The sequence below is a fragment of the Lacerta agilis genome, chromosome 8, assembly GCF_009819535.1.
Source record: "Lacerta agilis isolate rLacAgi1 chromosome 8, rLacAgi1.pri, whole genome shotgun sequence".
NCBI lineage: Eukaryota > Metazoa > Chordata > Lepidosauria > Squamata > Lacertidae > Lacerta > Lacerta agilis.
The window spans coordinates 12,007,820-12,245,643 of NC_046319.1; the positions used below are offsets into that span (position 1 = coordinate 12,007,820).

At 46.9% G+C, this 237,824-nt stretch overlaps 6 protein-coding genes across 7 annotated transcripts; 4 read left to right on the forward strand and 2 right to left on the reverse strand.

Moving 5' to 3' along the window:
• The first annotated feature begins 3,150 nt into the window (after window positions 1-3,150).
• Window positions 3,151-30,624, forward strand: RCC2 (regulator of chromosome condensation 2). Of its 2 annotated transcripts, XM_033159482.1 has the most exons (12): window positions 3,153-3,532; window positions 10,691-10,784; window positions 14,132-14,275; window positions 16,064-16,195; window positions 17,336-17,424; window positions 18,978-19,092; window positions 19,234-19,400; window positions 22,733-22,913; window positions 23,188-23,293; window positions 27,212-27,284; window positions 29,386-29,463; window positions 30,469-30,624. In XM_033159482.1, the coding sequence occupies exons 1-12, from the start codon at window positions 3,185-3,187 to the stop codon at window positions 30,571-30,573; spliced, it is 1,632 nt and encodes a 543-aa protein (XP_033015373.1). In that variant the 5' UTR covers window positions 3,153-3,184; the 3' UTR covers window positions 30,574-30,624. The 2 variants fall into 2 exon arrangements, with proteins under 2 accessions (XP_033015374.1, XP_033015373.1); XM_033159483.1 differs by lacking the exon at window positions 27,212-27,284 and having other exon boundaries at window positions 3,151-3,532; window positions 30,469-30,552.
• A 3,026-nt stretch (window positions 30,625-33,650) lies between these two features.
• LOC117052499 (protein-arginine deiminase type-3-like) lies at window positions 33,651-71,346 on the reverse strand. Its single transcript, XM_033159485.1, has 16 exons — window positions 70,948-71,346; window positions 56,462-56,642; window positions 55,732-55,804; window positions 55,055-55,116; window positions 54,580-54,694; window positions 53,505-53,630; window positions 44,150-44,331; window positions 42,548-42,651; window positions 41,219-41,330; window positions 40,865-40,972; window positions 39,190-39,347; window positions 38,008-38,152; window positions 36,565-36,658; window positions 36,123-36,202; window positions 34,564-34,701; window positions 33,651-34,053 (listed from the first exon to the last, which is right to left on the reverse strand). Exons 1-16 carry the CDS (start codon window positions 71,037-71,039, stop codon window positions 33,820-33,822), a joined length of 2,004 nt encoding a protein of 667 aa, XP_033015376.1. The 5' UTR covers window positions 71,040-71,346; the 3' UTR covers window positions 33,651-33,819.
• A 20,663-nt stretch (window positions 71,347-92,009) lies between these two features.
• On the reverse strand, window positions 92,010-102,671 carry LOC117052501 (F-box only protein 44-like). Its single transcript, XM_033159488.1, has 7 exons — window positions 102,535-102,671; window positions 100,290-100,591; window positions 99,542-99,719; window positions 98,386-98,481; window positions 97,849-97,969; window positions 95,602-95,813; window positions 92,010-92,788 (listed from the first exon to the last, which is right to left on the reverse strand). Coding segments are annotated over exons 2-7 (849 nt in total). The 5' UTR covers window positions 100,531-100,591; window positions 102,535-102,671; the 3' UTR covers window positions 92,010-92,787.
• Window positions 102,672-105,993: 3,322 nt separating this feature from the next.
• On the forward strand, window positions 105,994-109,534 carry LOC117052115 (F-box only protein 44-like). The gene is made up of 5 exons (XM_033158834.1): window positions 105,994-106,280; window positions 107,949-108,066; window positions 108,397-108,492; window positions 109,030-109,165; window positions 109,306-109,534. The coding sequence occupies exons 1-5, from the start codon at window positions 106,019-106,021 to the stop codon at window positions 109,429-109,431; spliced, it is 738 nt and encodes a 245-aa protein (XP_033014725.1). The 5' UTR covers window positions 105,994-106,018; the 3' UTR covers window positions 109,432-109,534.
• Window positions 109,535-112,828: 3,294 nt separating this feature from the next.
• On the forward strand, window positions 112,829-124,366 carry LOC117052502 (F-box only protein 6-like). The gene is made up of 6 exons (XM_033159489.1): window positions 112,829-112,973; window positions 117,612-117,889; window positions 119,943-120,060; window positions 121,752-121,847; window positions 122,968-123,106; window positions 124,164-124,366. Exons 2-6 carry the CDS (start codon window positions 117,628-117,630, stop codon window positions 124,278-124,280), a joined length of 732 nt encoding a protein of 243 aa, XP_033015380.1. The 5' UTR covers window positions 112,829-112,973; window positions 117,612-117,627; the 3' UTR covers window positions 124,281-124,366.
• A 6,538-nt stretch (window positions 124,367-130,904) lies between these two features.
• On the forward strand, window positions 130,905-139,349 carry LOC117052503 (F-box only protein 2-like). The gene is made up of 5 exons (XM_033159490.1): window positions 130,905-131,175; window positions 134,676-134,802; window positions 135,339-135,434; window positions 136,877-137,012; window positions 138,950-139,349. Exons 1-5 carry the CDS (start codon window positions 130,923-130,925, stop codon window positions 139,082-139,084), a joined length of 747 nt encoding a protein of 248 aa, XP_033015381.1. The 5' UTR covers window positions 130,905-130,922; the 3' UTR covers window positions 139,085-139,349.
• Window positions 139,350-237,824: the final 98,475 nt, after the last annotated feature.

Below are 237,824 nucleotides of genomic sequence, written 5' to 3' on the forward strand. Positions count from 1 at the left end.
GCGGCTGCTCTTCCCAGCTTGAAATCTGATCCTGACTGCTCTGTTGCAAAGAAAGTTGTGTGAGTGTGTGCCGATGTGGGGGTTTTTTTTTGGGGGGGGGGTTCTCTCTCATTTTTTTTTTTTTTTGCAAGATGCGCCGAGGGGGAGAGTAAGGAGGGGGTGGTTTTTTTTTTCCCCTTACAAAAAAAAAGGGGGAAGGAAGGCGGATCCACGTGGTTTAATCGGAGACAGACAGAGATCCCATTGTTCGCAATCAATATATAAAAAAGAGGCAGCCGGGGCTTTGGAGTAGTGCGGGGGGGGGGGGTCAAGAATTAGATGCGGGAAGATTCGGAAACTGCATTCAGACGTACATCTTGCAATAGGAGGACTGCAAACAGTCGGTATTTCTGATTGAAAGCGGGGGGGGGGGGGGAAAGACGACGACTTTGCGACCCAAGAAAGCTAAAGTTTGTTCTGTGTTTTCTTTTTCTTTTTCCATCTCCTGATTTTGCAAACTAGCAGCACATTTTAAAAATAAAAAAGTGGAGTGGGGGGGGCGAGAAGCGGGTGCTGCTTGAATATTTGGGGGGCAGGAGTGCTTTTTTGAAGGGGACGGGGAGAAAAAAATTTTTTTAACCTTTTTCCAGCGAAGGCCCAATCAAAAACAAAATAAAAAAGGACTGGAAATCGGGACGGTTGAGGTTTATTTAGTTTTTGCACCGTGAATTGGGTGTTTTGTTACCGGGTTTGGGGAGGCGGGGGGGGGGACGGACGCGGATTTAGTTGCACTCGGGGGGGGCGCAATAATAGATTATTACTATTTTAGCAGAAAGGAGTTGAGAATCAGGTAGGATTATAAATATTCTCTTTTTTATTCAAAGTCTTTCTCCTTTCTTTCTTTTTGCACTTAAGAGGACTGGCCACCTCCACCCAAAACAATGAGTGTGTAGTTTTCTTAAAGAGTTTCTAATTTTAAATCTGATTTTTTTTTTAAATTGAAATGTTAAAATACTTCGGGGAGAGGAACCAAGTTCTCCGAACACTTTTACTTTTTTTTAAAGAATCCATCCGGTTTTTGTGTTGCGATGCTTTCGTTAAAACACTTTTGTGCATTTGCACGAGGTGGGGGCTTTCTCCCGCACGTTTTGGCATGGGAAACCTCCCCCCTTCCAAATTTAAGATTGCAAACTGCTGTGCGTTAATGGGGAAGGGGCTTCCGTTTCCCCCTTCCTGCGCTTTGTTCTGTTTTCAATACATTGGGGACGGACGGACAGCTGGATGGTGTTTTTTGTTTTGTTTGTTTTTAAAAGCAATTGAAAAGTTGTGTACTCATTCCAGATAATTTGTTTCTTGTGATGGTGGGTTGCAATCGGGCTGCCGAGGACACCCCCTCCAATTTCTCATTGCATTATTTATCTCCAGTTTCTGATTGTGTTATCTGTTTAATGAAATCTGGTGTGTCGGTGCAAGTCAGTTTAATAGTTAAATTTCCAAAATCTCTGGGCGAGTCTCTCCCCTCTTCTAAGTGTAGCAAACACTGAGACAGTGAGAAATAAGTTTTTTCCTCCCTGTGTGTTTGGGGTTTTTTGCGGCGGTAGGGGTGGAGAATTTCCTGGTTTAAAACAGGGGTGTGTGTGGCTAAATTGGAGGAAGGGAGTCATATATTTAAAGGGGTAAATTTGATGAGATATTTAGGGTCTTTTCCCTTCCGTTGAATGGGGGTTTTGGGGTAAAAAAAACCCTCAGTTTTAATGGGGATTCACCCTCTCTTGGTTTTATAGGGGGTCTTTAGGGAGCAAATACGAAAGTTTGGAGTTTAGCCTAATTTGGGGAAGAAATTAATATATATTTTTGAGATAACTGGGGAGGGAGCCTGGACTCCCCCATATTTTATGAGGTGCCAGGTTATTTGGGGGGGACTCTTAGCCCTATATTTGACCTACAATGGGGAGTTGCTGTGTTTTCCTGTGAGGTGCCTCCCCCCCAACCCCCCCCAACCCTTTCTCTTTTTAATTTTGGAGAAGCATAGGCCATTTTTTGTGTGTGTTTGTAAGGGATGGACTGTGAGTTTGTTACCATCAAACCCCCCTTTTTATATATATAAAAAATGGCTATTAGCCAGCCCCCCCCAATAACCTCTGTCTTTATTTTGTGGGGTTATCACTCCCTCTTTCATATATGGGAGTTTATATTTCCCCACCACACAAACACAAAAATTGGGAAGACCGGGGGGGGGGGATTTAAAGTGTACCCCTCAAAAAATAAAACATTGCAATTTTCAGTAAAAATGGTGAAAAGCATCTATTTATAACATTTTTTTGAGACTTCTTCCGAGACTCGAGGCAGCTTACAACAAATGAAAACAAGGCGGATAAAAGTACAAAAAGCTGGGAAACGTTTAAAAGACGCTGGTGAAAAAAAGTAATTAAGTGATTAAATAAGTTTTGATGGATGTAGTAATGGAATACAGAATGGTTTAGTTTATTTAAAATATGATATGCAAAACGATCCTTGGAAAGAGTGGAAAGGAAGTCCTTGATATTGGGTATTCTAAATTGTAAAACAGAAAATTTAATAAAAATTGTATTTTTTTTTAAAAAAAGCAATGAAATACCAATAGAATCGAAACGGTGTAACTGAAAACAAATGTATTAAAATACAGATAATAATCAGTGATGAACTCAAGGGTTCAAGACACACGTCAGTTATGCCGTGGTGGCCTAGTGGTTAGAGTGTAGGACTAGGAGCTGGAAGAGACCAGGGTTCAAATGCCGCCACGGCCACCGTGAAGCTCACTGGACGACCTCGGGGGGCCGCCTCTCGGCCAAAGCCTACCTCGCAGGCTTGTTGTGTGTAAACCAGGGGTGCCCAAACTCTTCAGAGAGGGCCAGATTTGATGAAGTGAACACGTGTGAGGGCCGACCGAGGTTGTTGAGCTTTTCAGGATTGAAATTGCTGAGCCGGGGGCCGGATTACGGTAAATCGACCGGTGGGCCGGATTAGGCCCCTGAAACGGACTTTGGACATGCCTGGCGTAAACGATGGGGAGGAGAACCAGGCACTGCTTGAAGGGAAAGTAAATGATAAAATGAAATGAATTCTGTGGTGACACCTCTTTCCTCTCTCTGCCCCCTCCCCCTTGAATTCCCCCCCCCCTTTTGCAGGCGGGACGATCCGGGGAGGTTGAAGGCGGGCGACCAGGATGCCCAGACGGAAAGCAACGGCGGCTTCCTCGGCCGCCTGGGACGGTGCCGGCAACGGGACTGGAGGCACGCGCAAGCGTTCCGCCCTGCCTCGTGGGGCCGCCCCCCCTCCGGGGAAGAAGAAGGCCCGGGATGGAGGGGGCAGTGGCAGCAGCAATGGGGGTGGCGACAGCAGCGGGGACGAGCAGGACGGGCTGGCGCTGCCGCCTCCCCCCATGGCGGCAGGAGTGGGCAAGAAGCCAGGCCGCACAGGAGGACGGGGTGCTGGAGAGCAGCCCCCCCAAAACCAGGAGTCTCCTCATGCCGCTGTGGTGGTCAGCGAGCCGGAGCACAGCAAGGAGCGCATTGTAAGGAGAAAAGCGGTCAAAGAAATACTATTTTTTGCGGGGTTTATGTGCTGATCGCTGGGGGTCTTAAGTGGCCGAATAGCGTGGCCATGTTTTAGGTGGGAAAGAGGGTCTCTACCTGGGGAGGCGCTGTGATGTGGGACCCTCCTGTTTGGGGGGTTTCCTTGTGTTAGGGGGAAGGGATTCGGAATTGGGGACCCTCTGATTTGGGGGATGAGGGTTAACTTATTTAGAGGTAGGCAGAGCACTGATATTTTGAAGGGAGTTATACCTTGTCGCGGGTGGAGCTGCGGTGTAAACCACTGAGCCTTGGGCTTGCCGGTTGGAAGGTCAGCAGTTCGAATCCCGGCGACGGGGTGAGCTCCCGTTGTTCGGTCCCACCTCCTGCCCACCTAGCAATTCAAAAGCACGTCAAAGTGCAAGTAGATAAATAGGTACCGCTCCGGCGGGAAGATAAACGGCTTTTCCGTGCACTGCTCTGGTTTCGCGGCTTAGTCATGCTGGCCACATGACCTGGAAAAAACTGTCGGTGGACAAACGCCGGCTCCCTTGGCCAGTAAAGCGAGATGAGCGCTGCAACCCCAGAGTCATTCGTGACTGGACTTAACTGTCAGGGGTCCTTTACCTTTTTATACCTTGTTTTAGGGAGGAGAGATTAGGAGTAGGGGACCCCCAATATTAAGGGGAAAGGGTAGATTATGTAGAGATGGGAATATTGGCAGAGGGGGTTCCATTCACTGAGGAGGAAGGAGTATATTGTGAGTGGAGGGTTTGAGTTTACTTGGAAAGCTGTTCGTGTTGGGGTGGGGGGTGGGGGAGACAGGGACTCCCCTTTTGGGGGTTGGAAATTATAGGACAGCCTTCCCTAATTCGCACAGAATGTTGTTGGATTCCATACCCCATTAGTCCCAGCCATAAAGGCCATTGGTCAGGTGCTTGATCCCAGATGTATGGAGGGCAGCAGGTTGAAGGCAGATAAGGGGCTGCCTCCATCTTTTGTGGATGGGGGGCGGAGAGGATGGGAGCCTTCCCTATCCTGTCACCACCTCCCTCTTCCTTTGCAGGGGTTGCAGACAAGGGAAGTGGGGTGCTGGTAGATACTTGTGCAGAAATGACAGGCAAAGGCTGTAGCTAGCTCAGGGATAAGAGGATTGTAAGCCAGTGCCAGCCCTACTCAGAGTAGACCCATTGAAATTAATTGGCGTGGCTAACTTAGGTTCAGGCAACTGATGCTGCCCCCTTACCTGAGACTTTGGGTCTGAAAAGTCCCCATTCTATTTAAATTGGCCCCAAATTCAGAACAATGAGGACCAGAATCCTGCTTGATTTTTTTAGAGGAAGGGCCTTGGTGTAGTGTTTTGCAAGCCGAAAACCCCAGATTTGATCCCTGCTATCGCCCAGGTATGGGTGGAAAGGCTCCCTGACTGAAATGCTGCGGAGCTGCTGCTGCGAGTCAGTGTCGACAGTACTGAGCTAGCCAGCAGACCAGCCCTCTGAATCAGTATAAGGCAGGTTCCTAAATTCCTGCGTCTTTGTGAGAAGAGGCATAGCTCAGCGTGAGAGCCCCTGCTTTGCATGCAGAAGGACGCAGGTCCAATCCCCAACAGCACCTCCAGGTAGGAAAAGACACCCCTTTCCTAAAACCCTAGAGAACTACTGCCAGCCAGTGTTGGCAACACAGGGCCAGACGGACAAATGGTTCAAATCGGTACAAGCCTCCTTTCTATATTCCTCTGGCAATGCTTTTGAGCTTTTCAATTTCATCCCCTTGCAGTTTCCATCAGATCTAGGCTACGTGCACATTGGAGTAGCAAACTAGCAAGCTTCCTCCTGCCCCCCCCCCCCGCCCCAAAGGAACCCCCCCCCAATACACACAACACACAATAGTTGGCATCTATTGCTGTTTGCAAACCCCGAAGACGTAGCATGCAGCGATTCAAGATGTTAGGACTAGCATGCCTGTGTTATAAGGCCACTTTTGGGGGGAGGTTCACCGCCCCCCTTGGCTCTGGGAATCCACGTGAGGAAACTGATGCTGATGCTTGCCCTCCGCCCACTAGGAGGGGCTGGAGGCTTGCCTGTCCGACCGCGTGGGGGCCCACCCACCCACCCCCTTTCTCCGGGCAACGTAAGGGAAGTCCTTCTGCGGAGCGGAGAAGCCCGGCCCCTCCGGACAGTAGGGCCTGTCTGCAAACTCCCACCCCCCCCTCCTCCTCCTCTGCCTTTTGTCTGCCTCCAGGCCTGCCAAGGCAAGACCGCAGTGGAGGGAGGAGGGAGAATTGGGGGGGGGGGGACAAAAACCAGTCGGCTGTTTCTTGCTTGTTAAAACGGCCGGGTTTTTTTTAAAAAAGTTGCCGCTTTTTGGCTGCTAGAGCACCAAACTTGCTTCCTCATTGCCAGTTGCTAGAAGCCCCGGGAAGGGCAGAGCGTTGCTCTTGCGGCCGGATCCTGTTTGCGGATTTCCCATTCTGGGCAGCTATGAGGACTTAAGGTGGTTGACCTGCCTGATCCATCTCCTGCAGAACTCTTATGATGTTCTTCTGCAGTGTGACACAGGGTGCCTTTGAATGCCGGTTGCTGTTAACTGCCGGTGGACAGAATTTGGGGTCTTCCTTGAGGGTTTCCTTTTGAGTGGCCCCAAAGGACAGGATAGGGATGCGGGTGGCGCTATGGTCTAAACCACAGAGCCTCTTGGGCTTGCTGATCAGAAGGTCGGCGGTTCGAATCCCTGCAACGGGGTGAGCTCCCGTTGCTCGGTCCCAGCTCCTGCCCACCTAGCAGTTCGAAAGCACGTCAAAGTGCAAGTAGATAAATAGGTACCGCTCCGGCGGGAAGGGAAACGGCGTTTCCGTGCGCTGCTCTGGTTCGCCAGAAGCGGATTAGTCATGCTGGCCACATGACCCGGAAAAACCGTCTGCGGACAAACGCCGGCTCCCTCGGCCTATAGAGCAAGATGAGCAGCGCAACCCTAGAGCCGTTCGCGACTGGACCTAATGGTCAGGGGTACCTTTACTTTTAAAGGACAGGATGCTAGACTAAGGGGCCCCCTCTGGCCTGATCCAGTCATAGGAACCTTGTTGCTTCTGTTTAGTGTGTAACCCCCTCGGTGTTTACACACAGCTCAATTGTCGGAGGCAGCGGTGACCACCAACTGATGGCTTTGCAAGTGGATTGGGGAAATTCTCAAAGGGCAATGAGACCACCTGTGGCTTCTAACTACAGTGGCTATGCTGTGCCCTCCGCAGTCAGAGGCTGCGGCAATGCTTCTGAATAACCAGTGCTGAAAACCACAGGACAGGGAGGGCTCTTGTGCTTGGGTCCCAGTAGCGGGTTCCCAAGGGGCATCTGAGGATGCCGGACTAGATGAGCCATTGGCCTGATCCAGCAGGCTGCTCTTTCATTCTTCCGCTGTCAGAGACGGTTACGGTTCTTAATCGCAAGTAGGGTTGTTCTTGTGCTCGGATCCTGCTTGAGAGCATCTCATAATGGGCGTCGGGGTGTCCACTGGGAGAACAGGACGCTACACCGAGATTAAAGGTCAAGCGGGTGGCGCTGTGGCCTAAACCACTGAGCCTCTTGGGCTTGCCGGTCAGAAGGTTGGCGGTTCGAATCCCCGCAACGAAGTGAGCGCCCGTTGCTTTGTCCCAGCTCCTGCCAACCTAGGAGTTCATGACCTGGAAAGCTGTCTGTGGAAAGCAAGATGGGTGCTGCAGCCCATAGTCGCCTTGGACTGGACTTAACCGTCCAGAGGTCCTTTACCTATACACCAAGATTGGCCAATGGCCAGATCCAATGGGGCCATTCTTGCATTCTTAAAACTTTTTTTTTAAACAAAAAACTAAATCCCAGGTTGGCAGAAAGAGCATACGAAATTGTGCACGCCCAGTCTGTGTTTCTGTAGTCAAGGTTTGGGTCCTGATTTGGTTGAGTGTGTGTGTGTGTGTGTGTGTGTGTGTGTGTTTGTGTGTTTTACGCTGGTGTTGCATCCAGTCCAGCCTCCTGCAGCAGTGAGTTCCATAGTTGGCCTGTGCGCTGCATGAAGAAGTACTTTCTGTTATCTGTCCTGAACCTGGGGTGTTTTGCAGTGTGTCTCCTCAAAAGGAAGTTCCGCTGACTTCATTCTGGGACCTTTGCATCAAACTGGAGGGAGAGCAGAGCATCACTGGGGAAACCCAGCCAGATGGGCAGGGTATAAATAATAAAATTATCATTATACTTCCTTCTGACAGAATGACACCCACACCCTGCCATTGCAACCCAGACACAGCGCCCAAAATCAGTTTCGTTTCCTGTCACTCTTTCCTGTTTCTCTTGGTACTGTTGTCTTTCTTTTTCTCTCTCTCTCTTTGCCGTGATCTGAATTGCTTCCATGCCGGGCACACACGCTGGTCATAATGTCGTTTGTTGTTGCAAAATTAATTCTGGGGTGGAGGGAATTAGGTGGGCTGCTGAATTAAGAACAGGGCTGGATTTAGGTTTGGTGAGGCCCTAAGCTAGTGAAGGTAATGTCCAGGTGTCCTTTGTCAACAACAAATTGCCGCTGTTTTTTTTTTGAGTTGAATATATGCTTGTATCAGGGGTCACCAGCGTCTGGCCCAGGGGCCAGATAAGGCCAAGGCCCTCCTTTATCCGGCCCGCGGCCACCGCCTGCTCTTACCAGCACAGTGCGGGGACCCACTTCTGGGTCGGAGGAGCACCGGAAATAATTTGTGCGCAGGGGCCTCCTACGTGTGCGCAAACGCTATTTCCGGTGCTCCTCCAACCCGGAAGTGCGCCAGAAATAGTGTACGGTTTCACGCTCTCCCGCCCTCTGGCCCACCGCGCGATCGTCGCTGGAGACACCAGCCCGAGGCAAGAACAGCTAGCCAACCCCTGTGCTATATGGTCATTTATGGACCTAATTGGTATCTCAAGCCATTTGCACATGCCATGCAACCAGTCCATGCACAATGTAGGCACCCTATATATATAGAAAGGAGCAAACCAGTGATCTTGCATATTTTGGAAATGTACATCCACTCTTTTTCCTTTACATTTTTTGGGGGGGCCCTTAAGTTTTAGCTTGTTTAGCTTATACAGTGGACCCTCTGGATACAAACTTAATTCGTCCTGGGGGTCCCTACTTACCGTGAAAAGTCTGTATCCAGAGGTGCCGCTTCTGCGCACCTGTATATACACTTGCCGCGTTCGCAACCCAAAATTACGTTACCCGACGGTACCACTGTACGTAAATCCGGCACTGGTTAGGAATCGTTGGAAGATCCAGGAGAGAGAAAAGGAAGTCCTTCACGCAGTGTTAAGAACTCGGATATATAAGCTAGGGACCAAATGGGTCCTTAAACAAGGGTTAGAGTCGCCAAAACAGTGTCTAGTTGCCATTTAGGGGGGCCAGTTGTATATCTTCTTTTTAATGCGTTACTGATTTTAAAAACAAAACTACACAAAAATTGACAGAGAGAAAAAATTCAATCCAAAATTGATACAGTGGTCCCTTGGTTTACAAACTTAATCCGTTCCGGAAGTCCGTTCTTAAACCAAAGTGTTCTTATTTTTTTTATTAAGAATTTATAGGATTTTACAATTAAAAAGCCAAAAACAATACAATACAATACCTGGTTAAACACTCCAGACTCCCCCCTCTCCCACCGAGGGGAGCAACAAATACAAAACCCCCCTCTCACAGAGGTAACAAAAATCATTTCACATTTAACCACATATTTTCCAAATCATAGCGTGGAGCTGACCCTCTTCCTAGGTCAGTTAGTTAAATTCCCATCATTGCTTCTTACAGTGACTTCCTCATTCCCCCCTTACTGATTTCCAAATTATCACATAATTCCAGATTTTTTTAACTTTAACTCTAATTTAAAATCCATCTCATCATTTTTTCTATTTAACATTTCTCTACTTCCGCCTCATAATACTTCTGTATTTTCTCATTATCTTAACCAAAATAAACCAAAGTGTTCTTAAACCAAGGCGTGCTTTCCCATAGCAGCGGGGGACTCAATTTACAAATGGAACACACTCAACAGGATGCGGAACAAAAAAGTTCACGAACCAAAACACCTACTTCTGGGTTTGCAGCATTCCTAATCCAAATTGTTCATAAACTAAGCTGTTCCTAAACCAAGGCACCACTGTATTATAGGCAACAAAATTGTGATTTAATTTTCACATGATTTCCTTTGTGGTTCCTAAGTTAAATTTATTAACTACACACTTAACTTTATCTCTTGTTTCGGTTATATTAATTTTATAAAGTTCTCTTATTTCATGCAGAAAGTCAATCCAGGCCTGCCGGAGAATTTATATTTTTACAATGTTCTTTTAGATAAACTCCGTATAGTTCCCACTCTATTAAATATTTGGTCAGTGTCATCTCAGGAGTCTTGCTGATAGTCTTGCTAATTCTGCGTATTCTCGCATTTTGTTCTGCCAATCTAACTTGGATGGAGTGGAATCTCCTTTCCATCCCTTTGCGATTAGAATTCTAGCTGATGCTATTGCTTACATAAAAATTCTCCTATAGTTCTTTGGAATTTCATGGCTCATTGTGCCTAGCAGGAAGGCTTCAGGCTTCTTAAGAAAAAAAACATTTAAACTTTTTTTAAAAAAATTGTTATATATTGTTTCCCAGAATTCCCTGGTTTATTTATTTTTTATTTTTTGCAGTTGTACCACATGTGGATTATAGTGCCTTCCACCTCCCTGCCTCTCCAACAAATTTTTGACCTAGATTTATACATTTTGGCCAGTTTTACAGGTGTTTAATACCATCTGTAGAGCATTTTCATGAAATTCCCTTTTAAATCATAGAATGCAGTGAATTTCAGGTCCTCCTTCCACAGCCTCTCCCGTGATTGCATTTGGATGTTATCACCAAAATACCTGGGGCAGTTGTATTTCTCAATGCAGCTTTTTGGTTCCTGAAATTGGTTCTGATTTCACGGATGTTTTGTTAATGTGTGAAAACAGGCAAGATCCAAGGGACCCCAGGCACGCAACTCCGGATGGTAGAGACACCAAGCGCCATCCTAGGGGCCCCGGGCATCTTCACAAGTGGGCAATAGGCAGGTGCAAAACACACCTGGCCAATTTCGAATGCTGGATCTGATTCTTTTTCCTTTTGTCTCCCACTTTCTCTCCCCCTCGTAGAAGCTGGAAGGGTCCAAGTTCAAAGGGCAGCTTCTGATATTTGGAGCCACCAACTGGGACTTGATTGGCCGTAAGGAAGTGCCTAAGCAGCAAGGTAGGTAGAATGCTACTTTTCCGGATTATAGGGGAACCTCTGCTCACATACAGAATCCGTTATGGAGGTCCGTTCGTGAGTCGATCTGGGTCTGTATGTGTGTGCAGTCGGTAGAAGCCGCTTCTGCGCATGCACAAATCGCGGCAAACACGGTATTTACTTCCGGATTTGCTGCAGTCGCAAGTCGGATTGTTTGGGAGTAGGGGCGGTGGTAAGTCCAGGTTCTACTGTATTTTTAAGGTGAAAGGTTGGGCCTGTGTGATGTTGCCCAAGTTTGTTTTGTTTTATTTTTGAAAATAATTTTTATTTGGTTTTACAAGTGTAGAGTTATAACGATACCGATAAAGATCAACATTTAGAGCTTTCTCTGAATCTCTAGACTTCCCTCTATCCCCTCCTATTGTCAGCATTTTCAACTGCATATTATTTAATAGTCTATACAGTGCTACCTCCAGTTAGGAACTTAATTCGTTCTGGAGGTCCGTTCTTAAGCCGAAACCGTTCTTAACATGAGGCGCACTTTCGCTAATGGCGCCTCCCACACCGTTGGCGCGTGACTTCCACACGTATCCAGGGGCAAAGTTTTCATCCAGGAGCATTTACTTCCGGGTTAGCGGAGCTTGTAACTCCTCATGAGGAGGATGGTACATAACACGAGGTTCCACTGTATTTTAAATCTGTCCATAGTACTTGTTACATTACAAGTGTTATTAGAATTCTGCTAATGTTTTCATCTGCTTATAGTGGTCTCCTAAATAAACAGGTTTGTTTTAAGCACGCCTTCTCCATTCCGGGGAATTGGGGTACAATTCACAGCGGCCTCTTAGGCCTGCATTCGGCACCGTAGTGGGCCTAAGGCTGTTCAAGCGCACACTTCAGAAGGCCATGGGTGCCCCTGAGCATGTGCAGATCTCAGCTTGTCACACTGCCTGTTAACCATGGCCCAATCCGCAGAATCTAGGACAGGCTTCTGAAAACTGGCGCCCTCCAGATGGTTTGAACCACGGGCAGGCGCACAGCCCCTGGGAACTGTAGTTTCCTCTTCACAGAGCTGTCATTCCCAACACGCTGTGGTTCCCAGGAAGTTGCATGTGCATCGGATATGCTTTAAACGTGGAGTGTGGGTTTGCCCTACGACTCCCAGCGTCAGCTGAGATTCCTGCAAGGGACCACATGACCCTTGGAATCTCTTCCAATGCTGTGATTCTGTGAGTCTATCCCTGACTACTGACTATTGCCCCTCCAGGGCTGGTAGGAATTGTAGTTTTGTCTGCAGAGCCCCAGACTGAACAAGGCTGATCTAAGCATGTTTTATAAGCATTGTTGTCGCAACATGTATTTTCAGGGCTAGGCTGCTCCTGAAATTTTTTTCTCGCGGAGCCTCTGTTGCTTAATGGTTGTGTTTTAGCAGGTGGGGTTTCTCTTCCCTATTATTTATCTCTTTTTTATGGTGCTGTATTTCTTTCCATTTCTGTTACCATCAGCTGCTCTTCCGTCAAGGCCTCAGGCCTCATGACAATAGGAAAAACGGAGCTTCGATTTGGGTTGGGTTTTCTTCTTCTTTCGAGATGGAAAATATTTAATCATCCGGCACGTTCATAACTTGACTATTGCTCGGTCTTTCTCGGCTAAGGGAAGTTGTGTGAGCACCAGAAAGATAAAGAATGTGGGAAAAGGGTACCAAATATATTTATATATAAAATCTATAAGTCCTTTGCTCAGAGTCCCGCACTGATGGTTGACTGGACGAGGTTCAAGATGTTACTATCAGCAACCAAAAGGGAAAGCGGGTGGCGCTGTGGTCTAAACCACTGAGCCTCTTGGGCTTGCCGATCAGAAGGTCGGTTCGAATCCCCGCGACGGAGGAGATAAATAGGTACCGCTGCGACGGGAAGGTAAACGGCGTTTCCGTGCGCTCTGGTTTCCGTCACGGTGTTCTGTTGCGCCAGAAGCGGTTTAGTCCTGCTGGCCACTTGACCCGGAAAGCTGTCTGTGGACGAACGCTGGCTCTCTCGGCCTGAAAGCGAGATGAGCGCCCCAACCCCATAGTCGCCTTTGACTGGACTTAAACCATCCAGGGGTCCTTTAACTTTTACCTTTTTACCATAGGTCTGTTCCAGCTGAATGCCTCTACTGATGTCGCTAGGTCTAAGCCATGCTAAATAGATGGGACCCTCCCATATCCAGGGGTAGTCTACCTGCAAATTCTGGTCCCTGGGATTCTCAAGCGGGGAGAGCATTGCTGCTGCTCTCAGGTCCTGCTTGCATGCTTCCCATAATAAGCATCTAGATTTGCTACTGTTAGAACATGATGCTGTCCGATGGGGAATCTGCTCACTGGTTCATTAAGGCACGCATTTTAAGCTGCTGGTCTGTATCAAAATGCAGATTGAGGGGGGGGGGTGGACAGCGTTGCCACCCTGCAGATTTTTCTTATCGCTGGAGCTGACATCTGCCTCGCAGCTCAGACTGTGGTCTCTTTGTTTGGCGTCAGGCTTAAAAGACATCTGAGCTCAGGCTGTGATCTCCAGGAAGACAAAAGGTTGGGGGGGGGGGAGAGAGAGAAAGGCAGGCAGGCAGAAGGGGGTGTGTGCAAAATGTAGACAGGCAATGGAGCACATGTTGCGATTGTAGAAGGGCCCGAGGGTCTACCCCTGGCAATTTCCTGTTAGGCAAAGAAGTGTGGGAAACAGAGGTGAGAGAGACAGACCTGGGAAAGATGCTACCAGCTGCAGCAAATGATGCTGGACCGATGAATCATTTGGCCCGCTCTGGTCGGAAGCAGCGCTTTCCCTCTGACTTGGAGGGCAGGTGTAAATGCATGGCATTTGGGGCCCAGCGGGGAAAATTATGGATTTGCAGCTGGAGGGTGTGTTTAGCCATGGTAGAAATGGAGCAGCCCTCCCTGTAAGGAATGGTGGCAACATTTGGGACTTTTTAGTTTAGTGCAAAAGGGGGGCAGGATCAGCTAGACCTGTCTTTTATTTTTGTGTGTGTGTGGCACTGTGGGTTAAACCACTGAGCCTAGGGCTTGCCGATCAGAAGGTCGGCGGTTCGAATCCCCACGACGGGGTGAGCTCCCGTTGTTCGGTCCCAGCTCCTGCCAACCTAGCAGTTCAAAAGCACGTCAAAGTGCAAGTAGATAAATAGGTACCGCTCCGGCGGGAAGGTAAACAGTGTTTCCGTGCGCTGCTCTGGTTCGCCAGAAGCGGCTTGGTCATGCTGGCCACATGACCCGGAAGCTGTACGCCGGCTCCCTCGGCCTATAGAGCGAGATGAGCGCCGCAACCCCAGAGTCGTCCGCGACTGGACCTTTATTTTTAAGCCATTCCCACCTTCCCTTGCAGCTGCCTACAGGAATCTGGGCCAGAACTTGTGGGGGCCCCACAGGTACGGCTCCCTCTCGGGGGTCCAAGTCCGGACGGTGGTCTCGGGGCCTTGCGCCGCTCACAGCCTGCTCATCACCACCGAGGGGAAGCTTTGGAGCTGGGGTGAGTGTCATGAATCTCCCACAGGGAGCAGGGTGGATATAATTCAATGATTTTTTAAAAAATAAATTAAAAAATGGATTTTTTAAAAATAGGATTTTTAAAATAAAATGCTTTTGGAGGAAAAATCTTTCTAAAGATAGTTTTCCATTTAAGTTACATTATAGTCCAAAGGCTATTCATCAGGAAATAAGGATTTGTTTTAAGTTTTTCATGTGTGCTGAAACTCAGCCTAAGGGTGTGTGTGTGTATGTGTATGTGTATACAGTGGTGCCTCGCTAGACAAAAATAATTCGTTCTGTGAGTATTTTCGTCTAGCGATTTTTTCTTCTAGTGAAGCACCAATGCAAACCGCGGTTTTCGTTAGACGTAAAAAAAATTTTTCCATCTTGCGAGGCAGCCCCATTGACAAATTCATCTTGCGGGGCAGCCTTCCGCTAGACGAATGCTGTTCGTCTAGTGAGTTTTTCGTCTAGCGAGGCATTCGTCTAGTGGGGCACCACTGTATATGTATGTATATTTATATATGAATATTTAAAAAACCAAAACTGTTTAACCACATCAGTTAACAAACATGGATACTTATGTTATAATGTTATTGTTTTAGTCTTGTTTAAATTGTTATTAAGGAAATGATTATTTTTCTCCTTCCAATAAAGTACAGCAGGAAAGTTGTCCAAATTAAAAACAATGCCATAATTACCTGTCTTTGTATTTCTAATAGTATAACCAAATCAGTAGTTTTTCGATATAACTGTAAAAAAAAACTACTCTGAAAATTTATTATTCCAAAAATGAAACCTGCATCTGGTTGTAAATATTAAGATTATACCAGCAAGAATGAGTCTTTCTGTAAAAAAGAAAAGAAAAAGAAAAAAGATTTAAATCAAGCCTTACTGACTAGTGATTTAAATCGTGATTTAAATCAAATCCTCCTTGGCAAGGAGTAGTTTGCATTTGGTAGTTTGCACTTAAAATAGGCAGCGCTAGGCTCAGTGCTGCAGTGGTTTGAAAAAATGCACGTTCGTAAGTCTCCCAAGTCTTCTGCATTCATATACGTCCTTTGGAGCTAAAACCGGTTGGAGGAAACCCTGCTTGTCGCAAGGGAAGGTTGCTCAGTGTTTAGAGTGGCTGCTTGGCATGCTGAAGGACTCAGGTGCAGACCCCAGCGGCATCACCAGGTAGCGTTGGGAAAGACCTCCCCCCCATCTGAAATCCTGGAGGAATGCTGCTGCCGGTCAGTGTAGGCTATACTAACCCTAGATGAGGCTTTATTCTTTACAAAGAATAATACCTGCCTGACTTCTGGAAAGAGGAGAGATATCTGCATAAATAATATTAAGAGTAATACTTTTTGTACAGATGTTACTATGTTCATTTATTGCATATTTTTGAGAAATCAAAAATGTTTTGGGAAACAAAAAACCCCAAAGAACCCAGCGGCATCTCCAGGGCTAGAATCTTCCTTTATTTTTCGTGGGATCCAGCAGCAATGCAGCAAAACACCTGCTTTGCATGCCGAAAGTTGAAGCTTCAAATCCCGGCATCTCCAGGGAAGCGTGGGAAAGAGCCCCGTCCGAAATTCTGGAGAGCTGCTGCCAGTCAGTGTGGGCAGCGCTGAGCTAGATTGACCCCAAAGTTCCGATTTTGAGAGAATGCAAAATTCACCGCTTGCTGGGCTCCCGATTTAGCAGTAGCTGCTGCTGCTGCTGCTGTTTTTTAAAAGCAAGTTGCGCACCTGTAATCAGGGCTTCGCAGTCATTGTGTACGTGTGTGTGCCTATCTCTCTAGGACGTAACGACAAAGGGCAGCTGGGCCACGGGGACACCAAACGCGTAGATGCCCCAAAGGCCATTGAAGTGCTCTGCAGCGAAACCGTCGTCTCGGCAGCCTGCGGCCGCAACCACACACTAGCCCTGACAGGTAGGAGACGCTCCAGCCAATCTGTGTGTCCATGCGTGCTTTTATCTTCCACCGTGCCCTGCTATTGGCTGAGATGCTCTGATGTCACGGAATGCAAGCAGCCAGAAGTAGAATGTTAAGGCGGGGAACCAGCTGTTCCAACAAGAGGCACAGAGTTGGTTTCTGGAGAGGGAAGTCTTGGAATCAGAGGTGCCAGTGGCAGGTGTGGAATCCATAGCTCAGTGCCAGAGCACCTGCTTGGCATGCAGAAGGTCTGTGGTTCAGTCCCCAGTGGCATCTCCTGGTAGGGCTCCCACCTGAATCCCTGGGGAGCTGCTGCCAGTCAGTGTAGGAGGTGCTGAGCGTAGTGCACCCAATGTTCTGAATTAGTATAAGGCAGTTTCCTATCTTCATGTTCATGCCCTGCTGTATTCAAAACAATTAGGACGAAGCTCCGGGATGTGCTTTGCATCCAGAACGTTCCAGGTTCAATCCAGGCAGCAGAGCTGGGAAACACACCTGTCTGATGATCCCAGGAGAGTCACTGCTGCCGGTCAGAGTCACCAATCCTGGTCTGAGATAGGCAGCTTTCCTTTGCTGCTGTTTTGAAAGGGCCGCAGAGTCAAAAGCAGAGGGGGCTTAAGGAGATGGCAGAAATCAATGGGTTAAAGCTGGTAGTGTTATTATCAATTTACGATGGGGTGGGAGATTCACAGGCTGTGAAGGACTTGCTCACAAATTTATTGACAGCTGCACGAATTTATGATAGCTAGGAAATAGAAGGGGCAAGCAGAATATAAAATGGAAGAGTGGTACAAAGAGGTGTGGGATATAGCTATTAATGATAAATGAACATGTGCCATTAAGGTAAGATGGAGAATATGCAGGAGAAATGATTTGGAGGAGATACGGAAAGTGTTTGTACTGTTAAAACGGAAAGGGGTCAAACCATCGCAAGAGGTGTTGAAATTTTGGGAGGTTGGATAGTTGCAATGGAATGGTCTCGGGGGGTGGGGTGCACATTTTTTATTATTTATTTATGATTTTTACTTTGTCAAAATAAGCTAAATAAAGCAGTGGGGTGAGGGGGGGCTTTGGCTGTGGGTCTCTGTAGCATGGTTTGAAAGCGGAAAACTTCTTTGTCCAACCTTTCTGTTTCAGAGAGCGGTTCTGTGTTTGCCTTTGGAGAGAACAAGATGGGCCAGTTGGGCCTGGGTAATCAGACCGACGCCGTTCCCAGCCCCACACAGGTAGGCAGAGGGACCGCATCCTTATTATTATTTATTGAATTTATATGCCGCTCTATACCCGGAGGTCTCAGGGCGGTTCACAGAAAAGATCACAATATATAAAATCAAGATAGGAACAATAACCCAATAACATCGCCCCCAAAAGAGCCACATTCTAAAAGGGTGTTGGATGTCAATAAGATCAGTCTGGCGCCTAAAGGAGTATAATGAAGACGGCAGGCAAGCTTACCTGGGGAGAGCATTCCACAGATGGGGTGCCACTGCAGAGAAGGCCCCGTTCTCGTTTTGCCACCCTCCGGACCTCTCGAGGAGGAGGAGGCACACGAAGGAGGGCCTCAGAAGATGATCTCAGGGTCCGGGTAGGTTTATATGGAAAGAGGCGGTCCTTGAGGTATTGCGGTCCAGCACTTTGAATGGGGCTCGGAAACTAATTGGTAGCCAGTGCAGTTGGACCAGGATGGGTGTAATGTGCTCAAACCCTGCCCAGCATCCTGTGTCCCACCCCACACACTGTTCTTGTTATTTTTTTAAAAAAATAAAAAAACATATGCTTACAGCGCTTTGAGAAACTAATAAAACAATTAAATTAATGGATTTAAAAACCCAGTTTAAAATGATTGAAAATACTTGTTTTTTCCCCCAACTTCATCTGCCATATCTTCTTTCCATCTCTGGGCCCATGACATCCGTGCAGCCATGGTCACATACATAAATAGTCTTTTATGTTTTGTAAGTTGATGGACTATGCCGAAATGGCTAAAATGACCGGAAGAATCAGGAATCAGGAAGACCACAAAATTTTAATAAGGAATGAGGGAAATTAAAAGACCATTGTAAAACAGTTGGAATCGTTAGTAGGATTGGAATATCCCTTGTAGTTTAAGGGTGAATTCTCGACACAGTAGAGATGTAAAAGATTTGGATTGTCATAAAAGATGCAGAAGGAAATAATAAATAACAGGAGCTGTAAAGCAGAGGATGGAAGACCAGGAGATTCATAGGAATCTTGTTTTTATTATCTATGTTCAATATACAGTGGTACCTCGGGTTACATACGCTTCAGGTTACATACTCAGCTAACCCAGAAATAATGCTTCAGGTTAAGAACTTTGCTTCAGGATAAGAACAGAAATCGTGCTCTGGTGGCGCAGTGGGAGGCCCCATTAGCTAAAGTGGTGATTCAGGTTAAGAACAGTTTCAGGTTAAGAACGGACCTCCGGAATGAATTTAGTACGTAACCAGAGGTACCACTGTATGACTGTAAAATTTTAATCTAGGTGGGAGGACATGTTTTTAATGTAAAATTAACAGTGAGCTAGAAACCGCATTGAAGCATGTGTCAACGTGGGAACAGGTGGATTTCTTACAAATGTGGAATTATAGCTGTGGCATCAGTTCCACCGATCAGAACAACAGATGTACAGCTTGTGTGGACCTAATGAATTGCGAGACGGTCGTTCCTGTAAGCTAGGCGTGTGACTCTTTGGAGAAGTTTTTTTGAGGGTCGGCATGTCTTTCAGCCTTTTCTAAAAAAAACCCTTCTTTTTTTTTAGATAATGTACAACGGGCAGCCGATTACAAAGGTGGCGTGTGGGGCCGAGTTCAGCATGGCAATGGACTGCAAAGGGAACTTGTATTCTTTTGGTTGCCCCGAGTACGGACAGCTGGGTACGACATTAATTTCCTCAGCTAACTTTCCTCTGTGTTTTGGTAGCTTAAAGGGAGGGGGGCGGAAATCTGGGAGAGAGGAGCCTTCTCCTTCCTTGTTGTGTCCGTTCCCTCAGTCTCTCTCTCTTTCTCCCCCAATAGGGCACAATTCCGACGGGAAGTTCATCGCCCGAGCCCAGAGGATAGAGTACGACTGCGAGCTGGTTCCCCGCCGCGTCGCCATCTTCATCGAGAAGACGAAAGATGGCCAGATCCTGCCGGTGCCAAACGTTGTGGTGAGGGATGTTGCCTGCGGGGCAAACCATACGGTAAGATTTGGTCTTCCTCTGCTGCCTATATCGTCCTAAGCGCTTGGGAGTCTGGAAACTGCATCGGGTGCAGACCGGGTGGATTCGATTTAAATCAAATCACGATTTAAGTCACTAGTCAGTAAGACGTGATTCAAATCATTTTTTTACAAACTCAATCTTGCTGGTATCATCTTAGTATTTACAACCAGAGGAAGGTTTCATTTTGGGAATAATAAATTTTCAGAGTACAGTGCTACCTCGGTTTGCGAAGTTAATCCGTTCAGGAAGTCCGTTCTTAAACCGATTCTGTTCTTAAACCGAGGCACGCTTTCCCTAATGAGGCCTCCTGCCGCCGGTGCCCTTCCACCGTTCGTAGACCGAGGTAAAGTTTGCAAGCCGGGACACTACTTCCGGTTTTGTAGAGTTCGTAAACTGGATCATTCATAAACAGGACTGTACTTAAACCAAGGTACCACTGTAGTTTTTACAGTCATATCAGAAATGACTGATTTGGTTAAACTATTAGAAATAATACATAGACCGATAATTATGAAATGATTGTGAGGTTTTATAAGTTGTTTATAAACAGGTTTTATAAACTGTTTATATTTGGACAACTTTTCTGCTGTGCTTTATTGGAAGGAGAAAAAACAACCATTTCCTTAATAACAGTTTAAACAATTTATTTAACTAAAACAATAACATTATAGCATATGTGTCCATGTTTGTTAACTGATGTGGTTAAACGATTTTTTCTTTAAAAAAAAAACTTAGACTGAGTTTTAGCACGCATGAAAAACTTAAAACAAATCCTTGTTTCCTGATGAATAGCCTTTGGACTATAATGGAACTTAAATAGAAAACTATCTTTAGAAAGATTTTTCCTCCAGAAGCATTTTATTTTAAAAATCCAATTTAATTTTTTTAAAAAAAATCAATTGAAATTTTAAAAAATCTTATTTAAAAAACAACAACATTGATTTTTATCCACCCTGGGTGCAGAATTCAGTGGTCAGGTTGTTCACTGGGGCAAGAAGTTCTGAGCACGTAACTGCAGTCATAGCATTGTAGGGTCGGAAAGGAATCCCAAGGGTCTCCAACCCCCTGAAATGATGGAGTCGCAGCTCAAGAGCCAGTGTGGTGTAGTGGTTAAGAGCGGTAGACTCGTAATCTGGTGAACTGGGTTCGCTTCCCCGCTCCTCCACATGCAGCTGCTGGGTGACCTTGGGCTAGTCACATTTCTTTGAAGTCTCTCATCCCCACTCACCTCACAGAGTGTTTGTGGTGGGGGAGGAGGGGAAAGGAGAATGTTAACCGCTTTGAGACTCCTTCGGGTAGTGATAAAGCGGGATATCAAATCCAAACTCCTCTTCTTCTTCAACAACCCCTCACAGATGGCCATCCAACCTCTGCTTAGAAACCGCCAACAGGGGATGCTAGGAAACAGGGAATTATGTTCACATGTGGTGGGGGTGTAAATACGTACAGGTTTGGTTTTTTTGGGCAAAGGGTGTTTAATTGTAACTAATAAATTGAATAAATAATAGCAATAATAATCTGGAGGGCCACAGGCTGGAGAAGGCTGTGTTCTGAGTAAAAATGACCTTCCCCTCCTTAAGTCCAAGAGGGCTGCCCTTTCTCTTTATTATAATAATTTTTATTAGTTTTCAATTACAATACAGTGGTACCTCGCAAGACGAATGCCTCGCACAACGAAAAACTCGCTAGACCAAAGGGTTTTGCGATTTTTTAGGTGACTCGCAAAACGAATTTTTCTATGGCCGTGACTCGCAAAACGAGGCATTCGTCTTGCACGGTACCACTGTAACCGAGAGGATAAAGAAGTTGGAGAGCAACAGCAGGTCAAAGGTGCTTGCTTTTTTTGCACGCTGCATGTTGCAGCAGATCGCGGGAGGCGGGGAGGGAGGAGGGGAAGGAGAAGGCGGCGTGCGGGAGGATCTCGGACTCAGAGGAAGAAGCGCTTCTTCTCCCTTTGCAGGTTTGCAAAGACAGGGCTGCGCTGGAGAGAGGAGGCGGCTGTTTTGCGCGGGGAGAGGGCGGCGCTGGAATGCGATTTGCGGGGCTTTGCTGGTGGGAGCGCAAGGGCGAGCTATGGACGCCGGCGGTTGCTGGAGGAAAGGCACTCTTCTCTCTCTGTTGGTGTGCATGCGTGTGTTCGGGGATGGGGCCAGCGGCAAGCCCATCACCATCGTAATCGCTGCAGTCGTAATTCTTCCGATCGGGAGGCGGGGTGGTGTGGTGGTGGTGGTGGTGGAATGGACCGGGGCTGCCCCAAACCCTTCGTGGGGCTGACGGGCCCCGGGAGGACTTGGCGGGGGTTGCGCGGAGTCTCGATCGACGCCGGTGGGTGCGCAGGGAGTGGTGGCCACCTTGCCATCGCCGGCTTGGGGGGGGAATACAGGGGAAACTGGCGTGGCAACGGCTGCCCATCTCCAGACCCCCCCCTCTCCCATATGCTATGTGCTACAAAAAAAATACGACCCCAAACCGTTTCGCCGTCCAAAGGTAACTTGGGTTTGGCGCGGCGAAAAAGAGACTGCAGCTTGTGTGCTTGCTCGCTTTGGGCGTTAATTAAATTCCAATGCATTCCTATGGGAAACCGTGCTTCGCAAGACGAAATTTCCCGCAAAACAAAAAGACTTGCGGAACGAATTAATTTCGTTTTGCGAGGTACCACTGTAATCCAATAATAGCCTCATTATAACAATACCAAATTATAATACAATTACTAATCACAATCGTTCAGGTGCCAGTTTATGTAATTTAGGTGGCCCCCGTGTGCTAGAATTGTTGGTTTGATGATTTACTTTTATTTCTGCGTTCCAAAATCTTACTAATTTCAGTTGCACCCCAGTCTAAATAACAATCCTTTATCCAACAGCTGCAGTATTAACGACTTCCATTTGTACTGACGCATTAAATGATTTATAAACTTACAGGTGAAGCATTCATACTATAGTATATATCCTTGTTCTTCCTGTGTGTGGCAATTATTCTGTCCGTGATGTTTCTTCCTGTCCTTATAAAATATTATGTCTACCTTTTCCCGGTTGTTGCTGTTCTCTGTCATGGCTTGGGCGGAGCTGGTAACCTGTCGTTGTTTCAGAAATATCTCCATTGCTCTGTCCCGTTCTTCATTGTTTTGCAACTTCAACAGCAGCTGCAAAAATCACACTGTCCCGATAAATACCCTGTCTTTGCCATTTTTCTCCCAGCCTGGGAAACAAGACTGATCTGTCGAGCTTCAAATAACTCAGTAATGAACCTTATAAACTTCCTTGGCAATCTCGCAGGTTCCTTTCAATTCCTCACCTGCTTCTTTCCTCCAGCTCGTCTTGGACTCTCAGAAACGCGTCTTCTCCTGGGGTTTTGGGGGCTACGGTCGCCTGGGCCACGCCGAGCAGAGGGACGAGATGGTGCCCCGGCTGGTGAAGCTTTTCGACTTCCCCGGCCGCGGGGCGGCGCAGATCTACGCGGGCTACACCTGCTCCTTCGCCATTAGCGAGACAGGTAAGCCGCAGGCCTTGTCAGATTTCAGACTGCAAAGCCCATCTGCAGACACCGCCTTCTTGGGAGGGCATTGCACAACTAGGGGGGCCACCACCGAGAAGGCCCCGTCCTTAGATGTATGCACACTGTTTGCAAAAAAATTAAAGATTATTACAAAGCTTTTGCTGGAGGTGTGTGTTGGTTTAAGACTGCCAGGGAGATCCATGGTTTAACTATGTGTCGTGTATATTAACTGTAAGACTCAATAACCCCCCTCTTGTTCCCCTTTCTACAGGAGGCCTGTTTTTCTGGGGAGCCACAAACACCTCCCGGGAGTCCACAATGTACCCCAAAACTGTTCAGGATCTATGTGGCTGGAAAATCCGCAGTCTGGCTTGTGGGTAAGAATTTGTGATTTTATACAAGAGAGAGAAAAGGTGCCTTTAAAAAGACAACAACAACAAGCTTGTTCCCCCCTCCCCCCAAGACGCTAGGGTTTTCTAACAGGACTGACCCTCTGTGTTCACCATGCAACGAAATTCTCTTCAGGGCTAGAAACTTGAGAAGTTTCACTTTGGCCCAAATAGCTTAAGTGCCCTCAAGCCCTCTCCTTTTCATTTATAATTTTCCTCCCTCTCTTCTTCTGTTGATATATGCAAAGGGGCATAGAGGTGCCTTTTTAATGGCCCCTAATGGAAGCTGTTACGAAAAGCCATCTCCTTTTGCATACTGGTTTTTTTGTTTTTTGTTTTTTAAGCTGGTGGCTGAATCTGTTTGGGGTTCAGCCACCTCCTCCCTTTCTTTTTGCTAATTGTCACTTTCAAGAGAGTGCTTTTCCTCTTCTAACAGGGCTTGGGGGAGCCTCTAAAATCTGCTTCTGTTATTTTTCGTGTCAAGATCGCCCTGCTAATGGGCTTCACCTCCTGCAGACAATAGTGCGCTTGGAAAATGGAAGGAACGACTGGCATCTCAGCCATTTAGCAACTGGGAAAGAAGATTATCGGGAAATGAGAGGCTTGCTTCTAAGTGAGCGAGCACTGAGGGGCAGTTTGTAAGGAGGCAGGTGTCCATCTAGGGAAAAAAATGGTTTCCATCTGCTTTCTTATGAGGAACGGCTTAGGGAGCTGGGTATGTTTAGCCTGGAGAAGAGAAGGTTAAGGGGCGATATGATAGCCATGTTCAAATATATAAAAGGATGTCATACAGAGGAGGGAGAAAGGTTGTTTTCTGCTGCTCCAGAGAAGCGGACACAGGGCAATGGATTCAAACTCCAAGAAAGAAGATTCCACCTAAACATTAGGAAGAACTTCCTGACAGTGAGAGCTGTTCGGCAGTGGAATTTGCTGCCAAGGAGTGTGGTGGAGTCTCCTTCTTTGGAGGTCTTTAAGCGGAGGCTTGACAGCCATCTGTCAGGAACACTTTGATGGTGTTTCCTGCTTGGCAGGGGGTTGGACTGGATGGCCCTTGTGGTCTCTTCCAACTCTTATGATTCTATGCTTTAAAGGGATATTGTGTCTTTTTCCAAGGTGGTTTTATATAAAATGGTGTGCCACTGTGGTATAAGGGCTCAGGCCCAAACTTCCACTCAAACCCCATGGAACTATGCTTTCGCAGCCTAATCTGCATCGCAAGGTTGTTGTGATGGGTAAAATAGGGTAGGGCATGGCGGTGGTCGAAGAAAAAGCAGGCCAGATGGAAATCAGATGGTTAGAGCATCTTTGTGACATGAAGAATATCCCGGGTTCAATTCCCTGCATCTCCAAGAAAGGTTTCCTGTTTGAAACTCCGGGAAGCTGCTTACCTGTCTGTGTACAGCAGTGGTTCCCAACCTTTTTTTGCCCATGCCCCACCTCAGCATCTCTAAAATCCTGAAGTCCACCCCCACCCCACCCCACATGGCATATCATTGTTATTATTCGAAAAGTCAATTCCTATTCACGTGGAGGAAGCCTAAAAGGCCGTTAACTTGGTCTGAACAAGCTTCCGAAAAATCATGGTAGTCATGAAAGAGAAACATAAAAGAACGAAAGGACAGTTGAAGTACCGAGGGAGAAATCACCCAAGAAATTGTTTAATAATAATACAACAATATGAAGTGATATGAAAAAATAGCAAATAAAGTTTTGAAACAGATAATAGAGAACTGAAATCCATAAATATGAAATAATTTTAACGGAAGCTTTTTCTATAATACTTTGATCATTTTAATTGCTATGCAATAAAATAAAGGTACCTAACAAATTCAAAATACATTCTGATTTTAATTTTAAAGATGTGTATGTCACAATATACGGTGGTACCTCAGGTTACGTACCTTATCCGTTCCGGGGTGCCGTTCGCACCCTGAAAAGTACGCAACCCGAGCGTCCATTTTGCGCATGCGCGAAAGCGCGATATCACACTTTTGTGCGTGCGCGGAATGCTCTGCGCATGCACAACGATCTTTACTTCTGGGTTTGTGGGGTACGCAGCCCGAAAGTACACAACCCGAAGCGTTCGCAACCCGAGGTATGGCTGTACATACAGGGTGATTCATAATGAAGTATACAGTTTCTATTTATACTGTATACTTTGTTATGAATCACCATATGCAGTCATACCTCATGTTGCGTCTGCTTCAGGTTACATGTTTTCATGTTGCGTCCCGCGGCAACCCGGAAGTATCGGAACGGGTTACTTCCAGGTTTCGCTGTTTGTGCATGCGCAGAAGCACTAAATCACGCCTCGTGCAGATGCAGCGCTTCGGCATGCATCAGTTCCGTGTTATGGATGGGCCTCCAGAATGGATCCCGTCTGTAACATGAGGTTCCAGTGTGTGTGTGTGTATGAGTGTGTATATATGTGTGTGTATGAAGAAGAAGAAGAAGAGTTTGGATTTGATATCCCGCTTTTCACTACCCGAAGGAGTCTCAAAGCGGCTAACATTCTCCTTTCCCTTCCTCCCCCACAACAAACACTCTGTGAGGTGAGTGGGGCTGAGAGACTTCAGGGAAGTGTGACTAGCCCAAGGTCACCCAGCAGCTGCATGTGGAGGAGTGGAGACGCGAACCCGGTTCCCCAGATAACGAGTCTGCCGCTCTTAACCACTACACCAAACTGGCCCCTAGAGCCATAAGAAATGCCAAAAACAACAACACAACTATTGATAATTCATTCTTGAATTGCCCCGTTTAAAAATCTAATTGCACCCCCTGTGGGGCGTGTGCCCCACGTTGGGAACCACAGGTGTCAACAGTACTGAGCTGGATGATGCAGGACAAGGCAGCTTCCTATGCCTCTATGAGTATAACCAGCTTTATTTGCAGCCCACCTGCCCTTCAAGGGAAAGCAAGCCTCTATCCATTTCTGGGGAGAGCATTGCCGTCACGCCCTGCTTATGGGCTTCCCCCAATGGGCACTTGGTTGGCTGCTGCGAGAACAGGATGCTGGGCTAGAGAAGGCCACTTGCCCGATCCAATCTGCCTGAGCTCTTGACCACATGCTTCTGCCCACAAACCTTTTGTATCCTCACAAGAACCCTGTGAGTCAGGCTAGGACCGGGGTCCCCCACTGAGCTTTGCAGATGAACCTGTGTGTCGTCATCCCCACATCCCTCACCTGACGCTATTCCACCTGTGGGCAGGGGGGTGGACCTCTTTGGCCCTCCAGATCATCCCTGACCATTGGACATGCTTGCTAGTGCTGGTGGGAGTTGTGGTTCAGCGTCATCCAGGGAGCCAAAGATTTCCGTCCCCCTTCCTGTATTCAATATACAGTGGAACCTCGGTTTTTGAACGTCAATCCGTTTCAGAAGACCGTCCGACTTCTGAAATGTTCGAAAACAGAATCAATGGGCGGTTGGCAAAATCCATTGAAAAGGATGGGAAAACGTGCTTCAGAAGCCGTTCGACTTCCGAGGCGCGTTCGAAAACGGAAGCAATTACTTCTGGGTTTTCAGCATCCGGGTTCCAAATTGTTCAGCTTCCAAGGCTCTCGAAAACCGAGGTTCCACTGTACCAGAGTTCAGTGTACCCACAGTTAAATCCCACTGCAAGCTTTCGTGCAGTGCTTAAAAGGTGCTTTAGATCCAGATCCAGGTATGTACGACTATCCTTTTTGTTGTGGGATGAAGATATTCCGTCTAGCAGGGAGCCACTGCAGAGAAGGCCCTGTTCTTGGTAACCGCTATTCCCCCTTCTGATGGCAGAGGAGCCTGTTGCGAGGTGTGGGCCCCTGGGTCTACTCAACCAGGTTGAGGAGGGGGCCCCGCTTCAGCGTTTGTGGGGTGGGGGCTCCGGGGCTCTCCAAAACAGTAACCTCCTTTGTGTACCTGTTTTCAGGAAGAGCAGTATAATAGTGGCTGCAGATGAGAGCACAATCAGTTGGGGCCCGTCTCCGACCTTTGGAGAACTGGTAAGGAGGGCAGACGCAGCTGCTGCGATAGGCCCACATCTGGGGGAGGGAAGAAGGAAGGAAGGCTTTTCCATTGCCGCTTCGTTTCGCCAGGTGAGGGCTTTTTCTCCGTCCCATCGACTCCAGAGGTGACAACGAGAGAGTGGGCTTGAGCAGTCGATTTCTCTTTCCCAGGGAGCTCTGGGAGGGGGTTAGCAGGGTCTGCCAACAACACCTTTAACAAACTACAGCTCCCATGATGCTTTTGGGGGGGGAAGCCACGGCTGCTCAAAGTGAATTGTAATGCTTTCGCCGTATGCTCAACACAAGAGATGAGGCTCCAGGCTGGGAAACGGTGCAATTCACAGCTTTTTAGCAACCGATTAAGCATCGTGCACGTAAAAAAAAAGGAAGTTGTAAGTCATACATGGCTTACGTTGATCCAGCTATCAGTTTCACACACGTACAAATTATTACGATTTGTTACATTCTTGTGTCTCCCTCCTTCCAAGGGAGCTCACAAACGTGTGAATACAAATGTCATTTTAAAAAAAACAGTTTGAAAACTCCCAAATCGCCTACTTTTCAAAGCTGACCCTTTCAAGGGTAAGTTTTTGGGCCATCAAATATCTGGATAGATTAGTGTTGCATCAAGCCGTCGGCACAGTGTGGCCTGCAGTTAATTATCCCCCTAGTGGCGCAGCAGTAATACAGCTAGCACATTTGCAAAGCTAAGCAGGGTCCGGCATGGTTTCAAATTGGATGGGGAACCACATGCTGAGGTTCCTGCATTGCGGGGGGTGGGGGTTGGACTAGATGATGGTCCCTTCTAGATCTACAATTCTGCATTTCTATATTCCCTTGCAAAAGTCAGCCTGCACCTCTTTCCAATGATGCAAAAGCTATATTTAGAAAGCCCTGTCTCGCTGGTAAGAGGATTTGCTGGGCACACCGAGGGCCCCAGGTTCAATCTCCAGCATTTTCCTGGCGGATAAGGCGTATCACTGGTTGCTAGCCACAGGGGCTATGCTGTGCCTCCGCAGTCGGAGGCAGCAATTCCTCTGAACCCCAGTTGCTGGAGGGGAGTGTCGCTCCTGCCCTCAAATTCTGCTTGCGAGTTTCCCACAGGCATCTGTTGGACCACTGAGAACAAGATGCTGGGCTAGATGGGCCTGATCCAGCAGACTCGTCTTACATCCTTGTCTCCAGATAGAGCAGGCAGTGTCCTCTGCCTCAAATCCAGGAGGGACCTGCTGCCAATCATTGCAGGCATTAATGAGATGGACCCAAAGGTCTGCTCCCAGTGTTTGTGTTTAAAGCAGCTCTTAATTTACGAGGACTATAAGCTTCAAGTGGGCTGCAGCTCAGTGGTAGAGCATCTGCTTTGCATGCAGAAGTAATAATAAATAATAATAACAACAACAATAATTTATTATTTATACCCTGCCCATCTGGCTGGGTTTCCCCAGCCACTCTGGGCAGCTTCCAACAGAATATTAAAAACAATACAGCATTAAACGTTAAAAACTTCCCTAAAGAGAGCTGCCTTCCAATATCTTCTAAAAGTCAGATAGTTGTTTATTTCCTTGACATCTGATGGGAGGGCATTCCACTACCGAGAAGGCCCTCTGCCTGGTTCCCTGTAACCTCGCTTCTCGCAGGGAGGGAACCTCCAGAAGGCCCTCGGAGCTGGACCTCGGTGTCCGGGCTGAACGATGGGGATGGAGACGCTCCTTCAGGTATGCTGGGCCGAGTCCGTTTAGGGCTTTCAAGGTCAGCACCAACACTTTGAATTGTGCTCAGAAGGTTCCAGGTTCAGTCTCCAAGAAGGGCTGGGAGTGTCCCCCTTCTGAAATGCCAGAAAAGAGTGTTTGCCAGTGAATGTAGGCAACACTGGACTAATTGGACCAGTGGGTCTTGACTCTGCAAGGCAGCTGCCTTGTGCCACCCAGAGACTTACAAAGCAAACAGGTTTCTCAGGACCGAGATGATTGATCTGTGCTATGGAGGGGAAAGGCTTGAGGTCCGGCCTCCTGACGTTCTGTGCATTCAAGGTCAGAGCGGAGAACTGCCTTGGATCTTAAATCAGGAGAGGGTCTGAGTCCCGTTTCTGTCTTCTCAGGGCTATGGGGACCACAAGCCCAAGTCCTCCACTGCAGCTCAGGAGGTGAAGACTTTGGATGGCATCTACACAGAACAGGTAAGGAAGCAGGTAGCGGCAGCCAGGAACCGCCTTGAAGCACCTCGTGCTTCCAGACCTCCTTCTGAAAGTTTCTTGGGTCCCAAAAAAGGGGAAAGAGTTTCCTGGCCTCCTGGCAACCAACCCCCCCCCTAATCTACCATATCGGCCTGAATATAAGCCACATTGTAGTGCCAGGAGGCGGCCACAGCCGCAAATAAGCCTTGGATTTTAAAGGTTTGGCTTATTTGCGGGTGCGGCTTATATTCGGGCCAATGCGGTAGTCCTCTTTAAAAGTTGGTGGTTGTCGTTCCATCTTGGGGGGGGGGGGTTGCTGATGGCCACCGACGTGGCTCGCATTAAAAGAGGGCTGGACCAATTCATGGAGCAAAGTATGGCCACGTTCTACCTTCCACTATTCCTCTGAATACCAGTTGCCGGAAGCCACAGGAGGGGAAATTTGCTGCTCTTGCACTCGGGTCCTCCTTTTGGGTTTCCCTTTGGGGGTGGGGTACACCTGGATGGCTGCTGAGAACAGGATGCTGAGCTGGATGGGCCTGATCCAGCTTCAGGGCTCATCTTAGTTTCCTATGGTTCCTAAATGGAACCTCCCTGGACAGTGGCAGTGAACCTTAGAATGGCCAAAAACAAGAGCGGAAGAAGGCTGTTGCTTTCACATTCTGTCGGGGCACCTGGTTGGCGACTGTGAGAACAGGAGGCTGCACTAGGTGGACCTGATCCGGCTGTAAGGCTCGTCTTGCTTCTTAAGCAGGTCCACTTGTCAGTTGCGATCAACTGCATAAAATAGTTGGACCCTTCATATCCAGTCTTCCTCCAGATGCCACTGACTGAGAACCACAAGGGGGAAAGGCGTGGGTGCTGTTTCTCTCCGAGGGTCCTGCTTGCGGGATTGGCTTTGTGCGGCCTCTGGCTGGCCGCTCTCGAGAACAGGAGGAGGCCGGACTAGATACCCCAAACTCTGGATCTTCCTAACACCCCTGCGCTGTCTTCTTTCGCTTTGCTCAGGTGGCGATGGGCTATGCCCACTCCCTGGCGATTGCCCGCGACGAGAGCGAGGCCGAGAACGAGAAGCTGAAGAAGCTGCCAGAGTACAACCCGCGCACGCTCTGACCCACGCGGGGGTCTCTTCCTCTTCCTCCTCCTCCTCGCCACCCCACACCCCTCGACAGCGCTGCTCCCGCCGTGTGGAACGGGGACATGGGATCCGTACGCGACGGGGAGATTGCAGGCACCGGCGCTCGTCTCCTTAAGACTACCCAAGATTTTGTTTTTGATAAGCAATTTGAAGCTTCCAGCTACCTGTCCACATTGACTACCCTGCCCTTTTCCCTAAGACAGGTTGCTTTGTGTTTTGGTTTCTTTGGCGGGGTGGGGGTGGGAGTGGCATGGAGGTGGGACAATACGTCAGAGAGCTCTGCTTCTTCTTTTGAGTTTTGTCCAAATTCGCCCTTTTTTTCCTGTTTTCCTTTCCCATAGCCGATATTTTGTTAAGCGGCAGTAACCAGCATTTTGAGAAGGGTGAAGGCTAACCCTTCTTTTTCCCCCACCCGCCCCTGCAGCTGGAAACAATTTCCTCCTTTGTGGAAGGGACCATCTTTCTTGTATATATATATTTTTTGTTGTTGTTCCCAAGAAACCTCGAGGTCTCTGCAAGAAGGCTGTCCTTAAAGTATCTCAATTTTTTTTTTAAAAAAAAAAAGGGGGGTCTGCTGCACTACAGATTTCCACAAGCTCGAGGCTTCTGCAAAAGGTTCCCCCCCCCCTTAATTACGTAGATTTTTCTGTTGATGAGGTGCCTCCCGTACTGCAGATTTCCACAAGCTCCCCACCCGCTAAAACAGGGGAGTGGCGTTGTGGAACTGCAACTCCCATCAGCCCATGGCAGCAGAAGCGATGGGGATTGTAGTCAATAATTCCAAAAGGCACCTCAGCTTTCTGCTCCTGTCTTGGGAGTGTTGTAAATACCAGGCCAGTCCACCACACAGGGGCGCTGTCAGATTCGGCAGCCTCCTAGCGAATGGTTGAATTTATTTGCAGAGCCCCAGGAATAGAGGGGGGAGAGAATCAGGAGGATCAACCCTTGGTTTGAATTGGGGGGGGGGCTCCCTTTTACATGTTTGTTTTGTTGTAAGAGAATAGTCCTGATTCAGCTACTTAGATGGAAGGAATCTCCTTCCTTCCTTCTCCTTCCACTATTTCCAGTCTTCTTAACCAAATTCCATGTGAGCCTCATGGCAAGGGAGAGGGAGCTTATTCCCCCCCCCCAAAAAATAATAATAATCAGGGCCACGTTTGCAGCTGGTGTTGCAAGAGTGTCCCTCGTGTACGTTGCAGATACCCACAGGCTTGCCCCCCCCCCACCATTTAAAACTGCTACAGTTCCTGGTTTTAGGCGCCTGGGGCGGGGAGTCTCACAGTTATGCAAAGGTGCTTTGGGACGACTTAAAAGAACTGTTCGGCCTCCTCGATGAAATATTAGTTGGCCCCCGGACTCCTGTTGCAAGCCTATTAGTTCCTTCTCCCTTCTGCGGCCGTGTGTTGTGTTGGAGAAATTTTGGTGCCTTTGAAACAGAACTTGTCTCCTCTCTGTCCCAGCATGAACCCCCTTTTTTCTAGCAGTAGGTCCCCTCTTCTCCCTTTTCCCTTCCTTGAATCTGCTAGCTCTCTGATTGCTTTTGGGGTGGGGGGGTCCTCTCAGAAAGGCAACGTTAGCCCCATAACCATGTTAACATTTGCAGGTTCAGAGTTCTTGAAAAGGTTCGTGGCTTTTCCGGGATGCTGGGTTAGAGGGAGCAACCCTAAAGTTTTTGTTTTGTTTTGTTTTTTGGGGGGAGGGTGGGGAAGAAATAGGGGCTGTACATTGCGTTATTATTTGTCTTTTTTATTTTAAGAAAGAAAAAATTGGATGAAAACCTACACCTGAAGCGTTTGCTTGTGTCTCCGTTCCTGTTGTCTGTCTAGTCAAGTTACGTACCTCATATGGAAGAGATTTTCTTTCATGGCCTTTTTCTCCTGCGCAAAAAGTGGTTCCGATTCTGGAGCTGCAGGGATGTGTGTGGTACATAAGGACATTTCTAGGAGAAACCTAACTGGAACAGAACTTCAGGGATAACTTATTTGCAAGGGTCGGGGGTGGAAGACGAAACAGACCCTCCCTCTGCAGCAAAAAGTGTGATATTACTCTTTTTAAATTTTTTGGAAAAAACAGGCTTTTTGCTTCCAGACCTAGATAGTTCACATGTTCCAATGTCTCCCCCTCTGGTCCCTTCTTGTCCCCTCTCTCTCTCTCCATTGTGGAGGAGAGTGGAAGAAGGGCTCAGAGATAAATTTAAAAGAAGAATTTTGGGTTTAAATATGATGGGATAAGTTCCTAGGCTAGCCATGTAACTCCTCTGGTTTTTCTTTTATATATATATATTTCTCAAAATAAATGTTTAAATAAACGACATTGCGTAGAGCCTTATGCACATAACAGCACTGTGGGAGGGAGTTCCACAGTGTAACTTGCTGCATAATTCAGCTTCATTGGATGCCCACGAGTTCTAGCAAGAGAGAGAGCTTTTCCCTACCCGCTTTCTCTGTGCCATGTACTTCTGTCATGTCACTTCGGTCTAGAGCATTATGAAAGAATATGTATGAATTACCCAGCACTTCGCTCAACTTTTCTCAAGTTTATTCAAACGCTCCTTAAAACACAAGCGAAAAACATTTGCGTGCCTTTTTTTGCAATCATCAAAAATAGAGGTATAGAATGCAGCCATTACATAATCCATTCATTTAAAAAAAAACAAAGAAATGTATGCTTTTCACACTCCTTATTCTGCTAAGGCTTAGAGAGGTGTAGCCTCTTCACAGTGCCACTGTGGGGAGGGGGGGGAGATCTGCACAGAATTTTTTGGACTGACCCCCTGCCCTAAACTTGAGTCTTTGAAGGATTGCGTAACTTAGAACTGGCTCTGTGTCCCTGACCTGCCTTGCACTAAAAACGGGCAGTCGAGCCCCTTTCCGTCCTCCCCTAAAATCCCAGCTTTAAAAGATAACAGGCTAGAGATCTGTGATCTCATTTGAACGCCTGGCTTGTTTCCTGAGCAGCAAACCTGGTCTCTCTATCTGGCTCAGACTGCAGAGTGACATACCAGGGGAATGAAATGCGTGGATGGACCTGGGAGCGTGGGGGGGGGAAAGGGTGAGCAACAAGCTCGGCCCTTGAAGTTAATCAAAAGTCCCGGGCAAGACAGGAACCGTACGGAGTTCCTTGGAAAGTGACGATTCTGCAGCTAAAGCGTAAGCAACACAGCAGCTGCCCTGGCATCTTCCTCGCCTGCAAGGAGGGCAGGTTGTGGATCTCTCCACACCTCAAGGGGTCATGTTCCACCACTTGAAGGAAAAGGCCTTGCGTCGGACGTTGGTGCCACAGTGGACCTCGCCGAGATCCTTGTGGTAGGTTTTGTAGTCGTCTATGAAGGTGCAGGACAACCCCAGCGGCTCCAGCAGGCGGCGGACCTCCTCTTCCAAGCAGCACTGCTCATGGATAATGGGTCCAAAGGGCTTTGGGATGCCCAGGTATTTTCCCAGGACAAGCATGTTCACCTGCAAATGAGACATGGGGTGCCTTTGAGAAGGGGACTCTGAAACCGCTACGGGCGTCTTTGCTCCAGAGTCTTCCTGGCAATATCCACTCGCTGGAAATAGCCCACGCAAAGTGTTGCCATCAAGAAAATTTGGTTGGATGCACCTGTTCAAACAAGTTGACTCGGGGGGGGGGGGGGGAGAGAGATGCTGTTATTTTAAGAGCAGCTCCAGACAGAAGTATCGGGGGGGGGGGGGCTGCCTTGCACGGCATCATACCCTTGGGTTCATCCAGTTCAAAGATCGTCAGCAACATTCGCAACCCTATTTGTAGATGCTGCACCCAGGACCTCCATAACAAACATGGTCTATCATTGCCCTGTGTCTTTCCGACCAGCCCTTGCCCCATGGCAAGTGTCGGGCACTTGAGGCCACTGGGCCAAATCTGGCCCCTTAGGGAGAAAACCACATTTGTGGCCAGGGACCTGTCTGGCGGCTCATTACAAAAGGACCTTTTGAGCAGGGCCTTACTATGTCCGGGAAGTAAGCGACGGCTTTGTTTGGGCTGCCGTAAGGAGAGCGAGTGAAGAGCTGGGGGATGTCGATGATGTCCTCCTCTTCCAGCTCCAGCTCCTCTTTGAGGAGGTCTCTGTTCCAGTCGATGCATTTCTGGGGAGTGAGAGAAGACATGCCTCAGAGAGAGAGGAATTCATTGCACCACTAGAAGTGAAGGCACAAGGCAGTTAAATATTTGACAGCTGTGTCAATGGAGTCATCATGTTCCTGGTGATATTTCCCAACAGTGCCACAGATTGCATGGTGCGTCTGTGTGCGGCGTTGCACATAAACGGTAGCTTCTGTTCCATAGCACGCCTCCAATTTTCCAAAAGGGGGGTCCTTGGCACTTGAGTCCCTGCACCAGTTTTTGTGCCTTCCCAGACTCCCTCCAACTGCCCAGACTCTGACACATACTCAGTCCCAAGCAAGCAGCCCTCACTGACTTTATCAGTTCCACAAGCTTTCCTCGGAACCTCTGGGCTTCATCCTTGTCCCTTCCAGCCTACTTCCTCTTCACCTGCCATTCCCTTTATCACTTCATGGGTCTTCATCCCCCACAAAGCCACTCCTGTCCCCAACACTCTGTCATTTGAGTTGGGATCAGTTCACAATTTCCCTTTCCCTTACAGAAGCCCAACTGCAAAGATTCCCTTGCAGCTCGCGTGCATCTCTGCAGCAACCTGCCTGTGCCAGGGATCACAAGCACAGGGCAGGGAGCCTGTCACTGCCTCCCTGTCATCTGCAGACTTCTATTTCAGCTCAGAGGAAAGGATCTATTGTGAACATAGCTGTCAAGTTTCGGATTTGAAAATAAGGGATCAGCAGTCTCACCTATCCCAGGGACAGTCACATATCAGTGGTGGGCAGAGCCAGAAGCAAAAGTGGGCGGAGCAGCAATGTAAACTCCAAGCAGGCTCGGGCTCAGAGTGGAGCAAAGAGGAGGGCAGCCATGTGCTCTGTGCGATGGAGCCCCATCATCTTCTTGTCTGATCCCATCAAAACAGGACAGGAAGCAGCAGCTGCTCAAAGGCAGCCAGGCTCCGCCCGCCAGCTAACCCTATTGGCCGGCTGAGGGGCTTGGCGGCAACAGATAGGGGCTGATGCAGGGGAAGGAATACACCCCCCTGTAAGCACGGGAAACGGCTCCCACTTGCTTTGAGGGCTGAGGCTTTTCTCTCCAAGTAGGCGAGGTCTTCCCACCCAGTCCCTGGCCAGCAGGGGAGGAGCTGCTTCCGTTAAAAACGGGAAATTTAAGGGAAATAAAAAATAAGGGAGAGCAGCGGGAAACTGCTTGAAATAAGGGAGAATCCTGGGGGAAACGGGATACTTGACAGCACTGATTGTGAAGTGGTTAGGGTGTAGCTCAACGACCATGGACGCCAGGATTAAAAGCTCTACTCGGCCACGAAACTTACTAGGTGAACATCCGTCAGTCAGACTCATCTTCACAATGAATATAATTTAAAAGGTGTCTGGCTTCATAACCAAATACCGACTTGCCATTATTTGGGGGAAAGGGGTATGATAATTACCTGGCAATAGTCATTGATGCTCCTCAAGGATTTGTCAGCCAGGATTGTTGTTATTGAAATTTCTTTGTCTTTGCCTAGCCCTGTAATAAGAATCAGGCGACCGCTTCATTCATGTTACGACTGTAACCACCACCCCTTAAATTACTGCTTCAAAATACATGCCTCAGCTGAGATAACAAAAGCTCCATACAGCACTGTAATATTTAGCTCAGATGTGAGCCAGGTAAATAAAGACTTGGGGGGCCATATTTGGCCCCCAGGCTTGAGGTTCCCCACCCCTGATTTTGAGCAAAAAAAACAACAACCCCTTGGACAGAGTGAGAGGGGGGAGAGTCAGTTGTGAGGTTTAGCTGCTTGGGGCCTTAATGCAAAGTATGCAACTTCCATTTTCTGCCCAGACTTCATGTCGGCTCCTGCAGAGGAGAAAGGAGAGCCACCTTACCATCGAACATCATGGCATCGCCGTACCCCTCTTGCTCCTTCTCCTTCAGAAGCTTGTAGCAGCGACTGGGGCTGGCCAGAAGCAGGCGGAAACCCTGGAAAGAAACGGGGAGTGAAGTGAGACAGGCTGCAAAATGCACTTGCAGCTCGGGTAGCCAACATAGTGCCCTCTGGAACTGCAGCTGTCTACCAGCTCCATCGGTATGCAGGCTGAGACCCTACCTGACCGCAGACTGTCTAGTCAGAGTGGTGCATGCTCTAGTTATCTACTGCAATGCGCTCTACGTGGGGCTACCTTTGAAGGTGACCTGGAAACTACAACTAATCCAGAATGCGGCAGCTAGACAAGTGACTGGGAGTAGCCACCGAGACCATATAATGAAAGACCTTCATTGGCTCCCAATATGTTTCTGAGCACAATTCAAAGTGTTGGTGCTGACCTTGAAAGCCCTAAATGGCCTCGGCCCAGTATACCTGAAGGAGCGTCTCCATCCCCATCGTTCTGCCCGGACACTGAGGTCCACCTCTGAGGGCCTTCTGGAGGTTCCCTCCCTGTGAGAAGTGAGGTTAACGGGGAACCAGAGGGCCTTCTCGGTAGTGGCACCCACCCATCTGATGTCAAGGAAATAAACAGCTACCTGACTTTTAGAAAACACCTGAAAGTAGCCTTGTATTAGGGAAGTTTTTAATGTTTGATGTTTTAGCGTGTTTTTAATATTCTGTTGGGAAATGGCCAGAGTGGCTCAGGAGGGCCAGTCAGTTGGGTGGGGTATAAATAATAAATTATCATTATTAACTATGTTGCCAACAGCTTGTGTTCACTGCCTTTTAGATTGGGTGTGTTTCAAAACATGAGGGAACAAATATCCTCTGAGTAAACAGGTTAAAATGCACTTAAAGGCTGAAAGCAGTGGACAGGGTGTACCTGTCAGGAGTTGGGAGTCAGCAATAAAACACCCATTGTCAGGGGCGTTAACTCTTTATTCAAACAAACCCAAATAGGGGTCACAACAACTCTTGCCAGTAGGACTGAAGTAGCCTTCCCACCACTCCCTAACACTCCCCTGGGTCCTTTCCAAGTAATCTCAGATTCCTTCACCTAGTAGTTCCTCATTACTCCACCGTTTTTATTTCTCTTCATGTTCTGGGAGACAAAGGGGGAGAGAAGGAACCAGTCATGGCAGGAGGGGGAAGCTCCCAGGGTTCTTCTGCAGCCAGCCTTATCTCCTCTCCCGCCTCTGCGTCTGGACTGCTCTCTGCCACAGCCTCTTGCTGCTCACTAAACCCCGTTGCCTCTGCAGCTTCCGACCCCTCCTCCTCCTCTCAGTCCGCTTCATCGTCTCCCTCTGACCACTCATCACCCCACCACCAGTCCCCTGGATCTGAGCCGCCTTCCCTTCTCCACTTAGTGGCTCGCACCGTCCCTCTGCATCCACAGCAGTACCTTCCTGTCAGAGGCTGGGATGAAACACATGAACTCGTCCACATGCCCCACAGTCAGCCAGGCAGAAAACAGTTCGATGGGTGATTGTACTTCCTGGGCATAGAGGAAGTCCCGCACGACTTTGACCATCTTGTCCCCGTGAGGCCTAGGAAGTAAAGCAAGGCAGAGTTTACTTAGGGTTGGCATCCATCCCAAAGGCAAGGCCTTTGCCACCGCAAAAGTACTACCCAGCCCAATCTCATATCTGCCAGTGCCTGGTCCATCAGGGCGCACCAAGAATTCTCAACAGACTTCTCACCCACCTGCCTCCTTACAACCAGCCCAGATTTTTAAAAAGAACCGTTTTATCTTTTTATCATATGTGGAGGTCTTGTAGTAAGGTTGAAGCTTACTGGGAAATGATATATAATGAATTGAAAAGGATGTTTAGAATAACCTTTGTAAAAAAAACAAACCAGCAGCTTTTTTGGGGGTGGGAATTATATAGGGACAGAACTACCTAAATTGTATATAAACTTATTCATGTATGCGACTATAGCAGCAATAATGTTACTCGCCCCAAAATGGAAAGAAGCAGGAGTCCCAGAAAAGGAAGAATAGATACGAAACCTTATGGAATATGCAGAAATGGCATAACTTACCAGAAGAATAAGAAATCAATATAACTTTTTCAAATAAAAGAATGGAAATGGTTTAGTGAATATTTACAGATAAACTGTAAGCAGATAAGAACATTGGCAGGGTTATTGTAATAACCTGCAGTTCCATAAGAGAAGATAATTAATTGAGAAAAATTAAATGAATTTGGATACGCAGAAGGTATTTAAAAATAAATGTAAGGAACCGCAGAAAGGGGGGGGGAGGAAGTCAAACTCTGAAATGCTAAAACGATTGTAAAATTAATGAAACGTATAAATTTGAAAAGTATAAAAACTTTAATAATAAAAAAAACCAGCCCAGATTGACCAGCCTAGATTAACCAATGATATGGCTCAGGATAAGGCAACTTTCTGTGTTCCTCCTCCCTCTCGCTGTTGCCTGGGCTAGATTGAGACATGGGTGAAGAAGCAAGCTGAAAGGGAGACGAGGAGGAGATCCAGAGGGCTCTTGCCTATGCATGCGAGTCCTTGTCAGATGCTTCACCATGCCAGCGTTTCCCCCCCACACACCCTTTCCACCTACATGGGTAAGGCGCTCCCGACGATGACCCTCCCCAGGGGGTACTCTTTGCCCCTGACGGTCACTGGAGGGCTGACTTCGAGGTTCCCAAATGAGTCCAAAGAGGAGACGCTGTTGCCTTTGCCTTCCGCCTTCCGGGTCACGTAGCCAAAATCCGGGCCCTGGGGTGGGGGAGCAAAGGGCAACAGAATTAGGAGTGATCTCGGCAACAAGCCCCCCCCCTCTTTGAAAATGACCTCGTGCCCATTGCGTTTGAATTGCAGAAGCTACAGGGTGAAGTGGGGCAAAGGGATGCTCGTGTGGGCGATTCGAATTGTGTACGGCCGGCTGCAAAATTCAATTGCCAATAGACAGATCCTGCAGAGTGGGTGGCACAAAGCGAAAAGATGGCTAACACAGATTAGGTAGGCAGGTAGATGCATGCATGCATTATCATTATCCTAATCATTTTATTAATCACCTGTGCAATTTTCTCAAGACAATGCACTTCAGAAAGAGCAAAAAAAAACCCACAACAAACCAAAGTTTAAAAACAAAACAAAACAAAACAAAGCAGCAGATAATTTGAAAGAAGCCCAAAACCCTAATAAGTGGACGCTCATGGTAAATACACATTTATCCAGTTGGGAAAGCCTGTTGGAACAAAAATGTCTTCAATGGTTTCAGGAAAGGGCAGATCCAGTGGGGAGGAAGACTATTCCAGATAAGAGGAGCAGTCACAGTGAAAGTCTGCTCTAAATCACAGCAGAGTGGGCTTCCGAGATGTTTGGAACTTGCAGGAGAGAATATCCTGCAGACTACCAGGTCTCTAGCATATTCATTCATTTTCTCTACCACCCTTCAACCAATGATTGTAGGGTGGTTTACAGCATAAAAACACAAAAAGGGACTATACGCAGTTGGTGGAATTGACGGCAAAATTGAGAGAGCCAAAAGACGACGTGTTTGTGGAAGAGTGGAGATCCCTTTGGAGGCTATCTGGGAAAATATTATAGTCAGATGAAATGGCAGGCAGGACTGGAAATATAAGCAAAGGGATGAGAATGATAAAGGAATGTAAATTAGGATATATGTTATAGATTAAGTGTTACATTTATGGCAGTAGATAAAGGGTTTGAAAAGAAACATCATGGAAGTAACAGGTAGCTAGCCGTGTTGGTCTGCCATAGTCAAAACAAAATAAAAAATAAAAAAATTGCTTCCAGTAGCACCTTAGAGACCAACTAAGTTTGTTCTTGGTATGAGCTTTCGTGTGCATGCACATTTCTTCAGATACGAAGAAGTATCTGGTATCTGAAGAAGTGTGCATGCACACAAAAGCTCACACCAAGAATAAACGTAATTGGTCTCTAAGGTGCTACTGGAAGGAATTTTTTTTATTTTTTATTTTGTTTTGATCATGGAAATAAGAATGGGAAGTCAAAATGTTAACAGAACATTGCATTGAAGCCAAATGGAACTTGTTCAAATTGTATGGAAAACAACAAAATGTTATATTTCGAAAACCCGCAAAAATGCATAAACAAGTATCGGGGCAGGCAGACGGGGTTGCAACTGTGGAGCTGCCTTATCACTCAAACACTTCGTGCAAATTGCAATATTGCAGCATTAAAAAAAACAAAAATTCAAAGGTTTCGATTTGAAGAAAAGGTAAGACAAAGGGGGGAGGGCTTCTTACCAGAACCGCCTTAAAGGGGAAGCCGTCCAGCCCTCTGTTTCGCGGGGAGTCGAAGACCACGGGGAAGGATTTGTGTGGTGCTTGCGTGTAGCCAATCTCCATCTCATCCTGGTGCCGCCAAAGAAAACAGGAAAGAAATAAGATATCTGCGTGGGCAAAACAAAGGGATGAGCCACCCCAAGATCCTCTGGCCCTTGGAACGCTCCCCAGACTGCACCCTTCACAACTCTGCCTTGCACCCTCCTTGGCTGTTTTTGCCAGGCTGATAAATGGTAAATTCATTGAATAAAATAATTGAATAGTTTGCTCAGACTTCCACCCACCTGCCCTACCCCAACAGACACTCCAACCTACCTGGATCCATTGGTCACCCCGATTTTCTGCTTCTGGACAGATGATCAATCTGCAGCCGGCTTTCTTGGACAGCTTGCTGATCTCCGCCACGAAATCTGCGTTGCCTTTTATACTGGATGTCAAAAAGTGGGGAAATGGGCATTGATGAACAGCAAAGCAGGAGAAGGAAAGGATGGCTTCAAAAGAGTATTAGCTACAACGGCTATGCTCCGACTCCACCGTCCGAGACTTCTGAATTTCAGTTGCTAGAAATCCCAGGTCGGGAGGGTCATTGAAATTCTACTCAATATCGATCCACAGTAGATTCGAATGTATAGTTAGCAGAGTAAAAACTTAAACACATTGCAGGATTCCCAAAAAATACACCAGAGGCAATTGTATTTCATCCGGCAGAGCTTTACTGCTTCTGAAGGCAAATGAGCATAATGGTCACAAATCCAATACATTCAGGATCGGCACAGTCCATGAAAAATCCAGTTGCAGCACTTATTGTAAGTTATTCTAAGTCTAAAACTTAACACTAAGCATACTACAGCCGTACCTTGGAAGTCGAATGGAATCTATCCCAGAAGTCTGTTTGACTTCCAAAACGTTCGGAAACTAAGATGTGGCTTCCGATTGGTTGTAGGCAATTGGTTGCAGCCAATCGGAAGCCATGGAAGCCGCGTCGGACATTCAGGTTCCAAAGAACATTTGCAAACCGGAACACTCACTTCCAAGTTTGTGGCGTTCAGGAGCTAAAGCGTTTGACTCACAAGGCGTTTGGGATCCAAGGTACGACCACACCAGAAAGAAAAGGGATAAAGTGAAACCCAGGCTCCTTCTGGCCCTTCTTTTATATTCAGCATGACCTTGACAGAAGAGATAAGAGAACCAGCTTAAGCCAGCTGTACTCTGCTTCTCTGAACCCAAACATCGGGAACATTCTGCTTGTTTCTTTCACACAGAGAAGCTGCCAGAACCCTCTTGAATTAAGTAGAATAGGAAAGATCTCTGCACATCAGAGCAATACTTTCTGCACTAAGAAATGCAAACTGACAGGGAGAGCTGCAGTGCTTCTCTGATTTTCTCAGACTAGTGATGCTTCGCTTGAACAACGAAGCCTACCTGAGCTCTGCCGTATCTGGTCTTGGATCTCCAGACTTGAGTTCCAGTCTTCCCTCTGATCCTGATTGGTTTTGACCACTGACGCGGCTCTCAGTCCCTGCCTCACCTTAGGCCACCATCAGTGTCCCATCCCTGACGTGGCACACCTGATCCACAAGTCCTATGCTTGTGCACCTGTGCACAGGGCCACAGTGATGCACACTTATTTGCAGAAGCTCTCACCTGCAGACGTAAACCGTTATCGGCTGCAAGGTATTGGGGGTCATGATCCACGGAGCGACGCGGAAGACAACAGTGTCGTTGAAAATCGGGGCCTCGGGCAGCGCCTGTAGTGGAGGAAAGCAGTGGCCAGCTGAGATAGAGGTTGGAAAGAGAGACTCCAACCAGAACTATTCAGGCACCCGACAGTCTCAGCTCCAGGAACCTAATGGTCAGGGGAAAAGGAGAGCTCCAATCTAGCAGCATCCAGAGGGACAGGGATGTCACAGATTTCCCATCCCAACAGTATGAATAGGAAGAGTTGTGATGGATGGAGGCAGGGAGGGGCAGCGAAGGCAAGTGATGGTCTAGCTTTATGAAATCTAGAGGACCAAAACTCCTCCGAGAATGAACAAAAGCTATTCCCTGTTATCTTGTATGCAAGAGCAGGCATGGGGAACATTTCTTCCAGCAGGTCAGTCCCAATACCCCACTGTATGGTCCCAATACCCCAATAAAATAAAATAAAATAAAATAAAATAAAATAAAATACAAAATATAATATAATTAATATAATATAATATAATATAATATAATATAATATAATATAATATAATATAATATAATATAATAATAATATTAATATATTATATTATATTATATTATATTATATTATATTATATTATATTATATTATATTATATTATATTATAGTGGCGGTTCCCTCACTGCGAGAAGTGAGGTTACAGGGAACCAGGCAGAGGGCCTTCTCGGTAGTGGCACCCACCCTGTGGAACGCCCTTCCATCAGATGTAAAGGAAATAATAATAATAATAATAATATTCTGTTAGGAGCCACCCAGAGCACCTGGGGAAACCCAGATGGGTGGGGCAAAAATAAATCATGATCATCATCACACCCCATGGAATTTTCTGCCATGAGACACGGTGAGGGTTGCCAGCTTGGGTTAAATTCCAAGGAGGACAATTGGGAGGATAAAATGCTAGGCCTGCCTGAGCGCTTACCAGGACAGCATGCTTCATATCTTGAATTTAGCTGCAGAAATCTAACATGAGCCCAAGCCCAAATGGGCTGAGATAAGGTCTCGGCAAGCAGGCAGCAGTTGCATTCTGCTGTGGCAGCCAAGACAACGGCCCCTGCATTTTGCCAGCTCATGTAGAGCCCCAAGCTGTGTTTTGGTGAAAAAACGAGTAACCCTGGGCTTAAAAACAAACAAATCCTAAAGTCCTGGTTTTCTCCTAAGACAAGAAAAGGAGGCAACGGTGGGGAAGAAAAGAATAGGCTGTTTTATTCTCTGGAGAAATTCAGGGAGGAATTCAGACTGTCAACGGATACTAGTCACAATAGCAATGTTCCACCCGTATCAATGGAGGCAGCAATGCTTCTGAATCCCAGCTGCTGGGAATCCCAAGTGGGGACACCACCGTTCAGGTCCTGCTTGCAGGATTCCCATTAGGGATCTGGCTGGTCACTGTGATGCTAGAAGACTGGATTGGATGCCTCCCCACAACCCGGCCTGATTCAGCTGCAGGCCTCTTTTAATGCCCTTAATTTTCCAACACCCCAGTAACCTTTCTGACACATTTCCTTTATTCGCTGCCCATACCTTGGCGGTGGCCTCTAGCAGAGTGGCGTGGAATGTCACGAGTCCAGAGAAGCCGATGTCAGGAAAGGCCAGCCCTTCCACATAGAAATGGTGTTCCTCTTCATCGCAGGAAGGTTCCACCACGTAGGAGGATTTCCCATAACCCAGGACGTGCTTGTGCTGACTGAGTTTCTTTCTTTTCCCTGTAAATCAAACCCATCATTTCTCATACAAAATCATGTGCCTGTTCCTTCCTTCATTATCTATGTGTTGGTTTGTTGGTTTGCTTGCTTGCTTGCTTGTTTCTGAAAGCAAACTCTTCATCGCTGTCAAATAAAGTGGTTTTGATTAACTAAACCCCTGGAACTCAATGCCACACGGCTGCGATAAGCTCAGTCGGTGGTAGAGCACAAGACTCTTAATTTGAGGGTCGTGGGTTTGAGCCCCACGTTGGGCAAAACTTTCCTGCATCGCAGGAGGTTGGAGTACATGACCCTTGTGGTCCGTTCCGATTCGATGATGATGATGATGATGAATTAAAGATTTTCTTGTGTAACAAAAAAAAAGTACAGTATCTCCACTTTCATGCCAAGAGGTTGTGTTCACACATCTTACATTTCAAAATATTCATTTAAACAACCTTAAATCAATTACTTCCATTCTCTTTCCATGGTTCATATTGCATACCATACATCCCTGCATTTTTTACATGAACCAAACCATTCAGTAATCCATTGATCAAAACTTATCTACACTGTTGAATTTATCTTGGGGAAACATCTGTGGCTCTCCAGATGTTGCTGGACTCCAGCTGCCATCTGGCCCGGCACGGCTAATGGTCAGAGAAAATGACAGCTCTGATGAAACAGCATCTGGGGAAGTCACAGGTTCCCCATCTCTACATTAAAAGAAGCCAGAACTGTGAAGGGGGCAGCTAGGGACAGTGAAGGCTCTAGTTCAGAGATGTGGAACTTGCAACCTTCCAGATGTTGCAGGACTCCAACTACCATCAGCGAATCAGAGCCAGCCCGAGACATTTCGGCACCTGGGATGAACCACCGCTGCTTGAGAGTCCCACAAAGCCCCTTCCGCCCTTAGAAAGGAGGGGGGGTTGCAGTGTAGCACGAGCCCTACACGTGCTCAGGGGATGCCTGCATCCCCTGGCGCTATTGGGCGAGCTCTGGGTGCGGAGCCCAGCTGGCTGGCCAACCGGCTCAGCCGGCTAGGGCGTGCCCACCGCATTTAAGTGGGCACGCAGCCAGAGCTCGCCCTCTTTCACCTGGGCTCCCAAACTCTCCAGCTTTCGTCTCGTCGCTCCTCGGATCAAGCTACTCCGTAGCCTTTTTTCACCGAGAAGACTCCTCTGCTGGCTCTCAAGCCGCAAAAACCTACCTTCTGGCTGAATCACCTTTGCTCCTGAAATCACTCCCAAACGGCGTTTTTAAACGCCAAATTCCTCCTTTTTTAGGTCGTCCGTGTGTCCGGGTGCAGAGGATCTTCGGAGAGCCGCCGCGGTCTCGGCTTGGCTTTCGCCTTCGGGCCGGCTCTCGCTCCCCCGCATCCGCTGATCAGCTGGCTGGAGCGCCGTGAATCCTTTCGCCGCAATCCGAGTCCTCCAAGCCGCTCTAGCCGTCGGGAGTTTGGGAGTTCGCTCGGCTATCTTTCCCGACCACGTGGTTTGCCGATTGTCCCGCGGATCAGCTGGCCGGCGCACAGGGGATTCCCTTCCAAGCAGCTTCCCCTTGCCAGCAGCTACCTCTCCCGACCACGTGGTTGCCGGTGTTCCGCGGATCAGCTTGCCGGCGCACGGGGGATTCCCTTCTGCGGCTTCCCCTCGCCACCATCTACCTCCGTCTCCGCTGAGGCGGCCGCCGCTTCACCCGACCACGTGGCCGCTTCCTGGTACTCGGAGCAGCTGCCAGGCACGAAGGGGATTCCCTTTCGAGCTGCTTCCGCGTCGCCCGACCTCGTGGCTGCTTGTTCCGCCGACCAGCTGGCCCGCGTGCAGGGGATTCCCTTCGAGGATTCCCCTCTCCAGGAGAGACCGCCTCTCTGCTGAAGCGCCTTTACCAGGTCGTCACCCCGGGATTTCCTCACCGCCAGCCTACGCGTCCGCTTGTTAGCCGCGTCCCTGGATCGCTAGGGGCGTTTGGCTGGTGGCAGAGTAGCATCGCCATCCTTGCCGTACCGTCGTCTGCTGCTGGATCGGTAACGTAATCTGAGGGTTGGAATTCATCGCTGGTTTAACTACTGCAGCACGCAGAGAGTTGTATTTGCGATTCCTTTTCTTATTGTATTGTGGGGCTGGTTAAACGGGTTACTGTTATTGTTTGCTCACACGGGGTGAGCACATTAGGGGTTACTGTTTCTATTTAGCCTGGGTTTAGCCAAGCACAGCGGCCATCTTGAGTGTGGCCACGTGTATCCATTGGTGGCGGCCATTTTGAGTGTGGCGGACATTTTGATAGAGGCTCCATCCATCTGTTTGAGGTGGCCATTTTGAGTGTGGCACGTGCTTTAATTGAGGCGGCCATTTTAGGAGTGACTGGGTATTTCGGCCACCGCCGCCATTTTAGGTGTGTCTAAGGGTTTCCTTTTTCATAGTAAGCTAAGGGAACTTATTGCACACTACCTTACACCCTAAATTGCTAAATTGCTATTAGTTATTGCTGCTTGTGAGGAAATTATTATTCTCTTGGTGAATATATTGCAAGAAATTTATCTTTAGTCTGGCCCGCTGTTAAGGGCATTGGGAAAGGTTTGCTCACTAAATTTAGACTAATTGCAGTCCCACACGTCTAGGAAATAAGGTACTTCAATTTCTGCTGCCTTAGTTGTATTTTGTGGTAGTGCTTTAGGGCTGTGCAGCCCATATACAGCCTGTATTGTTCTTGATCCCAGAACAATAAAGCGCAGGCTCCCTTTGTTGGGGTGATATAGTAATTTTAAATTTGCGTGGTACCAGCCTTTCATTAATTATTTTAATTCAATAATTTAATAATTACCAGTTAATCAGTTATTTGCCGCGTGCCCTCCCTAAATAAAATAAAGTAGAATAGAATAATTGCCTTTGGTTTAAACAGTTAATTAATTACCTAATTAATTATCTTTAGCTTGCAACTACAAATAAATAAATAAATAAATAAATAAATAAATAAATAAATAAATAGCCTGCAACTACAAATAAATAAACAAATATATAAATAAATAAATAAAATAAATAAATAAATAAGTTCTTAATAACCAGACGCTAAGTTAGCCTTCCCTATAAGTAAGGAAGATGGCTCCAAAGGAAAATCAGCAGAAGTCGGACAAAGCCTCTTCAGGCAAACAGAAGACTGCTCCAGGTAAGCAGAAAGCTGCTCCAGGTAAGCAGAAGGCTACTGCAAGTAGACAGAAGGTTGCTTCAGGGAAGCAAAAGACTGCATCATCGCAGCCACAGGGTGGGGCGCTTGTCACTATCTCTCCACAGGTGTTGGAGAATTTACTGGCGGGTTTTAATAGTTTATATCAACAGATTAAGCCGAACGCCAACATTCCTTCGGCCTCTCTGCTCAGCACATCGCAATCGGCCAGCTCACAATCCCAGGGAGTATCAACCCGGTCGCATGCATCAGCCACAGAATCGGGTCCTAACCAATCTAATTCAGTTGTAGTTCAGTCTTCTGGTTCTAACCAATCTAACTCAGTTGTAGTTCAGTCTTCCCCAGGCGTTCCTAGCTGCTTTCGGGAAACCCAGCCCAACGAGACCGCTTCCCAGGAGAGGGCGTTGTCCGAAACGTCCTCAGAAGAGGAGGAGCAGGAGCACGTTCCCGCCACAGCTGTCCGCCCAGAGCCTGCTTCAGCTTCTGCAGCCTTCACAACTGCTCCCCTTCCAGGACCTTCAACTGCGACTAACCTGCAGGGACGTGCCTCGGTATCCACAGCTGTCCAGTCGGGGCCTTCAACCTCATCATCAATTCAGGAGGCATCGACCTCGGTCCAGCAAGAGCAAGGTCAGGACGGGAATGGGAGGAAGAGATCTAAGAAGAGTGCTCACAAGAAGGCCAAAAAGTGTAAGCACTCAGAGACTGAGGATGAGTCAGGTACGTCTTCTGATTCAGATAGTGACGCGTCTATGGAAGGCTATTGGGGGGAGGGCGAAGAATTGGTTGGCCTTCCTTTGTGGGCCCACGAAAGGAGGGCCAATTCACATAGAAAAACCTTTAACGGCACTCTTGAATGGAAGGGGGGGTCATTAGTACCGGATGTAAAAACCTCCACCTTCGTGTCATCTGACGTGATTCTGGGCAATCACCTAACTAATAAGAAAAGAACAAAAATATTGAATGGGGATTACGTGGATATCTTCACCCTCCTCCCTCCGGTTAAGGTTACCGCAAAGGGAGAAAGAAAAAGGACCTACGGGAGGCGGAAGTACAGGGAACCAAGGGTGGAGAGAACGTTCGAAAATTGGCTGGATGGGTTTCAGATTTTCATGGGTGTGGTTGTGGCTGCTTATCCTAAGAGGGCCATGCACCTCCTGGCCTATTTGTCCCATATAAGAAAAGCGCGGGCTAAGGCGGGGGAGGCGGCAGCTCTAACTTACGATGAGGCATTTCGTCGAAATGCGTCTCTCCTTGCTACCACACGTTGGGACCTAGTTGACCAGAATTACTGGAATGAGCACGTAGGCCCTTACATGGAAAAGAAGCAACCAGACCCATATAAATCGGGGAAAACGGAATACAGAAAGGAAGCCCATCTTCAGGTATGCTGGGAATATAATAAGGGGTGGTGTAAAAGACCCGTCTGTAAATTTGCTCATCAGTGCGACAGGTGCTGGGGCAATCACCCCTCCACTTCTTGCTTCAAAGGGAAACAGTCCTTTCGTGGGGGAAGGGGTGGAGGCCACGCAGGTACCAGAAGTGCTTCTGGACCATCCCAGGCCTCAGGAGCCAATCGCCCGTAACATCTCCTTGGACCTCGCTTACTCCCCTATAAAACTCACCCCCTTAAAATCACTACTTTCAAACTATCCCAATAAGGAAGCTGCTAAGTATTTATGGAAAGGGTTTTCTCAAGGCTTTAGGATCCCAGTGGCACAGCCCCCAACCTCTCGGAACCCACCAAATCAAAAGTCTGTGAGGGAAATGCCTGACGTCGCGCTAAAGAAAATTAATAAAGAGATTTTAGCACAGAGAATAGCTGGTCCATTCTCCATCCCCCCCATGCACGACTTACACATATCTCCCCTGGGTATAGTTCCAAAGAAAACGCCAGGAGAGTACCGCCTAATACACAATCTGTCACACCCAAAGGGTCTCTCAGTCAATGACGGAATCCCCCATGAGTTGTGTTCAGTAAAGTATGCTTCTTTTGACCAAGCCATTAAGCTAATTCGTAGATTTGGAAAAGGGGCCTTGTTGGCAAAATGCGACATAGAGTCTGCCTTTCGCCTTTTACCGGTTCACCCTCAGGACTTCAAGTGGCTAGGCTTTAGGTTCAAAGAAGCATATTTTGTTGACAAAGCCATGCCAATGGGTTGTTCAGTAGCCTGTTCAGCCTTCGAGGCCTTCAGTACCTTTTTGGAGTGGGCTCTGCGCTACAGGACCGGGCTAGAGGGGGTCACTCATTACCTGGATGACTTTTTGTTCATGGCTAGCGCCAATAGCGGGGATTGCGCCTACCTTTTAAGAGCTTTTGCCTCATTATCTGAGGAACTGGGCGTCCCACTAGCCAAAGAAAAGACTGAGGGCCCGGTCTCCACCATCACTTACCTCGGGATAGAGTTGGACACCATCGCCCAGACATCCCGATTGCCCAAAGAAAAACTTACAGCCCTAAAAGATTTAATACAGGAGCTCCTGCCACTGAGAAAAGTCACCCTCAAGCAAATACAATCCCTATTAGGTCACTTGAACTTCGCCTGCCGAGTGGTTTCCCCAGGTCGCCCCTTTTGCGCTAGACTGGCCAGGCTGTCCGCCGGCCTCAAAAAACCCCATCACAGGGTGCGCCTTAATAAAGGGGTGAAGGCTGATCTCCAAAACTGGTTGCAATTCCTAGACGGTTTTAACGGGGTTTCCCTGTGGCAAGACACAATCAGGCTACGGTCCGACTTCCAAGTTCAGTCCGACGCGGCAGGTTCATTGGGGTTCGGGGTATACTTCCGAGGGAAATGGTGCGCCCAACCTTGGCCATCGCATTGGAAGGGCAAACCGATCACTCGCGATCTCACTTTTCTGGAGTTTTTTCCTATCGTAGTGGCAGTTCATCTGTGGGCCAGCGAACTTAGGAACCACCAGGTATGCTTTTGGACCGACAACCAGGCCGTTGTGGGTGTTCTCTCTAGGCAATCGTCACGCTCTCCTAGGGTTTCAGCGCTGCTGCGCTCCTTTGTTCTTACCTGCCTGAAATTAAACATCCGCTTCAGCGCCAGATTTATTCCAGGGTTAAATAACGATATCGCGGACGCTTTATCTCGTTTGCAGATGGACCGCTTCCGCTTATTGGCACCGGAGGCGCAGCAATTACCGGAACCTTTCCCGGAATACCTCTGGAGCCTTGGGAGTGTGACGTCCTGAAGGGAGTATCGGCTTCAGTCGCCCCCTCCACTCTAAAGTCGTATAAAAAAGCATGGGCTGATTTTATGAATTTCCGGGTCAAGGCGTCAGGCATAGGCCCTGCCGCGCCCCCAAACAAGCGGGAGGTCTTGCAGTACCTATCGCACTTGTGGAGGTCGGGTCGAGCCGCCAGAACTCTTAATATCCAATCGGCAGCTATTTCATTCTTTAGTAAAACACTTTTCTCAATTGACCCTTGCGCCGACTTTGTGGTAAGGAAGGCTCTTGAGGGCTGGCGCAGGCTGCAGCCATCAAAATTAGACGACAGGCAACCCATCACATTTGATATATTGTCTCAAATGCATTCGCAGTTAAGGAAAATTTGTTGGTCTAAATTTGAGGCGCGGTTATTTTCTGCGGCCTATTCGATTGCATTCTTTGGAGCTCTCAGAATTGGCGAGGTGGTATGGGAGGACCAAACTAACCGGGGTATCAGACTTGAGGACCTGAAAATAACTCCTTCCGAAATTTTGATCTTAATTCGGCAGTCAAAAACAGATCAGAAGGGGTCCGGAGCTTGGATGCGCCTACAAGCCACGGGTCTAAAGGGCCCGTGTCCAGTAAAGGACACCCGCCGCTTCCTGCAGCTCAGACCACCTTCTCCGGGCCCGCTACTGATACATCGCGATGGCTCATCACTGACGCGCCTGCAGTTTACAAGGGTGATGCGCAAGGCAGTCGCAGCTTGTGGTCTTCCCCCAGCAAAGTTCGCAGCGCACTCCTTTCGTATCGGTGCAGCTACAACAGCCATGCACATGGGTTTATCAGTGGAGAGGATTAAAGACTTGGGGCGCTGGAAGTCTAAAGCATACAAGGGTTATTTACGTAACACCAAGTGACCTCCTGCCCACCTACGTAGCCATTCCAACTCACATTCCTATGACTGCACAGTTTTCTCAGTACCTCTCTTGTCACCTCTTCCAGGAAGCCGTCGCGTACGAATTTGGTTAGTGGGCCACAGCATCGTGCACTGGGCCAGAGACCGGGCCTTTCACCGCGGTTTGGGTCGCAACCTCGGGCTCCCTGCGCAGGCGGACATCACTTGGCTGACTAGGAGGGGGATGCGTTGGGACGAGTTCCTCCCCACGGTGCAAGCTAGAGCTGCAGCTCACGGCCCACCTGACGCCTTGGTGGTGCAATTGGGCGAAAATGATTTGGCATATCGGAAAGGCGTGGACTTACAATGGCAAATATTTTCGGACTTTGATGGACTGTTGGCTGCTTATCCGAATTTGACCATTTTCTGGTCTTCGCTGCTGGAGCGGAGTGTTTGGCGAGATTGCAGTTGCCCGGTTGCGGTGAACAGAGCCAGGAAGCTGCTGGATAAGGCGGTGGCCCGCCGCGTGGTTGCATTGAGGGGTCGGGTCATCACTCACCCCGCGATAAGGTTCAATGAGACTGCTTTGTACAGGAATGATGGTGTACACCTTTCTGACGCGGGAAACGATGTGTGGCTAGCGGATGTCATTTTAGATATAAGACAATGGTTGCAGAGTACTTAGATATTGGTTTCGGAGGTGAGGGTATTGGCGGCGAGCCAAATGTTTTGGCTCGATTGGCGGTTAGGCATTGGATAAGGTCAGGAAGGTCAGGATGTGGGGGGGGAGGACGGGCCAGCACCTCCCCCCAAGCGCTGAAGGGTACTTCGTAAAGGAGTCCGGGGGGCGTGGCCGTGTCCGAAGCCGTGGCTGGTGAGGGCCTAAGGCACGCCCCGGATCGGTGATCACGGGGTGTGTCCTTAGCTGATGTGCAGCAGCAAGGGCTCACCCCAACAGTGGTTAACCCTTCCTGGACTGCCAGCACGACGTACTGGAGTCGGATATAGTCTAGTTAGATCCAATGCCTAATGCCAATACCGCTCAACTTCCGGAACCAATAAAGTTGTGGCCTTTTATTCTCCATTTAACCTTAATTTACGGTGTCTTGTGTCGTTATTTCACGGGAGGGATCGGGATATCGACATGCAAAGCCCCTTCCGCCCTTAGAAAGGAGGGGGGGTTGCAGTGTAGCACGAGCCCTACACGTGCTCAGGGGATGCCTGCATCCCCTGGCGCTATTGGGCGAGCTCTGGGTGCGGAGCCCAGCTGGCTGGCCAACCGGCTCAGCCGGCTAGGGCGTGCCCACCGCATTTAAGTGGGCACGCAGCCAGAGCTCGCCCTCTTTCACCTGGGCTCCCAAACTCTCCAGCTTTCCCTTCCCACCCTCCCCTTTTTTAGGTTAGGTATTCTATTGACCTTGCTATGGATCACGATTGGTCGCCGTTGAGGGGCCAGGTAGGAATTTTTCCACCTGGCAAATTGGCTCCGCCTTGTGGTTTTTTCGCCTACCTCGTAGCAACTCGTCACAACTTTGGTTTGGCGGTTAGGCATTGGATAAGGTCAGGAAGGTCAGGATGTGGGGGGGGAGGACGGGCCAGCACCTCCCCCCAAGCGCTGAAGGGTACTTCGTAAAGGAGTCCGGGGGGCGTGGCCGTGTCCGAAGCCGTGGCTGGTGAGGGCCTAAGGCACGCCCCGGATCGGTGATCACGGGGTGTGTCCTTAGCTGATGTGCAGCAGCAAGGGCTCACCCCAACAGTGGTTAACCCTTCCTGGACTGCCAGCACGACGTACTGGAGTCGGATATAGTCTAGTTAGATCCAATGCCTAATGCCAATACCGCTCAACTTCCGGAACCAATAAAGTTGTGGCCTTTTATTCTCCATTTAACCTTAATTTACGGTGTCTTGTGTCGTTATTTCACGGGAGGGATCGGGATATCGACATGCAAACACTTACCCTGAGCATGGAAGACTCCTACTTTGTCAGCATCTGATGCCGAGATGTGGAGGACCAGCTGGTGATCCTCAAAAATGTCCTCAGGCCCACGTGTTGTCAGGATCATCAGCGACATATCCCTGCGGTCTGGGGAGAAAAGCAGAGGAAAACTGACTGTAGCTCAGTAGCAAAGCTCTGAGCTGTATGGAGTTCAAATCAACCATCTTTATTCAGAGCTGGAGTAGCTCAGCCAGTAGAGCAGGAGACTTTCACGTTTCAGGGTCGTGGGTTCAAGCTCCAAGTTGGGCGAAAGTGTCCAGCAAAAGAGACCCTTTCCAACTCTACAATTCTAAGAACAATGAGGACAAGATTCTTACTTTAATTTAGGGAAAGGATCAGGGTTTCAAAACTCCCATTGTTCTAGGCGCATTTTTGCGACAGGGAATTTCATTAGCGCAAGCAGTTTCTTAGCCCTGGGGGCAGTAAGATTTCAGATTGAAACCGCAGAGTGGAGGGAAAGGAGGACCTTTTTCTGCCTCCCCACTTCCAGCTACTCTCTGAAGACTGGAGAAGAGACCCTCTTAAGAATATTAGGGGGGTGGGCAGGGGAAGGACTAGACCATGTGAAAAATGAACATAAGATTTTAGCTGCAGTTCATTCATTTTCAGCTTTGTATTCTTGTTATAAAAAAAGCATGCCTAGACATTCAGCTGTTGCACCCATAACGAAGGTTTAAGGTGCCATTTAGCTCCTAGCTTTCATATCTCAGTTTCTAACACATGATTGATGAGTGCAAAATCTCCCAGGTTCAATCCCTGGCATCTGTAGGTAGGGCTGGGAAGAGACAATTCAAAAAAGTCCTTCCTTCTGAACGATGAGGACTAGAATCTTGCTTTTTAAGGGAAGGGTCCCAACTCAGTGGCAGAGTGCCTGCCTTGCTGCAGAAGGTCCCAGGTTCAATCCCTGGCATCCTCAGGTAGGCTGAAGCATCCCCCCTGCCCAGAGCAGCTGCTGCCATTCAGTGTTAGCAATACTGAGCGAGACCCCATGAGTCTGACTCAATGCAAGGTAGCCTTGGATCCGTCAGTTACTGACCCTCAAACGATTGCAGCTTCTGGTCCTCGTTGTCCATTTTCTCTTGAGGGTCATCTCTGTCACAATTGACCAAGAGGATGGCTCCTTTGCCTTCGGGTCCCCACGTCCAGTTTTTCTGCAGGGGCAAAAAACATCAGCCACGAGGCTTAGCCCCACCACAAATATGTGGGACCCAATACTTGTATCTCACAACTACAAAAGAAACAGGTGGGTTTTAAGGTAGGGTTGTGGGGGAGACCTAAGGCCCAGGGTCAAAATGCACCCCACCATGGGATTTCTCTCCTGCACTAGGCCATGCCCCCTCTCCACAGGGTCCACCCCCCTCCTTGCTGAAACACTCTTGGGTTTGTTGCCTTGAAGGGTCTTCAGGTGGAAAAGCAGCCTTTGCTTTTTGGAGATAAATAAACACACACAATATGCCTGGACTCCCCATCTCCATCTTCACTTTGTTCACATGGTATCTCTCCTTCCTGACCTTATTCTTGGCTCTCCTCTGCACAGTTCCTGAACGGTTCGTGTCGGCATCTAGGGAGATTTCTGCAGCATGGGGGGGGGGGCGGGGGGAGAGACAAGGAAAGGAAACAGTGAAGAAAATTGGTGTGTGGGATCCCCAAACAGCCTGGCAAGATGGCTTGCTGATGCCAGGATGTCTGTTACCAAATACTGGAACATAGCCATCAATAGCCCTCTCCTCCACGAATTTGTCAAATCTTTTAAAGTCATCTAGGCTGGTGTTCGTCACTGCCTTGTGTGGGAGTGAGTTCCATAGTTTAACTTCATGCAGCTGATGAAGCAAACTGTCGTCCATGAAGGTTTTCTTACATAATGAAGCTGCTTGTCTTTAAAGTGCTAGTCCTCTGGAAGTAGGCCTTTGTGGTATTAACATTTTACTGTGAGTAGCTATGCCGTGAAAGGTGCTTGAATTAACTGCATGAGCCTGGAACTCATTGTCTAGTTCACCCATATCAGCCCTGACCATCAACAAAAGCCAAGGAAAAATAGACAATATGCTTGTGTTGCTCTCCCCTATGCACCCAGATTTTTCTCTCTCTCTCTCTCTTTAACACATACACACACACACACACACACACACACACACACACACACACTTACACACACACACTTCTATTTTCTATACAGTTCCTGTCTTACCCACGCAGGTGAGGTGGAGCAGAGCTTTCGGCATTGGTGTCTTCCCATTGTTCTTGTAGTATGAAATTCTGACCTGCCAAGATATGGCCAATTTCAGCAAATGATTTCTTCTTCTTCTTTATTAATTAATAATAATAACAATAATAATAATAATAATAACAAAACAACAACAACAACAACAATAATAATACTAATAATACCCTACCCATCTGGCTGGGTTTCCCCAGCCACTCTGGGCGGCTCCCAACAGAATATTAAAAACTAAATAAAACACCAAACATTAAAAACCTCCCTAAACAGGGTTGCCTTCAGATGTCTTCTAAAAGTCAGATAGTTGTTTATTTCCTTGACATCTGATGGGAGGGCATTCCACAGGGTGGGCGCCACTATCAAGAAGGCCCTCTGCCTGGTTCCCTGTAACCTCACTTCTCACAGTGAAGGAACTGCCAGAAGGCCCTCGGCGCTGGACCTCAGTGTTCAGGGCTGAACGATGGGGATGGAGATGCTCCTTCAGGTATACTGAAGGACAACAATAGATGTGATTCAGGATGCACTTTATCACCGCTTCTTCGCCATTTCTCTAAGTTAAAAAGTCTTGAACATGGCAACCTTTTCTTACAGGGAAGCTGCTCCAATGATAGTGATAGTAATGCCGGCGCATCTTTTTCCGGATCAGGTCTAGCCCTTTCCTTTCCCCCTCTGCTCCATCAAAGCCATCGGAGTTTCTCACCTTATCCTCATTGACTTCAGCGCTTGGCTGGTCCATCGTGACCACCACCTCAACTTTACAATCAAGGGGCCATTTGGGCACACAAGAGGGGATCTTCAAAACCTCCCCATTGTGGATAATATAGAGGTTCACCCCAGATGTTCCCCAGACATCAAAGGCTGTGGCGCCACTTGGGGCCGCCCTGAAAGAGAGAGAGAGAGAGGGGATAATTCACAGCACCCATTCCATTTACATTTACATTTGGCTCCTAAAAAGAGCTCTCCAGCCTTCCCTCCATTTTAACCCCACAACAACCCTAGGAGGTAGACCAGGCCAAAAGGTAGTGACGGACTTGAGGTCAGCCAGTGAGATTCCTGGCAAAGAGGGGATTTCTTTTTAATTTAAAAAGCAGTCATTGGCACAAGCCATCTTAGAAGATAGCTTGGGAGGTGTCATCTTCAGAGGTGGTCATCTGTACACTCCTACTTAAAAGTGAAAAAGTGTTCCTTAAGAAAATATCAAAATGACTTTTATTCACACAGATGTAAGTTGTGAATGAAGTGGATTTGCTTGCGAGAAATCAGTCTTTTAGTTCAGCAGTAGCTAATCTCTGGAACTCCCTGCCCACTGACACCAGGCAGACACATTTGTTGTCCTGTTTCCGGCGCTCTCTAAAAGTTTTCTTTAAGCCAGCCTGCCCAGGCATATTATTTATTTATTTTTATTAAATTTATATACTGCCCTTCAAGAGACCAAAGGGCAGTTAACAATGCAAGTCGTCGCTTTTTCAGACTTTAAAAAAAGGCTTTTAAAGACATCCCTTCCCTTCTAAATTCCCAGCTTTCATTAGATAGACAAACTTCCTGCTGTCTAGAGCAGGCATAGGCAAACTCGGCCCTCCAGATGTTTTGAGACTACAATTCCCATCATCCCCGACCACTGGTCCTGTTAGCTAGGGATGATGGGAGTTGTAGTCCCAAAACATATGGAGGGCCGAGTTCACCTATGCCTGGTCTAGAGAGTCCTTGAGCACAGTACTTTTAAAAAGAGATATCTGAGATCCATAAGAGACTGTCTTCCTGTTCTAGAAAAAAGGGGGGTTACTTTTACAGCCCAACCCCCCATCAAAAAAAGCTAATGTTATTCTAATCTGTATCAACAGAAGTCTAATGTCCAGATCAAGGGAAGTAATAGTACCACTCTATTCTGCCTTGGTCAGACCACATCTGGAATACTGTGTCCTATTCTGGGTGCCACAATTTAAGAAGGGTGTTGACAAGCTGGGTGTCCTGAATTGCCCTCCGGAAATGTTTGTGGGTGTATGGCAACCTAGATGGCCAAGGTTCTGGAAACCAAACCTTAGGAGGAGCGCTTGAAGGAGCTGGGTATGTTTAGCCTGGAAAAGAGGAGATTGAGAGGAGATAGGAGAGCCATCTTCAGATATATTAAAGGCTGTCACATGGAAGATGGAGCAAGCTTGTTTCCTCCTGCTCTAGAAGGTAGGGCTCATAAAAAATGGCTTCACATTACAAGAAAGGAGATTCCAAATAAACATAAGGAGTAAGAGCTGTTCGACAGTGGGAACAGTCTCCCTTGGGAGGTGGTGGACTCTCTTTCCTTGGAGGTTTTAACGTAGAGGTTGGACGGCCATCTGTCATGGATGCTTTAGCTGAGATTCCTGCATTGCAGGGGGTTGGACTAGATGACTCTCAGGGTCTCTTACAACTCTACTATCCTAAGGGATTCAGTGTCCCCCCCAAGTCCATTATTGGTCAGAGATAAAAGGATGGAGAGGCAGGAAGCAATGCAAGCAAGGCAGAGATTTATTTTTTCTGTTGCAACAGAGTTTCCCACCTCCTTGCAAGGAGGTGAGAGACCAAGAACAAAGGTGTGCAAGAACCTTTAAAGACTTTTGAAATTGCCCAGTCCCTTAATGAAAGACCACTTAAAAAGCATCATACAAGCCATCACAGAAAGAGGCGGTCTACAACAGAAATTTGAGAGTGTGGCTTCTTTCCTGCCTGCCAGGATACCTGATAAGGTTTTACTGATTGCATTACCTGGCCATTCTTTTGAGGCGGCAAATACCTGAGTTCTTGAATCCAGGTCGTAGGCCAACCCGATTCATACACAAAATATGCCCTTAAGACAGGATTTGTAAGTGAAATAACAATTGGGAAAGGTTTCTCCAAGATATTTGCTTCTGCAGAGGAAACGTTTAGAGCAGTGTTTCCCAAACTTAGGTCTCCAGCAGATTTTGGACTACAATTCCCATCACCCTTGACCACTGATCTTGCTAGCTAGGCATGATGGGAATTGTAGTCCAAAAACAGCTGGAGAACCAAGTTTGGGAAACAATGGTTTAGAGCAGGCACCCCCAACCTTTGGCCCTCCAGATGTTTTGGAATACAATTCCCATCATCCCTGACCACTGGTCCTGTTAGCTAGGGATCATGGGAGTTGTAGGCCAAAACATCTGGAGGGCCAAAGGTTGGGGGTGCCTGGTTTAGAGTCTTTAGGAGAGTCAAGATGGCTTCAGGATTGCTCACCTGTACTATTTCGGTCATGTGGTTTTTATAGGTACTTGTGTTTTATAGAATCACTTGCAGAAGCCTCAAATTCATCACTTGCCAAACAAGCCTTTCTAGCCATTACCGGCAGTCATACTTGGTCAAAAGGCATGGCGATCATTTGCGAACGCTATTCCCTCCCAGACTTTGCCGCTTTGACCTTATGGGATAAAGATAAAATCCGCAAATGGATTTTAGATAGGGACGAAGCATTGGATTTGGCTCTATCTAACTTGGCCTGCCTATCTACGTGGTTCCCCCACGTGAAGGCAGTAAGATCTCTGGCCCACTATCTGAGTGACCTGACAAATCCTATGCAAACAAGAGCCTTCAAACTTGCCCGCTTCCACTCCATTCCTACCGCATTCCTACAGGGAATATTTTCCAACACTCCTCCTGATCTTCGCCTTTGCCTGTGCAAAAGGGGAAAGATAGAGGACTTCATTCACTTTTTCTTTCACTGCTCTTTATATGACTCAATAAGACCGAGGCTCTTCCTATTAATTCCCCCGTCCATCGTCATGGAAGATGACTGCATGAAATACTTATTGGTGGACGCCAACCCCATGGTTACCCGTGCTGTGGCGATCTATATTTTGCAGGCCCTGAAACTCAGGGCCACCTCGATAGGTTAACCTCCTTTAGGCCTGGACCTTTGTAAACATTCTGAAATACCCATAGGTACATGATTCATTACTGCTTTTACCATATCTTGTTTTATCTACCATGATTTTATAGCTGTTGTTTTGCAATTGTATCTAACATATTTTTTGTATAATTGCGGCGGGTTTCTGCCTGGATTCTTATCTATGTGCTATGGCCAAATGGCTAACGCAATAAACTCTGTGTTTTATAGGTACTTGTGTGTTTACCTGTGCGCTTACGAACATTTGTTTTATTTTTGAGACCTCAGGATTCTAATAACACTCCTTAGATTAGGCAAGAATCTGACACCAGTTTTTGTGGTTTCAGGGCTCTGGCCCTTCCCAAGGGCTGAGTGGGTGTTTGTGCCAGCTTCCTCTTGGATCCATTCCCACAAAGGCCAAACCCTCTGAGACGACAACGTCATCGGGCGCTGAGCCAGCAGGCCAGAAGTTGCCAAACAGGGAGAAATTAAGCTCTCTTTTTTGCTCTCGCCTCCCCTTACCAAGCAACCAACAAAAGCCTTGTGGCTTGTAGAAGCACAGTGGGCTGGCAAAGTGTTTGTGTAGGGTTTGCCAGATAGGGAAGGGTCAGGCGTCAAACGTCAACATATCTAGTGTAAGTGCCTTAAGTACGTGCAGACAGCCCCTGCGTTCGGGGTCCAAGTCCACCTTTTCCTGACCCTCCAAGAGTACAACGAGAGCATCTCTGCCTTACATCAAGAGGCAGGGAGGAGTTCCAAAGTGTAAATATATCAATTATTTACAAATGCAGAACGGGCATTATGTAGCACCTGCAATGCTGCTAGTTTTGCAAATCAAAGCAGACAAATGGGCTTGTATGGGGGTAAGGCTATCTTGCAAGTACGTGATTCTGATCTGGGCCAAAGAGAGACAACGGGTCATGCTCCAACAACTGCACAGTCACTGTGTGGCTTTTGAGCAAAGGGTCTCCTTGTGAGCAAGCAGTCCTTGAGGTTCCTTCACTCCTAGCAGCTAGGGTGGGTTAGGTGGCCAGAATCATAGAATTGGTAGGGAACCCCAAGAGTCATCTAGCCCAACCCCCCAACACACACACACACACACACACACACACACATGCAGGAACCACAGAGCATGCATGGTCTCCCTTCTGAGCTTCCTAACAGCTGAAAACAGGCCAGCTCTTTCGCTCCCGAGCCCACCCCTTGCAATACTGACCCTCTGGATCTCGTATCGGACCTGGACCCCGATTCTCCCTGCTTGACCTTCACGTCTTTGGAGGCTGCTGCCCCCTGCAACCCTGCCTTTTCCTGGGAGACTCCTGTAAGGTGGATCAGAACCCTAGCCCCCTGATAAGCGTGGCTGCCGGGTCACTGCCTGCTGATGGCTGCACATTCAGATCCTCTTAAGAGGCCCTGCTGGCAAGTCTCAACACATCCCCCATGCCGGGCTCCGATTGCTGGCACAGCCAATCTCTGCCACTCATTATCCTGCAACCAGCTCACGCCCAAACTGATTAGCTCAGGCTCTGCTTATGCCCGGTGGCTCCTTCGCTCTCTGTGGAGGCTTTGCTGGGCCTGCAGTTGGAGACAGCAAGGCTTCTGAATACCAGTTGCTGAAAAACCGCAGGAGGGGAGAGTTGCTCTCGGGCTCCTATCTTTGTCTGGTTTCCTTGCCTGTTTGGCCACCAGGAGAACAGGAGGCTGGACTAGGTGGGCCCCCTTTGTCCTGATTCTGTTCTTACGTTCTCTCTAGCCTGGATTCCTGCTCCATCCTAATTTCTCTGACTGGGACAACGCCACATATTTCCAGGAATGGTTTCTTCAGTTTAGGATGGGACTGGGAAACCTATGGCCCTCAAGAAGTTGTGCAATTGGAAGCTAAACAACAACAACAACAACAAATTATTTATACCCCACCCATCTGGCTGGGTTTCCCCAGCCACTCTGGGCAGCTCCCAATAGAAAATTAAAAATACGATAAAACATCAAACATTAAAAACTTCCCTAAACAGATGTCTTTTAAAAGTCAGATAGTTGTTTATTTCCTTGACATCTGATGGGAGGGCATTCCACAGGGCAGGTGCCACTACCGAAAAGGCCCTCTGCCTGGTTCCCTATATAACACCTATGTAACTTCACTTCTCACAGTGAGGGAACGCCCAGAAGGCCCTCGGAGCTGGACCTCAGTGTCCAGGCTGAACGAGGGGGGTGGAGACACTCCTTCATGTATAATGGACCGAGGGCGTTTAGGGTTTTAAAGGTCAGCACCAACACTTTGAATTGTGCTCAGAAACATACTGGGAGTCAGTGCAGGTCTTTCAGAACCGGTGTTATGTGGTCTCGGAGGCCACTCCCAGTCAAGCTGCCGCTTTCTGGATTAGTTGTAGTTTCCAGGTCATCTTCAAAGGTATCAACATCTGGAGGGCTACAGCTTTCCCAGCATTGAACTAAACCATCACTTGCATTTACTGCCCTTACTTATCGCTGTACAAGCTGAATTTCAAAGGGGCAGAGGAACCAGAGATCAAATTGCAAACATGCGCTGGATTATGGAGAAAGCTAGAGAGTTCCAGAAAAACATCTACCAGTACTTCTGCTTTATTGACTATGCAAAAGAACTTGACTGTGTCAACCACAGCAAACTATGGCAAGTTCTTAAAGAAATGGGAGTGCCTGATCACCTCATCTGTCTCCGGAGAAATCTCTATGTGGGACAAGAAGTTACAGTTAGAACTGGATATGTAATAATTGATTGGTTCAAAATTGGGAAAGGAGTACAACAAGGCTGTTTATTGTCTCCCTGATTATTTAACTTATATGCAGAATTCATCATGCGAAAGGCTGGACTGGATGAATCCCTGGCCGGAATTAAGATTGCCGGAAGAAATATCAACAACCTCAGATATGCTGATGACACAACCTTGATGGCAGGAAGTGAGGAGGAATTAAAGAACCTTTTAATGAGGGTGAAAGAGGAGAACGCAAAATATGGTCTGAAGATCATGGCCAAAATATGGTCTGAAGATCATGGCCACTGGTCCCATCACCTGGCAAATAGAAGGGGAAGAAATGGAGGCAGTGAGAGATTTTACTTTCTAGGGCTCCATGATCACTGCAGATGGTGACAGCAGTCACGAAATTAAAAGAAGCCTGCTTCTTGGGAGGAAAGCAATGACAAACCTAGACAGCATCTTAAAGCAAAGACATCACCTTGCCGACAAAGGTCCGTATAGTTAAAGCTATGGTTTTCCCAGTAGTAATGTATGGAAGTGAGAGCTGGACCATAAAGAAGGCTGATCACCGAAGAATTGATGCTTTTGAATTATGGTGCTGGAGGAGACTCTTGAGAGTCCCATGGACTGCAAAAAGATCAAACTTATCTATTCTGAAGGAAATCAGCCCTGAGTGCTCACTGGAAGTGCAGATCCTAAAGCTGAGGCTCCAATAATTTGGCCACCTCATGAGAAGAGAAGACTCCATGGAAAAGACCCTGATGTTGGGAAAGATTGAGGGCACAAGGAGAAGGGGACGACAGAGGATGAGATGGTTGGATGGTGTTCTCAAAGCTACTAACATGAGTCCAACCAAACTGCGGGAGGCAGTGAAAGACAGGAGTGCCTGGCATGCTCTGGTCCATGGGGTCACGAAGAGTTGGACACGACTAAATGACTAAACAACAACAACTTATCACCATCCTAGTCATGGAGAACCTGCAGCCTTCCTGTGATTGCTGGACTCCAACTCCCATCAGCATCTCTGGTGAAGCATATATCTGACCGATGGGAATTGGATCCAAGATCATCTGGAGAGCCAAAGGCTCCCCATTCCTGAACTGCGCCATCAGTTGCCTTTACTGCCCCTCACAGCTCCCTTCCACTACAACTAACTCTGCCTTCCTCTAAAGCAGGCATGGGGAACCTGCAACCCTCTGGATGTTGCTGAACTATAACTCCCCTAGTAATCCATGATCATTGGCCATGCTGGCTACCAGGACTGATGGGAATCAGAGTCTGGTTTGCAGTACTTATGAGGTCGCCTTACTCCATATATGCCCACTGAGCCACTTCCATGGGTGGAGCTGGCATTGTAAAGCTGCCACATCATACTCATGCTTCATTTGTAAGAATTCAACTGTTTAGTGCTGCAGCATCTGCACTTTGGAACTCCCTGCCTATTGATAACAGTCAGGTGCCTTCAGTATAAAAAAAAATTTGCACCTGCTTAAAAAGTTGTTTAGAGAATCCTGCCCAAATGCTTAGAAAGCCAATGCGGGTTTTAATCTGTTCTTTTAATCCATTGCTATTTTAACATTTTGAAATTTTATTGATAATTTTTCATATGGATCATTTTATTGCTTTTTTTTTTTTTAAAGAAAAGACACTTTGAGGGATGGTTGCGATTATTGTACACAATCAAGTAGTAGATGCATTTACAAGGAACGAGGCAGAGGGCCTTCTCGGTAGTGGCACCCGCCCTGTGGAACGCCCTCCCATCAGATGTCAAGGAAATAAACAACGATCTGACTTTTAGAAGACATCTGAAGGCAGCCCTGTTTAGGGAAGTTTTTTTAATTATATTTTTAATATTTTGTTGGGAGCCGCCCAGAGTGGCTGGTGAAACCCAGCCAGATGGGTGGGGTATAAATAATAAATTATATTATTGTTATTTATTGAAATTGCCATAATCAAAACGGGGCAGAGAATTGGAGGGGGTGCCTGAGCGCCCCACTTCTGTGGGTCAGAGAGGCTGCTTGTGAGCTGCCCTTTGTGTGCCTGACTTCTGGGAGGAAGATTCAACCAGTTAGGTCCAGTGCAGCCCAACCTCTGGCCTTGTGGCAGGCAGTGGCTGTTGAGTCAGCAGGTTTTTTTTTAATGTGCCATGGGTGGCAAGATCCCTGGGGATTGCTCAGCTTGTGTTACTGTTGGGCTGATTGGGAAATCAGACTCCTCCAGATGAGGCTAGATATCTTACAGAGGTGCCCAAGGGCAACCGAAGTTCAGCTGCTGCAGCAGAGGGCGTGCCTCCGTCTTTCCACAAAGCATTAACTCATTCTCACATGCACTTTGACAGGAAAGGTAAGGGTGGCTGAAAGTTTTCAGCCAGACCACGTCACCCTATTTTGACCACTGGGTGTGTGGGTGTGTCAAACTGAAGAAGAGTTTTCGGAACATCTAATGATTACCCACCTATTTGGATATACATGTAACTGTAAACTGTTTATTGTTATTATTATTGGTTTCTATTGATTTATTGGTTGGTTGCTTTGTAGCTTTTATAGGGTATTCTGTTTGGTGTGTGTGTGTGTGTGTGTGTGTGTGTGTGTGTGTATAGATGTTTTATTGCATTTCCTGTTTTACAATTTTGAATATTCATTTTTACATCAGAAAATTATCAATGACTTCCCTTTTCCTCTTTCCACGGTTCATTTTGGATATCATAAATCCCTGCATATTTTACATAAACTGAACCATTCAGTATTCCGTTACTGTATCCATCAAAACTTATTCACACTGTTGAATTTATCACAATGCTGCCAACATTTTCAAATTTCCCCCCATATATTCAATAAATATTATCCAATCTTCTCTAAACTTATGTTCTTCGTGTTCCCTACACGCTGCACATTTTCTGTCAGTTTAATTACCATTCTTCTTTAGTTGAGACCTTACTCATTTTCCATTTTTGGGCTAACAAAACAGGGGCTGCAGTAGTGGCATACATAAATAACCATTTTTTGGCACCTGGTAATATCCACCTGAATTGTTGTGTCACATATATATATATATATATATATATATATATATATATAGTCTGAAGCTCAACATCAAAAAAACTAAGATCATGGCCACTGGTCCCATCACCTCCTGGCAAATAGAAGGGGAAGAAATGGAGGCAGTGAGAGATTTCACTTTCTTGGCTTCCATGATCACTGCAGATGGTGACAGCAGTCACAAAATTAAAAGATGCCTGCTTCTTGGGAGGAAAGCAATGACAAACCTAGACAGCATCTTAAAAAGCAGAGACATCACCTTGCTGACAAAGGTCCGTATAGTTAAAGCTATGGTTTTCCCAGTAGTGATGTATGGAAGTGAGAGCTGGACCATAAAGAAGGCTGATCGCCGAAGAATTGATGCTTTTGAATTATGGTGCTGGAGGAGACTCTTGAGAGTCCCATGGACTGCAAGATCAAACCTATCCATTTTGAAGGAAATCAGCCCTGAGTGCTCACTGGAAGGACAGATCCTGAAGTTGAGACTCCAAGACTTTGGCCACCCCATGAGAAGAGAAGACTCCCTAGAAAAGACCCTGATGTTGGGAAAGATGGAGGGGACAAGGAGAAGGGGGCGACAGAGGATGAGATGGTTGGACAGTGTTCTTGAAGCTACTAGCATGAGTTTGGCCAAACTGCGAGAGGCAGTGGAGGATAGGCGTGCCTGGCGTGCTCTGGTCCATGGGGTCACGAAGAGTCAGACACGACTGAATGACTGAACAACAACAACAACACACACACATACACACACACACCCCGGTGTGTGTGTGTGTGTGTGTGTGTGTGTGTGTGTGTATATTAAAAAATTATTATTTTTTAATTTTTATTATATTAAACCAGGCTTACTCCCAAAACAACAACAGATCAGCCATACAGTAATGGTGCTTGCTGGAAACCAGTCTCTGCCACTCAGCCTAACCTTCTTTGCAGGTTTGTTGTGGGGCTTAAATGAGATGGGAAACCTGGGCACATCGCCTTGAACGCCTTGAGGAAAAGAGTAGTATAAATCCCATCGGTAAGTAAGTTGCATCCTTTAATTTCAATAGGTCTGTTCCGAGGCAAACAGAACTGACTACTGCCCAACAACAGGCAGGGGGATTGCGCAACAGCAAAAGCACCCATTGATGCACCACTAGCATTATAAAGCATTCATTTCAGACCATAATACAGCCGCCCAAATAAGCCAATTGTTCAGATAATGCCAACTTCACATTTTAAATTCACAGCAAACTGGGGAATTGGGGCGGGGTTCAAGCACTGTCGGTGGGGGCGGCAAAATCTTAGAATCGTGGGACCGTACAGTTGGAGGAGATATGAAGGGTAATTGAGTCCAAGCCCCTGATACTATGCAGGAGTCACAACGGAAGCATCTCTGACAGATGAATATCCAGCCTTTGTTTAAAAACCTCCAAGGAATAAGAGCCTGCCACCTTCCAAAGGAGTCCATTTCACTGCCAAACAGCTCTCCTCATCAGAAAGTTTTTGGTTTTTTTAATGGAAAAAATGCCCTCCCCTCCTGACCCCACTCCATTCCCTTGGGTCCATCTGGACTCTCAGCCACCCTAAAAAAATAATGAGATGGGTCATGCCAGATGAATCTTGTTTCTTCTTTTGATAGAATTACAAGCTTGGTGGATCAGGGGTATGTTGTGGACATAGTGTATCTTGATTTCAGTAAGGCTTTTTTTAAATATATAAACAAAGTCCCCCATTATATTCTTGCAGAGAAGCTGGTAAGATGTGGGCTGGATGAGATAACTGTTAAGTGGATTTGTAGCTGGTTGACTGACCGAACCCAAAAAGCGCTCACTAATGATTGCTTGTCATCCTGGGAAAAAGTGACAAGTGGGGTGGCTCAGGGTTCTTGTCCTGGGCCCATTGTTGTTCAACCTCTTTATAATCGACTTGGATGAAGGAATTGAGGGGGTGCTCATCATATTTGCAGATGACACCAAACTGGGAAGGGTAGCTAATGCTCAAGATGACAAAATCAAGATGACAGTAACAGATTGGAGAACTGGACACAAACTAACAAAATGAGTTTCAATAGGGACAAATGTAAGTTCCTGCACTTAGGCAGAAAGATCTACCAGTAGCTGCACAAATATAAGATGGGGGTACCTGTCTTGCCAGTTCTGTGTCCCAAAATTTAAGAAGGATATTGACAAACTAGAACGCGTGTATAGGAGGGCAACCAAGAGGATCAAGGGTCTGGAAACCAAGCCTTATGAGGAATGGTTGAAGGAGCTGGAAATGAGGAGACAGAGGCGATATGATAGCCATCTTCAAATATCTGAAGCACTGTCACATGGCAGATGGAGCAAGCTTGTTTTCTGCTGCTCTGGAGAGCCATGTGGTGTAGTGGATTGAGTGTCGGGCCAGGACCTAGGAGAATAGGGTTCAAATCCCCACTCAGCCAGGAAGCTCACTGGGTGACCATGGGGGCCAGTCAGTCACTCTTAGCCTAACCTGTTGCGAGGAGGAGGAATTTGGATTTGATATCCTGCTTTATCACTACCCGAAGGAGTCTCAAAGCGGCTAACATTCTCCTTTCCCTTCCTCCCCCACAACAAACACTCTGTGAGGTGAGTGGGGCTGAGAGACTTCAAAGAAATGTGACTAGCCCAAGGTCACCCAGCAGCTGCATGTGGAGGAGTGGGGAATCGAACCTGGTTCACCAGATTACGAGTCTACCGCTCTTAACCACTACACCACACTGGCTCTGAGGATTAATAGAAAGGTGGAATAGAAATTAATTAATGGATTCAAGTTACGAGAAAGGAGGTTCCGACTAAACATTAGGATGTGCTTTCTGACAGTAAGAGCCGTTTGACAGTAGGACAGGCTCCCTCAGAAGGTGGTGGACTCTCCTTCAGTGCAGGTATTCAAACAGAGATCAGGTGGCCACCTGCCATGGATGCTTTAGTTGAGACTTCAGCCTTGCAGGGGATTGAATTAAATGACCCTCGGGATCTCTTCCAACTCCACAATTCTATTATTCCCTCCGGAAGCACACCGGGGAGCAATCTGGGAACGAGCTAGCTGGGTGGCTTTAGCTCAACAGAGCAAAACAAATGGCTCATTGCAGGCATCACCCATGGCCAATTAAACTTTCAGATTAGGTTGTGAGTTCATTGCCATCACTGGCTTTGTTTGTTAAAGGGCACAGAGTGAGCAAAACAAGGGAAGGAGTCCTGCTCCCCAGGTGGACAGAGAATATGGCACAGGAAATCCATGGAGGAGGAGCCTATCGACGGCTACTAGCCAGGATGAAGCCGAATATTGGAAGAATCAGGCTGGATAAAAGGAAGAATTTTTTTCATGTGGTGCAGAGTTAAACTACGGAACTCCCTCCCACAGGACACAGGGATGGTCACCAACTTGGAAGGTTTTAAAAGAGGACTGTCTGGACAAATTCATGGTGACTATTTTGGATAAGACTACGAGTCACAATGGCTTCCTTTCCCTGCATAGTCAGAGGCAGCAATGGCTATGAATACCAGCTGCTGCAAACCCCCACGAGGGGAGGGGGCTCTTGTGCCCAGATCCTGCTGTGGGTTCCCCATTGGGGCATCTGCCCGGCCACTGTGAGAACAGGAAGCTGGACTAGACGGGACACAGGGTCTTCTTATGTTTATAAGAAAAGACTTTGGGAATGATGGTTGCCTCCACACCACTGGGCGTTCAGATTTACCCCACATTTTGTAAACTCAGGTTTCCACCATAGTATTTAGTATTCGTCAGCAATTTTTTTTATGGGGGGGGAGATTCTCAAGCACAGAAATTTGTGGATTGAAGCACTCTGCTGCCCTTCAGTCAGCGGAACTGGCAGTGTTATAGGTGCAACGTAACACCCTTTCCACACTTGTAAGAACCCAATCTTTTGGTGTGGCAGAACCTGCACTTTGGAACTCCCTGCCAATTGATATCAGGCAGGCGACTTCACCATCCCCCTTTTTGGCACTTGCTAAAACATTTTCCTTTGGACAAGCCTCCCCAGATGCTTAAAAATGTCTATGTGAGTTTTGATCTGTTTTTAGTCGATTGTTATTTTGACTTTTCAAAAGTCTTACGTTATGGTTGTTTATTTTTCTTGGTGATAATTTTGTTGCTTTATCTTTTTTTGTAAACCGCTTTGAGGTTTTTTCCACAATCAAAGCAAGTGTATAAATTTTATAAAATAAACAATGTAACAAATCCACTTGTTAAAAGGAGACTTTTGCAGTTAGGAAAGTGAGGCAGAAAGGCTCTGAAATGTGTGTGTTGGACAAATCATTGATGAGAAGGCACCTAAGCCCAACAGAAGCAAATCAGGTGGAATCCTGACCAATCAGAAAAAATATCAATAAAGATTGTCCATAGTCTAAACTCTATGCTTTTTACAAAACAAATAAGGATCAATTACACTCCTCACTATCCCTAAATCCCCATAAACATTTTCGATTATCTGCTGGTGGAATCAATTACAGGTCTATACAACACCTGATAGGGTGCAGGCAGAAAGAAAATGTGTTGTGATATATTTAAACAAATGGTTTTCTTTTTATAACCTGACCAAACACAAAAACTCAAAACTAGAACTCACTCTTGGAGAACATACCACGAGAGCTCACTCCTGTAAAACAATCTTGCCTCTGAAATTGTGCAAAGTGTCGCTCCACAACGGAAGAAACTATGGTCTGGTGACGGACCATAGGACCCATCTTATTTCTGTGACTAAGTTGTTTAAAATTCTTTTTCAGTTGTGTAACCTGCCCTGGGACGTTAGGCTGAAGGATGGGCAATTACTAATAATACAGCTTAAAGCACATGACTTCTCCCCCCCCCCCAAAAAAACCAGGGAACTGTAGTTTACCCTTCCCAGAGCTGCAATTCCCAGAACCCTTCACAAACTACAGTTCCCAGAATTCACTGGGGGAAATAGCAAGCCTTAAACACACACTGTGCCCCCCCAATACATTTTGGATTCTCCCCAGCTTCAATCTGAGCCTGCTCAGGACACACATATTATGTTAACCCTTTGGGGCCGATGATCTGGACCAGGACTCAGCCCTGCAAACCCACTCCCACAGCTGGCACTGAAAGTCACAGCCCAGATAATAATTTCATAACAATTTTATTATTTTTAATGTCTAAAGTTTTATCATTTTTTGTGTGTTGTAAGCCGCCCAGAGTGGCTGGGGAAACCCAACCAGATGGGCGGGGTATAAATAATAAAAATTATTAATTTTATTATTATTAATTATTATTATTATTATTAGTACCCCCACCCATCTGATTGAGTCATTCCAGCCACTCTGGGCGGCTTACAGCATATATAGAAAACTAATCGAACATAAAAAACTTCCCTGTAGATAGGGAAATATAGCAGGCTGACTCGGAGATGATTTGGGTTGATGCCTGCTATATTTGCTAAATACTTCCCCCATCATGCACCGTCCAGCAAGATTTTACGCCTTCCCTTAGGCCCTCTGTGCATGCTCCAGAGGCCAGAGAATCCCCACCACTGAGCAAAGCGAATAAGGGAAATTGCCTTCCTTACCCGCAGACATCGAGGGAGATCTCTGTGCCCAGCACACAGACGGTGCTAGTGGGCTCTTCGGTGGACAGCCGGACCCATCTTTGCTCTGACATGTCGAGCGCCTCCTTTGCGCCTGGTGCGTCTCCTCTCCCTGCTTGGCAGCAGAGTCTGCGCCTGGCTCTGTGCGGTGTCTCTGGTTGGCAGCCCCGATGCAGATTATGCGATTAAGAAGCCACGGTCCAGCGGGCACCACCCCCGGGGCTTTGCATCGTGCCAGGCGATAGGCTGCCCGGGGTTGTAATCCCACCTCCTGGCTCTCTTCAGCTGGGTTGGGTGCTCCGGCGGCAAGGGCTGCCAGTCTGGTGTGCGCGCACTCAGGTGAGGCGCACAGGTGAGAGCTACGTTTGGTCTAGCTGTTAGCCGGAGGCAGAGAAGAGCAAGGCGCGTGGGTGGATTTATTTATCCTTCCAGCTGGGTAATGTGGATAGACTGCTCCCTCCCTCCCTCTCTGGAGCCAAATTGTCTTGCTCCACAAAGATTCCCCACCCCCCACCCCATCGCCTTCTTATCTCCGCTGGAAAACTAATTGCTTTATGGTACCTACTAAACAGGCAGCCTGTAGCTCCTGCTCAGGTGTGCCAACTTGAATAAAATATTGGCGGGAGGGCAGGCAAGCCCCTCCCCACATAATCGATGCCCATCAACTAGTGAGTGGGTCTCAAACTATTTTTGGGGGTGTGGACGAAGACCCCTTGACCCCTAGGAGTTGGCTGCAATATTCGGTCACCAAAAGGAGGTGATTTCCTCCCCCCCCCCCTTTTTGTATATACCAGTAATTTTTATTAAGTTTTCCGTTTTACATTTTAAGATACTCATTTTACATCCTTAAGATATCAATGACTTCCCTTCTTCTCTTTCCGTGGTTCATTTTACATATTATAAATCCCTGCATATTTTGCAAAAACTATACCAATCTGTTTTCCATTATTGCATCCATCAAAACTTACTTACACTGTTGAATTTATCTTAATGCCACCAGTGTTTTCAGCTGTACACAATTACTTCCCATATATTCAATAAATGTTTTCCAATCTTCTCTAAACGCATGTTCTTCTTGTTCTCTTATTCTGTATGTTAAGTCTGCGAGTTGTGCATATCCTGTCAACTTAAGTTGCCATTCTTCTTTAGTTGGGACCTCACTCGTTTTCCATTTGGGGGGGCTAACAAAACATGGGCCGCAGTAGCAGCATACATAAATAACCTGGTTTTTCTGTTGGCACCCCTACCCAGGATCTCTCTGTGCAAAGGAAGCGGCCATTCATAGAGTCCATCTAGCTCAGTAGTGTCGACACTGGCTGGCAGAAGCTGCTTGGGGTTTTCAACAGTCCTTCCCTTAAAAATAAAGCAAGTTTATGGACCTACTAAAAGGTAAAGGTAAAGGGACCCCTGACCGTTAGGTCCAGTCGCGGACAACTCTGGGGTTGCGGTGCTCATCTCGCTTTACTGACCAAGGGAGCCAGCGTATATACTTATGTATGTGTTTGCCCCATCGTTCAGCCCGGACACTGAGATCCAGCTCTGAGGGCCTTCTGGCAGTTCCCTCCCTGCGAGAAGTGAGGTTACAGGGAACCAGGCACAGGGCCTTCTCGGTAGTGCTGCCCGCCCTGTGGAACGCCCTCCCATCAAATGTCAAGGAAATAAACAACTATCTGACTTTTAGAAGACATCTGAAGGCAGTTCTGTTTAGGGAAGTTTTTAATGTTTGATGTTTTACCCTGTTTTTAATATTCTGTTGGGAGCCGCCCAAAATGGCTGGGGAAACCCAGCCAGATGGGCAGGGTATATTATTATTATTATTATTATTATTATTATTATTATTATTATTATTAACATTTAATTTATACTTGAGACCTTAGAATTTTTATAACACCACCCTCTGCCGGCGTACAGTTTCCAGGTCATGTGGCCAGCACGACTAAGCCGCTTCTGGTGAACCAGAGCAGTGTACAGAAACGCCGTTTAGGGACCGAGCACAGGAGCTCACCCCGTCATGGGGATTTGAACCGCCGACCTTCCGATCAGCAAGCCCTAGGCTCTGTGGTTTAACCCACAGCACCACCCGTGTCCCTATGGTTATGGCCCTACTAGTTTTCCATAAAGTCTTGGCTTCAGCAGGAAGATGAACAGCTGCCTTGTAAAGAGTCCTCGGTCCATCTAGCTCAGTGCCGTCTACACTGGCTGGCAGCAGCTGTCCAGGGTTTCAAGCTGGGGTCTCTCCATGCTTGGAGATGCTGCTGCTTCTCTTTCTTGTGCCAAAGCTCAGTTCTGGGATTTGTTTTGTTGTAGCAATAATTATAATAAATAGTGCTTCCTCTGGAATGGTGTTTAGCATTCTGAGCTGCATTGCAGAGAGCTGTGCTAGAATAGATGACCCTCAGGTGTACTTGCCAAAATTGTGCATTCAGTGAATCAGAGAGTTTCAGAGTTGGGGTCATCTAGTCCAGTTTACATACAGTTACTGCAAGTTCTTTGTCACCCGTTGTTTATGAAGAAAGCGTGTTTTCTCAGAAGGAAGGCTATCCTCCCCATAACTGTCAACTCCCCCCCCCCTTTTTAAGGGAAATTCCCTTATTCTGAATAGGATTCCTCACAAGAAAAGGGAAAAGTTGACAGCTATGATTCCTCCCTCCACCACGACAAAATGAGAAATTCTGATTGCAATGGGTGGCTAATGATTTCTTAAGCAAAGAACGACGTTTGTCCATTTCAGAAAAACACCATCATTTCAGAAGGCTCTGTGAGAGCTGCCTCTCCCTGACATTTGGCAAAACAAGGAATTGTTGTTATTGGCAGTATTATTATTATTATTATTATTATTATTATTATTATTATTATTGCAAATGTGTCTAGTGATATAGACACAGGCATTATCCAAACAATAATTCTGCTGCTGCTGCTGCTGTTTTAATTTATTTATTTGGTTTTTCAACTTAAAATTTTACAAAGATACTTCAAACATACAACAAGATTCCAAGGAATCTCCTCGACTTCCACCCTCCCCTTTGTGGGTCCTATTATTAATCATTTCCTCCCACATCTTTTATGATAATCCAAACCCTTTACCTCTTCCATTATGTCCAGAATCAACCTTAAACTACAAGTGATACTCCAATCCTACAAATGATGTTAACTGTTTACAATGGTCTTTAAGATAAGTTATAAATTTCCCCCATTCCTTACTTTAAAAAAAATTGTGCTGTTTACAGGGCCGAATACAGCGTGATCTAATGGTTAGAGTCACAGACTAGGACCTGAGAGAAACCAAGGTTCAAATTCCACCACTTAGCCATGAAGCTCACTGGGTGGGCTTGGGGGGGTGAGTCCCTGCCTTTCTCAGCCTTGCAGAGTTGCAGCCCAGCATCCTGTTCTCAAATCAGCCCATTCTCCATATCCTCCAGTGTCCCAATTTTCCAGGGACAGTCTTGAAATTACAGAAGCCATGCCGGTTTCTGATTTTATCCTGGAATGTCCCGCTTTCCCTTTTCCCTTTCCTTTATGTCTCAGAGAACAATTAAAAGTGATTGTCGGCGTAAAAAAAATGAGTCCTGTTTATACTGAAAATAAAATACCTGCAGCAAATGAAGGAAACGCTGAAGCTGGCATACAAAGCCCTGACTATAATTTTGAAGGAAAAGGTCACCAATACGCTTTAAATTGCAATGCTTCACCAGCCAGCCATTTTTTTAAGGAAACATGTGAAGTGTTTACTCCTTTATTGTAAATTGAGCCTACTCAGAACTAAGTCCCACTGAGTTCAATAGGATTTACACTCTGGTATGTTCCTGGTCATTCTCACAGTCTCCACCATTATTATTATTATTATTATTATTATTATTATTATTATTATTATTATTATTATTACTATTATTATTATTATTATTATATCAAGACAACTTCCAGCCAAAATCTTATTTCATTCCATTAATCTGTTGGTGCTATAAATAATTCCTTCCCTTGCACACACCCCGCTTTTTCTGATGTAGAATAGAATGTCCCTATTTTCATCTAAGAAATGTTGGAGGGTATGCAACTTTCCCTGATCTGTCACCAGCTTTGCAGCGCATTCCCCCTGAAATTTGCTCTGGGGCAGCAGCAGGGGGACCCAACAGAACAGTGAGGAAGTTTGCATGCTTGACTACAATGAGAAACTGCCTTTCCTTCCCCAACTGGCAGCCTCTACCGGATCGCAGTTCCTTCTGGGAACGCGTTCCATTTGCAGAAGAGCAACTCAAGATCAAATCCTATATCAGTTCCATTAGGTGGGGGGAGAAGAAGTGGGGTTCCAGTAGCTAAAGCAATCCTGAATATTTCAGAAGAATATATTTCAGAAGCTAGACGAATCAAGGGTCTGACTCTGTATAAAGCAGCTTCTGGGGTCACTGAATGATAGAGTCAGAAGCAGAGCTGTCAACCTTCCTTTTTTTTGCATTGGGAAATGGCGCCGCAATAAGGGAATTTCCTGCAAAAAAGGGAAAGTTGACACCTATGGAGAAGGGACCCCGGAGAGCCAGTGTGGTGTAGTGGTTAAGAGCAGTAGACTTGTAATCTGGTGAACCGGGTTCACATCTCCGCTCCTCCACATGCAGCTGCTGGGTGACCTTGGGCTAGTCACACTTCTTTGAAGTCTCTCAGCCCCACTCACCCCACAGAGTGTTTGTTGTGGGGGAGGAAGGGAAAGGAGAATGTTAGCCGCTTTGAGACTCCTTCAGGTAGTGATAAAGTGGGATATCAAATTCAAACTCTTCTTCTTCATTTAGCTCCCTGCAGTGCAGGAATCACAACCAGCTTTTGCCTTGTGGGCAACTTTCCTGGGGCTGCAGGCCAGTGGCAGGAAGAGCCACAGGTAGCTGATCCTTGCGATGCAGCCCTAATTATGGTCATTGCGTAATTATAAGATCTTTACGTAATCTTAGAAGGTCACACAGTCTTGACTTCCTGGGGCGAAGCCCTCAGACCCGGAAGGCTACATTTGGATTTGGCGCCCAACCCCCAGCCCCGCCAAAAAACACCATCACAAAAGGATAGGGTTTACTGGCGAGCGTTGACCTTACACACCCCATCCCAAGACTTTCCCTGGCTCAGGAGAGTTAGCATCTGTGACAAATTACCTACACAGCAGCCGACGCCCGAGACTCAAGGGTTGCCCAACATCCTATTATAAGGACATGGAGATCTATGGAGATGAGGATGTCATCTAATCCGGGACGTGAGGCTTGGCAGACTCCACATGCCCATCTCCAAAGGATTTGCCTTGCAGTTTAGGGCTGGAGTCACAAGACCAGGAGAACGCAAGCACAGAGGAAAATATAATGGCAATAAAATCTGCATTGGAAATACCGTCTGTCTATGCCTCTAGAGCACAAAGGTCTGCTTGATTTGGGCTCAATATTGCAAAGGGTTCAACACTGCCAGCCTCTCATAATGGGACTGGATAACAGACCCGGATTAACCGGTATTTACAATGTTGAGGCATCAAGCCACAGTCATAGAAAAGTAAGTTATGTAAAACTAACCGTATGTACACATACACACACACAGTCTGAGAGCCAGTGTGGTGTGGTTACTGTTGGACCAGGGCTGGATCTAGACACACCAAAGAAGCGTTTCAGTTAAACACGTTGTCAACTTTGTTTGAGAAATCAGGTTGGCAAAAACGGAACTCCACAGCGCCATATGGTGTCACATATAAAGCGCCTTTCCTTTGCCAATGTAGCTGAGTCCCAGGGTTCAAATCCCCACACAGCCATGAAGCTCACTGTGTGTGACAAGTTTTTGTGGGCCAGAGTCAGTCCACTTTTTGAATTATGCCCAGTTGGGAGGCATGTAGGCACAGATGAAAAGAATGGACCCAGCAGGTTCTGTGGGCAAACCTTTGGGTAGTAGCCAATGCTGGTCCTACACAGAGTAGACCCATTGAAATCCACGACCATGATTGACTTAGATCTATTAATGTCAAAGAACTGTAGAATTGTAGAGACAGAAGGGACTCAAAGAGTCATTTAGTCCAACCCCTTGCAATGGGTCTACTTTGAGTAAAACCCAGTTGCATCCAACCCTGTCAATTTCGGTTTCTCTCCGGTTCTCATTTTTTCCAAGTTCAGTTCTTCACCTTTCCATAGCAGGGTGTGTGTGTGTGTGTCCATGAACATTCATTCGCATTTCAGTGCATTTCCCCCCATTAATATACTCATGTGCTCCACATTACAATGGTTGAAAAAAAGGGTAAATGACCCCTGGATGCTTAAGTCCAGTCCAAGGTGACTATGGGGTTGTGGCGCTTTCAGGCCGAGGGAGCCGGTGTTTGTCCACAGACAGCTTTCTGGGTCATGTGGCCAGCAGGACTAAACCGCTTCTGGCACAACGGAACACTGTGACGGAAACCAGAGTGCACGGAAATGCCGTTTACCTTCCCACCACAGTGGTACCCATTCATCTACTTGCACTGGCGTGCTTTTGAACTGCTAGGTTGGCAGGAGCAACGGGAGCTCACCCCGTCATGGGGATTCGAACTGCCAACCTTCCGGTCAGCAAGCCCAAGAGGCTCAGTGGTTTAGACCACAGTGCCACCCACATTACAATGGCCACCCCGGAGCCACCCCCCCCCCACCAGATTGGTTCCTGCTTGCTGCTGCAACTTGTAAAACAGGAAAATCTCTTGTTCTTCCTTGACAAGTGAGGTGTGTCAATAACAGCACCCAGATAAATCAAGGGGTGGAGGCCTTTCATTTCCGCCTGACATTTGAGGCTGGTCCTTAGTCACCCATCAAGGGTGGAAAGACCCATCAAGTCTCCGCACGGCACATACGTAAACTATGGAACTCGCTGCTGCAGGAGGCAATAATGGCCACTGACTTGGATGGCTTTAAAAGAGAATTGGACAATTTGATTGAGGAGGACAAAGGCTGGCAATGGCTACTAGCCATGGAGGATATGTTCTACACCTGCTGTCAGGGGCCATTTGTCTCCGAATGCCGGGGGGGGGGCGATTATAGTTGGGGAAAGCGTTGCTGTTGTGCTCAGGTCCTGCTTGTAGGTTTCGCCCTGGGACTCTTCTCATATTCTTATGCTGAAAATGAGCGAATCAGTGGTCTGATCTACATCCCCAGCCGTACCCAGGTGTATGCAATTCTGCATATGCTCAGAGTCCCGCCCTCCTCAGATACTTGCCATTTGATTTCCCTTTGGATGACTGGAGTAATCATCCTTATGGGCAAGAAGGGGTATTTTCCAGGCAAATCATGCTGGGCATAAATTATACATAAAAGAATAGGATGAAAAGGATCTAGGGGTCTTAAGTAGACCCCCGCTTAACATGAGTCAAAAGGCCATGCAGCAGCAAATAATGCTAATGTGATTCTAGGCTGCGTCAACAGAAGTCTAGTGTCCAGAGTAAGGGATATAACACTACTGCTCTATTCTGTCTTGGTCAGACCACACCTGGAATTCTGTGTCCTGTTCTGGGTGCCACAAATTAAGAAGGATATTAACAAGTTGGAATGTGTGCAGAGGAGGGTGACTGAAATTATCAAGGGTATGGAAACCAAGCCTTATGAGGAATGTTTGAGGGAGTTGGGTATGTTTAGCCTGGGAAAGAGGAGCCTGAGATAAGAGAGAGTCATCTTCAAATATCTAAAGGGCTCTCACATAGAAGATGGAGCAAGCTTGTTTTCGTTTCTGTTTAATAATTTTTTATTAAATTTTACATACATTCTTTTAAACATCCAATAGTATTCATCTCTTATACATATTTTTGACTTCCATCAACCACTTCTCAAGATTTTCAAATTTCCTAATTTCTTCTTGTATTTCCCACTTTTTATCACAATAATTAATTATTACCTTCCAGAATTATCTCCGTACTATTTCCTAAAATTAACCTTACAAAACTTCTTGTAAACCTATTAGCGTAATTTGTTTACAATTGTCTTTCAAATATTTCTCAAATTTAGTCCAATCCTTCAGGAATTCCTGGTCCCGCCTGTTTCAAATTCTTCCTGTCATCTTATCCATTTCTGCATAGTCCATTAACTTCATCTGCCATTCTTCAATTGTCAGTAATTCTTCTTGCTTCCATGAGCAAGCTTGTTTTCTGCAGAGGTTGGATGGCCACCAGTCATGGATTCTTTAACTGTGACTTCTGCATTGCTGTGGGTTGGACTAGATGAGTAACAAGTGATTTTCAGAGGAGATATGACATATATTTCTTGTTTTAAAATCTACGGAATGAAGACTTCCTTTTTCTGAACTTCCGTCATGTTTCACCAAAGGGTATGACTCCTGATCAGATGTGACCTCATTTTAGAAATGAGCTGAGCTACACTTTGTAGAATTCTTTGGAAATGCATTTATTTTAAGACAATTGGCTTCACGGCTAAGTGGGGGATTCGAACCCGGGTCTCTCCCAGTCTGACACGCTACCCTAGCTTTATTAGTTGCTCTACGATGCTTCTCCAACTGCTACCACATGATTGCTGTCCAAGGGATTCTAGCGCAATGGAAACAGGGTGAAAATATACCCAGAATGCTCACGGCATAAAAAAGGTGTGGGATTTCAGCTGTAAGTTACGAGATATGCATGGATTGGAAATGAAGCCCCAAAGAGCAGAATTAGCTAGTAGAATCGGCTTTAGCTTGCTTATGTTAGATAAAATTGTGCAGAAGAAGTTTAGTTGTATGTTATAAAAGTTTAAGAGTATTTAAAGATATTGAGTTGAAGTAAGAAATTATATTTGTTTAATTAATTCAAAGTCTATTGAGAGATATGGTAAAGGTATATAGAAAAAGATACAAAGCTACCCAATTATATATTAGTTTTGAATGCAGTGGAGGGAACGGGGGAAGTCTTAATGTATGTAAAGAAGATAGAAAATAGAAGATGATTGAGATAGGTGTATGTTTAGGTATGTATATGTGCTTTTTCTTATGTTTATTGTTATTGTTATTGTTGTTGTTTATTGTCTATTGTTTATTGTGTATTTTTGTATTGTTTCTTTGTTTATATATGGAAAATAATAAAATCTTTTTTTAAAAAAAAAAAGGAAATGAAGCCCCAAAAAGACAGCAAGGTGGAAATACAATGGAGACTGGGATTGCTTATAACTGCCCCAATACCGTCACAAGCCCAAACCATCGCAAATGCACAATACAATGGATCTTCCAGAGGGGCCCTACTGCTACTTCAGAGTAGGGTTTTTTTTTTTTTTTTTTGCCTCGCATCAGTCTTGTTCACACAACCACCATTAATAGTTTGCCGGGACAGCATCTTTCTGGTCATTTTGACCCTGCCAGCCTTGTGCCAGGAGGAAAGAAAACTCAAAACCTAGGTTGGTGAATCGATAACAACCAGACTTGATCCCAGAGAGCCATGGTTTGCAGACGAGATTTTCCCTCCCCCTTCCATTTAACAAACCAGGCCATATAAGGGAAAGCTTAAGGGAGTTGAGTCTGTTTAGCCTGGAAAAGAGGAGAATGAGAGGAGATTTGATAGCCATCTTCCGATATCTCAAGGGCCATCACTTGATGGAGCAAGCTTGTTTTCTCTCACTCTGAAGGGTAGGACTCGAACCCATGGCTTCGAGTTACAAGAAAGGAGATTCCGACCAAACATCATGGAAAACTTTCTGGCAGTAAGAGCGGTTTTGACAGCGGAGCGGACTCCCTCAGGAGGTGGTGGACTCTCCTTCCTTGGAGGTTTTTAAGCAGAGGTTGGATGGCCATCTGTCATCGATGCTTTAACTGAGATTCCTGCATTGCAGGGGGTTAGACTAGATGACCGTTGGTGTCCCTTCCAATTCTATGCTTCTATGCTAGATGTAATGTTAAGCCAGGGAGCAGGGTTTGTTTCCTTCGCATGTTAGTTGGGAAGGATCGAAGGAGCCCTCAGAGGCACAGTCAGGTCAAACTGTTACCTGTGGTTCCCCATGATGTGGGAACCGCACCTTTAGCAAGCAAGAGCTTTCACTCTGGTTTTTGCCTCAGGGTAGCGTTCACATATAAATGCAGCCATGCATTTATATGGCACAACCGCATTTGAAATACTGTTTACTGTTCTGGTCGCCTCACCTCAAAAAGGATGTTGGAAAAGGTCCAGAAAAGGGCGACCCAAATGATCAAGGGGAAAAGGCAAGCGAGAGGTGACATGACAGTTTATAAAACTACATATGGTGCAGAGAAAGCGGATGGAGGGAAGCTTGTTCTCCTTCTCGTGGAACACCCAAAGTTGCAGGCACCCACTGAAGCTGAATGACAGAAGATTCGGGACAGATGAAATCAAGGACTTCTAAACTGTGGAACTCACTGCCACAGGAAGAAGTGATGGCCACCCACTTGAAAGACTTTAAAAGACAGACTCATGGAGAAGAAGGCTATTGATGGCTGTTGGCCACAATGGCCCTTCTGCTCTGCCTCCGCCCGTTGCTGAATACCAGTTTCTAGGAATCACAAGTGGGGACTTTTGCTGTTGCGCTTGGGTCCTTTTTGTGGGGTTCCCTCAAAATGGGCATCTGGTTGGCCGCTGTGAGAACAGGACGCTGGGCTAGGGGGACCATTGGCCTGATCCAACAGGTTCTCCTCATGGCCTTTACTATATTCTACCACAGCTATAGCCAACCTGGCTTCCTGCAGGTGGCCTCCAACTCCCCTCATCCCCAGCCATCATGCCCAAGGGTCAGGAATGAGGGGAGTTGCAACAAATGTGGGGAATGTAAAGAGATAGAAGCTTCTTTTTATCATATGTGGTGGTTTTGTAGTAAGGTTAAAGCTTACTGGGAAATGATATATAATGAATTGAAAAGGATGTACAAAATAACTTTTATTTTTTTAAAAACCCAGAAGCTTTTCTTTTAGGAATTATAGGGACAAAACTACCTAAACTGTATAAAATTTATTTATGTATGCTACTACAGCGGCAAGGATGTTACTTGCCCCAAAATGGAAAGAAGCAGAAGTTCCCAGCAAAGGAAGAATGGATACAAAAACTTATGGAAGATGCAGAAATGGTGAAACTTACTGGAAGAATACGAAATCAAGACAACAAACTCTTTATAAAAGGGTGGAAATAGTTTATTGAATATTTACAGATAAATTGTAAACAGATAAAAAACATTAGCCAAGATTATTGTAGTAACCTACAGTTTTGTAAGAGTATATTTAAAGCAGATGATTAAACGAGTAAATTAAGGTAATGTGGATATGCAGAAGATATTAAAAATATATTTAAGGAACCACAGAAAGGGGGGGGAGGAAGTCAAATTTTGAAATGATAAATTGATTGTAAAGCTAATGAAATGTATAAATTTGTAAAGTGTGTGTGTATGAATGACAGAAGTTGTAGTCCCTCAGCATCAGGAGGGCGCCATCTTGACTACCCCCTCTCTGAAAAATAAAGCAAAGTAAATAACCTTAACCAACAACAGTCGTGGAAATCGACTATCCTGTTGTTAATTTATTTTGGTAAAACAGGCTCATGAACCGAAGCACTTTGCAATTCTCCCATTTTACTTCATGATTGTTGTTTAGGTCAGGAGAGCAATCTATGCCCCCTGTCCATGTCTGAGGTAAAAAACAAAAAACCTTAGTCGTGCCTTTTTATTTTATCTCCATATCATCTCAGTTTAGCTAACTGTAGTTGTTTGTTCATAATCACTGAGGAATTTGGTTTCTTGTGTGGTTAGGAGGATAGAAATGGCCATGAATATCTGGCTCGGCATCACATTTTACCTCAAATTTTACCTCAGAATGTTATGACACAGGTCACGTTAACAGCGCTCCCCTTGTCAGTCAACGAGAAATAAATTCACATCTTCCTCTTTCCTTGTTGCGATAGCTCCCGGAAGATTATAAAGAGGTGTGGAACTTTTATTTTAAAAGGACCAGTTTTTTAAAAACATGTTTTTGTTAGCGGGTAAAAGGGAGTGACTTTGATCCACGTCAACTAAGCGATTGTTCATAACTGACTTCTTAAAATCCAAGAGGCGACAGGAGCGTGACTGGTGTGTTAGGCTACATTGCTATTGGGGTTTGTGATTCTTAGTGTGAAATTTGGCTTCCATGAAAAAGAAATCTGCACCTCTGCAGTCAGGTGTTTGTTTTGCAAAGTGACTGTTTTCTGTCAGCCTAACTAATGAAGGTGGGGGGACTGATTTGTCTAAAGAAGATTCTGCTTTTTTTTTTTTTTTGCACTTTCCGAAACAAAACAGGAACTGAAATGTTGCTCACCTTCCAAATTTGCATTTCTCCGTATTTTGCAGTGCACTTCTCCAGCCACGTGTACCAAAAAATGCATATGCTGAGGTAAAGTGTGCGTAAAAATGCATATGATAAAATGAAGGTGGCATTCAAAAGTAGGGAAGCCTGCTTGTGGGTTTTCCTTTGGGGCTTCTGGTCAGCCATTGTGAGAAGAGGAGGCTGGACTAGATGGGCCCCCTTTGGCCTCTTCCTATGTTCTTGTGAAATTCAAATAAGTGGAAAAATAAACATATGGGGAATTTTATATATTAGGGAACATCGGCTTTGCACACACAAAAAAAAAAATAGGGGAAGCTGAATGCATAAATGTATACATTGGGATAAATCCACACTGAACTGCTGGTGAAATTTTCACGAAAGCTTTTTAAAGACGCACATCACACTTCGCACACTGATGTGGCAATGCAGAAAACTGAGGATTGGAAAAATGAAAGAAACCAAGATGGACAATTTCACCCATCCCTAGGCCTAATAGCCTTTGTCAATCTGGTGTCCTCCGGATATTTCGGGCTATGGCTCCTATCAGCCCCAGCCAGCATTTGGTCGATATTTCGAAGTAAAAAAGAAGAAGAAGACCTGGATGTCACCAGGTTGGCAAAGGTTGGCCTATGAAGGAAGATGGAGAACACCTGTGGCCCTCCAGATATTGATGGACTCCAACTCCCATCATCCACAGGCAGTGTGGTCATGGAGGAGGAGGAGGAGGAGGAGGATAGGAGTTGTAGTCTAGGATCAAGCAAAGGCTGGCCAGCCCAGCATTAAAAGAAGGCAGAGGGGGAATGGAGGGAGCCTGGGGCAGTGAAGGCAAGTGAGGGTCTAGTTCAGGGATGGGGGAACTCATGGCCCTCCAAATGTGGTTCGACCCCAACACCTACCAGCCCTGACCAGCAAGGCCAAAGGCTCAGATGGGTACCAGGCATTCATGCCAGACATTCGAAGCACTACGATGCCATTTGAAACAGTCATGGCTTCTGGGAGCTGTCATTTGTGAAAGGTGCTGAGAAGTGCTAGGAGGCCTCCTTGGGGCTGAAAAATAACAGAAAGTCTGTCTTTGGATGCAGAAAGAGATGCTGATGGCAAGGTCTAGGAATGAGGAAAGGAAATTACTAAAAAGGGAGCCAGACATTTGCCTAAGAGAGTTGGGCAATAGAAACCAGCTGCCAGGGGAAGTTGTGGCATGGCGATTATTGGATGACGGAAACAAAACAAAATGAGTTTCTCTTCCAGGGAAGATGTATTTCAGATCTTACACAGTGTGTGACTTCAGATAGGTGCTGGGGCTCAACCTAGAAACAATTGCTCAATTCCACCATTAACGGGAGCAGAAATGACCAGGTTTTGCCTATTTGTCCCACTTCTGGAAGGGAAATCAATCTAGCAAGTACAATAGGTATTTATGTTGCTTTCCATCTGCAAATGATACATAATTGATTGTTCTCCTTCCCCTCCTTTGCACTGTGCTTCCTTTGCACTGAAATGATGGGGTGGAATAACATAACAACAATGCAATTTATGTGATTAATTGTGGGCGTTATATAATTGTAGCACAGCGGGACAAATAATGTAGGGTTTTTTTGTTTTGTTTTTTGCAAAAGGTGAACTGAGGTGGAATGGAAACCGTGCTGCAAATTCAAGGTGGGATGGAAAAGGTCCAGAGCCACCTGCACTCTGATAACGGTTTACCTGCAAATACTTGCTGTAATGGTGCAAAGGTCTGTCTGCCAGGAGCTCATCCAGACCTGCACAAATTTTAAAAACTTGCTGGCTTTCACAAGCCCTATCAGGAAGGGAGCAGTAACTGAATCTTCTCAGTTGGTTACAGAATGGTGCTGATAATGCCAGGCTTGCAGGTTCAAATCCTGTATGGGGCAGCTGCACATTCCAGCACTGCAGAGGGCTGGGCTAGATGATCCTTGGGGGTCCCTTCCAAATCCACAATTCTTTGATTCCATGATTCTGTCCTCACCTTCAAATAGGGCAGCATTTCCGAAACCTTCTTTTTGCTTCTTTCTGAACAGTGATACTGGCTAAGAGCAACCAGAAACCCTGCAGGGAGAAAAAGGAGACAGGTAAACCGCAGGGTGGAATTTGGGTCCTCCATTTAGGTGCCCATTATGGGAAGCCCACAAGCAGCACATGAGTGAGACAGCAACTCTCCTCACCTGTGATTCCTACCTGGCAAGTTGTATTCAGAGGCATATCGACTCCAACACAGGAGGTAAAACATTGTGACTAGTAACCACTGGTGGCTTTGCCCTCCCTGAATTTGTCTAATCCCCCTGTAAAGCTTTTTCGGGATGCTGCAGCCCTCCCACAGAGGCTGGGACAAAATTAAAAAAAAATCATTCCAGTAGCACCTTAGAGACCAACTAAGAGACTGGGGACAGGGATAGGGCTCTGTGAGAGAAGCCAGCAGAGTGACTTTTCCAGTGCAGAGCTAATCAGGTATAAAGCATCAAATATGGAAAAGGAAGCCAGTCAAAGCACTTCCCTGAAGATCAATGCCTTCCAGTTGGAAGCTGGAACAAAGGTCAGGAACTCATCCACATGCCCTACAGTGAGCCAGTCAGAATAGAGCTCAATATGAGGCTGGACCCTCTGAGCATAGAGGAAATCCAGGACAATTTTGACCATTTTCCTGTTACCAGACCTAATATATGAGGCAGGGTTTATTTTAAAAAAAGAAGAAGAAGAAGTTGAGGGAGGGAGGGAGAGACTAGAAGGTGGGATTAGAACTAGTGATGGAGGGAATCAAATTCAGTTTGTATTTGATTTTCACATGATTGGAGCTTTCCAAACCAAAACACTTCTAATTTTGCAACACTCTTCTCTGGTCAAAAAAGGTGCCCAGAAATGGCATGGTTGCCAGGCTCTCAGAGGAGCCCAGCTGCTCCCCACTCACCTTGTTGTCATTGACGGTGCTGCTGGGTCAGAAGAAGAAGAAGAAGAAGAAGAAGAAGAAGAAGAAGAAGAAGAAGAAGAAGAAGAGAGTTTGGATTTGATATCCCGCTTTTCACTACCCGAAGGAGTCTCAAAGTGGCTAACATTCTCCTTTCCCTTCCTCCCCCACAACAAACACTCTGTGAAGTGAGTGGGGCTGAGAGACTTCAAAGAAGTGTGACTAGCCCAAGGTCACCCAGCAGCTGCATGTGGAGGAGTGGAGACGCGAACCCAGTTCACCAGATTACGAGTCTACTGCTCTTAACCCCTACACCACACTGGCTTAGAGCCACGACCACTTCTACGTCCAAGTCAAGAAGCCACCTTGTACCTTCAGGTGCCATGGCAAGCTTGGGGGTTGTAGATGACATAGATTCTAAGACCGGAAGTTCCATGGACATCAAATCATGTGCCACCTATCGGTACAGATCTAGGGCCAGAACAAACAATTGGGGTGAGGGGTGTTCAATTTTATCATTGCAGTTGATAAGGAAAAATCCTAGGGTGTGGGGATTTACTCTGCTGCTCAGCTCACCTGGGTGACGCAGCTCTCTCTGGTCAGCAAAAGGAAGAGTCTCCAGCCAAGTTAAAAAAGCAAAACAGCAGTCAGTAGACCTGATCTTTATTTGTTGCAACTAGGTTCGAACAGACAAAGAGTAGAAAACCTGAGTATGGGGTTGCGTGAACTTTTAAGACCTCTCCCCATTTCCCATAATGCATTTTTCAGCATCAGCATCATCGATACATCACAAATATGTCACAAAGCAGGAGTGTTTGGCATGTAGAAACATGAGCCCACCACCCACCCCTGTCAATAACCCTAGTTCCCAACACCTTTAAACTACACTTTCCCCCAAAGAACACATCCTGCTAGCTGCAAGGCTTCCCTGCGCTTCTCCTTTGAAGGTGTCAGGATTCAATCCACCACCTGTCCCTGATAGATTTCTTCTGTCAGGGGTATGTGCTGCCCTTGAACGCCTCCTGCCTCCTATTGTGAGGCTAAGTTCACACCGTATAGAGGGGCAAACAGTAACAGCTGTTTGAGAGTGGAACGGTCTTCCTCTGGAGGTTGTGGACTCTCCTTTTTTGGAGGTTTTTAAGCAGCGGTTGGATGGCCATCAGTCATGGCTGCTTTAGCTGGGATTCCTGCATTGCAGGGCATTGGACTAGATGACTGTTGGGGAACCCTTCCAGCTCTGTGCTTTTATGATTCTAAAATCACTATTATGATTACATTTGGGTGTCATATTTCCCCTTCAAGGAACACCAGGTGGCACACATGGTTCTCCCCCTCCTCATTAAATCCCAAAACAACCCTGTGAGGTAGGTTAGGCTGAGGAAAGACAATGACCACATACCCAAGGTCACACCTATTGAGCTCCCTGGCAAAGTGGGGATTTGAACCCTGGTCTCCAGGTCTTAATCTGACATTCTAACCAGGGGAGAACTTTGGTAATATGGTGGCCCTGAGAGAGGAAAAAATTGGGCCCACACCCCTAAATAGTTCTTATTTTCATGCCCTCCACCCTCTCGCCTTCTGTTCTGCACATATTTTGTGCTCCTTTGGCTTGGTGCCCTGTGTAGGGGAACCGCCCATAGCACTTTCCTAAATCCAGCACTGCTCTAACCACTAGGTCCCATTGGATCTCTACTCCAGCTAGGCAAAAAAACTCCCAAACACTTTAGTGCAAAGCAGGCTCAGAAAGAGGTGTGGTTCCCAAAATTTGGGGGTCCCACTCCCTTGGGTTCCATAGACTCATGCCTAGTGCCCGCTACTCTAAAATAAAAAATCATTCAGAATAGCACTTTGCAGGACCCACTAAGAAAGAAAATAACACAATCCAATCTAAAACAAAATAGACTATGGCAGACCAACACGGCTACCCACCTGTAACTCAATCTAAAACAGTAACCATTAATGACTTATTTATTCCAGTGCCAGCTAAAACAATTTAGTTCATTGAACCCAACAAAGCTTTTGAACTTGATGCAGTGATAGGAGCTTTTTAGAGTGTGATAGACATTGACACCTCCATCGCACCCTCCATTGCCTCTTGGCCCCTGGGAATCCTGCTGGCCAGTTTGGGATCCCCTACCCTAGAATTTCCCCTGCATTCTGACTGCATTCCAAATCCAGGATTGTGGTGCAACGCTTGACGACAGCCTTACACACACACACACACACACACACACACACACACACACTCTCCACATATGCATTGCCACCTTTCTCTCTGTGCTTCCTCCACCCAGCTCCGTCTATGCCTTGCAGCAGCTTGTAAAGAAAGATATTAACCTGTCAACACACGGAATTTAAAAGGGAAGCCGAGGGAGGCAGTAAATCTGGCCGTAAACCTATCTAATCGCTCCTTTCCTTGTAGTTGGGCTCTGTCGGATTTACGATCCGCAGAAGCACACCCATTAAGCATGACTCCCGGAGCTAGTCATCTTTGGTTGCGGAAAAGAAGGACGGCATGCAGGGTGGAGGGGGGAATGAAACCTTCCTTTATGGGCCCTAAATAAGAGCAATCAGTTTCATAGTGTTTTCCATGCAGGTGGAGCAGGTGCCTTCGATCTCTTAATGTGCACACACCTATAAAGGTCATCCTGGGAGTTTGGGCTGGCTGATCACATCAGTCTGGAGTCCATAACAGGAAGCCCCTGAGCAGGTCCTGAGCACATGATCAACTCTCCCCATGGCGTCATAAACCTGCAACCCCGAAATTCAGGATCCCTCCCAAACTGATGCGAAAGTTTTGTGCAGTTTCACGCTGTGAACCTCGCGTTTTGTGCGACTCCCCAAACCGAAACAAAATAAAAAAATAAAAAATTCCTTCCAGTAGCACCTGGAAGCACACGAAAGCTCATACCAAGAACAAACTTAGATGGTCTCTAAGGTGCTACTAGAAGGAATTATTTTATTTCTTATTTTGTTTTGACTATGGCAGACCAACACGACTACCTACCTCCCCAAACCGAGTAACCAACAAAACAAATTAGGGTCACAAGTTAATGCCAAAAATCCAACCTTGTCCGATTGACTCCAAACCAGTGTCAAAGTTTTGTGCCATGAACCCCACTTTCCCAGCTGCCCCCCGAAACTGTGTTATTGACACTCAAACCGGGGTTACAAGTAAAGGGCCAAAAACCCAATCCACTGACTCCAAACTGGTCCCAAAGTGGAGTGCTGGCTTTGTGCTGTTTTGTGCCAGTGATGTAGAAAAATAGCTAAAGGAGCTGAAAACCAAGACCAAATAAACCAAATGAAGACAACCTAAGAGAGATACTGTATATATCAACCTTTTCCACAATTTTACCTTCCAGTCTGCTCTCCTTTTAATTTGCTTCTCCCATTATTCCCCTCCTTCAAATCTCTTCTTTCCTTTCTGCCAAATAAAGCATTTTTCTTTCTTCCCTGCATTGCCCTATTTCCTGAATTTACCCTACCTCTATTTTTATAATTGCATCCAAGTCTTTTTCTTCTTCTTAACAATTGTATCCGGGTAATTTTAAATTGTATCTCGTCTCATTTTTCTTGTAATTGTGTCTTTACTACTTGTAAATGTGAATCCTTTCTGTGACCCTTATGCAATTGTTACATTTGGCCTCTTTGCAATGGAATCGACCCCTTTGTATCCTTATGCCTTATCAGTGTTTGTTCAACTTCTCAATGATTGTAACTACTTTCAGGAAAATAAGAATTGGAACCCATGTACTGTATTCAAATTGCATCACTTTATTGTAACCCCCTTGCCGCCATTCCTCCCCTTGTGGGCGAGGCCTTTAGCAAGTTCTTGCCCTTGTGGGCTGGGCAAGCAGTGGAATATCTGTCGGACTGTATTTGCATAAGATCAGGCCCATCTTATCCATAGAGGCTTGTGGTACAGGGAGCCAAGTTCTAGAGGGCACCAGGCGAGAGTCCGGGGAACACCAAACAAGTGTGCTGAGTAAGGGTGCGTGCACTGTTGCCACCGAGCGTTGGCTCGGTTTTTCCTCTTTTAGCCTGCAGGCGCCGGATATGCTTAAAATGGCCTTGCATAGCAGTCTCGTTGCCCCCAGCCTGCAGAATTTGCTCCGAGCTCCAGGAAGCGGATTTCCAAAGGTGGACTCAGGACCCTGCAGCCTACAAAGCAAGTGGATGCACAGCTTATATTGCAGGAGAACCAACTTGAATAAAATATTGATAACTGATTACATGATGTAGTGCAGGCACACTATTTGTAGGGCAGTGCCCATGAACTTTGGGGGCCCCAGCCCCCCTCAAAACATTTTATGGTGGGGGTAGAGACCCTTCAGCTCCTGGGAGTTGGATCCTATGTTAAGATTGTGTGTTAGCAAGTATTATGATTAGCACAAAGCCCCAACGCTATATGTGACCCACTAGGCTGAATTCAGCTCCACCGCTGGTCCCCATGAAGCATGGCTGTGTCCCCTGGAAGGCGCTCCACAACCCTCTGTGGTGCATTTATTTTGCTTGGTTACTTCCTCCAAAAGGGTGCTGTACAAAAGTTTAAAGCAGTATATATAACATACAACGCACACAGATATCTTTAACGAATTCTTCAAAAGAACCAACATCACAAAAAATCAATAAAAAAAACTAAATAAAAAAGCAACAACTCGGATACTTCGCTACGACAAAAAATGAAATTATTATTAGGTTACCTTGAAGAAGTCATAAAAGGTATCAGTTTAAGGGTCTGGAAACCAAGACAGGTGAGACACAGTTGAGGGAGCTGGGTCTGTTTAGCCTGGAGGAGACTAAGAGGAGATACGATATCCATCCATCTTCAAATAATGAAAGAGCTGTCCTAAGGAAGATGGAGCAAGCTTGTTGTTTTGGTGCTCCGGAAGGTAGGACCCAAACCAGTGGCTTCAAGTTACAAGAAAGGGGATTCAGACTAAATATAAAGAACAACTTTCTGGCCATTAAGAGCTGTCCAGCAGTGGAATGGACTCTTCTTCATTGGAGGTCTTTAAGCAGAGGTTGGATGGACACCTGTCATGTACGATCTAGATGAGATTCCTGCATTGCAGAGGGTTTGGCCAGATGACCCTTTGGGCCCATTCCAACTCAACCATTCTGTGCATTTGGAGGTAAAGGACCCTTGGACAGTTAAGTCCAGTCAAAGGTGACTATGGGGTGCGGCACTCATCTCGCTTTCAGGCCGAGGGAGCTGGGTTTGTCCACATCTGGGTCATGTGGCCAGCAGGACTAAACCGCTTCTGGCACAACAGAACACCGTGACGGAAACCAGAGCGCATGAAAATGCCATTTACCTTTCCGCCGCAGTGGTACCTATTTATCTACATGCACAGGTGTGCTTTCAAATTGCTAGGTTGGCAGGACCTGGGACAGAGCAATGGGAGCTCACCCTGTTGTCTGGCTTTGAACTGCAAGCTCAAGAGGCTCAGTGGTTTAGATCACAGTGCCACACACATCCCAGATATAAATCTGCTTCTAGTAGCTGAAATACGCATGGGAGCACATTGAAAGTGGAAAAAACCGATTGCTCTTTTGATCTTTGAATGTTACAGGAGGGATAGAGAATGTAGCATTTTCCTCTAAGCCAGGCATCCCCAAACTGCGACCCTCCAGATGTATTGGCCTACAACTCCCATGATCCCTAGCTAACAGAACCAGTGGTCAGGGATGATGGGAATTGTAGTCCAAAACATCTGGAGGACTGAAGTTTGGGGATGCCTGCTCTAAGCTGTCTTTTAAAAGTGATTAATGTAAAGAACAGGCAAACACATCTGTTGAAAAATGGACTTTATTTGCCAAGTTTTGTCACAGTAAATGTCAGGATGGTGCTCAACCAAATTTCATTTTCCCCCTCTTATCGTAACAGCTTGAATTTGAGGCTTTAACTCTTTTCGTGTGAGACAGTTCTCTCTCTTTTCGTAAGTTCAATGTCCGCTATCACAATTTACTCTTCAAAGAGTATTGTAGGCAGTGCTATACAGTATAGCCATGGCAGAAAAACGAATTCATCAAATTCATCTGGCAAAGGATTTGGGAGCATTTGTTTACAAGAAGGAAATCAACATCAAGATGTCTGCAGCATTTCTTCATATCTGTAGGGGGGGAGGATTGCATTGGGAAGTGCAGTAATCAGGGCTTTGGTTTAGGGAAAAGGCAGGGGTCCTCATTCCCTCCAGGACAACTTTCCAAGGGCCACAAATCAGCAGTAGGCGCGTCTTGAGGCAAAACATGGGTGGAGCAACAGAAGGCTTCATCCAAACCATGCACAATCCAGAGGTTTGTACACGTGGGTTTCTCTATTCAGGCAGGCAAGCTAGAGTAAAGTTACCAGATTTTTTTCAATGAATCCGGGGACACTTATTGTTTGCTATGTACATGTGAATGCTGAGAAAGCTGTAAATCCGGGAACTGTCCCTGGGAAACGGGGACATCTGGTAACCTTAAGCTAGAGGCTTTATTACAGCTCTGGGAAACATTCTGCCAGGCAAAGGCACTCAAGGAAGCAGGCAGAGCAGGGCCAGTGAGAGAACCCCGAGGGCCGGATGGGAGGGCCGCATCTGGTCCCAGGGCTGCAGTTCATCACCTCAAAGTTAGGGACTAGAAGCTTGAAAGGTGTCCCGGAGTACTCATCTGCAAAGGAGGACAGAAATATGGATTTAGCACAGGGGCAGGGAACCCTTGGCTTGTCACAGAACTACAACTCCCATCAGCCCCGGCAAGCATGGCATGCCCAATATCAAGGGATGACGGGAGTTGTGGCGGGCCCAAGGTTCCCCATATGTCTCTGAAGTGCAGAGAGAAGGAAGGGAGCATCCTACCCCCTCAAAAAAAAAAAAGTGAACCCAGAAAAAGACAAGGTTTGGTATCCAGTTACTATGCCAAACACAAATTAGGCCACGAGCCTAACCCAACTTACTTGAAAATAAACCCCACTGAATTCAATAGGGCTAACTTCTGAGTAGACACAGTTAGGATTGCACTGTCTATTCCTATTTTATTAATTCAAGATGAGAGAAAGACCCAGCTCATGAAGAGACACTTGATTTACATGTCGCTGTACAGAAAGACAGAGGACTCTTTGCTACCCAAAATTATCTTCGTTCAAAAGTCAACTTCCATCGTTCTTCCTAACTGGCCAGACTACAAAGATCAGGAAACCCTGATGCGTCTTTTTTTTTTTTTAGTTTTTGTTTATACTTTTCGAGTTTATACATTTCATTAGTTTTACAATCATTTTAACATTTCAAAGTTTGACTTCCTTCCCCCTCTTTCTGCAGTTCCTTAAATTTATTTTCCAATATCTTCTGCACATCCAAATTCATTTACTTATCTACTTTAAATATATACTCTTATGAAATTTCAGGTTATTACAATAATCCTGCTAATGTTTTCATCTGTTTGCAATTTATCTGTAAATATCCAATAAACCATTTCCACTCTTTAGAAAAAGAGCCCTGATGCGTCTTAGTATCAAGTAGTGTTGATGGCGCACATATTTAATTATTGCATTTATGCTGCACCTTTTTCATCAAGGGGCTCAAGGTGGTGTGCCCCTCCTCCTTTAATAATAATAATAATAATAATAATAATAATAATAATAATAATAATAATTTGTACCCCGCCCATCTGGCTGGATTTCCCTAGCTACTCTGGGTGGCTTCCAACAAAAATCAAATACAAAAATATCACACATTAAAAAACTTCCCTAAAAAGGGCTGCCTTCAGGTATTTTCTGAATGTCAGGTAGTTGTTTATCTCCTTGACCTGTGATGGGAGGGCGTTCCACAGGGCGGGCGCCACTACCGAGAAGGCCCTCTGCCTGGTTCCCTGTAGCTTTGCTTCTCGCAGTATACAGGACCGAGGCCGTTTAGGGCTTTAAAGGTCAGCACCAACACTTTGAATTGTGCTCGGAAACATACTGGGAGCCAATGTAGATCTCTCAGGACCGGTGTTATGTGGTCCCGGCGGCCACTCCCAGTCACCAGTCTAGCTGCCGCATTCTGGATTAATTGCAGTTTTCAGGTCACCTTCAAAGGTAGCCCCACATAGAGGGCATTGCAGTAGTCCAAGCGGGAGATAACCAGAGCATGCACCACTCTGGTGAGACAGTCTGCGGGCAGGTAGGGTCTCAGCCTGCGTACCAGATGGAGCTGGTAGACAGCTGCCCTGGACACAGAATTAACCTGCGCCTCCATGGACAGCTGTGAGTCCAAAATGACTCCCAGGCTGCGCACCTGGTCCTTCAGGGGCACAGTTACCCCATTCAGGACCAGGGAATCCTCCACACCTGCCTTCCTCCTGTCCCCCCAAAACAGTACTTCTGTCTTGTCACAACAACCCTATGAGGCTGAGAGGCAGGGCCCAGGGACACACCCAGTGAACTTCCTGGTCTCTCAGATCCCAGTCCTACACTCTAACCACTGAAGCATCATCTAAGAGTTGACTTCAGACATCTTGAGGGAAATGTAAAACTTTGCCCAGTTCTTTCCCTTCCAACTGTTATAAAAATAAACTACTCAACTGCTCCCTTTCACTTATGGGGTATTCTAGAGCCCACATAGAGTCCTTCTAAGGTTCCCTATAGGTAGGAGAAAATAACAGATGCTAACCAGAGTATATTGAGAAGCAAAGCGGCTAGTAAGCCTGATCTTTATTAAAGGAAATAAACTGTTGCAACAGGGTCCCCACTCACCACACGCAGGAGGTTGAAGAACCCTGAACAATGGTGCACAAGCCCTTATGTAGACTTTTGAAATTGCCCACCCTGTAGCCCAAGACCCCCCCCCCAAAAAAAATCATACATACATCAGGGAAGGAGGCGGGTCTACAGCAGAAATTCTGTCTGCAAGGATACCTGATATTGGTCACTGATTGCATTACCTGGGCAGTCTGGCCATCCTTTTGTGATGGTTAATACTTTAGTTCCTGAATCCAGGTCACAGGCTCACCCTATTCATACACAAATATGCTCTCAAGACAGGATTTGTAAGCAAAAAGACAATGCGGAGGTTTTCCCCATTTGCGCCCCTTACTGCAGAGGAATATTTGAGGTCATTGGGAGAGTCAAAATGGCTTCAGGATTGCTCTCCCATACTATTTCAGGCACATGGTTCATATGTTTAGATATGTGTGCATATAAGAATATTTATTCTATATTTGAGGCCTTAAAATCCTTATAACACCTCTAAGTTCCTTCCCTGATTATCTGAAATGGAACAACGCACAGGGACCAAATTTAGAGGGGGAGAGGAGTTGGGTGGGCTTCACTCAGGACAGAATTAAGAGTCAGTGGGGGCTGGCAGTGCCCATTGGCACTGGTAGGGCAGTCAGTAGGGAGCCCACCTCTAGGTGGCACCACGGCCAAAGACAGATGGAGGGAGAGCCAATGACAGGCAGAGCCTCCCCTTGATTGGTTGCAAGAAGACAGGGGGGAGGGTCCTCACCAGTTGCATCCGCTGCCACTAGCGCCGTCTTCGTCATCTGGGTCGGGAAAGGGCTCCACGAAGTCTTCGTCCCAATTAAACGGCCCAAGAGTGACGCTGCTCCTGGTGACTCTCACGCTGTTCCCGGGCGGCTGGCCGCTCCCGTTTATGGCCAGGTGTTCAAAGAGGATGTAGCGGAGTCCAGCTTGGCATTCAATAAACCTATGCGAAATCTGAAGACAGGAGAGAAAGAGAGAGATGCTGAATACGGGGCAAGGCTGCCAAGCTAGGAGGAAAACTACCCCTCTCAAAGGTAGGGGTCTTTGGGCTGAATGTGGCCCTCAGGACCTTTCTGCCTGGCCCCTGGATCTACGCTCTGGACACTTCACTTACCAGTCCTGCTTCGCAAGTATTTTTAGGGGGCTGGGAGATCTCCTTGACCCCCCTCCCCACTCAACCAATATGTCCTGCCAGCTTACAAGAGATGCACAAATGTTCACTGTGCACTTGGATTCCTTCTTTTAGCATGGCAGCACTGACATTTTGGAACTCCCTGCCCATGACGTTGCTCAGGTGCCTTTGCTGTCCTTTCAGTGCCCAGCTAACCCGCTTTTTCTTTTAGGCACGCCTACATAGACATCCAAAGACATGCATATATTAACGTGCAACTTTGTTTTATAACATGCATGTAATCTGATTTCGTTCCTATGTCGTACATTTTGGTTTTTTCATCCTATTTCTCTTAATCCTGGGGTTGTGGGTTCAAGCCCTACATTGGGCAAAATATTCCTGCATTGCAGGGGGGTTGGACTAGATTACCCCCGTGGTCCCTTCCAACTCTATGATTCTCTGAACTTGCTTTATCGATAATTTTGGCATATATCTCATACAGGTTTTTAAATTCATATGGATTCATTTCTTACTTTTATAGACCATGTTTTCTCCAACGAGCTCAAAATTCCATATATAATAATAATAATAATAATAATAATAATAATAATAATAATAATAATAAATTTCTACCCCGCCCTTCCCTGCCATACCGGGCTCAGGGCGGCTAACACCAATAAAATCACAACAAAAACATAAAACAATTAATTAAAATACAGATTAAAGTACAATTTAAAATTAAATCTAAACTGCAGCCTCATTTTTAAGTAGCCCACCAATCACACCAAAAGAACAAAACATCAGGGTTAAACTGAAACCAACCCAAAGGCTAGGTGGAACAGCTCCGTCTTGCAGGCCCTGCGGAAAGATGCCAAATCCCGCAGGGCCCTGGTCTCTTGTGCCAGACTGTTCCACCAAGTCGGGGCCAGTACTGAGAAGGCCCTGGCCCTAGTTGAAGCCAACCTAGCATCCTTGTGGCTTGGGACCTCCAAAAAGTTATTATTTGAGGAACTTAAGGTCCTACCCGGGACATACCAGGAGAGGTGGTCCCTTAGGTATGAGGGTCCTAAGCCGCATAGGGCTTTAAAAGTCAAAACCAGCACCTTAAACCTGACCCTGTACTCCACCGGGAGCCAGTGCAGCTGGTAGAGCACTGGATGAAGGTGGTCCCGCGGCAAAGACCCTGTGAGGAGCCTCGCCGCGGCATTCTGCACCCGCTGGAGTTTCTGGGTCAGCTTCAGGGGCAGCCCCGTGTAGAGCGAGTTACAATAATCAAGTCTGGAGGTGACCGTCGCATGGATCACTGTGGCCAGATCAGGGCGAGAGAGGTAGGGAGCCAACTGTCTAATACGGCGGAGATGGAAAAATGCCACCTCTGCTGTGGCTGTAACCTGTGCCTCCATAGAACGTGAGGCGTCAAAGGTTACACCCAAACTCCTGACAGAAGGCGCTGGCACTAATTGCACCCCCGCAAGAGATGGGAGTTGGCCCCCCGACCCCATGTCGTACTCTCACCTCCTCATTTTATCCCCAGGGAGGTAGGTTAGGCTTAGAGAAGACACTGAATGGGCTCAAGCTTCATGGCCAAGTGGGGGATTCGAACCCTGGTCTCCCAGGTCATAGTCTTGGCACTCTTAACTACAACACCACACTGGCTCTCTCTTGTTGTGATGACCACAAACTCCTTTAGATAAAAGTAAATGAAATAAGCACCTGCTTGCCCACTTCTAACTCTGCTCCTGCCCATCACTGGAATGTGGCCCCCAGAAGCCTGCATACAAGGGAATGCGGCCCTCAAATTGATAAATCCTTCCCCCATCTACTGCAGGCTTTGCTTCTGCTCCCCACCCCAAGCATTTCCCACTTGGGCTTACAGACCTGACGCCAGCGTGGAGCTTCCGAACCTCGCCCTTCCAAATGGCAGATGTGAAGGAGCTGAAAGTCTGCGGCCAACAGCTTCACGCTAAGTTCATAGCGGCTGCCAGGGGGACAATAATAGCTGGTTTTTTGGGGGGGAGGGAGAGAGAAAACGTCAGAAACCAAACTAGGCATAATTTGAACACTCAACACCGAACCATGACCGATAACCTCCAGATAAAAAAATCAAGGTAGCCTAGACCTTTCGATACAAATCTATTCCCATGCACTTGAATGTACAACTTTAAAACATTTTAAATATATATATTTAAAACAGATGAATAAATGAGCATATTGTATGTAATTACAGGTTATAACAATAATCCTGCCAATGTTCTTCCCTGTTTACAATTTATCTGTAAATATTCAATAAACCATTTCCATTCTTTTGTTGTATTGATCTCTCATTCTTCTGTTAAGTTTCGCCATGTCTGCATATTCCATAAGTTTTTGTTCTATGCCCCCACCCATAACCAAGAGTGGATGCTCTGAACCCACCATTCATTCACGGCGATGTTAGGTCTGGCTTCATCTATCAGCTCGTCCCAGTACCCAACGTCCTTCAGAATGATCAGCTGAGCCTTGCCGCAGAGCCTGAAGCACAAAGGAACATATTGTGTGCAGGGGCGTAGGAAGGGGGGGCGGAGCGCTCCGGGTGTCACTCTGGGAGGGGTGACAAGATGGCCCCTTCCTCCCCCCCCCAGCTGTAGAGCGGCCGAGGGCGTGCGCAGCATCCGTACGGGCAACCTTGCCGCCTGCTGCTTGGGCCAGCCCCGCCTGCCTGCGCGGTGCACTCCAACCTACCACCGCCCGCCCGCAGCATGCGCACAGCCCGGCATCCCTAAATAAATGGGACAGTTCTGTCTGTCACGTTGCCGCTCCCGAGAAACTCTTGTCCCGCTGGCCAATCAGCAGAGGGCGGCCAAGGAGCGGGGAGGGGAGGCGGGGAGCCGACGCGGGAGAGAGGGCTTTCCCGATGAGCTTTTGCTCGCGCTGCCGGCTGTCGGTCCCGCTTCCTGCGCCACAAGACCTTCTAGTAGAGCCGCTGAGCAGAGAGAGCGGCTGGCAGAGAGGGAGAGAGAGAGAGAGACTGAGGGAGCGAGCGGGGTGGGGGTGGGGAGGAGGAGGCCGGAGAGGCAGGCAGGCATTGTTCATTTACTTCACGGCGCCTTTCAGATGGAGGGAGAGCCGCGGAGAGGGAAAAGAGAACCGTTCGGTGCCTTCCCCTCGCCCCCATGGCGCTGGTTCTCCATCAAGCATCCAAACGCCAAACTTCCTCGAACGCATATTTGCGCGATCTGTGAGCGGCGCTGGCACCCCCGGGAGGATTGGCGCGCCTCCATGGGCGGATTGCTCTGCCTCCGTGTGCGGATCGCCCGGCCCCTGGGTGCGCATTGTATTTGCCGCTCCAGGTACCCCAGCAGCTTCCTCCGCCACTGATTGTGTGAATGTCTGAAGGCGTTTGGAGGATGGATGGTGGTTGATGGATGGCTGAGGTTGAATCCCGACAAGACAGAAGTACTGTTTCTGGAGGACAGGGGGTGGACACGTGTGTGGGGTTCCCTGCTCCCAAATGGGGTAACTGTGTCCCCGAGGGACCTAGATTTGCAGCCAGGGAGTCATTTTGGACTCACAGCTGTCCACGGACCCTCACCCGTCACACGCAGCAAAGCATCTGTTGACCCACTGTGGGGAGGAGTCTTTCTTTTTTGCGTAGAAATTCCTCTGGAGGAAACTTTCCGTGGGGAGGGCTGCCAAATCCTCCTCGGACAGCTCCTCGGTTTTCCACTGGCCCTCGGAAGGGACTCTCATCGCCCAGGAGTCCAGGCCCTCTGCGGAAACAAAACCAAACCAAAATGACGGACATTGGAGGAAGAGGTTTTTGAGACAGTGGAAGCAACAGAGGAGTCAGCAGCCAGACAAAGGAGAGGATACAGATCCTGGAGGAACACGCAGGCCAGCGAGGGCAATAGGGGGGGGGGCGCTGTAGGCATGGCTTACTGACATCACACACACAAGCATCTCACCTCCCTCCCTAAGCTGGGCAGAAGCTTCCTGGGCTATGAAAAGGTGGCATATGGGTTTAATACTTTAATACTCAAATATACCAGGAACATTTAGGGGAATAGCCTAGTACCTCTAGTCCACTGCCATTGAACCCTTTCCCCATCAGGCATGGGCAATATATCGATATATCATCCAGGACCGTTATGTGGGGGCAGACCGCAATGACAGCATCACTCAGCGGTATATCGCTGGTGAAACCGTCACCGCTCTTGAGTCCCTCTGCCTCCAGTGCCCAGAGGAGAACTGTAGATCTTGGGGATATAAAAATGCAAGGTAACGAACACAAAATACATAATAAAAATGAAGGACAGAAGCTAAGCTGAACAGGGATGCACCTTTGCCGCAAGGATTCTTGATTAAGTTCTTCTCCCTGTGGGAGTAAATGAAGAAGGCCTTCGACTCTTGGGTCTCGAGTCCGCTCTTTCGCTGGAACTTGATCTTCCACAGCTCGGGGTCGTCCACCAGGCGTCGCCACTGGGAGCAAACCAGCCGGCAGTTGCAAAGCAGGTTCCTCGCTGGTACCCTGGCCAGCACCTCCAGCAGGACGTGTTCAGGCAAGTCCCCGATAGTCAGCATCTTTCTTCAGAGTGGTCCAGGGAAGGGCCACAAGAGGATGAGAGAGAAAGAGAGAGAAACCCTACAAGAAGAACAGCAGTGGGAAATAGTTGTAAAGAGAAACACACACTGCAACACAATGTTGTAGCCAAGTGCTTCATTCCTTTCCTGGTTCTTCCCCCTGGGTTTCCTTCCCTGCCCCAAGAGCCAGTTAAACATTCTGTGCTCTATCCACATCTATTTGTTGAACCTTTCCCAGACCATGTAGAAGCAGCTGGGAAGAGAGGAGTTCAGGGATATTTTTATAAATTATTTATTCATTATAAATTTTGTGTCTTTCCTTCTCAATTTGTATTGTGTTATTTTATGCACTGTTATTTTTACTGGTTATAGTTTAGAAACTGTTTATTGTAATTGTTAAGAGTGAATTTGTGCTTACTTCTTATTTGTAGATATTTAATTTCATTGTTTACTATTATATTCTAATAGTAAACTATTGAATATATTGAAGAACACTTTATTGGATATAAGTTGTTCGTTTTAAAGTTATGTTTTTATTATGACATAACTTTTGTATGTCATAATATTGTGTTGGATCAGATTGTTATAAGGTGCACGGTCTTTTGTCGTTTCTTCAGCTTGTAAACCGCCCTGTGTATAGTGATACAGAAAGGTGGGATACAAATTGAAAGTGAAATGAATTGAAGTGAAATGAAATCCAAAAATTCATAATAAACATTTAGAAACAATTTAAATCAGCAGCCCCACCCACCAAATAAAACAGCACCCACCCATGTTAAAACACCATCTCTCGTTAAAATGTTAATTTAAGCAGGGTTATTAGTGGGTGGCGCTGTGGGTTAAACCACAGAGCTTAGGGCTTGCAGATAAGGAGGTCGGCGGTTCGAATCCCCGCGACGGGATGAGCTCCTGTTGCTCAGTCCCAGCTCCTGCCAACCTAGCAGTTTGAAAGCACGAAGTGTAAGTAGATAAATAGGTACCACTCTGGCAGGAAGGTAAACACTATTTCCGTGCGCTGCTCTGGTTTGCCAGAAGCAGCTTAGTCATGCTGGCCACATGACCCGGAAGCTGTACGCCGGCTCCCTCGGCCAGTAAAGTGTGATGAGCGCCGCAACCCCAGAGTCATCCGTGACTGCACCTAATGGTCAGGGGTCCCTTTACCTTTATTATTGGGTTGTACCCAACATCAGTTACCCTCAAATATGACCCATTAAAATGAATGAACCTGGCTAACTTAGATCCATTCATTTCAATGGGCCTATTCTGAGTAGAAGAAGAGAAGAAGAGTTTGGATTTGATATCCCACTTTATCACTACCCAAAGGAGTCTCAAAGCGGCTAACAATCTCCTTTCCCTTCCTCCCCCACAACAAACACTCTGTGAGGTGAGTGGGGCTGAGAGACTTCAAAGAAGTGTGACTATCCCAAGGTCACCCAGCAGCTGCATGTGGAGGAGCGGAGACGCGAACCCGGTTCACCAGATTATGGGTCTATCACTCTTAACCACTACACCACACTGGCTCTCAATAGTAAAGTAGCCCATTACTATTGCATTTCACTGTTCTGTATTGACATATTAGTACCCCCACCCTTCTTTGGCTATGGGTCTATGGGTCTAACAGGCCAATAAATTTAATTCTGAGAATCCTCATGGACCCCAAGACGCAATTACTCCATGCAGGTGGCAACACTTCATAGCGAGGGGAGGGACTCCCATCACAAGTTCACAGGTATCTGAAACCCGGGGGGGGGCACACATACACTTAGAGGGAAGAAAAGAAGGAGGGGTCGCTCTGCACATGCTCAGAGGCCATGCCATCACTTCTCCTACTGCAAACAGGTCCGGAGAGCAGGAGAGGGTGGACCCCACCCCCCACAATACAAACGGAACCTCGCAGACTCCACTTCTGCAGATCCTGCCTCAGACTAAGGCACCGCTTGCCTGTTCTGAACGTCCCTTCCCCCCAAAAAAACAAACAAACAAATAAAAACACAACAGGCTTACAGGGGTTGGAAAATGCGCAGGAGCCACGCGGTACCTCCAAGACACTCAACAGCCTTGCAGGAAAAGGAAACCGAATGTGAACATGGTCGAGGGGGCAGGAAAACAGCCTCTCGGGGCGGGTCCCCCAAGGCAGCAGCACCCCTCGAAGGCAGGGCAGGGCGAGCGGGGGATTCCCAGTCGGGGCTCCTTTGCGCACGATGAAGCGCCTCTCGGGTTGAGCGCGCCCCAGTCGAGGGCAGAGGCTCTTCTCCAAAGAGCAACTGCAATTCCCAAGTCCACTTTTTCCTGAGTTTCCTGGGAAGGAAGTCTATCTGAGCTCAAGGAGGCTGACTTCCAGAGAACGGTTGCAGGAGGAACCTATACAGCCTTCGCTGTTAGGATGGAGCGCCCAGGTTAACCCCCCCCCCCCAAAACTCTATTATAAATACTGTAGCTTCCAAAAAAATCCATGCACACGTCCCAAGGAGCGATCCTCAAGCAAGACTCATTTGCATAATATGACCAGCCTCTCCTGTCGCCCCGGAATAAATGAAACCCTAGCGGCCAGAATCAGCTCGGAACCGAAGCGTTGCGCGCAGGGGTATGTAGGAAGGCTCCTCGGAACCGGGGCGGCGACCGGAGGCACCCCTGGGGGCGGGGCATCGTGACGGCACGTTGTGACGTCACGACGCAACGTCACTGCGGCTCCAGCCCCGGCAGCGGGAAAAAAAGCCCTTTTTAAAAAAGCAAAGCAAAGCAAAGGCAAGCAGCCTGCTTGCCTTGCCTTTTCTTTTTTTTAAAAGGGCTTCTCTCCCTGCTGCTGGGCGGAGCTGCCCGCAGGGGCGAGGGGGCCAGCGAGGATGGGGTGTCACCCTTGTGGGGAGGAAAAAAAAGGAAAGCAGGTGCCAGCGGGGGGCGGTGCCCCCCACCCCAAGTGTCACCCCCACCCCAGGGCGCTGCCCCTCGCTACGCCCCTGGTTGCGCGCGCCTCTGAGATTTGCATCTGGAGGCGCCTTAAGGTATTAAACGGTTAAAGCGGGCGGGAAGGGACGGGGTTCCTAGTTTGGAAGGAGCCAGCTGACGTCAAAGAGGCGTCATCGGATGCAAATGAGCCAGGATTCCCCTCCTCGGGGCGGAGATTGGATGGTGTTATCTGATATCAGAGCATTCTCACTTCCTCCTTGTCTTCTGGGCGCAGAACCGGGCAGAGACGACTCCTTTTCCCCCCCGGGTGGGGCTTCCAAGTACCATGAGCTGGAGGGCGGGGTGTGTGTGTGTGTGTTGGGGTAGATCCGTGGGAGGGTTTAATTAACAACACTTTTATTGATTTATTAATAAGGAATGGGGGGAAATTTATAATTTTTCTTTAAAACCATTGTAAACAGTTGAAATCGTTAGTAGGATTGGAATAACACTTGTAGTTTAATGGCGAATTTGGTAAAAGATCTAGATGATTATAAAAGATGCAGGAGGAAATGACTAACAATAGGACCCACAAAGGGGAGGAGGGAAGTGCAGGAGATTTCTTGGAATTTTGTTTTTATGTTGTATGTTGGATATGTGATTGTAAAATGTTAATTCGAAAAACCAAATAAATCAATAATAACAATAATAATAATAAAACCACTTTTGGAGGGGGGAACCAACAAAAACGTTATTCTTATCATCTAAGTAAACAAGCTTGCATTTCCGAGGGCAAGCTGTAAATAAGTATTTAGTATAAGTCAGTAATAAGCACCCGCATCAGAAACAGTCTCCGAGAGCACAAGTGGCAACAGTGCCTCTGAGCAGGTAAAGAAGGAACTTCCCCCATGGTCAGAAAATGAGAAGCAGTGATGGCCACCGACAGTGGAACGGTCTCCCTTGGGAGGCTGTGGACTCTGTTGACGTATTTAAACTGAGTAACTGCGCAGCAAAAGGCATTCTGAGGAGACTGCAAAGTAAAATTAGGAGTTGTTTTAATTAAAGAAAAATAACAGAAGTTATATTAACTACAAGAACGTTACAGAAACACAACCCATCCAGTGACCCTCCACCCAGGGTACTGAGAGAGGTACGCAGACCTCCTTATATACTGTATCCGATTGCTGATACGCCTTAAATCAACACAAACTTAACGTCACCTGCTGTACTAACCCCACAGCTGCAAAACTAGGTCATTTCATTTCCTTCTTTGTTTTAAAAAGATACACATTTACAGTAATGAACCTTAAACTGTAAACCACTCAACAGACTCTGCTTCCTTGGAGGTTTTTAAGCAGAGCTTGGACGGCCATCTGTCATGGATGCTTTCGTTGGGATCCATCCCTGCCTTGCAGGGGGTTGTACTAGATGACCCTCGAGGTCCCTTCCGGCTCTAAGATTTTATGATAACTTGGATGGCTTTAAAAGAGGATTAGGGAAACTCATGGAAGAAGACGAGGAGATCCGTGGCTGCTAGCCAGGATGGCTGTGCTTTGCCTTCACAGTTGGAGGCAGCAATGCTTCTGAATGCCAGTTGCTGGAAACCACAGATGGTTCTTTGGCTTGTGGGCTTTCTTTGGAGGCATTTGTGAGAACAGGATGCTGGGCTAGATGGACCATTGGCCTGATCCGGCAGGCTCTTCTCAAGTCTCCATGACCTTGTCTAATCCTCATTTATTCGATCATCAATCAGTTTATTTCAGCTTTAAGCTCATAACAGGACAAAACAAAAACGTAGGAACAGCAATTACACTCACGCAGTTGAATTTAAAAGGAAATGGGCGACAATAAAATTAGTGACACTAAAGGACTTAATAAATATACAAAAATAATATGCATGTTACTTCCAAACAATTTCGATTTCAATTTCCTGCTAACAATCCATTACCTCTCTCGAATGTCAGAACAGAAGTTAAAAATTTTGCCGTTTGTAAGGTTACAAACTGGTCAGCATCTTGCAATAAAAAAGCAAAAAGAAAGAATCCTCATTTATTTTTAAATTTATTTATTTTGGTTTTTCAAATTAAAAATTTACAGTCACATATCCAACATACAACATAAAAACAAAATTCCAATGAATCTCTTGGACTTCCCTCCTCCCCCTTGTGAATCCTATTGTTAATCATTTCCTCCAGCATCTTTTATGATAGTCCAAAATCATTTACTTCTCCATTGTGTCCAAAGTTCACCATTAAACTACAAGTGTTATTCCAATCCTACTAACGATTTTAACCGTTTACAGTGGTTTTTAAGATAAGTTATAAATTTCCCCCATTCATTCCTTATTAAAATTTTGTTCTTCCTGATTTCTGACTCTTCCGGTCATTTTGGCCATTTCGGCATAGTCCATCAACTGGATCTGCCATTCTTCTCCGGTGCGGAACTTTTATCATCTTTCCATCTCTGTCTAATCCTCTCTTAAAGCCATCCGAATTGGCGGTCATTGCTGCTCCTAGCGGGAGCGAATCCCAGAGTTTGAGATGCTTTCTCTTCCATTTCTTCTCCTGCCTCGTGGCCCTCCTTAGACATTTCCCGAAGGAAGATGGCGAATATCGATGACCTTCCTGATGAGATGCTGCAGGAGGTCTTCCTTCAGCTGCCTTCCTGGTTCCTCCTTCGCAGTTGCCGTCTGGTTTGCTCCCGGTGGCGAGACATGGTGGACACCCTGAACACGGGATGGAAAGAGAAGTGTGATCAGGCCGGCTACTCACTTGGGATGTTGGCTGGCGCCCTACCTGACTGGAAGACTTTCTACTCTCTTTGCAGAATGAAGAAGAACCTCATCAGGAATCCCTGCGGTGAAGGTGGGGAGGAAGAACGTCTTCCAGACTTCTCCCGCACCATAAATCTTTAGCAGCCCATCTCAAAACGGATGTTGCTGAGATGAGAAAGATTCAGAAATGGGCAACCAAACTGATTGAGAAAGGGTTGCCACGCTTGGGGCTTTTTAAAAGTTTAGAACAGTGTTTCTCAAACTTGGGTCTCCAGCTGCTTTGGGACTACAATTCCCATCATCCCCTCTAGGCTAAGGATGATGGGAGTTGTAGCCCCAAAAACAGCTGGCGTCCCAAGTTTGGGAAGCCTTGGTTTATCAGAAAAGGCAAATAAGAGGCTGCATGAGAGAGGTTTATGAAATTGTGCATGGAATAGAGAAAGGGGATAGAGAAAAGCTTTCACCCCTCTCTTGTTACTTTAGAACTGGTGAAACTGAATGTTGGAAGGTTTAGGAAAGGTCAAAGGCAGCACTAACTCGTGCAGCGCATAGTCAAACTATGGAACTCCCTGCCACAAGAGGCAGCAACAGCCAGCGGGTTATATGATTTAAAAGAGGATTAGGCAAATTCATGGAAGAGAGAGGGCTATCGATGGCTGCTAGCCACAGGGGCTATGCTCTGTCTCCGCAGTTTGTGCTGGAAACCACAAGAGGGAATAATGCTCTTGTGCTTGAACCCCACTTGAAGGCTTCCCACACCACAGGCAAGCTCTGTGAGAAAAGGATGCAGCACTAGGTGGCCTGTAGGCATGACCCAGCAGGCCTTTCTACTAAGCTAAGGTAAAGGTAAAGGACCCCTGGAGGGTTACGTCCAGTCAAAGGCGACTATGGGGTTGCAGTGCTCATCTTGCTTTCAGGCCGAGGGAGCCTGTGTTTGTCCACAGACAGCTTTCTGGGTCATGTGGCCAGCAGGACCAGTTCGCTTCTGGCACAACAGAACGCCGTGATGGAAACCAGAGCACACAGAAGCACTGTTTACCTTCCCGCCGGAGCGGTCCCTATTTATCTACTTGCACTGGCGAGCTTTTGAACTGCTAGGTTGGCAGGAGCTGGGACAGAGCAACGGGAGCTGATCGCAAGCCCAAGAGGCTCAGTGGTTTAGACCACAGTGCCACCTGTGTTCCTATTCTTATGCAAACAGGAGCTATGAATATCCGGGATGGAAATATTTTTGGTTGCCCCGGGTGATTACCTTTATCTGGAGACGGTGTGTGTGTAGGGAGTGCAGAAAGTCCCAGGTTCAATATCTCAGGTGGGGCTGAGAACGTCGAAACTCTGGAGAGCCCCTGCCCGTCAGTGCAGGCAATACTGAACTTGATGGAGCTGTTGGTCTGATTCAGTATAATGCAGCTACCACGGTCCTTATGTCTTAAGAGAAGTGCTGTAGCTGAGCGGCTGAGTATCCATTTTCCATCCAAGAAGAGGGTCAAGGTTCAATCCCTGGAATCTCTGGGCAGTGCTTGGACTGTCCCTTCCCTGAAACCCTGGACAGTCACTGCCAGCCAGTGTAGAAGGGTGGACCCAAGGACCTGACTCAGCAGAAGGTGGCTTCTGTGTTCCTCAAGTAGACGAGGCTTTGATTCAAATCTCCATGTGGAGGATGCTCCAGGATTTGAGGTCTTTGCTGGTTCCTCCGGTGGGGGACAAGAAGCGAAAAGCCTTTCCTTTAACTGTCCTTTTCTTTCTGGATTCACCACAGAGGGCCTGAACTTCTGGCAAATTGGGCCAGATCAAGAAGAAGCCTGGGAAGTAGGGAAGCTATCAAGGGACAACTCTCCTTTTGAGGATGGGACGTGGTGCTTTGGTGCAAATAGCGGGTAAGGAGCACATTCCCAGTCAAATGAATTTGGGGCGGCGGCGGCATGTGTTTACTCATTTGTCCAGTGGGAGTTTGCTATGTGGAGTTGAAACTTTGCATGTTTTTGTGCAGGGTAAAAGCTTCTGAGTTGGGACGCTGAGTTTGTCAAAGTCAGTAGGGCGTGTGGCTGGGAAGGGGGCGCAGCCTGGGGTAGACCCAAGGGCCAGACAGAGAGGTTTGAAGGGCTGCAGTTGGCGCTGGGGCCTGTGATTTCCCACCTGTGCTCTCCAACCCAATATCAATGGGTCCACGTGGGTGATGGTGATAATGGCTTTGATCTCTGTTCCAGGCCCACACCCAAAAGCCAGCTCATCGTCTTAAAGGATCATGGCTACTGGGATGAGCTGATGGACGAAGTCAAGCCCGATATTGTTGTGAAAGACTGGTGAGTGCCGGAGCCGACGAAACCAGGAGTTGCAGGCTGGGTAGCCCTCCTTGATAGCAGAAGCAAAACGAACCCCTACTGTTGGGGTTTCTCGTCTGCCATGATTTCTGGCCAAAGCGAGGAGCACAATAGATAGCAGAAGTCAGCTTCAATTTGGAAGCAACAAGTTCCTAAACCTCAGGGCTTCGAAGATCTCAGGGCTTCAACTCCTTCCCCTGAATTGTGCCAGCTGGTTGTCCCTATAGGTACGACTGTTTAGAAATTGGTGCCCACATTTTGATTTCCCTCTTCCCTCCCTCTCCTTTCTCTCTCTTGCCTGTGGTGCAGGTTGCAAGCCTGCGAGTAGGGGCGGTCTTGTTTGAGTTGTGTATAAGCTGGGCTGGGGGCTTTTTTTTGGCTGAAAAGCAGGGCCCAGATACCCTAAATAAGTGCATAATAAGCAGACGACTGCAAATTCCCCAAGTGCGATCAGCTCTTTTCTGCGGGACCGGCTCCTCCTTCGAAATCGCTCATGTGTCGTTTTGTGCCCCAAAATAGGTGCGACGTCCTTGACGAGGACCCCTACAACTACACTCTGCATGTGAAACTGTTGTCTGCCGATTCTGAAGTCTTCTGCGAATGTCGCGCTAAAGAGTTGGTCATAAGTGAGCCCACAGAGACAGAATGGAGAGAGGTTAGCGGGCAAAAGGCACCAAATCGGCTCTGCGTTATTAATGTGGGCCTTGAGTAAACGGTTTGTGAAAATGACAGCTCCTTCCTCTTCCTTTTGTTGAACTGACCCCTAACCATTCTTTCCCCATCTTTCCTCTCTAGGGCTCGTATACATTCCATAACTACCCCGCTGGAGTACGTTACATCTATTTTGAACATGGAGTGGACGGCGTGGACTCTGGGGCCCTAACTAACAGCAGCATCACTGTGGGACCCAGATTTCCCTAGAAAGAGGAGGAACCACCAGAAGGGGAAATGGTTCCACTTATCTGCTTGAGCAACAGGGTGGGGAGACACACAAGGGCTTGCTCTGTTGTCTCATTCCACGCCCCTCCCCTCCCCGCCCCCGCCCCGCTTTCCAACTAAATGTGTTGCAGTCTGTTTCCCTGAAGTTGTGTGTTTGTGTAGTATTTGGACGATCTGCATCTTTTTTTAATGGGTGGGTGTGTATGTTATTTTGTAAGAGAAGGTGGGGGACCCTACAAACAATTTTATACTGCAAAAAAAGAAAATGCAACCAGCCACGGTATTGCAGTTGCGTTGAGCGAACACATAACGTGGGACTCATCTACTCAGCTCAAATGAACCATTTTAAATGACACTAGATGGTGACGGTGAGCTATGCAAAATTAAATGTATTTTTTAAAAACGTGTTTGTTTTTTTGTTTTTAAAAAAGCATTTTCCCAGCGTGGTTTTTTTTTTTGTGTAGATCCCACCATGGTTAAGATAAAAGAAAGCCCTTCTTTACACAGCTCACAGTTAAGCTATGGATCTCTCTTCAACAGGAGGCAGCAATGGCTACCAATTTGGATGGCTGTAAATATGAGATAGACATGGAGGAGAGGTTATTGATTCCTACCAGCCATGATGGCCCTTCTGCCTCTGCAGCTGGAGGTAGCAATGCTTCTGAAGACCAGGTGCTGGAGACAACAGCAGGAACAAGTTTTTTTGTGTGTTTGAACCCTCTCTATGGGTTTCCCATTTAGTCATGTCCTTGGCCACTGTGAGAGCAGGATGCTGGACTAGATGGGGCAGTGGCCTGATCCAAGTACCTGGGAGTGATACTAAAGGCAGAAGATATACAGTATATATCACCCCGCTGTCAATTCAGCTGCGTCAAAATAATGAACTGAAGTCAATGAATCTCTCCAGGAAAAAAAAGTGATAAAATTGTGGTGTAAGCCAGTGTGGTATAGCGGATACAGTGGCGGACTCGGAGCTGGGTTCAAATCCTCCACTTGGCCACAAAGCTTGCTAGGTGACCTGGGGCCGCCCGCTGCCTCTCGGCCTAACCTGCCCTTGCAGGGCTGTTGTGATAAAATGATGAGAACTCTGTATGCCACCTTGAGCTTACTTGGATGAAAAGGTGGATTCATAGAATTGTAGAGTTTAGGGAAGTTTTAAATGTTTGATGTTTTATTGTGTTTTTAATATTCTGTTGAGAGCCGCCCAGAGTGGCTGGGGAAACTGAGCCAGATGGGTGGGGTATTATTATTATTAATAATATCCTATGGATCATCTAGTCCAGGCATGGCCAAACTTGGCCCTCCAGATGTTTTGGGACTACAACTCCCATCATCCCTAGCTAACTGGACCAGTGGTCAGGGATGATGGGAATTGTAGTCCCAAAACATCTGGAGGACCAAGTTTGGCCATGCCTGATTCTAGTCCAACCCCCTGCAATGCAGGAATATGCAGTTGCCCCATACGGGAATCAAACCTGCAACCTTGGCATTGCCAGCACCACACACTAACCACCTGAGCTATCCAGAATGTAACTAGAATAAATAAATGAAAGTGAGGAAGTATTCATATTTCTAGAGGAAATAAAGTTGTACCACACTGATGAAAACAGCTCAGCCTGAAAACCTCATTCCCTTCTGGGGAACTCATGTCTGTGATGGGAGGGGCCAGATACAAAAGGGGTGGAGCCACAAATGCAAATTTTACCTTTGTCCAGTTCCTACACAAATTTTGCAGCTGCTCTCTATTCCCCATCTAGGCAAGCAAGAGGCATTATCAGAGTCCCCCCCCCCTTATTAAATTTGTATTCCACCTTCCCTGCAAGGAGCTGAATGGTACACACAACTGTCCCTTTGTATTAGCCTCACAATGACCCTGTGAGGTAGGTTTGGCTGAGAGGTAGTGACTGGCCCAAGGCTGACCTTCGTGCCTGAATGGGGATTTGAACCCTGGGCTCCTAGGTCCTGGTTCAGCACCCTAAACACAATGCCACAGTGAAGACACTGTGACAGGGGAAGCGTACCTGGTTGAACATCTGCCTGTCATACAGCAACTAGGTACACCAAGTCCCTCCAAGAATTATAATCATTGCTAACTTCTCTTAACATAATTGTATAACAACAATGTACTCAAAAAAAATAGTTGTGAGAAATAGATGGTGTGGTAACACCCACTTTGGAACTCCCTGCCTGTTGACATCAACCAGGCGCCATTCTCTCTACTTTTTTGGGTGTGTGTGTGGCTTAAACACCTTTTTTTGGCAATGCACAGATTTATTTATTTATACTTTTCATGTTTATACATTTCACTAATTTTACAATAATTTTTGACATTTCAAAACTTGACTTCCTTCCCCCTCTTTCAGCGGTTCCTTAAATTTTGTTTTTAATATCTTCTGCATATCCAAATTAACTTAATTTGCTCATTTATATATCTTATTTAAATATATATACCCTTAAGGCTTAAACACCTTTTTGTTCACACAAGCCTATCCAGACACATAGGTGTAAAATCAACAGAAAAAGTGATAACATGTTTTTAGCTGAAACGAAATTTAAAAAAATTCCTTCCAGTAGCACCATAGAGACCAACTAAGTTTGTTATTAGCATGAGCTTTCATGTGCATGCATACTTCTTCATATTTTCTTCAGATTTTCAGCTGATTTTTTTTTAAAAAAAAACTGGTCACATTTCTTGTAAACTGCTTAGAGGCTTTCTTACAATCAGGTGGTATGCACCTTTTGTTAAATAAAAGAAATGGCATTAAAAACTCAGGGTAGAATGCACAGAAAATCAAATCCATGTATGCGACCACAGTGGCTAGATTGTTACTTGCCCCAAAATTGAAAGAAGCAGAAGTCCCAGCAAAGGAAGAATGGATACAAAAACTTATGAAATCAAGATAGCAATCTTTTTTATAAAAGATCGAAAATGTTTTATTGAATATTTACAGATAAATCGTAAACAGATAAGATCATTGGCAGGATTATAGTAATAACCTGCAGTTTTATAAGAGTACATATTTGAAGTAGGTGAATAAATGAGCAAATTAAGTTAATTGGGATATGCAGGGGATATTCAAAATTTAAAGAACAGCAGAAAGAGGGGGAAGGAAGTCAAGTTCTGAAATGTTTAAAAAAATGGTAGAATTAGTGAAATGTATAAACATAAAATTTAAAAATCTGAAAAAGGAAAAAGGAAATCCAATATATGGGAAATCCCTCTCCCGCCACCTTGGTGGGGAGACGCGATTGAACTCTGTATCATTGATTTGCCACTAGCCCGAGAAATGTTCTTTTGGAAGGGGCGTGACGTTGCAGACGCGTCACTGAATGCAAATGACCTGGGGTTCCCCTTCTCCGCCCTGCTTAGGAAGGAGGCAGCGCCTGGCCTCTGACGCCTCCCTGGGTTATCTTGCCCGCCTTCTGCTGCTGCTGCTGCATGCTGAGCGGGGCGGAGACGGAAACTTCCTTCCTTTTGTCTTTCCAGAGAGCTTGGGACGCTGTCATTCATTTTCTTAACCGAGGTAAGGGAGGGAGGCGGCGGCTGGGAGGTGTCCTCAGGGCTTACACTAGCTGCGAGGTTGAACCTCAAGGCAGCAACAGTTTGGTGATAGGGTCTCTGAGCATGGAAAGAGTGACTCTTCACTCCCTCCTTCGCTTGATGCAGCCAATTCTGACCTATCTCTGGGCTAGGCAAAAAGGCTGGTGGCATTTAGGGCAACCTATTGGAGCCTTCTGTATTCTGTACTTGCCATCAGCATGGATGAATTTCTAGGGCTAATTGTTTTATTTACCGCCCTGATAGCCCACCTTTTCCGCCACATGCTCTGGGTTGCACGTTTCTTAACTCCATTAACTCCACTTTGATATTGGATGCAAGGCATTGTTAGCAAACTTTCATTCCCTCTACTAGTAATAAAATGAAGGTCCAGTGTGCAAAACAGGTTGGGGAGTCTAAGCCAGGGGTCAGCAACCTTTTTCAGCCGTGGGCCGGTCTACCGTCCCTCAGACCATGTGGTGGGCCAGACTATATATATATATATTTTGGGGGGAATGAACGAATTCCTATGCCCCACAAATAACCCAGAGGTGCATTTTAAATAAAAGGATACATTCTACTCATGTAAAAACACACTGATTCCCGGACCGTCCGTGGGCCGGATTGAGAAGGCAATTGGGCCACATCTGGCCTACGGGCCTTAAGTTGCCTACCCCTGGTGTAAGCTGTAGTGGAATATATTTAAAGGGGTATGTGTTTTTAGTTCCTATTTCCCTCCAGAGCACCAAATGAGTAAACTCCAAACTTTAAAACAGCTGCAATAGTCCCTACATTAACGGTCATTAATTTGTTCCTATACTGTACAGGGAAGCTTGTTTTCATACTGTTAATATTTCCTTTGTGTGTGTTTGTTTATCTGAACCATTTTTACCCTGCTCACCAGCAAAAAAAGAAGGGGGGGCTTGTGAATGTAGCTTACAAATGTGAAGACACTGTCCTCATGCTTAACAAGACTAAAAAATAAAATAAAAATAAAAAATACACACAGCACAAAAGGAAACAGGGTTGGGAGGGAGGAGGAAGAAAGCAAACTTGGGCCCTTACCACCAGGATCCTTGTTATGACCAGCTGGAGTGGAAAGATTTCAATTAGAGGAGGAGTCAAAGTTGCTGCTTTTTTGACAAAGATCTGAAAAAGAGGTTTTGCTGGCTTCCTGTCCTGTAGCCGTATTAATTATAATGTTACACCAGCTCTGATAATACCAATCTGAGCCTGAAACCAAGGCAGCAGCTTGAGGGCTGTTTTTGTTAGCACCAAAGCTGGAGAAGGAAGGGTTAAAACTCACCTCCCCTTGCTGGGATCCTAATTAATCAGGTGATTCCCAGCTGGGGCTCCTGCTTTGCACTTAAAAAAAAAAAATCCTCCATCTAGTTTGGCCTTGCATCAGCCCAAGTGAGTTTAGAGAGCGAGCCTCGGCTCTTGCGCCTTAATTCATTCATCTGATTTAAGAGGCCAGCTAACATAATTGTTTTATGGGATCCCCCCCCCCCACTAGCTCAATGATAGAATCCTGTATTTATTAGATTCTAACCTTCACTGGGGAGACGCAGGTGGCACTGTGGGTTAAACTACAGAGCCTAGGGTTTGCTGATCAGAAGGTGGGCGGTTCGAATCCCCACAACTGTTTGGTCCCAGCTCCTTGCAACCTAGCAGTTCGTTACCACATCAAAGTGCAAGTAGATAAATAAGTACCGCTCTGGTGGGAAGGTAAACGGCGTTTCCGTGCGCTGCTCTGGTTCGCCAGAAGCAGCTTTGTCATGCTGGCCACATGAACCGGAAGCTGTACGCCGGCTCCTTTGGCCAGTAATGCGAGATGAGTGCTGCAACCCAGAGTCAGACACGACTGGACCTAATGGTCAGGGGTCCCTTTACCTTTACCTATATTTCAACAATCCCAAAGGTTTGAGAGTCAGTAGCCCAGAGGTTGTGACAGTGTCACAGTATGTTTTGCATGCTGTCTCCAGTAAAAAATGACATTGCAAGGAAGCTCTCATAGGATGAAACTGTACGTGAATATTTTGCTAGAAAAACCAGGAAAGAGAATATTTTGTAAAATGTGCTTCGTGTAACAGGAGATAATCCAGTACAGCAATTTTAATCAAAACTTGCGATGTGGTGGTGGTTGTTGTTGTTGTTGTTGTTGTTGTTGTTGTTAATGTGGTGATTTCTTGTGGAACAACCCCACTGAAGAAGATTAACAGTAGTTACCCAGACCTCGGGGACCCAGGTGGCGCTGTGGGTTAAACCACAGAGTCTAGGGCTTGCTGATAAGAAGGTCGCGGTTCGAATCCTTGCCACGGGGTGAGCTCCCGTTGCTCGGTCCCAGCTCCTGCCCACCTAGCAGTTCGAAAGCACGTCAAAGTGCAAGTAGATAAATAGGGACCGCTCCAGCGGGAAGGTAAACGGCGTTTCCGTGTGCTGCTCTGGTTCACCAGAAGCAGCTTTGTCATGCTGGCCACATGACCCGGAAGCTGTCTGCGGACAAACGCCGGCTCCCTCGGCCTATAGAGCGAGATGAGCGCCGCAACCCCAGAGTCGGACACGACTGGACCTGATGGTCAGGGGTCTCTTTACCTTTACCTTACCCAGACCTCATTGCTGGTTGCGAACAGGGCTTCATGACAGTGAAAGCTTCTGGGACCCCAAAATGTAGTCCACCACTGATCCAGACTGACCCCTGAAACCCGCAGCAGTGTTGTAATTTTCCTACCACCACTGCACATTTCCTACACCCCCACCCCCCACACAGTGCTTTCTTCGGGGGGTACGTAGGGGTACACATCCCCCTAAACATTTTGCGAATCTAAGTTTGGCCTCATTGAGGGGCAATATTTCAATATGGGACGCAGGTGGTGCTGTGGTCTAAACCACTGAGCCTCTTGGGCTTGCTGATCGGAAGGTTGGTGGTTCGAATCCCTGCGATGGGGTGAGCTCCCGTTGCTCGGTCCCAGCTCCTGCCAAGCTAGCAGTTTGAAAGCGAAACCAGAGCAGAGCACAGAAACGCCATTTACCTTCCCGCCAGAGCGGTACCTATTTATCTTTTTTTTTTTATAAGATTTTATTATTTTCTATTAAAACAAAAGAAAAACATAGCATAAACACCAACATTAACAATACAAAAACACAATGCATAAACACAATACATAAACACAATCAAACAATTACAATAAAAAGAAACATATACAAACCTTTAAACTAACACTTATCCTCTTACTTTACTTGGTACTATCCTCTCTATATTTGGGGACTTCCCCCATTCCCTCCACTGTCTTCAAAATCATATATATCTTCTAGGTAGCTTTGTATCTTGTTCTATTCACATTTGCTCAATTTTTAATGTGGTTAACTTTACTTAAACATATACCTAATCGCATATAGATCTTAACTTAAACACCAAATCTTAACATATTTTCTAACAAATAAATCTTTCACACAAAAATATCTTCCTAACAATTTTATCTAACATAAACCTACTAAAGCCGCTCTTCTATTTGATTCTGCTCAAATATTCAATTTTACTGATTTAACTAAATAGTCTTTAAATTTCTTCCAGTCCTGTGACACCTTCTCCTCCCTCTGGTCTCGGATTCTGGCGGTCAGTTCTGCGAGTTCCATATACTCCATCATCTTCATCTGCCATTCTTCCACCGTTGGTATCTCTTCACCTTTCCATGTTCTTGCCAATAAGATTCTAGCTGCTGTTGTGGCATACATAAAAAACACTCTATCCTGACTGGGTATCTCTTCATTGGTTATGCTCAGAAGAAATGCCTCTGGTTTCTTACAAGGTACCTATTTATCTACTTGCACTTTGACGTGCTTTCGAACTTCTGATCGGCAAGTCCTAGGCTCTGTGGTTTAACCCACAGAGCCACCTGCGTCCCTCTTAGCCAGTCTACTTGGAGTTAAATACCACCTGTAAATCATTTTCAAGTAGTTCTCCTTCAGGGAATAACATGCTGTAAACTTCAGATCGCTCTGAAGGAGTGAGCCCTATTGATTCCTAGGGGCAGTGGCGTAGGAAGGTGGGGGCTATGGCGGCAGGGCGCCCTGGGTTCCACCCTGGAGGGGGCGACATTCGGCGCGCCCCTCGCCCCATAACGTCCAAGCTTCTCCCCGCTGCAAGCCTCGCTCGGTGCGGCAGCAAGGGGAGGGCCCGCGACCGGCATCCAGTACTGAGTGCACATGTGCAGAATTCTGCACATGTGCACTCCATATAGGGTCGGAGTGTGCATGCGCGGGATGCCACACATGCACACTCCGTACGGGGCCGCCGTGCAAGTCCATACGGGCTGCTGCTCGCACACGGCGGCCTACGGGCTGCTGCTTGCACGGTGACCGTGTACGGAGTGCGCATGTGTGGCATCCCACGCATGCGCACTCCGACCCCGTGCGGAGTGTTCATGCGCAGAATTCCGCCCATGCGTATTCTGTACCGGGTGCCATGCAGGTGCTACCCCGGGTCCCGGGGGGTGACAAAGAAATTGTCACCCCCAGTACCCTCTGGGCTTCCTACGCCTCTGCCCAGGGGGTGTGGGTCTGAGTAGCCTGTGACTCCTGCCTTTCCATTAATTTTGCATCTCTAAAACCTCTCTCGGCCAAGACTTCTCTTACGGAAGATGGTGTCCATCAACGACCTGCCTCTGGAGATCCTGCTGCATGTCTTTGACCTCTTCCCCTCGTGGCACCTGCTCCGCTGCTTCCGTTGGGTGTGCTGCTGGTGGAGAGACCTGGTGGACTCCTTGAACGCTCAGTGGAAAGACAAGTGCAGGCGGGCCGGCTACCCCCTTGAGATGCTGACCAGTCCTTTCCCGGACTGGAAGCTCTTCTACCTTCTCTGTCAGCTGAGGAAGAACATCGTCCGGAATTCTTGTGGCGAAGGTGTGTCTCTGTTCGGTGGCACAGGGCTACCCCTGGCTGCTAGCCATGACAGCCATGACAGCCATGACAGCCATGACAGCCATGCTCCGCTTCCATAGCCAGAGGCAACAATGCTTCTGAAGACCAGTTGTTGGAAAGGACAGGAGGGGAGAGTTGCTCTTGTGCTCAGGTCCTGCTTAGGGACACCTGGTTAGCCACTGTCCACTCACCTTTTACCCGGTGGGCGGCGTTGCGTCCAGTTAGACGAGGCTCAAAGGTTTTCCGGCGTAGGGGTGGAGATATGCCACTTCCTCCCCCCCCCCACATCACAGCCGGCCATATCATCTCTGCTGGGGACAGCCCCAGCCAATCTGCTGGCAGGGTGGGTGTGGCCGTGGGCAACTTAATGGCAGCGCGGCCAGCTGGCACCCTCTTCCTTGCCTCTTCATTGGATCACCATACCCACCCACTGGCGGAGGAAGGGGGTGCGGTGGGGGTGGGCTGCCCTGAGTGCTATCAATGAGGGGGGTGACAAAATGCAATTCAGCGCTGCCTGTGGAACCAAGCAGGGTTGAGTTGCATCGCGAGGCATCCCCTTCCCAGCGATCGGCCAGGCTCTCGCTGCCCTTCTGTCTATGTCCCACCCTTGGGGGGGGGACCCAGCTTTGCCTCGTGAGCAGCAGTGCAGCTTTGAGCATGGCCACATGTGCGCACACACTGAGGGGGGTGACATTTGGTGCACTGCCTGCCCACGACTCCCGAGCTTACTCTGAGCCGTAGGGGGAAGGCGGGCAGCTGTGCTGCTTTGCCGGTGACCTTCGCCCCTTCCCCCTTCCTTTTGACAGCTCAGGGGAGGCTTGGAAGTTGCAGGTGGGTGGGGTGCCATTTCCTCCCTGCTCTCCTGGGCTGCTGGAGGGGGGCAGGGGGGCTCTTTGTTTGACGGGGGGTGGAGGGTGGAAGGGGGAGAAGGCAAGATCTACATCAGATACTGTAGCTGCCTGCACAGTTTTCTTTGACTGGGGGGCAGAGGGAGGGAGGGAGGGGGGATTTCAATGTGAGGGGGGTGACAAAAAAAATTCTGCACCAGATACCCCCTGACCTTTCTACGCCACTGTTCCCACCCACCCTCTTTTCATGCTTTGCTCTGATATGGCCTTGCTATGGCAATTGTCAGTCGCCATATTGTTGGGGCCGAGTAGGAATTATTATTTTTCCACCTGGCAAATTGGCACCGGCCATTTGGTTTTCACCTGTCTCGTAGCAATCGTCGCAACTTTTGTGAGGTTAGGCATCGGGTAAGTCTAAACCGCAGAGCCTAGGGCTTGCCGATCAGAAGGTCGGCGGTTCGAATCCCCGCGACAGGGTGAGCTCCCGTTGCTCGGTCCCTGCTCCTGCCAACCGAGCAGTTCGAAAGCACGTCAAAGTGCAAGTAGATAAATAGGCACCGCTCTGGCGGGAAGGTAAACGGCATTTCCGTGCGCTGCTCTGGTTCGCCAGAAGCAGCTTTGTCATGCTGGCTACATGCCCTGGAAGCTGTACGCCGGCTCCCTTGGCCAGTAAAGCGAGATGAGTGCTGCAACCCCAGAGTCGTCCGCAACTGGACCTAACAGTCAGAGGTCCCTTTACCGTTTGGTTGCAGGGGATGTTGTTGCCTTCACCTGCCCCTCCTCAGTAAGGGTATCCTGTCAAAGGGATTCAGGGCATGGGCTAGGGCCATGTCACACAGCCCCTACAGGGACCCCTCGGGGTTGTGCCACTATCTGATGTAAGTTACAGGGCTCCCAATATAGGTAGTTTACCCTTCTGTGGACTCCCTGCAGATGGGCAGGAGTCAAGCCTGACTTCACCCCAGTGCCTAGGCCAAACAGCTCACGTTGGTAACCAATAAAGTTGTGGCCTATTTTGAACCCATAAACCAAAATACTCTGCATCAGTGTGTTTTATTGTTCTCCTGGGAACGTTGTGGCTCAGGTGCCTTGGCATGCAACAGGATACTGGACTTGATAGGCCGTTGTCCTGATCTATCAAGGCTTTTAAAAAGTTCTTACGCCCTCCTTTCTTCCTTCTCCCGCAGAGGAATTTCTCCACTGGGAAATCGACAAACATCAGGAGCACTGCTGGGTTGTGGTGGAGCTGTTACCAGACGAATACCCCTGTGACAATATCAGGACATGTTTCTTCGCCTTCAATGGGTGAGGACCATGTTAGAGGATCAGTAAATCCTCAAATGTGGCTATGGATTTAGAAGATTGGTCAACATGGTAGTGGAGGACCTGCATTGAATGCAGAAGGTCCAACCTCCATCCCTGGCATCTCTAGGTAGGGCAGGGGAAAGACTCTTCTAGGAATCCCTTGAGAGCTGTGGCCAGAGTCAGAGAGTGGACAGTATAAAGCTAGACGGACCAATAGTCTGACTCAACAGGCAGCCCTTCCTTCATGAGGACTGGAACCTTAGAGAAAAGAACGCAGGTTAGATGGAGAACACCTGCTTTGCATGCAGAAAGTCCTGAATGATTCCCAGCATCTGCAGGTAGCTCTAGAAGAGACTTTTGTTGTGATAGGTAGATGCTGCCAGTCAGTGGTCTGACTCAGTGTAAGGCAGGAAGATCCAGTCTCCTTTTCTCCCTTCAAGGGCTATTTCACTAGAAGCAGAGAGTAAAATTAAAGATGTCCATAGGTGGCAGAAGGACCACAGGAAAGCTTAAGGTATCTGGTTTTCTTGCTGCCCTCCTCTCCTGCAGTGCAGGCTGCCTTCTGAGGGCTGGATTTGACCCACGGGCTGCCAGTTGCCAGTCTCCAAGGGCACAAAAGGTCAACAAGCTGGACTGGTGATGGTGGTACAGTGGTACCTTGGTTCTCAAACTTAATCTGTTCTGGAATTCCGTTCCAAAACCAAAGCGTTCCAAAACCAAGGCACGCTTTCCCATACAAAGTAATGCAAAAGGGATTAATTGGTTCCATACTTTTAAAAACAAGCCCTAAAACAGCAATTTAACATGGATTTTACTATCTAACAAGACCATTGATCCATAAAATGAAAGCATCAATCAATGTTGTTGTTGTTGTTGTTGTTGTTCAGTCGTTCAGTCGTGTCCGACTCTTTGTGACCGCATGGACCAGAGCACGCCAGGCACGCCTGTCTTCCACTGCCTTCTGCAGTTTGGTCAGACTCATGTTGGTAGCTTTGAGTACACTGTCCAACCATCTCATCCTCTGTCATCCCCTTCTCCTTGTGCCCTCCATCTTTCCCAACATCAGGGTCTTTTCCAGGGAGTCTTCTCTTCTCATGAGGTGGCCAAAGTATTGGAGCCTCAGCTTCAGGATCCGTCCTTCCAGTGAGCACTCAGGGCTGGTTTCCTTCAGAATGGATAGGTTTGGTCTTCTTGCCGTCCGTGGGACTCTCAAGAGTCTTCAATCAATGTACTGTACTATAAAATAAATAAAACAGTATTGTAGATGATGAAAATTAAAATTATTTTTTTTCTTACCTGCACTGATTATAGTCAATGTTTGGATGAGGGGCTTTTATCCATTTCTGCAGTCGCACAGTCAATCAATCAGTAGCTGAACTGGGTTCCACACAGTCACAAAAACAAATTAACAGAGAAATCCTCAAAAAGAAAAACGCAAAATAAATAGCAAAAACCAAAGCTCCAAACTTAATCCATTCCAGAAGTCCATTAGACTTCTGAAATGTTCGAAAACCAAGGCACAGCTTCTGATTGGTGTGGGTGCCCCGGAAACAATAGCCTGCAGTCGCATTGGACGTTTGGCTTCCGAAAAACGTTCGAAAAACGGAATACTTACTTCCGGGTTTTCGGCGTTTGAGAACCAAGGTACCACTGTAGTTGAAATGGCTTTGATTTCCTTCCTCACCTCTCAGGCCCGACACAAAAATTCAACGCATCACCTTGAAGGACCACGGCTACACGGATGAGCTGATGGACTACGTGACACCCCATATCGTGGTGCAGGACTGGTGAGTGCTGGAACTGGCGTCAGAAGAGATTGCAGGATCAAAACCCCATCTAGTCCTGTTATCGCAGTGCCCAACCAGATGGGTGGGTTTGGTAGGTCTTGAGTAGCAGAGGCGGTGGGGGAGGACACACTGTTTAGGCATATTTGAGCATTCATCCCAAACATCTAAGGGTTATTTAGCAAAATTTACAGCCCACTTACTCATCAGGAAACCCCTATGGGTTCATTCACACTTTTGCATTTTAATCATTTTGCGCGCTGCATTGTTTCTCAAACTTGGGTCTCCAGCTGGTTTTGGACTACAGTTCCCATCATCCCTGACCACTGGTCCTGCTAGCTAGGGATGATGGGAGTTGTAGTCCAAAAGCAGCTGGAGACCCAAGTTTGGAAAACAATGGCATACAGGTTAATTCCCCCCCCGGGGGGGGGTCTGAGAGCTTTTCCTGTTGTTCCTTGCGGAAAACTGGATCTTGCTCTCTTATCAGGTGTGTGGAAAATCCAGAGGGAGATTTTGCTTTGCTTATCTTGCTTAGTTCTTCAGTTCCGTGGGTAAGGTTGGATTTTTGGCAAGGCTGAAAAACGAGAAAAGCTCTCTGACCCGGGGTGGGTGGGAATTAACCGATACACAAAACGTTCAAAATATGGGTTGGGAGATAGTGTGGGTGGTATGCAAAAGAACAATCTAACATATTCGTTAGGAAATACCAATTCAAACCAAACGTCAGAAACAAATTGATGTGGTTTTTAAAAATCAAGATATAAATCCAAGTGTTTTTAAATGGCTGGTTTTAAGTGGACAGAAAGAAAACAAGCCCCCCACCCCACCCACTTGTGTAAATAATCTCCTGAAGCAGGCCTGAAACATCACAGAATTGTAGATTTGGGACCCAAGGGTCATCCAGTCTACCCCCCCCCCCCCCCGTGTAATGTGTGATGAGCTGCCTGCTTTGGAGATGCCAGAAAGTGCCTCTAAAGCAGCTGGTTTTGCTTCAGCCTTTGGGTTTCATCTGCACGCTACAAACCAGCAATTACGATATTGTCCTCACTATGCTAGTGACTGGGAAGCAGTGATACTTCTGAACCCTTGGCTTGATTTTGCCTTGTGCCCTTCTCCGCAACAGGTCCGATGTCCTCTACCCAAATCCTCGTTACAACTACAGACTGACCGTGAAGCTTCTGGCTGCAGATTTTAAAGCCCTCTATACCTGCTATATCTCGAATGGGGAGGTAATCAAGGATGGCACGAGGAACTGGAAAAAGGTAAATCCGGGATCTAAGGCAGGGTGAGTACTCAGGATGTGGGTAGTGCTGTGGGTTAAACCACAGAGCCTAGGGCTTGCTGATCACAAGGTCGGCGGTTCGAATCCCCGCGACGGGGTGAGCTCCTGTTGCTCGGTCCCAGCTCCTGCCCACCTAGCAGTTCAAAAGCACGTCAAAAGTGCAAGTAGATAAATAGGTACCGCTCCAGCGGGAAGGTAAACAGTGTTTCTGTGCACTGCTGTGGTTCGCCAGAAGCGGCTTAGTCATGCTGGTCACATGACCCGGAAGCTGTACGCCGGGTCCCTCGTCCAGTAACGAGAGATGAGCACCTCAACCCCAGTCGGACACGACTGGACTTAATGGTCCCTTTACCTTTTTAAGTACTCAGCCAGGGCCAGATTTAGGTATGATGAGGCCTTAAGCTACTGAAGGTAATGGGGCCCTTTATATGTGCAGCTGTCCTTTGTCAACAACTAATTGTTGCTGTTTTTTGTGTTGAATATTTGCTATAATATTAGATAACAGGTACAACAGCTTGACCTACATTCAACTGGGCTGCACTGCAGTCTGCAGCTGGTTGCTACATGTTGCCATGCAGCCAGTCCATGCAGAATGTAGGCACCCTGTATATAGAAATAAGCAAACCAGTGATATTTTAGGGAGCAGGCTAGCAGGCGGGGCCCATTACTTACATCATAGGAGCCTACACAACACAAAACAGTTTTGCTGTTTGTAGGTTTTATTTTATTTGGTTTTTTATCTTACATTTTGGAAATGTACATCCAGTTGTTGTTTTTTCTTTAATTTTTTTGGGGGGGCCCCAAGAGAGTGGGGGACCTAAGCTATAGCTTGTTTAGCTTATACTTAAATCCGGCACTGTACTCAGTAGTAGTGTAGCTTGAGGGTGGGGTGGGGGCAATAGGGGTAGTTGTCCCGGGTGCAAAATTGTGAAGGAGGCGCAAAATTTCGACACCTGGTGCTACTTCAATACAGCTGCACCGGCCTGTTGCTGGGCTCTGGTGAAAACTCCTTCTCTCTCCCCATCCCAAATTTCCAGACTGTGTACATCTTCCGCAACTACCCCAGCGGAGTCCGCCACATCCATTTTGAGCACGGCGTGGACTACGGCAAGCTGTCCAACAGCACCGTCATCGTGGGTCCGAACTTTCCGTAGAAGAAGAGGAAAACACCCCAAAGAGAAAGAAAGGGTTGATAAGCTGCCTGAACAGGCCTCGCCTGGGGTTCTCTCGGTGTCCCTATGGATCTTGGATGCCGGTTGTGGCCCCTGCTTAAGAAACCTTTCCTCTGAAGTTGCATGTCTGCGTTTTAAAAGTTATCATCGGATTTTTATTTTTTTTAAAGGAAAGTTTTAAAGAATATCAATAAAGTATTCCATTCGCATGTATGTCCTGGGTATGAAACGGGATGGGAGAGCTGTGGCTCAGTGGTAAATGACTGCCTCATAGGCAGAAAGGTCGTGGGTTTGATTCTCGGCGTCTTCAGGTGGGACAGCTGCTGCTGGTAAGTGAACACTGTAAACCATGAGTAGGCAAACTAAGGCCCGGGGGCCGGATCTGGCCCAATCGCCTTCTAAATCCGGTCCACAGACGGTCCGGGAATCAGTGTGTTTTTACACATGTAAAATGTGTCCATTTATTTAAAATGCATCTCTGGGTTATTTGTGGGGCATAGGAATTCGTTTATTCCCCCCCAGAAAATATAGTCTGGCCACCCACAAGGTCTGAGGGACAGTGGACTGGCCCCCTGCTGAAAAAAAAATGCTGACTCTTGGGCTAAGGAGTAAACCCTACACAGGTCTGGAGTGGAGTCCCTAAGGCAGTTGGCAACTCCTGCAGCCAAGCAGATGCTAAACGTCTTGGTCTGCTTTCCTTTGGACCACATCAGAAAGGCTAAGAGCAGGGTCTTGTCAACTGTCCACAGACAGTCCGGGAATCAGCATGTTTTTACACGTGTAAAATGTGTCCATTTATTTAAAATGCATCTCTGGGTTATTTGTGGGGCATAGGAATTCGTTTATTCCCCCCCAGAAAATATAGTCTGGCCACCCACAAGGTCTGAGGGACAGTGGACTGCCCCCTGCTGGAAAAAAATTGCTGACTCTTGGGCTAAGGAGTAAACCCTACACAGGTCTGGAGTGGAGTCCCTAAGGCAGTTGGCAACTCCTGCAGCCAAGCAGATGCTAAACGTCTTGGTCTGCTTTCCTTTGGACCACATCAGAAAGGCTAAGAGCAGGGTCTTGTCAACTGTCCACAGACAGTCCGGGAATCAGCATGTTTTTACACGTGTAAAATGTGTCCATTTATTTAAAATGCATCTCTGGGTTATTTGTGGGGCATAGGAATTCGTTTATTCCCCCCCAGAAAATATAGTCTGGCCACCCACAAGGTCTGAGGGACAGTGGACTGCCCCCTGCTGGAAAAAAATTGCTGACTCTTGGGCTAAGGAGTAAACCCTACACAGGTCTGGAGTGGAGTCCCTAAGGCAGTTGGCAACTCCTGCAGCCAAGCAGATGCTAAACGTCTTGGTCTGCTTTCCTTTGGACCACATCAGAAAGGCTAAGAGCAGGGTCTTGTCAACTGGGCAGCCCAGGACCTCCAGACACACTGCCCAGGCTTGCAGTCCAGGGAGTTCACTTCAATGCAGTTAATATAGCAATGGGCTTGAGGCATCCTTGGTTGACCTTCAAGCCAGTCCCTGTCTCTCCGCCCAATGCACCTCGCAGGGTTGTTGTGAGGATAAAGAGCACATGGGGTGGGGAGACTCATATATGCCCACCTTGGAGGAAAGAGGGGATACAAATACTGTATAACAATAAATAAAACAGAAATAAAATGAATTACAAGGGCTAGAACAGGAAAACCCAACAGCTGCTTGAGGGCACTGCCTGTTGGCTACCAGAATGTTGGCCACGTTAGCCGATTTTTAGAGTCACAAGGGACCCCCCAGGGTCATCTAGTCCAACCCCCTGCAACGCAGGAATCGCAGCTAAAGAATCCCTGTTAGATGGACATCCAACCTCTGATTAGAAACCTCCAAGGAAGGAGAGGCCACTGTAATAAGGAAAACTGCTCCCTTTCCCTTATGGGGTATTCCTGAGCCTGTACAGAGTCCTTAAGTGGGTTCCCTATTGGTAGGAGAAAATAAGAGGTCAACCAGAGAATATTGAGAAGCAAAGCAGCTAGTAAGTCTGATCTTTATTAAACTTTTGCAACAGGGTCCTCGCACACCACATGCAGGAGGTAGGAGAGAATCCTGAACAATGGTGCCTAAGCCCTTATATAAACTTTTGAAACTGCCCACGCTGTAGGTCAAGACCACCCCCCAAAACATCATACATACATCACAGAAGGAGGCAGTCTCCAGCAGAAATCCTGCCTGCCAGGATACCTGATAATGGTCACTGATTGCTCTACCTGGCAGCCTGGCCATTCTTTTGTGATGGTGAAAATACTTTAGTTCCTGAATCCAGGACACAGGCTCACCCTATCCACACACAAATATGCCCTTAAGACAGGATTTGTAAGCAAGTTTTATTGGTCTAACTCAGAAGATAGGCCATCTTTGGCATTGCAACAGTACCTCTAGTTATGAACTTAATTCATTCTGGAGGTCCGTTCTTAACCTGAAACGGTTCTTAATATTCTGTTGGGAGCCGCCCAGAATGGCTGGGGAAACCCAGCCAGATGGGCAGGGTATATTATTATTATTATTATTTATTAACATTTAATTTATACTTGAGACCTTAGAATTCTTATAACACCACCCTCTTCTGAGGGAATCGGTTCAGCTCTGACCCGTCGGAGAGTTCTCCCTAAGGTTGAGTCAGAATCTTCTTTCTTGTACGTAGTTTGAATCCGTTGGTTTGGGCCCCACCCAAACCAGCTTGCTCTATCTTCCCCGGGAATACCTTTGGAAGTGTCAATGCAAAGGTTGTCCTCGCATTGGAAGTGTAAACTGCAAACATTCTCCTAGAGAAGGCGAGCCTCGGTCTTGCAGGGCACGTTTTCCTGGTTTGATGCTGGCGTTGGTTCGTCTCCCTGCATTCCCTCTCTCTCTCTCTCTCTGCCACAGGGAACAAGAGCCAAGATCTGAAGTTACTTGCCTGCGACAGACAAGATCAGACCAGTCCCGCTCCAGAGGCGGAGTCTGAAGCCCCAGAAAACATCTCTCCTCCTCCTCCTCCTCCTCCTCCTCTTCTCTAACCTTGCTGACGAGGCTGGGACATCAGAGACTTGCTGTGTCACGGAAAGGGACCACTGCGATGCTGCGCTAGGAGGCAGAAACCACCAGCTCCTCTCTCTCCTCTCCTGCAAAATCCACCTTTTCGCCTGCAGACTCCTTGCCTCCCCAACCTTGGAAGTCCGGACGTCTTGAAGGTAAGTACGTGAGCCCTTGCAAAAACGCCCTCCTCCCTCTCCCAACTTTACCCCATTAAAAAATTAGAATATGCAAGTTCGTTTCTAGAAACATAAATAAATCATGGATAGATGAGTCGACGGAGCCCCAGATCAAATGATACTGGTTTATGGATGAATGTATTGAGTTGACGTTGCATTTGATGGGTGGGTCATTGGATGAATTGACGTTGCTTTTGATGAATCATTCGTTTGGGATTATCTGCTCCAAAAAGGCAGACGTTTCCCGAGGTTTGGGGGCAGAGATCTTTCTCTGATCTTTTCATCAAGGTCAGTAATAATAATAATTAATAAATAATAATAATAATAATCATTACCCCACCTTTTCTCCTGACCGTACTCAAGGCAGCTTACAGATAGAAACAAAAATGGCTAAACACATAGAAAAACCAACTAACATTAACAGAATTAAAACTTGAATGTGGGGAACTGACTCAAAGGGACAGTGGTGGAGGTGGTGGCAGTAACTACCAGAGTCATTGGAGAAGCACAGCTGGCCAACCTTGCAAGGCAGGTGTGCAAAGAAGGGGGTTGTAAGAGGCTGGACGGAGCCCCCCCCCATCACTTTGCTACGTGTTTGAGGGAAGGGAAAAGGTGTATCTCAGAGACAATTTCTTAGGACCTTAGGAAGCTGCCTTATGTCAGACCACGGGTCTCTCTAGCTCAGTATTGTCTACACTGACTGGCAGCAGCACTCCAGGGTTTCTGGCAGGAGTCTCTCCCAGCTGCACCCGGAGATGCCTCTGGGGACTTAACATGGGACCTTCTCTGCACACCCAGATTCTTGAGAGATCCCTGCAGAATCTGATCAGATCATTGGCGGCCAAACCCTGCCTTCTTCTCGTCAATTTTAATAAAACTAGGTTGGGGGCTTGTAACCTCAAAGGGGCTTATGTCCCTAGTAAATGCATTTTGGATCGCAACATGCCAGCTCCAACCCTATATAGATTTGGTGGTGCTAACCGTCATCTGTCTGGTTCCCTTTTCCTTCAACAGAGGCTGATTTTTAAATCCCTGAGATTGCAAATTGCTCATTCAGCGGGCTGGCTGTTAATTAAACACCCATTTGCTAATTTGGTTGTTTTTTGAAAATATTTGGTTTCTGTTACATTGGAACGAGTAGGCTGGTAGGCAGAAGGAGGCTCGTTCTTTTAGAAATACTCTATTGTCACTGTACCACATGTTTACAGCGAGATTAAACATTATCATTATCATTTTGATAATGAGCAGTGGCTTATAAAATTGCTAAGTTTCTCTTGCACATCCCAAAGCTAAGTCTGTTTACCCGATTCTGTCTCGTCAGCAAAATCAAAAGTCTATTTACTTTGTCGCAAGCCCCATGGAATCCAATAACACGTCCTTACAGTTGTAGTCTAATTACTGTATTGATTTATTTTAAAGGATCTCGCCCCTTTGCTCTTCATTAAAAAAAAATCCCAACAACTGCTTACAAATCTGTTAAAAAGCCCCTGATCAGCTGCTTGCTTACCAGTTTTTTTTTAAAAAAAATAAAAAGACTTTTTTGACCGAAAAAGAAATATCATCAAAGGAAAAAGGGAGCGGGAGGGAGGAGGAAGTGAACAAACTCAGGCGTTGATTCTTAGTTACATACCGTGTTTCTCCTAAAATAAGACACCGTCTTATATTTTTTTTCGCTCAACAAATCACAGTATGGCTTATTTTCAGGGGATGTCTTATTTTAACCGCGTTGCATCGGTACGCTGCATAGCCACGCCTCTCCAGGCTGTTTTAATGGGAGGTACCACGTCATTATGGCTTATTTTGGGGGTATGGCTTATTTTTGGGGAACGGCTTATATTTCGCAAATGCATAGAAATCCTGCTATGGCTTATTTTATGGCTATGGCTTATTTTAGGAGAAACAGGGTATTAGTGATAGCCAAACCTTCTCCCTCCAAAGAAGGTATATGGGCTTATTTCTTATTCTTTTTTAAATCCTTAAATGTCCCTGTGAAGTACATTGGCTGAATAACTGGCCTCAAGGTCCCTCGAGCAGCTTGATGGCTGAATTGGCAGGGCTAGATGGGTTTGAACCCAGGAATTCCTAGTCTGAAGCCAGCCACCCTGAACTAGCATAAACAAAGCCGCACTGTCGAGGCGTTGGTTGTGTCAGATTGATTTAAATTTGGTGGTATTTTTAAATATATATATTTTCTATAATTTTTTATTAAATTTTCTGTTTTACATTTTAGAATATTCACTTAAGCAACCTTAAAATATCAATGACTTCCCTTCTTCTCTTTCCTTGGTTCATTTTACATAACATAATTCCCTGCATAGTTTTCATAAACTAAACCATTCAGTACAGTCGTACCTTAGAAGTCGAACGCAATCCGTTCCGGAAGTCCGTTTGACTTACAAAATGTTTGGAAACCAAAGTGAGGCTTCTGATTGGCTGTAGGAAGCTCCTGCAGCCAATCGGAAGCTGCAGAAGCCCCATCGGACGTTCGGCTTCCAAAGAACATTTGCAAACCCGAACACTCACTTGCAGGTTTGCGGCATTTGGGAGCCAAAACGTCCGAGTACCAAGGCGGTCGGGATCCAAGGTACGACTGCATTCCATTATTACATCCATCAAAACTTATTTACACTGTTGAATTTATCTTTTTTTAAAAAAAATTAAATGCTTTATTGTTCATTATCCATATATATACACAACACATAATTTTCTTCATTTCAACCAGTCCAATAAGAATGTCTATGTTCACAAAAAATGCATACAAATTCAATTACTGTATATGTTTTCTGCACAAACCTATGACTTCCCATCCTCTCCATATTTCTTTTATAATAAACATCTTACTTTAATTTATCGTTATTATTTTGTAAAAATTCCCTTTTCTATTTTGATATCGTTTTCTTTCATATATATATATTATTTACAGAAATCATTCAAAGGCAACTACCATGCTTAGATTACAACTACTTTTCAAATAAATCTTGAAATTATAAAACTTGAAATTGAGATAAATTCAACACTGTTGAATTTATCTTAATGCTGCCAACGTTTTCAAGTGTACAAAATTCCCTCCTCCCATATATTCAATAAACCTTTTCCAATCTTCTTTAAACGTATGTTCTTCTTGTTCTCTTATTCTATATGTTAGGTCCACAAGTTGCACATATTTCCCTGTGTGTGTGTGTGTGTGTGTGTGTACTTTTAAGTACTTAATATTTATTTATTTATTTTTGAAGTTAGGCATGTTCATTAACATAATGGCTCTGTTCCGAGTAAGACTAACATTGGAAACAGCCCATTGAAATGAATGGGTCTAAGTCAGGCATGTCTGTCGCCTTGAAAGGACCTACTCTGAGTAGGGCGACAACCCTAGTACATTTTAGCTAGCTCTCTCCTCCAGGATGGAGACCCTCCCAGAGCCTCTTCTGGTCCGAATCTTCGCATCCCTCCCTGCAGTCGAACTGGTCTTGGTGTGTCGCCTCGTCTGTTCCCAGTGGAAAAACCTGATTGACGGAGCTGCCCTCTGGTTGTTGAAATGCCAGCAGGAGGGTTTCGCTGGGGAAGACGCAGAAGAGGAGAGCGCCGACAGCTGGCAGACGCTCTACTTCCTGAATAAGAGGAAGCGTAATTTAATCAAGAACCCGGACGGTGAAGGCAAGTGGCTAGAGAACATTCTGGAAAAATATGAAAGGAGTTGGCAGTAGGGTGCCCATCTCTGCCCCCCCCCCCAGTGTGTGGCTTTTGGCACCCGCACACCAGGGTGCTTGCGATCTGGCAGATGAAACCTTTTGCCCATTGCTGTGCTTTTAGGCTGGAAAAGCCTGCCCCTGTTGAATTTCTGCCTGACCCATTCAATACATGCCACGGTGCGGGGGAGCTGGTAAACATGGCCCTCCAGATATTACTTTTTAATATTGAAAAAAATCATTTTCATTTGATTTTACAAATATAAATTTATAACAATCCAAATTTATATCCATCTATAGAGATTACTCTGGATCTCGAGACTCCCCCCCCCCATCCCCTCCATGGGTCCTAATGTTGACATTTACAACTGCATATTGTTCCATAATCTATATTTTGTATCTATCCATATTATTTGTTACATTACAAGTGAAATTAAAATCCTGCAAATGTTTTCATCTGCTTGCAGTGGTCCCTTAAATAAAGTATACATTTCCCCCCATTCTTTTTTTAAAGTTTTTGTCCTCTTGGTTCCTGAGCTTTCCAGTCAGCTTTGCCATTTTGGCACAGTCCATCAGCTTAGCTTTCCATTCTGGCCCTCCGGATATTACTGAAGTACGACTCCCATCAGGCATTGGTGACGTCAGGGCTAGATTACTACAATGTGCTCTTTGTGGGGTTTGTTGTTGTTGTTCAGTCGTTCAGTCATGTCCGACTCTTCGTGACCCCATGGACCAGAGCACGCCAGGCACGCCTATCTTTCACTGCCTCCCGCAGTTTGGCCAAACTCATGCTAGTTGCTTCGAGAACACTGTCCAACCATCTCATCCTCTGTCGCCCCCTTCTCCTTGTGCCCTCCATCTTTCCCAACATCAGGGTATTTTCTAGGGAGTCTTCTCTTCTCATGAGGTGGCCAAAGTACTGGAGCCTCAACTTCAGGATCTGTCCTTCCAGTGAGCACTCAGGGCTGATTTCTTTAAGGATGGATAAGTTTGATCTTTTTTGCAGTCCATGGGACTCTCAAGAATCTTAATCATGCAGATAGTGCTGTGGCAGGGCTACTGGCAAGAGCGAGGCTCTGTTAGCATAAAAACTCCTCCGATCAGAGCTGTGCCCTGGTTGCCAATTTGTTACCAGACCAAGAAGCTGCTGCTGGTATAGAAAGCTCTCAACAGCCAACTTGGGATCAGTTTACTTGCAAGATCACCTCACTGAATATATGCCCATTTCCATCTGTAGAATTGGCACACTCGCAAGTGCCACAGAATACCCGTTCTGCACTGGTAAGCAATCAATCCTATAGTGTGGCAGCATCCATTGAAATCAGGCAGGTATGTTTGCTGTACAGTGGTACCTCGGGTTACGTACCCGATCTGTTCCGGGGTGCCGTTCACACCCCGAAAAGTACGTAACCCGAGTGTCCATTTTGCGCATGCACAAAGCGCGATATCACGCTTCTGCGCATGTGTGAACTGCACAGAATGCTTCTGCGGATGCACAGACTACACGGACATGCGCAGAAGCATCCGCGCGGCGACATTCACTTCCGGGTTTGCGGGGTTCGTAACCCGAAGAAACGCAACCCGAAGTGGGCGTAACCCGAGGTGCCACTGTACTCTCTTTGGTTCCCGCTGAAAACATATTTTTTCTTTAGCCAAGCCCGTTCAGAAGTTGCATGTGTGTTTCATCGCTTAGCTCCCACTGACTTTTACCTCCTTTGGAGTGTTATTTTTAAAGCAGCTTTAAAACTTAGAAATCGATAATTTTAATGCTTTATTTTGTATTCTCGTAAACTGCCCGAAATCAAGGATTATATCAATTTTGTTAAAATAGGTAAACAAAATTAGCCCCGGGCAGCATGTTCAATGGTCAGGGATGATGGGATTTGTAGTCCAACAATATCTGATTAGGTACAATTGCGTACAAAAATGGGTGTGTTAGGCAAAAACTCACACTAACATGCCATTGAGTTTTCATGAGGACTAGTTTTATTTTCTTTTCCTTTTTAATTTGCAAAGTGATGTGTAGCTTTGGAGAAATGAACGATAAGACTGTGAAAATGAGAAACTGAGGAAACACAAAATTGACAGATTTTCCCCCAGGAAAAACAGTATTCTGTGTACATGCGTGTGTCTATGCATGTGTATTGGCCCCCCCCCCCCCAATTGTGGTTCCTTGCCGGGGACTGTGGAAGTAAAACTGAATTTAAGGCTGTGTAGCTGTGAAGTACAGCAGCCCCAAAATGCATTGTCTGGCTGCGGTTTTATTATTTTTTAACTACATTTGGGGATCCCATTAGTGGAAAAATTCAAAGGCTTTTTGTTGCTGTTGTCTTTCTCTCTCTCTCTCTCATTTATACTTTTCAGGTGTATAAATTTCACTCATTTCACTAATTTTCCTGGAAGTTTCGCCATTTCTGCACATCACATAAGTTTTTGTATCCATTCTTCCTTTGCTGGGACATTCTTGCCACTTTAGCAGCGTACATGAATAAATTCCTAAACAGTTTAGGTAGTTCTATCCTAATAATTCCCAAAAGAAAAGCTTCTGGGTGTTTTATTCTTTTTTCTTTTTTTACAAATGTTATTTTAAACATCTTTTTCAATTCATTATATATCATTTCCCAGTAAGCTTTAACCTTACTACAAGACCACCGCCTATGATAAAAAGTGAAAATATAAGAGAAAATTACAGTCAAACATCAGATCCCGAACACCTCCATTTTAGAACGTTTCGGTTCCCAAACAGCGAAAACCCGGGAGTCAATGCTCCAGTTTTCGAACATTTTTTTGGAAGCCAAACATCCACCGTGGCTTCTGCTTGAGTGCAAGAAGCTCCTGCGACCAATCGGAAGACGCGCCTCAGTTGCTGAACATTTCGGAAGCTGAACGGGCTTCCGGAACGGATTACGTTCGACAACCAAGATTTGACTATATGAAAATGATATATCGATGGTATCTAACACTGAGAATGTTGCTGTTTCATGTTGTGAAATTTGACCACAGCAGCAAGAATGTCACTTGCCCCAAAATGGAAAGAAGCAGAATTCCCAGCAAAGGAAGAATGGATACAAAAACTTATGTAATACACAGAAATGGCGGAACTTAACGGAAGAATAAGAAATCAAGATAGCAAACTTGTTATAAAAGGATGGAAATGGTACATTGAATATTTACAGATAAATTGTAAACAGATAAGAACATTGGCAGGATTATTGTAATAACCTGCAGTTTCATAAGAGTATATATTTGCAGTAGATAATTAAACAAATTAATTTGGGCATGCAGATGATATTAAAAATAAATTCAAGGAACCGCAGAAAGAGGGGGAAGGAAGTCAAGTTTTGAAATGCCAAAATTATTGTACGTAAAATTTGTGAAATGTGTAAAATTTGTGAAATGAATAAATTTGAAAAGTATAAATATATATGTGTTTTTAAATGTTGCTGTTGTCATTCTGCCATTCCACAGAGGGCCTTGAACACTGGGAGGATGTGGGAAATGGAGGGGACGGCTGGGCAATCGAGGACCTGCCTGGAAATTTTGGGCAAGAATTCCCCAGCGAGGATGTCCATAAATACTTTGTCTCCTCTTTTGAGTAAGTCAAAAGCCCTGTAAGGTGGCCTAGTTTGAGCCAAGATGCCTCTGTGGAACATCTGAAAGCTTCCCTATATAGGGAAGGGTTTTTTTTTGTTTTTTTTAGTGTTTAATGTCTTATTATGTTTTTATGTAAGTTGGAATCTGCCCAGAGTGGCCGGGGCAACCCAGTCAAATGGGCAAGGTATCGATAGTAAAATGATCATTATGGAATAGGATGCCCCTATTTCCATCGGAGAAAAGTTGGAGGGTATGCAGTTGATGTAAAATAAGGAAGAGGAATTGCACAGAGAATGCTACTAGCAGCGAGTGGCCTGAGAGAGAGGATATTTTATTACGTTTTTATATATGTTGAAAGCCGCCCAGAGTGGCAACCGAGCCAGGTGGTTGGGGTGTAAATAGTAAAATTATTATTGTTGTTGTTGTTGTTGTTGTTGTTGTTGTTATTGTTATTGAATAGAATGTCCCTATTTTCATCAGAGACACGTTGGAGGGTATACATTCGTCTCGCGTCCTAACCTTTTTCAAATGTCACAGGTGGTGCTGTAAGTCGCAAGTCATTGATCTCCGCGCCGAAGGATACTGGGAGGAGCTTATGGACACCACCCAGCCTAAAATTGTGGTGAAAGACTGGTAAGAGTGGGGTGGGGTGGAGAGACTGTGGAACCTGTTGGAATATGGCAGGGAAATTGGCAAGCATGGACAATGTAGAATTGAACCCTGTCTCTACCGCTGCCCATCGGCTGATGCTACGTCTGTGGGAATGTTGCAGATCAGGGGTCAGCAAACTTTTTCAGCAGGGGGCCGGTCCACTGTCCCTCAGACCTTGTGGGGGGCCGGACTATATTTTTTGGGGTGGGGTGGGGGAAATGAACGAATTCCTATGCCCCACAAATAACCCAGAGATGCATTTTAAATAAAAGGACACATTCTACTCATGTAAAAACACGCTGATTCCTGGACCGTCCGCAGGCTGGATTAGAAGGCGATTGGGCCGGATCTGGCCCCCGGGCCTTAGTTTGCCTACCCAATGTTGTAGATACTAGGAGAGGATCTCGAGACTTCCCCTCATCCCCTCCATGGGTCCTAATGTCAACATTTACAAGTGCATATTGTTCCATAATCTATATATTTTTTATCAATCCATATTATCCATAGTATTTGTTACATTACAAGTGAAATTAAAATCCTGCTAATGTTTTCATCTGCTTGCAGTGGTCTCTTAAATAAATTATAATTTTTTCCCATTCCTTTATAAAGCTTTTTCCTCTTGGTTTCTGGGTTTTCCAGTCAGCTTTGCCATCTTAGCGGATTCCGTCAGCTTAGTTTGCCATTTTTCTCTGGTAGGGACTTTGTCTTCTTTCCAACTCTGGGCTAATAACATCCGGGCGGCTGTTGTTCCATACATAAAGAGTCGTTTCTGCTCCTTTGGTATGTCAGTACCTGTAATTCCTAATAAAAAAAGCTTCTGGTTTCTTAACAAAAGTTATTTTAAGCATTTTTTTCCATTTCATTATATATCATCTCCCAGAAAGCTTTTATTGCCTTACAAATCCACCACATATGAAAAAAGATATCTTCTTTTTCTTTACATTTCCAGCAGATATTTGTAATAATAATAATAATAATAATAATAATAATAATAATAATAATAAAATTCTATTTATACCCCGCCCTTCCCAGCCAAAAACCGGGCTCAGGGCGGCTAACACTAATTAAAATCACAGCAAAAACATAAACACAATCAATTTAAAATAACAGATTAAAATACAAATGTAAACATTCAATATTAAAACTGCAGTCTCATTTTCAAATAACCCACCAATAAAAGAATGAAGCATAAATATCAAACAGAAACCAACCCAAAGGCCAACCCAAAGGTACTTGTCTTATATATTTTTGCTGATTTAGCAAAAATACCACCGTTGAGATTAAAATCTATATCATGTCCTATATCTATTGCCCAGGGCGTCATAGACAGCCTCAAGCTGTGTTTGGTTGTTCTGCTGCCAGCTTCACATGACTGGCTCATGCTCAGCTTACATAGTCATGGATGTTGTGGTCTCACCCTGCAGGTATGCAGCCCGCTGTGACGCTGGCTGCCTCTACAACTTGAAAGTGCAGCTCCTGTCTTCGACAGAGGAGGTGCTGGCCGAGTTTGTGAGCGACACCATTGCCGTCCCTCAAGGCAACGAGGGCGAATGGACCGAGGTGGGTGCTGACGGAGGGACCTGCCCACAGGTGTCTCCCGCCGCAAGCATTCCCAGCTCGCTTTGCCTTTTTTCCAGCTTCGGCTTGGCTTGTGGAGATTAGTAACTGATCCCGTGTATATTGTGTATGTCTGTAAATCTCAGGCCTGGAGCCTGAAAGTGGCCCTTCAGGCATCTCTGCCGGGCCACCAGGATAGGGCATGACCCCTCTCTAAGTCGCATCTCTCACCTGGAGCACACCTGGAGTACTTTTGCCTGGCTACGATCAGCGCTGTCTTTAGCATATGCGCCGCCGGGGTGCAAAGATCCACCCAGCACCCCCAAATTTAGTTTAGCCCCCAAATTAACTTTATTATGCTAATGTCAGACATCACACATACACCTTATCCTTTGTTTATGAAAGAAGGGAGGAAAAGAGGAGGAAGAGGAGGAGTTTGGATTTGATATCCCGCTTTATCACTACCCGAAGGGGTCTCAAAGCGGCTAACATTCTCCTTTCCCTTCCTCCCCCACAACAAACACTCTGTGAGGTGAGTGGGGCTGAGAGACTTCAGAGAAGTGTGACTAGCCCAAGGTCACCCAGCAGCTGCATGCGGAGGAGCGGAGACGCGAACCCGCTTCCCCAGATTACGAGCCTACCATTTTAACCACTACGCCACACTTTTTTATTTGCTCATTTATTTACAATACACTTATACTTAAGTATACAACACCACCACACATAAACTGATAAGTATTGTTTAGGCACCTACTTAGGAGAAACATCAGCCGTGTCAAAGGTTCCGCTGACCCTGCTGACCCATAAGCAGCTCAATACAATACGTAACATAATATTATGATGTAAGAGTTAATTTTGCATGCACGGCGCCGTTGAGTCTGACAAGTGCCGCCGTTGTGAATGACAAGTGCCACCACTGGCCCAGCGCGTCTTTGGTAAATGAGCGCACAAAGTTTAAAGTCCTTTAGTGAAACAGTAGGTATACATTCCGGTAATACCTAGGTATATATGTATTTTGTTTTTCTAGCTTGATCAAAATTACTTATTGTTTCATAACAGGTAGATAGTGAAGAGCTTAGGCGACTTCAGGGATGGCCCTGGTTACGATGGTGCCACTTGCTTCCTTGAACTACATCTCCCATCAGCCTCAGCAAGCGTGGTCAATGGCCAAGGATGATGGGAGTTGTAGTCATGCAACATCTGGAGGCCCAAAGGTTCCCCAAACCTGATGCAGATCCTGCCTTGAGCAGGGAGGCAAATCAGGTGACCTCCTTGGTATCCCCCCCCCCAAAAAAATACTCTGATTCTAGGCTTCCACTGTTAGCCAATATTGCTGAATGGATTTGTAGCTGCTTCATTTGGTTGTCTTGTCAGGGATGCTGTAGGATAGGCTTCCTCAACCTCGGCCCTCCAGATGTTTTTGGCCTACAACTCCCATGATCCCCAGCTAGCTGGACCAGTGGTCAGGGATGATGGGAGCTGTAGTCTCAAAACATCTGGAGGGCCGAGGTTGAGGAAGCCTGCTGTAGGTGCACGTAGATTGGGGCTTCCCAAACTTGGGTTTCTAACTCTTTTTGGACTACAACTCACATCATCCCTAGCTAGCTGGACCAGTGGTTGGGGATGATGGGAATTGTAGTCCAAAACCAGTTGGAGATCCAAGTTTGGGAAACCCTGATGTGGATCAGGAGTGAGGAACCTTGGGCCCTCCAGATGTTGCGGGACTCCAACTCCCATCAGCCCCTGCAAGTGTGGCCAATGACCAGGCACGATGGGAGTTGTAGTCCAGCAACATTTTGGAGACCCAAAGGTTCTCCACACCTGCGTGGGCCAGATGTCCTCTTAGCTGCCTTCCAATTCTATGCTTCACTTTTTTTGGGGGGGCGGACAAATATTTTCCTCTAACCCTCTTGCCTTTTTCTCTTCCTCCTGCACCCAAGATCACCCACACCTTCGCCGACTACGGTCCCGGGGTCTGCTTCGTTCGCTTCGAACACGGCGGTCAGGACACGGTCTACTGGAAGGGCTGGTACGGGGCACGGGTGACCCACAGCAGCGTGACTGTAGAGCCGTAGTGGCGGAAACGGAGACCCCTGGAGCCGCATAGGAGCCTGCGCATCATGCCATCCCTCAGCGAGGCCAGAGTCAACTTTGCATGGTTGTCCTCGGGGCTGGATGAAACCTGGCGCTAAATGCCCAACAGGACTTTTGCACTTGCTGTGACCTATTTCTCTGAAATTTCCCTAAGCGAGAGAGAAAATAGAGTGCTTTCTTACCTTAAAAGTGTTTCCCTGGGTCTTCCAGCCATGTAGAATAATATGATGCTGGCTTGTGTGTAAATATATATATATATATATATATATATATATATATTAGCAGTAACCAATTCACTGAGGATGTAACTGAGAGTTAGGAACAGAGGAAATCTAGCCATTTAAGTCTGGTCCATTCTCAAAAGAGATAGGATCAGGTCTGCCCATCCTATTTCCAGGCAGATTTTTTTAAAAGGAGAAAACATCTTTTTTAAAAAAAACTCAGCCTTATAATAAACTTGCCTTTATTTGAGGACAAGGCTATTAGTGGCTGCTGTCAGAGGCAGTGTGACAGTTTCTGGGAACCGCAAGCTGTCCTTTCCGTGGGCTCCTGGTTGGCCATGGTGAGAACAAGTTGCTGGGCTAGATACCTTCAGGGTAGCTAACATGATGCTCTCTGGATGTTTTTGGACTTCAGCTCCCACCGGCCAGAACAACCAAGGGGCAGGGATGCTAAGAGGTGGAGTCTTTCAACAGCTGGAGAGCTGCAGGTTCCCCAGTCCTGCCTTAAAAGAAGGCAGGACTGTGATCTGTTGGCAGTAAAGACAAGTGATGGTCTAGTTCAGGGTTCCCCAAACTTGGATCTCTGGCTGTTTTTGGACTACAATGCCCATCACCCCTGGCTAGCAGGACCTGAACAAATGTGATTCCACTGAAAACCACTTGTGTGTGTGTCGGGGGGGGGGGGTTTGAGCAGTGTTTCCCAACCTTTTTTGGCCACGCCCCACCTAAGCATCTTTAAAATCCCGATGCCCCCCCTCCCTCATTGATATATAATTCTTATTATTCAAAAAGTAAACTCCTATTCACGTGGAGGAAGCCTAAAAGGCCATTAACTGGTAATAACTCATTCTCGAATCTCCCCCCCCCCAAATCAAATTCCCCCCCCCCTGGTGGGTTGGGAACCATGGGTTTAGAGTGTTTGTATCCAGCTCTTCAGCCAAAACGGCTCCCAGAGGTGACTTGCGTACAATCAACTAGAGCAGGACAGTTGCTACCTGTGGGCTTACGATATGAGAGGCACGACATGAAAGGAAAAAGGGACAGGGAGGGAAGAGGGGAAGAAATATCAGGCCGAGACACCCTTCCTTAAACGGTTGTACTTATAAGGACCAGCTGGCACAGATGGAGCTGGTCCTTTAGCAAAGCTGATAGAGTGGGCTCCGTTTTCCACCTCTCCCACTAAGGCAGCCTGATGGACTGGTTGCTTCCAGGTGGCAGTCGAGGGAAAGGAAGATGGGCGGTGCTGGCCAATCACAGCTGAGCTGATGGAGCAAACCCTGCTTCCCATCGTTTAAAATTATTGCTGAGTTTTAGCTGGCCTGCAGCGTCTCTCCCGTTTTTCAGTGCAAGGATTGGGACTGGGGGGGGGGGCGGGAATCTGATAATAAATTTTATTAGTTTTCAATTACAATAATCCAATAATAGCCTCATTGTAACAATGCCAAATTATAATACCGTTCCTATTAAAAATCATTCAAATAACAAATTATATAATTTAGGTGCCCCCCATGTGCTAGAATGGATGGTTTGATAATTTACTTTGTTTCTGCGTTCCAAAATCTTAGTGATTTCGATCACGTTCCCGTCATAACAGTAATCCCTTATACAGCAGCTGCAGTATTTATAACTTCTATTCGTGTTGACGCATTAAGTTGTTTATAAGACTGCAAGTGAAGGTCTCATTCGTCTCATTCTGTATCATTGTTCCCCCCCCCCCCCGTGTGTGACATTTATTCTGTCCAGGATGTTTCTTCCTACCCTGGTCTGTCAATCCTCTCCCTGCCTTTGCTGCAAACCATCATGCCTTGAGTGGAGCTGAATATCCCAACGTTGTTCCAAAAGTTTCTCCCTCAGTCAGTCCCGTGCTTTTTGTTTCTGCAACTTTAACAATAGCTGCAAAAGTCCCTCTACCCCAGTCAGTAGCCTGTTTTTCGCCCCCCGCCCCCCACCCCCAGCCTCAGAAGAAGAGTGATATTTTATCCTGCCAGTACAGCAGGGGTGGCCAACTTCCAAGAGACTGCGATCTACTCACAGAGTTAAAAGCTGGCAGTGATCTACCCCCTTTTGGGGGGGGGGTTCAGGTTGAGGTTGTTGAGCTTTTTTTTTTTTTTTTAGGAAGGAAAGCCATTCATGTTTTGGGGGGTTCGGGTCAAAATTGAGCTCTGTTTAGGAAGGGAAGCTCTGTTTTGGGGGCTTCAGGGCAAAGATGTAGAGCTTTTTTTTTAGGGGAGCCAAAGTTGCTGAGTTTCTTTGGGGGGAGCCAGTGATCTACCAGTGATCTACCACAGACGTCTAGTGATCTACCAGTAGATCATGATCTACCTGTTGGACATGCCTGCAGTACAGGATTTGGGGGTGGGTGGGTGGTGGAATCTGACGCTGTTTGAATGTTGCTGGACTCCCCGCTCTCATCTCCCCCAGAAATCAAGGCCAGTTTGGTGTTGGCGGCGATGGGAATTGTAGTCCTCCTGCGGAACTGCGAGAGCCCCAGGTTTGCCTTCCCTCTTTCAATGCCTTGCGATGCCAAAGTTCAGAGTCTCACGAGCTGCCTTCTCTTCCTGTTAACGAAGCGCCTTGCCTCTGCTTCCGGAAACATACCTGAAAAGGTATGTGTGAGTTAATCTATGCACTTCCCCTCTGCTGCAGCCGCCTTGATGAAGGTTGGTAAAAACAAACAAACAAACAAACAAATAGGCGCTGTGTTTTATATTCCTCACTCAGCTGGTATGATGGGGCCACCCCACTCCCGAGGTTTTTCTCCTGCCTTAGCTTTTGGCTCGCCGGGGGCTCATCACAAAATTGCGTATATCAATAAACGTTGAATTGAAAGCAACAGCGCCTCCATGTGATGAGTTTCTCTTTTTATAATATAATAATTTTTATTTGATTTTACAATAATAAAAAAGCTTTTTTTAAAAAAAAAGTTATTTTAAACATACTTTTTTCAGTTCGTTATATATCATTTCCCAGAATTCTTTTGCAACCTTACACTTCCACCACATATGGTAAAAAGGTGCCTTCTTTTTCTTTACATTTCCAGCAAATATTTGGACTTGTCAGCTGTGCGATGAGCCTCTCTGTGCGTTCAAGGCTATTCCATGTACCGATCTGTTCTGTTTTGAGCAATGGCCTCAGCAGTTCGAATGCAAGGCTTCAACAACAACAAAAAACACCCCACAACCTTGAATGAATGAGATTAGGCAAAATCAACTGTCCACTTTCAATGAACTCATTTATCATTGCCCACTCGACTGTTTTGAGTGCCACATAATGCCTGCTTCACATTTGTAAGGACTTTATCTTCTTGTGTGGCAGCGTCTGCACTTTGGAACTCCCTGCCTATTGATACCAGGCAGGAGCCTTAGCTGTTCTCTTTTCAGCACCTGCGAATAGCATCTTTGTTTATACAGGTCTACCCAGGTGCACAGGTGGCGCTGTGGTCTAAACCACTGAGCCTCTCGGGCTTGCTGATCAGAGGGCCGGCAGTTTGAATCCCTGGAACGCCATTTACCTTCCCGACGCAGCAGTGCCTATTTATCTACTTGCACTGGCGTGCTTTCAAACTGCTAAGTTGGCAGGAGCTGGGACAGAGCAACAGGAGCTCACCCTGTCACGGGGATTCGAACCGCCGACCTTCTGATCAACAAGCCCAAGAGGCTCAGTGGTTTAGACCACAGCGCCAGCAGCTCCCTTCACTTTGAAGTAAGCTCCGTGAACAGAATACACATCCCAGGTTGGGCTTGCTAATCCCAGTCACAGCCACCAGATGTCACACTTGATCCACTGGTTAAAAACAACAGCTCCGTTCTGGAAATTAAAATGATGCTGTCCTGTCTGGTTGCTTTCAAACTCTAGAGTGCTGTACCAGAGGTAGTGGAGCATCCATTGTACTCTCATTTTGACTCAAGAAAATCACCATTTTATAGTTCGAATCGGGAAAAATAAATACAGCAAATGTGTGGCAATTAGAGACCTGCAGCTAATCTTGCACCAAAAAGTTGCCCCATTGTATCAGGAGACTATCCTAAAGGTACCAGGAATGGCCTTACTCCTTATCTTCTTACCACATACCACAGTGCATGCATAATACAGAAGGGGCCCACGTGCTGCATGAAGGTGCTCAGAGAGACCTTTGTTTGCTTGCTTAATTACTGGTAATATGCAATTAACCAGAGTCCTTATATGGAATCATAGTAGGGCATTATCCCAAATGATTGGAAGGTACTCCACACATATGTATAGCCTTAACTGATGAGGGGGGTGCTCAGTCCTTTGGGATGTTTATCCACTGAGCCTGTCTGTCTGGCGAGCAAAGACAATAAATGTTTCTTTGTTCTTCTCATGCAACAGAGTGGTATTTTCCTTTCAGCCATGTAAAGGTAAAGGGACCCCTGACCGTTAGGTTCAGTCGCGGACGACTCTGGGGTTGTGGCGCTCATCTCAGCTTATTGGCCGAGGGAGCCAGCGTACAGCTTCCAGGTCATGTGGCCAGTATGACAAAGCCACTTCTGGCAAACCAGAGCAACGCACGGAAACGGCGTTTACCTTCCTGCTGGAACGGTACCTATTTATCTACTTGCACTTTGACGTGCTTTCAAACTGCTAGGTGGGTAGGAGCTGGAACGAACAACAGGAGCTCACCCCGTCGCGGGGATTCGAACCACCGACCTTACGATCGACAAGCCCTAGGCTCTGTGGTTTAGACCACAGCGTCACCAGCATCCCTGTTAATTTGCAACAAATGGACGAAAAAGTACAAAGATTCACAAAATGCTTAGGGGTATGCGTAGCCCTGTGTCCCTCCATTAAAAAAGCACTGCAAAGGCCCATACTCTTTCTGTGACGTTGAAATATACTCGGAGTCAAGTGTGGATTTCATGCTCTTTATTCAGCTCATAGTAGTGAGGAATGCAGTTCCCCCAAAACGTCTGCTTTATATACACTATTTACACAATGGGCCCCACGTGATTGGCTAATTCCGGGATACTCCTGTATGCCAATTGGATTGCGGATTCACTTGCACCTGGAGCTGGATTGGGTGGCTCCTGCGAACCAATCAGACTGCTGCATTCTGGATCCTATTGTTCTAGGACCAATCAGACTGCTGCATTTTGGATCCTATTCAACTCAGTACATGACAGACCAGTTGACCTGGCAACCTTCAAAATCTCAGGTCTCTGTTCACACATCAGGGCAAGGGGTCAGGATGGTTCTCTTGAACTGCGACTGGCCCTCAGCGGCTCTGTATTGTTTCTTAATGGCTCTGGTTTGGGTAGGTCGTTTTGCATAGCCTAGCCCAGGAATTCCTTGGCAGCTTTCATTCCCCCTTCATATCCTAATTAATCAAAATCCCACCATTTATTAATTTCTTGGGACCCCTCCCGTCCCGCCATTCATAACACAACTGCACGTATCCTGAAATGAACAAGGGTTTTCTATGCTAGCATTTACAAAAGCGAGACCAGTAGGTGGTGCTGTGGCATCGCGAGAACCCAGTGATTCCCCCCCCCTCTCCCAGCATTCATCTCATTTCTAATACTCACCAAATCATTTATAGTGGTGCCCTGTGTTCTCCAACCTATGTCTTCCATGCATCTGGAATGTTCCGGACACATAAAGAACATTGTAGTCGGAAGCGGTGTCTTGGTGGAAATTGGCAAACAGTCTGGTAGATGTATGGCAAGCCACGTCGGCAGTGTCGTTTTTGCTGATTCTTCTAAAAAAATATAGCTCAAAAGCGTCTTTTTTGCGGTTTTGCAGTTCAACAACTTTGCTCAGAAAAGCTCATACAGTGGCACCTTGGTTCCCGAACTCAATCTGTTCTGGAAGTCCATTCGACTTCCAAAACGTTCACAAACGAAGGCACAGCTTCTGATTGGCTGTTTGGTCCCAGAAACAACGCTGGCAGCTGAAACGGGCATTCGGCTTCCAAAAAAACAGAACCAGAACACTCACTTCCGGGTATGTGGCATTTGTTTGGGAGCCATATTCTGAAATATGGCAGCCCTACCAAACCCAGTTCCTTAATGTCTAAAACGAGAGGTTTGCCTGCCTTAGAGCCACACAGTTAGAGCATTAGACTAGGGGCAGAGGAAGGGGGGTGCGGTGGGGGGTGGGCTGCCCCAGCTGTCACCACTGAGGGGGGTGACAGAATGCCGGGCGGCACTCACCGCAGGGCCTGCAGCGCGCCCGAGCCACGCATCTCTCCTGGGAGTGACATGGTGGCTTGAGTGCCCGCAGGCTCCACGCTGCCCAAATGATCTGCCCGCTGCCTCCCCCTCAGCTGGGAGGCATAGCTGTCAAGTTTTGGATTTGAAAATAAGGGATCAGCAGTCTCACCTATCCCAGGGACAGTCACATATCAGTGGTGGGCAGAGCCAGAAGCAAAAGTGGGCGGAGCAGCAATGTAAACTCCAAGCAGGCTCGGGCTCAGAGTGGAGCAAAGAGGAGGGCAGCCATGTGCTCTGTGCGATGGAGCCCCATCATCTTCTTGTCTGATCCCATCAAAACAGGACAGGAAGCAGCAGCTGCTCAAAGGCAGCCAGGCTCCGCCCGCCAGCTAACCCTATTGGCCGGCTGAGGGGCTCGGCGGCAATGGATAGGGGCTGATGCAGGGGGAGGAATACACCCCCCCTGTAAGCACGGGAAACGGATCCCACTTGCTTGGAGGGCTGAGGCTTTTCTCTCCAAGTAGGCGAGGTCTTCCCACCCAGTCCCTGGCCAGCAGAGGAGGAGCTGCTTCCATTAAAAACGGGAAATTTAAGGGAAATAAAAAATAAGGGAGAGCAGCGGGAAACTGCTTGAAATAAGGGAGAATCCCGGGGAAAACGGGATACTTGACAGCACTGCTCGGAGGCCCTGTGAAGCATTCTGCCCTGGCTGGCCCTGGCCCTGGCCCCCCCCCCCGGGTGCAGTGCATACTCGCCACCCTAGGTGCCTGATAGGCTTGCTCTGCCACTTGGGCTGGTCACTAGGCAAATTAACTACAAACCCCCAAATTTGGAACCCCCTGCAAACCTGTGCCAAACTTCTACAGTTGTTTTTCAGCAAAAAACCCCCACGTTTTGCAGCGGCCCACAAACCGAGCAATTGTTACGTCAAACTCGGGGATTGTAGTTAACATTAACTACGAACCCCCAAATTTGGAATCTCCTCCAAGCCTGTGCCACCGCCTTCTGGCAGGCCACATGCTGAGAATGCACAAGGTCAAAAGCAAAAGTGATCAGAGAAGGTATTCTGCTAGCTTCTAAGGTAAAGGTAAAAAGGTAAAGGGCCCCTGGACGGTTAAGTCCAGTCAAAGGCGACTATGGGGTTGCAGCGCTCATCTTGTGTTCAGGCCGAAGGAGCCAGCATTTGTCCATAAACAGCTTTCCGGGATATGTAGCCAGCATAACTAAACCGCTTCTGGTGCAACAGGACACCGTGATGGAAACCAGAGCGCACGTTAACAATGTTTACTTTCCTGCCACAGCAGTACCTATTTATCTACTTGCACTGGTGTGCTTCGAACTGCTAGGTTGGCAGGAGCTGGGACAGAGCAACGGGAGCTCACCCCGTTGCAGGGATTCGCACTGCTGAGCTACCGATCGGCAAGCCCAAGAGGCTAATTGGTTTAGACCGGTGTTTTTCAACCTTTTTTGGGCAAAGGCACACTAGTTTCATGAAAAAAATCACGAGGCACACCACCATTAGAAAATGTTAAAAAATTTAACTCTGTGCCTATATTGACTATATATAAAGTAATTTTCCCACGGCACACCAGGCAACATCTCGCGGCACACTAGTGTGCCGCGGAACAGTGGTTGAAAAACACTGGTATAGACCACAGAGCTAACCTCATCCGTCTCCTGAATGTGCTAGCTTATACACACATTCTGACATGATCTCTGTATCCTTCATGCAGGCAAGGAAGGGGCATGGTTGAAGCGGAAAGACTTAATCCAGCCTGACAAAAGCACTCATGGTGGGTAAGAAGCAGGACCAGTGAGGGGCAGGGCCTGGGGGAAAGGGGTGTGGCCTGTAGAGAGCATCGTGGGCCAAGTACAGAGGGTTGATGGGCCGCAGTTGGCGACCACGACTGAGCTTCTCCACCTGCGACCTAGGACATGGGTTGCCTTGGGCTCCTGTGTGATGGAGCTTGGTGGTGGGTTATCACAACAATAAACAACAGCAGCAGGCATCATGCCCTAGCACTGACATTCCCCCAATCAATTTTGCAAGGTTATTCCACAGAAAAAAATGGGACATATTCATTGAATTTTCGTTCCGCCCAAAGCTTTGCTATAGAATCATGTAGAGGACGATCCGTCCTGGCATTTCTCCACCCCTCCCCCACCATCCCAAGAGGAGTGCCTCAAACCTACCACCGTACAATGATGGATGTTTGGCAATGGTGCCTAGCAGGTATTGCACAAAGTAAAAAAAATTAAACTAAAAAAATTAACCGCCCCAGGCCTCGGTTTGTGTGAGGTCTCAATCCCAGGCGATACAAAATTAAGGAAAGAGGAAAGACATGCCCCTGAGCAAGTGCAGAGTTCATTTCTTTTCCCGCAGAACTACAGACGGTTCCATCCTCTCTACCCTGGCACAGCTGGGATTCGCAGATGAAGGGCTGGAGATCAGACGGTGCCGTTTCTAGACACTCTTCCCCCAGAAATTACAGACACTGTGTCTCCCCTTTGCTGGGTGAAAGGGTGGTTCTGTTCAATGAAATGTTGAGAAAGTGAACATCACATAGTGGAAAAAAAGAGAGAATACAAATCTGATTCAGAATAATGGCAAGAGATTTGGAGACACACACACCTCCGCCACCGCCTGCTTCCGCCCTTTTTTTTTGCTAAATTAAACCTAATCTTGTGTTGACTCTGTGCTACAAAAAGAAATAATGAAGATTAAGATGAGATCTTGTTTGCTCTTGCTCAACAAAAGCCAATTAATTGCCTGGAGTGGATTAGGGGCTGCATGTCTCACCTTAGACAGAAAATGGGATCAGATAAGGGTGATGGCTGGGGAATGGTCCCAGCCCAGTTCGAGTGATAACTTGGGAAGATTGACAGACAGTTGCTGGAAGGGAGAAGAGAAACTGGCTTGGAGATTCTTTTGGGAAAACTGCGGATGACTCACTGATTTGGAAGCCATCCTAATTTGCTTGTGTAAGGTTTATGAGCTGGTTAGCCTATGGTCCAATCCACACCAATAGTCTAATGATCCAGGTTGGAAGGCTTCTGCAGCAGGGCCCCTGTCTCCGAGAGCCGCCCAAACAGCATGGAAGGGGAGATTTTTTTAGCCACTCAGAAGGCATCTTCTCAGCCTTTGTGCCGATTGGAGCCAATCAGAGGAAAAGAGGTGAGTCGGCCACTGAGGATGGGCTCCTAGGGTCCTTCTGAAGAATGTGTGCAGTCAGAACACTGGCTATGTTCCAAAACTAAGCATTTAGGCACACAAGCAACTTTGGTTCCCAGAGAACAGGGTGAAACTTCTGTTAAGTGAAACGGGGCTTCATGGAAGACACGACGAAAGTCACCCCGGAAGAGCACTCCAAATCATTTGCCTGTGTTACATGCACAGAAAACAGTAGGTCTAGCAGAGAAGCAGCACATGGAGATCTGCACTGATCATTACAGGGGATCCCTGGTTGTTGTTATTATTATTATTGTATAGGTATAAGGTTGCTGTATAATCTTGTTGTTGTTGTTGTTCAGTCGTACAGTCGTGTCCGACTCTTCGTGACCCCATGGACCAGAGCACGCCAGGCACGCCTATCCTTCACTGCCTCCCACAGTTTGGCCAAACTCATGTTAGTAGCTTCGAGAACACTGTCCAACCATCTCATCCTCTGTCGTCCCCTTCTCCTTGTGCCCTCCATCTTTCCCAACATCAGGGTCTTTTCCAGGGAGTCTTCTCCCTGGAAAAGACCCTGATGTTGGGAAAGATGGAGGGCACAAGGAGAATCTTAGAAGGTTGTAAAAATTTAGAAGGAATGTGGCTGTGGTTGTCATGAACCTGCGCTTCTGAACTTGCCGCTGAACACCATACATTAAAAGCACATGGCTTCTCCACAAAGGGCCCTGGGCACTGCAGTTTGCCCCTCACAGAGCACCCTTAAAAGGCTACAGTCCCCAGGATTCTTTGGGGACTGTCAGAAAATGTTTTTTTAAAAAAATTCAAGGATAATAATAATAATAATAATTTATTTATTTATATCTCGCTCATCTAGCTGGGTTTCCCCAGCCACTCTGGGCGACTCCCAACAGAATATTAAAAACATGATAAAACATCAAACATTAAAGTTATAGGTGGGTAGCCGTGAAGAAGTGTGCATGCACACGAAAGCTCATACCAAGAACAAACTTAGTTGGTCTCTAAGGTGCTACTGGAAAGAATTTTTTATTTGATCAAACATTAAAAACTTCCCTAAACAGAACTGCCTTCTGATGTCTTCTAAAAGTCAGATAGTTGTTTATTTCCTTGACATCTGATGGGAAGGTGTTCCGTAGGGCGGGCGTCACTACGGAGAAGGCCCTCTGCCTGGTTCCCTGTAACCTCACTTCTCGCAGTGAGGGAACCGCCAGAAGGCTCTTGGAGCTGGACCTCACTGTCTGGGCTGAGTGATGGAGGTGGAGACGCTCCTTCAGGTATACTGGGCCGAGGCCATTTAGGGCTTTAAAACATATTGGGAGCCAATGTAGGTCTTTCAGGACCGGTGTTATATGGTCTCGACTTAAAGTCATGAGCATGGCTGGCTTATAGCTCTGGCCTGTTCATTGAAAACTCATGATACAGAGTGGCTATAGCTCAAAGAGTTTCACAGAAACATAGAGCTGGAAGGGACCCTGAGGACCATCTAGTCCAACCCCCTGCAGTGCAGGAATATGCAGCTGTCCCTTATGGGGATCGAACCTGCAACCTTGGCATTGTCAGCACCACTCTCTAACCAACTGAGCTATTCTGTTCAATGACTAGAGCATCTGCATCTCCATCCTTGGTTCAATCCCTGGCATCTTCAGGTAGGGCTGGAAGAGAACCATGCCCAAGATCTTGGAGAGCTGCTGCCATTCAGTGTAGACAATACTGAGCTAAATGGACCAATGGTCTGACCACTTCCTATCATCCTATGTTCCTAAACCGAGCTTTTTCAACCTCTTGCCCACCAGCCATGGTTGGCTGCAACTCCCATCATCCTCAGCTTCCACAGCTGCAAGGAATGATGGGGGTCATCGTTCACCGACATCTGGAGAGGGCACCACATAGACTGCACAACAATGCTCTGTTTGGCTCTCCTTGTTCCATTGCTCACATTCCCATCAGCTCTCAATTTTATGGGTGGGTTGGGGTGCCAACCTCTTGAGACCAGGTATCCGTAACCCTCGGAAATTGATGACATTTAGGGAATACAAGGACAATTTAACCTCCATGCTATGCTTTGTACCTTTCTCGTTGGTGCAACATTTAGAAGAAGAAACATATACTGTATGTATTTGTTAACAAAGGCCACCAGTCTCCGTTTCGCAACCCCACCAGAAACAGACGGAAATGACTTAAAAGAAGAATGGGGGGAAGGGGGGGACAAGCAGCCACGGAAAAGTGATTTTCTGTGCCTGCCTCGCCAAGGGAATTAAATCTTGTTTTCCCCCGTCACCAGCGAGTGGAATAATCCAATATATTACAGTTAATGTGCATCTGGTATTTATTGCTGTGTGGTTGACCTAACAGAGTTTTATTCTTACATTACGGATAAAAACCATTCGAGAGGCAAAGCTGCAGGCTCCGAGATCAATTATGAACCTTTGCAACACTGGAAAAATGAATTATTCCTCGTACAAGATGAAAATATATATAAATATATAAAATACAGGGTGAAACACGCACACACACACACCATTTCATGCCACCCCCGCTCTTTCTCCCTCCGACTTCTGCACTGCGGATTTGACTGAACCAAGTTTGGGCTCTGAGCAAGGTTTTTATTTGGACAAACTTTTAAGAGTTGACTGGAGCCAGCAATTCCCGAATGAGCGGCTAGGAGGACTCAGTGGGGAATTGCGAGTGAGGAATGCTCATGGGTTTTGAGAAAGCAGGGACTTAGACTAGACCTGACCCCAAATGCACCCTTCCTGGATTTTTCCACCCCACCCCCTTTAGGCAAGGGCTGTAGTTCAGTGGTAGGACACCTGCTTTGCATGCAGAAGGCTGGGAATGTCCCCTGCTTGAAAGCCTTGAGAGCTGCTGCCTGTCAGTGTGGACAGTACTGAGCTAGATGGACCAATTGACTCTGTATAAGGCAGCACCCTTGTCCCTATATCTTAAGGGAAGGGCTGTAGCTCAGTGGCAGAGCTCCTGCTTTGCATGCAGAAGGTCCCAGGTTCAATCCCATGCTCAGGGCTAGCCCAATACATTTCGGCACCTGAGGTGAACCACAAAAAGGCACCCACCCACAAACAGCAAAGTTTAAAGTAATCACAGAGTTAAGCAGCAGTATAGCATGGGAATAATGGTTCTTGGACGCCCTTTTCATATCCCACTTAATCCACCTACATCGCTTGTCGCTCTCTACCCCTCTGGCAATGAACAGACCATACTCCTAAGTAAGTTTAAAAGTAAGCTTTACTTACAAAACCCAAAGGTCTGATTCATGCATTATTTCATGCAGCAGCCAGGAGAACACTGGCAAAATACTCCTCGGTATGAAATACGGAAAGTTAGCTTTAAGCATGCAGTGGGAGCTTGGGATCCAGTGAAGGACAGTTGTGAGGAAGCCTGAGCAGGTGATTTAATTATAGATCATTTAGATTTAATTATTTTAGATATTTCTTGATCTAGATATATGCTTGATACACTTACTGATGAAGACGATTATATTCTGCCCATTGCAACGAAACAAAACAGATCACAAGGCTGACATTCCTCCCCCTGCCCTCTGCCCAAATCCTGCCCCCATTTGCTGGAATAAAACAGCCTTCTAAGCTGCTCAGTTGCAAGGAGACCATCTCTCTCTCTCTGCCCCTCCGACTTTCCAGTAGAAGCAATGACCTTCCTGGAGACTCCCAAGGCAGCCCAGAGAACCAGATGGCACTGCAGGCCCCAGAATTTCGCCAGTCATCAATGCACAGACCTCATCCTTTTCAGGCATGTGGTGGGGGGAGGGCAAGTGCCTGACTCGGGTCCCCATAAAAAAATCAACTAATCATAAACCTTCTGCAAGGGAATGGAGTCAGGTGGGGAGGAGGGGAGCGGACAGCTGGTGGCTAAAGGCAGCTCACCCATACATGTCCGGAGAATGTCAACGCCCCCCCCCCATCCTTTGAGCACCTGTTCTGACTTTTCTTTTTGCAGAGATTTGCTCAAAGGTACTTAAATGCATGCCTTTCCCAGAAAGATTTACAAGTTGGAGCAACAGCATTTAATGCCAGCTGTTCGGATCGGAGGGCAACGAGGAACAGAATAAGGAAGGTTGCAGCCCCCACCCACCCCAGTTCTTTTTCATGGTCTCCCCTGCCCCACCTCCAACCCTTCCTGAGCAGCAGGGTGATTTGCCACTTAGCAAGGCCAGTTTCCTTTTGAAGCTGAAGTCACTGCATTTGGAAGAAGAAGAAGAAGAAGAAGAGGAGGAGGAGGAGGAGGAGGAGGAAGAGGAGGAGGAGGAGGAGTCTGGATTTGATATCCTGCTTTATCACTATCTAAAGGAGTCTCCAAGCGGCTAACATTCTCCTTTCCCTTCCTCCCCCACAACAAACACTCTGTGAGATGAGTGGGGCTGAGAGACTTCAAAGCAGTGTGACTAGCCCAAGGTCACCCAGCAGCTGCATGTGGAGGAGCGGGGACGCGAACCCGGTTCACCAGCTTACAAGTCTACCGCTCCTAACCACTACACCACAATGGAAAGGAGAGGTTGTTTCTGCAAACGGACACGTCGAGGAAGTATTCTCACACACAGGTTGAGGAGGCGTTTGCGATGAGCCTCATTCACCCGCCTTACTCTGAGCAAAGCAATATCCAACTAACTTCTGCCTGTTCGGACCATAAAAAATATAAAGCTTCATTCTAGGCTGCCTCTGGGGTTCCAGTCCTGTCTGGAGATGCTAGGAGGAATGAAAATGGGATCATGTTGCAGTGCTGTACTTTGGCCCATCCATCATAATAATAATAATAATAATAATAATAATAATAATAATAATAATTTTTATTTATACCCCGCCCTCCCCAGCCAGGGCTGGGCTCAGGGCAGCTAACACCAAATATAAATTACAATAAAACGTAATGGGGGGGGACCAGTTAATTAAAATACGGCTTAAATACAGCTTAATATACAGTTACAGGTGGGTAGCCGTGTTGGTCTGCCATAGTCAAAACAAAACAAAATCGAAAATTCTTTCTAGTAGCACCTTAGAGACCAACTGAGTTAGTTGCTGGTATGAGCTTTCGTGTGCATGCACGAAAGCTCATACCAGCAGCTAACTCAGTTGGTCTCTAAGGTGCTACTAGAAAGAATTTTCGATTTAGCTTAATATACAGTACAGCTTAAAATGAGATCTCAACTGGTCCGGCCCTGCTTCAGTAGGGGAACAAGGGAGATTCTGGTCTCACTGGGGCTTCTGTGACAATGTCCTCAAAGGAAGAATGAGATGCCATCATGTCAGAGGCACACAGGCTCCACAGGCTCGTCTTGTGCGTGGCGGTGGGCTCTCTTCCATTGATAGGTTTTAAAGCAGAGGTTGGATGACCATCTGCCAGGAATTCTTTAGCTGCAATTCAGGCATTGCAGGGGGTTGGATTAGATGACCCTTGGGGGCACCTTCCAACTCTACGATTCTATGACTCTACAGCAGGAGGCGGTCTACAGCAGAAACCCTGCCTGCCAGGATACCTGATGAAGGTCACTGATTGCATTACCTGGGCAGCCTGGCCATTCTTTTGCGATGGCTAATACTTTAGTTCCTGAATCCAGACCACAGGCTCACCCTATTCGTACACAAATATGCCCTGAAGGCAGGATTTGCAAGCAGAAAGGCGATGGGGAGGCTTTCCTCTCTTACTGCAGAGGAATATTTGAGGTGATTGGGTGAGTCAAACTGGCTTCAGGACTGGTCTCCCATACTATTTCCTACACATGGTTCATATATTCAGATATGTGCGCATTTATGAATATTTATTCTATATTTGACACCTTGAAATTCTTATAACACTGTGAATTTCCTCTGGGCTCTGCCCTGCTTGCAATCCCTTTTCTGGCTCTGGCAATGTCAGGGATGGAACCAGGGACCTCACCCCTTGAAGAGGGGGAATCTGTTCCCGGGGTCCTGTCCACATCCCAGCCCTGGAGATTATAGGAGCAGCCTCGTCACCGTCTTGAGTCCCCCTTTCTCTTAAATTCATGCTCTGCAGTCAAATAAACTCCCTCCCTCCCCACCTCGTGCATACGACTGTTCCCCCCCACACCTTCCGCGCCGAAAAAGAAAAGCAACATTAAATGGCAGGGGTCTGCCAGAAGGCTCCTCCAGAGCGCATCCGCTTTCTGGCGCCTGCCTCAGACATCCATTCCCTCTTAACCTGCCTCCCTTGGCACTGGGATCAAATGCCACCGTGTCTCCGGTTCCAGCCTGCGCTTTGGAGGGAAGGGTTAAGGGGGGGGGCGCCCGCCTCTAATGATGCTAAGAGCAATCGATTGTGTTCTACCTGTTTAATTATGGAGATTGGGGCTTAAAAGCTTACTCAGGCCACGGAAGGGAGCTTTGGATAACAGGGAATTGGATAACAAGTGAATTGCTTGGCAAGAAACAAACGTCTCTCTCTCTCTCTCTCTCTCTCTCTCTCTCTCTCTCTCTGTGTGTGTGTGTGTGTGTGTGTAAGGGTGAGACTCCGGTGTGCAATCAGTTCGAATCTAAAAGAGAGAGGTTCCAAAACCCCAATCGCCCAGAAGCCGACCTTCTGAAAGAAGTCTATAACATTATGCATGGCACAGAGAAAGCGGAGGAAGAAAAGTCCCCCGCCCCCCAAAAAGCACTAGCAGTTCATGGACATCCAATGAATGAATAATTTTTTAAAAAATTATATATTAAAAAATAATTTTTTTAATTTAAAATTTTTTTTTTTAGATTTTTAAAATTAGTTCCACTTCGTCAGACCAACACGGCTACCTACTGTACCTGAATCTAGATCCAATGAATGAGTTTAGGAAGATTCAGGACAGAGCAAATGAAATCCTTCTGTGCGCAATGCATTGTTAAACTATGGAACTCACTGCCGCAGGATGCAGCGACAGCCACCAAACTTTGTTGTTGTTGTTCAGTCGTTCAGTCGTGTCCGACTCTTCGTGACCCCATGGACCAGAGCACGCCAGGCACGCCTATCTTTCACTGCCTCCCGCAGTTTGGCCAACCATCTCATCCTCTGTCGTCCCCTTCTCCTTGTGCCCTCCATCTTTCCCAACATCAGGGTCTTTTCCAGGGAGTCTTCTCTTCTCATGAGGTGGCCAAAGTACTGGAGCCTCAACTTCAGGATCTGTCCTTCCAGTGAGCACTCAGGGCTGATTTCTTTGAGAATGGATAGGTTTGATCTTCTTGCAGTCCATGGGACTCTCAAGAGTCTCCTCCAGCACCATAATTGAAAAGCATCCATTCTTCGGCAATCAGCCTTCTTTATGGTCCAGCTCTCACTTCCGTACATTCCGTACCTTTGTCAGCAAGGTGATGTCTTTGCTTTTTAGGATGCTGTCTAGGTTTGTCATTGACAGCATCCTAAAAAGCAAAGACATCACCTTGCCAACAAAGGTCCGTATAGTCAAAGCTATGGTTTTCCCAGTAGTAATGTACGGAAGTGAGAGCTGGACCAAACTAGGTGGGTTTAAAAGAGGATTCGGTAAATCCATGGAGGACAAAGGAATTATCAGGCATGATAATTCAAGGGAAGGCAAGGGTTATTAGGCATGATGGTCATACCAATTATAGGAATGTGTAAGAGAGGATAGATTTCATTTCCTTATGTTTGTGAGTTCACCAGAGTGCATCCCTTTGTCAGCAAAAAAGAAAGAAGATAGCTTTAGCCTTTTAATTTAAGTAATCCAGGATGCCTTATATGCAGACTGGATTCCCTGTTATTTCCCCCCTCTTCTCTCCTTTAAAACAATGAGCACGCAGAACAGTCTTCTTATAAGTAAAGATAGATTGACTCTCTGTTTCACAGCAGCAGCCTAGAAGCAGATTTATATTGTAGTTATAGACATATATTATAGTTTAGACATATATTATAGTTTAGAATTAGCATATGTCCTACATCCCTAGTAATTGGTGGAGCTTTTTTAAGACAAAGCTCAAAGTTGTTGAGCATTTTTTTTTTTACAAAAAAATGCCGAAAAATTGTGACTTTTCAATTGACTTCTTTAAAATCCAGGACAAAGTGCCGCCTTTCAGAAATTCTCCCTGGATGTCAGTTCCGCCTTTGAAATCCCAACAATGTCCGGGGGAAATGCAGACATGTGGCAGCGCTAGAGGCTGGACACAGGGGGAGTGGCTCTCACAGAGAGGATTTCCAGTAGATCCTGTGAGATCCAAACTTTCTCTCTCTGTGTGCCTTTCTAGCAATCAGAAGTAGTTGGGTTTGATTGCTTTATTTTAGATATCCCACAACAATTTCTGGAAGCCCCAGGAGGGGAGAGAGCTCTTGTGCTGAGATCCTGCTGTGGCCACAGGATGATGGGCTAAATGGGCCATTGCCCTGATCCAGCAGGGGTCTTCTAATGCTCTCAGGAGCCATATTCTCTGACCTGTCTCAATGCTGTGAGTCTACAAATGCTACCTTGAGTCCCGGAAGCAGCGAGAAGCATGCTATGTGTCTATGCGCAACAACATATTGAAATACTGCAGCTGAGGCCAGGTCACCAGCAGAACACCTGAGCATTCGTGCACAGTGCTGTTGGAAGGCATTGCTGCTACATTTGGGGTGGCCAATGCGGAATTCTGAGCACACGTGCGCATGCGTGGCAGCATATGGAAACGTGGCCAGGAAGTTTGGGGCAACCGCAGAGCTTCTATGCACACATGTGCAGTATTATAAGAAGATGTTATTGCTAGGGTCAGAGCATTCCAAGCATGAGTGTGCATGTGAGGGTGCATATAGAAATATGACACCTGGGTCTGAGGCATCAACAGAGCACCTGCACATGCATGCACAGCATCACAATAAACTATATTGGTTAGAACAGAGACACTTGTCAGGAGTGCAGTTCACCTTGATAGCACAGTGAGCGTAGTTAATTAAAAAGAATGCTTTATCGTCAAAACAAACAGATAGCTCCGGACGGCTATCTGTAGGATGTAAACACAGAGCAGCCAAACCCAACACTTCTAGAGAGGACATGAAGGTAACTCAGTCCTCCAGGCTTAACTTCCTGTTTACCTGGACTGAGTTACAGGAACCAGAAGTAGATGTGGTCTTACCTGGGAACCAGATCCCAAAGATCACTCTCCATTTTGCCTCGTCGTTTGAACAAGCAGGATGCTCTCTCTCAGCTTGCAGCCGAGAGAAGCAGAAGTGAACCTTCTTTCCTTATGGAATCAGCTTCACCACATGTAAATATGTTTATCTAAGTTTATCTGCCTCTTTGAGCCTGTACTGTGACTCTTGGATGTCTATAAGTAAACTCTTTTATATCTAGTAACCAGTACTGTATTGTGTCTTTGCTTTTAAGAGGGAAGAAGGGGAATATACCAGGAATATATATTTCTTATAGAGGCTTTAGCAAGCCTATGCAACCGTTTTCTGCTGTGTTTTAAAAGGGAATGTAACTCTGCTAAGTTTGGAGCTTGCTCACACAAGCTGGGATTGAGATATATAAATAATATATACTCATCCACACTCCTAAACATTCCCACATTAACACAACCTCCACCATCATCAGTCAAGATGATGCTTCTGAAGACTGCTTCCTGCGTGACCAGAAGCAACTGAACTTTCGCTTCATACGTCTTTTGTTTTGCTTCCTATCTTGCAGCCCTCCCATTCATCGAGACCTTGGAGAGAGTGGGTCAGCTCCCCCCTCTTCCCCATTCTGTGGAGGCTGCCTCTTAACTCTTTCCTGTCTGTTTGTGCTTCCGGCGAGCTTTGCCTGCGTTCTAGCTTGCTTTCAGCCATTCCAAGGGGTGGGGGAGTTGGCACTAGCTGATGCTCATCCTGAATGACAGTTAACCCTCTCTGTTCCTGGCTGCTTTCTTCATTTGGCAGCAACCCTTCCCTGGGAGCTGGCTGCAAACCTTCCCTGGAAGCTGACTCATTCATGACACCCTTGCAGCCAATTCTGCATATTCTGAGGGTGGCATGCATGCACAGCAGTCAAAGGAACGGCCCTCCTCCATGTCATCGGATACCCCAAATGCTGGGTCGCTACCAGTGGAGGTGATGCACATGCCTGCCCTAATCGTTTTTCATAAGATTTCGTTGTGCTGAGCTTTCTTACCTGGCACAGACACAGTGTGAGAAGCAGCTCCAGTGATTGCTTCACAGTCCAGGAATGACAGCAGGAGATGACTGCAATCTCTCCAGAGCTGCATGTGAGGTGACGACACCCACACCTGCCTGGTACATGCGTGGGTGCCGGCGCTGAGTTGCTGAATGAGAAAGGAGGACGCCGGGGGAGGAGGGAGGCATCAAGTGCTGTTACTGCCACCCCTGCACCACCAGGCGAGCTGGTTTATCCCTGAAGCATGAGATTCAATTACCTTTATTGTTATCTTAGCTTGCGTAGTGGGGAAAGTTATTAGCCACGACAAAATTATCTGGTTCTGTGCTTGTTGTTTTCTTTCTTTCTTTCTTTCTTTCTTTCTTTCTTTCTTTCTTTCTTTCTTTCTTTCTTTCTTTCTTTCATGCCGGGGCAGCCAGGCATGGATGCAAACGGAAGCATGGGACGGCTGGGCAGATGTACATGGATGCTCATGGCAGCCGTTGAGAGCAAAGAGTCATAGAGATGGAAGGGACTGCGAGGGTCATCGAGTCCAACCCCTGCAATGCAGGACTCTTCTGCCCAATGTGGGACTCGAACCCACAACCCTGAGATTCAGAGTCTCATGCTCGTCCGACTGAGCCATCCCAGAGACAGACAGAAGAGTGTGCAAATGCCCTCATTTCCTTATCACACATGTCTCCTGATGGGGCAGAGCTTCCTCACCTGCCAATATTTCTTACATTCCTTATCTGATATCTGGGCTATATGAGATCAGCTTTGGTTATGAGTAGTCCATAATATGAAGTTATCTTGTACCGAGCTTAGGGTTGCCATAAGTCCGTGATTTCCTGGACATACCCGGAATCCAGCTGTCTCTAGCAGCATCTGGGCGGAAATTGGGAAAATATCCGGGGAAATCCAGATGTGTGGCAGCCCACATCGGCCGTGCCATTTTTGCCATTTTCTCCACACCCTGAATGTTTTTGCAAGGCAGGGGCATGTGATGCTTTTATTACTTTACAAGACCACCACATCTGATAAAAGGTACCTTCTTTTTCTTTACATTTCCAGCAGGTATTTGTACTTGTCAAACGTTTTTGCTAACTTACTAGGAGTCAAATACCACCTGTGCATCATTTTCAAATAGTTTTTTCCCCCCAGCGTGCAACATGCCCTGAATTTCAAATCAGTTTTCCATAACCTTTCCCAATCTAAAAGCTGAATATTGTGACCTAAATCCCTCGCCCAGTGTATCATTATGGATTTAACCTGTTCATCTTTTGTATATGTCAGGTGTCTCTGAAATTTTTTACACATCATTTGGGAAGGCAGGCGAACTAATGCCAGTGTCCTGGAGGAAGCAAAGATCACCAGTGTTGAAGCGATGATTCTTCAACATTAATTTCGTTGGACTGGTCATGTTGTGCAGATGCCTGATTATCAACTTCCCATGGGCATACCCAGGGGGGCAGGGGGGGCAGCTGCCCCCCCAGAAGCAAAAAAAATATATTAAATGGATATCGGCAGCCTAAAAAGAAAAAAAAGCTCAAGACTGGTCTTTCTCCCCCTCCCAAAATCTCAATAACAATTGAGCTCTTCTGCTCTTGCCGAGGAACAGTTGTCCACTCTGTGTGTGTGTGTTGCGCCAGCTGTTTCCCCCTCCTTCATGCTGACAAAGAGCTGCCGTGCCTATCAGAGACCGGATCCTAGCCTGCACCCTGCTTGGTCAAATAGGGATGCAGGCTGAGACTTGGGCAGTGTCAGGGGGTGAATCCGGGATTCATCGTTGCAAGGGAGCTTGGGAAACTGAGTTCCCTTGCATGGTGAGTAGTTCCTTTGCGAGGACTGAGGATCCTGGGAAACTGAGTTTTTCAGCCATTTGGGGCTTTCTGTTTTGGGGGGGAAGTTTTTCTGTTTTTTGAAGCTGTTTTTGTTTTTCGAGGCTGTTTTTGTTTTTGAACCTGAACGACCATGGCTTGCCCCCCCCCCCCAGTTTTGATCCTGGGTACGCCCCTGCAACTTCCAAAACAACTACTCTATTCCGAACTTATAAATGGAAAGCGTAACGTTGGTGGTCAACAAAAGAGCTTTAAAGACTCTCTCAAGGCAAATCTAAAAAAAAATGTACTGTAGTATAAACACCGACAAGTGGGAAACGCTTGTGAGCGCTCCAGTTGGAGAACAGCCATTACCAAAGGTGTCATGGGCTTTGAAGACACTCGAACTCAGGACGCAATGGAGAAACATGCTAAGAGGAAGGCACGTTTGGCAAACCCTCACCGTGATCAACTCCTGCCCGGAAACCTACATCCCCACTGTGGAAGGATGTGTGGATCCAGAAGGGGCCTCCACAGTCACTTATGGACTCATTGTTAAAACTGTGTTTATGGAAAACAATCTTACTCAGTTACGAGTGAAGAAGAAGATGTCAGATCCTCTTTTAAAGCCATCTGAGTCGGTGACTGTCGCTGCCTCTTGTGTAAATGAGTTCCACAGTTTAACTATTGTGTTGCGTGAGGCGCCAGGATCAGGGCCTGGGGAGCCGGGGTATGCCAAGAGCGAGGGAGAGAGAGCGAGAGAGCAAAAGGCAGTCAGTGGGAATTATTAATTGCCAGAGAGCACAGTGTTCCATGCTCCATTTCAAGCGTTCTCTTGTCTGTTTTGAAACTGTGAAATGAGGCGAAGCAATCAAGAAGGGGCTTTTAATAACCATCCCCGGCTCTGACATTTAAATTACAGATGGCATTTTCAATTAAACGGGCACTCTCCGCAGGTTTAATTTAGCTATCAGTTCTGCTCTAGGTCTCGAAATTCATGTAAAAAATAATAATACCGGGGGGTGGGGTGGAATGAGCTCACAGATGAGCAACGACGACAGAACAGGTGCCTTCTCAAAGGAAGAAGCGGGGGGCTCCCAAGTGTGAGCAAATGTCTGGACAGAGGACTCATTCCGAGATCGGACCAGAAACTGGGACGGCTTCTGTAAATCTGGGACTGTCCCTGGAAAATAGGGACACTTGGAGGGTCTGAAATGCCCTTGACCAACTGCAGTTGGCTTGACAGCTACGGCCATTCCTGCAGCTCATGCATCGCTTACTTCAAGACTAGATGGCTGCAATGCGCTCTATGCGTGGCTCCCCTCGTCCTTGCCCCAGAAGCTGCAGTTTGTCCAGAGTGCTGCAGCGCCATTGCTGACAGGAGCAGGGCCTTGCTTATGGTCAGAGAGCTGCACCGCTTGCCAATTTGCTGCCGGGTCAAGTTCAAGGTCTTACTCTCAGATCATAAAGCCCTTAACAGCTGGCCTATGAGATCGCCTTACCCCAAATAAGCCACTCAACTGCTTCAGCTGGTGGAACTGGAACTGTCACAGATGGTGCATCACACCTGTTCAGCTCTTGTAAGGACTCAATATTTTTGAGACACTTCGGAACTCCCTGCCTATTGATATCAGGCAGGCCCCTTCTCTGTACTCTTTTTGGTGCCTGCTACAAACATTCTAAGGGACATGGGTGGAGCTGTGGTTTAAACCACTGTGCCGCTTGGACTTGCCGGCCGGAAGGTCGGCGTTTCGAGGCCCCGCGATGGGGTGAGCTCCCGTTGTTCGGTCCCAACTCCTGCCAACCTAGCAGTTCGAAAGCATGCCTGTGCAAGTAGATAAATAGGTACCGCTCCGGTGGGAAGGTAAACGGTATTTCTGTGTGCTGCTCTGGCTTCGCCAGAAGTGGCTTAGTTATGCTGGCCACATGACCCAGAAAAAACTGCGGAAGCGGACGAAGGCTAGCTCCCTTGGCCTGTAAAGTGAGATGAGCGCCGCAACCCCAGAGTCATTCGCGACTGGACTTAACTGTCAGGGGTCCCTTTACCTTTACCTTACAAACATTCTTATTTAGACTAGCCTATCCAGATGTTTAGAATGTTGATGAGCAGCTCAGTCTGTCCTCAGCTGTCTTCCAGGTGTGCCAAACTGAATAAAATACTGGAGAGGCCCAGGTAAGTCCTGCCTCACAGAATTGAACACATGATGCGGTGCGCACACACCATTTGTATAGCAATTCCCATCAATATTATTTTTTTGGGGGGGGGAGACGGTCCTCAAATATTTTATTGTGGGGGCCGAAGACGCCTCGGCCCCTAGGAGTTTGCTCCTGTGCTATCTACCTAGAGTGCCGTTAATAATGATAAAAATATGAAGCTGGCAGAGAATGCAGCTTGCAAGCTTCAGCCCAGCAGGAGCTGGTTGCAAATTATAGAATGGATACTCAGTGGGGTCTGTCTATGCTCCTCTCCCAATTTACCTCCATCTCCTGGACCCACCCCTGTGACATCACTAGCAGCCACCCCTAGGTCTCAGGTTTGCCCCCCAAAATCTCAAGGTCTGGGGTTTATCTGACTTGGAAATCCTATAAAGCAGAGACTGGGAACCCCAGGCTCACAGGCTGAATGCAGCCTGTCTTTGGCTCTGGCGCCACCTACTGTTGACCTCCTTGCCTTTTGCCCTACTAGTCTCCATGGTCCACAAGCCATCGCTCTTAGCCACAGACGCTAAACCAGCTCTTTCTCTGCTGAGCTGGTTTGGTGGGTTTCTCCCCGAGAAGAAGGTGGGAGGGAAAAGCAAATTTCGTTGGTGTGCACAGGGTCGGCAAATAGCAGCTCCCCGGTAGATGACATCATTGTCGCTGCTGCACAATAAGTGGCAGCCCTTGCTCACAGCGTCGATTTACTCCCGTGCCAGGCTCCTTTCCACTCTGCCGACACAAGCTGCCGAGAACATCACGTCCGCTGAGCTGAGAACAGTGTGCGAGAGAGTGGGAGATGGGGAAATATTGGCTGTAATTAGATCGGCATCGTTTTGAGGAGGTCATCCCAGACAGAAAGCGCTTGGCTCATTAGAGGCAACAGTGTTATTGACATTCTGATCAATTTGCATAGCTTAGGCGCAATTAGGTGAAAACAGCACCGGTTTCTGCTTGCCAGGGATTCAGGATGTCAGCGCCTCCTTATCTGACACGGATCCTCTGCCTGACACGATGCTACTTGCAGTATAGCGACACAGAGCTTTACGACTTTTGGTCCCTCTACTTCAGTTTTGTCCACACTGGCTGGCAGCAGCTCTCTGGGGTTTCAATTTCCCCAGCCTACCTGGAGATGCTGAGCACTGAACCTGGGGCCTTAGAATCATAAGGTCGGAAGAGGTTCCGAGGGTCCAGGCTCCTTCTGTGTGCAATGTCACTGAGTTACGGCCATTCCCTTAAGACACAGAAACACAGGAGGCTGCCTTATGCTGAGTTAGGCCACTGGCTCATCTAGCTCAGTACTGCTGACACTGACTGACAGTGGCTCTCCATGCTTTCAGGCAGGGAACAAACAAACAAATAGACAGTGCTGTCCAGTATCCTGTTTCCCCCAGGATTCTCCCTTATTTCAAGCAGTTTCCTGCTTCTCTCCCTTATTTTTTATTTCCCTTAAATTTCCCGTTTTTAATGGAAGCAGCTCCTCCCCTGCTGGCCAGGGACTGGGTGGGAAGACCTCGCCTACTTGGAGAGAAAAGCCTCAGCCCTCAAAGCAAGTGGGAGCCATTTCCCGTGCTTACAGGGGGGTGCATTCCTCCCCCTGCATCAGCCCCTATCTGTTGCCACCGAGCCCCTCAGCCGGCCAACAGGGTTAGCTGGCGGGCGGAGCCTGGCTGCCTTTGAGCAGCTGCTGCTTCCTGTCCTGTTTTGATGGGATCAGACAAGAAGACGATGGGGCTCCATTGCGCGGAGCACATGGCTGCACCCCTCTTTGCTCCGGGCTGAGCCCGCTTGGAGTTTACATTGCTGCTCCGCCCACTTTTGCTTCTGGCTCCGCCCACCACTGACATGTGACTGTCCCCGGGATAGGTGAGACTGCTGATCCCTTATTTTCAAATCTGAAACTTGACAGCTATGAAATAGAGCAGATCAGCCTAATCCCCTCTGTGAACAACATCTCTATTTATTTATTTTTCAGGGGGTGGGAAGCTGTAGTGTGTAAGAGAGAGAAAGAGAGATCAACATTCTGCTTCGGTTGTGGTTGGGAAAGGCACAAGTCACCCGACCTTCTTGGCTGATTTCAATTTCATCCCCCTTAAAATCCATAACGTACGGAGATAAAAAGGGAAATAATTAGAAAATTAGCAAATGCATCTGGAGAGAAGAAAGAAAGGGCCCCGGGGCAATTAATCCCATCCCTCAGCTAGCTCCATTAAAGTTCACTGTAATTAGATTGTAAACTACCGCGGTTTACATTAATGTAAAAGAAAAAAGACCAAATTGAATTATAGGACTAGAAGCCGGCTCATGTTGGGGGAGGAAGGAAAGGGGAAAAAAGGAAAGACTGTAATTAAAACCAGTGATAAGTTGAATGGAACCCTCTTCTAATCATGCCCACAAGCACCTCGTTCCTGCCACAACTCCTGGAAGTGGCGCTGTTCATTTTGCATGAGAACATGAGGTTAAACCAAAGTTCTGTCTAGTGGCATCAAGGCATGCCGTTGTTTCAGGGCTAAATTGTAGGCTGGGAGGGCAGAGGGCAGAGTCAAGGGGAGGAAGCTGCAGGCTGTGTGAGCCCGCAGCCACTCCACCTCCCCCCATATGTAGCCCCAAACACCTCCTTTCCTTCAATGCCTCTGGAAAACTTAAAAGCAGGTATGTGGAACCTTTGAGCCTACAGGTTCTTTTGGACTGCACCTTCCATCGGCAACCAAGACGTCTTCACCATTAATGCAGACTTTCCAAGTGTCCCTATTTTGGAGATTTACAGAAACCGTCCTGGTTTCAGATTGATCCTAGAATGTCCCACTTTTCTTTAGGTAAAGGGATCCCTGACCATTAGGTCCAGTAGTGGACAACTCTGGGGTTGTGGCGCTCATCTCACTTTATTGGCCGAGGAAGCCAGTGCACTTTATTGGCCGAACCAGAGCAGCGCACGGAAACGCTGTTTACCATCCCGCCAGAATGGTACCTATTTATCTACTTGCACTTTGACGTGCTTTTGAACTGCTAGGATTGCAGGAGCAGGGACCGAGCAATGGGAGCTCACCCCGTTGTGGGGATTCGAACCACCGACCTTCCGATTGGCAAGCCCTAGACTCTGTGGTTTAACCCACAGTGCCACCCGCACCCCTCACTTTTCTTTAGGACGTCCCTATTTTCATCAGAGAAATGTTAGGCGGTATGGGGTTATGCGACCCCCGGCCCAGGAGATAAGTAACTATGTAACCTTTAGAATACATGTTACAGGCAGCCCTGTAAGGTGTTTTTTTTAAAAAAACAAAAACATCTTTTATTAGGTTCTTATATACGTTGGAAGCCACCCAGAGTGTTGGGGGGGGGGGGCTCACCCAGTCAGACGGACGGGGTATAAACAATAATACCATTCTGATACGGATGTCCCTATTTTCATCAGAGAAATGTTGGAGGTTATGTTAAGGTGGACACAATCCTTTTGTCCCTCTCTCCTAACTACTGGACATCCAATGAAGGTGACTGTTTTGTTGGAAGATTCAGGGCAGATGAAAGAAAGTCCTTCTTCACGCTGCGCAGAGTTAAACTGTGGAACTCCCTCCCACAGGAGACAGTGATGACCAGCAACTTAGGGGACCGGGCAAATTCATGGAAGAGAATCAGTCTACTGATGATTGATTCCGTGGCTGGAAGCAGTAGTCCTTCTGAATACCTGTTGCTGGAAACCTCAGGTGGGGAGAAGGCTCTTGTGCTCTGGTCCTGCTTGTGAGCTTCCCATTGAGGCATCTGATTGGCTGCTGTGAGAAGAGAATGATGGACTAGATGGGATCATTGGCCTGATCCAGCAGAACCTTTCTTACATTCACATCAGTTCAATCAGAAAGCTGCCAGATTCTCATGATAAGCAAGAAGGAGAAAAATCTGCAGCCGTTCTCTCCGCAGTATTCATAATTTTATTAACCTTTCCTCGTGCCTTCTCTGCCTTGCTTCTAACAAGCTAAAGAACTGTCATCAAGCTCTCTCTGCTTGTATCTAAACATGTATAAATTGATGGATTCATTATGCTTCATTTGGTATATAGGTTTTTTCTTCTTCTTTTAGGCATAACTAAAAATATAAAATAAACCCAGCAACCCTGAATGTGTTATAAATATGCATCTCCTCTAATAGTGGGGGAGAAAACAGTTTTGAAAAGCTCCATAATGATGAATTTAATGAGCTGTTCCTTAATTGCCCCAAAGAAAAAGAAGAAGAAGGGGGTGCATGAATGAATCACTGGGATGATGAGATAATTACACCCAAACCATGAACTTCTTTTGGGTTGCTGGGAAATAAGGAAAAGGAGCTGTGGAGGGAAGGGTGGAATTAATCTAGGTTGCGTGTTTTTTTCAAAAAATTTTTTTTTGACGTATCACAAAGTGAACAGTAAGCTAATGAGGACACGGAGAGAAGTTTAGCTTCTACCAGACTCTGATGCTCATAGAAGAGGCCTGTCGGCTTTCACTAAGGTAATATTTCCACCAAAATAACTTCTTCCCCAAACCAGAGACCCAGCCACTTACTCCCCTTAATTAATCAGCTGCCTCAAAACAGCTGCATGCTTCCATAGCTGGTCTCCATTGAAAACAGCTTCTCCATGCAAACCAGGAAGTGACCTCTCTAGACAACTGAAGGACTCTTCTTTTCTTATATCTGTGGCTGTGGTCTCCTGGGTGACACAGACACCGTTAGGCAGCTGAATGTGCATGCATACTCCATCCATTGCCCTCCCTCCCACCCCTACTCCACATGGCCCCGGGCCTGGCAACCCACTCTACGTCACTGCCTGTCTCACTTGTATGGTTGCTCCCATTCACTCCTTTTCCAGCTTGAGGCTGAAGGCCTCAAGTTGTATGGAGGAACTGCCACCTTGACTATGGAGGTAGCAGGTTTTCATGGTGGGTGGATGGGGGGAGGAATTGTTGGCTGTTTCACAGCCCATAACTCAATGGAGAAACTTGACAGAGTAACAACATAGTCCTATCTAGCAAGCTGAACATGTTCTCTATGTCCTGGAAGCCAACTTGGCCAGACTCCTTGATGGGGTCACAAAATAGCTCTCACTAGAAAGTCAAGCATATTCTCTATCTCCTGCATGGGACGGCCCAAGACACATTGGCACCTGAGGCGAACCACAAAATGGCACACACACCCTCCCTGCCTGGGGAGGGGGGGGGTGAGTGAAGATCTACATAATGGATGAGAGGGGCATAAGATCTACATCAGGATCTGCTGCCCATGTGGATTGTACCACCTGAGGTGGTTACCTCACCTTGCCTCATGCATGGGCTGGCCCTGCTATTGGAGGCCAACTCAGTCAATCTTCTTGAAGATGTAAAGACATAATCCTCTCTAGGAAGTCATAGAATTGTAGAGTTGGAAGGTGCCTCTTGGCTCATCTAGTCCAACTCCCTGCAATGCAAGAATATGCAGTTGTCCCATACGGGGATGGAACCTGCAACCTTAGTGATATCAGCACCACGCTCTAACCAACTGAGCTATCCAGTCAGATATCTTCTCTGTTTCCGGGAGGCCAATTCAGCAAATCTGTTTCATGAGCAGGTTTGCTGGACTAGATGGGCCATTGGCCTGATCCAGCAGTCTCTTCTTATGTTCTTAAACATGCCGTGTGAGGATGTGTGGTCCTGTTTGGCAACAAAGTGGAGAGTCTGTAAGGCCTAGCTCACATTGCAACCTAGAAGGAGGGATGGTGGAATAAGGATTTTTGGGGGTATGTGTGTGTGTGTGTGCTAAATTCCAAAATCCTGCACCCTTTTTTAAAAAAGCCCATTGTATATGACCTCTCTCCCACTACATCAGCGAGGGCATTGCAATTCATAAACTGTATAAATGGTCTCTCTCTCTCTCTCTCTCTCTCTCTCTCTCTCTCTCTGTGCTTGGCACAAGCTCTTTACAGGAGCCAGCTGCCTCTGTCCGTGACACAAGCATAATTCATTAGGCTGGGATTGTGTAGCTGGTGCGTCAATTGCTGGATGTGGGTCAGTCAATTAACTGCATAAAAGGAAGGCAGAGTTAATACCACTGCCCTTCCCGGGGCCCCTGAAGCAATCTGCGTATTACAGGCTGCTGAGAAAGAACTTTTTTCCACCCCGCCTCAGAATGACAAGCCGTTTCTTTTCACATTATCCTTCAGTTTGGTTTCAACCCCTTTCTGTCCAGGCTGGAGGTCTGGGGTGAGTTGAAGAAAGCCTAGGGTTGCCAACTTTTGTTGTTGTTGTTGTTGTCTTCTGCTCCTGTGCCTTTTTATGGCACAGGATTAAGTTGCAGGGGTTATTGGGAGAGGAGGCTCAGCTCCAATCCACACTACAGAAAGAATATTCAGTTTGCTGATTTGTGTAGGTCAAGACAGAGAGCACATGAGCAAGCCAATCCAAAGCAAAACAGATGGGGTAGCAAGGGGTTGGGTTGGAAACAAGGGAGCAGAATGCTGGATGGGCGAGGAAGAGAGATTTGATGGCAACAAACAATTTAGCCATGATTTCCGTGCTGCAGGGGGTTGGATTAGATGACTAACTTCCAACTCATTTGTCCATTCATTCATGCCTCTTTTTCACAAATAAACATGCTTAAAGTGGCTTACAGCAAAGAAGTGGGTGACGCTCTGGTCTAACCCACTGAACCCCTTGGGCTTGCCAATCAGAAAGTTGGTGGTTCGAATCCCCGCAATGGGGTGAGCTCCGGTTGCTCTGTCCCAGCTCCTGCCAACCTAGCAGTTCAAAAGCACACCAGTGCAAGTAGATAAATAGGTACCGCTGTGGTGGGAAGGTAAATGGCATTTCTGTGTGCTCTGGTTTCCTTCAGGGTGTTCCATTGCACCAGAAACAGCTTAGTCATGCTGGCCTCATGACCCGGAAAACAGCCGGAAAACAAATGCCGGCTTCCTCGGCCTGAAAGCGAGATGAGCACTGCACCCCATAGTCGCCATTGACAGGACTTAACCATCCGGGGGTCCTTTATCTTTTTACCTTTTACATCAAAGAAACAGGGATGCATTTCAAACAAACATTACAAAAGCAGTTTCCTAATAACATTGCACAACAAAAATATAATAACACACATAAACCCACACTTCAATACTATAAATACCTGTATAACTTAAACAACATACAGCATCCCATAGGAAAACTAAGAAGAGAGCTTCTCAGTATCACCTTAGTGGCAGAAACACCCCTCCCATGATGGTGCTCAGTATCTCTTTCCTGCAGCAACTTCTTATAAGGCTTCCAAGGGCAAAGAGTGGGGTAGCTGGAAACTTCTCTCCCATTATGTTTCTCTACTGTAAAGGAAAAGGTAAAGGTATCCCTGACCATTAGGTCCTGTTGCAGATGACTCTGGGGTTGCGGCGCTCATCTCACTCTATAAGCTGAGGGAGCTGGCCTTTGTTCGCAGACAGCTTCTGGGTCATGTGGCCAGCATGACTAAGCCGCTTCTGGAGAAACCAGAGCAGTGCACGGAAATGCCGTTTAGCTTCCCGCTGGAGCGGTACCTATTTATTTACTTGCACTTTGACATGCTTTCGAACTGCTAGGTGGGCAGGAGCTGGCACCCTGTCATGGGGATTCGAACTGCCAACCTTCTGTTCAGCAAGCCCTAAACTCTGTGGTTTAGACCACAGCCCCACCAGAGTTCTTTCTCTATTGTAGTAGTCTACAATTCTGTAAGTCCAAAACTCAGTATTTTCCTTTGGCTTCATTTCCTTTGGCTTCCTTTTTTAAAATTAATCCCTTGGGTCAATTTGTAGTTTGTAAGGAGGGGCAGGGACTGGTCAGGCTTGATCTTTGTAAAGGACCACATTCGTAGATTGTGCTATCACCTTGCTGACTATCTCAGGTATGGGGGACCTGTGTCCCCACATAGTCAACGATAGTGATGAGATGCTGTCACCAAGCACCTGGCAGAGGCCCTCAGGTTCCTCTTCTCTGGATTAAAGGTAGAAGCCCACTGTGGTTCTTGAGAGGTTATTGGAACTGTCCAGGGTGCTGAATACTTATACTGGACACAGCATCTGCTGCTTGCTTGCTTGCTTGCACACCCCACCTTTTTTTTTTTTTTTTGCAAGGAGCTCAAGGTGGCTTATATGATTCTCTCCCAACTCATTTAATTACCACATCAACCCTGTGTGGTGGATAGGCTGAGAGGCACTGGCTGGCCCAAGTTCACCCAGTGAGCTTCATGGCCGAGGGGGGATTTTAACCCTGGCCAAATCTTGTGACTCTTACACCAAAGATCGAGAGCTTGTGGCCCTCCTGATGTTCTTGGGCTCCCAACTCCCATCAGCCCCTTCCAGCATAGCCAGTGATTGGGGGGTGATGGCAGCTGTGGTTCTGCAAAATCTGTAGCATGCTAACATCTGTCTCAATCTTAGCTCGGGCGATCTGTCTCTCAAATAATGCCTGCATCCTCCACCTCCTCCACCCTTTTCATCATCCTTTTTGAAACTCCAGTATGCAATTCCTGTGACATCTCACTCTAGCAGATCAGATTGATTCATTTTGGGAGTTCTTAAATTGCAAGCTCATCTTTCAAAAGCAGCTCAGGTGACTTCCTGGGGCAATCAGGAGTGCTAATACAGTATAAATGGAGGAGCTATTTACATCAGGCTGGCAGGGGAGACAGTGGGGTGAATATGGATGAGCAGGAGTTTCAGGGAAAGGAGGCTGAGCTGCGGAAAGTTGTGCTGCTGGCATGGGGTGAAAGCAGAATGGTTTTATGTGGAAAGGGTTGGCTGGCAGTAAGAAAAAGAAGTATGTTTTTAAAAAAACAAATTTCTTTCCTTCTTGGAAATACATGAAATGTATTGATTGATTGATTGATTGATTGATTGTAAGGTCTAGTTTAAGAGAAAATAAACCTCGCCCAAGGAGGGTTATAGGTCAAAATGCAGCACACTTAACATAGGGATGGGGAAGAAATTTGGTTTGGTTTGCTGTTGCCTAAAGGTAGGGCCAACTCTACCTAATTTGCACTTCCTGAAGTGATACACAAAGCAAAACTCAGCCATCTTTTAAAATTTGCAGTTCTCTGAATTTTATGATGCAACTCTCTGGCCCCCATGCAGTTCAATATCAGTGAAAACATTTAAATGCAAAACAGCTTCCAAAAACAAGGACATTCAGAGAAGTGAGAGCTTAAATGCCAATCAGTTTTTCATAAGGACCCTTTTATTAATACATAAATGGCAAACTGTGGCCGAATAGGGTGAACTGAACTTAGGACTGAAAAAGAGAAAGAAGCATGAAGCTGACAAATTTGCCCATTCCTACATTTAGAATTGAAACATGAATTAAATTAATAGAAGACCAGCAATGCACACAGATACTTGGGCAACTGTGTTCAGCACTCAGAACCATCTTCAAGGGCAGCCTTAGGTGGACTGCATTGTAGTAGTCCAGCTTGGACAGCACCAATGTATAGATAACTAAGCCCACCCCCCCAGCAACCGAGTTCCAGGAACAGGAAATTTTGGCACAGATAGGTAGGCATGGGGAGGGAGACAACCCCACACCTCCCTCCTGCAATGAGTTATCCTGGTCCTCATTTTCCAGCAGCCCAAGTCTCCTTTCTTTCACCCATGAAGTGCAAAGCAATAAAAAAATAAAATAAAAGAGTGCTGTTATTTTGCCAGTCAGTTGAATTTCATTTGTACTGTACGAAATGTATTTTCTAGTTAATGAACCTGCCATGTTTTTATGACCACCCATTTCCAGTGGTAGGAAGAGAGTGGGAGAAATGAGGTAGGGGGATGGGGAGAGGGGCAGAGAGGGAGCGCAAGGCTGCAGTCTCTTAACTCAACTCGCAGCTGAGATGTGTTTTATAATGGTAGGGGAAAAGCTGTGCTTTGAGAGGTCTTCTCAGGTCGCTTCGGGGGTCAGGCCATTGCCCGCTTTCAATGCAAGGCCATATCTGATTTATACGGACATTAAATCCCCTGAAGAAAAGTTGCTGCAGTTGCTAAGAATGAGAGGAGGACAAGACTACGGCAGGAGTTGTGAACCTTGCAGCAGGAGGCGAGCATCGCTGGAAAAGCTCTAAGGCAGGGAGAGGGAGGGCCTCCCACACTCCATCAGCTCCAGCCTCCAGTGTGGCCAATGCAATGACACTTGGAGCTGTTCAAGGTGCTGAATACTTATACCAGTACCTTCTTTCTTGCAACACTTACTTTCTTACTTCGGGATACGGGTGGCGCTGTGGTCTAAATCAGTGAGCCTCTTGGGCTTGCCGATCAGAAGGTTGGCACTTTGAATCCCTGCGATGGGGTGGAGGTCCCTTTGCTCTGTCCCAGCTTCTGCCAACCTAGCAGTTCAAAAACACACCAGTGCAAGTAGATCAATAGGTACCGCTGTGGCGGGAAGGTAAACAGTGTTTAAATGCGCTCTGTTTTCCGTCACGGTGTCCTGTTGCGCCAGAAGTGGTTTAGTCATGCTGGCCACAAGACCCGGAAAGCTGTCTGTTGGACAAATGCTGGTTCCCTCGGCCTGAAAGCGAGATGAGTGCCGCAACCCCATAGTCGCCTTTGACTGGACTTAACCATCCAGGGGTCCTTTACCTTTACCTTACCTTTTACTGCTAGCTTCTACACACATTCTCAAGTGATCTCTGTATCCTTCATCCAGGCAAGCAAGGGGCATAGTTGGAGTGTAAAGACATTATCCAGCCTGACAAAAGCACTCATGGTGGGTGAGAAGCAGGACCAGTGAGGGGCAGGGCCTGGGGGAAAGGGTGTATGGCCTGCAGAGAGTATTGCGGGCAAGGTAAAGAGGGCTGATGGGCGACAGTTGGCGACCAGGACTGAGCTTCTCCATCCAAACATTGTAAGGAAAAGTGGGACATTCCAGGATCAAATCAGAAACCAGGACACCTTTTGTAACTCTGGGACTGGAAAACAGGGACACTTGGAGGGTGTGGGCACTGGGAGAAGGGCGGTTGTAGACTGACTTGGAAGAAGGGATCAGTGATCCAGGGGGATCCGTAACAGCCAGGAGATGAGAGTCAGAGGCAGGAGAAGCTGCATGATCGGAGTGCGAAGAACAGGTGCAGGAGGAGAATCTGGTGCAAAGGGCTTCCATATCTCCTTCTCACCTGCTCCACTGTCTTCCAGGACCAGGAGAGGATTGAAGTGGGAGGGGCAGAAACAGGTTACATGCAGGCATAGTCTTTGCCTTCTTGCTGAGAGCTCCAGTGGGAGACATAGTAAAAGGTAAAGGTAAAGGACCCCTGGACGGTTAAGGCCAGTCAAAGGCAACTATGGGGTTGCAGCGCTCATCTCGCTTTCAGGCTGAGGGAGCCGGTATTTGTCCACAGACAGCTTTCCAGGTCATGTGGCCAGCAGGACTAAACCACAACAGAACACTGTGACAGAAACCAGAGTGCACGGAAACACCAATTACCTTCCCACTGCAGCAGGACTTTGGAGGGTGTCTGTGGAGAAACACCGGCTCCCTCAGCCTGAAAGCGAGATGAGTGCCATAACCCCATAGTTGCCTTTGACTGGACTTAACCGTCCAAGGGTCCTTTACCTGCCTTTAACTCTACCAACCTCCAGTGTGGCCAATGCGATGACTTTTGGCACTGTCCAAGGTGCTGAACACTTATACTGGCACCTTTCTTGCAACCCTTCCTTCCTTCCTTCCTTCCTTCCTTCCTTCCTTCCTTCCTCCCTTCCTCCCTTCCTCCCTTCTTTCATTTATTTTTATCTCACCTTTTCATCCAAGCTGCTCAAGATCACACACGTGGTTTTCCCTCTGCTCATTTAACCCCCAGAACAACACCGTGAGGTAGATTAGGCTGAGAGGCAATGACTGGCCCAAACCCAAGGTCACCGAGTGAGCTTCATGACTGAGTAGGGATTTGAACCCTGGTCTCCCAGGTCCTAGTTTGACACTTTATCCACTCCACCACACTGTATCTCTTTCACCAGGGTTGGGGGACATTTATGACTCTAGAGATGTACCAGAAACTGTCCTGGGTGCTGAATACTTATACCGACACCTATGGTATTTCCTTGCAACTCTTACACCTAGGATGAAGGATGTCTGTGACACCCCACCTGCAGAATGTGAAAACTCAGGACACATAGCACCTCCTTTTCAGGATTCAGCTTCAGTTTATTGGCCCACATCCAGCCTATCACCACCTCCAAGCACTGGCTGAACACCTCAACCAAATCTCCTGATTTAGATGGAACAGAGAAATAGAAGGGGGGGTGTCACTTACATATTGACGGTGCTTCATTCCAAATCTCCTGATGACAATTAAATAGACATTAAATAGCATGGGGGACAAGATGGAACCCTGCAGGACACCACAGGACGCTTCTCATGGCACCAAACAGTTGCGTCCCATAAGTGGGTCCTGGATCGATGAGAAGAAGAATAAGAGTTTGGATTTGATATCCCGCTTTATCACTACCCAAAGGAGTCTGAAAGCAGCTAACATTCTCCTTTCCCTTCCTCCCCCACAACAAACACTCTGTGAGGTGAGTGGGGCTGAGAGACTTCAAAGAAGTGTGACTAGCCCAAGGGCAGCTAGTCAAGGGCAGCTGCATGTGGAGGAGTGGAGATGCAAACCCGGTTCACCAGATTATGAGTCTACCGCTCTTAACTACCACACCACACTGAGAGGAACCAATGAAGCGCAGTGTCAGGCTTTGGGAAATCAGCTCCCTCCCATGGGGCAGCCCAGAATAAGAGAAATGATAAAGAGTTCTTACCAAGCAATTTATTCAATAATTCAAAGAGAACACCGAAGGAATGCAGCCTTCCTAAAAATGGAGTTGCTCCAACTGAGCTCCTCCCACCTCCCTTCCTAGCAACAGCAGTTCCTGTTATGGTGGCCGCCAGGGGCTAATTGTCTCTGAGTCCTTCACTCTTCCACTTTCAATGCATGCCGAGTTCTGGGAGAAGGTGGGGGGGGGTCAGAAATGCTCTCCAGTGATAATGTGTCAGCTGGCTGCTCTGTCTCCCCCTTCTCTTCTCCCAACACCTCCCAACTCTTTTGTTCACCTGTCTCTGCGCTGTGACCTTCCTCAAACTACTGCTGTAATTCAATATTGCCTTCCTCTTCTCTGAGAAGTTCGGCATGAAGGGGGGAACGGTCTCCACCATTCCTCCTCAGTCTTGTCTCGCTCAGTCCAGTCCCTGACACACAGAAGCACAGTGACCCCAATTCCTAAAAAGGTAAAGGGACCCCTGAACATTAGGTCCAGTCGTGTCCGACTCTGGGGTTGCAGCGCTCATCTCTCATTACTGGCCAAGGGAGCCGATGTACAGCTTCTGGATCATGTGGCCAGCATGACAAAGCCGCTTCTGGCGAACCAGAGCAGCACACAGAAACGCTGTTTCCCATCCCGCCAGAGCGGTACCTATTTATCTACTTGCATTTTGGCGTGCTTTCGAACTACTAGGTGGGCAGGAGCTGGGACCAAGCAACGGGAGCTCACCCCATCGTGAGGGGTCAAACCGCTGATCTTCTGATCAACAAGCCCTTGGGCTTTGTGGTTTAACCCACAGCGCCACCTGCGTCCCACCCCAATTCCTACCTCTGCTTAATTATGATGCCATTCTCCCTTTGGTTCCCCACTGTTGCATCCCTTTCCTGACAGATGACAGCTTGTTACTGATCCTTTGAAACAATCGGTTCCAGATGTTGACATATTATCCCAAGGTTGTTTGATGCTGGGGATAATGGGAGCGGGGCTGTACTGGTGGGACTGGGGGTCCAAACCATCCATGCAGACTGGGTATTGTAGTCTGAAACTGTTGGAGGGCAGCAGCTCAGGAAGGGCTGAATTAATTCAAAGCGAGTTGATGACGAAAAACCAGCGAAGGAACTCAAAAGTGTGTGGTGCTACAATTGAAGTGTTTCTCCAAGGAAGTGGGCTTTCACATGTATATAAAACACAGCCCTTTTCAAATTTGTTCCGTTTTCCCCTTAAGTATTCACTCAAGCCTGTGGATCATATGGGAATTAAAGAAAGAAAGAAAAATCTGCATTTTGGTCACATTTCTCCAAGAACAGAAATCTTCTGAGAGCATTGTCAAATTGTGAAAATTAGCCAGGCTACATCTGGAGTATTGAGTCCACTTCTAGGCACTGCATTTTAAGAAGGACATTTTGCAAATTAGGGTAGTAGTAACTGGTTCCAGCAACATCAGGAGGGCACCAGATGGACTAATCCTGACCTACAGTGCAATCATAGGGTGGTACCCAGGTTGTTCTACCTCAATTGCCAGAAGCAAGTATGCCTTTGAATACCAGGTGCTGGGAAATGCAGATGGGCAGTGGGCTTCTGTGCTCAGGTCCTGCTTGCAGACTTCTCACAGACACCTGTCTGGTTACAATGAGATCAGGAAACTGGACTAGATGGTTCATTGGCCTAATCCAGCAGGCTCTTTGTATGTTCTTATGGTTGAGAGTTCTGGACAACAAGTCCTGCAAGGAACGATGGGAAGATATGGGCATGCTTAACTTGGAGTGGATGGTTTGTTTTTTTTTTCTGGGGCAGAGACCAATTCCTTTATTATTCATTATCCTATAGAGCTCCATGGGCAACTCATGATGCCAAGTAAACATGGATATGATGCTTCAGTTCCTTGGTCTGCCTGTTTCCCTAGCCGAGCCCAAGCTTGGAAAGACCTGCCTAGAATTGATGGCAGTGGATTTAGCCACATAAGAAGCTTGAACAGATTTAGCCACACAACAAGTTTGGATGGATCTGTCTAGAACTGTTAGCTATGGATTTAACCACACCACAGTCAATGGGCTGGTTGGAATAGGATTGAATGCAGACCCATACATTCAGCCGCAAATCCCTCTCGCTGCTTGTTATCCCTCATCCTTTTCCTTTATTTTTAGAATTCTTAAATCTTCCAACTTCCTCTCTCGCCCCCCCTTTCTTTAACATCCTTCCCCCTTTCATAGGGACTGTCTTTTCAAAAGGACATCCGACGTCTTTTCCCTTTGTACCCCGTTCAGACACAGCTCCTGAATATGGAGCAGGATCCCTTTCATATGCCACTCTCTCAAGGATCAAAACCTTAAGATACTTTCATGGATCCTCCCTTCCTCTTCACTTAAAAACAAACAGCCAGAAACTTTTCACAGCCTGTCTTGAACTTTCAGGAGTCTTTGTGTCCCATGCAATTAGCTTTGCACCATACCCTACCCGTGTTGGCTTCCTGTTGGATTATTGTCACTTAGCACAAACGGTTAAAACCGTTCTAGCCTAACCTGTTGCTTAATGCAGGATCTGCAATGCAGGATATGGCTGTAGCATCCCTGGCAGATGGTCTCCTAGCCTCTGATTAAAGATATCCATCAAAGGGATGTCCACCTCCTCCTGTGGCAGCCTGCTCCTTGTCAAGCTTCACCAAAATCTGCTTCCTTGTGTTGCCCACTGGTTGGTTTGAGTCTGGCCTCTGGAGCTACAGAGATCAAGTCTGCCCCATCTCCTGTGTGACGGCCCTCCAGATATTGGAAAGCTGCTGCCATTTATCCCCTTCCGTCCCACCTCCCAGTCATCAAGGTCCCCAGGTGGCTTCTAAATCAGAACATTAAAAGCAACCATTTGCTAAAATCTGGAAGCAGTGTAAGCTGATGGACAGGAATCAGAACAGGTACTGGCAAAACCAAATGAATCAGTCACTGCTAAAAGGCTTGCATGGGTGGGGGTAAAGCAAAACAAACAAACAACCGTCAGAGAGTCCTTTGGTGTCAAAATTACACTCCATCTGCAGCAACATGCATAATTTTATATTCTTCTGTCGTATCCTCATCTTAGCTGTTTTCTACTGCCCCTTCTTCCCTTCTGAAAATATGAAAGGAAGACAATGGATTACAAAGCCCTAGAATGAACCGCAATCAAAGTATTTACGAGCAGCTTCCACTATTTTCCTAAGGCTTTGGCAAACTAGGAGGTTTAAACCAATCTCTTAAAACTTGTTAATGAGGCAGCTTAGTAGACCACCTCTGGGGAAGGCATTCCGCACTTGCAGTTAAGATACGAAAGTCTTACACAATCCCACAATATCAAATTAGAAAACCCCTGGTATTATAAACCTCCTTGTTATCTGGGAGGAGATTTGAAAACAACAACAGCCAGCTCCAGTCTAGCTTAAACAGATTTAGTTGTGATGCGTGGCCTGCCGACAGAGGCACAGAGTTCAGGAGCCACGGTTCAGGAGTTCAGGAACCAGGCAAGAAGTTCAGAACTGGATGGAAACAATGAAGATGTCCCAATGAGTGCCACACCCCACCCACCAAGTTGTTTAAAGCACCATGTATGTTAAAGTACCTACAGTACTGTGTCTGTTATGATTCTGTAGTTGAGAGTGAGTAGATGGAAGTAGCTCTGTACCCACCAGGGTGAGAAGCTGTTTTGGAATAGGTCTGGGCCCCTCTCAGATGAGAAGTCTGAGAGGAGTATTAGATAGTCCAGTGGGGTTGGGACATGAGTCCATTACTCCATCAAGTATTAGCAGTGTTGCCTCCTCCTCCTCTTCTTTTTAAAGTTTATATGCTGCCCCCTTTGTATGCCACAACAGCAGCTAGAGTTTTGATAGCTAAGAACTGGAAGACAGAAGAATTACCAACGATAGAAGAATGGCAGATGAAAATGATGGACTGTATGGAGCTCGCAGAAATGACCGGGAAACTCCGTGACCAGAGGGACGACGCAGTGGAAAAAGAATGGGAATTTTTTTAATTGCATTTAAAAAATCATTGCATGATTGAAAGTTAGATATAATTTGAGTAAAAGTTAGGTTTTAGAATAGAAGATAAATGATTAAGATAGAAGATGATTAGGATTGAGATAAGATAATTGAGGAATTTTTATAGGCTATGGTATAATACAGATTAAGATAGTTAAAATATTAATGATTTTTGTTATTAGAGAACAGAATAGAATTGTAGAAAAATTTGGAAGTTACAAAAAGGCATTTACAAGGGACGCAGGAGGAGGAGACAGGAGGAAGTCCTACCATGATGTGAGGAAGGAATATTAGTTCTAATATTTGTATTAGTTATTATTTTTGTTATTTTTATTATGTTTGTTATTAATGTAGTTTTGCTTTCTTTTTGTATGTCTTTAGTAAAATTCTCAATATATATATATATATATTAAAAAATAAAGTTTATATGCTGCCCCTTTACCAAAAGATCTCAGGGCAGTTCACAGAATGAATTACAAGATAAAACGCAAGGAAATCATAGAATTGTAGAGCTGGAAGGGGCCTCAAGGGTCATCTAGTCCAACCCCCTGCAATGCAGGAATCTCAGCTAAAGCATCCATGACAGATGGCCATCCAACCTCTGCTTAAAAACCTCCAGGGAAGGAGAGTCCACAACCTCCTGAAGGAGACAGTTCCACTATTGAACAGCTCTTGCTGCCGGAAGGTTTTTCCATACAATAAAACAATACCCCCCTTCCCACAGACACATTTAAAAGGCTGCAGAATACTAACCAGCCCAAGTCCTGGTTGAAGAGGAACATTTTCACCTGGTGCCTAAAATATATATAATGAAAGTGCCAGGTGAAAATTCCTGGAGACAGCATTCCACAAACAGGGAGCCACTGCAGAGAAGGCCCGTTCTTGTGTTGCCACTCTCTGGACCTCACGCAGAGAGTGCACACAAAGGGCCTCAGATGATGAACGCAGAGTGCAGGACAGTTTATATGTATCTCATTTGTATGCTTGGGTTGTGAAGTTGTTGGGTAGGAGTGGCTTATATGGTTGACAGAGGCAATGTCTGACGAAGTGAATGCTTGTAGCGGTTGTGTGAAATGGATGGTGATTGGACTTGGATGTATGGCTGCAATTTGTTTAGTTAGTCATTGCATTTCTATCCCACGTTTTCCTCCAAGGCCCTCAAGGAAAGCATACAAGGCTCTCTCCCCTTCCTCACTGAATAACTACAGCAACCTTGTGAAGTTTAGGCTGAGAGGCAGTGACTGCCCCAAAGTCACCCCTTGAGTTTTATGTCCCTGGGGGCATTTGAACCCTGGTCTCCCGGGTCTTAATCCGACACTCTTAGTCCGACATTACACCACACACTGCCTCACATTGGAAGGTTTTTGTTTCCTTTCAAAAGCAGAAATATCAATGCCTGGTGAATGGTGGATTCATCCAAAGATCTATTATGCCTACAGACTGATCAAAGTTGAGCTCCACATCTGTTTCCCTGTGCTTGGCATTTTGGGTGCTTTTTGTTTTGTGGCAGCAGGCAGTACGATATCCCGCCTCTCTCGCTCCATTTTTTCTTTTGTTAACAAAGACCTTTTTCCTCCCCTGTAAAGGCGAAGATAGATGTCTTAATCTGTTTTAAATGGGTTCCTTCCCACCCCACAGCTGAAGCCTTTTGACAAAGATTCTCATTACCCTAATGCTTCAATGCAGAAAAGCCCGTCCGTGCTATTAGGCTAAAAATCTCTCTCTTTACAGATATTTTCCTCTTTTATTCTGAACAGGTTTCAAGCAGCGCAGCAGGAGGAGGCTGAAAGAGCAGGCTTTGCTTGTGTTGAACAGATTTGGAGGGAATTACAGCCTCTTTGGCAGAAAACACTTTTTTTTTTTACGGTTCAGGGCCCTGCTCTCTCCTCTTGCAGAGATCAAGATGCCCACAATCTGGACAGGTACTTAATGGGACACGTTGTGTCAACGGAAACCTGCCATTTCACTCTGACTGAAGCTCTCGTCTAAGAACATCGGAGGGGTGTGTGTCTACCAAATTCCTTTGCCTTCTCCTCCCTCCACTCACCCTGAAACAGAGCTGCGTGTGAAAGATGGTGAGATTCTGCAGCTTGAAGGGGAAACCTAAGAATCGTAGAGTTGGAGGGGAACCCGAGGGTCATCTAGTCCAACCCCCTGCAATGCAGGAATCACAGCCAAATAATCCCTGACAGATGGCCACCCAAACTCTACTTAGAAACCTCCAACAAAGGAGAGCCCACCACCTAAGAACGTAAGATGAGCCTGCCGGATCAGGGAAATGACTGATCAAATCCAGCATCCTGTTCTCACAGTGGCCAACAGAAGGCCCACAAGCAGGATCCATGCACAAGAGAAGCCCACAAGCAGGATCCATGCACAAGAGCATTCTCCCCTCCTGTGGTTTCCAGCAACTGGTATTCAGAAGCATTGCTGCCTTCAGCTGCGGGGGCAGAGCAGAGCCATTGATAGCCTTCAATGAATTTGTCCAATCCTCTTTCAAAGCCATCTAGGTTAAAAAAAAAAGGAGGGGGGTAAAAGACCCCCAGACAGTTAAGCCCAGTCAAAGGCGACTATGGGGTTGCAGTGCTCATCTCGCTTTTAGGCCAAGGGAGCCGGCGTTTGTCCACAGACAGCTTTCCGGGTCACGTGGCCAACATGACTAAACTGCTTCTGGAGCAACGGGACACTGTGACGGAAACCGGAGCGCACGGAAACGCCGTTTACCTTCCTGCCGGAGCGGTACTTATTTATCTTCTTGCACTGCTGTGCTTTCGAACTGCTAAGTTGGCAGGAGCTGGGACAGAGCAACGGGAGCTCACCCCGTCGCAGGGATTCGAACTGCTGACCTTCGGATCGGCAAGCCCAAGAGGCTCAGTGGTTTAGGCAGCAGCCATATAACACTGTGGCAATCACTGCCTCCTGTGGGAGGGAGTTCCATAGTTTAACTATGCCACACACAATTCAGCTCCTTCAGATGATCTGCTTTCACAATGAAGTCCAAGTTTCTAGTCCTTATGGAAAGATACGCTTAAAACTCTGACATCAATGCCTGTTGAAATAGGAGACAAACTTACATATGCTGAAGGTGGTTGCTGAGGAGTGCCCTAAACCAGGGGTCAGCAAGGTTTACCTTGCCTGGGCTGGTTCACTCCAGCAGAGATCCCCGCACCGCGCTGATTGAGCGCCCGCAATTTCCAGTGTGGCGGAAGCGAGTCCCCGCACCACGCTGATTTAGCACAGCGCGTTGTGTCTCGCCAAGCAGGCAGCTCAGTTCGGGGGTGGCTCATGGGCCAATTAAATGACCCCCGTGGGCAGGGCCGTCTCGTCCATAGGGGCTGGTGGTGCGCCGCGCCAGGGTGCCGGGCCCCCAGGGGCGCCCCCGCGAGCCCGCCGGCATACCGGGCGCCCCCTCCCCAACCCGCCCCTGCCCCCACGGGTGGGCGGGTGGTCTGAAAGCCAGCCGCCCTTGCCTCTCAGAGCCCCAGCTGGAGCGCCGGGAAGGCGCACAAAGCCCCGCACCACTCCAGCGCCACGCCCCTCACCCCCCACTCGCCCCCCCGAGGGGCGGCCAGTGCAGGAGGGAGGCGGGCGGAGAGGCGGCACGCCGGGGGCACTGAGGGATCGTTGTGCCACGGCGGCCGATCCCTCTAAGACGGCCCTACCCGTGGGCCACTTGTGGCCCATGGGCCTTAGGTTGCCTATCCCTGCCCTAAACTCTGAGTGTTTGATTTTTTAAAAAAATGTTCTCCATTTCATCTTCCTAATCGGGGTGTGCTGGGTCTGCACGCAAAGCAATCCTAAGCTTTCTAGGTTGGGGTGGAAGCAACTGAACCATTTCAGCTATGAAACTCAGTGGAGGATATCGCCCCAGAGTCTGCCTCTCTCATGTGGTCGTTGTGAGGATAGAATGGTCAGCAGCAGAAGCATATAAACCATCTGGCACTCCTTGGAGAGAGAAAAAGTTGCGATATCAACGCAATGAATGAATAATAACAAAGTCTACTTGCTGAATAAGCTAGAGCCAGATTCAATAGACAAGATAGTCTGAATCCAGGAGGGCTCTTAATTTAAAGACTGGGGTGGAGGAGGAGGAGGAAGAGAGAGGGATAATTTGAAGGACCGGCGAGTTAAGTGAATTGATGTAGAATGTTTAATGTTAATTTCATTAGCAAATCTCTCGACAACTCCCTGTGTTTCTGTACCCAGTTTTTTATATTTTTTAAATTGCACACATGCATACACACACAAACCCTTCTGATTGCAATCAAGAACCTTTGTTTCAGCATTTAAGGGCCTGGCACAAAAGGCCACTGAGTGCACTCCCCTGCTATCGGTGCTGTGGAGAGGTTTTGTGGTATCGATCGGGCCTGCGAGCCATTGTCTCAAGTAAATTACCCCTTTAAATATCGCTGGCTGGCGGCATGCGGAGCACACCTGGACATTATGTTCCCCTCGCAGGTGCTTTGTCACTCTCAGCTTTAAAATGCACAAGGCGGTCACCGCAGCCTCATTAGGAGTCCTTGTCTCCTCGCTCGGCAGGGTCCTCTCTCCTGGGCCCTGACTCTCGGCACAAAGCATTATCCCGGCACAGCCATCAGGATGTGGAAGGGAGTTTTGGTCACCCTTCTTGATAATGGGAAGTGATTCTTTCCACAAGAATTAGGGAAGTCAGGCTGACTCAGACCACAGGCACACCTAGCTCAGTGCTGTCTACACTGACTGGCAGCAGCTCTCCAGGGTTTCAGTCAAGTGCCTTTGTCACAGCCCTATCTGGTGCCAGGGACCAGCTGGACACTGAGGAGTGCCTACCTTCCAGCATTTCTCCGATGAAAATAGGGATGCCCTAGTCAATAATAATAATAATAATAATAATAATAATAATAATAATAATATTTATACTCTACCCATCTGACTGGAATGCCCCAGCCACTGTGGATGGCTTCCAACATATATAAAAACCATAATAAAATGTCAAACATTAAAAATTTCCCTATACACGTCTGCCTTCAGGTGTCTTTTAAAGGTTGCATATTTACTTATATCTTTGACTAAGGGGTCACATAACTCCATATGCCCCAACATTTCTACAGTGAAAATAAGGACATCCTAAGGGAAAGCAGGACATTCTGGGATCAAATCAGAAACCAGGACACGTTCTGTAACTCTGGGACTGGAAAATAGGGAAACTTGGAGGATGTGGGCACCGGGAGAAGGGCAGTTGGAGACTGACTTGGAAGAAGGGATCAGTGATCCAGGGGGATCCGTAACAGCCAGGAGATGAGAGTCAGAGGCAGGAGAAGCTGCAGTATCGGAGTGCAAAGAACAGGTGCAGGAGGAAAATCTGGTGGAAAGGGCTTCCATATCTCCTTCTCACCTGCTCCACTGTCTTCCAGGACCAGGAGAGGATTGAAGTGGGAGGGGCAGAAACAGGTTACATGCAGGCATAGTCTTTGCCTGCTTGCTGAGAGCTCCGGTGGGGGACATAGTAAAAGGTAAAGGTAAAGGACCCCTGGACGGTTAAGGCCAGTCAAAGGCAACTATGGGGTTGCAGCGCTCATCTCGCTTTCAGGCTGAGGGAGCCAGTGTTTGTCCACAGACAGCTTTCCAGGTCATGTGGCCAACAGGACTAAACCACAACAGAACACCGTGATGGAAACCAGAGTGCACGGAAACACCAATTACCTTCCCACTGCAGCAGGACTTTGGAGGGTGTCTGTGGACAATCACCGGCTCCCTCAGCCTGAAAGCGAGATGAGTGCCATAACCCCATAGTTGCCTTTGACTGGACTTAACCGTCCAAGGGTCCTTTACCTGCCTTTAACTTTACCAACCTCCAGTGTGGCCAATGCGACGACTCTTGGCGCTGTCCAAGGTGCTGAACACTTATACTGGCACCTTTCTTGCAACCCATATATATATATCAAGCCTTTTGAGGAATGTTTGAAGGAGCTGGTAAGTTTAGCCTTGAAAAGAGGAGAGTGAGAGGAGATATGATAGCAATCTTCAAATATCTCAAGGGCTGTCACATGGAAGATGGAGGAAACTGGTTTTCTCATGCTCCAGAAGGTAGGACTCGAACCCACGGCTTCAAGTTATAAGAAAAGAGATTCTGACACCAGGAAGAACTTTAGTCAGAGCTGTTCGGAAGTGGAACGGACTCCCTCGGGAGGCTGTGGACTCTCCTTCCTTGGAGGTTTTTAAGCAGAGGTTGGATGGCCGTCTGGTCTGTCATGGATGGTTTGCTGAGATTCTTGCATTGCAAGGGGTTAGACTAGAAGATCCTCGGGGTCCCTTCCATGATTCTATGATATGCAGCTCCGAGGCGTGGATTCGAGCTTGCTTCTCCTTGAGAGTGAAATAATCTTCACACACCTGCAGGCTTGAATTATGCATTGCCGTGGGGCCTGGCGGGACGGAAACCGCCGCATGCATAAATGATTAGCCTCCACAATAAACCCCCCAAACGCAGGGAGATAAATTAGAAAGAGAAATTAGACAGTGTTGGCACGCAGGCCCGACCCGCGGGCCATCAGAATGCACCGTCGCGCTTCCCCCGCCATGTTTATCGCCCGCCGAGGTGATTCCACTCGAGTAAGCCACCGCCTCCGCCATCTGCTCGCCCCGGTCCTTTATCACCGGAGACTCAGCAAACTTCCCGGCGCTGTGCAATTAAGCGCTTAGCAAGCAGTAAATGCCATTGTTATCCTCCCGCGGTTGGGATTAGACAAATTCCTGCTCTGGTTTCTCCCCCCACCACTCTCCAGATAGTCAGGCGCTGCCATCTGGGGTAATTGTGTTCAGCTTCTGGCTCTGAACGGCCTGGGATGCTAATGGGTTTTGTTAACTGGAGTCAAAGAATGAGAAGACCCATTTGGACACCCCGGAGGCTTCAGAGAACAGAATGTCAGGGGCTACCCGGAGGCCTCACCCACCGCCCCAGCCAGGCCACCGCTGCCCATTGCCCTTCTCCCAGACTTGCTCAAGTGCTTTTGCTGAGCTGGAAGATGCCTTAAGGATGGAGAAATGTGCGCTGGAGGAATAGGTTGTAGAAACCACTGGTGTTTTGTGTGGCATGGAGTTTACTGCACAAATGTAAGAGTTAAGTCTCTGGCTCCGCCCACTTTTGGCTCTAGCCCAACCCATTTCTTGCCTCCAACCACCACTGGTAAACAAGCCTTGGAAGGTTGCGCATGAAGCCCTGGGCCTGGAAATTTCCCTCTACACCTGCCTTGGAGAGTCAAAATTGGTCTCTGCCTTTTGGCATCACCAGAGCATTTTTACAAGCAGGTTCCGTCAGTATAGTGCATTTGGGAATATGTGATTCCCCGCCCCCATATATGCATTTTTGTGGGTTAAAAAAAGAGAGTAAAGGACCCCTGGATGGCTAAGTTCAGTCAAAGGCGACTATGGGGTTGCGGCAGTGTTCTGCCAAGGGGCAGGGTTCTTTTTTTGGAATCTGGATCCAATGAAACACACAGATGGAAGAAGAACAAAAATATGCTTTAATTTTCTAGATACAATCAGACAAACGTAGCGTACCTGACAAAAGCCCAAGCACAAATCTCCTCTTCTGCCGCCCGGGGCCCCAAGAGAGCAGCGGGAGAGATCCCTCACACCAGGAAACCCACAGCACCCGGTACCTGGTCTGTGGCGAAGCCCAATCAGTCCCTTCCATTCCTTCGTTTATATAGCTGACTTAAGTTTGATTGTTTTCACCTGGCTATCAGGTACCATTCCCGAATGGTCAGGGAATCAGGCACCTGAGTGTGGCTTGGCTAAGGTCATTGGCAGCTGAAGGTGTTCTCAACTAATTGTATCTTCCTCACAAGCAACTTTACTTTGTTAATTAGAGGAGGAAAAGGGAATAGGACATGCAACCTGACTCCTCGTGATTACAAAGATCTTCCGCGAGTTTCCACTACACTCCACCCCTTGACATATCCTATTTCCTTTTCATCCTCGGTGTCATTTGATTGAGTATAGTCCACATAGGTTGCACCTTTGCATACAGTTGCTTAATTTTAACAAACAAAAAACAAGTGAAGATCATGGAAATACATATAATCACCAAAACAATGATAACCGGATGCAAGGCCAGGTTCAAAATATTGGTCATGGTGGGACTCCATCCGGAGAATATGTCCCACCAATGATGCACAGTGAGATCCCCAACATCTCGCATCACTCGCACTAACTCTGCTCCCTCATGTTTAATTTTTAACATCATTCCTTTGTCTTGTTTAGCTAGGGCTAGTAATTGAGCTTGAATCTTATTATCCTTCCATAATACTTGGGCTATAGAACTAACATTAAATCCCATTGGTAAAGTAAAATTCCATGTGATGGACCATGACAGCGTAAAATTATCATACGTCCATGGGATGGAGAAGTACAGTCGTTTGCCAGACATCATCCATGTCCCCTGTCCAGTCACATTCATACATCTGCCATGGATGCCGGGGAGCCATCGCCTTTGAGACAGAGCTGGTTGTTCACACAGCAGCAGCGTAGTCGTGTTCAACTCAGGAGGATTCGATTGATCATAGATGTGCGCACAGAGGCAGACTATTACCCACCACCACCAATTCATGGTGTCCTAGAAGCATATAATAAGAAAATTATTATGGCGTATTACAAAGAAATAGGAGAGTCATTATTCTCGCCGCTTCAGCTTGGCTGCATCTAAACATATGGGTGCAGTAGCATTTGCCAAAAGCACCCAGTAGGTGGCCCCAGGTCCCTTACTAACAATCTCTCCAGGTCTGTTTGGCTGATCGGGGTATACCACCCATACCTTCTGTCCAGAGGTGAGAGTGGTATCTGTAGATCCAAACTCTCCTCTCCTCCTGACAGTAGATGGAGGTGGACCTGGTGCTTCCTGAATATCGGGTACACTGATACGCTCGCAAATGAGTTGCGCTATTCGTTGTCCTGTTAGCAGAGATGCATCTTGAGTGCTGACATTATGGAGGAGCACCTTTATTTCTCCTTGGTAGTCGGCGTCCACCACCCCTCCTAAAACCTGCAAGCCTTTTAAAGCTAGGCTGGATCGAGGTGCGATGCGCCCATAGGTTCCATGGGGAACGGTGACCCCAATCCCCAAGGGTACTAGTACCTGCCCTCCGGCTGGTACCACCACATCCTTAGGGGTTATGAGGTCAGCCCCAGCACTATCGGGCGTCGCTCGGAGGGGTGGCTGGCCATAAGGTTGGAGTTTCCAAACCTTTAGGTACTCCACTGGTGCTGGCGCTGGCAAACTTATCATTCGTTGCAATGGTGTTTGGCCAGCGCATATTGGACGGCTATTTAGTTCAAATTCCGCCTGATCTAGAACTTTACCCCACCCCTTCAGGGTATGGGTGGGGGTCAACTGTTTAAGCTTTTGCTTCAGTAACCCATTTAGCCGTTCTACCAACCCAGAAGCCTGTGGGTGGTGAGGAATATGATATATCCACTGGATATTCCATTCATTTGCCCAATCTTTTACCTCTCCCCCTGCAAAATGACTCCCATTGTCACTCTGTACCTGAAGGGGCGCTCCATACCTCCGTATTAACATCTCCAACCCCTTTATGGTGTTCTGCTGGTTCGCTCGTGCGCAGGGGTAAGTCAAAAGATACCCTGAAAAGGTGTCTACCATGGTTAATGCATACTGCCAACGTCCACATTTGGGTAAGGGTCCTATATAATCAATCTGCCATATTTGCCCAGGACCACTTCCCCGATGTAATTTTCCCATGGGTGTCTTAGACAGAGGCATCTGTCTCACCTGGGAGCACACTTGACAATTAGCAACCACTGTGGCAGCGGCACTCACTGAACATGGAATGCCTCTCTTGATGGCCCATTCTTTGGTGGCTTTGGCCCCCAGATGCCCTGCCTTGACATGCGCCCAGCGTGCTAATACCAATAACTCTTCTTCTTCGTCTTCTGGAGTAGCTGTCCGTACTCTTGCTAACCGATCAGCAGCCTGAATAGGAATGGCTGGTCGTAATACAACAGGGTCGGATCCAGTTAGCCTAGCAGTTTCAACCAAGGCCCAATAGCATGCTAAAAGCTGCTTTTCAAAAGGGGTGTACTGAACGGTGGGCAATTTACGAGACCAAAATCCTAGGGGGACGCGCTTCCCCTGCAGGCTTTTCTGCCACAAGCTGTACATTTCTGCAGTGGGAATGCCATCTATATCTTCCTTGCGAACCCCTGCTTCCAATAATTCCAAAAACATCTGCTTCCTCGTCACCTTAGGGGTGGAGGATGTTTTATCTGTCCTGGTGAAGGACTTCTTATCAGTCCCTGATTTTCCCTTCTCCTGTGCTATTCGGGCGCGGGGTTTAGCGACATTTTCTCTCTCTGCCTCCCCTAATTGTCCTATCAAGAGAACAACTTCATCAACAGGTCTCCCTTGGGCGGGGCCCAGCAGCGCTAACAATGGGCCACGCATATGTGAGGGTGCGCCCTTTAACAGCCGCGCCCTCATACCGGCAGTGAGACGCTGACTCTCTGGTCCCTGGAACCCTTGCTGATAGATCCCAGCCTGCAAAGCCATGCCACGCAGCTGTTCTATGGCTTCCTCAATGGTTTGCCAGGGGCCTGGCTGTTCTTCCCAATCCATTGGGGCGGGGTATCTGGCGTATACAGCCTCTACACACCACTGAAATAGGGAACCTGTTGCACCCAAATTAGGCATGCGCAAAAACTGATTAACCAATGTATCACGAGATAGGGTTCCCAATTTTACCAACTCCTCCCCCGTCAAGTAAAGACTGGTAGTTCCCTGGTCCCACAACCTAACCAGCCATTGGCTCAACCCCTCCCCGGGTTTTTGCCTGTTTGTCTTCGCCATTTCCGCCAACTCCTGCTGAGTGTAATCCCGTACTATCCGGGTGGCCTGGGCCGCTTGTGGGTTACCTGGCGGCCCCTTACTCTTGTTGGTCACTAGAGGACCTGCCTCAGCAACCCATTCCTCTTCATTCCCCTCATCTTCTCCCTCTGTCCATTCTGACTCCTCATCACTAGAATCCCAAATGTCCCCACTCCATGTCTTGGGGTCCCATTCCCGGGAAGCAATGAGGGCTCTAACCTTCCGAGGGTTAGGGATACACTTCTTTCTTACCCGCTTTGGGTGTTTCATTTTAGCGAAGCGAATAGCCATAGTGGCAGCCCACTCCTTAGCCAGTTCTTCCCTCCCCCGAGCGCTTTCTAGCACCTCCTTAAGAATTGCCTGCTGGTCCTTTAAAGCAGCGATGTCCTCTAATTGCTGCTGTACCTTCCTCTGAGAGGCTTCTAATTGCTCCCAAACACTCCGGAGCGCAGTGAGTAGGACCCATCCAAGCCCCCCCACTGTCTTCTGCCCCGCACCTTTCTCTATCCCCATTAGCTGCAAACACTTAGACACAGCCATAGGGGTAGCACCTCCAAACCCAGCCATCTCAGCATCCCATGACACTGGTGGGGTCAACTGGTTCAAAATTTGAGCCACTGGTGCCCAAGCACTAGTGCTGGGCCAACCAGGGATGTGGCTCTGGCCATCCTCCTGCCTAGGGCTTTTCTTCTTCCACCAGGGCATTGTCTCCAGATCCTGCTCACAGCGCCAAATGTTCTGCCAAGGGGCAGGGTTCTTTTTGGGATCTGGATCCAATGAAACACACAGATGGAAGAAGAACAAAAATATGCTTTAATTTTCTAGATACAATCAGACAAACGTAGCGTACCTGACAAAAGCCCAAGCACAAATCTCCTCTTCTGCCGCCCGGGGCCCCAAGAGAGCAGCGGGAGAGATCCCTCACACCAGGAAACCCACAGCACCCGGTACCTGGTCTGTGGCGAAGCCCAATCAGTCCCTTCCATTCCTCCGTTTATATAGCTGACTTAAGTTTGATTGTTTCCACCTGGCTATCAGGTACCATTCCCGAATGGTCAGGGAATCAGGCACCTGATAGCCAGGTGGAAACAATCAAACTTAAGTCAGCTATATAAACGGAGGAATGGAAGGGACTGATTGGGCTTCGCCACAGACCAGGTACCGGGTGCTGTGGGTTTCCTGGTGTGAGGGATCTCTCCCGCTGCTCTCTTGGGGCCCCGGGCGGCAGAAGAGGAGATTTGTGCTTGGGCTTTTGTCAGGTACGCTACGTTTGTCTGATTGTATCTAGAAAATTAAAGCATATTTTTGTTCTTCTTCCATCTGTGTGTTTCATTGGATCCAGATCCCAAAAAGAACCCTGCCCCTTGGCAGAACAGGCAGTCATTTCGCTTTGAGGCCAAGGGAGCTGGCATTGTCCACAGACAGCTTTCCGCGTCATGTGGCCAGCATGACTAAACCGCTTCTGGCGCAACGGAACACTGTGACAGAAGCCAGAGCACTCAAAAATGACCTTCCCGCTGCAGCGGTACCTATTTATCTACTTGCACTAGTTTGATTTCAGACTGCTAGGTTGGCAAGAGCTGGGACAGAGCAACAGAAGCTCACCCCATCACGGGGATTCAAACTGCCGACCTTCTGATCGGCAAGCCCAAGAGGCTCAGTGGTTTAGACCACAGTGCCACCTGCCACCTGTATTGTTTCTTAATGACCCCAACTTGGCCAGGTCATTTCGCATAGGCTACCTCAGGCATTCCTCTGCAGCTTGTATTTCTCCCTTCACACCTCAGAAAATCAAAATCATACCATTTATTAATTTCTAGGGTTTAGATGAGTTCCCCCAACCCCCCCATAACAATAGCCCTCTCCACCATGAATTTGTCCAGTCCACTTTGGGACATTCTATTGCTGTTCTTGAGAGTCCTATGGACTGCAAAAAGATCAAACATATCCATCCTTAAAGAAATCAGCCCTGAGTGCTCACTGGAAGGATAGATCCTGAAGTTGAGGCTGTGGGAATCTTTAGGAGTGTGGATGAGTATATATTATTTTATATATATCATCCCAGCTTGTGTGAGCAAGCTCCAAACTTAGCAGAGTTCCATTCCCTTTTAAAACACAGCAGAAAATGGTTGCATAGGCTTGCTAAAGCCTCTATAAGAAATATATTCCCATTCTTCCCCCTTAAAAGTAAAGACACAACAAAGTACTGATTATAAGATATAAAAGAGTTTACTTACATTCATCCATGAGTTACAGTACAGGCTCAAAGAGGCAGATAAGCTTAGATAAATATATTTACAGGTGGTGAAGCTGATTCCATAGGGGAACAGGCTTCACCTCTGCTCCTCTCAGCTGCAAGCTGAGAGAGAGAGCATCCTGCTTGTTCAAAAGCCGAGGCAAAATGGAGAGTGATCTTTGGGATCTTGTTTGCAGGTAAAACCACACCTACCTCTGGTTCCTGTAACACAGTCCAGGTAAACAGGAAGTTAAGCCTGGAGGACTGAGTTACCTTCATGTCCACTCTAGCAGTGTTGGGTTTGGCTGCTCTGTGTTTACATCCCACAGAGGCTCCAGTACTTTGGCCACCTCATGAGAAGAGAAGACTCCCTGGAAAAGACCCTGATGTTGGGAAAGATGGAGGGCACAAGGAGAAGGGGACAACAGAGGATGAGATGGTTGGACAGTGTTCTCGAAGCAACTAGCATGAGTTTGGCTAAACTGCGGGAGGCAATGGAGGATAGGGGTGCCTGGCATGCTGTGGTCCATGGTGTCACGAAGAGTCGGACACGACTGAATGACTGAACAACAACAACATTGCTGTTCTACTGCTCCGCCCATTGAGCTTGCACAGCCGCCATCTTTTGTTCTCATGGAGGAGAGTGGGTGAGTTGCAGTCTTCAACTTGGCCACACCTTTTATGTTTCTTGCTGAGTTGTTAAACTGTCCTGTCAAGGCCCTGAGGGATTGTTACCGAATCTGGGCCCCATTAATGGCTTGTTAAGGAATAACACAGCATTTGCTGGAATAAACTTCCATTTATCATCCCCTTGGTCTCCCCCCCTCTCTTCTCTCCCCACCCCCCACTCCTCATCGCTCATGATAAATCCGAGCTGAGAATACCCTCAGGGCTTCCAGCAAAGGCCTGACAGGCATCCCTCTTGTAGCCAAGCGGCCTCTTGCCCTTCTGTTATTTCCACTTCTCTTCCCCGGAGAAGTTCCAAGAGAGACTGTTAATCAAGAGACATTATAAAGATGGCTTTGCAAATGTCTCCGAAAAGGGAGAGACTCACTTTGATGGGGAAGCCCAGGGGAGAACACTCTGAGTATTTCAGCACTAAGTACTAAGCCATGGGTAGGCAAACTAAGGCCTGGGGGCTGGATCTGGCCCAATCACCTTCTAAATCAGGCCCACGGAAAGTCTCGGTCTGGTAATCAACGTGTTTTTACATGAGTAGAATGTGTCCTTTTATTTAAAATGCATCTCTGGGTTATTTGTGGGGCATAGGAATTCGTTCATTCCCCCCCCCCAAAAAAAATATAGTCCGGCCCCCCACAAGGTCTGAGGGACAGTGGATGGGCACCCTGCTGAAAAATATTGCTGACCCCTGTACTAAGCTGTTTCCACAAACAATGTGAAACATTTTGTATCAAAGAAGAAGAATTCAACCTCTGGCCACTGCTGTGAGCCCCACCAACCAATGTGGCTTGGCACTGGGGTGGGGGTTGCAGATCCCCCAAGTGCCGCTATTTTCTAGGGACAGTCCCAGATTTACAGCCATCCTGGTTTCTGATTTGATCCTGAAATGTCCCACTTTCCCTTAGGATGTCCCTATTTTCTTCAGAAAAGTGTGGGCGGGTATGGTAGATGTCCCTATTTTCATCGGACAAATATTGGAAGGCATGGAGTTATCCAACTCCCGAGCAATCTGAAGGCAGCCCTGTATAGGGAAGGGTTTTTAAAAAAAATATTTATTATCTATCTATCTATCTATCTATCTATCTATCTAGTTTATATACTGCCCTATACCCAGAGGTCTCAGGGCGGTTCACAAAAAAAATCACAACATATATAATCAGAATAAAAACAGCAACCCAATAACACACACACACACACACCAGAAAAGAGCCACATTTTAAAAGGGTATAGGATATCAAACAGATCAACAAAAGGTCTGTTTAAAATGGAACATTTTTGCCTGGCACCTAAAGGTGTGTAATGAAGGTGCCAGGCAAACTTCTCTGGAGAGAGCATTCCACACAAGGGGAGCCACTGCAGAGAAGGCCCCGTTCTCATGTTGCCACCCTCCAGACTTCTCAAGGAGGAGGCTCATGAAGGAGGGCCTCAGAAGATGATCTTAGGGGCTGGGTAGGTTCGTATAGAAAGTGATGGTCCTTGAGGTTTAATCTTTAATGTTTTATTATGTTTTTATATCTGTTGGAAGCCGCCCAGAGTGGCTGTGGCAGCCCAGTCAGATGGGCGGGGTATGGATAGTAAAATTATTATTATTATGGAATAGGATGTCCCTATTTCCATCGGAGAAATGTTGGAGGATATGGAGTTGCTTTCAAATGAGGAAGAGGAAGTGCACAGAGGATGGCTACTAGCAGGGAGTGGCCTGAGAGGGAGCGTGTTGACTGTCTAGGAGGAGACACTGGACAGCTGGAAAAGGAGAAGCCAGAGGGACTGACCTCTGTCCTGGCTGGTTGCAGTCTGGCCATTTTTTATGGTTTGGGGGTGGCGCATGGGAATAAAGGAGGCTGCCTTGTAAGCAGGGCCAGATTTAGGTTTGATGAGGCCCTAAGCTACTGAAGGTAATGGGGCCCTTTATATGTCCAGCTGTCCTTTGTCAACGAAAAATTGCTGCTGTTTTTTGTGTTAAATATATGCTATATGGTAATTTATGGACCTAGTAGGTATCTAAAGCCATTTGCACATGTTGTCATGCAACCTGTCCATGCAGAATGTAGGCACCCTATAAATAGTAATGAGCAAACCAGTGAGCCTACACAAAACAAAACACTCTTGCTGTATGTAGGTTTTATTTTATTTGGTTTTTATCTTATATTTTGGAAATGTACATCCAGGTTTTTTTCCTTTATTTTTTTTTTGGGGGGGGGGGCCCAAGAGAGTGGGGCCCTAAGCTATAGCTTGTTAAGTTTATACGTAAATCTGGCCCTGCTTGTAAGCGAGTCAGATCTTTGGTCTAGCTCAGTACTGTTGACACTGGTTGGTAGTGGCTTTCCAGAGTTTCAGACGGGGGACATTCCCTATCCTACTTGGAGATGCTGTGGATTGAATCTGGGACCTTCTGCATGCAAAGCAGGCAGCCGCATCATTTGGCTGAATTTGGAGAAGGGTTTAGATGTGTTTTGTTTGTTGGGGGGAACGACACACAGTGCAATCCATAGTTCCAGGAATAAGCCAGTCATCTTCTCATCTCTTTCCCCCTGCTCTCCAACCCATGGGACAGCTACCCTAATAAGTCATTGATTTCCCTGTATCTTCACCTTTTAACTCATGCTCCTGTCAATATAAGGCGCTTTGATTCATTCAATAAGGAGAAGGGGCGAGGACTCTGGTCCAAAAAGTTTAATCATTACAACATCACCAGTGACATTTCCAGTGACAGGTTTCCTGTGAACCTGACAGGTCTCATTTGGCTGGCTCTCAGGCTGACTTGTTGACCAGTCAAATCCTAGAATTTTGGGAGAATGAAGGGCAGGTGGGAGGACACACACACAGAGAGAGATTAACCCTCATCATGGAGCTGTTAGCTTTGGGGTGACACCATGGAAAGAGGACCTGATAGTCCAGATTTAAAAAAGCATAAGGACTTCTCAGGTGCTCTTGAGCCCAAGCTGTAGATTTCCAAAGAATGCAATGATAGCCACTGATTTGGATGACTTTCGAAAAATGATATGACAAATTTACGGAGCAATGAGGCTGTCAATAGTTATGAGCCACAACCACAACGTTTGAGCCTATCCTACTTGTGTCCTGCCTATGCTCTAGCTTGTTTTCTCCTGAACCAATGGAGTCAAGTTGCAAGAAAAGCGATTTTGACTAAGCATTAGGAAGAACTGGGAAATGATATATAATGAATTGAAAAGGATGTTTAAAATAACTTTTGTAAAAACAAAACAAAACAAAAAAATGCCCCAGAAGCAGTGCCACATTTATATATAGGCTAAGTAGGCTGAAGCCTAGGGCCTCTAAATCTAGGGAGCCTCGCCAGCCCGCCCGCTCCCCAGTGCCGCAGTCTCCCCCTCTCCCAACATTGTAAACCCAAGACTTCATGCAAGGGCAGGGCATCTCAGACCCAGCAACTATTACACTCTGGGCTAGCCAGTGGGGCCCAATTTGAAGCAGTGGGGCGTAACTTGAATTTTTTTGGGAGGGCCCCAGTTCACAGCCAAAGTCTGTAAAATCTTAGAGATATAAATAAAATCCATCTAGATTGCCTTGGTTCAGGGGCCCCCTTAGGAGCGGCACGCAGGGCCCAATTTGGCCAAATTGCTCCAATTGCATTTTTTTGGGGGGGAGTCTGGGACACCTCTTTCTGGAGAGTTCGGCCCATGAAGAAATAATAATAATAATAATAATGTATTTATACCCCGCCCATCTGGTTGGGTTTCCCCAGCCACCCTGGGTGGCTCCCAGCAGAATATTAAAAACATGACAAAACATCAAGCATTAAAAACTTCCATAAACAGGGCTGCCTTCAGATGTCTTCTAAAAGTCAGATAGTTGTTTATTTCCTTGACATCTGATGGGAGGGCGTTCCACAGGGCGGGTGCCACTACCAAAAAGGCCCTCTGCCTGGTTCCCTGTAACCTCACATCTCTCAGTGAGGGAACCGCCAGAAGGCCCTCAGAGCTGGACCTCAGTGTCTGGGCTGAATGATGGGGGTGGAGACGCTCCTTCAGGTATACTGGGCCGAGGCCGTTTAGGGATTTAAAGCAGCCTTTCTCAACCTTGGGTCCCCAGATGTTGTTGGACTACAACTCCCATCATCCCTGACCACTAGTCTTGCTAGCTAGGGTTGATGGGAGTTGTAGGCCAAAAACATCTGGGGACCCAAGGTTGAGAACCACTGCTTTAAAGAAAGAATTGTGAGCACTCGTTTCCCCAAACAAAGCTCTTGCCGGGCGCTTTCCCCCTGATTAAGTTCCAATTAGGGACTGACGTGGAGGGTATAATTAAGAAAAATGGCACAATGCAAATTCGGTTCCGTCTTGCTGGCTCAAAAGCATGCTAGGATTCAAAGTTAAAACTCTGGTTGGGAGTTTGGTGTATGGAGAGTGCTCATTCTTCAGACCCCCCTCCCAAAAAAAGAGTGGGGATGGAATGATAGATCACAGCCCTGATGCTTCCAACATGTGCACTAGGAACATATGGAGGTGATCGGGTGCCAGCACTAAAGATTCATTAGGGATAATTGCTGTGTGCAATCCCAAGCACCAAGCGCTTCTGAACTGGTGCTGGATCTGCATCAGTAAAATGGGAGAGGGATTGGTGTGTGGGTGATGCCTGGGCAAAATCTGCCCATGATTGCCAGCTCAGTAGGGATGCAGGAGGCTGCCTTATACCTGCTCAGATCATTGTATCCAACCAGTTCAATTCTAAGCACAGAATCATAGAGTTGGAAGGGACCCTGAAGATCATACAGTCCAACTCACTGCGATGCAGGAATATGCAGCTGTCCCATACGGGGATCGAACCTGTGACCTTGGTGTTATCAGCACTATGCTCTAACCCAAGGGTAGGCAACCTAAGGCCCAGGGGCCGGATCCAGCCCAATCGCCTTCTAAACCTGACCAGTGGATGGTCTGGGAATCAGCATGTTTTTACATGAGTAGAATGTGTCCTTTTATTTAAAATGCATCTCTGGGTTATTTGTGGGACATAGGAATTCATTCATTCCCCCCCAACCCAAGATATAGTCCGGCCCACCATGTGGTCTGAGGGATGGTGGGGTGCCGCATGGCTGAAAAAGGTTGCTGACCCCTGCTCTAACCAGCTGAGATATTCAGCTGATGACGCCATTGACAGACAGTGACTCTCCATGGTTTCAGGCAGGGAATATTTCCCAGCTCTGCCTGGAAATGCTGCTGGGGATTGAACCTGGGACCTTCTGCATGCAAAGCAGGTGCTCATCCACTGAGCTACAGCTATTCCCTTAAGATGCAGAAATATGTTTGCTCCTGGAATGTCCTGTTCTGGATGCTCCCTCAAGAAGTTTGGCTTCTGTGACATCACAGACTGTTCACTCCAAATGTGCGGACGTGAGCAGAATGGCTTTTGTCCTGGAACACTCAGTTTTCATTTATTCTTATTTTACTTATATATTGCATTTATATCCCACCTTTGCCTCCAAGGAACTCAGGATGGGGTACATGGCTGTGCACCTCCTCATCTCATCCCCACAACAGCCCTGTGAGGTAGGTTAGGCTGAGAGGCAGTCACTGGCCCAAGAGCACCCAGTGAATTTCACGGCTGAGTGGCCATTCAAAAACTGATTTGCCAGGTTTTAGTCCAACCTACCACACCAGCTCCTTTCCTATTAGCTTGGCTTCTGTGATGTCATGGAATGTTCTGTCTAAATGTGTGGGTGTGACCAGAATGGCTCTGCTCCTGGAGCACCCTGCTGTGGAAGACAATCAGGTTGTGGATCCTGGATCCTGGACCCAGAACCTGTCCAGACAAAGGAGGAGCGCTCATTCTCTCTCCTTCTCGGAGCCTCCCTCCTTAACTGGAAGCAAGCTGGCAATAACTCAGCCTAGGAAGCAGGAGTAATTTGATATTGCTGAGCCCAGTCAGGGCCCAACAGAAAATCAATGAGGCACGTTGGATTTGTGTCAGAGAAGCAGGGAGGAAAGAAAGTAAAAACTTAACCCGCTAGAGGCTCCCCCCCCCCCAACTCCTCTTGGCCTCCTCCCCTCCTCTACTTGGAGGACTGGAAAGATTCTGGCTGGTTTCCCACCGAGAAATGAGAGCCGAGATTGAATCCTAATGCCTGCTTTCCCCCAGCTCTCTCTTTCTCTCATTCCGGCGCCTGCCTGCCTGCCTGCCTGCTCGTGGCCTCTGATGGCTTTCTTGTAACAAACCGGCTGTCTCCGCCGCTGTCGGTTCGGTCTCGGTCTGGATGATAAAATAGCAAATTCAAGGCCCCTGGGTGCCAACAGTGCAGAGGGCAGTGGGGAAATTGGGGGAGGGAGCCGATTGCTGGCACAGCCATGGATTGCGGCAGAAAATTGAATTTCAACCTCCCTGCTCCAGTCGGGGAAGGAGGGGGGGGGAAGAAGCTGTGTTCTTAGGGGCAAGGGGGATTGTTGACATCCAAAGGGAAATCAGAACCAGGCGACAAATTCAGAGAAACCAGGTGGTGTGAACTCCTGGGACTGCACCACTTCAGGATGCAGGTGGCAGCAAGTGGGGAAATCGGGAAATTGCACATCTGAATGCTCCCCCTAGGTGAAAAAATTAAATATACTCCTAGGCATAGAAAGCTAGCGAAGAGCCTGGCTGCTGGAGTGGATCAAGGGCCCATCTAGTCAAGCATCCTGTTGTCAACTTGGCCAACCAAATGGGAAGCCCTCAAGGTGGATAGGAGCTTAATAGTTCTCTGTCCACTTATAATTCCCAATGTTGTCCAATGCTGGTCCTATAAAGAGCAGATTCCTTGATGTGAATGGACATGACTAACTTGGGTTCCTTAATTTCACTAAGTCTACTCCTACTCCGTTGGAGACAACCCAGGATTTCTACACTGAGTGCCATACCTTCAGTGCCAGTGTGGTGTAGTGCAGTGTTTTTCAATCTTTTTTGGGCAAAGGCACACTTGTTTCATGAAAAAAATCACGAGGCACACCACCATTAGAAAATGTTAAAAAATTTAACTCTGTGCCTATATTGACTATATATAAAGTAATTCTCTTGAATTTTTCAATTTTTCCCACGGCACACCAGGCAACATCTCGCGGCACACTAGTGTGCCGCGGAACAGTGGTTGAAAAACACTGGTGTAGTGGTTAGGAGAGGTAGACTCGTAATCTGGTGAACCGGGTTCGCATCTCCGCTCCTCCACATGCAGCTGCTGGGTGACCTTGGGCTAATCACACTTCTCTGAAGTCTCTCAGCCCCACTCACCTCACAGAGTGTTTGTTGTGGGGGAGGAAGGGAAAGGAGAACGTTAGCCGCTTTGAGACTCCTTTGGGTAGTGATAAAGCGGGATCTTCTTCTTCTTCAGGTCAAGGACAAAAGAGGAGCTGGATCAGGCCAATGGCCCATTGAGTCCATCCTCCTGTTCTCATGGTGGCCAGTCAGAGACCTTGGTGAGAATCCCATAAGCAGGACCAGAGCACAACTTTTGCCCCTCAGGGAGGTTGTCAAGACAGCCCTACCAAAGGGGGCACCTCAGGATAGTAATGCACTTTAATCCGTTACTACCGGATTAGGGGGCCTCTCTGGGTTTGCCTTCCACTGCTGAAGACAAGGAGATGCTTGGAACTGGGGACTGCAGAGGTAGCAGCTGCTATTATCCTGATAGCTTTGATCACATAATCCCCTATTAAAGCCTGGATAATGCCAGCCATCTGGAGAGAAAGTGCTCCGGAGTGAAGAAGAATGGGCGGGGGGGGGGGGGGGGAGAGAGAGAGAGAGAGAGAGAGAGAGAGAGAGAGAGAGAGAGAGAACAGGTCCAGGAATGAGCACTATGGATATTATTGAAGTTGAGCTTCGACCTTATGTGTTTGGTAGGAGGCCACCAAGTGAGTAACGGCAGGGTTGAAGTTTACGGAATGATTAACCAGTATGGAGAGCATGGTTGGAAATTAATTAATACAGTGGTACCTTGGTTCTCAAACTTAATCCGTTCCGTAAGTCCTTTCCAAAACCAAAGCGTTCCAAAACCAAGGCGCGCTTTCCCATAGAAAGTAATGCAAAATGGATTAATCCGTTCCAGACTTTTAAAAACAACCCCTAAAACAGCAATTTAACGTGAGTTTTACTATCTAACGAGACCATTGATCCATAAAATGAAACAATCATCAATGTACTCTACTGTAAAATAAATAAGACAGTACTGTAGAGGTTTTTTTTCTTTTCTTACCTGTACTGATGGTAGTCATTGTTTGGATGGGGGGCTTTTATCCATTTCCGCAGTCACACAGTCAATCAATCCATAGCTGAACTGGGTTGCACACAGTCACAAAAACAAATTAACCAAAAAAACCTCAGAAACAAAAATGCAAAATAAATAGCAAAAACAAAACCGCCAAACTTAATCTGTTCTGGAAGTCCGTTTGACTTCGGAAATGTTCAAAAACCAAGGTTCAGCTTCTGATTGGCACAGGCGCCCCAGAAACAATAAACCGACAGCCGTATCAGACGTTTGGCTTCCGAAAAACGTTTGAAAACCGGAACACTTACTTCTGGGCTTTCAGCTTTGGGGAACCAAGGCGTGTGAGTACCAAGGCGTTTGAGAACCAAGGCATCACTGTAGATTAATGGAGAAAAGCTTTTCTTCCTCTCTCATAGCTTCCAATGAAGCTGAAGGTTCTGCTTTTCTCAGAGCATAGAAACTATGCAACTCCCTGCCACGGGAGGCAGTGATGGCCACCAACTTGGATGGGTTCAAAAGAAGATTAGAGAAATTCATGGAGGAGAAAGCCATCAGTGGCTACTAGCCAGGATGGATATTCCCTGACTCCATGGTCAAAGGCAGTAATGCTTATGAATACCAGCTGCTGGAAACCATAAGATAAGTGAGTGCTCTTCTGCTCAGGTTCTGCTTATGGGCTTCCCATAACTGGCATCTGGTTGACTGCTACAAGAACAGGATGCTGGACTCGGTGGGCCACTGTCAGGCATCAGGGAATCTGATCCCTCCCATGGTAGGCAGCCAGGAATAGGTAAGCAAGGAGAGCTCTTACCAAGTCTTTTATTCAATATTCACAGAGAGAGGCTTAGAAAAGCTGCCCCTTTGTGGTCATGGCATTACTCCAAATGAAGCCCCACCCCCTCCGTCTCTCCTATTATACATCATCCCTACATTGGCTGATCTGTTCTTCCTGCCTCTGAGCTTTCTGCTCTCCTGCTTTCAATGCCCGCCATTGGGAGGGGAGGGGTCTGATATGCTTGCTAAAGACACTGTGTCAGCTGTCTCTCCCCTTGTCCTTCTTCTTGTTCCTGCTCCTCTCCTGATATTTCCCAGCTTCTCCTCTCTGCAGCCTCTGAGCTGTGACCTTCCGCAAACCACTGTTGCAAATCTATACTGTCTCCCTCTTCTCTAGAAGGTTCAGTCCCTGATAGCCACTGGTCTGATCCAGCAGAGATCTTATGGGTCCTTCATGCCATTCCCCCTCTGACCCTTTTTCCATTTCCTCCCATGATCAATTTGCATTCCATGGTGACTGAGAGTTGCTAAATGTGCTACTGAGGGACGGGGCAGAAAACCATTCCTATTAGGGTCCTCCCGTCCTCCCCCCTCCCCATATTAACTTTTTTTGTATTTACACTAACCTTGAGAGCCCTCTGAGCCTGGTAATACCTCTGTCTTGTGCGTGGCTGGTGCCATTTTGGCTATTTAATGAATGGGGGACACACACTGTGTACATTGGAAATAGAAGGAATTATTCCCACCATTCTGCAGTGAATTGAAATAAGAGTCATGACCTCAAGAGCCGCTGTTCAGTTTCTCTGAAATTCAGCATAATGGTGAAAGATCAAGTTCTGGGAAAGCCTGTTTCGCTCAATGTTGTTGTGTCGAAGAATAGCTCTGTGTATGTGTGTGTGTGTGCGTGCGTGCGTAAGTGTGATGTGTGTTATAATTTATAGCCCAAATCCCCAGGCTTACAAAGAGATTGCCCTCAAAATCCAATCCGGCAGCCCCATCCCTCATGAGTTCATTACTGTTTAATTTAATCACCTACTGTCACCCCAGCGCCATTTATCCTGCCTGGTCACCGGAGAGATTTACCTATTTATTTTACATTTCAAATGAACAACTCATTATTCTGTCATTCAGCCGTTTCGTTCGGTAATTCATTTCGCCAATCCTGACAAGTTGAAAATGAAAACTCTTCTCCCCTCCTCCTCCTCCTCTCCCTGCCATCCCCTCCCCCCACTCACCCGTCGCCTTGCATGTTAATATGGCTCGTTCTTTGGATGATGACCACCGCCATCTCCCCTCTAGTCTCCAAGACAGGCAGTTCATCATCTTAGGAGGGGGGAAAAAACCCCCAGAGATGGCCCTCAACACAGTCTCTTGCTTACGCCCCTGTTGGCAGGACCAGATTCCCTGTGGCAAGATGTTAGAAGGGGAACTGATTCCAGGTGATGACCCTAAACTCTAAGGGAGTGAGCCATGCTGTACATAATCTGTTAGTCTAATAAAGTGCTGGTTCCAAGGTTCCAAGGAACTTCCAAAGGAGACACAAAGCCACTGAATTTGGGACTGTGTACACACACTGTATACACTATTGATTGATTGATTGATTGATTGAATTCCTTTATATCTCATCCTTCCTCCTTGTTGGATGGATTTAGATGAGTAGGAGAGGATGTTTTATCCTTCCTCTTTCTCAGTTGTGCGAGAATGCAAATACAGTGGTACCTCGGGTTAAGTACGCTTCAGGTTAAGAACGGACCTCCGGAACGAATTAAGTACTTAACCCGAGGTACCACTGTATCTATTTCAGCAGAGTTAAATATAGCCATCCGGTGTGCAGCTTATCTCTAGAAGCTATAAGGACAAGTCTGCTTAACCTTCTAGAACAATTCTGATATCCAAGGATGTTTTAGGCAGGCTTGGATTATCTCCTTCCTGTTTTATGTTCCCTCTTGACAAAGAAATCACTCTCAGGCTCTTACGTAGACAAGAAAAATACAGGGTTTACTCACATCAAATTCTTGCCAGAATTCAACAGATACTGTGAGGAAGATCAGGCAGGCAATAATCCTTAAATGTTACAAATATCCATAGTCCAGTTCAAAATGGAGATTGCTTTCTGGAGGAGAACAAAGATATGTCTTCCCCCAACACAGGAAGGGTGAAAAAGTGTGCAGTGGCAGGGAGGAGTAAAGATTAAGTTTTCTATTGTTTCCCGCCCTGCCACAAAAGTTTAGAAGATATGACATCATAGAGTCCCCTGTTTGTGACTACCTAGCAGTCATGCAGTTATGATTTGGCTGCAGATCACACTCCTCAAGGAGCCCAGAATGGTAAACAGATATACCATTTAAAAGCAAAACCAGAAACACTCTAAAACAAATTGTCTAAAAACAATTCCAAATAAAAACATTCTAAAATCAGTCACCGTTTTAAAAAAAGAAATCTAAAAGCAGTTAAAAATGTTCCTCCATCCAATGATCATAGGGTCCTCAAGAATGTGGAACCCTTTTGAGTCTGAGGGCCACGTTCTCTGCTAAGCAACCTTCCATGGCTATAACAACAACAACAACAACAACAACAACAACAACAACAACAACAATTTATTACTCGTACCCCATCCATCTGACTGGGTTGCCCCAGCCACTCATATAAAAGAACACATGAAGGAATTGATTTATTTTGGTCAATGACCAAAAGAACACATCATACATCAGACTTAAAAAGTGTCCCGGTACAGGGCTGCATTCAGATGTCTATGGAAGGTCGTATAATTGATCATCTCTTTGACATCTGACGGGAGGGCGTTCCACAGTGTGGGTACCACTGCTGATAAGGCCCTCTGCCTGGTTCCCTGTATCCTCACTTCTTGCAATGAGGGAGCCGCCAGAAGGCCCTCGGCACTGGACCTCAGTGTCCGGGCTGAATGATGGGGATAGAGACGCTCCTTCAGTTATTCAGAGCCAAAGCTGTTTAGGGCTTTAAAGGTCAGCACCAACACTTTGAAGTGTGCTCAGAAGCATACTGGAAGCCAATGTAGGTCTCATGTAAGACCAGTCTTATCAGCAGCATAGCTAGCCGCTTGGGTGCCCGGTGCGGTGCGCGCATCCTGCAGCCGGGGGCGGGGCGAGCCACCCATGGGTGCGGGGCACGCTGCGTGGAGCCTCTCTGCCGCCTCCCCTTCAGCTGTAGGGTGGCTGAGGGAGTGGCGGTGGGCAGACACAAGTCTCACACTGCTGTTTTAGGCAGCGTGGAATCTGCAGGCGCCCAAGCCACCACATCACTCCCAGGAGAGAGACGTGACTCAGGCACGCTGCAGGCCCCACGGTAAGTGCCGGCCCCCACAGTGTGGCACCCAGGGCCAGCAGCGTTTCTTTAAGTTTGTTGACTGAATCAAAAGGTTTCGTGAGCCCAATTTATTTTTTTTAACTCATGTTTTTGTCATTTTGTCACCCCCCTAGTTATGACACCCGGGGTGGCCCACACTCCCTCTACTCCCCCTTCCTCCGCCACTGGGTATGATATAGTCCCAGCAGCCTCTGTCACCAGTCTGGCAGCTGCATTCTGGTTTAATTGTAGTTTCCGAGTCACCTTCAAAGGTAGCCCCATGTACAGCATGTTGCAGTAGTCCAAGCGGGAGATAGCCACAGCATGTCACAGGTTGTTGTGCCCAGAAACAAAAGTTGGAGCAATTAATACAAATGGTTCCTTTGCACCTGACGCTAGTTTCTTCACATGCCCCTCTCCAGTCTCTATCCACAACAGCATGGAGTATTATCGGAGTTCAAGGTTCCAGGTGCGGCGATGTTCGCATTCCCAGATTCTTCCAGAGAGCAACATCTGTGAGCTCCAAGGTTTAATTGCTTAAAGAATTCAAGAGCTTTTAAACAAAACAAAACAATGCAGAATACCGAACTCCGCATCTGAATGAACATCTTGTGAGGCAGAGGAAGTTAATTGAAAATGTCACCTGCAATTTGAAATGCCAACAGGAAAGCTCCCTACTGCTTAAAGCCGTCAGGTGGAAATTTGGGGGCAGCCCAGGACAGGAGTCAACGAACAGCGCCTGTCTGGGTTCCACAGATCAGTACAACTGGTTCGAAATGAGCTGATGTGATGCCTTGGAATGTTGATGGACATTCCAGCTCAGTGGTTTTCAAAGTGAGGTTCATGGACCACCGGACGTTTGTGAGCTTCATTCAGAAGCTACATGTATAGGAAAAGATAGTGCTGGACCTGACTCCTTTTCTGAACCCTCTCACCCCGTGAAGAGCAGACTGGGTCCCTGAGCCCATGGGTATACAGAAGGAGCAGGGTTTGGGTCTCCTGCTATATCAGTAGCTTCAGTTGTGTCTACAGCCAGTGGGGCATCATCCACCACTTGGAGTCTTCCTTCTTAGGTGCCTCTTCCACCCAGTCTGAATCGGAGTCCTCTAAATCAGGGGTGGCCAACTCCCAAGAGACTGCGATCTACTCACAGAGTTAAAAACTGGCAGTGATCTACCCACTTTTTGGGGAGTTCAGGTCAAAGTTATTGAACTCTTTTTTAGGAAGGAGGAAGGCCCATTTTGGAGGGGTTCGGGTCAAAGTTGTTGAGTTTTTTCAGGAAGGAGGTAAAAAGTTGAGCTTTTTTTAGGGGAGCCACAGTTGTTCAGCTTCTTTGGGGGTGTCAATGATCTACCAGTGATCTACCACAGATGTCCAGTGATCTACTGGTAGATCATGATCTACCTGTTGGACATGCCTGCTCTAAATCATGACAAATCCACTCACCACTTTCTTTTGTCATCTTCTTCTTCTTCTTCTGCTGCTGCTGCTGCTACTGCTGTCATCTGTGCCAAGCTAAGCAGGTGCACACTGATGACACCATCAATTTGTGCCAGGCTTGGGAGAGGGTGAGTGGGGTTAGTCTTGTTCACCCCACAGGCGGGGGGGGGGGGTCTTGGAAGCTGGTGGAGAAGGCAGGGCAAAAGAACCATACAGAAAGAGCTAATCATAGCTTTTGTCCCAGTTCTCCACTCAGCTGAGTTTTACAAGGGCAGCACTTTTGATTCAAAGGGTCGTTATTTGAGCCATAGAGTTGGGAGGCGACACTGAAAAACACTGGTGTCTGGTGTCCACTGGTAGGGTAGAAGGCAAGGAGTCCAACAGTAGAGGGCGCTACAGCCAATGACAGGCAGAGCAGAGTAACTCTCATTTCGTTCTCATCTTCTTCCTCCCTGCTGACTTTTACCCTGGCAAAATTGAAACTAGGGAGGAGGATGTTGACAGGCAGGGCTCTTGTTGTATGTAAGAAGGCAGGCAGGTGGGGGGCAGACATACATTGGTGGGGCAGGGCTCCTTCCCCCTAAAGGAGTAGCACCCACTGAATATTAGGGCTATCGTGAAGAATGACAGCTGAAGTTGACAGAATATGTGGAACTGACAAGTTTGAAGTGAAAAATTAGAGATCAGAAAGAGACTGATTTGAAAGAAAATTGGGAAATGTTTGCAGAATACTTAAAAACGCAATAATGCAAACTGGATTTGAGTAAGAACAGCAGCGGGGTGAGTGTGTTTTTATTGTGAGATAAGGTGAAGGTATATAATACGCAGCACAAATTGAAATTTTGAAGGAACCCTTGAGGAAGGAAGGGGAAGTCATAGGTGGAATGATTGATTGCTAAATTTGAAATGTTGTCAAATTGTTTATTTGTTGAAAAATTATATATATATATATATGTGTGTGTGTGTGTGTGTGTGTGTGTGTGTGTGTGTGTATTAGGGCTCTCATCCACAATTCCTCTTGTCCTGCTGCTTCCCCATTTTTAGGTTTAGTACATCTCTCATGCACGACACAGCAAGCTGGCAGTTTAACACCTTAGCTTTATTTGGGCAATTACAGGCTCACAGCAAACAGAGCCTCCCACATCTCATTCTTCACCATCTGAGTCAGTTGACTCGACTGACCTCCCGCCCCTTCCAAGGCCAGATATATGCCAAGCCTGCCCCCGCTTTCAGCTGGTCTTCTTTTGCTGTAATCGCTTGCTCTGCCTCCTACTTCTGGGAGACTCAGGTGTAGCCAATTCCTCCCTGTCTGGAGTCTTCTTTCTTAGGTGCTCCCACCTGTCTCCTGCTCCTGCATCGCAGTGTTGCTTTGAGAAATGACGGGCAGCCTTCTGTTTTCCTCTGCCTCTTCCTCCCACTCTGCCGATTCCTTTCTGTGGGCCATGTCTCTGACATCCATAGGGGAAACTGCTCTTTAGCACACAATAGGAGCAGATGGCCATTTGGGCTTCCTCCAGACATTTGTTCCAATTTAGCACCAAAGAGCAGATTTCCCCCGGGAAAGTAGCGTGGAGTGTGAATGAGTCCCTAGGCTCAGAAAGTCAAAACAGGCCCATCTCGAGGTACTCACAATGGCTAGTTGAGGCTCTGTGCCCTGAAATTTGGAAACTGTGTGTCTCAGTTACCCACGAGGACTAGAAGCTTCACTTTTTGAACTCAAAAGGTGAAGTTGTTGAGGGAAAACACACACACACACAGCACAAAGCAACACATAAGAAGGCAGGCAGGTGAGGGCTGGTTGAGGACAGCCTGAAATTGGTGGCACAGTGGCCCCAGTCACCTTAACAGAGCAGCTTCCACTAATTCTGGACCTGATTGCACAGCCTTGCAGGTGTAGTGGACATGCCCACCTCTCAACCCATGAGGTCAGCGAAAGCTGTGATTCATGCACTGCAGGGGGTCAGACTAGATGACCCTTGGTGGGTCCCTTCCATCGCTACAGTTGTATGATTCTAAAAAGCCAAGAGAGGGAAGCAAATGTCAGCCCCCTAGAGGTTTTTATTTATTTGCCAGCATTCTCCTGCTGCTGCTGCTTAGACAGAGAAGCGGGGGTTTATCTCCCTGCTGTCAAAGCAGATCAGACCCGTTTCCCATTCAGAATATTGATAGCAATTACTTGAAACCTTTCTGGTGTTTGAGCTTGATAGGCTCCTCTTGCAGGTTTTTTTTTTTTAATGCTGAAAGTGTTTGGCATTTGTTATTTTTTGGGGAGGGCGGGGGAGCTGAAAGAGTGCTTTGTCCTGACCTTTGGTTAGCACTGCCGAAAACAGCCCTCCCATTTCTTGCAAGTTTTTCGCCCCTCTGACAGAGGCTCTTGCAATTTCACTGGGTGCGGGGCTAAGCTTCCTTTGGCTGCATTTACACAACAGCTTGTTCCATTTCCCTGATACCCCCCTAACTGTTAATTTCTGCATCATGGCATCAACATACATTGAAAGCACTAGGATACCACTTTCAACAGTCAGAGTCGTCCCCCTCCCCCCCCCCCCAAAAGAGAAAGCATGGAGCTGTAGTTTGTTAAGGGTGCTGAGAGTTCTTAGGAGACCCCCCACTCCATTCCCCCACAACCTGAGCTACAGTTCGTATAGAGCAGTGGTGCCCAAACCTTTTTCAAAGCGGGCCAGATTTTATGAAGTGAACATGCGTGAGGGCCGGCCAAAGTTGTTCAGCTGTTTTTAGGATTGCTCCCCACAGAAATCGTTGAGTTTAACTTACATTTACACTTGGGTGTTGAGAAGACAGAAGTGAACAGTGACTCGGGTCAAACTTCAAAGAAACAAGCTTGCCATTTATGGGGCCGCCGCTCCTGGTATGCCCCGCAGAGGACCTTAAGGTCCATGAATAACCATAGCTTAGAGCTCCCAGGCCCTAAGGAAGTCAGACTATCCTCCACCAGGGCCAGGGCCTTTTCAGTGATGGCTCCGACCTGGTGGAATGCTCTGTGCCATGAGACTAGGGCCCTACAGGATTTAACCTCCTTCCGTCGGGCCTGTAAGGCAGAGCTATTCTGCCCGGCCTTTAATTTGTCACTCAGCCTGATCTTTTATTTCCCTTCTCTTCCCTCTCTCCCCTTTTTATGAAGATTACCTGCTCTGGGACCCCACAGCTAATTCTCCCCTGGCCTCCTTGCTGGCCCATGTAGGATTAATTTAGCCAGCTAGCCCTGGTGACTATCTAATGTTTATTGCATGGATTTCCCCCAATATTGATTTTTGAACTTTGAATTTTATTGTTACTCATGCTTTTATACTTTATTTTATGCTGCTTTTATGTTGTATTATAATTAAGTGTTTTAAATCTGTTGTTTCTGAACCGGGGAGGGCGGGGTATAAATAATTTTTTTAAAAAAATATTTATTTATTATTTATTATTATTATTTGCATCTCCTTTCCTGGGCTGCTTCAACTCCTGAGACTCTACAGCAGCCTTTGTCAACCTGTTGCCCCAGATGGTGGAGACTACGACATGCAGGAAACAGCAACAGAAAGCATGAGAGCTGAGGCATGATTTGATGAAGTGAAGGCCTGACTATTTTGCCTGACGTTCTTAGAATCATTAAAATTAAGTGCAAATTCTATGCAACGATTTTATGCAAAGTTTATTGCAAACGGCTTACTTTTCATTTCGTCACATGGATGACAAACCTATGCAGGGGTTAAATCACTCTGCCTTTCACATCTGAAGGCCAGATGGAAAAATAAATCCAGAAAGCCGAAATATATGTCAGGAACATTGTAAAGTACATTACACAGTAATAAAGGTTGTCTGTCAACTTTTAAGTCCACAACATACAAACAGGAACATGACACCAGGTATACTTGTTGTGTCCAAATATATTTACACCTGATTTAGACCAACTGACATTAACTGAGATTTCACAATGTATACATCTCAACTGAAAAAACAACAACATGCCTGCACTGATGCAAAGGGTGAAACTGAGATCTTCTGGACTGCAGCTGAGGTATCCCTGCCCCACGCAAGTAGGAGTTAGGCTCGGGGCTTCTCCGATGGGAAGGGAGGCACCACGCCGCCCAAGCCTCGCCGCCGCCACTCTCGGCCCTCCTCTGCCTTCCATGCCTGACCCACCACGCACCACTTCCCCACCACCACCACCAAAGTACCAACAACTCAGGGATGCCCAGCCCCATGGAGAAAGAAGATAGAAGCCTCAGAGGAAGGGGAAACGTGGCGGTTGAGGTCCAGGCAGGGCCAGATTTAGATGAAGAGAGGCCACTCCACCTGTGAGGCCCCACCACCACCCCCCACACTCAAAACTAGAAGAAAATGGAAGAGTGTTATAAACAAATTTGTGTGAAGGATGATTGACGGGTATTTAAAATTCCGATGGCCTGGGCAGGCCGAGTCGTCCTCTTATATACCTGCTGGGATTGACAAGGCATCTGACCCTCACCTGAATCTCATAGCTCTCCTGACAATTAAGTAATCAATTAAGTAATCAATTTTAAATTAATTAAATTCATGTGCATGGAAGTTGCCAAACCAATTAACCAACAAGGGAAACAACTTTTCTGCTTGTATATGTTGATAATATAATTTTGGTTACTGAGGACAAACAAGATTGTATTAAAACAAGATTGGGGGCAGGCCTGGCCAGGACATAGGTGTACTGGCTATGACAAAGGTAACCTGTGTGCTTGTTTGCTTGATTAACAGTTGTTGGGAACTTCAAGGTCCCTGCTCTCCTTTATTATGGTCTTTGTACTAGATCTGGAGACTCCAATAGAGAGCATTCCATGTAACAAAGGAGGGCAGGTGGGCACTCTATCAAATGACAGGGCAGGAGCTACACGGAGCAGGGCCTTTTCACTGGTGGTGCCCATTGTATTCCTCACTCTTCCCTGACCTGCTCTCTTTTGGCCGTGTTTTGGAGCTTTAGAATTTAGGAAGACTTTGGAATAAGTGGTTGACAAGTCTTATCAGTCGCTGATGTATGAGCGGATTTTATTTGCTGCCATTCTGGGCTTTTGGTGCACCAGGGTTTACACCAGCGTAATAGAATTGGCCAGGGATGTGGGTGCCACTGTGGTCTAAACCACTGAGCCTACGGCTTGCAAATCGGAAGGTCAGCAGTTCGAATCCCCACTACGGGGTGAGCTACCGTTGCTCGGTCCCAGCTCCTGCCAACCTAACAGTTCGAAAGCACGCAAAAGTGCAAGTCGATAAATAGGTACTGCTGCAGTGGGTAAATGGCATTTCCGTGCGCTGCTCTGGCTTTGCCATAAGCGGATTAGTCATGCTGGTCACATTTTTCATAAAAAGTACTTGAGTCTGTACTCTGAATAGGGACACCAGGGACCTAGAAGGTGCAGGGCTTGTCAGGCCAACCCCTGCACAGTCTCATCAGGGCTGCCCTTAAGGCAATTGGAGCAATTTGGCCAAATTGGGCCCCACGTGCCGCTCCTAAGGGGGCCCCCACACCAGGGCAATCTAGATGGATTTTATTTGTATCTATAAGATATATACATGAAATTCAAGTTGAGCCCCACTGCTTCTCATAGTTGCTGGGCCTGAGTTGCCCTGCCCTTGCATGAAGTCTTGTGTTTACAATTTTGGGAGAGGGAAGACTGCGGCACTGCGGAGCGGGCAGGCTGGTGAGGCCCCCTAGACTTAGAGGCCTGAGTTGCCCTGCCCTCACATGAAGTCTTGGGTTTGCAGTTTTGGAAGAGGGGAGACTGCCTGCTGGGGAGTGGGCAGGCTGGTGAGGCCCCCTAGATTTAGAGGCCCTAGGCTTCAGCCTACTTAGCCTATACATAAATCTGGCACTGGGTCAAGGTGGAGGCTGCCCCTCTGCCACCACCATTGCTGCAGCACCAACGTCCCGAACGTGTACTGTTGTATTTATTTATTTATTTAGCCACACACACACCCGGCCGACCAGATTGGTCGACCCAAGGAGTGATGCAGCCAGGGACTCCCTAATGGTGTGGGGGGGGGGGGCTAGCCATGCCCCCCATGCAGAGGGGCGAGCTCGTAATGAGCCCACAAAAAGAAGATGGCTTTGGCGGGCAGGCGCTTGGGGGCCACAAGAGATTGCTTTTTCAAAATTGCTGGGGGGCCATTTGAAACCAGCCTGGGGGCCACAAGTGGCCCCCGGCCCAGACTTTGGACGTGCCTGCCATAGAGCTTTAACAATCAATCATTTCCCCCAAGGAACTTTTAGTTCTGCAAGAGGCATGGCCTGTGGAGAGAGCCAAGGGCCAGACAAAAACCTGTCCCCCCCCAGGCCTGAGGGGCCCCCCTTTTTAAAGAGTACTTTTCCTCACCACACACTTTAACCCCACACCCACCCCTCTCCTGCTCAGCATTCCTGCAAAGCAGCAGAAAATGTAGCAGCTCCTAAATAAACAGTAAATCACAGGGCCACCGGCAACCTTCCCCGAAGCTGGTAATGTGGAATAAATTTGCGCCGGCTCAGCACAAATCGCACAAGTGGCAGAGGCTCCCATTATTCAAATGCGTGCATGTCAACTCATTTAACTTCCCGAAAGGTGTGGCCGACTCCATCCACGGAGCGGAGATGTACTCTCTTGGTAGCATCGAGGCACTCTCGAGAGATCCTCTTCTGCTGCCTTGAGATGCTTAGTGCTGGATCGTGAATGATTAGGAAACACCCCATAGACAAATCCCCCCCAATCCTATGTAATATGTAGAACCACTGTGGTTGCGGCACAGTGTTGAAAAGACTGCGCGCTCATCCAGCCTTGGTTTGTGCTGTGTTTCTAGGCACAAACAAGTCTGCGGTTTTTTGTTTTGTTTAGTGCCTGCATTTTACCGCCGAATCGGAGCAAAACGGCAATTGGTTTCCTGCAGATTTGTTTTCCGCAGGATCAGCGGTAAAACGCGGGTTTCCCCGGGGAACTGCTGGGACAAACAGCAACAACAATACTTGGACACGGGGTTTGAAATCGTGGGATTGTGCCTGGGAAGCCCCGGTGCAATACCTAGGGTAAAATTTCACCACTACAGTTGCTGTCCATGCTGCCCGTGGTGCTGAAAACACATTGCTGCTTCATTTTCTCTGGCCTCATTCACGCCAGGCATTTAAAGCGTCTTTATACCACTTTAACAAGCATGGCTTCCCTCAAGGAATTCTGGGAACTGTAGTTCGCCCCTCCCAGAGCTACATTTCCCAACATCATTCACAAACTACAGTTGCCAGAATTCTCTCAGGCAAACCATCTGCTCTTGCTCTCTCTCGCTCTCTTTTGCATTAATTTTTATTTATATTCCTATTCTCCCAGGAGCTCAAGGCGGCATATGTGGTTCTCCCCCTCCTCCTTCAATCTCCACAACAACCCTGTGAGGTAGGTTAGGCTGAGAGGCAGTGAGCTTCATGGCTGTGTGGGGATTTGAACCCTGGCCTCTCCCAGTTCTGGTTTGACACTCTAACTTCTGCACTACTCTCTGTTACACACACATAGTTATAGTTATTTATTACATCCCCTCCCAACCCTACTGGGTTAATGTGTACAAAAAAAACTGAATTAAGACACAATAAATCATCTTAAAAGCCACACACATTAAAATTCAGCAGAGAAGCAAACAACAGCAGGGCTCGAAGGGAGACCCAGGAAGTCCAATTAGAGGCAGAGGTGGGAGCTAATAAATACTATCAAGAAGTCCATCATTAGGGTTTCTCTCTCTCTCTCTCTCTCTCTCTCTCTCTCTCTCTTTATGTGCACAGAGGTGGGCAGCTGATGGACGTGCAAAGGCCCAAGATATTGCTCTGCACATTAGTATGAATGCATGACCCTTTGGGACCTCTTGCCATCTGGACACCAACACCCTACAGAATCTGTTCCAAATATCTAAAGGGTCTACTTCTCCCCTCCCATCGCAGAGCCTTTATGCTTGCGAGATTAAATGCTTTCCCTTCCTCAGTGACCAAAGGCAGATACCCACATACTCCATATCAAGCCCGTTTGTGTGTCTGCAACCAAGGAGTACCTGATTCAATGGACCACATTCTCTTAGATTGCTCTTTACACAGCAGACCTCATCAACTGATGCTGAGCCAAATGTTGGACTTCCAGCCTATAACTACAAGAATAAGTCAAATGAGGTTTCTCCTGGCAGATTGGGACAAAGATATCACTGCCTTAGTAGCCTCCTTTTTAGCCACAATCTTACCCGAAAGGTTTTCCAACGATCCATCCTTTTGGGGAACAGACAGCGCGAAGCAGAATATCTAAGTGCACACGATCACAGTGTGACCTTATGGCCCCCCACAGCTTGACCCTTGTCCTTTTAATTATCCCAGTGACTTGAAATGTTTTATACTGTGATGCCAATAAAGGTATTTGATTTGACACTAACTTCCATCATTCTTGACAATTAGTCACTTTAGCTGAGACTGATGGGAGCTGGACTCTAACAATATATAAAGGACATCAGGTTCCCCGTCTCTGAATCACTTTGGCTTTACTGACCTCTAGTTGCCTTTTAATGCAGGGATGGGGACCACTGGTCATGTTGGCTGGGGCCGATGGAGTCCAGCAACATCTGAAGGTCCACACCACTGAATTCAAAGTTGGACAAATAGCCTGGTGAAAGACAGTACCAGCTTCCAAGCTCCCTCCCTTCGGAAGTTAGCTTTGTGCAGATGTCACCGAGTGCCAAAGTCTGCCTGCCTTCATCACAACCCAATTTGCAAAAGCAGCTGCCTCGGGTCTGGTGCAATCAGATGGGACAGCTTCTCCCTTGCTCTCAGAATCCCTCCTGGGAGACGGCGTTGACCTGAGCGATGCAGCTCATATGTTTCAGGCGACCTTGAGCTGCCAGCTGCACCCAACTCCACACCCTCCATCTCCAGCTGCACCTATGCTATGCCAGCAAAAGAGAAACAGCAGGCCTTATGAGTACTTACAATGACTTCTGCTTGTTATTTTTATTTTTTTAAGAAGGAGAACACCGACTCCATAAAACAACAATTAGCCGCTCTCTCTAATTTACGAGCTTAATTTCCACCGCCATTAAGGCCTGCCGTCTCTGCAGCTTTTGTGCAAGGGTAATTGTTTGTGCCTTTGTAGTGAGCTGGCAATGGCGAGCGCCACGGGCTCTTTTGCCATTTCGCAGGGATGAGGGTGTGATGGCTGTCAGTTTTGCCTTTGGTGGTACTCATTTGGCCTTGCCTGCAGAGGGCAAACCCTGGAGATCCTAGGATTTGCAATGCTGCAGCAGCAGACACTCTGGGAAACACAAATAGGGAACCATTTCTCATCCGAGGGCTGCATTCCTCTCAGAGCAGCCTTCTGGGGGGGGGGGGGCGCACATGCCATGGTGGGTGTGCCTAGAGGCAAAAGTGGGCAGGTCAATGAATGTGCGTATGATTACCTGAGGAAAGTTTGCAGAGTTTGGGACTTTTCAGTTGAGAGGAAAGCCAAAGAAGAGGTTTGCAAAATCATCTCCACTGTGGGAGGCAACAGGCCAATTCCTGCCTTGCCAATACAATCTTTTTGCTCTCATATTGCTGCTGTCTTTCCAGCCTGCGAAGGGCACAACCCACATCAGAGAGAGAGAGAGAGAGAGAGAGAGAGAGAGAGAGAGAGAGAGAGAGGAGAACAAAGTGGCAAATCTGGTAATGAGTTGCTGTCCCTCTTCTCCGAAGGAGACCAGCTGGCGGGCTGGCATTTTTGGATTAGAAAAACTCTCATTTTCAGGAAGTCATCCATCAGGTTTTATGGCCAGCTCTGAAACTTACTTTGCCCTTGCGCAAGGTTTTATTTTTATTTTGCTATGGAGCAATCGACTTGTGAAGCGTTAGCCATGTGCACTCTGAGCTGGTTCTCTTCTCTGACATATCTCAGCTCTGCAAGTCAGCCGATGTGTTTCTCCCTTGCGTTAAAATAAAATTCTCTCTCTATATAAACAGCTGCAGAACAGTTAGAGCTGCAGCTTAAGCCAGCGTTTCTCAGTCTTTTCGTAATTGCCCCCCCCCAAAAGCCCTGCTAAATTGGACCAAAAATCCATCTAACCCAGTGTCCTGCTCCCAACAGTGGACGGCTAAACACTTCTGAGAATTTCACAGACAGCTCTTCTGTTGAGACATGAAGTGACACAGAGCAACATAGAGGAACCCGGAGCACTATGGAGACACAGCATGATGGAGTGTGTCTCATAGACAAAGTTGCAGTCTATGGAGAGAGAGAGAGAGAGAGAGAGAGAGAGAGAGAGAGAGAGAGAGAGAAAGGCACTTAATAAATGGAATAATGTTTGGACAAAACTCGTCCTAGAATCCTCTTGAACGTGCTAATGAGATGGACCATAATTATTGGCCGCGCGAAGCGCCAACAATGACAGAATTTCTCAAGAGTCCTCCAAGCTCAAATAACATATTGTGAGGAGATATTTTCTCAGCAGTCAATCTCTACCCAGTCGTTTTACATACTGTCTATGAGGGATGCGGGCAGATTTGAGAATGGCTCTCCCTATACCCTACCTCCTGCTGTTCTATACTTTCATATTTATTTATTTGGAAATTTATAATTCCACCCTATAACAAGGCAGATGATGACATACAGAATGCAATAAAGACAGCCTATAAATATATTCAAGATGTAATTTTAAACATCAGTAAAACATTAGTAGGTTGTTGTTGTTCAGTCGTGTCCAACTCTTCGTGACCCCATGGACCAGAGCATGCCAGGCACGCCTATCCTTCACTGCCTCTCGCAGTTTGGCCCAACTCATGTTAGTAGCTTCGAGAACACTGTCCAACCATCTCATCCTCTGTCGTCCCCTTCTCCTTGTGCCCTCCATCTTTCCCAACATCAGGGTCTTTTCTAGGCTGTGGCTGGCTTTTTCTTCTTTTAAATCACATCGTGAAGTCCTGTCCAAAAAGCAGTTTTCAGAAGGCATCTGAAAGAAGGCAGAGAGGGTTCCTCCTGAATCTCAACAGGCAGGGAGTTCCATAGGGCAGGGCCTGCCATGTTAAAGACTCAGTCCCTAAGGTAAAAGGTAAAGGACTCCTGGACGGTTAAGTCCAATCAAAGACGACTATGGGGTTGCAGTGCTCATCTCGCTTTCAGGCCAAGGGAGCCAACATTTGTCCACAGACAGCTTTCCGGGTCATGTGGCCACCATGACGAAACCACTTCTGGTGCAACGGAACACCATGATGGAAGCCAGAGTGCACAGAAACGCCGTTTACCTTCCCACCGCAGTGGTACCCATTTATCTACTTGCACTGGCATGCTTCGGAACTGCTAGGTTGGCAGGAGCTGGGACAGAGCAACGGGAGCTCACCCGGTCATGGGGATTCGAACCGCCGACCTTCCGATCAGCAAGCCCAAAAGGTTCAGTGGTTTAGACAACAACAGCACCCACATCCCATAGACACCCTGCTCTTGTTCTATAGCAGCTAGGATTTTAGCACCTGAAACAGCTCCCATTACTAATTCTTCTGCTTGTACTAATTCACAAAGCTCCAAACCAGGCATAGGCAAACTCGGCCCTCCAGATATTTTGGGACTGCAACTCCCATCATCCCTAGCTAACAGGACCAGTGGTCAGGGATGATGGGAGTTGTAGTCCCACAACATATGGAGGGCTGAGTTTGCCTATGCCTGCTCTAAACATAGGAAGCTGCCCAGGCCCTGAGAACTCCCGGGAGGTCCTTCTCTCAGTCCCGCTACCCTCACAGGCACATGTGCTGGGGACAAGGGACAGGGCCTTCTCAGTGGCTGCTCCCAGACAACTTTGGAACTCTCTTCCTAGTGAGACTAGATTGGCTCCTTCCTTGCTGTCCTTCTGCCAGCAGGTGAAGACTGTTTTCTTCCAGCAGGCTTTGGGGAGCTGACTGCTTTTCAGGAAAGAGCTGTTCTATTTTCACTATCCACATTTTAATAGGGTTGGATTAATTTTTGTCAGCCATGCTCAAGTCCTGGCTCTGGGACAAAGGTGGGCTATAAATACCGGTAAATACTTTGGGTCCAAAGTACCTTAAGGAACACCTGATCTGATCACTGCTGGTGAAGCACTTCTGGTGGTTCCTCATGCCCCTGAGGTTCAGTTGGGCTCCTCTAGGGACGCAGGTGGCGCTGTGGTCTAAACCACTGAGGTTCATTCATTTCAATGGGATCTACTCTGAGTAAGACCAGCACTGGCGGCACCCCACCTTCTCACATGGGCTAAACGCCACCAATGAGTTATTCAGGAATATATAAGCTAATATCAAACTTCCTTTTTGCTGACATTTTTTTTAAATATATGCTGCACTGAATATTGTTCAAGGACTTTGCTTTTCCTGCTTCGCTTCTGCCTCCCCCACCAACCTACCCACCCGAGCGTTTCTTCCCACACTCACTAACATCTTTTGACACTCCAGAGCTGTGAACTGTCAGATCTGGGTGCTTTGCTTTTTTGCAAAGGCCAGGGTTGCATTGTCGACACCTCAAGGCGAAACACCTCAATGCGATGAATAAACTTTTAATGCTGTCATAAATCGCAAGGTTATTTAACAATAGCGAATCAATTTGCCCGCATTAAAGTGCATTTACCAGGAGTTCACGGGGAAAACGGAGAAAAGGAAGCTATTTAAAAAAAGAGGGGGGAAATGCAGACGCAGCGAGATTTTTCTTTCTCCCGCTTTCGTTCCCTCAGAGATGATGGCAAGTCAGCAGGTTTAACTCCCCCCCCCCCACATACACTTTTTATGTAGATCAATAATACATCCTCCAAGTGTGACCAAACAAGTCCAATTATGAGTTTGGTTCTAGGACAAAACAGCTTTTTAATGGGACACTCTTTATGAAAGAATGCACCCTTCTCAGTATTGTCCATTTTGGAAATGACAGCCCAGAGGTGGGGAGAATCATTAATCCACTAATTTGAAATCAATTTAAAGTCAATTTGCTTAATGGCATGAGCCTTGTCAATTATGCAGAAATTGTTTAATTCAAGAGCACCATGCACAAAAACATTAAAAAGAGGGGCTGTTTTTGTTCCATTCGCCCCCATCTCTCTCCCCCTGCCTGTCTGTTATTAACTGGCTTTCCCCAGGTGTGTGTTGTTTATTAGGAAATTTCATTAGCACGCTCCCTCCTAATCTGCAAGAAAATGTTCCCACTTCTTAACAAGGTGTTTCTTCAGCCAAGAAGAGAAATGCAAATCAGCCAGAGACGTTAGTTGTGAAATGGCAAGGTGCAAGTTTTAAACAAGGGCTGCAACTGCATTCATAGATTCGTGGAATTGTAGAGTTTCAAGGTGTCCCCTTCACATCCAAAGAATTTCTGACAGATGGCCAGTGAACCTCTGTTTATTCATGTGAAAGGTCCTGTAATGAAAGGATTAGACAAATTCAAGGAGGAGAGTAAGGATGTCAAAGGCTACCAGCAATGATGGAGGCCTTGTCCTGGTGTTTTTCACCACTTTGGAGTGAATAGGACAACATCAGATTTATGGTAAAATCTTGACCCAATGGGTTAGTGCGCTGAGGGGTGATTTTGTGGGGTACTGTGAAATGTGGGGATTTTAACACCAAATATGAATGGAGGCCTTGCCCCAGCTTTTGGAGCCACTTTCGTGTGAATCGAACGATGTCGTTTCTGGTTAAATTTTGACGCTGCAGATTAGGGCGCCGAGGGGCGCTGTGAAACATGCTGTTTTAACTGCCAAACATTGCAGTGGGACTCATATCAATGTTTGCAGGAGCTTTGGAGTGAATCAGATGATGTCAGAGTTAAATGAAAACTGATCTGAAGAAGTGTGCATGCACACGAAAGCTCATACCAAGAACAATATTAGTTGGTCGCTAAGGTGCTACTTGAAGGAATTTTTTTATTTTGTTTTGATCAGAGACAGTTACAGTTGCAAATGGCAACAAAATATCTATGCAAGGCTAATGAGCAGGTTCGCTCAAGTTTGTTGCAAGTAGTTAACTTGCCCGAATGAACAGACAGTTTGCTGAGTGCGCCAACCCTCACCAAGCATGGTTTTAATGTAAATTTGAATCACAACAAATGTGCAGTTGCCAAAGATGGTGTTTTGTATGCACAAGATTTTGAAAACAATGGATTTGTTGGGGGGGGGGGAGGGATGTGCTTTGCTCCAGAATCAGGATTATAGCAGACCTGCTAAAAAAACGGTTTCGTGAGAGAAAAGAAAAGAAATTGAAACCTTGAAAAGTTGACCTGAATAGTGAATTAGTCCAGGTGGGGCTAGATAGCTTGGGAAGTAGGTGTGATGCTCAGGTGAGGGTCAGATGCCTTGTAAAGCTTGTAAAGCCCTGAGTATATAATAGGAAGACTGTCCTGCCCAGGCCTGCTGATTACTTGTGAGTCACGTTTTTGCCCCCCCCCAATGATGTCTTGGCGCCCTGACCTGCAGTTTTGACAAAACCCGACATCGTCCAATTCACTCGAAAATGGTGCCAAACACATGTAAAACGCCCCCTGTAACGTTTGGCACTGCAAATCCCATGTTTACCGGTAGGCCATAAAATGATCCTTTGCGTTCTAACCCGGAAGCATTGTTTCCTCCAACTGGGGGGAGTGGTCAGAGCATATCTCTTAAGACTATTGGCCCATATAAGAAGGGTTAGGATTCTCATGAGACACAACAGGACAGGCCCTCTCTTGAGGATTCAAAATATTCCTCCTCTGCCCACACACGACAAGCTGGACCCCAGACTGCACTGCAGGGGTGTACATAAGACAACTCTCAAAAATGATTGACTCGGGAGGTGGCAGCAATTTGGGGTTAAATACCCTGCATGCGGCTTAGCTTCCTTGTGGCTCATCCTCCTCTGGGGTTGGAAAGAATTAGAAGCAGCCTCAATTTTTACTTATTGTTATTTGTTTGTTTTGCATTGAGAGGGCTGCTTTGGCTGATGACGCCCTGGAAAGATGCAGATGGAAGCGTATACTCCTTGGCAACACCGAAATGTCAACCACCATCCGAGTGAAACGCTAGAGCAGTTGGCAGCCAGACAATTGCGGAATTTGAAAGACCAGGCGCTCCTCTTTCTTCGTCATCCAACATCTGGGATCCTGATCTCCTCATTCCAACTCACTTCCCTGCTTCATGTCCTTCCTCGGGTCAATAGAAACAGCATTCCTGGGGCCCCTATGTGAGCATTACCCCTCTCCACTCATATTAACCTTTCCCTTTCTCAGTGGAAACTGAAGCATTTGTCAACATTCCGCTGCTGGCACCTCCCTGCCTCTTTTCTTAAAAATAAAATAAAAATCCCGTGTAACAAACAAACAAAGGAAATTACATATAGTGTCTTCACTTTCAGTTCATAGAGTTTTTTTCGCAGTTCATCTGCATTTGGTATGAGACACTATTGTCATTTACTGTACATTATGTGGTTGGGGGAAAGAGAGACGAGGGGGGAGAGAGATGGGGGGGATAATCTTTATTTCTATAGCATGGTGTTTGTGCTGGGTTTTTGTGCTATTGCCACATAGGTAGGTCATACATATAAAACTAAATAAAGCGATGTTAAAAACTAGGTTATGGGACATAGAGTGTCAAGAACTAATTTTAGCTGAGGAAAAAACATGTTCCCCTCTTTATTTTCGACTCTCCTGGGCGCAGCAATCTAATCCCAATTATCTACAATTTCTGTTTTAACCCGCAAGAAAGAAGGGCTTTTTCGCTGGCTAGGTTCAATTCTAATCCCTCTAACCTCCTTTGGGGTAGGTTCGCTGGGATGGCAGAAGGAGATAGGATCTGCCCACGTGATGCCCACCTGGTGGATACTCTAGCTCACATGGTCCTCAAATGCAAAATGTATGATGATCTCCGCCAACAATACCTAGACCAACTATGTATCCCAAAATTGGAAACCAGAGATAGAGGTTATACGCTTCTTTTTACAGGGGAGAGACCAGGAGCTCACCAAGACAGTAGCTAAGTTCCTCTATTTGATCTTTTGCCGCCGAAGCACATTACAGGACCCTGCCCTTGTCAGAGACCCACAGAGGTGAAATAGATTGCTGGCCTCCTCTTCCCTTTGGCAAGTGACTGTACTGATGATATGGCCGCGAGATCGTACTGGCCTATTTATTTTGAATGTTTCTATGTGATGCCAATAAAGGCAATGCATATTGTTGTTGTTGTTCAGTCGTTCAGTCGTGTCCGACTCTTCGTGACCCCATGGACCAGAGCACGCCAGGCACCCCTATCCTCCACTGCTTCCTGCAGTTTGGCCAAACTCATGCTAGTCGCTTCGAGAACACTGTCCAACCATCTCATCCCTTCTCCTTGTCCCCTCCATCTTTCCCAACATCAGGGTCTTTTCCAGGGAGTCTTCTCTTCTCATGAGGTGGCCAAAGTACTGGAGCCTCAACTTCAGGATCTGCCCTTCCAGTGAGCACTCGGGGCTGATTTCTTTAAGGATGGATATGTTTGATCTTTTTGCAGTCCATATATATATGAATAAATTTCTATACAATTTAGGTAGTTCTGTCCCTATAATTCTCAGAATTGCCACCTTGGCAGCGATCCTGAGAGGGAAAGGCCGCCAAACGGGTTGCACGGCTTACGATTGGCAAAACTGAAGAGTCATCTTTATTTGCTTCAGCCACCAGCTATGGCGAAAAGAAAAGGGGGGGGGGAATGTACTGAAGACAAAGATAAAAACTTAACTATAGAAAATACATTTGGGGGGTTTACATCAATAATCCAATAGCAGGTCTTATTCTAATTGCCCCCGCTAAGAACCAATTTGGCAAAAGTGCTGATCAAAGATGGCTTGGGACGGAACGCTTGACTATTGCTTCAAATCCAGGAACACCTTGCAGCTCTGTTTGGCTTCTGCTATGCAACCATGGGAGGGAAGGAGAGGGGGGCGGGGGGACCTAATCTCATCCATCAAACGGCTCCAGCAGATAGTGAAAAGATGTATTATGCCCTCACAGCAAAGGAACGTTCCATTTGGAAACCTCATTTGTTATGATCCAGCTGATTGGGACAGCTGTACACATCTGGCTGGAAAATATTCCATTTGGAGGCAAAATTACAAGCCTTAATTTATGCCAGGAAGGGTGGAGGGGCACCTCAGACTCTGTTTTCAAGGCCAGCTCCCAACCTTGGAATGAAGGACCAGTCTGTCCATTTTGCATTGCATCCACCACTCCAAAACTTCTTTTTTTGGAAATAATTTTTATTTGATTTTATAAGTGCAAAGTTATAACAATACAGAATAGATATCCATCTTTAGAGATTCCTCGAGACTTCCCACCCTCCCCACCATGGGTCCTATTATCAACCTTTTCAGCTGCATGTTATTTCATAATCCATGTTTTAAATCTTTCCATATTATCCGTGTTATTTGCTACTTTACAAGTGCTATTAAAATCCTGCTAATGGTTTCATCTGCTTACAGTGGTCTCCTAAACAAACTAAATTTTCCCCATTCTTTATTGACGTTTTTTGTCTTTTTGGTTCCTGAGCTTTGGGGCAAGTAACATTCTTGCTGCTGTAATTACGTACATGAATAAATTTCTATACAATTTAGGTAGTTCTGTCCCTATAATTCTCAGAAGAAAAGCTTCTGGTTTTTTGGGTTATTTTTTTTTTTACAAACGTTATTTTACACATCCTTTTCTTTTCATTATATATCATTTCCCAGTAAACCTCAACCTTGCTACAAGATCACCACATATGATAAAAAGAACCAGGACCGCTTCATTTCTTATACTCCTGCCCAATCACTGAGATCTTCAGGGGAGTCTCTGTTAGTGACACCACCCCTGGCAGCTCAGATCCACTGCTTGTACCCACCAATTCATTCAATATAGGGGGTCTGACTCTCATAGAATCATAGAATGGTAGAGTTGGAAGGGACTCTGAGGGTCCACAGCAGAACATCACCTGCCGTAACTCCTGTGTTATTTACAGATAATCACGCTGCCTGCTCTGGCCAATGGATGAGGTAATAATGAGGCTTTCAAGTTTTACTATTATTTGTGATGGCATAGAGGAAGTCAGAGACTGCAGAAAACAAGCAGAGGCTAGATACACATTTTCTTTTCTTTGACGGGGTCCCCATTCCACACCGTTCTGCTATCGAACAGCTCTTACATCATTATTCCTGATATTTAGTTGGAATCTCCTTTCCTGTAGCTTGAATCCATGGGTCAGGGTCCTACCCTCTGGAGCAGGAGAAAGCAAGCTTGCTCCATCCTCTATGTGACAGCCCTTTGAGAGGAGACATGATAGCCATCTTCACATATCTAAAGCGCTGTCACCTCTTTTCCAGGCTAAACATGCCTAAGTCCCTCAATCGTTCCACATAAGGCTTGCTTTCCAGTCCCTTGATCATCTCTCTCCACAACTGAGATAAGAAAGGCCCCCTCTCTCTGTTAAACTTCAGGAGCTTGAAGAATCCCTTATTTCATATGTGTAATTTTTAGGACCTATCTTGTTTTGGCAAATTCAGCTTGCCTTATACTGTTTAAAATATTGTGCATTTATTGATGCAACCATCCTGGGACCTTAGGGTGAAGTGTGAATAATAAATTGTAATAATAATAATCCATTAGGAGAAAACAAAACAAAACAAAAACCCTTAGGAGAAACCCTTAGGAGGGGGGGAAACGTCCTTAAAACGCCATCTTGTTAACAAAAACAGCAATCAATATGGCATTTTAAGCAAGCTTTCTGTTGTTGTTTTTACAATTCATTTTAATATATTTTGATCTACGGTATTGTTTTTGAAATCTTCAGGCCCACAGCTTAGAAACTCCAGCGATGAAGCAGTATGCCAAGAGGTGAACATAAATAAATGTATAAGGGTTTCTCATTTCCCCATCATAAACTCAGTTTGCCTTGTTTTCCCTTATAGGGTGGCATACAATGAAGGAGAGAGACAGAAATTGCAACAGCAAAAAGCACACCCGTGCAGATAAACTTGATAGTGAGATTCTCCTGAAAAAAAATCCCACCCTTAACCTGATCCATGTTTCTGCATCGCAACTGGGGGGGGGGGCAAGGGCCCCCCCACACACATCGGCTTCTTTCGTAGGCTTGAAAATGTGCCGGCAGCAAAGAAGAAAAAGGCAAACAAAAGAAATAGCTTGATTTATTGTTCCCTGTTGCACCATCCATTCAATAACAACAGCAGTGGGGTGGTTGCTGTTGAACAATGGGAAGAAAATTTCATTGTTTTCTTTCATGTATACTCCAGCCATTTTTAGCAGTGGAAGTAGGAAAGTCTCTCCCACCCCCCACCCACTACCACCAACCCATTCCTTTAAAGGAGGGGCGGTTAAATCCTGATATATGGACCTGATCTGCACCCAGGCAAGATTTATGCCCCCCCCCCCCGATTCACGAGGTTAAGGCCCAAGACGAACTGCAGACCCTCCAAGTGCCCCTATTTTCCAGGGACAGTCCCTGATTTACAGAAGCCATCACAGTTTCTGATTTGATCCCGAAATGTCCTGCTTTTCTTTAGGACGTCTCTATTCTCACTGGAGAAAAATTGGAAGCTATGGAGTTATCTGCCCCCCACACAAGCTGTCTTAAGGCAGCCTTGTATAGGGAAGTTTATTATTATTATTATTATTATTATTATTATTATTATTATTATTATTTTATATATGTTGGAAGCCGCCCAGAGTGGCTACCCAGCCAGATGGGTGGGGTATAAATCAAAAAATTATTATTAGGGAATGGGACATCCCTATTTTATTAACTTGGAAGATGTTCTGGGGTGACTTCTAATACGTGCTTAGTTATTTTGCATATTTCTTGTATGATTGATGTCCAGAAGAGTTGGGTTTGGGGGCATTCCAACCACATGAGGAGGTATGTGCCTGTGGAGGTGCATCCACTCCAGCATTTTGGTGAGGTTCCTGGGTGTATTAGCTTTAGTTTCTGTGGCGTTAAGTACCACCTGTAAGTGAGTTTCAGAGTGAGTTCTTTTCCTTTTGGATTTAAAGGGAGGGGGACACCAGAGAAATGTTGGAGGGTATGCAACAGAAGAAGCAGCAGGAAGGAAGTGAATCCAGAAAGAGAGCAAAGAATCAGCAAAGGGTGGTCTTTCTGTCTTTTGCCCCCTTCCCCAGGGTCAAGATACTTATTGCAAGCATTGTTGCTCAGCTCCCAGCAGTTGCCCCCTTCTGCAAACAAATAATAATAATAATAATAATAATAATAATAATAATAATAATAATAATTTATACCCAACCCATCTGGCTGGGTTTCCCAGCCACTCAGAGCAGCTTCCAACAAAAGATTAAAAATACTTTAAAACATCAGTCATTAAAAACTTCCCCAAACTGGGCTGCCTTCAGATGTCTTCTATAAGTCAGATAGTTGTTTATTTCTTTGACATCTGATGGGAGGGTATTCCACATGGCGGGTGCCACTACCGAGAAGGCCCTCTGCCTGGTTCCCTGTAACTTCACTTCTCGCAGTGAGGGAACTGCCAGAAGGCCCTTGGCGCTGGACTTCAGTGTCCGGGCAGAATGATGGGGGTGGAGACCCTCCTTCAGGTATAATGGGCCGAGGCCGTTTAGGGCTTTAAAGGTCACCACCGACACTTTGGATTATGCTTGGAAACGTACTGGGAGCCAATGTAGGTCTTTCAAGATCATCCAAGGTCTGTGGAGGAGCAAATTGGCAATCTTCATCAGGATGCTGACCCAACCAGGGTGCTGGGTCTCCCATCATTAACTGTTTGGGAGAAGCCATCTATCATGTGGGGGTGGCAAAACTTAGTGTGGGCTTTGCAAGCAACTGAGTAAAACCCAGGGCAACTGTTGCTTCTCGCTTTTTGACAGCTGGGCTCGTGTGCTGACTGGAGTGACTCAGCTCTTTTTATAGTCATTTCCCACACCCTTGGGAGACACACCTCAGACACCCAGTGGCAACACTCCCACATGCCTCCTGGAGAGCTGGTAGGAGGCGAGAGATGGGTGCAGGATGAGGGCCAGGAGAAGAGAGAAGCACAGAGTGGAGAAGATAAAGGACAAATGATTTATAATGCATTGGGGGTGGGGTGTTTAAAACCATAAAGTCCTGTCCCTTATGACACAGGGAACTAGGAAGAGCCCACCTAGCTAGTTCAGCCTCCAAGCTAAACTTATCCAGCCTCACAGTGGACAACAACCAGATGTCTCTGGGAAGCCTTGCAGAGTGGTTGACCAGTTGGATCACTGGCCTGATCCTGCAGGACTCTTCTGATGCTCTTAAAACAACCGTCTTGTATACCCGGGCATAATCAGCTCCCAATACAGTCTTCTCTCCCCCCCCCCCCACCGCACATGAGAGCCTTTTGAGCAGTTCAGAAGCTCTCCTTTTTGCCGGGCTGCTTTCTCCGCTCTCCACTAGCAGGGCTCACCCCAAATTTAGGATCCTGCAGAATTTCACAGGTACAGTCAGTGAACGGCGAGGGCTTTCTTGAGACACGATCTCAGGAAACAAGGGCTGCCTCCCTCCGCCACCCACTTCTGCAGAAGCCAGGCGGGGTGAAGAAGAAAAAAAAAACTATTAGCAGCTTTGAAATAGAAAATAACCTTCCCTAGCTGTAAATAAATTATGACCTCTCTCTCTCTCTCTTTCACACACACACACACACACTCACACACACACACACACCTGCTTATTTGCAGATCTCCTAACACCTTCGTCTTCTTTGGCGATCACTCGCAGCTGAGTAAGATTGTTTTCAAGAAACACCGTTTTAACAGTGAGTCCGTAAGTGACTGTGGAGCCCAATTCTGGATCCACACTTCCTTCCACAGTGGGGACATGGGTTTCCCGGGTGGGAGTTGATCACAGTGAGGATTTGCCAAACGTGCCTTCCTCTTAGCACGTTTCTCCCTTTTGTCCTGAGTTTGAGCATCTTCAAAGTCCACGACACCTTTGGCAAAGGCTGTACTCCAATTGGAGCGCTCGTAGGCCGGTGTTTCCCAGTTGTCGGTGTTTATCCTACACTTTTTAAGATTTGCCTTGAGAGAGTCATTAAACCTCTTTTGTTGACCACCAGCATTACCCTTTCCTTTTCTAAGTACGGAATAGAGCAGTTGCTTTGGAAGACGATCATCAGGCATCCGAACATGACCAGTCCAACGAAGTTGATGTTGAATTATTAATTAATTAATTAATTAATTATACCCCACCCATCTTCCTGGTTTTCTCCAGCCACCCTGGGTGGCTCCCAACAGAATTAAAAGCACAATAGAACATCAAGCATTAAAAACTTCCCTAAACAGGACTGCCTTCAGATGTCTTCTATTAGTCAGATGGTTGTTTATTTCCTTGACATCTTATGGGAGGGCGTTCCACAGGGCGGGTGCCACTACCAAGAAGGCCCTCTGCCTGGTTCCCTGTAACCTCATTTCTCACAGAGAAGGCCCTCAGAGCTGGACCTCAGTGCTGAAGAATCATCACTTCGACATTGGTGATCTTTGCTTCTCCCAGTATACTGACACTAGTTCGCCTGTCTTTCCAAGTGATGTGTAAAAAAGCTGCTTTCTACTGAGTCAGATCATCGGCCCAACTAGCGCAGGATAGTTGGCACTGACCCTTAGTGGCTGTCCAGGTTTTCAGGCTGTGGTCCCTCTCAGCCTTACCAGGAGCTGCCACTGGGGATGAAACCTAGGACCTTCTGCATGTGGGGCAAATGTTCTGCTATGGCCCTTTCCCTAGAAAGAAAGCAGGAACCTACTCTTCGTAGGTCTGAAGAAGGACTGCATTGAACAGGAGCTCTCGCAGCCCTACCCAGAGATACCAACGACTGTATTTGAGGCCTTCTGCATGCAAGACAGATGTTCCACCACAGAGACTCCTCAAAGAATCCTTGAAAAGTGCCTCCTCTGCCTCATGTAACCCTTTTTTTTGCTTCTATGGTGGTAGTTCTCCAGGATTTCAGACAGGGCTTACTGGGAGGTGTCATAGATCAGATCCAGGGCCTTCTGCATTCAAATCAAGTGTCCTGCTACTGAGCTACAGCCTTTTGCACAGGGATGATGGAAACCAGGAGTGTTGTTGAATGGCTGAATGGCTTTAGCTCTAGGTAGAGCATCTGCATCCCATGCAGAAGGTCCCCCCCTAAAATGCTGGAAAGCTGAACTAGATAGAGCACCAGTCAGGCTTGGTCACTCTAAGGCAACTTCTTTTTTTCCAGTGTCTTAAGGGGAACAACGTAGCTCTGTGACGGAGCATCTGCTCTCCATAAATGCCAAAGGTCCCCAGTTCAATCCCCAGCAACTGGGAAAAGACTCCCTGCCTGACAGCCTGGAGAGCTGCTGCCAGCCAGTGTTGACAATACTGAGCTAGATGAAGCAATGGTCTTGCTAGGCTTCCACGTTCCCCATCCTTGCAGCAGAGTTCCTGCTGCACCTCTGACAAGTGCCGAAACCCTCAAAGGCTTCCTGCACCTGTAGCTCTCATTTCAAGGGGCGTAACTGGGGTTATTTTCCCAGCCGGATCTTGCTGCAACTCAGTTTCGGCAACTCTCATGTGGGTGCCATTGCCCTTATAAAAGAGTTATTGCCAACCTAGCAGTTCGAAAGCATGCCAGTGCAAGCAGATAAATAGGTAATGCTGCAGCGGGAAGGTAAACTGCGTTTACGTAAGCTCTGGTTTGTGCCAGAAGCAGTTTAGACCTGCTGGCCACATGACCCGGAAAGCTGTCTGTGGACAAACACCGGCTCCCTTGGCCTGAAAGTGAGATGAGCACCGGAAACCCATAATCGCCTTGACTGGACTGAACCATCCAGGGGTCCTTTACCTTTTTTTTTACCTTTATAAAAGAACAAGGGAAGCATTCATGGTGAGTTCCGGCACCACTTTTTCTAGAAAAATAGCACCGGTGGGGACGGGATGGGACCCAATAAGCTTTGCTGTGTATGTATGTGTCTGTGTGTGCGTGCAATTACACCCATCGGAAATTCATGCACGGTGACATTCATTGCTATCATGCCAGAGAGAGAGAGAGAGAGAGAGAGAGAGAGGGAGGGAGGGAGGGAGGGAGAAGAGCTTGCTAAATTGCAGACACGTTAAGATTTAAGGACTCTGCATTTCTCTGCATAAATTGCCCATTGAAGGGATAACCAGTGCGAAGGACTCGGAGATGAGTTTTTCAAAGTTAAGTGGAGCGGGTGGGTGTGCATGCTTGAGTGAGAGAAAGACACAGAGAGGCCATGTGTGCGGTAGAGTCAGCCTGAGAGGGTATAAATTTACTCATCATTAGGTAAAGGTAAAAGTACCCCTGGACAGTTAAGGCAGTGAAAGACAGGCGTGCCTGGCGTGCTCTGGTCCATGGGGTCACGAAGAGTCGGACACGACTGAACGACTGAACAACAACAATACTCTAAATATTTTTTATTGTGTGAGCCTCAATTTAAGATCCAGAGACACCCTTGTTATACCAGTTAAAACAGTTTCCCACTGTGTGGTTGAAATGGAGATCTCTAGTTCTTTATCCCAATCCTCCCTCAATACCTGTGTATCAAACTGGTTTGCTAATAACAAAATTCAGTAATTTAACTATGCAATGTGTAAAGATGGATCCCCACCCAACCCCGATGGGCATTTGGGGTTGTAACCAATGCTGCATAAACTCCCTGAAATGAGTGGGCAGGATTTATTTCAGCAGCTATACTCCCAAGTATAACACTATAAGTCTTGGACCGATTCCGAAGGACTTCCCTTAACTCACCAAATGTTCAATGCGCGGCCAGCCATTGAAGGCCCGGCAAAAGAGGTGGAAACAAATTTTCTCAAAAGGGCTCCAAGACAGGCAAATGTCAAAACCTTTATTTATTTACAACAGTCTCAAAAATAAAAATAAAAAATTAAAAAAAATCAACAACATAGGAATGTTTGGGGAAATCAAAAGTTAAGAGAGAAAGAATGGACACAAAAGTTAAGAACAGGTACATTACATGAGAAAATTGTGCTATGTAACCTTCTTGGGTGGAGAGGGGTTAGGAGACCAACACTATAAAATAAATCCACATGCAAGGAGGAGGACCCCCCCCCCCATTCCTACCCCCAGCATCTCACAATAGTCCTCATTTAAGCCAGAGATCTTCTGCTTTTCAGTACCTTCCTGGTGTCTCACCCTATGCTCCATATATATATATATATATATATATATATATATATATATATATATATACTTGACTTACTGCAACACTGAAAACTGCAGCTGAAAACTGAATATTCAGTTGTAGCCCAAGAAGTACCAATTGGGCTAGCTCACCTAAAGGTGCTGACCAAAAGAGAGACAGTGTGGCCTAGTGGTTAGAGTGTTGGGATTAGGACCTGAGTGACCAGGGTTCAAATCCCCACCCCCACTTGGTTATGAAGCTCATGGAGTGCAACCTTGGGCCAGTCACTGCCTCTCAGTCTAACCTGCCTCACAGGGTTGTTGTGGGGAATAAATGAGTAGTGGGGGAGCCAGGTATGCCAACTTGAGCTCCTAGGGGGGTTTTAAATGCAGTAAAATAGTTAAGTAAATCAATCAATACATTCCCTTCCATCTCCAACCACATGGATGGGGAATTTTTCTGCCCCACCCCACCACCCTGGGAAAAGTTTCCCAATGGGCAAGGACACCAACCTGTCAATTGCCTGACCCATGTTTGCCTGTACAGCTGACCGCCAGGGTTTGAAAGTGCAAACCCCCTTGCAGCTCAGCCTTGTGGGCCAAACGGGAAGGACTGGTGGGACCAGAGGTTCCCAACCAGTCTTCTAAGCACACCCTACAAGGGAGCAAGCCCCATTGAACATGGTAAGACTTACACCTGAGCATAGGATTGCAATGCCTACATTTCCGGGGGGGGGGGTGACCGAGAAGATATATCCAGGCACTTTGGAGTGTGTAAAAGTGATCTGTGACTTCAGGTTTCATCAGGGGTGGCTGGGATAGGTGATGAAAAACTCCAAAGCTCTGGTTGTCGAACCATTTGGGGATCTCATCCGGCAGTGAGCAACCATAGGACCCCCCCCCTTTTTAAATATTTTTTATTAAATATGTTCTTGATCCATAGACCCTTTTTTGTTTTGTTTTAATGGCACAGTCTAACTAGCTTACTTGGTGGCATGGGAGCATTTCTTTTCATTTTAATGGTGATTTTTATTGATTTCTCATTGTGTTCCAGGGAACAGATATAACATCAAGAAAGGCTCTTGTTTCTAGAGAGGGAATGGTTGCTTCTGAGACCCATTTTAAAGCAGAAGAACAGCACAGATAAATCACCCTCCCTGCTGCATCCTCTTCGGTTATAATATGCTGAAATCTGGGGGTTTAATTTTGCTCCCCAAAGCATCGCAACTATGCTCCTGTAGGAAGGTTTTGTTTGAATAATAATAATAATGGGGGAAATGGGTTGGGGATATATATTTGATCTAAGCATCAATGTGGATTTAAATTTCTCATGACACTCTGGAAATGCACCACTGGGGATGCAGAAGTCCCACCAATTCCAGTCTCCATGGGAATCCAGTAACATTACTGCCACAGTGGATCCGCAGGACCTCCAAGGAGGCAGATTCCATGAGCCTCCCTTGCTTGAAACGCTCTCTGCAGCAATGATGATTTACTAAAGCAACAAGCAGAGGACCCTGCCTGCCTTGAGTTTCCCCAGTTTGTCTGTAAATCAGTCCATGCCGTCTCTGCTGGTGGAGACCATCAGAGGATTTATATCAATCACCGTGGTAAATAACGGGCACTTTATTACCTTCCCAGGAGAAGCAGCTTCTCTCATCAAGAAAATTCATGGCACACAAATTATGATCAAGAGAATGAGGAAGCTGTGCCTTCCTTCAACCAAGAAAAATGAGAGAGGATTTCAACCAAGGGCTAAATAAAGCTTCAGCCAGGTCCAGACCAGTGCTGAAGCAACAGACCTAGCCTAGCTCCTTACTGCCTAGTATCTAACTTAAACTTGGATCACTTGTTCTGCAGGGAACTCTCCCTGGTTCTGACCTTCCACTGATCTGTGCTTCATCATATATCCCTTCAGTACCTCCATGGGTCCAGACCAGTGCTGAAGCAGCAGTCCTAGCTTAGCTCCTAACTTGATCACTTGTTCTGCAGGGAACTCTCCGTGGTCCTGACCTTCCACTGTCTGATCTGCAGTTTGCCATGCTTTGCTTCACTAACCTCCATGGGTTCCAGGCAGGGAAAGGAAACTACCTTCCAAAAGACTGCCGAAGAGCCAGCATTTAAGAAGAGCTCAGGGTTGGACCAGGTAGGCTTCCAGAGAACCCCCATACTTCCTTTCTTAGGGCAGAAGAGCATTTCAAAAATCAGGTGAACCGTTCCAGTTGTTATAACCCCACAGCACCTGCACAGAGCTGTTTCCAGCAAGAACACAAGTATCACACCACAAAAGACGCCTCCTTCTTGGACCAATGGGAATCCTACCTGGCAACCACAATGACCTCTGAGATTTTGCCATGCCCATGAAGGCTAGAAACACCAGTTTAGAAATCAGAATTAAAAAGGGTTAAGACAAATGACTGTCACAGGACTAGGGTGTGTCCTAGAAACACATATCTCAGGTGGCAAAAGCCAGAGTAAAGAAATTTGATATGCTCATGGCCTTTCCCCCCCACCACCCCATGTTCATCCTATTAGTAGGGTAGTAAGATCCCTGTGCGACACGGGTGGTGCTGTGGGTTAAACCACAGAGACTAGGGCTTGCTGATCACAAGGTCGGCGGTTCGAATCCTGGTGACGGGGTGAACTCCCGTTGTTCGGTCCCTGCCCACCTAGCAGTTTGAAAGCACGTCAAAGTGCAAGTAGATAAATAGGTACCGCTCCAACGGGAAGGCAAACGGCGTTTCCGTGTGCTGCTCTGGTTCGCCAGAAGCGGCTTAGTCATGCTGGCCACATGACCCGGAAGCTGTACGCCGGCTCCCTCGGCCAGTAATGTGAGATGAGCACCACAACCCCAGAGTCAGACACAACTGGACCTAATGGTCAGGGGTCCCTTTACCTTACCTTTAAGATCCACATATCTATCTACCTATGAGAATTTTAGGTCCTTCTTACATTTGTCCTTAAGCTGGTCGTTTCTGTCTTCATTTGTACTCCTACCACCTTTCAATGTTTTCATATGGGGAATTTAATTAATGAATTAATTGCCTTTATATCCCACTCTTTTCTCCAAAGAGTTGGAAGAGTCAACAAGGGTCATGCAACTCAACGCCCTGCAATGCCAGAATCCCAGCTGCTCGTTTCTGTCCCTGCTTCGTTAAGTTGCTTTGAGACACCTCGGTGTCAAAAAGGCAACGAATAAACAAAGCAAGCAGATTTAAAATTTAAAAATAAAAACTGTGTGGGACAAAGGCAGAGGTGCAAGCTTGACCTCTGTATGTCCACACAACCGCATCCGAACAGGGTCAGTTCTCAGCCTGCCTAAGTAAAGCGAGAATCCATGTATGGGCTCTGTCTGCATCCCTGTTAAATAAAATGTTTTAAGAAGCATTGCAAGGAGTTGGACTGGATGGTCCTTTGGGTCTTTTCCCAACTCCACAGTTCTGTGATTCTAAGCAGCCCTTAATGAGAAATTCCTCACCTGTTTTTTTTTTTTTTTTAAAACAAGCTGCTATGCACACCAAGTCCGCTGCTTAGTTATGCCATCCGTAAGACTGATGGGAATCAGCGATGCTTCAAATGTACTTGTTAATGGAGTCGGTTTGTGGTTTCATTTGGGGCTTAATGCAAACTGTCTGCTCGGAACAGGCAGCCCACGGGGGCTGTAGGGCAGGGCAGAGGGACGGGGGAGGGGAATCTTTTTGTTTGGCATTTTTAACGTATCCGACTCTATGTCTCCCAAGACGATACGGGAACTGAAAACGCAGCTGCACTTTTGAAACCCGCACTCCTCCGTCTTCAGCGGGGGGGGGTCCTCCCCCAACAACATTAATAGGAGGAAACATGTGCAACCTCCCCCACAAATTTGCACACTCGGCCATACAAAAATGCACCCTACTAGGGGAATAAAAATTGTCTGCAAAAATGTCTATGCGGGGAAACACTTGTGCACAAAACCTGGGCATTTTATTACTCTAGTTATTTACTGCACCCATATCCCAGCCGCTTTCTCCAATGACCTCAAGTACCTGGTACTCCCCCCTCCTCCTTTAATTCGCACAACGTCCCTGTTAGGTAGGTTTAGCTGAGAGAGGCAGTGACTGGCCGAAGGTCACCAAGCCAGCTTCATGTCTGTGTTGGGATTTAAACCCTGGTCTTCCAGGTCTGAGTCAGACACTCTAACCACTGGGCCACACTGGCTCTTAGGAGAACGGAGCATGAAAATAATGACTTTTTTTTTTGCAAGGATCTTTTTTTAAAAAGCAAGAAGCAATCTGCTGTGGCAGGTGTGGAGTAGTGGTTAGAGCGTCGAACCTGGGAAACCACGGTTCAAATCCTCACTCGGTCACCAGGAGTGACTTTGGGCCCAGTCACTGCCTCTCGGGCCAAAACTACCTCACAGGGTTGTTGAGGAGGAGGAGAATCAGATACACTGCCTTGAGACCTTTGGAGAAAAATGTGAGCGATAAATGCAATTAAATTAAAAAGAGTGATCGCCTCCATATGTTTGAAGTGAACATTCCATGACACCACAGAAGGCAAGCTAATGGGAAAGGAGTCCATGTGGTTATGAATGTCAGACTAGGACCTGGGAGAGACCAACTCTATGAGCCTATGAATTGGGAAATGCATGGGTGACCAAACTAGTGGGATCATCTGCAGGGTACCAGAATACTTCTCCCCACCCTGGCTGGCTCCTGACTCTCTTCCACAGTAAGAGTTTAAAAAGCTTTCCATTCAGGTTGGACAAATATAGCCACCCCTGGGTATGGCTCATTCTGACTCTTCGCTTGTTTCTGAGCTCTGTCTCCCACCACCAACCTCCACCCAAACGAATGGATTTTATCTGCCCAGAAGTAATAATGTCAAAATGTAAGGGTGTCTGTTCTGACGCTCGATTGTGCTCCACATATCCCAACCCTGCCTCTGGTTTGTAATATTTATATATTACATTTGGGAATTGGGTGGCGCTGTGGTCTAAACCACCGAGCCTCTTGGGCTTGCCGATCAGAAAGTCGGCAGTTTGAATCCCCACGAAAGGGTGAGCTCCCGTTGCTCTGTCCAAGTTCCTGCCAAATGAGCAGTTCGAAAGCACATCAGTGCAAGTAGATAAATAGGTACCACTGTGGCGGGAAGGTAAACAGAATTTCTGTGAGCACTGGTTTCGGCCACGGTGTCCTGTTGCACCAGAAGCGGTTTAGTCATGCTGGCCACATGACCCAGAAAGCTGTCTGTGGACAAACACCAGCTCCCTCGGCCTGAAAGCAAGATGAGAGCCGCAACCCCATAGTTGCCTTTGACTGGACTTAAGCGTCCAGGGGTCCTTTATCTTTTTTACCTACATTACATTTATACCACCACCCTAGGAAGTTCCCAGGCTGGTAATGACTACCTATGGCTCGAATATATCATGAGGACTAGAAACTCGGAGGAGGGGGGATGCACACGTAAATCCAATGTGAGCTGGAGACAGACAAAAGCCAACTAGAGTCCATATTCCAGGCAACAACCTCAGCTTCTGTCTCCGTGGGCTTGGAAATGCAGAGCCTAGCTTCTCGGTTTTCATGTCATGGGGATATTGTGGAGGGTGTGCAGTGGCATCTGGTGCCCATTGAGAATGGCACCAACCGTAGGGAGAGCCAGAGACTGGCTGAGACAGAGCCAATGAGAGGCAGAATCAATTCATTCTAGGTTTGCCCCCATC

Bases quoted from the DNA above. Each gene is read 5' to 3' on its own strand.
- LOC117052502 (XM_033159489.1), top strand. From the start codon at position 117,628: ATGGTGTCCATCAACGACCTGCCTCTGGAGATCCTGCTGCATGTCTTT. The intron at 120,061-121,751 runs GTGAGGACCATG...CTCACCTCTCAG, and splicing joins TGTTTCTTCGCCTTCAATGG to GCCCGACACAAAAATTCAAC. The intron at 121,848-122,967 runs GTGAGTGCTGGA...TCTCCGCAACAG, and splicing joins CATATCGTGGTGCAGGACTG to GTCCGATGTCCTCTACCCAA.
- LOC117052499 (XM_033159485.1), bottom strand. From the start codon at position 71,039: ATGTCAGAGCAAAGATGGGTCCGGCTGTCCACCGAAGAGCCCACTAGC. The intron at 55,805-56,461 runs GTGAGAAACTCC...ATATCTTGGCAG, and splicing joins CTGAAGTCAATGAGGATAAG to GTCAGAATTTCATACTACAA. The intron at 39,348-40,864 runs GTAAGAAGCCCT...CCCCCACCCCAG, and splicing joins TCCCCTTTAAGGCGGTTCTG to GGCCCGGATTTTGGCTACGT.
- RCC2 (XM_033159482.1), top strand. From the start codon at position 3,185: ATGCCCAGACGGAAAGCAACGGCGGCTTCCTCGGCCGCCTGGGACGGT. The intron at 14,276-16,063 runs GTGAGTGTCATG...CTATCTCTCTAG, and splicing joins GGGGAAGCTTTGGAGCTGGG to GACGTAACGACAAAGGGCAG. The intron at 19,401-22,732 runs GTAAGATTTGGT...TCTTTCCTCCAG, and splicing joins CCTGCGGGGCAAACCATACG to CTCGTCTTGGACTCTCAGAA.
- LOC117052501 (XM_033159488.1), bottom strand. From the start codon at position 100,530: ATGCTGACTATCGGGGACTTGCCTGAACACGTCCTGCTGGAGGTGCTG. The intron at 97,970-98,385 runs GTGGGTTCAGAG...CCAAAAAACCAG, and splicing joins AACATCGCCGTGAATGAATG to CTATTATTGTCCCCCTGGCA. The intron at 95,814-97,848 runs GTCTGTAAGCCC...TCCTGTCTTCAG, and splicing joins AAGCTCCACGCTGGCGTCAG to ATTTCGCATAGGTTTATTGA.
- LOC117052503 (XM_033159490.1), top strand. From the start codon at position 130,923: ATGGAGACCCTCCCAGAGCCTCTTCTGGTCCGAATCTTCGCATCCCTC. The intron at 131,176-134,675 runs GCAAGTGGCTAG...GCCATTCCACAG, and splicing joins CAAGAACCCGGACGGTGAAG to AGGGCCTTGAACACTGGGAG. The intron at 135,435-136,876 runs GTAAGAGTGGGG...CTCACCCTGCAG, and splicing joins AAAATTGTGGTGAAAGACTG to GTATGCAGCCCGCTGTGACG.
- LOC117052115 (XM_033158834.1), top strand. From the start codon at position 106,019: ATGGCGAATATCGATGACCTTCCTGATGAGATGCTGCAGGAGGTCTTC. The intron at 108,493-109,029 runs GTGAGTGCCGGA...GCCCCAAAATAG, and splicing joins GATATTGTTGTGAAAGACTG to GTGCGACGTCCTTGACGAGG. The intron at 109,166-109,305 runs GTTAGCGGGCAA...TTTCCTCTCTAG, and splicing joins CAGAGACAGAATGGAGAGAG to GGCTCGTATACATTCCATAA.